Here is a 288358-nt window from a genome sequence, read left to right on the forward strand (position 1 = left end):
ACATTACTGAGGAAATCCGCCGGGTCCTAAAGACACCCGGTCTCTGCAAATATAACTGAGGGAGTCTGCTGGGACCTAGAGATATCCTTTCCATTTTTACAGAGCAGCGAGGAGAGAGGGCAGAGAGAAGTGAGGGCTGCTGGGAAGAGATAGCGTGAGAACTGTTTTTAAACGAGCAGCAGAGGGAGACACCACAGTGAGGAGCAGAGGGCTGCCAGGTATATATTTGGGTAGCAGCTGAATCCTGAGACACTACATGTGCAGTGTCTCCAACACGCACTCCTTCTCTAATCAAAAAAAGGACTCTCGTGTGTTGCTAAGGTAAGGCATATCAATTGATATTTCTTGTGTATTGTGTAATTGATTAAAGGTCTACTGTTAGTTGGTTTGTTAAATAAGACCATAGAGAAGTAATGGAAATTATTTCACACAATTTGTATAAATTAATTAAATAAGTAGAGAGATAAAGGGTATGGTAGATGGATATTTCTGTGATTGCAAGTGGCTTGTTGCTAGGGTCCTTGCTATTTATGGTGGAGCATTAATTATTTGGTCATAAATATAGGGCTATCATCAAGAGATTCACAGATGACAAGAAAATTGATAGAGTGGCAAATTCTGAGGAGGATACTTGTAAACTGCTGGAATAAATCAATGAAATGGTCAGGTGGGCATTCAAATGGAATACAACTCAGAACAATGTTAGGTAATGTACTTAGAGTCACAGAGTCATAAAGATGTACACCCTTTGGTCCAACCCATCCATGCCGACCACATATCCCAACCGAATCTAATCCCACCTGCCAGCACCCGGCCCATATCCCTCCAAACCCTTCCTATTCATATACCCATCCAAATGCCTCTTAAATGTTGCAATTATACCAGCCTCCACCATATCCTCTAGTAGCTCATTCCATACACGTACCATCCTCTGTGTGAAAATGTTGCCCCATAGGTCTCTTATATCTTTCCCTTCTCACCCTAAACCTATGTCCTCTAGTTCTGGACTCCCCCACCCCAGGGAAAATACTTTGTCTATTTATCCTATCCACGCCTCTCATAATTTTGTAAACCTCTATAAGGTCACCCCTCAGCCTCTGATACTCCAGGGAAAACAGCCCCAGCCTGTTCAGCCTCTCCCTATAACTCAAATCCTCCAACTCTGGCAACATCCTTGTTATTTTTTTCTGAACCCTTTCAAGTTTTACAACATCTTTCCGATAGGAAGGAGACCAGAATTGCACGCAATATTCCAACAGTGGCCTAACAAATGACCTGTACAGCAGCAACATGACATCCCAACTCCTGTACTCAATACTCTGACCAATAAATGAAAGCATACCAAACGCCTTCTTCACTATCCTATCTACCTCCGACTCCACTTTCAAGGAGCTTTGAACCTGCACTCCAAGGTCTCTTTGTTCAACAACACTCCCTAGGACCTTACCATTAAGTATATAAGTCCTGCTAATATTTGCTTTTCCAAAAAAAGCAGCACCTCGCATTTATCTGAATTAAACTCCATCTGCCATTTCTCAGCCCATTGGCCCATCTGGTCCAGATCCTGTTGTAATCTGAGGTAGCCCTCTTCCCTGTTCACTACACATTCAATTTTGGTGTCATCTGCAAACTTACTAACTGTACCTCTTATGCTCGTATCCAAATCATTTATGTAAATGAGAAAAAGTAGAGGACCCAGCACAGATCCTTGTGGCACTCCACTGGTCACAGACCTCCAGTCTGAAAAATAACCCTCCACCACCACACTCCATCTTCTACCTTTGAGCCAGTTCAGTGTTCAAATGGTTAGTTCTCCCTGTATTCCATGAGATCTAACCTTGCTAATCAGTCTCCCATGGGGAACCTTGTTGAACGCCTTACTGAAGTTCATATAGATCACATCTACTGCTCTGCCCTCATCAATGCTCTTTGTTACTTCCTCAAAAACCTCAATCAAGTTTGTGAGACATGATTTCCCACACACAAAACCATGTTGACTATCTTGGACAGGGCTAACGAGACAAGGATTATACAGAGAATGGTAGAGCCTTGGAAAATACTACAGATTAGAGGGAACTTGGTTTGTCTATCTACAGATCCCTGAAGGTAGCAGTGGGGCTTGATATTATGATTAAGAAGGTATTTGAGATAATTGACTTTACTAGTCAAGGCATAGAATACAGAGCAGAAAGTTATGCTGGAACTGCATAAAATGCTGGTTAGGCCACAATTTTATGCAATTCTGGTCAGCACATTATAGGAAGGATGTGATTGCACTAGAGATGGTATTGAGAAGATTTACCAGGATGTGGCCAAGGTTGGAGGATTTGAGCTAAGAGGAATGGTTGGACATGTTGGAGTTGTTTTCCTTGCAGCAGCAAAGTCGAGAGGGGACCTGATAAAGGTGTATAAGATTATGAGGGGCATAGAAAGAGCATATAAGGTGTCACTTCCTCAATTAGTAAAGGGATCAATATTGATTGATGCAGACACAATGGGCCAAAGTGTCTTCTTCTGAGTTGTAAACATCTATGAGTCTCAATTCACTATGTCAAAGTTCCATGGCCGTCATTGTCTGGGTCCTCTGTCCCACTGTGTGCAGAACTATTTTAAACCATATGTTGTGAGATACAAGTGCTATCTGCTCATTTCACGAAAGACCTGTTCTGTTTCTGATGTTTGTAACACAACTTCAAGTGTGACCTGTGAATCTGGCCCAGCAGTGGTTATTGTTGCTGTTGCAGAGAAGTAGAGGAGCAGCAGAAAAGCCGGCAAGTCCTTCACTCTGACAAGAGGTCCATACAATGCAGCAACGTTCAACAGATTCTGAACAACCTCCACATGAAGAGGTCGTAGCTGAAGGTCCCCTCAGGATGAGCAGGAGTTGTAAGAGGCCCACAGTATATCATCCTCATTGCCATTTCCTCCAGATAAGCGAGGAGCAGCAGTGTCACTGTCAGATTGAGGACAGCCTTGGACACTGTTACAGAACAATGCTGACTGCTGGAGAACCACTTGTAATGTGAAGGAGTGGATGGCCATCCTATTCTGGTGTCTATCAAGGGGTCAGCAGCATTAAATATTTATACAATGGCTGCCCTAGGAAACCTGCATAGGATCTCACAACCCATTTTCTTCTTTTCTCCCTTTCACATCTTACCTCTTTGGTGAACTTTATAAAGATCAGCATCAAAATTCCTCTTTGCAACATTTCTGAAAAAATACCTTTGGATCATTTATTACTTTAAAGGTGAGAAAAAAAAAAGTCTGGTGTTGTTGATAAGTCTGTGGGAATCCCTGGATGTTGCCTGACCTGCTGTGCTTTTCCAGCACCACTCTAATCTAGACTCATGTGGGAATCCCAGTTGAGCTAGCTTCAGGTGCTTCTCGAATTTACCACCACAAAGGTGGCTTTAAGCAACTAAGATCTGCGAGCTCAGTAGAAACCAAATTCTGAAGTTTGAACTTGATCTGTTTAGCTCATGCACAAATAAAATTCTAATAGCATCATAGAGTCATACAGCACAGAAACAAACTCTTCATTCCAATTCTCCATGTTGGTCAAGTTTCCCAAACTGAACTAGTCCCACTTGCCTGCGTTTGGCCCATAATCCCTCCAAACATTTTCTATTCACGTAACTATCCAAATGTTTCTTAAACATTAGAACTATATCTGCATCTATCACTTCCTCTGGCAGTTTATTCCACATACGAACTACCCTCTGTGTGAAAAATTGACCCTCAAATCCCTTTTAAGTCTTTCTTCTCTCATCTTAAAAACATGCCCACTAGTTTTGAACACTCCTACCCTCGAGAAAAGACCATTCTTAGTTACCCTATCCATGCCACTCATGGTTTTATAAACCTCAGTAAGATCACCCTCAATGTCCTTTGGTTCCAGTGAAAAAGGTCTCAGCCTATCCTTATAACTCAAACCTTCTATTCCTGGCAACATCCTGGTGAATCTTTTCTGAACCGTCTCCGAATTAATAATATCCTTTCTATAGCTGGGCAACCAGAATTGCACCCAGCTCATGTACTCCAAAGTGGCCTCACCAATATCCTGTACAATCTCAACGTGACATCCCAATTTCTATAATCAATGGTCTGAGCAATGAAGGCAAGTGTGCTAAACACCTTCATAACTATCCTGTCTGCCTATAGAGAGCTATAGGGAGAGTCTGAATAGGCTGGGGCTGTTTTTGCTGGAGCGTTGGAGGCTGATGGATGACCTGTATAGAGGTTTATAAAATCATGAGGAGCATGGATAGGGTAAATAGACAAAGTCTTTTCCCTGGGGTGGGGGAGTCCAGAACTAGAGGGCATAGGTTTAGAGTGAGAGGGGAAAGATATAAAAGGAACCTAAGGGGCAACTTTTTCACACAGATGGAGGTGTGTAATTGGAATCAGCTGTCAGAAGAAGTGGTGGATGTTGGTACAATTGCAATATTTAAAAGGCATCAAAAGGTATATGAATAGGAAGGTTTTGGAGGGATATGGGCCAAATGCTGACAAATGGGACTAGATTAGTTTGGGATATCTGGTCAGCATGGACGAGTTTTACCCAAGGGTCTGTTTCCATGATGTACATCTCTATGACTCTTTAACTCTATGACCTGTGATGCAACTTTCAAAGAACAATGTACTGAACTCCACCCAGAACAATGCAACCCAGGGCTCTACTGTTAAATGTACAAGTCCTGCCTTTATTTATTTTATCAAAATGCAATTTGTCATATTTATCCAAATTAAACTCTATTTGCCACTCCTCAGCCCAATGGCCAATTGATCAAGATCTCTTTGTAATCTTAGATAATGTTTTTCACTGTCGCCTGTACCACCAATTTTGGTGTCATCTGCAAACTTAACTAATCATGCCTCCTAAATTCTCATCCAAATAATTTGTATAAATGACAAACAAATGTGGACCCAGCACCTTCCTTACAGGATCTTAAACACATCAATTACAGCTTGTCACAATGTCTTCATAAATGTGAGTTTAAGAGGGAATCAGATGGTGTGGTGTTTAAAATATTGAAAGAATTTGATAGGATAGATAGGATTTAACTATTCAGTAAATTGAAAACAATGGAACATAAGCTTAAAATTAGAGCTGGAGGAAGCAATAGCATGATCAGAGAGCACTTTTTCACACACACAGTTCTAAAGTCTGGAACTAATTCTCTGAAAAGGCTAAAACATTTGAACTTTCGAGACTAAGTTAGATATATTTTTATAAATTAAGGCTGTCTGTCAAAGGCTAGGGGCAAAAGTGTGAAAATAGTGTTGAGCTGCAGATCAGCCCTGCTCTAACTGAATGGCAGAGGAGGTATAAGGGGTTGCATAATCTACTATTCCTAATGTTGCTATGCCCCTCCCTGAAGTCTAAACTTCTCTGGAATTACATCCACAATCTCACTAATCTTACTGTGGCAACAATGGGCCTTTAATCTGGATATCAATCTCACATTTCCATCCAGCTCACTCTTTTAACAGAATTAACATATTGAGTATGATATGAGTCTTCTTCAGAACTCAAGTTAGTTAACCGTGTTCTCTCTGCTTCTCTGCAGAGTTAACTCAGCTTCTCTCTCCACATCATCTCTCTCCACAGATACTGCCAGACCTGCTGAGTTTCTCTAGTACTTCCTGTATTTGTTTGGATGATTATGCAGGGTAGAATGTGGGAGACCAGCCAAGACAGCATGGGAATAGTCAAGTCTAGAGATGGTAAAGTTGTGAACAATGGTTTCAGTGGCAGGTGTAGAAATAAATGGTCTTAGTAAAAGTGCAGATATATGGTGGATAGCTCATCTCAAGGTCAAGTTTAACAACAAGGTTGCCAACAGACTGCTTTGCCTCAGACCACTGTCAGGCACAGAGGGAGGGAAAGAGAGTTGATAGCTAGGGAATGGAATTTGGAACAGGAGCTGGAAGGACAGACTTTAATCTTCCCAACATTTAATTGGAGGCACTCCCAGAACTGAATGTCAAATAGACAGATTGATAAGTCCTGAAGAAGGGCTTATGCCCAAACGTCGATTCTCCTGTTCCTTGGATGCTGCGCTTTTCCAGCAACACATTTTTCAGCTCTGATCTCCAGCATCTGCAGTCCTCACTTTCTCCAGATTGATAAGTAAGCCAAAACAGATAAATTGAGGGTAGTGATTCAGAAGTACAACTGGCTGTTTGTCAGTTAATGCGATGATTTCATGTGCAGATGATAATCAGGACGTATCCAAGAATAGACCTTGAGGAACATGAGAGGTAAGAGTAGCAAGAGGAGCAAGAAGAAAGTGATTAGGTAGATAACAATGTTCTCTCCATCATGCCAATTCTATCAGCGTTATTGACATCCTAACTGTACAATCTTACCAGTTAGAATGCAGTATTTGCTTTCCTTAGTACAAAACAAACTAATATACAATGATGGTTAGTAGGCAGGTGCTATATGCAATGTTGGGGCAGAACTGTGCTTTAACTTGCAATGAGATGTTGAAATGTTTGCATAATTGTTCATCATTGCATTAATATTAGATGCTGACAGAATAAAACATTGTGGGAACATTATCTTTTCACCATCTGTTTTAGTTTATGTCAGTTAGAGCAAAATATTCTCTCTTTTTGTTCCCTGCATTTTTGAAAAACCACGATGGTGACACGTCTGGGAGTTCTAACATGCACCACACACTGGTAGAATTCAAGTCCGCACAACAATTCTAAGAATGGTGAGGCTCACCATCATGAGCACGATGTCACTGAGGTCTTATGGCAGAATGAACATAGAACATAACAGCGCAGCACAGGCCCTTCGGCCCTCGATGTTGGGCCGACCTGTCATACCAATCTGAAGCCCATCTAACCTACACTATTCCATGTACGTCCATATGCTTGTCCAATGACGACTTAAATGTACTTAAAGTTGGCGAATCTACTACCGTTGCAGGCAAAGCATTCCATACCCTTACTACTCTCTGAGTAAAGAAACTACCTCTGCCATCTGTCCAATATCTATCACCCCTCAGTTTAAAGCTATGCCTCCTCATGCCCGCTGTCACCATACTTGGAAAAAGGCTTTCCCTGTTTGGATCTCTGCCTCTGTGTCAGAAATGAGAGCAGTTGTGATATTGATAAGGGAGAATATTACAGCTGTATTGAGGAAGGATGCCTTGGAGGGCTCATCCAGTGAGGACATATGAATAGAGCTCAGGAATAGAAAGAGTGCAGTCACTTTAATAGGATTGTACTACAGGTCTCCCAACAGCCAGTGACTGATAGAGGAAGAGATAAGTGGAACGATTGTGGAAAAATATAAAATAATTGTTGTGGTCAGTGATTTTAATTTCCCCTTATTGACTGGGACTCACTTAGAGTCATAGAGATGTTCGGCATAGAAACAGACCCTTCGGTCCAATCCGTCCATGTCGACCAGATATCCCAACCAAATCTAGTCCCACCTGCCAGCACCCGGCCCATATCCCTCCAAACCCTTCCTATTCATATACCCATCCAAATGCATCTTCAATGGACTTGGATGGGAGAGGGGCAGTCATTGGTATGTGTGTCCAGGACAGCTTTTTGAAATAATATGTAAACAGTCCAACTAAGGAAAGACTCATACCAACCAGGTTTTGCAGAATAAGCCCAGCCAGGTGATTGAAGTTTCAGTGGGGGAGCATTTTGGAATCAGTTACCATATTCTGTAAGTTTTAAGTTACTTATGGATAAGGATAAGAGTTGTCCTCAGGTGAAAGTACTAAACTGGAGGAAGCTAAACTGCCACAATATCAGGCAGGAACTGGGGAATGTAGACGAAGGGTGACTGTTTGAGGGTAAATCCACATCTGGCATGTGGGAATTTTTTAAAGGCTAGTTGATCAGAACCAACATATTCCTGTGAAAATGAAGGATAAAGATGGCAAGACTCAGAAACTTTTGATGACAAGAGAAATTGAGAGCTTGGTCCAAAAGAAAAAGGAAGCATATGTAGGTTTAGGAAACTGAAGACAAAGTCCTCAAAGATACAAGGAAAGTAGGATAGAACACAAAAAGGGAATTCGAAGGGGTAAAAAGAGGCCAAGAAATGTCTTCGACATAAAAGGATGAAGGAAAATCCCAAGGTGTTTAATAGATAAAAGGAGTAAGAGGGTAGCTAGACTAAGTCCGCTCAAGGACAAAGGAGGGAATTTATGTGTGAAGTCGGAGGAAGTGCGTTAGGTCCTCAATGATTACTTTGCATTGGTATTCACAAAAGAGAAGGACATGATGGATGGTGAGTCTCAGATGAGGTATTAAGCCAGACAGATTCTCAGGACCGGATGGGATCTACTCCAGCATACTGACAGAGAGAGGTGAGGAACTTGATGGAGCCTTGTACGAAATAATTGTATCCTCTATAGTCACAGGAAAGGTACCAGAGGACTGAAGAGTAGTCAGCATTGTTCTTTAGGAAGAGCAACAGGGATAATCCAGGAAATTACAAACTGGTGAGCCTTATGTCAATAGTAGCAAAACTATTGGAGGAGATTCTTAGGAATAGAATTTACTCACATTTGGAAAAGATATGGACTTAGTAGTGATAGACAGCATTGTGCAGGGATGGTCATGTCTCACAAACTTAATTGAGTTTTTTGAAAGTGACAAAGATGGTTAATGAGGACTGGATGGTAGATGTTGTCTATGTGGACTTTAGCAAGTTCTTTAACAAGGTCCCTCATGATAGGCTGACACAAAAGGTAAAGTCACATGGGATCCACAGTAAGGATACAGTAGGATATGGATAGGCTGGAGGCTTGGGCAGAGAAATGGCAGATTAAATTTAATCTGAACAAATATATGAGGTGATGCATTTTGGAATATTTAATGCAGGAGGGACGTATACAGTAAAAGGCGGAATCCTTAGTAGCATCAACATACTCAGGGATCTGGACAAACAGGTCCATAGTTCCCTGAAAGTGGCAATACAAATGGATAAGAAAACTTATGGCATGCTTACCTTCTTTGTTCCGGGCATAGAGTATAAAAATTTGCAAGTCATATTACAGCTGTACAGAATTTTATTTAGGCCACATTTGGAATATTGTGTGCACGTCTAGTCACCACACGACCAGAAGGATGTGCAGGCTTTGGACAAAATACAGAAACAGTTCACCAGAATGATGCCTGGTTTGGAGGGTGTTGCTATGGGGAGAGATTGGACAGACTTGGTTTATTTCACTTGAATTTTGAAAATGAGGGGCAACCTGATAAAAGTTTACAAAATTATGAGTGACATAGATAGAATGGATAGTCAGAATCCTTTTCCTAGGGTAGAAATGTCAATTACTAGGGGATATTTGTTTAATGTAAAATTGGATAAGTTAAAAGGAGATGTGAGAGGCAAATCTTTTTAGGGGGTGTTAATTGTCTGGAATGTGCTGCTAGAGGAGGTGGTGGAGGTTGATACAATAGCAGTATTTAAGAGGCATCTTGACAGATATATGAATATGCAGGGAATAGAGGGATATAGACTGAGTAGAGGCAAAAAAGTTTTTAGTTTAGAAAGGCATCATGTGTCACTGCAGTCTTGGTGGGCCGAAGGGCCTGTTCCTGTGCTGTACTGTTCTGTGTTCTTTCAAGTGGAGTCCCATTCTATAATTTGATCATCACGGAAGATGTATTCAGAATCAGCCAAACAGATTGATTAACAATCTGCAATTCTTCCAATGCACGTTAATGGCAAGTGCTAAGAGTGGGAGAGATTCAGGAAGCCATATGTGTTGGAATGAAAATTGAACATCTATCATCACTATCCCTAGTTCCAGACTCCAATATGCATGTGAAAGTGCATTTTGCCACAGCAAATCAGAATCTCAGACTTCCTGTCTCTCCAATGTCTGTCAAATGTATTATGGAATAACCTTCAATGGTTTAGGTGAGTGCAGCTCCAAGAACAGTCAAAAAGCTGAACATCATCCAGTATAAAGCAGCCTTCTTGATTGACCCCCATCAGCCACCTTCCACATTCAATCCCTTCACCACCTATGCACAGTGGCAGCAGTGTGAGCCATCAGAAGATGCCCTTTACCAACTCGCCAAAGCTTTTCTGTCAGCGCTTTCCAAACCGGCAACTTCTATCACCTCGAGTGACAAAGACAACAAATACTTGAGAATATCGCCACATGCAAGTTCCCATTCAAACCACATGTAATTTTAATTTGGAACTGTATCACTGTTCCTTCGAGGTCGCTATGTCAAAATCCTGGAAATCCCTTCCAACAGTACTGTAGATGCCCCAACTCCCTAAGGACTGCAGCAATTCAAGTAGGCAGCTCACCACGTTTTCTCCAACGTAATTGGGATAGGCAATATATTCTGGCACAGCCTGCAACACACACATTCCCTCAACAAATAAAAAAAAGGTTACAAAACCTATTTCCTTCCTGCAGTCAGAGAAGCCTTTGAGATAAATATGTTGGGTTTTTATATCCTTCTAGTTCAGTGAGAACTACGTTTCCACGAATTGACAGCATCCTTTAACCACAGAAAACAAAACTCGGAATCCAGTAAAATGTCAACTGACAGAGAAGAAGTTGTAGTCGAACATTATGGCATTGTCTCAAAGGCCTTTTGGAAGTCAATGTGCATCACATCAACAATAATTAACCTCTTCAGCCCTCTCAAACAGGTTTACCCCATTTTGGCTACTTAGAATATAAACTTGAACAATGCGAAGTTTTTGTAGCACACGGGAACTACAATCATTCCCAAAACCAGAATAATTCAATCATTATAAGTTTGAACATTGTCTGCCACAAAAGTCAGAAAAAGTTGCAAAAATACTGATTGTAGAGTTTGCCATTCATTAGATATATTCATACTAACATTGATGAGGAGCAGCATTCAGGTGCCTACAATCTTGATAGAAGGTTCCTTTAGTGACCTGGTCCTTTACTATAATGCATGCACATGCCAAATTTCTTTCTCAGAAACAGATTCTTCCACCCTTTAAACTGATGAAGTCTTCTGATGTCCTGTACACCCTGACAAAGTGCTTCATTTTCAACATGAGTTACACTTTCTCTCTCTGAATGAGGCATGATGATTTGAATCAAGATCGACCTCCTCAATTTGGGGATATTTTTGAGGAGATCTGACCATGATAGACATGTGTTAAAAAAAACCCGCTGAGGTCTCTTTGTTCTCTAATGTTGCACTTAAGCTGGACGGAACAAGCTCTGTCTGCAACTCTGTGCGTGCCTGTGTAACCAAATAGTACTTTCATAAAATCATAGAATCCTGACAGTGTGAGGAGACCATTTAGCCCATCAAGTCCAGATTGACCCTCTGAAGAGCATCCATCCAGACCCAGGCCCCTACTATATCCTCATAATCCTGTGATTACCCTGGTTACCCTGTGAACAGGAGCTTAATTGTAACTCATTTAAAATGCTTCCTGCCTTATGCTTACAGCTTGCTTTCAGTACTTTTGTACAGCGCCCACGAACACATACACTCAAACACTGAACAACTGAACACAACAGCAGAGGATTGTGAAGATGCAGAGGGGGGTACAAGATTGATTGCTTGATTAAAACCTTTTAGCTACCCTAATAGTTTTGAAGAGAGTAATTGACTTTAGGACTGATTTGTTCCAGGTGTACAAAATACTGACATTAAGAAGATTACATGAACAAAGGATTTCAATTGAGTGGTTTAGAGAGAACATGGGGCCATTTTCACAAATTCCATCAGATCAGAGTTAGGACACATGACAGTTCTTCCTATCCCAAAAAAATAGCAGGCCTGTGAAGCAGGACAGTTGCTTGTACACTGAAAAATGCTGATATTCTGCAGATTATGGTTCAGATGAAGATCACATCTTGTGACCTCTGATACCTATCCAAGGCATCACAATCCCCTTTTTTTGTATTTCATTGTTCAGTGTTTGATTGTGTGTGTCTGTGGACTGCTTCCTCTGATGTGTGTCATGTGCCTGTGGGTGTTGTAACAAAGGAATTGAAAGCAAGCTGCAAGTATGCAGTAGCAGATATTTTAAAAGTATTATAATTAAGCTCGTGTCACACAAAGAACCTGGAAAGGGATGGATACTCTATAATAGGAATAATACTCCATGTGAAGGTCAGGATCAATGGGATTTCTTGAAATAGGCTAGACTAGAGAAGAATATTTCAGATGTTTTTTACACTACCTGGTCTTGATGTTTTTTTAACTCTCCCATATTATTACCTAGTTCTGTGTGAATAGGCTGTGTATTTGTTGTGATGATACTTTATGGAACAGGCTAGTTGGACCTGTGACCTTTTCCTATGTATGAGCAGAATTATTATATAAAAACTGAAAGAACTGGGATGCTGTAAATCAGAGACAAAAACAAATTGCTGGAGTAGCTCAGCAGGTCTGGCCAGCAGCTGTGCAGAGAAATCAGAGTTAACGTTTCAGGTTGACTGATTCTTTCTCAGCACTCGTTCTGAGGAAGGGTCACTTGACTCAAAGAGTTATTGCATGTTTCTTATGGCATAAAGCAGCAATTCCTAGATGCAGTGGAGATGAGCAAAGAATCAAAGAAGCTTGAATTATGTTGAAGCTCTGCTGTAATTTCAAATGGAAAATCTAATGAAATAATTGTTTATAATTCCTGATGGGAAATTTGAATGGATGCTGGAAACCCTCTATTGGTGGAAGCATAAGACTGCAAGAAGATATGCAAAAATTGAATGCATACAGATGCATACAAGTTCTTATAGCCATATTAGAAAGGCAAAATTATCCTCTGTCTGCACTCAGGGTAAAGAAAAACAGGTGACAAAGAGGCTATTGAATAAAAGAGAAAAGAACTGTGCAGCATGACTCAATGGGCAGTCCACAGGCCAGACCAGCAATCCATGTTTATCAAATGCTGAGTTGCAATGTGTATACCTTGAAATAGTTGAGAAGAGGTAGTCCTGCTTGATATCATAAGCATAGGTCAGTGCTAGAGTATGTTTGCAAAGAGGTACGGGCTAATGGAAAATTGCAGCTGGGCAGTGCCATTACTGGCTGTGCCCAATCATATTCCATATATTGGCAAAAACTGGTGACACCATCCGAAATCCATCTTGCAGCTGACCAGATCACGGATAAAGCAGTTTCTCAGGTTCAGTATGGCAATGCCTGCATGTTTGGAGAGGTGAGAGGAAAAAGATTTAAAAGAGATCTAAGGGGCAACTTTATTTTGCAGAAGGTGGTGCGTGTGTGGAATCAGCTACCAGACGAAGTAAAGGAGGTTGATACAACTACAACATTTAAAAGGCATTTGGATGGGTACATGAATAGAAAGGGTTTCGAGGGATATGGGTCAAAAGCTGGCAAATGTGACTGGATAAATTTAGGATATTTGGCATGGACGAGTTGGATCAAAGGGACTGTTTTAGTGTTGTATAATTCTGTGAGTCTGTAATTTGATGGATGCGGCTCAGAAATACTGCCTCATGAAGCACCTTGGACAGCTGTGGAAAGGTGCCAAAAAGCAGCTCCAGAAGCAATAGCAATTTTTTTCATTTTTTGAGATGTCAAAAAAAGATAAACAACTGGTAAGTGTATGGCAAATAGTAAACGGTTGAGAAGGTTCACCCTAATTTTACTGCACCAGTTCTAGCCTTCTAGCAATTTTGAATGTCCATATTAAAGCAGTATTTATTTAGAGAGCTCAGAGAAAACAACAATGGGAAAAAAATCCTCCTTGTTTGGTGTTTTGATACCTCTTCCATACAGCAGGCAGTATTTTAGTGGACGATACTAGTTACCAATTCTGCAGGAAAAGGACGTTTATCATGGCAGACATAGTTTTATTCATCCTTGGTTCATTTTCTCTGTCCAGATAATGCAACAGTACAAGAAGCAATGATCATCAAAACCTTGTGTATATGATCTTTAGATATTTACAGTAGGCATCTTGTGCCACCCTATGGCCATCTCTTGATATTACATGTACTATGCCAATTAAATTAATGGAGTTGAGAAAAATAAAAATTTCAAGCTTAAAATATTCCTTTACCTAATGCAATCTTCTTTTTAATCTTCTACTTACAGAAGTGATATTAATTTTGATTTTCCAAACTCAAGTCTGCTGCTAGACAAATAAATGGAAGAAAGGAAAACGGAAAGAACTGTAGGCAGGCTAATTCTCCACAATTTGCAGTAGGCAGTTGGTGTTTTGATTCAAAGTTCACTTCACAGTTATTTGTAGAAATTGTCAGATATTTAGTTTTTCTGCAGTTCTACAATTGAGAGATCGAGAAGCCCAAGCGCCAGAAACTCAGTTCAATGACTGTTGAAGAGGAGGTGGTACGGCATGAAGTACCGAGACTGTATTTTTTTTATTCATTCATTGATAGTGGATTTCACTAGCTGGGCCAGAATCTATTTCTCATCATAAATTATCCTTTAGAAGGTGGGCTTCAGCCTTTTTACACCACTAAAGTCCTTTGGTATACCCACAATGCTATAAGGAAGGTAAGTCCAGGACTTCAATCCAGTGACAGTAAAGGAAAGGGGATACAGTTCCAAGTCTGGATCATGTATGGGTTGTAAGGAACTCACAGGTAGCAAAGTTTCCATGTACCTGCTGTGTTTGCCCTTCTATATGGTAATTTCATATAGACGTTATAAAAAATCTTAAAGTAAGGGAACACTTAGGAAGCAGCAATCGTAATATGGTAGAGTTCAGTCTGCACTTTGAAAGAGAGAAGGCAAAATCAGTTGCAATGGTGTTACAGTTAAATAAAGATAATTATGAGGGCATGAGAGAGGAACTGACGAAAATAGACTGGAAGCAGAGCCTAGCGGGGAAGACAGTAGAGCAAAAATGGCAGGAGTTTGTGGATATAATTGAGGACACTGTACAGAGTTCATCCCCAAGAAAAGAAAGATTATCCGGGGAGGGATTAGACAGCCATGGCTGACAAAGGAAGTCAGGAAATGTATTAAAGAAAAAGAGAGATCCTATAAAGTGGCCAAGAGCACTGGGAAATCAGAAGATTGGGAAGGCTACAAAAACAAACAGAGGATAACAAAGAGAGAAATAAGGAAGGAGAGGATCAAATATGAAAGTACGCTAGCCAGTAATATTAGCTGAAAATGTGTTGCTGGAAAAGCGCAGCAGGTCAGGCAGCATCCAAGGAGCAGGAGGATCGACGTTTCGGGCATGAGCCCTTCTTCAGGAATGAGGAAAGAGGAAAGGGCTCATGCCCGAAACATCGATTCTCCTGTTCCTTGGATTCTGCCTGACCTGCTGCGCTTTTTCAGCAACACATTTTCAGCTCTGATCTCCAGCATCTGCAGTCCTCACTTTCTCCTAGCCAGTAATATTAGAAATGATAGTAAAAATTTCTTTCAATACATAAGAAACAAACGACATGCAAAAGTAGACATTGGGCCACTTCAAACTGATGCTGGAAGTCTCGTGATGGGAGATAAGGAAATAGCTGGAGAACTTAATAACTACTTTGCGTCAGTCTTCACAGTGGAAGACATGAGTAATATCCCAACAATTAAAGGGGGTCAGGGGGCTGAGTTGAGTATGGTTGCCATTACAAAAGAGAAAGTGCTAGAAAAGCTAAAGGGTCTTAAAATTGATAAATCTCCTTGCCCCGATGGGCTACATCCTAAAGTTCTGAGGGAGGTGGCTGAGGAAATACCGGAGGCGTTGGTTGAGATCTTTCAAAAGTCACTGGAATCAGGGAAAGTTCTGGATGATTGGAAGATCGCTGTTATAACCCCCTTGTTCAAGAAAGGATCAAGGCAAAAGATGGAAAATTATAGGCCAATTAGCCTAACCTCGGTTGTTGTTAAGATTCTATAATCCATCATTAAGGATGAGGTTTCCAAATTCTTGGAAGAGCAAGGTCGAATTAGAACAAGTCAACATGGATTTAGTAAGGGGAGGTCATGCCTGACGAACCTGTTGGAATTCTTTGAAGAGGTGACAAGTAGGTTAGACCAGGGAAACCCAGTGGATGTGGTCTATCTAGACTTCCAAAAGGCCTTTGATAAGGTGCTACACGGGAGGCTGCTGAGCAAGGTGTTTGAGGTGAGCTACTGGTATGGATTGAGGATTGGCTGTCTGACAGAAGGCAGAGAGTTGGGATAAAAGGTTCTTTTTCGGAATGGCAGCCAGTGACAAGCGGTGTCCCACATCGTTCAGTGTTGGGGCCGCAGCTGTTCACGTTATATATTAATGATCTGGATGAAGGGACTGGGGCATTCTAGCGAGGTTTGCCGATGATACGAAGTTAGGTGGACAGGCAGGTAGTACTGAGGAAGTGGGGAGGCTGCAGAAGGATCTAGTCAGTTTGGGAGAGTGGTCCAAGAAACGGCTGATGGAATTCAATGTGAGCAAATGCAAAGTCTTGCATAGAACATAGAACATAGAACAGTACAGCACAGAACAGGCCCTTCAGCCCACGATGTTGTGCCGCCCACTGATCCTCATGTATGCACCCTCAAATTTCTGTGACCATATGTATGTCGAGGAGTCTCTTAAATGTCCCCAATGACCCTGCCTCCACAACTGCTGCTGGCAACGCATTCTATGCTCTCGCAACTCTCTGTGTAAAGAACCCGCCTCTGACATCCCCTCTATACTTTCCTCCAACCAGCTTAAAACTATGACCCCTTGTGTTAGTCATTTCTGCCCTGGGAAATAGTCTCTGGCTATCAACTCTACCTATGCCTCTCATTACCTTGTATACGTCACTTAGGTCCCCTCTTCTCCTCCTTTTCTCCAATGAAAAAAGTCCGAGCTCAGTCAACCTCTCCTTATAAGATAAGCCCTCCAGTCCAGGCAGCATCCTGGTAAACCTCCTCTGAACCCGCTCCAAACCATCCACATCTTTCTTATAATAGGGCGACCAGAACTGGATGCAGTATTCCAAGTCCGGTCTAACCAAAGTTTTATAGAGCTGCAACAAGATCTCATGACTCTTAAACTCAATACCCCTGTTAATGAAAGCCAAAACACCATATGCTTTCTTAACAACCCTGTCCACTTGGGTGGCCATTTTAAGGGATCTATGTACATGCACCCCAAGATCCCTCTGTTCCTCCACACTACCAAGAATCCTATCCTTAATCATGTACTCCGCTTTCAAATTCGACCTCGCATAAATGCATCACCTCGCATTTATCCAGGTTGAACTCCATCTGCCACCTCTCAGCCCATCTCTGCATCCTGTCAATGTCCTTCTGCAGCCTACAACAGCCCTCTATACTGTCAACGACACCTCCAACCTTTGTGTCATCTGCAAACTTGCTGACCCATCCTTCAATCCCCTCATCCAAGTCATTAATAAAAATTACAAACAATAGAGGCCCAAGGACAGAGCCCTGTGGAACACCACTCACTACAAACTTCCAGGCAGAATATCTTCCTTCTACTACCACTCGCTGTCTTCTGTTGGCCAGCCAATTCTGTATCCAGACAGCTATGTTCCCCTGAATCCCATTCCTCCTGACCTTCTGAATGAGCCTACTATGGGGAACCTTATCAAATGCCTTGCTAAAGTCCATATACACCACATCCACAGCTCGACCCTCATCAACTTTTCTAGTCACATCCTCAAAGAACTCGATAAGGTTTGTGAGGCATGACCTGCCCCTCACAAAGCCATGTTGACTGCATTTAATCAAGCCATGCTTTTCCAGATGGTCATAAATCCTATCCCTCAGAATCCTTTCTAACACCTTGCAGACAACAGACGTGAGACTTACTGGTCTGCACTTTGGAAAAAAGAATACAAGCATGGACTATTTTCTAAACGGTGAGTAAATTCATAAAGCCAAAGTACAAAGGGATCTGGGAGTGCTCGTCGAGGATTCTCTAAAGGTAAACATGCAGGTTGAGTCCGTGATTAGGAAAGCAAATGCAATGTTGTCATTTATCTCAAGAGGGTTGGAATATAAAAGCGCCGTTGTGCTACTGAGACTTTATAAAGCTCTGGTTAGGTCCCATTTGGAGAACTGTGTCCAGTTTTGGTCCCCACACCTCAGGAAGGACATACTGGCACTGGAGCGTGTCCAACGGAGATTCACATGGATGATCCCTGGAATGGTAGGTCTAACATACAAGGAACGGCTGAGGATCCTGGGATTGTATTCATTGGAGTTTAGAAGATTAAGGGGAGATCTAATAGAAACTTACAAGATAATACATGGCTTAGAAAGGGTGGACGCTAGGAAATTGTTTCCGTTAGGCGAGGAGACTAGGACCCATGGACACAGCCTTAGAATTAGAGGGGGTAAATTCTGAACAGAAATGCGGAGACATTTCTTCAGTCAGAGAGTGGTGGGCCTGTGGAATTCATTGCCGCAGAGTGCAGTGGAGTCTGGGACGCTAAATGTCTTCAAGGCATAACTTTATAAATTCTTGATGTCACAAGGAATTAAGGGCTACGGGGAGAACGCGGGTAAGTGGAGTTGAAATGCCCATGATTGAATAGCGGAGTGGACTCGATGGGCCGAATGGCCTTACTTCCACTCCTGTGTCTTATGGTCTTCATTTTAATTACATGTATACATTCGTTGACGACACCACCATTATAGGCCTGATCTCAAACAATAACAAGACAGAACACAGGAAAGAGATAAGAGTTATTGGTGGCATGGTGTACAGAAAACAATCTCTCCCTCAACATCAACAAAATGAAAGAACTGGTCATTGACTTCAGGAAGCAAGGTGGAGGGCGTGCCCCGATTGAGAGCAATGGAGGTGGAGATGGAGATGTTCAAGAGTGTCAAGTTCCTTGGAGTGATGATCACTAACAATCTGGCCTGGTTCACACACAGTGATGCAAAAGTCAAGAAAGCACAACAACGCTTGTATTTCCTCAGGAGATTAAGTCAATGCAGCACGTCCTTAAGGACTCTTACCAGTTTTATAGATATACCATAAAAAGCAATCTATCCGGATACATCATGGCTTGGTATGGCAAAAGCTGTGCCCAAGATATAAGAAAATAGAGAGTTGTGAACACAACATAGTCTATCACACAAGTCATTCTTTCATCCATTGACTCCACCTATATTTCTAGCTGCCTCAGGAAAAGACCACTCCCACCCCTGCTATAATCTCTTTCAATCTCTCCTGTTGAGTAGAAGATACAAAAGCTTAAACAGATTCAAGACAGCTGCCTCTCCACTGTTATTAGACAGTGAGTCATAGGGATGTATGGCTCAACCCGTCCATGCTGACGAGATATCCTAACCTAATCAAGTCCTATTTGCCAGCACTTGGCCCTTATCCTTCCAGATCCTTTTTAAATGTTGTAATTGTACCAGCCTCCACCACTTCCTCTGATAGCTCATTCCATACACGCACCACCCTCGGCGTGAAAACGTTGCCCCTTAGGTCACTTTTAAAATTTCCCCTCTCACCCTAAACCTATGCCTTCTACTTCTGGACACCCCAACACCCAGGAAAAGACCTTGTCTATTTACCCTATTCATGCCCCCCCCATGATTTTATAAACGTCTGCAAGATCAGCCCTCAGCCTCCGACGTAACAGGAAAAACAGCCCCAGCCTATTCAGCCTCTCCCTATAGCTCATCCTCCAATGCTGGCAACATCCTTGTAAATCTTTTCTGAACCCTTTCAAGTTTCACAACATCCTTCCAATAAGATGGAGAACTGAATTGCACACAATATTCCAAAAGTGGCCTAACCAATGTCCCGTACAGCCGCAAATGACCACCCAACTCTTATACTCAATGCTCTGACCAATAAAGGAAAGCATACCAAACACCTTCTTCACTATCCTATCTACCTGCGACTCCACTTTCAAGGAACTATGAACCTGCACTCCAAGGTCTCTTTGATCAGCAACACTCCCTAGCACCTTACCATTAAGTGTATAAGTCCTGCTCTGACTTGCCTTTCCAAAATGCAGCACCTCACATTTATCTAAATTAAACTCCATCTGCCACCCCTCTGCCCATTGGCCCATCTGATCAAGACCCTGTTGTAATCTGAGGTAACCTTCTTCGCTGTCCCCTACACCTCCGATTTTGGCCTCATCTGCAAACTTACTAACTATGTTCACATCTGAATCATTTATATAAATGACAAAAAGCAGTGAAACCAGCATCACCCTCTGTCTTCTACCTTCAAGCCAGTTCTGTATCTAAATGGCTAGTTCTCCCTGTATTCCATAAGATCTAACCTTGCTAACCAATCTAAGATGAGGAACCATGTCGAACACCTTACTGAAGTCCATATAGATCACGTCCACCGCTCTGGCCTCATCAATCCCCTTCGTTACTTCTTCAAAAAAGCTCAATCAAGTTCATGAGACATGATTTTTGCACGCATAAAGCCATGTTGACTATCTCTAATCAGTCCTTGCCTTTCCAAATACATGTAAATCCTGTCCCTCAGGATTCCCTCCAATAACATGCCAACCACTAATGTCAGGCTCACCAGTCTATAATTCCCTGGCTTTTCCTTACCACTTTTCTTAAAAAGCGGCACCAAGTTAGCCACTCTCCAGTTTTCTGGTACCTCACCTGTAGCTATCGATAATACAAATATTTCAGCAAGGGGCCCAGCAATCACTTCCCTAGCTTCCCACAGAGTTCGAGGATACACCTGACCAGGTGTTTCTGTATGGACTTCTAAAATTTAAAATTTAATGTTGATCTCGCTCTTTGTGCACCTTCTCTGCAGCCATACATTGTATTCTTCGCTCTGCCCCATTACCCTAATGCACTTTGTATGGTAAGACTAAAATTGGGCCCTTGAAGACAGAAACAGGGGAATATATTACGGGGAACAAAGAAATGGCAGAAGAATTGAATTGGTACTTCAGATCTGTGTTCACTGGGGAATTCACAAGCAATCTCCCTGAGGTAACAGTGGCTGAAGGACCTGAACTTAAGGGAATTTATATTTGCCAGGAATTGGTGTTGGAGAGACTGTTAGGTCTGAAGGTTGATAAGTCCGCAGGGCCTGATGGTCTACATCCCAGGGTACTGAAGGAGATGGCTCGAGAAATCGTGGATGCGTTGGTAATTATTTTCCAGAGTTCGATAGATTCGGGATCAGTTCCTGCAGATTGGAGGGTGGCTAATGTTGAACCACTTTTTAAGAAAGGTGGGAGAGAGAAAACAGGAAATTATAGACCAGTTAGTCTGACCTCAGTGGTGGGAAAGATGCTGGAGTCTATTATAAAGGATGAAATAACAACACATCTGGATAGTAGTAACAGGATAGGTCAGAGTCAGCATGGATTTATGTAGGGGAAATCATGCTTGACTAATCTTCTAGAATTTTTTGAGGATGTAACTTTGAAGATGGACGAGGGAGATCCAGTAGCTGTAGTGTACCTGGACTTTCAGAAAGCTTTTGATAACGTCCCACATAGGAGGTTAGTGAGCAAAATTAGGGCGCATGGTATTGGGGGCAAAGTACTAACTTGGATTGAAAGTTGGTTGGTTGATTGGAAACAAAGAGTAGTGATAAACAGCTCCATTTCGGAATGGCAGGAAGTGACCAGTGGGATTCTGCAGGGATCAGTACTGGGACCGTAGCTTTTTACAATATATGTTAATGATATAGAAGATGGTATTAGCAATAACATTAGCAAATTTGCTGATGATACTAAGCTGGGTGGCAGGGTGAAATGTGATGAGGATGTTAGGAGATTACAGGGTGACCTGGACAAGTTAGGTGAGTGGGCAGATGCATGGCAGGTGCAGTTTAATGTGGATAAATGTATGGTTATCCACTTTGGTGGCAAGAACAGGAAGGCAGATTACTACCTAAATGGAATCAATTTAGGCAAAGGGGCAGTACAGAGAGATCTGGGTGTTCTTGTACACCAGTCAATGAAGGTAAGCATGCAGATACAGAAGGTAGTGAAGAAGGCAAATAGCATGCTGGCCTTCATAACAAGAGGGATTGAGTATAGAAGCAAAGAGGTTCTTCTGCAGCTGTACAGGGCCCTGGTGAGACCACACCTGGAGTACTGTGTGCAGTTCTGGTCTCCAAATTTGAGGAAAGACATTCTGGCTATTGAGGGAGTGCAGCGTAGGTTCACAAGGTCAATTCCTGGAATGGCGGGATTACCTTACACTGAAAGACTGGAGTGACTGGGCTTGTATACCCTTGAGTTTAGAAGACTGAGAGGGGATCTGATTGAGACATATAAGATTATTAAAGGATTGGACACTCTGGAGGCAGGAAACATGTTTCCGCTGATGGGTGAGTGCCGAACCAGAGGACACAGCTTAAAAATACGGGGTAGACCATTTAGAACAGAGATGAGGAGAAACTTCTTCACCCAGAGAGTGGTGGCTATGTGGAATGCTCTGCCCCAGAGGGCAGTGGAGGCCCATTGTCTGGATTCATTTAAGAAAGAGTTGGATAGAGCTCTCAAGGATTGTGGAATCAAGGGTTTTGGAGACAAGCCAGGAACAAGATACTGATTAAGGATGATCAGCCATGATCATATTGAATGGTGGTGCAGGCTCGAAGGGCAGAATGGCCTACTCCTGCACCTATTGTCTATTGTCTATTATCTGTCTGTACTGCATGCAAAACAAAACATTTCACTGTACCTAAGTATACATGACAATAATAAATCAAATCAAATTAAACCAGCTGTAGATTTGGAAGGTATTGTTGGAGGATCCTTGGTGAGTTATTGCCATGTATCTTACAGATGGTACATACTGCTACCACTACGCATTAGTTGTGAAGAACATAAATGCTGAAAGTGTTGGGATGGTATGTCAACCAAGCAGACTGTTTAATCCTGGATTGTATCAACCTTCTCGCATATTGTTGGAGCTGCACTTATCGATACTACTCCTGTGCAATATTTCACCATACACCTGAATTATGTCGTGTGGATGGTGGGCAGGCTTTGAGAAGTGGAACATTCTTATTTGCTTAAGAATTCCCAGCCTTAAATTTGCTCTTGAAACCGCAGTATTTATATGCCTGTTCCAGTTTAGTTCCAGGTCAATGCTAAACCCTAGGGCATTGAAAATGGAGTTTCTTCAATTGTAATGCCATTAAGCACCTCCCTTGGTGGAGATGGTCATAGTCTGGCACACTCTGTGATGATGCTGCACGTTTAACAAGTTTATGTTGTCCTTGGCTTTTTTTTTCAGCGAGGTCGTAAAAGACACGGACTCTGAAAAGTCTATGTTTGAAGGGTTTTAGAGCCAGTTTGATTGTAGCTAACAGATAGTACCTCAGGCAAAAGGCTTTTAAGTTTAAAAAAAAAACACTTGTACAATGAAAGGGGAGTGGCCAGTTCTCCTAGCTCAGCTTTACCCTGGTTTGGTCTGGCTATTCCCTGAAAGCAGTCAGGCAAGTGTTGTGAAGCTGCTGAATCCAAAAAAAACAGATCCAAACTGATCCTCCTCTCTCTCTGACTTTTCTCCTGTAAGGCCCTGTGTTTGATTTTGCCTTTTTTGCCAAGGGGTGTTTATGGGGATTGTTGACAATTACCAGCACTGGAAATATAGACTTGCTCTGTGCTGTATAAAATCCAGCATTAACATATATTAGTATTATTGCATTGACTGCTGCCCGAAGAATCAGTCTTGTCTGCGAGGGACCTCCAATGATAATGATGATGATGTCCTTTGGTTCCTCTGAGAATAGAAGCCTTTATGTTCTCCAGTGATTTGATATAAGGCATATTTGACTTTCTCTGCAGGTATAGAAGTAAAGAGACCAACAGCTAAATATGGAGCACTGTTTGTGCAGTTGATTTTCCTGGTATCCTTTCATGGGTTTTCCTCTTCTTCTTACCATCTCATGTCGTGCACTGACAACAACTTGCATCTTTTATTTCAATTGTGGTGAGATAACTCTGATTGCTTGCTGCAATATGTTCTGCTGAAGCTTCCTGTCTTGGTATACCAGAGGAATTGTTTTCCCTTGTTCTTAACAGTACCAATATTAGCTCCACAGAAGCTTTCAGGAATCTTAACATTAAATCACATTGTTCTGTGATTCCATCCGTGCTGGAACAGCTTCGTTCAGGGTGGGCAAGTTCAGAAGGTCAAGTCATCAGTACTAGTGCTTGGGTATTATCAGGGCCCACAGCCTCCAAGTATTTCTTGATATCACATGGAGTAAATCAAATTGGCTGAAGACAGGCATCTGTGATGGGGGAGACCTCTGAGGAGGCCGAGATGGATCAACCACTTGACACTCAGAATATTTGTGTGAATGCTTTAGCCTTACCTTTTGCATTGATGTGAAAGGACATACTTGTGGAGTCTTATCTTTCAGTGAATTGTTTAATTGTCCACCACCACTCACATGTAATGTGATACGACAGCAAAGCTTAGACCTAATCCTTTGGTTGTGGAATCACTTAGTTCTATCATTTGCTACTTAGGATGTTTGGCACGGTATCTTCACCATGGTTACACCTCATTTTTAGCTATGTCTGGCGCTATCCCTGGCATGATCTCCTGCACCCTTCTTTGAACCAGGGCTAAACCCCTAGCTTTATGGTGGTGGTTGAGTGGGAGAATATGCTGGGGCCATGAGATTACAGATTGTGCTGGAGTACAATTCTGCTGCTGTTAATAGCCCACAATGCTTCATGAATGCCCGGTCTTGAGTTGCTAGGTTTGTTTGGAGTCTGTCCCATCTTGCAGGGTATAGGAAGGTTGGCACTAGGTAATAGAATTGGTGCAGGTACATTCAGCCAAATGACTTCCCTCTGTGCTATAACGTTCTGTGGTACAGTGATTCTGTGATGTATTCTCAGTATGAAGGCAGGGTTGTGCTGAGGTCACTATTATTGATACTGTCATGGACAGATGGATCTGCAGCAGTCAGATTGTTGAGGATGGGATCAAGTATGTTTTTCCCTCTTGTTGGCTATCTCACCACATGTAGAAGATCCAGTCAAGCAAAAATGTCTGTAGGACTCGATCAGCTCAATCAATTATGGTAGTGCCAAGCGAATGTTGATGATGGACACTGAATCGACACACATGAGAATTCCTAGAAGCATGGCATTCCAACCGGAACTCTATCAACAAACACATCGAGTTAGACTCCCATCTACCACCCCCTGAGAAAAAGAACAGGAAATGACATCACCACAGGAAATGACATCACCAACTCAAAGAAAACCAAACATATACTTACAAAGTTAAAAATCACACAACACCAGGTTATAGTCCAACAGGTTTAATTGGAAGCACACTAGCTTTCGGAGCGCCGCTCCTTCATCAGGTGGTAGGAGCCCTCCACTACCACCTGATGAAGGAGCGTCGCTCCGAAAGCTAGTATGCTTCCAAATAAACCTGTTGGACTATAACCTGGTGTTGTGTGATTTTTAACTTTGTACACCCCAGTCCAACACCGGCACCTCCAAATCATATAAATACAAAGCAGGCATCAGCAGCAGTGCTTCGCCTGGAGGCCCACTGAAGATGTTACCTAGTAGGGTGACAAAATGGCTGGAAATGAACCTTCCAGCTCAACGAGCAAACCTACATCCAAGACCTCAATTTGAGCTACAAATCTTCTCAAATCTCGATGGACACTCAAATTCCTCACCGAGAGTACATTTTGTGTCCTTGCCACTCTCAGTGCTTCTTCTTTCCAAGTGGCGTTAAACATGTGCTGATCCATTAGTCAAAGGAGGCCAGTATGTGGTAATTACCAGGTGGCTAGACTTGGTGCCTTGGCTTCTTGAAGCAATGTTGAGAGCTCCCAGAGCAACTTCATCCTGACATCTTTACTGGCGCTGTACTGCCAAATGTTAGTAAGGGTGACTTTATATGTTGACAGGACTGTTTTCTTTGTTCTGGATTACTGGTGCTGGATGAGCACAGCAGTTCAGGCAGCATCCGAGGAGCAGCGAAAAAAGCCCTTCATCAGGAAAAAAGGCAGTGGAGCCTGAAGCGTGGAGAGATAAGCTAGAGGTGGGTGGGGGGTGGGGAGAAAATAGCATAGAGTGATTGGGGGAGGGGATGAAGGTGATAGGTCAGGGAGGAGAGGGTGGAGTGGATAGGTGGAAAAGGAGATAGGCAGGTAGGACAAGTCCGGACAAGTCATGGGGACAGTACTGAGCTGGAAGTTTGGAACTAGGGTGAGGTGGCGGAAGGGGAAATGAGGAAACTGTTGAAGTCCACGTTGATGCTCTGGGGTCGAAGTGTTCCAAGGCGGAAGATGAGGCATTCTTCCTCCAGGCGTCTGGTGGTGAGGGAGTGGTGGTGAAGGAGGCCCAGGACCTCCATGTCCTCGGCAGAGTGGGAGGGGGAGTTGAAATGTTGGGCCACGGGGCGGTGTGGTTGATTGGTGCGGGTGTCCGAGAGATGTTCCCGAAAGCGCCCTGCTAGGAGGCGTCCAGTCTCCCCAATGTAGAGGGGACCGCATTGGGAGCAACGGATACAATAAATGATATTAGTGGATGTGCAAGTAAAACTTTGATGGATGTGGAAGCTCCTTTAGGGCTTTGGATAGAGGTGAGGGAGGAGGTGTGGGTGCAGGTTTTACATTTCCAACTGCCGCCGGGCCATTAACCGCCTCAACCTGTCTACCCCCCTCCCCCAATCCCAACCTCACCATCAAGCCAGCGGATAAAGGGGGCGCAGTGGTAGTCTGGTGCACTGACCTCTACACCGCTGAAGCCAAACACCAACTCGAGGACACCTTTTCCTACAGCCCCCTCGACCATGACCCCACCCCCCATCACCAAACCATCATCTCCCAGACCATACAGAACCTCATCACCTCAGGAGATCTCCCACCCACAGCTTCCAACCTCATAGTCCGGGAACCCCACACTGCCCGGTTCTACCTCCTTCCCAAGATCCACAAGCCTGACCACCCTGGCCGACCCATTGTCTCAGCATGCTCCTGCCCCACTGAACTCATCTCTACCTACCTTGACACTGTCCTATCCCCCCTAGTCCAGGAACTCCCCACATACGTTCGAGACACCACCCACACCCTCCACCTCCTCCAAGACTTCCGTTTCCCCGGCCCCCAACGCCTCATCTTCACCATGGATATCCAATCCCTCTACACCTCCATCCGCCATGACCAGGGCCTCCAAGCCCTCCGTTTTTTCCTCTCCAGACGTCCCCAACAGTACCCTTCCACCGACACTCTCATTCGTTTAGCCGAACTGGTCCTCACCCTTAAAAATTTCTCCTTTGAATCCTCCCACTTCCTCCAGACCAAAGGGGTAGCCATGGGCACACGTATGGGCCCCAGCTATGCCTGTCTCTTTGTTGGCTACGTAGAGCAGTTGATCTTCCGTAATTACACCGGCACCACTCCCCACCTCTTCCTCCGCTACATTGATGACTGCATTGGCGCCACCTCGTGCTCCCGCAAGGAGGTTGAGCAATTCATCAACTTCACCAACACATTCCACCCTGACCTTAAATTTACCTGGACCATCTCTGACACCTCCCTCCCCTTCCTGGACCTCTCCATCTCCATTAATGACGACCGACTTGACACTGACATTTTTTACAAACCCACCCACTCCCACAGCTACCTGATTACACCTCTTCCCAACCTACCTCTTGCAAAAATGCCATCCCGTATTCCTAATTCCTCCGCCTCCGCCGTATCTGCTCCCAGGAGGACTAGTTCCACCACGGAACACACCAGATGGCCTCCTTCTTTAGAGACCGCAATTTCCCTTCCCACGTGGTTAAAGATGCCCTCCAACGCATCTCGTCAACATCCTGCACCTCCGCCCTCAGACCCCACCCCTCCAACCATAACAAGGACAGAATGCCCCTGGTGCTCACCTTCCACCCTACCAACCTTCGCATAAACTAAATCATCCGCCGACATTTCCGCCACCTCCAAACAGACCCCACCCCTTTCCGCCTTCCGCAAAGACCGTTCCCTCCGTGACTACCTGGTCAGTTCCACGCGCCCCTACAACGCACCCTCCCATCCCCGCACTTTCCCCTGCCACCGCAGGAACTGTAAAACCTGCGCCCACACCTCCTTCCTCACCTCTATCCAAGGCCCTAAAGGAGCCTTCCACATCCATCAAAGTTTTACTTGCACATCCACTAATATCATTTATTGTATCCGTTGCTCCCGATGCGGTCTCCTCTACATTGGGGAGACTGGGCGCCTCCCAGCAGAGCGCTTTAGGGAACATCTCTGGGACACCCGCAATAATCAACCACATCGCCCCGTGGCCCAACATTTCTACTCCCACTCCCACTCTGCCGAGGACATGGAGGTCCTGGGCCTCCTTCACCGCCGCTCCCTCACCACCAGACGCCTGGAGGAAGAATGCCTCATCTTCCGCCTCGGAACACTTCGACCCCAGGGCATCAATGTGGACTTCAACAGTTTCCTCATTTCTCCTTCTCCCACCTCACCCTAGTTCCAAACTTCCAGCTCAGCACTGTCCCCATGACTTGTCCGGACTTGTCCTACCTGCCTATCTCCTTATCCACCGATCCACTCCACCCTCTCCTCCCTGTCCTATTACCTTCATCCCCTCCCCCACTCACCCATTGTACTCTATGCTACTTTCTCCCCACCCTCACCCTCCTCTAGCTTATCTCTCCACGCTTCAGGCTCACTGCCTTTATTCCTGATGAAGGGCTTTTGCCCGAAACGTCGATTTCGCTGCACCTTGGATACTGCCTGAACTGCTGTGCTCTTCCAGCACCACTAATCCAGAATCTGGTTTCCAGCATCTGCAATCATTGTTTTTACCACTCTGTTTTCTTTGTTGTCATTTCTGGTGCCTCGTTCGATGCCAGCTTGTCAGTCTGCTTTCATTCCTTTTTTGAGACTTTCTAGTAATTGCTACAAAGGAAAGTTAAAAATCAATAACATTGCAGTTGGTCTGGAGTCACCAATTATAACATTTAAGAAGCATCTGGATGGGTATATGAATAGGAAGGGTTTAGGAGGATATGGGCCAAATGCTGGCAAATGGGACTAGTTCAGTTTAGGATACCTGGTCAGCATGAGTTGGACTGAAGGGTCTGTTTCCATGCTGTACATCTCTATGACATCTAGGACAGATCAAGTAAGGATGGCAGTTTCCTTCCCTAAAGGATATTAATGAACCAAGATCGCTACAGTGCAGAAAGAGGCCATTCAGCCCAACAAGTCTGCACTGACCCTCCGAAGAGCATCCCATACAGACCAACTCCCCCAACCGATCCCCATAACCCCACATGGTTAATCCATCTAACCTGCACATGGGGCAATTTTGTTTAGCATGGCCAATCACTTCTTTAGACTATGGGAGGAAACCGGAGCACCTAAAGGAAACCCACATAGACACAGGGAGAACACGCAAGCTTCCAGACAGTCACCCGAGGCTGGAATCCAACCTAGGTCCCTGGCACTGTGAGCAGCTGCACTAATCTCCCTGTGCCACCATGCTGCCCTGATGGCTATTTCCATTGTCCTGTGTCACAGAGAGTTGCCACCCTGAGTCCAGGCTACCTCAGATCTTTATTACAATTCACAAAAGGCCTGGTTGGATCCTTAAGAACAAGGAATAACCTTTGAAGAGAAGAGTAGGATATCCGGACAGAGTTTGTGAGGCAATGAAATCAATCACATTTGTTTGGTAGTGCAAACATTAAGCAGGCCGTCCAGCTTCTGAAGGTACAATCTGCTGCCTGAACTGGTCTGTGGTCATCCCAACTGTCCTGCAATGATCTCAGTCACTCTGGTGGCCTGCTCTACAGTCCATAACATGGATATAGGTACACTGAAGCAACAGCAGGGCTTTCAGCCTGTTGAACCGCACCTTAATGAAGGTGAAAGCCTGTAAGATTATATTCCATCCAGGGAGGAATATGAGCAGGAAGTAAGAGAGAAAGAAGAATTGGAGTCAGAGGGGGAAATGACAGAATTGTTACAGTGCAAGGACACTGCTAGGTCCATTGTGTTTGCACTGGCTTTCCAAATGAGCATTCTGTCTTAGTGGTATCCTTTATTTTGTACTGTCTCTCCATGTCCTTTGTACCATAATGCATCGTCTCACATTTTTCCACATTGAATCCATAATTTCTACACAGACCCCCTCACATTTTACAATGCTTTATATAATCCACAAACTTTGAAATTGTCACCTGACCATCAAAATACACATCACTAATGTGTATCAGGAAAAGCAAGGGTCTCAATACTGACTCCTGGGGGCCTCTACGATTTCCTCTAGCCTGATAAATATCAATTGACCATTACTCTGTTTTTTATTGCTCAGCTATATTATTACAGGCCCTTTTATTCCATAAGCTACAACTTTCCTCAAAATTTCTTATGTGGCAGTGCATCAAAGGTCTTTTGAAAGTCAATGTACACATCAACAGCATTACCTTCATCAATCATTTCTGTTACCTTTTCAGCAAACTTCATCAAGTTAATCAAATACAACTTTCCTATAGAAAGCCATGCTGGCTCACCCGAAACAATGCACCGTTTTCCATCAATAATTATTTCTAGAACAGTTTCCACCACTGAAGTTAAACACACTAGTCTGTAATTCCTGAGCTTATCCTTAAAACCTTTTCCAAATGAGAACAAGATCAGATTGAGCAAAGAAATGCCCTGCCGTATGACAGGCTCCTCCTGTCACCTTCTCGAAAGGGGATCTTCAACCTTAATCCCTTAGCATTGGCATGGTGATAGCTGCCATAGGGAGTCTAAATGAGAACAATTTCAGTTCTCACTTTCTGCCTCCTTAAAAAAAATTCAGCCTGTCTTTTAATTCTCATGAGCACTGAGGCACAAAATTAACATAGACAATGGGGCAGGTTTAGATCTTTGAGCCTGAGACCCCATTCAATATGATCATAGAAAATGCACCACAAATACCACATTTATTTAAACAATTTAATGTTTTCACAGTAATCATAAAATTGGAAGATGACATTGAAATATTTAGGTCCAAGATGGCAGCGGAGTAGGACTCCTGTGCCAGAGTCATCTACTCCAACTGATTTTCTTTCTTGTTTTCTTGTTTTCTTTTTTTTAGTTTTGCTTTCCTTTACTCACCTTCTGGAGGGAACTTGGTCATGGAGGCAGCAATGGCATAGGCAGCAGCTAAGGGCTTTGGCGGTCGGCACATAAGTTGTGCCTGGGCAGAACTTTGGCGGTCAGCAGCATCACGCTTTCTTCGAGGTCCAGAGTGGAACCAGATTGGGGCACCAGCAGGAGTGCAGGAGCACACAGCTGGCAGCGAGAGCAGGAGTACGCAGCCTAGGTGGCAGCAGCAGGAGAAGGAATAGGCTGCAAGGTGATGACAGGAGGCAGCCCAGAATCCACTCCACCAGACCACCGAACCACTCAGATGTAAGAAACCTGCGAAGAAGCGGGGTAAGCGTGCCGGCCTCCTAGTAAGACTGAGACTACGCGGTTCAAGACCCCCCCTTCTTAACTTACTCCTAGCAAATGTACAATCTCTGGAGAACAAGATGGACGAACTCAGATCACGGCAAAGCTTCCAGCGTGAACTGTGGGACTGCTGCGCACTCTGGTCCACAGAAACCTGGTTCTGGATCAGTGGTGCTGGAAGAGCACAGCAATTCAGGCAGCATCCGAGGACAGGCAAAATCGACGTTTCGGGCAAAAGCCCTTCATCAGGACCACATCCATCAAAGTTTTACCTGCGCATCCACTAATATCATCTATTGTATCCGTTGCTCCCGATGCGGTCTCCTCTACATTGGGGAGATTGGGCGCCTCCTAGCAGAGCGCTTTAGGGAACATCTCCGAGACACCCTCACCAATCAACCAAATCGCCCAGTGGCTCAACATTTCAACTCCCCCTCCCACTCTGCCGAGGATATGGAGGTGCTGGGCCTCCTCCACCGCCGCTCCCTCACCACCAGACGCCTGGAGGAAGAACGCCTTATCTTCTGCCTCGGAACACTTCAACCCCAGGGCATCAATGTGGATTTCAACAGTTTCCTCATTTCCCCTTCCCCCACCTCATCCTAGTTTCAAACTTGCAGCTCCGGACTGTCCCCTTGACCTGTCCGGACTTGTCCGACCTGCCCAGCTCCTTTTCCACCTATCCACTCCACCCTCTCCTCCCTGACCTATCACCTTCATCTCCTTCCCCACTGACCTATTGTACTCTATGCCACTCTCTCCCCACCCCCACCCTCCTCTATCTTATCTCTCCACGCTTCAGGCTCTCTGCCTTTATTCCTGATGAAGGGCTTTTGCCCGAAACGTCGATTTTGCCTGTCCTCGGATGCTGCCTGAATTGCTGTGCTCTTCCAGCACCACTGATCCAGAATCTGGTTTCCAGCATCTGCAGTCATTGTTTTTACCTCCACAGAAACCTGGCTCAACCCATCCATTCCCAATTGCACACTTCAGGCTGATGGTTTTTCTATCCATCATATGGACCGTACAGCATCCTCAGGTAAGACAAAAGGTGGAGGGGTTTCCTTTTTAATTAACAACTGGTGGTGCATGGACATTGCAACTCTGAACAGTCATTACTCCCCAAATCCTGAACTATTGCTGCTATACTAACTGCTGTGTACATACCTGCACAAGCAAAGGTTGAGGAAGCTCTGGATGTACTGTACTTCACCACTAATACCCTGGAGACAGAACACCCCGAGGCCCCGTTTATTGTGACTGGCAACTTCAATCAAGCCAATCTAAAGAAGGTGTTGCCCAAGTACCACCAGAACATTACCTGCCGCACCAGGGGCCCGAACATTTTAGACCACTGTTACACCACTGGGAAGGCTGCCTACCACTCCATCCCCCGCCCTCATTTTGGGAACTCCAACCTCAACAGCCAAGGACCAATACCGATCCAAACTGGAGACCCAGACAGACACCCGGCGACTATGGCAAGGACTGAATGACATCACAGGTTCTAAAAAGAGACAGTGCAAGATAGCAAACAATGACATATCCCTTCCAAATTGTCTCAACTCCTTCTATGCTTGCTTTGAGCAGAATTTCGGCAGAGAGGTAACACCTATACCAACAAGTCCTGACGAACCTATCCCAACAGTCACTGCATCAGAGGTTAGATCAGTTTTCCTTCATGTAAATCCAAGGAAAGTGATGGGACCAGATGGAGTATCAGGCTGTGCACTCAGAGCATGCGCAGATCAACTGGCAGAGGTGTTCTCGGACATCTTCAACCTCTCCCTACAGCAGGCCACTGTCCCTGCCTGTTTCAAGAGGAGAAAGTGAGGACTACAGATGCTGGAGATCAGAGCTGAAAATGTGTTGCTGGAAAAGCGCAGCAGGTAGGCAGCATCCAAGGAGCTGGAGAATCGACGTTTCGGGCATGAGCCTAAAGAAGCGCTCATGCCCGAAACGTCGATTCTCCTGCTCCATGGATGCTGCCTGACCTGCTATGCTTTTCCAGCAATACATTTTCAGCTCTGTTTCAAGAGGGCCAACATCATCCCTGTGCCTAAGAAGGCTCATGCAGCATGTCTCAATGACTACTGCCCAGTGGCCCTAAGGTCATTGGGGAAGAAGAGAGGCCATACCATTTGCCCTTCACAGCTCCCTAGAACAGAATGCTATTTTGACCATAGTTCAGCCTTCAACACTATTATCCCCTCGAGACTGAATACTGAATTAAGTGATCTCAGACTAAGCGCCACTCTCTGCAACTGGATCCTCAGTTTCCTGACCCACAGGCTACAATCAGTGAAGATTGGGGACAATATTTCATTGTCATTAACACTCAACACTGGAGCCCCCCCCCAAGATGTTCATACTCAGCCCCCTATTGTACTCACTATATACCTATGACTGCGTCGCCAAATACCAGACTAATGCCATTTACAAGTTCGCTGATGACACCATCATTGTTGGTCGAATTTCAGATGGCGATGAAACAGACTACAGACAGGAGGTGGAAGACCTGGAAAAATAGTGCACTGAGAACAAGCTAACTCTCAATGCCAGCAAAACCAAGGAACTCATTATTGACTTTCGGCGGGATGTTACTCATGCTCCCCAACCCATTAACAGCACAGAGGTGGAATGAGTGGAGTAGTTATCCAAAACAAGCTTTCTTGGACTCTTCATGTGGATGCACTGGTTACAAGGCCCAACAATGTCTCTTCTTCCTCAAGCAGCTGAGGAAATTTGGCATGACGGCGAATACTCTTGCCAACTTTTATAGGTGCGCCATCAACTGCATTCTGTCTGAATGTATCACTACCTGGTACGGCAACTGTACCATTCAAGATCGGAGATGGTTGCAGAGAGAGGTGAACTCAGCCCAGACAATCACAAAGGCCAACCTCCCATCTACAGAATCCATCTATCAGGCCCACTGTCAAGGAAAGGATGCCAGCATTCTCAAAGATCCATCCCAATGTTTTTCTCCAACCTCTACTGTTGGGGTGAAGATATAGAAGCCTGAACACATGCACCAGCCAGTTTCCTAACAGTTTCTACCCTACTGTTGTTAGAATATTGAATGGACTCACAAACTCTTAACATTTGCCTGTACCTGTGTTTTTGTTTTTGCCGCTGTTTACCTATTATTTACTATGTGATCTGCCTGTTTTGCTCGCAAGACCAAGCTTTTCACTGTGCCTCGGTATACATGACAATAAATTCAATTCAATTCAATTCAAGTTAGCAGCGGGACTAAGGTCAAGCCTGAAGCTGGTGAAGTCAAGCCCTTGAGAGGAGTGCGAGGCCGACACACTCAGGTGCTTATTGACTGTAGCGTTGAGCTGTTAATTGAACTGTTAACACCTCCAAATCAGAACTGTTAATTGTGTTTCTTTATTTTTCCACTTTTTATTAAGAAGAACTATGATGTTTAACTTTTTAACTTTGTTTTTTTATTTTTACGCATTGTACCTAAGATTCTGTACCTAGATACCTTTGTACCAGAGATGGTGCCATAAGCGGTGAGATGTACTCATGTGGGTACATTTGTCAATAAACCTAATCCAATTAATTTCATGCACAATTTAATCCATTGCACCTCTTGGATGTTAACATTCACCTGGCCTAATTAACACTACAATACACGATGATCTGATCTTTCTAGGGGGTGTGACAGTTTACTGTACTGAGCTTGGCATACTTAAAGGCACTGTTTAGATACAGAATTCGATCTTCAGCGAGGTGTCTGAGAAGTGCACCCTCCCCTTTAAGCGGTTACTATAAAGGAAGGCGGGCTGAGCATGGACGCTTGCGCATGTTCAGTACTGCAGGGTTGGCGCGCGCTGTTTTGAAAGTTGTTCGGTTTGGCTGTTACTGTCACTGCTGACGGGTTTTTGTGCGTTTAATTCGGTTAGTGCGAGAGAATGGCTCAACATTTCGAGCATGTGAAAGTGGGGCTTATTGTAAAAATTCAACGCAGCAATGGTAAGGAATTATTTACTTTTCAATCGACGTGATTGTGATGCGTTCTGAACTAAACGGGCTGACCTGGTTTTAGAGCCGGTTGGGCCTGGACTCTTCATGTTCGAGTCGAGGTACCTAAAGTGCTTTATAGCCGTTTGTAGATTAGGCGGTGGTGTTTGGGGGATGAAAATAAGCGAAACGCACAAAAAAAGCGATGTAGTTTGCGGCAACGCACATGCGCACTGGTGTGGTTTTTTGAATTAATCCGCCGTGGTGACGTCATTGTGCTTTGTCCTGCCCGAATCCAGTAGCCTGGCGCTGGTTGGCTGCCTCGCGCATTGTGACGTAAGTGCCCGCTCGCTATTGGGCAGTGCTTGCCTTTGATCATATTATCAGAGTTTGAATTGACAGCGTGGTCACCAGTGAGGGAATACTGTGCTCTATGATGTATGTGACATGATCGGCAGATCTTTCAACTTCGCACACTTTTTAAAAAAAACGTTTGCATTGATTTAAAATCTACTCCTTTCGACTCTAAAGATGAAAGCGAAATGCGTAACATGTACCAATTCCTACGCTGTATTAGTGACTGCGCTTCATGAATTGGTTGTAAAACGCTTTCAAACGTGTGGTTATGAACAGCGCAATGTCACTTCCAGTCTTAACGTAGCCGGTTTGACTTGGGACTACTGTAACTAGTTGCTCTGTATTCAGATGGAGTTCTTGTAGCTCGCGATAATTTTTTCCTTAAAAATCAACAATTTGGCTCTTCATTCACAACTACGTAAAACATTTGTTTTGACTTAGTGGGGATGGAGTAAATCAGAAGTATTGCTGCGCAGACAGTGACCATTGAGCCCAAACTGCCTGTGTCGGCTGTTCAACTGAACCTCATCACCCAGTGGCAGTCATTCATCATTCCCACCATCCCACCAACATACCCTCGCTCACTAGTTCCAAATAGGTTATCCAAAGCAATCCTTTTTTAATTAAAAAAAAACTCAATTGAACTTTTCTGTCTTCACATATAAAGCTTGCTGCTTTTGCACACCATTTTGAATGTGTCCTTCTGTTCTAATGTATATTGAGTTCTCCCTATTTACAACTATTCCAGATTGCTAATGTATAATGTGAAGAGTAACTGAAGACATTGTTGCAAGTTTCAAGATGACTCTGAAACTGATGGGGCAGATAATGTTGAGGATGCAGGAAGCTGCAGAAGGATTTTGACATGCCAGGAAAGTGGGCAAAGAAATGATAGGAAAAAATGCTGGAAAGAGTGAGATTATGTACCTTGGGAGGAAGAATTCCAGTGTAGATTCATTTCTAAATGAGGAAAGGTTTTGGAAATCTGAAACACAAGGGACTTAAGTCTTGATTCTCCTTTGGTTAACATGCAGGTTCACTTGGCAGTTTGGAAAGCAAATGCAGTGTTTGCCTTCATTTTGAGGGGGCTAGAATGTGAGAGCAGGGATGTACTGCTAAGTCTGTACAATGCTCTGGTCAGCCACCTTTGGAATATTGTGAATAGTTTGAGTCCCATCATTAAGGAACAATGTGCTGGTGATGGAGGGGATCCAGTGGAGGTCCACAACGATCGTGGGAATGAAGTGTCATATGGAAGAGTGGAACTCAGAAGGTTGAGTGGTCTTATTGAAACTTCTAGCCTACTGAAAGGCCTGGATAGAATAAATGTGGCGAAGATGTTCATGTTGGGAATGACTTGGGCCTGAAGGCACAGCCTCATAGTGAAGGGGCATCTCTTTAGAATTGAGGAGGAATTTCTTCCTCCAGAGGGTGGTGAATCTGTGGAACTCATTGCTGCAGAAGACTGTGGAGGCTAAATCAGAATATCTTTAAGGCAGACCTGCACTCGTGGAGAAAGTGAGGACTGCAGATGCTGGAGATCAGAGTCTGGGATGCTGGAAAAGCACAGCAGGTCAGGCAGCATCCAAGGAGCAGGAGAATTGACTTTTCAGGCATAAGCTCTTCCACAGGAATGTGGGTGATGGAGCTGAGAGATCAATAAGGGTTGAGGTAGCTGGGCAGGTGATGGGTAGACACAAGTGGGGGGGGTGATGGTAATAGGTTAGAGAGGTGGGTGGAGTGGATAGGTGGGAAGGAAGATGGACAGATATGGCAGTTCAAGAGGGCAGTGCTGAGTTGGAGGGTTGGATCTGGGATGAGGTGGGGAGGAGAGATGAGGAAACTGGTGAAGTCAACATTGACATGTGGTTGGAGGATCCCAAGGCAGAAGATGTGTTCTTTCTCCAGGTGTTGGATGGTTTGGATTTGGCAGTGGAGGAGGCCTAGGACTTGCATGTTCTTGGTGGAATGGGAGTGAGATTTGAAGTGTTTGGCTACAGGCTACTGGGGTTATGATGTGTCTCTGAAATGTTTCATGAGTTGGCATCCTGTCTCCCCAATGTAGAGGAGACCACATTGAGAGCAATGAACACAGTAGATGAGGTGTTTGGATATGCAGGAAAATCTCATCCTGATGTGGAAGGATCCTTTTTAGATGTTGGATGGAGATCAGGGGCAGGTTTTACACCGTGGTGGTGGTGGTGGTGGTGGTGGAAGAAGGATGGTGGGTTGGTGGGAGGCACAGACCTAATGAGGGTTGTGGAGGGAATGGTCTCTGTGGAATGCTGATAGGGATGGGGAGGGAAATATCTCTATTGTGGTCTGATTTGTAGGTGGCAGACATGGTGGAGAATAATGCGCTGTATCTGGAAATTAATGGAAGTGGAAGTGAGGACCAGGGGAGTTCTATCCTTGTTGTAGTTAGAGAGATAGTGTTCAAGGGTGGCGATGCAGGACGTGGAGGTGATGTACTGGAGAGCATTGTTGATCATGTCGGAAGAGAAATTATGGTCCTTTGAAATAGGTTCTTGGCTTACAACAGGATTAAGCATCATGGGGTGAAAGCAGGGAATGGGATTGAGAAACATATCAGCCATGACCAAATGGCACAGCAGACTTGACAGGCCGAATGGCCTAATTCTGCTCCTATAACTTATGGTCTTTTGTTATATCCAGCCTGGTCAGATTTTGAAAATCACTACCAAATTTCCTCCTAACCACCTCTACACAAGGACAGTTTAATTTCAATTTATCCTCAATTGAAATTTCTCATTTTGGGAACTATATTCTTGAAAATGACTTTTACACTGAGTCATACAGGTGTACAGCATGGAAGCAGACCTTTCAGTCCAACTTGTCCATGCTGACTAAACATTCTATATTAATCCAATTCCATTTGTCTGCATTTGGCTAATATTCCTGTAAACTATCCTATGCATATACCCATGCAGAAGACTTTTAAATGTTGCAATTGTACCAACCACGTCTGGCAACTCATTCCATACACACAACTCTCTACATGAAAAAGTTGCCCTTTAGGTCCTTTTTTAAATTTGGCCCTCATCATAAACCTATGCCCTCTAGTTTTGGACTCTCCATCCTGGGGAAAAGATTTTGATATTCACCATAACCGTGCCCCTCCTGATTTTATAAACTTCTTTACGGTTGCACCTCAACTTCCCACAGTCTAAGGAAAATAGCCCTACCTATTCAGCCTCCCAATAGTTCAAATGTGTCAGTTCTGGTGACCTACTTATACATCATCTATGAGCCCTTTCAAGTTTCGCAACGTCTTTCCTATAGCAGGGAGACTAGAATTGAATGCAGTATTCCAAAAGCAGTCTACCCCATTCTTGAACAGCTGCAACACGACCTCCCAACTTTTCTACTCAACGCACTCACCAATAAGTGTAAGCATACAAAATGTCATCTTTAACCTGCCTACCTGCAACTCTGCTTTCAAGGAACCATGAATTTGCCCCCAAGGTCTTTGTTTGGCAACACTCCCCAAGACCTTGCCACTAAGTATGTAAGTTCTGCCCTGATTTGTTGTATCAAAATGCAGCATCTCATTGTGTAAATTATATTCCATTTGACACTCCTCTGCATGTTTGCCCATCTAGCTCAGGTCACACTTTTACCAAAAGTGGCACCCTTGACTGTACACACCACTCTAGTTGAAGTTGAACAAGTGTCTTATAAGTTTGACATCTAGAGGCAGATGTACAACACAAACAGACCCTTTGGTCCAACTTGTCCATGTCAACCAGATATCCTAAAGTAATCCATTTGCCAGTACTTGGCACATATCTCTCTAAACCCATCTAGATGCCTTTTAAATGCTGTATTGTACCAGCTTCTACTATTTCCTCTGGCAGCTCATTCTGCACACGCATCACCCTCTGCATCAAAACATTTGCCTCTTGGGTCCCTTTTTTAAATCTTTCCCCTTACCTTAACCCTATGCCCTCTAGCTCTGGATTCTCCACACCAGAGCTTCTATTTACCCTATTCATGCCCCTCATGATTTTATAAACCTCTATAAGGTTGCCCCTCAACCTCTGACACTCGAGGGAAAATAGCCGCAGCCTTCGTCTTTCCCTATAGCTCAAACCCTCCAAACCTGGCAACATTCTTGTAAATCTTTTCTGAACCCTGTGAAGTTTAACAACATCTTTCCTGTAGGAGGGATACCAAAATTACACATAATACTCCTAGCACTTTAGTTCTAGGCACCTATTAATAAAGCCAAGGATACTATATGCTTCATTAGCTGTTTTCTCCACTTGGTCTACCAGCTTCAGTGATGTGTTCGCATTCAATAGGATAATGGTTCATCTAATTTTTTTTTTAATCTCAACTCCGATTCTTGCACTCCCCCCCCCCCCCCCCCCCCCCCCCCAATAATCTTTCATCCCTTTGGTTATTACCTCTGCCTTTCTTCAAAGAAACTTGAAGATTCTGCATCCACTGCCTTTAAGGAAGGGAATTCTGAATGCACTCAACATTCTGAAAAATGTATTTTCCTCCTTTCTCTTTTAAACTATGAAGATTATGTGCAAGAATGTGATGATTGTGTGGTGATGTGGAATTCTAGATATCAGCAGTTAGACATCCAAATTGGAGAACAATGCATACCACTCCAGGTGGGTATAAAGTCACCAGATCAGAATGAGTTGTCAAACTGATGAGGCATTGTGTTGGACTTTGAGTAATTAGTCAGTAAACTCTTCACTTGTTTAATTATTGAATTGATGACATAGTGTGTAAATATATTTGGGTTTTTTTCTTTAGAAGGGGAGTATTGCAGTCAATATACAGGATGTGGCTTTCTCTGGCTGGAATGCCATTTATTACCCTTGACTAAGTGGTGAGCTTTTGAGATGTGCTCCAGATATGTCTGTGCCATAGCATGTCACCTGACAATGTGAAGGCCTCTTAAGCTGTCTTGCTTGGGATCACTTGAAGCATCGCAAACTACATAGTTGGGTAGATGATTGTGTATTTTAACTGTACTGGGACATTATAGCTAGTTCAAGATTACAAGCCTTCAGTAACTGCAGGGATTGCAACCTATAACTTGATCCACTTTTGTAACTATAACTTCATTTTAGACCAGACACAATACATAGCTATTTGTAATAAAAGTCTGGATTCTTCAATACTGCAATATCTGTGCTTAGCTTGTCTGGAGGGACCTTGCCCTTGTTCCCTCATCCCTATCTTATTGACTACTGCATGGAAGCACTGTCCTAAGTCAGTACTCCTTGACTCTGCAGCCAAATTGCTAACTGAGCTGGCAGAGTCCTTGAAGACCTATCTGGCAACCTGGGATGGCAGGTGGTGAGGGAACCAATAAGAGGAATATAAAGTTGACCTCCATTCCTGATGATCTACAAGTTGCAGGTATGTTGTCTGTGACTGTATTGATAGCGCAAAGCCCTCTAGGGATCAGGTTCCATTTCAATTCTGAAGATATTGTTGTGGCGTAACATTACCACCCTGCTAAATGGGGAGATTCAATACAGGTATTTCAAAACTAGTTATGTAAAGCAGCAGCAGAATTATATTTAACAATATGTTGCTTTATAGCCCAGCATATCCCTTGCTGGAAATAGGTTTGAAGCTTCATCTGGAGGCTCACTGATGTTACCTAGTATGGTGATGAAATGTCTGAAAACAAACCTTCCAGTTCAGTGAGCAAACCTACATCCAGAACCTCAACCTGAGCTACAAATCTTCTCAACTTGCTAATATCGCTTGTTGTTCCAGCACCATAAGGTTGTGGTATTGGCCTTACCTGCATTACTCCTCAATGAGCTAAGCATGATGAGAACAATACTAGGCACACTTAAAAATGAGGTGTAAATCTGATGAAGTTACTGTTTGGCCAAATGGTTGCTAAGTAGCTGAGTAGTAAACAATGCACTTTCATTCATTCCAAGAATTGCTTTGATCCTGACAAAATCCCTGTCGCTACTGAAGACTTGTAATTTTGAACGAACTGTAATATCCCAGCACAGTTAAAATATAATCCTCTACCCAACAATTGGAAAATTGACTAGATATTTGATTATACAAAGGTCAAATCCAATTAAGGTTTGTTAATGCATCATCCATCTTTTTATTGATCATCCCTGCATGGTGGCACAGTGGTTAGCACTGCTGCCTCACAGCACCAGAGACCCAGGATCAATTCCCGCCTCAGGCAACTGTCTGTGTGGAGTTTGCACATTCTCCCCATGTCTGCGTGGGTTTCCTCCCACAGTCTGAAAATGTGCAGCATAGGTGAATTGGCCATGCTAAATTGCCTGTAGTTTTAGGTGAAGGGGTAAATATAGGGGAATGGGTCTGGGTGAGTTGCTCTTCAGCGGGTCAGTGTGGACTTGTTGGGCCGAAGTAATCTAATCTAAAGCATCTGCAAAGTAATGGAGAGTGTCTCGATAGTGGTATGGAGTGGCACTTGTTTGAACAGTGTTAATCTGCTTGCTTTGCTTTGGCAGACATCATTTTGGTGAAAACATTGATGAAAAAAGACAGGTGACAGTTATAGCTGATTACATTGGCAACTTTTTAACTGAATGCTATTCCTAGAACACTACCCCTAAAAAGATTGAAGTCCAGAGAACTCTGGCGAGATGGCTTGATGTAGTAGTTTTCAAGTTAATCCTATCCCAAAGGAGGAAGATTGGTCATTGGCCAATCATCCCAGCAAGCGAACATCATTGCAAGAGTTCATCAGGATAACTTGATAGTCAACTTGTTCAGACATGATTTGGAGTGTCAGTGTTGGACTGGGGTGTACAAAGTTAAAAATCTCAACACCACGTTATAGTCCAGGTTTAATTGGAAGCACACTAGCTTTCGGAGCGTCGCTCCTTCATCAGGTGATTGTCACCTGAGTGATGCTCCAAAAGCTAGTGTGCTTCCAATTAAACCTGTTGGACTATAACCTGGTGTTGTGATTTTTAACTTTGTTCCGACGTGACTTGCACATAGACTAAGTGGGATTTGAACTCTGATTTCCTGGCCCACCACAAGAGATGCTACCACTATGCCTCATAAGCCCTAATTATCTTAGGATAGATATTTCTAATCCTGTTGGATGCTCTTACTTATTTCTGGAGTTGGTGAGACTTCAACCCAGATCCTCCTGCTCAGGCAGGGAGGGATGCTATATTTGTACCACAAAAACCTTGTAGAGGAATGCAGATATATTTTCACTTTCAACCTGTTCAAAGATATTAATCCATCTGGAGTAGGAAGGGATGGAACCAGGACACCACTACACCACAGAATGCTTGGGTTCTTCAGGATTTTTATTTTGAACAATCTTCAGACCTATATGATGCAACCAGAGCAAGGATGACTTGAACGTAGGCCTTTGACTCAAGTTTTATTTGTACTAGCTCTAAACAGTTTCTTTTAATATTGGATCTGAAACTGAAAACAATACACTTTTTTTTAAATTAATATCTTGCAGAAAACCCAAGCAATAGTTAAAAGTACACAAAGCCTTTCTATGAATCTTAAACTAATCCTCTAGAGATTGACATAATGGATTCATTAGTGTGGGGTTTATTAAATTTCAACCACAAATTCCTATAATAATGAGCTATTCTCATTTTGGAGATTTAGCTTGCTGAGACCATAAAACTACTTGTACTTTTTGCATTTATTTTGGGGACTTTTAACTACAAATGGTAGTCGAGTTATTTTATGATGTCACAATAGCTTCCTCGTAATGACCTGAAGATTATGTAGGTTGTGTTGTTGATCTGTCATCCATCATTTTGTAATGCAAGCTTGAAGTTATTTAAATATCATCTTGAATTGCTAAAATCATTTTGAAACCTTGGTAAGTGGCTTTCTAGAATGAGTGGCAATAGTAATCCAATTCATGACTTTTTCAATGTTGCTGTGTAAAGATATTCTAAGTTGTTCCAGATGAAATTTATTAAGATGAAATTTTGAAATTTGTAATCTATCCAGTGGATTGAGTTGTTGAAGTAAAGCTTTGCAAAATAAGTTGTTAGTTTACATATTGAATGCCTACATTGACCCGGGTTATCGTGCTGATTAGTACATGTAGGAAAAGATTGGCAGCTTTCTATGTTGCAGTCCACATGAAAACATAACTTAATGTGATTTTTCTTTTTCTACTTGCAAACTGGTTGCACTATTCTCGAAGAGGAATTGATTTTTACAATTTGAGTAGATTTGTAGCTCAGGTTGTAAGTTTGCGTGCTGAGCTGGTAGATTTTTTTTTGTCACCATGCAAGGTAACATCAGTGAGCCTCCGATGAAGCACTGGTGTTCTGTCCACTCGCTATTTGTCTTGGTTTGTTGTGGTGGTCACATCACTTCCAGTCCTTTTCTGAGAGGTTGGTAATGGGGTCCAAATTGATTTGGTTTGTTAATGGCATTCAAACCAGAACTCCAGGCCTCTAGGAATTCCTGCGCATGTCTTTGTTTAGCCTGTCTCTGGCTGGATGTATTGTCCCAATTGAACTGGTGTTCCTCTTTGTCTGCATGTATGGATCCTAGTGATTGTTGATTTTTGATGGCTAGTTGGTGCTCATATATCCTGGTGGCTAGTCTCCTGCTGTGAGAAACAAAGCTCACTCAATTCAATAATTTGTCTGAGACAAGATCTGAAGCAGTAGTATCGTTTATTACGCTCTTGCAAGAGGGATGTGGTGTCTACTGTCCACAAGACGCGCACACGCACTGAAATTAACGAGTACACAATATTTATGTAATTAGTTTCTCTTCCCTCCTCTCATTGCTCCTCCCCTGTTTACATTTCCCACTACTCTTGTTTATCTCTGAACTCATCCGGCCTTGTTCGTGGCAAATGTTTATCTCTGGCCTCAGGCCGTTTGACCACATCCCTCTGTGGTCTTCACTACCATCTGTTTCACTTGTTTGCTTGCCAAAGCAACCTTTTCCATTTATCCTTTGCCCATACTGGGCCTTATGACCTCTTGATTGTGTTTTGTTCTTGTTTTCGCAGAAGCGGGAAACAAATGCTTATAACTACTGTTTATACAGGCATATTTAGCTTAACACCCTCCCTTCACAGCACTTTATCTATTTGTCTGTAGCATCTACCATTGTTTGCAGGCACATTTCATTCTTGTATGCAATTTTAGCTAATACTAAAGTAATTATATATTTCCTTCATAGTTTTCATTCTTGTTAACTCAGCTCTTGGCTGAAACAATTATACACAGGTGTGAGTTCATTTACCTTTCATAAACAATTTGATTGCAGAAGTAACATTGCTTTACCTATATCCCACACTGCCCATCTGCCCAATGTAATGTTTGTTGCAGGATGTTTTTGTAGATGTTCATTCTGCTAGTTGTTGGTATGGGACCCTTTTTTAAATTCATCTGGAGTCCAATAAATTCAAAACATTACATTGGGCAGGAAACTAGCCATCAGGATACATGAAAACCAACTAGCTGCCAAAAGACATGACCAATGTCACTAGTTTCCATACACAGATGAAGAGAGGGACACCAGTTCAACTGGGACAACACATCCATCTTGGGACAGTCTAAACAAATGCACATGGGAATTCCTAGAGGTTTAGCATTCAAATCAGAACTCCATTAACAAACATTGATTTGGCCCCCATTTACCAACCCCTCAAAATGAAACGGGAGTGATGTCACCCACCACAACAGACCAAGACCCACATGTAGCAAATGGGACAGAACACCAACACTTCATCTGAGTCTCACTGTTAGCTACCATTGTGACAAAAGCTCTAAGAACAAATCTACCAGCTCAGTGAGTAAACTTACCTGGAAAGGTTTTTAGTTGGCTGGACCTCCGACATGGGATTGAATTGTTTGTCCCCTATGCTTTTTAACGCAATATTTTAAAGTACCATTCCTAAACAATGGTGAGCATAATACTAAAAAATTGGCCAATTAGCCACTGTATAAGAGAGGAAACGTGCATATTAAAGTCTAAAAATTGAGGTCAAATCTTCAATTATTTCAATGATGATGCCTTGAGCAGCAGAGACTTTATTGACTGAATGGCATTTCAGTACTGTGATTCTGAGCACATTCTTCCTAATATTCCAAATATGCTGCTTGTGGTAGAAGATTGTACACAGAAACTCCAGCTCTGCTAATAAAATAATGACGTGATGCAGCACTTGCTCAATCTTTAGTTTAGGTCATTTGATAAACTTTTTTTTTCTTTTGCTGATGCTTATTTTTGTTATCGTGTCACAACTGAAATTTGAAGTGAATTAACTCAATACAGCAAGCTTTGTTTTAACCAGGACCTTTATAGCCAGCACTCTTAAATAAACAAAAATTATATACCTCAAACACTGTTATTTTGTTCCATTATTAGTTTTCTTTCTTGACCTCAATGTAAATATTTGTTCAATCAAATGGCCACAGTTGATTTTCGATTGTCAATTTCTCCAATACTGAGAGAACAATGTCGGAGTCAGTTGAGGGTTTGTTTTTAAAGATAAAGTTGCATTCATAATGATTTATACAACATAGAAAAGTGCAGCGCAGAACAGGCCCTTTGGCCCATGATGTGCCAAGGTTTAATCCTAATGTAAAATGTAATAACTTAACCTACCCACCCCTCAACCCACTGCTATCCATGTGCATATTGCTGTAAATGTAAGTGATGTTTCCATAACTTTTTGAATTGATAATGTATACTTGATTATCTGGAATATTTGATCAACTGGTGCACTTCTGGTCCCCATAGTTGTTGGTTAATTAAGTTTGCTGTTCATCAGTAGTTTTTCTTTAAAAAGGCCCTTTACCAACAACCAGCAAAACAAATATCATCATTTACAAAATACCCCCATGCAAGAACTGTAACAAACACTACATTGGGCAGACAGGCAGAAAACTAGCCAACAGGATGCACAAACTCCAACTAGCCACTAAAAGACATGACACTATCACTAGTATCTGTACATACAGACTAAGAAGGACACCACTTCGACTGAGACAACACATCTATCCTAGGACAAGCCAAACAGACATACACACAGGAATTCCTAGAGGCCTTTCATTCAAACCATAAATCCATTAATAAGCATATCTATTTGGACCCCATTTACCAACCTCTCCTGAGGGAAAAATAACAAGAAGTGATATCATCTACCTTGATAGACCAAGACACCTTAAATTGAAAGCAGGACAGGGCACCAGCACTGGTGTCACCAATCTTGATAACGAAATGTCTGAAAACTAACCTGCCAGCTCAGTAAACAAACTTACAACCTGATTTTACTTTTGGGGGGGGGAAAAGGTAAAATTGCACTAGAAATTTTGAATTCTTCTGCATTTCTGTAGCAAAATACTACCGAGTTACATTTGGTTTATGTAGTAAAGCTATGCTTCTGGATAAATTTGCACATCCAATATAATAACCACTTTGTTTAGAAGTTTTTAAAAACTGTCTACATTTTAGTATTTAAAATTATTTTTTTTTTTGCATATATCAAAACATTATTATAACCTCGGCTTTGAAGGATAAACCTGAATGCATGGGGAAGTGTTGCCTAGAGTGGGTGAGAGCTTTAAAGATTTAGATTACCTTTTTTAGTTCATTTTTTGATTTATTAGCTCTGTTTCTCTTTCTCTTTCTGATAGGGATGATACAGGATGCAAGTATAACTGAATTATTTACAGATAAGTCCAGTGTAAGAGCGGAGTGGCTAGAGGGCAGCTTAAGTAAGGCCAAAGAGGTAAGGTTGTCTTCATAACTGCATGTTTTCTAGTTGAAAGGATATTGATCTAATGAATATTTCATTTAAATGGCTAAATACTTGCTGTTTAAGCTGAAACTGTAATCTATTATGAAAGCTGTCTATCACTGACCATATTTATTTTACATGTAAAATTTCTGAATTTTGGCATTTAAAGTCTGATATGAAATAGTATTTTCCCCAAACGAATATTTGAGCCTGACTTCTGATTTGCCTGCCTAACTTGTTAAAATCAAGTGACTTTTGAATGTTGCTTTATTTCATATTTGAATTTTAAAATTGCTTAAACACTAATGTGGATGTACTGTGAAATTCTCATTTGAAGTGTGCTTTGCTGAAAAGTTTGTGAACCAGTGGGGTAGACTTTTTTCTAATTGCCAGTGACAAAGCTACAAATTTACAGGAACTTGGTATGTTTCCCCGCACACTTCCAAGAGCCATCCTATAGCATTTGTGGGAGTAACCATTTCATATCATTTACAGATGGTGTGAAATGGGGTTGAGGCTGACCAAGCTCCCTTAGCATGGGATCCTTGCAGCCAACAAATAATGGAAATTTTCCTTTTTTTTTAAACTGAATTCAAATGTTCGAGCATTTAATACAATGTACCCTGTGCATAAAGTGAATTTTTCAGGTAGTTTCAGCAGGATTAGTTTGATAGTAAAAGAATAAGCCAAGTATTCTATTAACTCAAGTCTGGTCTTCCAATGTGCTTCACTTTGCAAAATAACTATTTTTAAGGTGTAGTGATCCTTTTCATGTGTTTAATTTAAAAAAAGATGCAAATAAGTTCTTTTATTTACCTTTTTCAGATTGACATTGAAAGCTTACTATCGTTAAATCCTAATTTAGTAGAAAAAATGCCACCTTCAAACCTGCCAAGAAGAAACTCTAGGGTAAGACTTAAACGCTTAGCTCTTGCGTTCTGGTTTCCGGATAACAAATGCATTTCCAATTCTTGGACCAATCAAAAAACAGTCTACAAATAACAAAGTTACATGTAGAAATATAAGCTGCCTTTCCCTCATTGCCATAGATCTCAGCTGAACACTAAATTGATTTCACTTAGTACCATTCTATTACTTTAGGGTTAAAACAATGACTGCAGATGCTGGAAACCAGATTCTGGATTAGTGGTGCTGGAAAAGCACAGCAGTTCAGGCAGCATCCGTGGAGCAGAAAATCGACGTTTCGGGCAAAACCCCTTGATCAGGGATAGGGCTTTTGCCCAAAACGTCGATTTTCCTGCTCCTCGGATGCTGCCTGAACTGCTGTGCTTTTCCAGCACCACTCTAATCCATTCTGTTACTTTAGTCTATCTCCATGCAATAAAGAGTTACAACATACTATTTCCCAATTCTAGGCTGTAGCAAAAAGAAATTCTATGCAAATTTACACAACAGTGTAAGGAGGAAATGCTGCTGTAATGTCAAAGTTAAAAGCTGCAGGAATTAAAATGGGAATCCTTATCCATTATCTTAACACATTAATTCTAATGACAGTGAGGAATCTTTGCTATTGTATTGTGAATAATTATGGTGTAAAGGACAAGGATCCAAGTTTATCCAAAGTACACTCAGGAAAATTTACTACTTTTTGTGTTTCCTATCCAAGAGGAAGTAGGCACTACTGAATTTGGTTTCAAACAAATGCTAGATCAGGTTGATCCGTTATCAATAGGAGACAATAGTTAGAAGGTAATGATCCTAGTTTAGGTTTACTAAAGAAAAAGGCCATGAGAAACCCAGACCAAAAGTAACTATTCTCAGATTTTTAAGGAGTGAAAACTGATTTGACCTGGGTTCATTATAATCAAAGGTAGGCAAAAAATGTAATTGAAAATAAGTTGCCTAAAGAGCTGATACGTTCACTTTGGGGAAAAGGTAGGACACAGTCTGTCATTTCCAATGGTGAAATAGAAAGATGAAGCAACAAGTGCATATTGGTGATATCAGGTTAAAATAAAAGTGGAAGCTGAATAAATGAAATTGAGGGAAGGTAAGAAAGGCCAACAAAGAATCCAATAACCTTTATGAACTTAGCTGATATCAGAACCCAGGCTTAATTTGGCTTGATGGGTCATGTTTTGCTTTTTTTTTTAATTGAAGTGGTCTTTCACTGAAGTAAAGCATGCAATGGTCTAGATTTGTTTTCACAATAAAGCTTAATTTAATTGCTTAAAAGAAGTGATTCTGAAATAGACTATACCAAACTTCTTGGCCCTTGCTTCCCTCAAATGAACACAGACCCTATCTACTAGGGTCTATATAGAGCCAAGAAAAAGCCACGCAGAAAGCTCATCAAATTATGCAGAAATGGAACACTGATTTCTGATGTCTTATTGACTAGATTTGCGGTATGACATTTAGTACTTAGTGAGGTATGGATATCATCAGCAAGGCTAGCACACTTTTCTGCTTTTTTTTTTAAAACCTTGTGCTGAATGCCTTGCTCTGCTATTTCAGAGCAGTTAAGCCAACCACATTTTACTATGGGTATGAAGTTGTGCTGCAGGAGTCTCTGACACAAATTGTCCTCCAGCTTTAACAGCGTGTGTGGAAATTTATTAAAAGTTTAATGGATAAAGACTTGAAAGCATTTTTTACTATCTAAATGTTCAACATGAATATATATTCTAATGGGTCTGATGTTCAATATGTGAAACCTCATTGATTAAATGCTTTGCTAGCATGTCACTCCCAGCCATTCAAATTGGAGCTTTCCAAGTTCTCTGGTGTGCTCTGTTGTACTTCAGAAATAAGTACTGTGTGAATTTATTTAATGTGTGAACAGAATGCATAACATTATATGGGAGACATTAAGCCATTGGATTGGATTAGATTAGATTAGATTACAGTGTGGAAACAGGCCCTTCGGCCCAACAAGTCCACACCGACCCGCCGAAGCGCAACCCACCCATACCCCTACATTTACCCCTTACCTAATACTACGGACAATTTAGCATGGCCAATTCACCTGACCTGCACATCTTTGGACTGTGGGAGGAAACCAGGGCACCCGGAGGAAACCCACGCAGACACTGGGAGAATGTGCAAACTCCTCACAGTCAATCGCCTGAGGTGGGAATTGAACCCGGGTCTTTGGCGCTGTGAGGCAGCAGTGCTAGCCACCGTGCCGCCCAGCCATGAAATAGTTTAAATAGTAATGTATTTACTGAACATTTCTGGTGTATCATAGTATGTTTCTGCATGCAATCTTGTCTGCAAGTTAGTGTTTATGACCTGGAAAAATGATTTTTCACCCTCCCTTTGCAAAAAGTTCAAAATGGATGCTGAAAGAATAATTATCATCTTCAGGTCCCAAGACGTGAATCTGTTCTCCCAAGGAATGGGATTGCAAAGGAAAGTAAGTTGGATTTTACACCAGTTCTGATGTTGTATGGTTTGCTTGATTATTACTTTGACAGCTTGAAAGAAACAATCCTTAAGTTTAAACAGATTTTTGACTTTTTGTTAAAATAGATTGAACCTGATCCAGGCAAAGTGATTAAATTATTCTAATTCATCGAATATTTTAGTTTGAGAAACAATTTTTGGGGGAAGGAGGAGAATCAACAAAGTGAGAAGGGCACACACTGAAGTTGTGTATTGAATTTCAGAAGGTCATTCCTTAGAGCAATTTATTGGCTATTTGTAGGACTGAATTTTAAAAAACTCATTGTAACTTAAATTAACTTTAACGGAAAGTCTGTATAATTTTGAAAATCGGTGACATAAGCAGTCCAAGTTCTTGTCTGTAAATCTTTGACTGGAGTTTTATCTGCTGCAGATGGCAGCAGTTACTTTTCAAATTTAGGTACTGGATTTTTATACTTTTATGCTGTACAAAAGAGCTCTGGTCTTGTTAATCTTTTATAACACTTTTTTTTTCTTTTGTTAGTTCATTTTAATCATTTAACATGAAGCAGCTTCAATTGGTGCCTTCCCAAAGGAAGCTGCAACACACACGAAAATAAACATTGAAAGTTAATCAACCATTTACTTACAAGCAAATGGGGTTTGGGGCAGGGATGGAAGACAGTGGTAAACTCTTGTACTGAATCTAATGGAGCTTTTTTAAAAATTTGCCACTGATTATTCCAGAACCTGTGCTTGATTCTGATGTTCCAGGTAAAGTTTACTGTCTGCATTTTGCTCTGTAATAACTTTTTTTTGTCTCCTTTATTCTGTATCCTGATCACACATCTAGTCAGTTTGGAGCACTTTCAAATGTTGTCTGGATTTCAATCTAAATATTGTTTTTAAAATGTTGAACTATACTGGGTAGGCACAAGTCTTTTACAAAACTGTTGGTGAACTGTAGTAGCTCACTGGGAATGCAGTATGTTCAAACATCTTTAGAAATCCCATGTTTGTGGCCACTTCCACTATCAATACTTTTCTTCATAAAACATTAAGATACAAGTTGGGGTCTACTTTTGTAAGGTGATCCGATGGCATGCAAAGGGCACAAATTCTCCATAATTGTGGGAAAACTGGTGAAATAATTGTATTTTTAAAGTAATCTCTAATGGTGACCAGCTTACAGTTGCATTGGGTGGCAGTTCTTGGAATGGGCATTTTTGTATGCAGTACTACATTTTGGGAATAAATTTAGATTTTGCTCAAAAATACCCTTTTTTGTTTTTAAAGATGTGCTTAAAACCAAGGAAACTGGCATCTGTTTTCTTGCAGATGTTGGCAAACATACTTTGGAAACTAATGGGTTATAATGTACAGGACTGCTACTTGGATAAAATTTGAAGTTGTATTTTAGATCACTTATAAATCTTCCTCTGTTCTCAGCCAAAAGGGGTTGAAGGCCTAAAATATTTCAGATTACTTTTCATAAAAAAAATTCTGGTTGGAATTGGTTTTTCAAAAAAAAACAGCTAGAGTTAAGATTTACTTAACATTTCACTGTCAATGCTCCTGTAATCTGGTAGTACCTCTGGGTGAACTTGTCAACACTGCAAATTGCATGCTGCCTATTGACTCTAGGCTAGTTGAGTGATAATTGGGCTATTTGAATTGTAAGGTTTAAAATTTTAAAGGAGAACAGGAATGTGGGAATGTAACTTTTTTTTTCCTTTTTTGTTTCCTTTAAGTACCACGTTCCACTCGTTCAAGAACACAAGCCACATTGGAAATGCAAATTACACCCAATTCTAGACTATCAGAAGTAGAACCTGTAATGTCCAAGACTCTTGCAACAGGTAAAGACTTTGTTTAAAAATATTAACACTTGAATATTATAGCCATCCTCAAGCCCCCACTCTATTGGTTTAAAATGACATTGAGAAGGACATTTTAAGTTTTGAGGTGAAAATGTTTACCATATTTCTAGTTTATTATTTTCTAAGTAATGTTTATCCCCTAGTAAGTTCCATAGTTTTTTTTTAAAAAACAAAAATTGTTCCTGTGAAAGCTGTGGAGGAATTCAAATTCATGCTACAAAGCATTTGGCTTTTGATTACTTGTCCAGTGATAATACTGCTATAATATCACCTATCTAAAACCCTACCATCTGAATGCTAGCAGATGCAAGCCTAACCTGTCCAATGTTTCCCCATATGACAACCTGCTCAGTCCAGATATTAGTCTAATAAACATTCTCTGAACTGTTTCTGACACACAATTAAGTTTTTCCCTAAATGGGGAAATTAGTGTACACTATCTCCCAACGTGATCTCCTCAATGCCTTGTATAACTGAAACATGTAACCTCTATTTTTAAGTTCATTTGTTCTTTTGGAGAAGGATAGAAATTCATCAGCTGCCTTGATAACTTATTAAACATACATCCTCATTTATTTGTCCACTAGAACCCCAGGACCCTTCCACACACTGAGATTTTATACTTGTCCTCAGTTTTATTGACTTCAGGTATGTGGATGTCACTAGCTGCCCTGCTTTTAGTGGCCATCCCTAGTTGGCTTTTTGAGAAGGTGGTGATAAACTCTCTTCTTGAACCACTATAGTCCATGTGCTGTAGGTGGACCACAAAGTCCTTAGGGAGGGAATGCCAGGATTTTCACCTAGCAACAGGAAATATTTATTTCCAAGTCATGATGGTGAGTGGCTTGGTGGGGAACTTGCAGGTGGTGATGTTTCCATGTATCTGCTGCTCTTGCCTTTCTAGATGAAAGTGGTCATGGGTTTAAAGATGTCATCAAAGAATCTTGTTTTAATTTTCTGCAGTGCTTCTTATAGATGGCAGCATTATGTACTACTGAGCATTGGTGCTGAAGAGAGTGGATGTTTATGAATGTGGTGCTAGTAAAGCAGACTGCTTTGCTTTGTCCTGGATTGTCAACATTAGAATATCATTGGAACTGCACCCAGGCTACTGGGGGTATACCATCACATTCCTGCCTTGTGCAATGTATATGTTAGACAGGCTTGAGGGAGGTGAAGGTGAGTTACTTGTTGCAGTATTCCTAGCTTTTAACCTGCCACTATTTTGTTTTGGGTCAATGGTAACCCCAAGGATGTTGATGGTAACATCAAATGTCAAGGGGCAGTGATGAGATGGTCATAGCCTGGCATTTGTGTAGTGTGAATGTTACTTGCCCATTTATCAGCCCAAGTCTAGATATTGTCCATCTTGTTACTTTTGAAATAATAATTTTAAATAATCTGCTTTTCTTTCTTCCTGCCAAAGTTAACCTGTTTTCCCACATTTTCTGACCTATCTTATCTACAAATTTAATTCCTATGCCTTTGTTTCCTTCTAATTATTTGATAAACAGTTTTTAAAAATTGAGGACCAGTACTGTGGAATCGCACCCTGAAAGACCTACTTAAGCATAATCTGTTTTATACCTGCCAGCCAATATTATATCCATGCTGGTAATTTACAGCTGACACCATGAGTATCTACTCTGCACAGTAACCTTATTTTGAACTCTTCAAATGCCTTCTGGAAGTCCAAGAACAGTAAATCAGTGGGTTGTTCTTGATCAATCATGTGTGCTACTCAAGAATTTCATAAATTGGTTAATCATTAAACCATGCTGATTCTTCTTTATTTCCCTTGAGGTTTTTAAAGTGCCTGATTTTATGGCAACCTTAATGAAGTGTAAAACATTCACCAAGACTGACATCAAGTTAACTGGCCTATGTTTTCCTGATTTCAGACTCCCTTCAGTAGAAGAGTTGTAATTGTTGCTTCCTGGACTGATGGAACTTTTCCAGAACCTAAGATGAATTCCATCAGGATCTGGAGACTTATCAACTCATTCCTTAATTATTTATAATTTCATCAATTCTTCTCTCTTCCCACAACTTCCTGATTTACAACTTTTACTTGGTGTCATTCTCTGCCATTTGTTTATATTCTGGTCAATCATCTGTTCTGAGATTTATCTTTTATCAAACTTCATATACCTTTCTTAACTTCTCTAGGTGAGTGTCCTCCACCTGGAATTGTTCTTTATAGTATATATTCTGACTACTTTTTTTTAAATGTCTGCTACTGTTTCTCTATTTATCTGTGCCTTGTGCCAGGCATCTTTTTAATATGGGAATGCTGTTGCACTTGTGGCCTTTGGCACATCCAGTTCCAGTGGCAAGGGAACCTTGACAACTGGGTATCTCCCTCCTGCTATAGCCTTCATCTGCTGTCATGTCTGTTGATAGCACAAATATCTTCTGCCTTGATTGCGATTGTTTTGAAATGCACTTTGTCAAATTCCTCTCCTCCAGACTTTGCAGTTGTGGATATCCTTGCCTGGAGTTTAGAATGCTACCTGATGGTATCATTCTCTCTAGATCAATGAAACACTCTGGCCTCGACCACAGCAAGGTGGCTATACACACAAAGGAAGATTTTCCAGCAAAGATTTTCAAACTTTGAGTAGACCTTAATGGTCATCTCCAACTGTCCCTACGCATGTGAGACAAAGAAAAAATTGCTGCTGATCTTCAGGACATTGTCATCACCATAGACAAAGACTGAGTAGGTTGTTCCACATTCCAATCTCCTACTTTCCATTACCAGGAAGACCATCCCCCAGATCTTTGCCAGGTGTTTTCTCCCAGTCTGAGGAAATACTTTTGATAAGTATCCCAAACAAACTGAACCATAGGCATGATTTTCACTGCTCAGTGACTCCAAGAGAAATGCCAAGAACAATAACCACTCTACATGGCTTTCATAAATCTGATCATGGCCTTTGACTCTATCAGTTGGGAAATGCTATGGAAGATCATGTCAAAGGCAGGCTGTTCAGAGAAATTAATCAACATTTGCTGTCTCTTCCAAACAAAATGTTGGTGACGATAATGTGACACAATCCTTTTGAGGTAAAGGCAGGAAGTAGGCATCATCCCCCACCTTTTTCCTCCATCCTAATCACCAATCTTTTCATAAAGAACAAAAGTCCCAGTGATGTGGACAAAACATAAAGTCTATTGGCCTACCTCTAACCTAAATTTCAATCTGTTTTCATTCTCTCATTGTCACTAATTTAAATTTTAAATATGATCTTGGAACCACTTGAACTGAATGTTATGTTATTATGGTCATTGGGCACCTTCACTGAGATCATTAATCGTACATGTTGCATATTAGCCTGCTCTTGGCTCCAGAATGTGGTGATTTCAAAATATCCCAAAAAACATTTCTATTAACTGCTCACCTTGGAGGCTTTTGCCCAACTTACTCCTATTCATATATGTAGAAAAGGTAAATGATATTAAAGGTCTTGAATATGGTATCATCAAAGGAATAGGTTGTAAAACACTCTTGATTTGAACTGGTGTATTTTTAACATCCTGATGGTCAGTATTTAAGGTGGTTGAGTAATTCGTAAACAATGGCTCAGGTGGCGTGGATGGCTCAGTGTTGCACTGTTTTGTAGCACTGTAGTTGGATTGAGGTTTGCAGTAAAACCTCAGTTTCATCCATCTTGAAAATGTTGATATGCTTTCTACAAATCCAATGCACTATATAAAACCAGATGAGTGACTTGAAATTTTGCAGAGACAGGATATTTGAACAATTTTGCGAGACAAATTCATTTCCTGTTGGGCAGAAAGGCATTGAGATTGGATCTTGTTAGTGTAAAAATACCTTTCTACATTTGCATGTGCTTTGATAAATACTGGTAAAAATATATGTTGTGAATGTCACCTAGATAGACTTACTTGCCATAAGCATATCATCTAGCAATGAATAGGTTTTGAATTCCTTGACAGGAAGAAAGTCTGTATGTGTAAGAGAAACCGAAAAGCTGAAGAAACAACGTGAAGATCGGAGAACTCAGTTACAGGAGATAAGAGAAAAACGTGGACAGGTAAGAACCCAATCAGAAGTCCAAACATAGTAGGAGAATAAATCTCCAAGTGATGTTTAATGAATCAGTTAATAATTCAATTATTAATTTGTGTGGTGGCATCCATTTCAAAGTTTTAAAAGTGGATTATTAGGCTGTTATTGCACCTACTTTAAGATTTCTGAACTGCAAAGTTTGTTTTTAAGCAGCAAATAGAAATGTCAGACATGGTTTTCTGCTTTTATTTGAGTAGATTTCTTTTTGTATTGCAATGGTATTACATTAGTTCTTTGTATTTTCTCGTACATTTCTGAAGCAGTACACAAATTGCATGGTTTCCCAGTTGATTTTAAAGCAGATTTGAGTATACCCCACTCCTGCATCAAAAATTCTTTAGTGTGCTTTTAATCTCCACCCTGGTTTCTTTTTCCTGCCTTATACAAAAAATATTGAATCCAGGCATAGCACTGGTTTTCTTTCAATTTGAGCCTAAATATGTTCCTTTTTTGTTTTTGCATCTTTTAATGGGATATGGGCATCATTGCTGTTTGAAGATGATAGTGAGCACAGGTATACCTAGTGCTGAAGTGTTTCAAGATTTTGACTGTGACTGAACTAACAGCAAAATAGTTCCAGTCCAGAAAGTGTTAACAAGGAACTGCTTGCCTTGTCCTTCTGTGATAGAAGTCAAGTGTGTGATGCTGGAAAAGCGCCGCAAGTCAGGCAGCATCCGGGAAGCAGGAGAAAATACGTTTCCGGCAAGAGCTCTTCATCAAGAATGAGATGACGTTGATTCTCCTGCTTCCCAAATGCTGCCTGACCTGTGCTTTTCCAACATGCTTGACTCTGGTCTCCAGCATCTGCAATCCTCACTTTCTCCTTCTGTGATAGAAATCATTGGTTTTGGAAGGAGCTGTCGAGTGTTGTAGTTCATCTTTGTAAATGGTATTACTGTTATTTGGTGTGCCAATTGTACTACTTTGACCTAATGTTTTCAAGCTTCCTGAGTGGTGTTAGAACCACACTCATCCAGGCAAGTGGAAAGTATGTTATCACATTCCTAATTTCTACCTTTTTCTTTTGACAGCAAGCATGATTTGAGATAGTCTGTACATAATTCACCGTCTTACCTGTTGTAGCTGTATAGATGGTCTTTTTCTGTTTTGTATGTTTTTTTGCTCTGATGACCCTGACATTACTTCTAGAAGATTCCGAGATGGTGGTGATGTTTGGTGAAAAATGACTGAATGCTCTTTTTGGAGGAGCATTTCCTGGCATGTATGTGACATGAATGTTATTTCCCACCAGCCTGAATGTCACTCCGATCTTGCTGCACATGGGTATGGGCTATTTTCAGTTTGAGGAGTCATGCATGGTGCTAAATGTTGTGCAATCATCTGACCTTATTGAAGAAGGGTGGAAAATGAAGCAGCTGTGGGAAATAGTTGTAACAAGGGACACCATCCTGAGGAACTCCCTGCAGCAATATTCCAGGACTGAAATAATTGACTCCAACAGCTACAACCATATTCATTTCAAGTCCTGTCATAAAAAGTGCAAGATAAAAGTCTTAAGGTTGTTGTTTTGTTTTGTTTTGTTAGAAATTTGTAAACCGTACCAATGTAAAAGAAAAACTATTATCCACCTGTTCAAATGTTATACAACTGTGGAATTGGGACTCTAACATGGGCCTCCTGGCTCAGAGGTAGTGACATACCAGTGCGCCGCAAGCGCATAACAAAAATTGTAGAGCACTTTATCCTTGAACAGGGATTATGCTCATCTTCCCTGTTCCAATTATATTTTGTGATGCCAAAGCAAGAGCAATAATACTTAGAGTAGAGTGTGCCTGTGAGCTAATTGTCAAGTAGACACTGAAGGTGTTACCATTTAGAATACACCGTTAGTCATTGGCTGAAAAATAAACTCAAGCATGGTAGTCACCAAATTTAAGTTGAAACCAATGCTGTGTTTACATGTCTTTTATGCCTGCAAAGAACAGGGCCCTGGATGTAGCTTCCAGTACACACGTGTACCTCATTGCAAGCCCAACTCTCAATCTAAATTTATGCAGTATAATTCACTGCACTCGGTGCAACATTTGCTAACTAATCCAATTGCAGAGTCACTGTTAGACACTTGAATTCTACAAGTATGTGTTAGTTCTGTTGGATCAATCTTTCTTTTTATTTGTTGTGAACAACTAAATGACATTATGATTTGCCAATCTTTGGGACATATAGCCTACATATCTTGTATCACGCTGAAATTCATATGTGTGACTCAGTTCTGTGAAAGCACATCTCTTAAACTTGACAGTAACATTCTGTCAATGGCAAATACCACTTGTGTTGCTATGTAGCTAGCTTCTCCTATTAGAGTTAGAGATGTACAGCATGGAAATAGACCCTTTGGTCCAACCCATTCATGCCGACCAAATATCCCAATCTAGTCCCAAACTGCCAGCACTTGGCCCATATCCCTCCAATCCTTCCTATTTGTATACCCATCCAAATGCCTCTTGAATGTTGCAATTATACCAGCTTCCACCATGTCCTCTAGCAGCTCATTCCATACACTTACCACCCTCTGTGTGAAAAAGTTGCCCCTGAGGTCTCATGTCTTTCCCCTCTCACCCTAAACCTATGCCCTCTAGTTCTGGACTCCCTGACCCCAGGGAAAAGATTTTGCCTATTTACCCAAGCCATGCCCTCATAATTTTGTAAACCTTTATAAGGTCACCCCTCAGCCTCTGCTCCAGGGAAAACAGCCCAAGCCTGTTCAGCCTCTCCCTATATCTCAAATCCTCCAACTCTGGCAACATCCTTGTACATCTTTCCTGAACCCTTTCAAGTTTCACAACATCTTTCCAATAGGAAGGAGACCAGAATTGCATGCAATATTCCAACAGTGGCCTAACCAATGTCCTGTACAGCCGCAACATGACCACCCAACCCCTGTACAACATACTCTGACCAATAAAAGAAATTCTGGATTAGTGGTGCTGGAAGAGCACAGCAGTTCAGCCAGCATCCAAGGAGCTTCGAAATCGACGTTTCGGGCAAAAGCCCTTCATCAGGAATAAAGGCAGTGAGCCTGAAGCGTGGAGAGATAAGGTAGAGGAGGGTGGGGGTGGGGAGAAAGTAGCATAGAGTACAATGGGGGGAGGGGATGAAGGTGATAGGTCAGGGAGGAGCGGGTGGAGTGGATAGGTGGAAAAGGAGATAGGCAGGTAGGACAAGACCGGACAAGTCATGGGGACAGTGCTGAGCTGGAAGTTTAGAACTAGGGTGAGGTGGGGGAAGGGGAAATGAGGAAGCTGTTGAAGTCCACATTGATGCCCTGGGGTTGAAGTGTTCCGAGGCGGAAGATGAGGCGTTCTTCCTCCAGGCATCTGGTGGTGAGGGAGCGGCGGTGAAGGAGGCCCAGGACCTCCATGTCCTCGGCAGAGTGGGAGGGGGAGTCTGGTTTCCAGCATCTGCAGTCATTGTTTTTACCAATAAAAGAAAGCATACCAAACGCTGCCTTCAGTATCCTATCTACTTGCGACTCCACTTTCAAGGAGCTTATGAACCTGCACTCCAAGGTCTCTTTGTTCAGCAACACACCCTAGGACCTTACCATTAAGTGTATGAGTCCTGCTAAGGTTCGCTTTCCCAAAATGCAGCACCTCTCATTTATCTGAATTAAACTCCATCTGCCACTTCTCAGCCCATTGGCTCAGCTGGTCCAGATCCTGTTGTAATCTGAGGTAACCCTCTTCGCTGTCCACTGCACCTCCAATTTTGGTGTCATCTGCAAACTTGCTAACTGTACCTCTTATGCTTGCATCCAAATCATTTATATAAATGATAAAAAGTAGAGGACCCAGCACCGATCCTTGTGGCATTCCACTGGTCACAGGCCTCCAGTCTGGAAAGACAACCCTCCACCACCACCCTGTCTTCTACCTTTTTGAGCCAGTTCTGTATCCAAATGGCTACTTCTCCCTGTATTCCGTGAGATCTAACCTTGCTAATCAGTCTCCCGTGGGGAACCTTGTCGAATGCCTTACTGAAGTCCATCTAGATCACATCTACTGCTCTGTCCTCATCAATCCACTTTGTTACTTCCTCAAAAAACTCAATCAAGTTTGTGAGACGTGATTTCTCACGCACAAAGCCATGTTGACTACCCCTAATCAGTCCTTGCATTTCCAAATACATGTATGTCTTGTCCCTCAGGATTCCCTCCAACAACTTGCCCACCACCAACGTCAGGCTCACTGGTCTATAGTTCCCTGGCTTGTCCTTACCACCCTTCTTAAATAGTGGCACTAGGTTAGCCGACCTCCAGTCTTCCGGCACCTCACTTGTGACTATCAATGATACAAATATCTCAGCAAGAGGCCTAGCAATCACTTCCCTAGCTTCCCACAGAGTTCTCGGGTACCTGATCAGGTCTTGGGGATTTATCCACCTTTGTGTTTCAAGACATCCAGCACTTCCTCCTCTGTAATCTGGACATTTTGCAAGATGTCACCATCTATTTCCCTACAGTCTATATCTTCCATATCCTTTTCCACAGTAAATACTGATGCAAAATATTCATTTAGTATCTCTCCCATTTTCTGCAGCTCCACACAAAGGCCGCCTTGCTGATCTTTGAGGGGCCCTATTCTCTCCCTAGTTACCCTTTTGTCCTAATGTATTTGTAAAAACTCTTTGGATTCTCCTTAATTCTATTTGCCAAAGCTATCCCTCTTAAGTATACTCCTACTGCCTTTATACTCTTCTAAGGATTCACTCGATCTATCCTGTCTATACCTTACATATGCTTCCTTCTTTTTCTTAACCAAACCCTCAATTTCTTTCGTCATCCAGCATTCCCTATACCTACCAGCCTTGCCTTTCACCCTGACAGGAATATACTTTCTCTGAATTCTCATTATCTCATTTCTGAAGGCTTCTCAATTTCCAGCCATCCCTTTACCTGCAAACATGCGCCTCCAATCAGCTTTCGAAAGTTCTTGCCTAATACTGTCAAAATTCGCCTTTCTCCAATTTAGAACTTCAACTTTTAGATCTAGTCTATCCTTTTCCATCATTATTTTAAATCTAATAGAATTATGGTCACTGGCCCCAAAGTGCTCCCCCAACTGACACCTCAGTCACCTGCACTGCCTTATTTCCCAAGAGTAGGTCAAGTTTTGCACCTTCTCTAGTAGGTACATCCACATACTGAATCAGAAAATTGACTTGTACATGCTTAACAAATTCCTCTCCATCTAAACCCTTAACACTATGTTTGGCAAGTTAAAATCCCCTACCATAACTACCCTATTATTCTTACAGATAGCTGAGATCTCCTTACAAGTTTGTTTCTCAATTTTCCTCTAACTGTTAGGGGGTCTATATAATACAATCCCAATAAGGTTATCATCCCATTCTTATTTCTCAGTTCCACCCAAATAACTTCCCTGGATGTATTTCTGGGAATATCCTCCCTCAGCACAGCTGTAATGCTATCCCTTATCAAAAATGCCACTCCCCTTCCTCTCTTGCCTCCCTTTCTATGCTTCCTGTAGCATTTGTATCCTGGAAATTAACCTGCCAGTCCTGCCCTTCCCTGAGCCATGTTTCTGTAATTGCTATGATATCCCAGTCCCATGTTCCTAACCATGCCCTGAGTTCATCTGCCTTCCCTGTTAGGCCCCTTGCATTGAAATAAATGCAGTTTTTTAATTTATTAGTCCTGACTTGTCTGTCTGTCTGATCTCTTTCCTCACTATCTCCCTGGGTCGTCTTCCCCCACCACCCCCCCCCCCCCCCCCCCAATTACTAGTTTAAATCCTCCCGTGCAGCTCTAGCAAATTTCCCTGCCAGTATATTAGTCCCCTTCCAATTTAGGTGCAATCTGTCGTGCTGCATTATCCTATTTATCTTTCTTCTCTTCTACCCCCACTTCTCTCTCTGGAAAGCGCGTGCTCTCTCTCTCTGGAAAGCGCGCGCTCTCTCTCGAAAGCGCGCGCTCTCTCTCTCGAAAGCGCGCGCGCTCTCTCTCGAAAGCAGCTTATTTGTTGCAAATAAGCTGTTCGGCATGTATACTTTGAATGTAATCCTAAACAAATTGTTTTTGTATTTTTATTCCTGATTTGACTTTGCTCTGAGCATTTTATTCTTTCTCTTTTCATTACCTCCTATTTTGTCTGCTACTTATTTTACTTATTTGGCTAACTCTTCTTTATACTAAATTTAGCAATTCTCTCTCTTTTCCCTTTTTTTTTCTCCATCTTTCCCCTTTTTTTTCTCCATCTTTTCCCTTTTTTTTTCTCCATCTTTCCCCTTTTTTTTTCTCCATCTTTTCAAGAACAAAAGTTTTGATCTTGCTGAAAATTGTTTGCAGTGTCCTGTTGTTTAACCAGGAGTGCACCAGTGAAATGCAACTTTTCTATTCATCAGGATGCATCTGCAGTAGTTAATCTGTTAAAGTACCTTTTTGCCTCCACCTTTTATTACTCTTGGCTATAAAAACGTTTCAGTTTTTCAGCTGGTATGGTCCTGACCTTCACCTCTTCACCTCCCAATGCTGTCAAACTTGTGCATAGCTGGCTTATGACTCTGATAATCTTTACGTTTGCAATAGTCTTCAGAGTCTGTTGAACCCAAACTAAGCCTCCAACAGTGCAGTACATTATTTAGGAATGTCTGAATGTGCCCACCTACTACTGCAATCCTCAACCATCCATGTTTCATCTTCAGACTTCACTATTCCAGTGCTTCCCACCATTAATACTTTGAGTTTAGTTGACCAAGTCTTATTTATTGAATTCACCTAATTGAGCCCCTTTTTAAAACTCGATTATTTAACCAAGACTATTTCTATTTTTGTTTTGCTGATCATTTTTACCAGGATGTTGCCTGGTATGGTAGAAAGATCGTATGAGGAAAGGCTGAGGCACTTGGGGTTGTTTTCATTGGAGAAAAGAAGGTTTAGGGGTGACTTGATAGAGGTGTATAAGATGATTAGGGGTTTAGATAGGGTCGACAGTGAGAATCTTTTTCCTCGTATGGAGTCAGCTATTACAAGGGGGCATAGATTTAAATTAAGGGGGGGTAGGTATAGGACAGATGTTAGGGGTAGGTTCTTTACTCAGCGAGTCGTGAGTTCATGGAATGCCCTGCCAGTAGCAGTGGTGGACTCTCCCTCATTATGGGCATTTAAGCGGGCATTGGATAAGCATATGGAGGATAGTGGGCTAGTGTAGGTTAGGTGGGCTTGGATCGGCGCAACATCGAGGGCCGAAGGGCCTGTACTGCGCTGTATTCTATGTTCTATGTCTCTACAACGTGCCTCAAACATTTTACAGACAGCATGTACAGCAGTACCCTTTGTCCTACTCCTTCAATTCAACAGTAAGTTATGAGGAAGTCAGTTTCACAAAATAGTTTTGTTCACCTCCAGCCCTGTGGTAGTAGATATATTTTGTGAACTCCTTCCTCTATGACAGACTCCAGTGAACTCAAATCCCACTTACCTGGCTTTGAGTGCACGTTCATTGAAAACACCCACTATGGGCAGGTGCAGCCCTAGCAAACTCTGATCCTGGTTTGCTGAGTGAAATTGCAAACTCCCTGCTTTCAGTATTCAGGTTTGCTGCCCTGTTGGCTGAGTGTTAGCCATGGAGTTTTTAGGAGCTCATCTTTTAATCTCTGCAAGATTAAATGTTTTTTTTATTCATTTGTTGGATGTGAGCATTGCTTACTTGGGTCAGCATTTATTGCCCATCCCATTAGATACAACTCAAGATATATTCGAATAGTTTTTAGGTAGTGGTGAAATAGGAATGAATGGTTGATAGCTAGAAGAAATTTAATGCTCAATACACTGCTTCGGTACTTCTCTCTTCTGAAACTTTTGGATAGACCTCTGAATACTTTTTTTTAAATTTTTATTATTCTTAGTTCAACTTTTAGTTTAGATTTTTTTTTGGTCTGGATGGACATTTTGTGGAACATTCCAAAACAGGTGGGAATTGAACCTGGACCTTTTGGCCCAGTGGTAAAGACACTATCACTGCACCACAAGTGCTGTCCAACTTTTAATTGATACTTGCCTATTCAGGGATTCAGTAGGGGGCTGTTAGAACAGTTACTGCTTTCTGTTTAATGTAGTCCTTGCCATTTAATTAAGGATTACTTCACAGTATTGATTCAGCAAGTAGTATATAAGTGATTAATTGTTCTAACATTTAACTTTTTTTAAAATGGAATTTTTTGATGCATTTGGACTTTAAAAAAAAATATAAATTACAGAATAAGTTATCACTTTGCAACATTTTAAGAGGCAGTTGAGTGGGTATATGATTAGGAAGGGATTGGAGGGATATGGGCCGGGTGCTGGAAGGTGGGGCTAAATTGGGTTGGGATATCTAGTCAGCATGGACGAGTTGGACCGAAGAGATGTACAGCATGGAAACAGACCCTATGACTCTGACTTGTACAGATCACTTCTACCCCAAAAGAGATTCCAATGATCCAAAAATGTGAATCCTTCTCCCATGCACCAGCTCCTCAGCCATGCATTTATCTTCTCTATCCTCCTATTCCTGCCCTCACTAGCTCGTGGCACCGGGAGTAATCCAGATATTACTACTCTGTCAAGGACCTTTTTTTAATTTTTGCCTAACTCTGTAATCTCCCTTCAGAATCTCAACCTTTTCCCTTCCTAATTGTTTAAAGTTTTGAGATACTTTCTCTTTCCAGAATAATGAAAGAGACTGAGCACTTCTAAGGACCAAAAGTGACAGCTTTAAATAATCCGCTGAAGAGTTACACTGACAACCAATTTTAGCATTGTCTATTAGTCTTGCAATCTGGCATACTTTCTTGTACAGAAGATACTTAATTTTTAATACACACGACCCCTGTTTCTGCAGACCAGAAAAATGTATGGACACATACTGCCTTGACCAGTCAGTTAGCCTGCCTGTTTTTATTCTAAACAAATCTTGGCAGTTGACTGTCAGTGAGTCCTCCATGGCAAAACCTCACCAGAGTCCACTTGCCAATCAATCATTACACTCTCCTCAAACAATAGGAATTTATTGTAGCTCAACCTGAACTACAAACCTGCAGAAATTTATTTCCCTTGTGTTGTAGTACTTGAAATTGTCCTGCTGGGTGCAAAGCAGTTTTTTTTCCAGTAAAGCTCAACTCTATTACTATCTTTTTTTTTTAAGATACTTTGACTATAACCAGCAAAGGGTTTTTCCCTGACTCAGTTCACCTTTTTTTTAAATGGCACTGTTTGATGCCACACTCCTCCACTTCCAAGAATTCAGTTCTTGTAATGATCTTGTACAGATTGTAATGAGGCCAGGAACTGAACCCTTGGTGAAATCCAGACTAAATGTCAATGAGCAAATTTAGGTATGAGGCTTGATGGCACTGATATTTTTCCTGTCACTTTGATCAGGGGTAGTTTGGGTTGGATGCCCACGACATGAGCAGTTTCCCCCCCCCCCCCCCCCCCCTCTCCCCCCTAACGTTGAGTAGATACCACTGTTTTAACTAACTGCAGCATTTTGGTGAGTGTGCTGGTTCTGGTGCATAAGCCTTCAGTGCTGTGGACAATCTTCTTCCTCCACTTCAAGGCCACCATGATGTGGAGGTGCTGGTATTAGATTGGGGTGGACAAAGTCAGAAGTCACATGACACCAGGTATAGTCCAACAGGTTTATTTGAAATCCCAAGCTTTCAGAACATAGCCCTTTCATCAGGTCACCTGACAAAGGGGTTATGCTACAAAAGCTTGTGATTTTAAATAAACCTGGTGTTGTGACTTGATTTCATAAAGGTAACGGGTCTGTGTATACCTGTTTTTTAAAAGCTACTGTTTGTAATTTCAAGCATAAAGTAGCCCATACGAAAAGATGAACAGTTTTAGGTGCAAAAATGATACTGGAAGCTGTTCTTTTTAAACCTTTTTCAGTAAAGCTCTGCCTGTGTTCTAGCATTGATTCTGTAGAACCTTTTCTTAATGGAATGAGTGCACAAGTAAGGCAAGCACTTATTGATATTGAAGAAGTACTGCTGAGCATCGGTCTGTCTATTGTAGGTACATTTGCAACTCCCCTTCCAATGGAATTCCATCATTTTCACCTTGTGACATTGAGGGAGCAGTAACCATTTCCAAGACCCACAAATCTCTGTCCAAAAGCATCTGCCATTGTCCTAGCTAGTAGATACTGTGGGTTTGGAAGGTTCTACTGAAGGACACCCGGTGCTGTTGTTCATCTATGGATGGTCCACATTGTGCTTACATGTATTTGTAACCAAACCTAGAATGATATAGTTTAAGCAGCTAAAACGAAGTGTCGGATTAAGCACTCTTTTCTAATTTATTGCAGGAATATGATGCTAGCAATCCAAACTGGGAATTCTTGAAGATGATTACAGAACTCCGAGCTACTTTAGACTCCTATCAACTTCTCTCTCATTCAGATCCTGTAAGTAATTTTGCATCATTCACTGAGGGAATTCTGGAGGGACAATGTACTGCTCTCCTGCTTCTGGATTTCACGCCAGTTGTAGTACAGTTGACAATTAAGACTGTCTTAAGTGTCTGTTCAAAAGGGAATGGGGATTTGCTGAGTTAAAACAATTGCTCCAGGGTAATAAGCATTGAACATTTTTTATTTATTTTTTATTTTTTGGAGCTTCATAGACTTGCTGTGTTCCCTCTGCAGCTTTAATCAAGATTTTAAGCTTGGCCCTAGAATGTTGAGTTGTCAAGATGTCCTTTTTGTTTCTCTAGTTTTTATGCACCTCCTACTAAAGCTGACCTGCCCACTCATGAAATTTACTCTTATAAATTTGAATAACAAGTCACTGTTGCTAAAGCAATTTTTCCAAGAAATTAATGGATTATTTTGCTTCAAAAATTGTTTTAGTGAAAATTAGACTTCAGATTTTGCACCTGTATTAAAATCCATGCAGAACTCATCTTATGATAGATATTAAAAGCTGCCATCCAAGTTCCTGTATTAGGGAACAAGCAGTCAAACAGAATGAAGTATGAAAATAAGGTCTTACTAAAACAATACTTGGCAACTAGTCTGACCACACTTTAAACACTAAACAATCCAAGAAATGACATACTGTCATTGGAGGCAGTTCAGAAGGTCCACTAGGTTTTGACTGAGGTGTGGAATTTGAGTAGTGGATCTGTTCAATTATTTACCATGGACTTTCAAACCTGAATTGAGTGTATTCCAGGCTGTGGTAGATTGGTTTTTTTTTTCCTTAATCAAAGGGAATTATACATTTATATGGATAAAGCAGAAAAGTAGAGTTGGAATTCTGATCAGCTAGACTGCATTGAAGCACACTAGATGGGCTAAGTGGCCTACTTTTATTTATCTTGTGGCTTTGTTAAAACAAAATGAGACAGTTGACCCATTTTAAGCCTGCTCTGCCACTAAAGATTATGGATGATCTGACTGCAGCCTTTCTTACCATTTCCCATGTCTATCCCCCAACTCTTGAACACTTTGATAATCAAAAATCTGTCTAATTCAGTATTGAATATATTTAATGATGCAGTCACCAATTGTGCTCTGGAAGAGAATTTCAGGACTAACAAATGAGGGAAGAAATTTCCTCTCCTGTTTCAAATGGAAATTCCTTTATTTTTAAACTGTTCACCTTAGCTCTAGACTCCTCTACATAAGTAAAATCTCAACACCACCGGTCCTGGAAAAGATTTACAGGATTTTGTTTTGGTAAGATTCACTTCTGGCTTTAAAAGTATTAAATGTGTATAGGCTCAACCTTTTCCTCCTAAGACTACTCCTTCATCCCAAGAAAAAGCCTCAGATCTTTTTTTCTCTGCAGGGCTTCCAATGCAAGTATGTCACTCCACAAGATAGCCAGACCTGTACACTGTTCTCCTGATTAGTCTCCCCAATCCCTGCACATCATAGCAGATTTAAATTTGTCAGTACAGTTGATTGGTTTACAATGTAGAATGGTGTCAATAGCATGGTTCATTTCCCACACTTGCTGAAGTCACAATAAGGGTTCTACCTTCTTCAGGCATTGTGACCCTCAAGTTAAAGTACTTTCAGCCCCCTTTTCCCTAATGACAGAGCAGCCCTAACATTTTCTGGGACCATGGAAACTTTATTTACAGTTGTGGCAAAACCTCCTTAAACTGACATTCCATTTAACATGCAAATACATTAATTAAAAAGTCTTGGACTGCAGCATTCCACAGTTTGTCTCTACTGCTTTTCTGCTCTTGCCAAAATGGGCAACCTCTCATTTATTGGTTGCATTCATATTCCATCTGTCAATTTTCTATGCATTCATTAAACATTTATATCTCCCTCCATATATCCTTGTATCTGTAAAATTTGTAAAATTGCAGGTATACACCATTTATTCAAAATTGAATCCCTGTGGAGAAGAATAGGAAATTGTACTTGCAGACCATAATTTGTTTAATTTTGTTAAATTTGGCTGAACAAGAGAACAAAACTAGATGCAGCTCTTCAGTAAATTTTAAATTTGTCTTCATTTTAGGTTAGACCGGTTCAGTTTTTTTTAAAAAACAAAGTTGTTTGTCCCTTTTTTTTTTTAAAAAATAATGTATAATTCTGCATTGTTTAATTTTGTACAGAGATATGTGGGCAAACCTTAATTCTCATCTAGGTGGAGAGTAAGTTTGTTTTTGTGACTTTTGGAGCTGACATGCTAATACTTGGAATTTACAGGGAATTGGTGCCAGTTTCTGGTTGATTTGTTTTTTAAAAACCATGTTTTTTGGAATTGCATTAGTTGAGATAAAGTCACCTTCCAGAAGTTGTGGTGCAGGTGGCTGCACCACTTCATCATTATACCTGGTTTCACATTTGCTGCACTTCAAAGAGAATTTCATTGTAATCAAAATAAGTAATGAGAACATTACTAAGGTTTTGTCATACTAGCCCTATCAGAAGTAAGTTTGTCAATAAATTTTAACATTTCAACTTCTTCAGGTTGAGCTTCACAAAATTTGTGTGTGTGTCCGAAAGCGGCCCCTCAGCAAAAAAGGTACGTCGTTGTTATAATTGCTCAATTGTAGAATGTCTTTCTACATTTGCAGTACAGTACTATCAAACTTAATGGATTTGAAGTGCTCAACATTTAGTAATTTCTTACCTTTTTTCATACACTGCACTGCCATCCCATTTCTGTATCAGTTGAAGCAAATGCTCAGACACAGTGGCTCTACCTTCTTCATCTTCATTCTGAGCCCTGGAGAGAGAGCAATCGCCCACATACACAAGAACATGAGTTCTTAGCCTTCTCTCAAACAGCAGATTCTTAAGGAATTATACACTCACTCACAGGGGGCAGCATATGTATTGGTTGGGCGATTGTTACAATCAGCAAGCATCAACAGTAACGATTAAGCCATCTGGCATTACACAATAGATGTTCTTCTTCACCTTGTTAAACCACTACCCCTGCCTCCAGCACCTCATTGTTTACTACAAGTTCTTATCTGGTCAAAGTCATGCTAGTTGAGCCTTTGTCATGTGACCCTAAACTTGACTCTTTCCTTACCTGCTCATACCTTATACACACTGCTCCATGCCTCGGTGTGGGGAATGATCAGCTTCTACTCCACTGGGCTCTTACAAAAATTTCTGTAAAAGGTAGAAGCCCAGATTCCCATCTGCAGTAAAATCATAATGTTACAACACAAACATTTATCAACTGTTCCCTTTTAGTCTGGCCAGTCAATCTATATAACACTTCCGTCCTGAAAGCAGTCTTCAATCTTTTCTGCACCTTTTGCTGCAGCTTTTCCCAAAGTGTGGTGTCCATCCAGACACATTACTTGAAGCTGAGCCAATATTTTGCAGAGGCTTGTCATAACTACCTGACATTTGAACTCTCTGCCACATTGGAAAGTGCAAGAGCCTGTGTTCCTTCTCAGCCTGCCTTTCAATGGTGTGGCTGCATCAACAGGTCCCTGTTGACACTGGACAGTGTCAGCTCCTTTTGTGTTGAACAATTTTGGGAAGTCTGAAAGTGAATTACTCACTACAGAATTCCCAGCCTTCTGCTTGTAGCCACAGTGTTTATCTAGCTAGGCCATTTAAGTAACTTTTTTTTGTTTTGCAATGGTAAAATTGTTGAATGTCACTGGGAGGTGGTTAGATTCTGTATTGGAGATGGTCATTTTCTGGTACTAAAATGGCTAGCAACATTCCTCCAAACATCAACTCAGCCTAAACATTTGTATGTGGGTTCAGACTGTTTCAATGTCTGAGGTGTTAGTGAGCAGCACTTAACATGTTCAACCAACAGTAAATATCAAATCAAAACTGAAGCAAAAGTCATTGCTGAAGATGAGACTAGTTTAGAAGAATGCACATCTGTACTGTCTCACCTGACAGTATGCATAACTGTTTTGAGAGTTCTTGTGGCACATTGGTAATGTCCCTACCTTGTTTTGGAAAGTCCAGGTTTCAACCCTACCCACCCCAGATATGTGCCATAAGAGTCTGAACAAGTTAATTTTTAATAGCCTGTGACAGTCTGATATATAATGTATTTAAGTTTATTTTGCCATCTTTTGATGTATCTAATTGTTTGTCATGGCAGAAAATATTCCGTAACTCTTTCCTCCACCATAACTCCTCTGTTCTCCCCAACCCCCACCCTGCTCTGTCTGTCTGTCTCCCTCCTTTCTCTACCCCCCCCCAACCAAACAATATAATCACAACCTCCAATTTGTTAACTGTTGCTCAAGATCACACTGGCATCCAGGAATGCTGACATACTGCGTCTCATGGTTTATAACATTAATCAATTATTTCTTTCTCTCTGCTTTTTATTCATTCTGCCATTTAATTAGTATGCAATGTTAAGCTTCAGGAACCAGACCTGGAGTATTGTATACAATTCTCATCTCTTGACCGAGGAAATGGTACTTACTAGGAAGCTGATGCAGACTAATATGAAGCCTAGGTGAAAGTGAGCACTGCAGATGCTGGAGATCAGAGTTTAGATTAGAGTGGTGCTGGAAAAACGCAGCAGGTCAGGCAGCATCCAAGGAGCAGAAATATCAACGTTTCGGGTAAAAGCCCTTCATCAGGAATTAGCCTGAAACGTCGGTTTTCTGCTCCTCTGGTGCTGCCTGACCTGCTGTGCTTTTCCAGCACCACTCTCTAATCTAATATGAAGCCTGGCAGAGCCAGTCAATAGCAAGTTAGTCAAAAGTGAGCCAAGTTGATCAGTTTCAAAAATGAAAATAAACCTGATTGAAATGTATAAAGTTTTAAAATGGCTGGACAGATTAGATTCTGGGAGAATGTGTTCACTGCTGAATCTAGAATCAGACTACGTTCTCCTGGTACAGGACTAGGATAGGCAAGTATTTAGTGTTCTACCACAATTCTTTACCACAAAAAAACTATAGAGTCCAGATTACTGAGTACACAATAGAGATTGATAAAACACTTTTGGATATTTTAAAGGCCTCTAGAGTATGGCGAGAAGGTGGGACTGTGGTGTTAAGGTAGAGGATCAGCCATAGAGATATACAGCATGGAAACAGATGCTTCAGTCCAACCCGTCCATGCCGACCAGATATCTCAACCCAATCTTGTCCCACCTGCCAGCACTTGGCCCATATCCTTCTAAACCCTTCCTAATCATATACCCATCTGGATGCCTTTTAAATGTTGCAATTGTACCAGCCTCCACCACTTCCTCTAGCAGCTCATTCCATACATGTACTACCTTCTGCCTGAAAAAATTGCCCCATAGGTCTCTCTTATATCTTTCCCCTCTCTCCATAAACCTATGTCCTCTAGTTCTGGACTCCCCCAACCCCAGGGACAAGACTTTGTTTATTTATCCTATCCATGCCCCTCCATTTTTTTTTTTAAAACCTTTTATATGGTCACCCCTCCGTCTCAGACGCTCCAAGGAAAACAGTCCCAGCCTGTTCAGCCCCAAAAGGACTAAATAGCATACTCCTACTACTAGTTTTCATTAACCCCCTAACACATACACTCTTGTGGGGAGAACCTAGTTGTCTGGTAAGAAATTTGTGGAAATTCCAGCTGTCTAGGCCCAGATATATTGGCTTTCATTTTTCCTGAATAAAATTCAAGAGGAAATCTAGATGCAAGGTAACTGAGTAGACCATTCAGCCCCTTAAGCCTGTTCTGTTGTTCTAAATCATAACTGATTTTACCTAAATCAATCCTGTATTCCTACACCATCCCCATTATCCCTTACTGTCTTTATGAACTAATAATCTGTCAATCTTTCTGAAGTGACCAAATGACTGAGGCCTTCAGAGCCCTCCGGAGTAGAGAGTTCCAAAGATGAGTGAAGAACTATTTCCATCTGTTAAACAATTTTTTTTATTCTGAGACTTCTTTTGCTCTAGATCTTACAGCCAGGGATGCATCCACTCCATATCTATCCCTTTTAATGAAGTTTCTATGAAGGTTCCTCACATTCTTAATTTTAGGGAATGCAGATCTAGTTTTCCTCCATTTCTTCACATTGAGAGTATCCTATGTCCAAGAATCAGTTTGAATCTCCGCATTCAATCTATGGCAAGAACTCAAAACTGCAGTGCACCAGTTGTGGTCTCCCCAGGGTTCATATCATTCGAACAGAATCACAAGTGTTACAATGCAGAAACAATCATTTGGCTCATAGTACTAGCTCCTCAAATGATCATTGTTATTTCCTGTAAATCTCCTGCTTTTAACCCTATATGCTTGTACGTTATTTCTTTTGAAATAATCATCCAATGCCATCTTGAATGCCTCAATTAAGTCTGCCTTCACTACAATTCCAGGCAGTACATTCCATACCCGAACTATTGCTGTGTTTTGATTTTAAAAATGTTTTTGCCTCACTTACTCCTTTAAATCAGTGACATCTGGTTCTTACATTTTTTTTTATGTGAAGAAAATGAACTGCTCCTTCATTCTTCCTACCAAAGTACATAACCTCACCACCTTACATCTACCATGCAGTTGCTCAACTTGTCTGAAGCCCCTTTGTATTCTCTCAAGTCATAATTGCACTAACTTTTTGTCGTCTGCAAACTTTATATCCGATTGGCTCGCATATCGAAATCATTGATCTAGACTGAAAATCTGGGACAGAAGCTGTGGTCATTGACAGTTAGCCTTGGCAGACTCTCTGGCCAAATAGTCTACTTCAGCTCCTGTCTCTCCTAGTCTGTGTGGTCAGGAAGTTTTCAAATTCTTGTGGCATGGTATCTAGCAAATACCTCTGAAGAACAGGGGTTTTAAAATCTCTGATCATGACCGGTTTCGAAATACTGCTTATTCTTAATAGGCTATTACTGTCGGTGCCATTCTGTCTGAGTTAACTTTTTTAAAAATGGATTTGATATGATTTTTAAAGTGACAAAATTGAAGTTCAACCTTAATTCTCTATTTTGACTTCCACAGAAAAGTTAAAAAGAGAGATTGATGTGATTACCATCTCTGGCAAAAATGTTGTTCTGGTGCATGAGCCAAAGATGAAGGTTGACCTCTCAAAATACCTGGATAACCAGCCCTTCAGATTTGACTATGCCTTTGATGACTTTGTTACCAATGAGGAGATATACAGGTACTCCATTTTAAATGAGCTTAGAATTAGCATTTATACACTCTTAATTTCTTTTAAAAGTTAAGAGGTATGCTCAGCCTTTTTGATTTACTAACCCCCTTGGTTGTCATATAAGCTAGTTGCTGAACATCTGAAGGAGTTCTAGAGCTGAGTTGAGAGAGACCGGAAGAGTGACTTTATAATAGGGAAGTGACAAGAAATCATCTTGGGTACCAGAAGGGGCTACAAACCAGAGGGTGGGAAATGAGGAAGGGGTGGCTCCAAACAGATACCAATCTGGTCACCTTACCCTATGTCATCTGATTTGATGCAAGACTAATTTGAAATTAAACTTCTGAGGCTAAAAGTGAAAATGGGCCCCCATTTATGAAGCAGAGTGATTTAAAGTAGGATAATTTAGAGGGGGCAATTTTCCCTTTTTTAAAAGGATCTATAAAATTACAATTAAATAAGTACAATGCAGTGCTTGCCAGGATATTATAGCAAAGTCTGATACTGCAAGACTCTATTGCATTTGATCCAATGTTTATTAAAAGGTAGGTTTTAAGGAGCCTCTTAAAAGGAAAGTGAGACAGATGTAGGGAGCATAAACCAAAGTTAAAACCTTGGCAATTGAATAGACACCAACAAACATTGTCAATGGTCAGAAACCCATCTGGCTCACCAATGTCTTTAGAGGAGTAAATCTGCCTTTCTCACCTGGTCTAGCCTACATGTGACTCCAAACCCACAGCAATGTTGTTGAACTCCTAGTTGCCTTCTGAATGGCTTGCTAGGCCATTTCTGTGACTTTATAGCAATTCCTACAACTGAAATGAAACTGATAACCAGGCATTGACCTTGGCACTGGAAAAGACAAAAGCAGAAATAGCCCTATTGACCCTGCAAAGTTGTCCTCATTAACATCTGGGAGCTGGTGCTAAACGTGGGAGAGCTGTCTGACAGACTATTTCTCCCCTCATTCCTGATGAAGGGCTTTTGCCCAAAACGTCTGTTTTCTTGCTCCTTGGATGCTGCCTGACCTCCTGTGCTTTTCCAGCACCACTCTCTAATCTCCAGCATCTGTAGTCCTCCCCTTTTGCCTGTCTGACCGAGTAGTCAAGCAACAGCCTGACAGTCAAGCTTACAGAATCCTACTCTGCAGACAATATCCCAGATACCACCATCACCATCCCTGGATATGTCCTGTCTCCCTGGCAAGACAGAACCAGCAGAGGAGGGAGCACAATGGTACACAGTCAGGAGGAGTTGATCTATGAGTCTTCAACATTAACTCCAGACCCCCATGAGTCTTGTGGCTTCAGGTTAAACATGAACAAAGAAACCTGTTGATAGCTAAGGGAGGACAGTAATGAATCTGTGCTCCGTGTTTAAGAATGCTTGGAGGAAATGCTGATGATGGCAAAGGTTCAAATTATACTCTAGAGTATTTCAGTGTCCAACAAGAGTGGCTCAGCAGCAGTACTACTGATTTGACTGACTGGTTGGGTCCTAAAAGACACAATTGCTAAACTGGGTCTGTGGCAGGTGATGAAGGAAAACATACTTGACCATTTGTTTGCCAATCTGCTGGTTGCAAATGCATCTGTCCATAAGTGTTTGTGAATGATGACCCCACAATCTTTGTGGAGACAAAGTCCTGCCTTCACATTAAGAATAACCTCCATGTTGAAGACTCCTAGAGCAACTCCTCCTGACTGTACCATTGTGCTCCCTCTTCTTCTGCTGGTTCTGTCTTGCCAGGGAGACAGGACATGTGTTGTCCCATCACATGCTAAATGGGACAGACTTCAAATAGATCTAGCAACTCTAGACTGGGCATCTGATGTGCTGTGTGCCATCAACAGCACGAGAATTGTACTCCCAAATCTGTAATTTTGTGGCCTAGCATATCCCCTACTCATCCATTTACTGTCAAACCAGGGGATCAACCCTGGTTGAATAGAAAAATGCAGGCAGACCTGAAGATGGTGGAGAAAGTGAGGTCTGCAGATGCTGGAGATCAAAGTTGAAACTTTATTGCTGGAACAGCACAGCAGGTCAGGCAGCATCCAGGGAACAGGAGATTCGACGTTTCGGGCACAGGCCCTTCTTCAGGATTCCTGAAGAAGGGCCTGTGCCCGAAACGTCGAATCTCCTGTTCCCTGGATGCTGCCTGACCTGCTGTGCTGTTCCAGCAATAAAGTTCAGACCTGAAGATGGTGTCAAGCTGGTGAACCTGCCAAACAGAACTGCTTGCATGCCAAACGATGTAAGCAGCAAGTGATAGAACTAAGTGATCCCACAGCCAACAGATCAGATCTAAGCTCCACAATCCTGTCACATCAATTTGTGGACAATTACAGCTCACTGGAGAAGGCTCCACAAATATCCCCCATCCTGAATGTTGGAAGAGCCTGGCACATCAGTGCAAAACATAAGGCTGAAGCTTTTCGCAGCAATCTCAATCCAGAAGTGCCAAGTGGATGATCCATCTCTGCCTCCCCCAGTGGTACCCAGGATTAAAGATACCAGTCTTCAGCCAATTTTATGCACTCCTCGTGATATCAGAAATGGTTAGAGGCACTGGATACTGCAAAGGCTATGGGCCCTGACAACATTGCAGTGATAGTACTTTTGCTCCAGAGCTTGCTGCTGCTCCCCTAGCCAAGCTGTTCCAGTACCATTACAACACTGGCATGTGCTGGGCCATGTGGAAAACTTGCCCAAGTATGTTTTGTATGTAAAAAGCAGGACAAATTCAACCTGGAGAAAGTGAGGACTGGAGATCAGAATCGAGAGCGTGGTGCTGGAAAAGCGCAGCATCCGAGGAGCAGGAGAATCTATATTAGGGCATAAGCCCTTCATCAGGAATGAGGCTTGTGGGTCGGGGCTGAGATAAATGGGAAAGGGGTGGGGTTGGGGGGAGGTATCTGGGAAAGCGATAGGTGGATGAAGGTAAGGGAGAAGGGGATGGGTCTGGAGGGCAGTGCCGAGTAGAGGCTTGAGACTGAGATAATGTGGGGGGAGGGAAAACAAGGAAGCTGTTGAAATCCACATTTATCCTGTGTGGTTGCAGGGTCCCAAAGGGGAATATGAGGCATCAGGTCATAACAATTTGGTGGTGGAGGCGGCCCAGGACCTGCATGACCTTGACTGAGTGGGGGGGGGGGGGGAAAGAGTTGAAGGGTTCAGCCACGGGGGCATTTGGGGTTAGTGTCCCAGAGATGTTCTCTGAAATAATCTGAAAGAAGGCATCCTGTCTCTCTGATGTAGAAGAGACCATACCGGGTGCAACGGATGCCGTAAATGACATTGGTAGAGGTATGGGTGGATTTCTGATTGGATATGCAAAACCTGCGCCCAGATCACTCCCTTCACCTCCATCCAAGGCTCTAAGGGATCCTTCCACATCTGTCAGAAATTCACCTGTACCTCTATCAATGTCATCTACTGTATCAGTTGCACCCGGTATGGTGGTTTGTACAACAGGGTGACAGGACGCCTTCTTGTGGATTGTTTCAGAGCATCTGAGCTGAAAGTGTTGCTGGAAAAGCACAGCAGGTCAGGCAGCATCCAGGGAACAGGAGAATCGACATTTCGGGCATAAGCCCTTCTTCAGGAATGAGGAAAGTGTGTCCAGCAGGCTAAGATAAAAGGTAGGGAGGAGGGACTTGGGGGAGGGGTGTCGGAAATGCGATTCTCCTGACCTGCGCTTTTCCAGCAACACATTTTCAGCTCTGATCTCCAGCATCTGCAGACCTCACTTTTTCTCCTCAGAGCATCTGACACCTGCACCCACCACCCTGTGGCTGAACCCTTCAACTCCCCCCTCCCATTCCAAGGATATGCAGGTCCTGGGCCGTCTCCACTGCCAAACTGTTATTGCCTGCTGCCTGGAGGAGGAACGCCTCCTATTCCACCTTGGGACCCTGCAACCACATGGGATAAATGTGGATTTCAATGTGGGGTAGGGGGAAGATGGCTTGAGAATGCAATAGGTAGATGAAGGTGGAGAACATGATTGGAGGGTGGAGTGCATAGATGGGAAAGGTGATGGACAAGTCAAAATGGCGGTGCTGTGTTGGAGGCTTGATTGGTTTTCACCAGTTTCTTTATTCCTTCCCCCTCCAACATTATCCCATAGTGCAGCCCCAACACCAGCTTGACATCATTCAGGACAAAACCCACTTGATTGGTACTGCATCCACTCTCTGCACCATTGATATGCACAGCAGCATACTATATACAAGATGCATTACAAATTCACCAAAAATCCTCATAGCACCTTCCAAACACTACCACTTCCATCGAGAAGAACAAGGACGGCAGATATATGGGAACGCCACACTTTAACTTCCACTCCAAACCATTCACCATCCTAACTTGGAAATATATTGCCATTCCTTCGCTGTCACTGGGTCAAAATGCTGAAATTTCCTCTAATGGCATTGAGACAACCTACAGCAGGTGGACTGGAGTGATTCAAGCTCACCTTGAGGGCAACTAGGGACTGTAATAAATGGTCAGCCCATGTTACCCATATCCCACAAAATTGAATGAAAAACAAAATTAGTGGAGACCAGAGGCCACATTAGAAGAGGGGTGATACCTGAGCATTGTGATGGCCAGACAGTGGAAGAATTTGGAAAGAGGGCATTGCTTGACTGGAAGCCAATGCTTCTTGATTCCCATTGGAGGAATGGGATGTGCTGTTCACAGTTTTAGATTTCCCTCCATAAAGTTGAGGGAAGAAGGGAGGGTGGCCCAGGGTGCCAGATTGGTCAGGTCTGGAGGCAACAAAGGCATGAGTGAATTTCAGCAACTGATGAGCTGAGGGACAGAGGTATGCATCTCTGGATGAGACAACTGTGACTATTTGGCTTCAACAGACCATGCAAAGCTACTATGTTTACCTTTCTTTTTCCAAGAAGTTGTTCATAGCTGCTGATAAATGACAAATTCTAAGCTTAATATTTGAGTCTATTAGAATTGAACCTCTGGCAAATGTCAAGTTTTTTTTTTTCTGTCTGATTTTCTTAGACTGGCAAGTTAAGATTTTTGTTGAGGATCTTTAACCAGCTGTTTCAGGTCATGTTTGGCTGATGTTCTAAAGCAGTTAGTTATAACGTGTTAAATTAATTTTGAATGGAGTTTCTAAAACTTGGCTCGTCCATAGTTTCCATTAATTTTGTACAAACTATTTTAAGAGAATACCTCAGTTGCTTGGCTGGGGGAACTTGTCTAAATGTATTTTTGCGTTGTATTTATTTAACCTTCAGTGCAAGTTTATTTGTTTTGTGCTGTTTTTTTCCCTCATTCAATGAGATTTGAGATCAAACATTGGATTTTTGTTCTAACAGCTCAAACTACTTTATTGAGTATTCTTGAATATTTTATGAACCAGAACAGACAAAATAAACTTGTAGGAGAAACAAAATCTCTGCTAATCTAATTCAACAGAATATATATTTGGGGTAGAGAAATTTTAAGGATGCTACTTATTATTCTGCAAATGTCAAGTGGGATATCACTCGTAATCTCTGTATACATAATGTTGCAAGTCTCCTCACAAAACCGTAAATGTGCCAAATACTATTTGGTTTAATTCCAAGAATGTCAAAATTAAAATGGGTATTGATTTAGATTAGATTAAATTAGATTACTTAGTGTGGAAACAGGCCCTTCGGCCCAACAAGTCCACACCGCCCCGCCGAAGCGCAATCCACCCATACCCCTACATTTACCCCTTACCTAACACTACGGGCAATTTAGCATGGCCAATTCACCTGACCTGCACATCTTTGGACTGTGGGAGGAAACCAGAGCACCCGGAGGAAACCCACGCAGACACAGGGAGAACGTGCAAACTCCACACAGTCAGTCGCCTGAGGTGGGAATTGAACTTGAATTTATCTCACTTTGAGTACTGTGCAAAGTTCCAGTTAACTTAGAACGAACAAAATAATTGAATAAAGTTTTAACCCCTCAGTGCAAGATGAAATTACTTTCTGCAATAATTGAAGTTTCTTTGGATCTTTCTCAAAGACAGACTGGCAGGTGATCTGATAATAGATTTTAAATTGTAAAGGGGGTGGATGTCATAATGTTTCCACTGGTGGGAGACTTCAAAACTAGTTTGTAAATAAACCATTAACTTATCCAATAGTTCATTAGGGAAGTGTGGAACATGTTCCACAGGTAGCAACTTGGTTGAATAGCAGATTTACCAGTAAGATAAATAAGCATGAGGGAGAGAAGAATAACATGATGTATTCTTAGTAAGATGGTGAATGGGAGAAGTTTTAGGGGGCACAAGTTTCAGCCCATGGACTGATTGGCCCGATGTGATTAAAGTTTTGGGAAGATGCAACCCATCTGAATTTCTACCAGGTGGAGTGCTTGTTTTTGAGAAATGTTTGTTGGTCTGTTAGTATCTTCAAATTTAGTTCTGACAATTTCTTCTTTTTTCTTAACATTCAATTTTTTGGATGTCAAATGAATAGATGTACAGTTGGCTGTTTTTATTTTTAACCTCTTATCAGGTTCACAGCAAAACCCTTAGTACGGACCATCTTTGAGAGGGGAATGGCTACCTGTTTTGCCTATGGACAGACTGGAAGTGGCAAAACTCATGTAAGCTACTGTATTAATTTGTTACAGTATCTATTCTTCTAGATTTGTAATTGATTTTCCTATGTTCTCACCAAGAATCAGGTGAGTGGGTGTGTGCGGTAAGGTGGGAGATGGCGACTGTATGTTTGTTTACACTGGACTGATTCTTGGATATAGGAAATCTTCAGGTTTTCATTACTGTCCCTAGCTACATTTTCGGGCAGCTAAAATGCTGACCTCTACCAAGCAATGTGAAAAATTACACATGTAGGTCCAGTGTACAGGACACATCCAGCCTGACCCAGTTACCACCAGAACCCCATTAGTCTAGTGTCACTGATCAGTAAAGTGATGGGAGGGATCACAAACAATGTCAACAGGCAGCACTGCTTAACAATAGCTAGCTTACTGACCCCCCATTTAGGTTCTACCAGGGCTACCGACTTCATGACAGCCTTCATTTCCAATAGGGACAAAAGAAATGTGATCAGAGTGGCTGTCCTTTTTTTTTTTAAGTCCACATTTGAAAGGTGTCCTGAAGAAGATCTCAACTGGAATTAATAATCATCAGAAAAGGTCTGTCTGGAGTTGTACCTAGCATATGGGAAGTTTTTTTTTTTGGCTCTTAAGGTCAGTCATCGAAGTTCCTGACATACCCTGAGGAACTCCTGCAGTTATTGCGTAGTTGAACCTCTGGCTGTTTCATCAGTGATCTTCCAGACGTGTGTTTGCTGATTGGGGTGGCAGGGTGGCTCAGTGGTTAGCACTGCTGCCTCTCAGCACCAGGGACCCAGGTTCTATTCCAGCCTCTGGCTACTGTCTGTGAAGTTTGCACATTCTGCCTGTGATTGAGTGTCTCCTCCCACATTCCAAAGATATGCAGGTTGTGAATTGGCTATGCGTAGGTTAGATGCATTAGTCAGGGGTAAATATAAGATAATAAAGTAGGGGAATGGATCTGGGTGGGTTACTCTTCAGAGTTGGTGTGGACATTTTGGGCCTTGGGGCCTGTCCCCACACTGTATAGGGATTCTGATTCATAGAATATTCAGTGCCTTTTGAAATTCCTTGGATATGAAGCAGTCTGTTTTTAAAAATTCAGCAAGACCTGGACAATTTTTTGGGGAGTTTTGAGTTATCAAGTCACAAGCCCCACAAATGCAAAGCAGCAACCTTCTTCAAGAATAAGCCATCACTTGATGATCAATGACATTTTCCATTGCTGAATCCCTGCTATCGACCCAGGGAGTTACAATTAAGCAGAAACTTAACTGGGCTCACTATATAAATACTGTGGCTATGAGAGCAGTCAAAAGCTAGGAATCCTGCAAGGAATCGAGTCACCTCCTATCTCACCAAAGTCTGTTCACTATCTACAAGGCAAAAGTCAAGAGTGATTGGAATACTCCTCCCTTGTCTGGATGAGTAAAGCTCAAAGTTCAACATCATCCAGGACAAAGCAGTCCACTCGACTGGTCCCACGTCCATAAACATTTATTGGCTCTACCTATCATGCTTAGTAGCAAAAATGCACACCCTCTCCAAGGTGTGGTGTAGAAATTTGCCAAGACTGTTTTAGACATTAATTTCCAAAACCAGAACTGCAACAATCTAAAAGGACCAGGACGACAGATTCATGGGAACACCACCACTATTGTCTGCAAGTCCACTTATCAGCCTGACTCTGAAGGAACAGTGATGTATATTTCAGTGTCATGAGCACAAAATCCTTGAACTCTTGCCCTAATAGTATTGTGGATGCATCAACTCCAAATGAACCTACCTCCTTGAGAGCAGTTAAGAATGTGCAATAGGATGCTCATGTGCAATAGGATGCTCATGTGCAATAGGATGCTCATGTGCAATAGTGGTGTCTGTATCTCTGAACCAGGAGTTTGTGGGTTCAAGTCTCATCTATGCTGGTGTCGTATGATAACCTCTCATTTTGTAATGTTTTGGTTAGGCAGAAAGAAGTGCAATAAATGCTGGCCCAGTCAATTCAGCCCACATGCCCTTGATGAATATCTAAAAATAGAATTTAGATCAAGTAGGTCACGTGGCCATTCAAACTTACAAATCTGATTTTTGATCTCGCTTCCAGTTTCTGATGGCACCTTTTGATTTCCTGGTCTATTGCAAGTTCATTTAACTCTGATGTTTTAATTAAGCGGTTTGTAAACTTTATACAAGATAAATTTACACAGAAATTGAGGGTGATTATTGTCTTTTTTTTGAACTTACATCTAAGTTGCTACTTCAGATACAGTAGCTTTGTCAGAATTTGAGGCATCCTTTTATGTCTGGATAACTACACTTGCAGTATCGAATAATAACTCTTGTGCTGTACGACAACTTATGTTAGTGTAAAAATCTTCTAATAGAAGACTGGCAACTTTTTTTTTGGTTACACCATCTCTTATGTCACCCACCTTTTGACAAACTTGTCACCCAAGACCCTTCTTTTTGGCTCCATTGATAGATCAGCATGTTTCTTGGATGTGGAAGCAACATTTACTATCCTGAGCAGTTAAAACGAACGTAGCATCTTTCAGGATATTTCAAATATTTTGTAATAAAGATCCTGGGTATTTCAGACATGGAAAATGAGGACTGCTGATGGTGGAGATTGGCGGTGTGGGTGCTAGAAAAGCACAGGTCAGACAGCATCCGAGGAGCAGAAGAATCAACATTTCTGGCATAAGCCCTTCATCAGGAAACAGATATATTTCAGACACGGCCAATGAGAGCTCTACCCATGTTGTGCACAGTCCACAGATATGCAGGTTAGGAGAATTTGGCCATACTAAAATTGCACCATAGTTCCCAGGGGTGTGCAGGCTAGGTGGAATAACCATAGTAAATGCAAAGTTATAGTGTGAGGTGGGGGGCTAGGGCTGGGTTGGATGCTCTTCAAAGGGTCAGTACAGAGTCAATGAGCCAAGTGACCTCTTTCTGGGCTATTGGGATTTTATGTATGTTGGAATATTTTTAATATTTATTTCTTTCCCCTTTCAGACTATGGGTGGTAATTTCTCTGGGAAGAACCAAGACTGTTCAAAAGGAATCTATGCTTTTGCAAGTAAGGAATAAGAAACGTTAATGAAGTTTTCTCTTGAAAACTTCAGTGCTTGGTTACCAGCAGACGTCCAGATCCTTGTTCATTTTCACTTTCCTCGGAATACATTGCTGTCTTTACAATGCTTTCCAATGAACCCATTTCTATCACTGACCTCAAATGAGTAATTCTCCACTTCACTTGTTTGCATTTCCAATTTGAATTTTGAACTTAGTAGTGCTTTGGCCAAAAGTTGTCCCCTTCTCCACCGTCCCTTTTTTCCGTCATCTGAATTCTGGATGATGCTCCTGGAAATCACCATCTACCCTCCAGATTCCTTTCAATTGAAAACTGCTCACATGCCAGCAATCATCTCTCCTTTCTTTCTACCCATCCCAGACTACTTTTTTGTTTTGAACACGCAGCATTACTTTCTCATCTCCTGCCAGCACATGTAATATATTTACTCTTTATTGCATCTTCCTGTGCACCATGACCTCGCCACTGAGCTTGGAGGCAATTTCCTTGACTTCACCTGCTCTCCTGTTGTATCACTTGATGTTTCCAGTTCTGAGAGATCAACAACATGAAATATTAGCTTGCTTCTATCTCCATAAGCTCTAACCTGAACTTCCAACATTTTGCTTTATTTCATGATTCCAGCTTCAATATTTTGGCTTTTTGGCATGAAAGATTAAAATACTGGGTATGACTTGAGTTGAGGATACAAAGATTCCAGGTGGTTTAGACAAGTTGGGTGAATGAGCAAATGTGGCAGGTGCAGTACAATATGGCTAAATAAAATTGTAATTTTTTTGTGTAAAACAAAGTATTATTTACATGATATTTTGGCAAGTGTGGATCTACAAAGGAATCTAGGTAACTTGAACATCAGTTATTGAAACTGGGCAAGCAGGAAGGCAAATGGTATATTCTTCTTCATTGGAAGAAGATTTGAGTTCAGAAGTAGGGATGTAGTTATAAAAGCCTTTGGTGAGACCTTTTTATCTGGAACATTGGGCGCAGTTTTGTCTCCTACCTAAGGAAAAGATTTATAACTTTCTGTATTAGAGGGGCTACTGTGGAGATTCACCCAGGGTATTACTGGGTGTGGCAGGACTGTCCCATGAGGAAAGATTAGTTCAACTATATTCACAAAATCTTAAAGGCATGTGGGAGGATCTGATTGAAATGTATAGCAGGGCTGGACAGACCAGATGTAAGGAGGATGTTTTCTCTGGGGAGTCTAGAACCAGGTGACATCCTGAGATATGGGGTGGACCATTTAGACTGAAGTTTCTTTACTCTAATGCTTGTGGACCTGTTAAATTCTTGGCCTTCAGTGTCTTCTGAGGCCAAGTCACTAAGTGAATTCAAAAAAGTTCTTTTGTTAGATGTTAAGGTGTTTCAAAGTATGCAGGAAGGATGTGAGAATATGGCATTGAGTTAGAGAATCAGTCATAATATAGAATGGCAAAGCAGGTGCAAAGGGCTGAATGACCTACTGTTTCTATTTTTCTACATACTAAAGGCAAATTAAAACTTTTTTTCTCTCCAATTCTTTTCCTACAGCTCAAGATGTATTTTTGCTGCTTGAACAGCCTCGATACAAGGATCTCAGTCTGAAAGTATCCGTAAGCTTTTTTGAAATCTACAGTGGTAAGGTGGGTTCAGAATTGCTTTGAGTGAACAACATTAACTGATTGCAATGTTTCATAAAAACATAAATAGAAAACTATGCTATATAGATTAAAAGGCATTTAATCTAAACACTATGAAAGTCTAATAGTCACTTACAAATGCTTCCAGCTTCTCAGTGAAAACGTGGTGTAGGTGATGAGATTTTTGAAAAGAGAATCAGTGTCTATGGATTCCCTGCCTGTAAAATAGTGCTTTCTTTTACTGACTTCTCTGGTGTTTGCATGAATTTTTACACTGAACAAATGTTTCTTTCTACCTCTGCCTCACCCAGTTTACCAAAATAGCACAGTCACAGAGATCCATTTTTTTTTCCATTCTTGGGTGTTTCTATCAAGGACAGCAATTGTTACCCATCCTTGCCTTCCTTTAAACTGATTAGGTCTCTAAGAAATTTCAGAAGGCAATTAAGACTCTACTACATTGCTGTGCATTCAGTCACATGTAGGCCAGGTAAGAACAGTAGAGTTCCTTTCCCAAAAGTCTTTTTTTTTTTTAAGTGAACCAGATGGATATTTGACTGGTTATATAGTCACAATTGGACTAACTTAATTCCAGATTTTTTTTCTATTGAATTTAAATTTTGCCAGCAGCTGTGGCCTATCTCTCCAGAACGTTAGCCTGGGACTCTGGATTGCTAGTCCAGTAACATTACCACTATGTCACTGCCTCTCAGAATATCTGATATTGTGGAAGTTTAAAATGTTGATGGAAGATGTAGGATATAAATTAAGTCAGGCAAAATTTGGTTTGACTGAGTTAGCTGAACATGAGGTGAGTTACAACACCCAAATGGCATTCATCTTAAGTAAATGATGGGGTGGGGGGGGGGGGGAAACCAGTGGAGTTAGAATCCCAGATGTGTGGTTTGCATCTAGAATTGGATGATGCCCAATAACCTTTCTAAGACAGTAGACTAAGTTGGCAGTATTTAGTTCAATATCAGTAACTTAGGCAAATTTACAAATTTGACTGTAATAAGTGTGGTGTAAATTGATTTTTTCAGAAGGTGTTTCAATAGGAACCTTAATCAGGGATATAATACATAAAATACCACAACATTATGAATTATTGGTTGTTGGAGTTGATTTGATTATGGTTATGAAGAGTCCTAACTTAAATTTTAAGGGAAGAGGCTAGAAGGATATTTTCACATGGACTACTGGAGCATGCCACATGAGAACCCAAAGCAAATTCCTGAGGACTGCAGTGGCACTGGAACTTTATGGGAACAATGGATAAATATTTGAAGTAGAAGATGATACTTCACTATTTTAAGTGAGGAGTATGTTATTTATTCTGAATTACAAATGATACCAAAATTTGACGACTACCTTCCTTCAAAGAATACTTTCGACCTTCCCCTCCAACCCAAACAGTTTACTGAAAAAAAATTCTGCTGGAAGCATTAGCCTGTGATGCATTTATGATTATAGCTGACTTCATTGGGAAGCAAAAAACTTTTTTTTTTTCTTTTTAGTTTTTCTCTCCTACCTCTTTATTTTCCCCCAACCATTCATCCAAACAGATGTCCTCTTCAACCAAAATATGGATGTTTAACCATCTGCCAATTGAAATAAGAAATTCCAGTTGTTAAATTTTTGTAAAAGGATTGTTAGTTTTTAACATCAATTTTCTACCACCTGCCCCTACCCAAAATAAATGGTATAAGCTTAGTGTTTTTTACCCCTGCATTGGCAGGTTTCCAGCAAATTTTCAGCTGCATTTTGTTAGATGGTGACTTGATTTTCTTAGATTTCTCTTCCATGAATTAGAACTGAAAACTAGTCTAAACAGTGATTGGCTGACTGAAAAGAAATATTATTCCTCCACATGGCTTACTGAGCTAATGCTCATTTTACAGGTGTTTGATCTCTTGAATAAAAAAACTAAGTTGCGTATAATGGAAGATCATAAACAACAGGTACAGATTGTAGGTCTCCGGGAACAGGATGTCTTTTCTGCAGATGATGTGGTCAAGAATATTGATATGGGGAACAATTACAGGTAACTTTTCTCTCTCTCTCTCCTCCAATGTTTTGTTTCTTGCTTGCTTTTCTCTTTGATTTGACTCACTTCAGAAACATGGCCAGTAGAGAAACTTCACTCTCTCTCCATGTATTGAACATCTTGAACACATGCCTATAATCACAAGTGTATATTGAATTATCTTGACTCATCAGTACCTGCATTCAAGTTGTGTTTAAGCACTGAATTATGTAAAAGTATTTTCCAGATAGGTTATAATTATATCATCATACAAGGTTTAGTATTAGTTTAATATGATGTTTTAAAGAAATCATGGTCCTGTTAAATGTCTCTTAATTGTACTGGTAGCAAAGTTTCTAAACTTCAAAACTCATCAGTTTTAAAATGGCCATGATGTACTTTAAATATTGCATGCTTGCTTCTGTTCTAGAAGTTAATTATTGAATAGAGAATGTAAAGTCTCATTTAATGTAAGTGTTAAAAGGAGGTCATGAACTCCTGTAGGGATCATGATTGTAAGCAAAATCTGGCATTGCAGGTTTTAAGCATACAACTTAATACTAGCTAAATCACTTAAGTGAGAATTCCCAAGGCTATTTAAAACTGAATATTTAAAGCTGCTCTATATTACAAAATGCTGTCATAAGCATGATACTATAAGGTTAAAGGCTAATTTTTTTGTTTTGTTTTAGGACATCTGGGCAAACATCTGCAAATAGCAACTCCTCTAGGTCCCATGCAGTATTCCAGATTCATCTTCGGAGGAATCATGAACTTTACGGTCAGTTTTCTCTCATTGATCTGGCTGGAAATGAGCGAGGTGCTGATACTAGCAGTGCAGACCGACAAACCAGAATGGAAGGTGCAGAGATTAATAAAAGCCTACTTGCCTTGAAGGTAACTAAAATGTATATTACACATGCAAAGGACAATTTTGAATTTTTCCATGCTATTCTTCAGTTGCTCTTGTCCATTCTCTGCGTAAGAAGAGTGAGTGTACTCCAGCAAGGAGCTGTTATCCAATTTTACTTCTGAAATCTGCAGTCACTACTCTTCCTTTCAGTTTACTTTTAAATTGTCACAACTCACTCCTCATCCCTGAGAGACAAGTTGTTTGTCAATTGTCTTTAATCTACATCCTTAAGTTACTGACTGAGGCATCAGTGGCAACAGTTTCTCCTTATTTACTCCATCCAAACTCCCAACCTTTTTGGATGCTTTCATTTGGTCTTTGTTTTAAGGAGAACAATCCCCAGATTTCTGGTCTTTCACCAAGTAAATAACATGTCATGCATTACCTCAATTTAAAATAATTTTGACTTCTGCAAATTTCACTTGAAATAGAGTTCCTCTATGTATTCACTTTTTTTGTCTAAGTATGTAAGTTAGCTCACAGACCCTGAAGGTTTGTTTTCAGATGTTATCTAGTAAGGTGACAAAACATCAGTGAGTCTCTGAAGTTCTGGTGGTATGTCCAGCCTCTATAGGTCTTGGTTTCTTTAGGTGGGTGAAGTCACTTCTGTTTTGTTTTACAATGGAAGGTAGATAGGGTCTAAATCGATGTGTTTATTGATGGCATTTTGGTTAGAATGCCATGCTTCTAAGAGGTGGGACATACTAACATCGCTTCACCAGAGACTCTCTGATGTTACCAAGTATGGTAACAAAACATCTGAAAATAAACCTTCAATCTTGGCAAGCTAACTTAATACTTATCACCCTGAGCTACACATCTTCTCAAATTGCTAATTCACTTTTTCTTTCCAGGCTGGATGATCTGGTGACTCGTTTCAATTTGTGAAACTTCAAGAAGGTGTAAATTTAAAAGAAATGCAGATCTGAGTGGTTTCAGTCATGTTGATTATCTTTTTAATCTTAGTTCAGACAGGGTCCAGTTTATTAATGATTTCATGATCTGACTCAGCCTGTAGTTAAATTACCAATGGGCCATTTTAATTCAGTTGTTTCTTCTTTGTCAAGACTGGTTTGTTTTGTTTTGTTTTTTTTTTAGTCTAGTCTAAAAGTTCCCAGGTATTAAAAATCTGAGTTTTTTTTTTAAGAAATGGAATAGAAAAACAGTGAGCCTGCTAAATTTTTGTCAAGGTCAATCTGTGACATTGAGGACAATTCTGGAAACAATACTTCAGGAAATATGTGTAGGCTTTTAGGTTACAGAAGAGCATACCTGGAATGTTTTTGAAGGGGGAGGGCTCTGGTATCCAAATCCTTTTCTAGGAATAGAAGGGATGACAGGTTTTAAAGATGAAGGGTTTGAAACATTTTTCTCAAACGTAAGTAAATTTACACACTGGATGAGTGTGTATGAATAGGAAGGGTTTAGAGGGATATGGGCCAAATGCTGGCAAATGGGATTGACTAGATTTAATTTGGGATATTTGGTCAGCATGGACAAGTTGGACTGAAGGGTCTGTTTCCATGCTGTACATCTGACTGGCTTGTTTAAATTTTTCAATTTCTGAGGATGCTTCTCCAGCACTGATCCAGTGTCATGGGTAATCTAAGTGCTGCCAATCTAATGATGATGCTTAGCTGGCTTGTTTGCTTGCCAAGTCAACTATTAAAACCATAACCAATAGGAACAGGAATAGGGTGTTCGGCCCCTCAAACCTGCTCCGTCATTCAATAGGATCATGTTGATTTGGCATTCAGCACCAAAATGTCATTTCAAACCTGATTTACACCCCATCGTGTAATTTTTGTTCTAAGTAAAACAGCTTGGACAGTGTTAAGGATTTCATTGCTCAATTTAAAATGTGGATATCTTTTTTTTTCTCTCAAATTTGTTGTCTTCTAGGAGTGCATTCGATCACTAGGGCAGAATAATAACTATACACCATTTCGAGCAAGCAAGCTGACCCTAGTTCTGAGAGATTCATTTATTGGTGAAAATTCTAGAACTTGCATGGTAAGTCTATTTATTTCTGAAGCTTGTTACACAAAGTACATCTTTAATTTTTACAGATATTAAACATTTTGGACAAAAGGCATTTTACATTCAAGCCAAAAGTGGGTAATGGAAAATGTACTGAATTGATCACTGTTACGTTGTGTGGAACAGCAAAGTTTGTTTTGCCATCAAACTGCTTTGCTGCGTGATATTTTGGTGCCTCACCTAACTAATGCTATTGTACTCCTTGGTTGATTAATTGCTCTCATATCTTTATCGTCTCTTACATGTTAAGGCGTTAATTATAAACAATTTATGGGAGATGAGCAAATGATGGGGAAAGCACAAATATTTCATCTTTTTTAGATTAAGTTCAATTTGCAATTAATTTAAAATTACACCTTTATCATCTTTTTGTCTGTGCTTTAAACACTTAATTCTTAAATATCCAGTTTCATAATGAAATCCTGAAAATCCATTTGTGGGGTACATGGTGTCCTGAGTAACTACTTTGCACACTGTCATGAACCATTGATTTTGCTTTTGTGCAATCTGTAGGGAAATAAATGTTGCCTTTCAAATAGGTGTTGGTAATGAGTCTTCCAGCCCTTTGAAAAACTATTCAAATAAATATCAATGTAAGCGAACAATCAGCATGTGACAATCCGCATGAGAGAATATCAAAATCCAATCATTGTCTGTGTGTGTCCAGCAGGGTTTGACAAAGTGACTGGGAGCAAAACCTGCTTTTGTTGGGAAATAGTTATTGTAATTTGCTAGTGGTCCAACCAGAGTCTGTAAAGGCTGATAAGAATCTGGGCCCTGTCCAGTCAGCTTGTCTTGAGCAGAAACAAAGATGCCTATATTATCTACTTTTATCCAAACGTGCCAACTTCTTCAATTTGACTGCAGACTTTGCCAGCTATCTCAGATTTGAGTTTGCTTTGGCACTGACTTTGTTTTTATTCATTTGTTGGATATGGGCATCACTGGTCAGACCAGCCTTTTATCAGCTATCTCTGGCTGCCCAGAGCAGTTTAATCTAGCATTTTGCTGTGGACCTGGATTTGCTTATAGGTCAGACCTGGTGCTTTCTTGAGAGAGCTTCTGTCCTTCTAACATGGCTTTGCCTATAGCATGGAATCGTTCCCTTAACTGAAAATGTTATATTTTGGGATCTTGCATTTGAATCAGTTCATAAGAGTATTTATTGATCTTGCTGAAATTTTTTCTCTTCCAGATTGCAATGATCTCACCGGGATTAAATTCTTGTGAACACACATTAAATACATTGAGATATGCAGACAGGTAACCGCTTAAGCTATGATAATTGAATTTCAAATAGCTAATAAAGCAAATGAGGTCATGCCTAATTGGTACAAGTTTATTTTCTAATGCATCCAATGCTTGTTCTATTAAAAGCTTCTTAAACATACTCTATATCTGTCAATGCTTTTGCAGAGTCTGTTTGAGATGGAAAGAGGTGAAGGCTATTGATTTGAGTTAGTCTGCAGTAGTTAACCTTGCAATGATTTTTGCCATTTGTTTTTTTTGAGGTTGAATTTCAAGTATGTTTACCTCCGATCATAATGATGGAATTGTAAATTCTAGATTGCTAATTTGTCTTTTGTTTCAGTAATACTTTCCCCAATTAATGTAAATTTGCTGATCATTAATATAGAACTAGGCGAAATGTAATAGCCTAACTTGTGATTAAGCATTTTGGTTTTTTCTTTTTGCTGTTTTTATAGTAATTGCCAAAAAAATTCATTTTTTGTTCAAGGGTGAAAGAACTTGGTGTTGAGGAAGTTTCCAATCAGCCAGTATGTTCCACAATACCTGAAGAGCAAGGATTCAATGAGTCCTTGGAGTCTGACATTCGGTTGCTCTGTAAGGAAAATGTAAGTACAGTTTAGAATGACTTTAGAAATATTTTGAGAATATATTGGACTCTAACATTTTTTTTACTGTAAGACACCAAGTGAGGATTTGAGAATGTATTTAAAAATTCTTCAAGCATAAAGCAGACTTTTCTGTGCTAGTTTACAGGAGTATGAATAGGCATGTGAGGTGGTGCATTTTGGTAGAACATTGTCTTTCAATGTAAGCTAGAGGAAGGAAATTCTAAAGAGAACCTGAGTATATATGTGCACAGATCACTGAAGGTGGCAGGACAGTTGGAAAGAGCAATAAGTAAAGCATGTAGTGTCCATACTTTATTAATAAAAGGCAGAGTGCAGAAGTGAAGTGATTCTTTTCAGCCCTGTGTGGGGAGGTGCCTGTCAGAAGCTCGGGTTTTTAAATCACTGCAGTCAGTGTTTCAAGTTTACCCACAATGCCCTTGGAGTGCATTCCAGGATTTTGACCAAGTGATGGTAAAGAATCAGTAAAACTATTTCCACGTTAGGATGGTGAGTGGCTTGGAGAAGAATTAGCAGGTGGTGGTGGTCACGTGTACGTGCTACTCTTGCCCTTCTAGAGGGTTGAGAGTTTGGAAAGTGCAGCTTTAACATTTTTAGTGAATTTGTTTAAAACGCATGAGTACTTAGTCCTTGGACTATTTTCTAAATGAGGAGAAAATTCTGAGAAGTTTGAAATGCAAAGAGACTTTAATTCTAATCCAGGATTATTTCTAGATAAACTTACAGGTTGTCAATATTTACGAAGGCACATAAAAAGATGGCATTTAATTTGAAAATTTAGAAGTATATCCCTGCTTTTAGAGGCGAAGGCTCTGGTTATACCATATTTGGAGTATTGTGCACAGTTTTAGGCCCCATATCTCGAGGGAGGTACTGGCCTTGAACCTCCTTGGAACATACTCCATGAGAATGGTCCCAGGACCAAAAAGCTTGGCTTTAAGGAACTCTATGGAGTTTAGAAGGATGAGGGGGAATCTAATTGAAACATAGAATGTTGAATGACCTGGACAGAAGATGTTGGGGAGATGCCTCCATTGGTAGGAAAGACCTGAGTAAGGAGAACTCCTCTTTTTTTTATTTGAGAATGAAGAAAATTTTGCAGCCGTAATGGTGAATATATGGAATTCATTGCCACTGAAAGCTATGGAGACCAAGTCCTCTCGAATATTTAAAACTCCGATTCTTCAGTGTCAAGGGGATCAAGGGTTACTGGGAGAATGGGGTTGAAAAACGTATCAGCCATAATTGAATGGCAGAGCATACTTGATGTGCTGAATGGCCTAATTTTTACTCCTACGGTGGTGTTGTGAATGCATCATAGAGAACATGCAAAAATTCTTGTAAATCACTTCTAAGGATGAGAAATTTGCATTGAGAATAGATCTAAGAGATTGGGACTGTTCTCCTTGAGAAGGTGGCTAAGAGCAAATCGGGTTCCAAAATCCTGAGTGGCTTAAATGGAATAGATAAAGAGAAACTTTGTTAGTAAAAGGAAGAAAGATGAAGGTGTAGACTTTAGCGATTTGCAAAAGAGAGCAGAGTGGTGTGAGAGAACATTTTTCAGTCCAAGTAGTTGGTGTATGGAATGCACTGGCTGAAGATATGGTAGGAGGAGATTCAGTTGAGCCATTCAAAAGGCCAATGTGATAATAAAGGCTATTCTACATGAAATTTCCTTTTACAGTGAAAGGGAGAAAGGACGAAGTTCAAAAAAAGTATCTAAACTTAAGAAATGGGAGTAGGCCACCTGGCCCATCAAGCTTGTTCTGCTGTTCAGCAAGATCATGGCTGATCTTTTCACTGAGACTGTTCCACATAAGCATAACATCAAAAAAATTGTACCTTAGCTCATTCAGCAACATGTTTTCTTTGTCTTTTCAGAATAGTTTATTTTAGTATTCCTTTACATTATTGCATATAAGTATAAGCAACTTCTGATTAATTGCTTTTTGATGATTTTGTCATTTAGATTTACAACTGAATGCATGTTATTTCGTACTGGCATGAAGTAGCTTTAAATCATTAACGTTTCTGAATATAAAAATAAAATTCAATGATTTTAAGGGTGTTTCGTAATGTTGTCTAACGTGCATAATGTTTTTTCAATTTAAGTCTATATACAGTTGAGGACAGGGCCTCCATAATAACCAGCTAGCTTTCTTTACTTCACCCAGCAATTTAAACAGATTAAGGACAAAAGTTAAACAGGTTGGGATTTGACTTATTGGATTTTAGAATGAAGGGTGATCTCATTGAAACATGTAGGATTCTTAAGGGACATAGTATAAATGCAGAGAGGCTGTTTCTCCTCAAGTCTTGGATTAGAAGGTATAGTTTCAGAATTAGGAGGTGCCAATTTTAAGGTTGAAATAAGGAGTAATTCCTTCCTACTGGGCTATAGGGCAGAGTCCTTATGTATATTTAAGTCTCAGATTGATCAGTAGGGGAGTTGAGGATTGAGAGGGGTCAGGAAAATGGATGAGTGAAGTGCCAATCATCCTATTGAATGCTTGACAACAGAATGGCTGACTCCTGATCCTTGTTCTTATGCATCTTCACAATTGCCATAGCAGTATTTTCTAATTATTAGTGACTTCTGTTTTGTTTGCATTTTATTATGTTGCATTGTCCTAGTCTCTCAGAATATCTCTTTTATTATTTAAATTCCATTAACTTGGCAAATATAGTTCTATTTCATTGTATTCAGTGAGTAGTTAGGGTATAGAATGCATTTGTCTGAAAATGTGGTGGAGGCAGGTCCAATTGAAGCTTTCACAACAACATTGATTATTTGGATAAACATGTACAGTAGCACCTCGACTTGAGAACTTAATCCGTTCTAGGGCCCAGTTCGCGAACTGAATCAATTTTTCCCATTGTTCAGATAGCGTAAAAATGCTTGGACGGCTGTTCACAGCACACGCGCCAAAGACTAACTGAATGAGATCATGCGGGGCCCCGAGAGCTTTTGCGTTCAACAAGCACGTAGCAAAGCAGAACAATGAAACCACGTGGTCGCACACGGGCTTTTTTGCATTCGTACCTTGAATTTCATACATACGTTGAAGCAAAATTTTACATACAATCCTGTTCGTGAACGGGATCATTCATATGTCGAGGTGCTACTGTACAAGAGTATGGAGTAGGAGGTTGGCACAAGGAAATGACCTAGTGCAAGTATAATATGCTGCATGGTGCTGTCCTGTGCCATTATGCTTCTGTGCTAGTCTCTCCAGACTTAAAAGCCCAACTTTTTACCCATGTAAAATTGGATCTTTCATTTCCTCCTTCTGGTGCTTGAAATATATTCTCATTTGGCAGAACCCAGTTTCGGTGCCCTGGTCAGACTGCATCTCTCTACTGTTTTAAATACAACTCCCTCTGACTTTTGTATTTTCTTTAGCTGTATTGTTCAACATTTGATATTGCCTTAATTCCTTTCCAAAAAATGAAGCTGCTGTATTGTTAGTTATCCATTTTTATAATGTTGTGTTAATCAGTATGTGAATTTAAACAAAAACGCGAATTGCTAGAAATCAAAGACTGGCAAATTGACCTGAAAATACAAATTTAAAATGAGAGCAAGAATCGTAACTGATGCTGTCGTCATAATTTCCATCAAACGTTGGAAATGAAACACCCACCCAACAGGTCAGATTTCCACTGTCAGTAAATCCTTTTATTGACTCGCTACAATGAGCTGATTCCAGCAATATAACGAGAATCTCCTTCGTGGATCTTGCTGTGGTCCAAAATGGACTAGGTAGTTCTGGGATAATGCACATTTTGGCTGCGTGATTTGGCTATAATATTGCTGAAGAATGAGGGAATGGTATTTTGGTGAATGCTTACCCCCATTGGCAATAGTGCAATTCCAGCAGGGATCAGTTTGTGCACTGTTCTGCACATATACCAATGTGCACGCTGAAATCCCTGCTGTTATGCATATGCATATGCATGATGCTCGTGCCTGTCTTCATGATGCTCTGCACATGTGCTGATGGCAGCTGCCGACAGCAGCTTTCTTACATATTTGTTCAATGTAGTGTTAAGATAACTTTTGTTTCATTTAAGTATGATTTCACCCTTCATTCAGGCTGTACTCTATTTTACATAGAATTGGTAAAACTCAGCAGGTCAGACATCAGAGAAATTTGACATTTTGTGTCAATTTATTTTTCTTCAGTGTCCTGTTTTTTTGCATGCTGTCAGAGTTGGGTTTTTTCAGCACTCTTGGCTCTTGCCAAGGATTGTGAAAATCTGAAATATTTTGCTTTGGAGTCAGTACTGTACACTGTAATTTTTAAATTACACTAATGTTAATAGTTCAAACATTAATTATTACAAAAATGTTAACCAGCACTGACCTTTTGCTATATGCACTTGAATTCTTGCTCATACATATGTTGTCTTGATTGTCCTTCCATTTTAAGGAGGCACCATCAAAGATTTGTGACTTGCATGTAGATGTTGCTCACATTATTGAACTAGAAGAGCAAGTGGTGGATGAACATCGTGAAATTCAACAGGTATGAATTATTAGACTTTTTTTCACCCAACTCAAAATTTTGACTTGTTCCTTTAGCTTTAGATGGCAGGTGACTTACTGAGCAATTGACATAATGAGGATCCCAGGTTTGATCACCAGTGTATGCTGTATCTTCGGTGCTATCCTATGAAAGAACACTTGGCACTCAACTTCTGTGTTGGTCCGTGGTTATGCTTAGCAAGATACTGCAATGGTCTGCTGTTACCTGCAAATGGCTGGTAGGGCTTGTCTCTGCTTGCTCTGGAACAAAACTGTACAATACCTGGAGCAGACATTTTTGATCCACTAAGACTGTGCCAACATGTCTCAAAACTAAAAACTAATGCCTCTACAAGTCCATATCCCTCTACTGTCTACCTATTCATGTATCTGTCAAGATGTCTCTTAAACATTGCTAATTTTGTAAGCTTTTTCAGGTTGCCTTCTCAAACAAAAACAATTATCTTTTCTCTGTAGCTAAGACCCTCCAAAGAAGCGACATTCTGGTAAACTATTTCTGTACCCTTTTTTTCAGTCTTCACATTCTCTGGTAGTGCAGCAGCCAAAGCTGTATGTAACAATATTCTAAATGTGGCATAACTAAAGTTCAATACAGGTGCAACATGACTTGCCTTTTTTTTTATATTATGTTCCAACTGATTTGAAGGTAAACATGCCATATGCCACCTTGACCACCTTTTTTATCCACTGTGGACCTGTATACCTAGATCCTCCCTTAGATTGATGCTACTAAGGGTTCCACCACTTGTGGTATGCTTCCCTCCCATATTAGATCTCCCAAAATACACCATCTCATTTGTTCATATTAAGTCTCTAACGTATCTATTTCTGCTGTGTTCCCCCAATCTGCTGAAGAACTCCACACAACCTGCTAAACATCTCCAATGACTTCTGGTTTTTAAGATTTTTAATGAATCTGTTTTGACAGATCTTGGGGTTCAGGTGCAAAGTTACTTGAAAGTTGCTTCACAGGAAGATAGGGTGGTAAAGAAGGCTTGTGGCATGCTTGCCTTCATGCTCCGAGCCATTGACTATAGGAGTTGGGACATGTTGTGGTTGTATAGGACAATGGTTAGGCTGTTTTTGTGTACAGTTCTGGTAGCCCTGCTACAGGAAGAATGTTAATTAAATTGGAGAGGGTTCAGAACCGATTGACCAAAATGTTACTGAGATTGGAGGGTTTGAGTTATTGAGACTGGATAGGCCTGGGACTTATTTAATTGGAACATAGGCATTCAGGGATGATCTAGATTTTTTTTTTAAATCATGAGGAACATGATGTGAACAGCAAAGTTCTTTTCCCTAGGGTATGGGAGTTCAAAACTAGGGGTTATAATTAAGGTAAGATTTAAATGGGATTTCAGCAACTTTTTCACAAAAGGTGGTTTGTATGTGTAAATTGCCAGAGGAAGTGGTAGTGGCAAGTTCAATTGCAACATTTTAAAAGACATTTGGACAGGTACATAATGAACAGCAAAGGTTTAGAGGGATTTAGGCCAAATGTAGGCAAACCTGACTAGTTTTGGAGAAACCTGATCATGGATGAGTTGGACCAAATGTTGTTGTCCTGCATGACTGATTTGTGTCTTGGGCACTTGTGCAATTATGTAATGGAATATAAACACTTATCTGCTGCAAATTAGATTAGCATTTTGGTTGTATATCCTCTACTCTTTTAACAACACAACACAACAGAATACCAGCTTCCCTTTTGTTGATTATTCAACTGATACTCTGTCAAATCTGTTACTTTTTTTTAAAAAATGGACAAGATGCTACAAAATGTTAAGTCTGCTTTTCTCCACAGGTGCTGGCAGACCTACTGAGTTTCTCCAGCAGTTCCTGTTTTTGGTTTTGTTCCAAATTTTCCAGCATCCATATTTCTTTGCTATGAAACATAAGTAATAAGCACTTACGGTTTTATTTTATTGAGTCCAGTATGAGGTGTAGGGGAAACTCTGCAATGACATCCAGATGTGAAATCTTGACTGTTTGCTGGTGGAAAAATGATCCTTTTTAATCTGAGTTTTAAGAACTGCAGCTAAATTTTCTTCATCCAGAATTCTGCCAGATGAGTGTTTAAATGTTTGTACTAATTTTCCAACTCTATCCTAGCATCATAAGTGACCATGCATCATTTTTAAATGCATAGAAAAAGTGGGTTGTGTTTTTTCCTTGCAGAAACTGCACTTGTGGATTGATGCAGATGACAAACTCCTGGAGATGACTCAGCTACCTGATTATAATGTTGAAAATTACGCCAACATATTGCAAACTTACATGGATGAGAGGATAGAAATATTTCAAGATTTTAACAGTATGTTTTTTAATTTCTATTTTCTTAGGATAATAGATGTGTATACTGAACTGAAGCTCATCTGCCTGTGCAAAGACAAACGGCAGGATTAAATATTTGTTACTTCTAGTGCTGTTTCAATTGCTATTTGCTCTTTGTTCTCATCCTCAAATTACCTGGAGTCCAGTAAATTGTTTCTAAATAGAAAAACCTGGGATGAAATTGGTCACTGGCAAAAGTAAATCAGCAACCCATTTTACAGTACACCCAAGGAGGAAATCTGGCATAACATAAGCAGCTGCTTTTACAGATCTCTATTTCATCCTACAGTTTTAGGATGAGTTTGACCTATCCCAAAAACATGGTTATCACTCCAGAATTTCTTGTACCAAATCCTTCTCTTTCATGCCTGAGGTGGTTCTAAAAGGGATATTTTTTTTGTTAAATGTTTTTTTAAATTTGTGTACTTGACTAAGTACAAGCCAGATTTGTTGATTTTTAATCTGATGTTTCACTTTTTACCATAAAACCAACCCCTTTTTAGATTTTAAAAACACTTACAATTGAAAATCAGATTGAGTTCATGAATGAAATAATCACAAATTGTGTAACTGAGCTTTACGTTCTGGTTAGGAATGCCGCTGTTGTGCTCTTGGAGACCAACTGCAGTCAGTTTTCACAGTGGGTTCAATGGCATTTGAAATTCATTTTTATTTTTGTTCTTGGTTACTGTTGGAGTTCAGGGATAAAAGTCAAGTCCAACTTTGAGAATTGTAATATAGGAAAGAGGATATTTATTTTCTGCGAGATGTTGTTCTTGATGTTACTGCTTTCTTGTAACAAAACAATGACTTTATCATGGCCTCCCCATGACAGAAAGGAGCATTCAATGAAAACTAGTGTTGACCCCACTGGGGACAATCCATCTTTAAAAGTTTTGGTCCATTGTCAGAGTTGCCCATTATCCATTTTGATAAAAAAATAGGGATGAGTTTCAATCCTCCTTTGCATAAGTAGTTTCAGAATCATTGTTTCAGCAATATCTGTACTTAAATATTATAGTATGTTTGTTTGAAATCTCTGTGGAGTGTATATTCCAGGTGATGCATATTTAACACGTTAATTTAAACTGTCTTGGATCACTTTTAAAGCTGCTTATTATTGATGAGTACCAAATCAACAATAGCTTGTGGTCCAAGCACTGGGCCAAAAATAATTGTTCACAAAATGTGTCATGAAAGCTTGTATCAGCAATGAAGCAGTACAGTAATGAGATCAAAGCCACTAAATAAATTGAAACCTTCATTTCCTCTTTGCACAATTGTTACTCAAGAATTTGTTCTTGGCTCCATGCATGAATATAGGATGAATATTTTAGTTTGCTTAGAATATTTAAGGCTGAAAATGTGTTGCTGGAAAAGCGCAGCAGGTCAGGCAGCATCCAGGGAACAGGAGAATCGACGTTTCGGGCATAAGCCCTTCTTCAGGCTTATGCCCGAAACGCGATTCTCCTGTTCTCTGGATGCTGCCTGACCCGCTGCGCTTTTCCAGCAACACATTTTTAGCTCTGATCTCCAGCATCTGCAGACCTCACTTTCTCCCCTAGAATATTTAAGGGCTGTGATTAAATTAGACGTGAATATACTATTGCCTAAGATAGCCTCATTTGTCCTTTCTTGGTTATGGAATTAATTGCTGATTGATTACCATTTAGTTTCTTAATTGGTACTCTTTTAGGTTAAGTTGGTATTTAAATACAAGTGATTGGGGAAGATCATCAGATTACACACTTTTTTAACTGTCAATGGACAAAATCAAAGCTGGCTTGTAATTTATTCATGTACAATTCCAATATTTTTGTTTCCCATCTCGATATTACATCTGTTGCAGTTCGTTAATGTCTTTTTTTTTTGTCCTACAGAAAACCTGAAAGCCTTGAGACAAGCTTTGCAGAAGGAGGAACAAACTGCCAAAACCCAAGGCTGAAAAGTCATCAGCATCAATTTGTGAATCTGAAATTTGTTAAATGTACTTGCATTGTAACTGTTGACCACCGAATTCAACTGTCATTCGCCCAGGGGCCACAAAGTGTGCATGTGTTCCTCTTTACTGTTTCTGTCCTTACAAACTTCTTTCCAAATCTTTGTCTATATGAATTTTCTTAAATTGTACAGATTTATCTAATATGCTTGAACTGACTTTGTCACATAACTAAAGGAAGAAGTATGCAGACAAAGCAGTGCAGGCTTGATTAGTTTTTTGAGATGCATTGATTTCTCTAACCCATTTCTCAATTGCCTGTGAAGAAATTACCTTGGAGCTTTTAAGTACTACAATGGAATTGCTGTATCCCTTGCCCTCTTTCACCATCCTCTCCCAAATGCTCCAAGAGACCAATTTTAATACGTTGGTATTGTGGGACTGTATTTAAAACATACGTTTTCTAAGTTTAACAATTAGTCATTTTTATAATTATTCTAATAGAATACACTACCTACTTTGTTTCTGAATTTAATGAATAGTGGGTTTTGTATTCCATTTTCAAACCAAGGGTCAATTCACTATGCACATTAAATACAAAATGGTAGTATTTAACAAACTTGATATTCCTTTGTTACACTACTGAAACTTTTGAATTGTTGATGGACTTTTAGTTTTTCAACAAGCTGCCAGGATATTGTAACTCTTACCTTGTATAAGCAAAGATTTAAGCCCTTGGTGCTACTTGTGTCGACTGATGTGAAACATGGCAATTTTGAATTGTTCTACTGTAAAGGCAAAGTAAGCTGCTTTTGCTTAACTTGTAAGTGAAAGCATTTCATTCACTTTTTAAATCCTGTTCAGAAATGGAGTAGGAGGAAAGGCATCATAGATTTTTGATTCTGAAAAGTCTTTTTTATGTTAAAAAAATTAGTTGAAGTACTGAATTAAGGTTTTCTTAGTTTATCCCTAAATGATTGCAGTACTGAAGTGGAAAAGCCAATCCCAGGATGTTGGGGCATGGAGATTCATTGAATTGAAGAATCATCATTATATTGTAATATTTAATAAAGAAATTAAAAGCCATGCAAACCAGTTGATCTTTTTTATAATTTGTAAATCCCATTTAACTTTCAACCAAGTGTTGAGCAAAAATTTATTTTTAATTTTAGAGATTTATCAAACTGCTTAACATCAAATTTGTTGTTCCTTGCTTTTAATAAAGCTTTTTGAAGTGATCAAGTGTTAACTGAACTTAAGAATCTGGGTGAGCATTTTTTCATTTGCCTTTATTAATCTTGCTGGTTTCAAATTGGTAAGTTTTTTTGCTCTGGTTCTGTTCGCCGAGCTGGAAGTTTTTGTTGCAAATGTTTCGTCCCCTAGGCGACATCATCAGTGCTTGGGAGCCTCCTGCGAAGCGCTTCTTTGATGTTTCCTCCGGTGTTTATAGTGGTCTGTCCCTGCCGCTTCCGGTTGTCAGTTTCAGCTGTCCGCTATAGTGGTTGGTATATTGGGTCCAGGTCGATGTGTTTGTTGATGGAGTTTGTGGATGAATGCCATGCCTCTAGGAATTCCCTGGCTGTTCTCTGTCTGACTTGCCCTATGATAGTAGTATTGTCCCAGTCGAATTCATGTTGCTTGCTGTCTGCGTGTGTGGCTACTAAGGATAGCTGGTCGTGTCGTTTCGTGGCTAGTTGATCATGTATGCGGATTGTTAGCTGTCTTCCTGTTTGTCCTATATAGTGTTTAGTGCAGTCCTTGCATGGTATTTTGTACACTACATTTGTCTTGCTCATGTTGGGTATCGGGTCCTTCGTTCTGGTGAGTTGTTGTCTGAGCGTGGCTGTTGGTTTGTGTGCCGTTATGAGTCCTAGGGGTCGCAGTAGTCTGGCTGTCAATTCCGAGATGCTCCTGATGTATGGTAGTGTGGCTAGTCCTTTTGGTTGTGGTATGTCCTCGTTCCGTGGTCTTTCTCTTAGGCATCTGCTGATGAAGTTGCGCGGGTATCCGTTTTTGGCGAATACCTTGTATAGGTGTTCCTCTTCTTTTTGCAGTTCTGGTGTACTGCAGTGTGTTGTGGCCCTTTTTTGAATAGTGTCCTGATGCAGCTTCGTTTGTGTGTGTTGGGGTGGTTACTTTCATAGTTTAGGACTTAGTCTGTGTATGTGGCTTTCCTGTATACCCTTTAGTGAATTCTCCGTTCGGTGTTCTCTGTACCATCGCGGAACACCCATGGGATCACCAATCTCGGGACTCATAGCAGAGGCAGTTATGCAAAGGTTAGAACAAACAGTCCTACCACAAATTCAACCCAAACTCGGTCAGATATGTCGATGATACATTTGTAATCATTAAAAACACAGAAATAGAGAAAACACACCGGATCATCAACGCCACACTCGCAGGAATCCGATTCACGAAAGGAGAAGAAAAGGACAACCAACTCCCATTCCTAGACGTGATGGTACAGAGAACACCGAACGGAGAATTCACTACAAGGGTATACAGGAAAGCCACACACACACAGACCAAGTCCTAAACTATGAAAGTAACCACCCCAACACACACCAACGAAGCTGCATCAGGACACTATTCAAAAGGGCCACAACACACTGCAGTACACCAGAACTGCAAAAAGAAGAGGAGGAACACCTATACAAGGTATTTGCCAAAAACTGATACCCGCGCAACTTCATCAACAGATGCCTAAGAGAAAGACCACGGAACGAGGACATACCACAACCAAAAGGACTAGCCACACTACCATACATCAGGAGCATCTCGGAATTGACAGCCAGACTACTGCGACCCCTAGGACTCATAACGGCACACAAACCAACAGCCACGCTCAGACAACAACTCACCAGAACGAAGGACCCGATACCCAACATGAGCAAGACAAATGTAGTGTACAAAATACCATGCAAGGACTGCACTAAACACTATATAGGACAAACAGGAAGACAGCTAACAATCCGCATACATGATCAACTAGCCACGAAACGACACGACCAGCTATCCTTAGTAGCCACACACGCAGACAAGCAACATGAATTCGACTGGGACAACACCATTATCGTGGGGCAAGCCAGACAGAGAACAGCCAGGGAATTCCTAGAGGCATGGCATTCATCTACAAACTCCATCAACAAACACATCGACCTGGACCCAATATACCAACCACTACAGCGGACAGCTGAAACTGACAACCGGAAGCGGCAGGGGCAGACCACTATAAACACCGGAGGAAACATCAAAGAAGTGCTTCGCAGGAGGCTCCCAAGCACTGATGTTGCCTAGCCAGGGGACGAAATGTTTGCAACAAAAACTTCCAGCTCGGCGAACAGAACCACAGCAACGAGCACCTGAGCTACAAATCTTCGCACAAACTTTGAACACTTATGGTAAGTTTCTTTTTTACAAATAACTTTCATAGGATGTGATGTTACTGGCAAGGCCAGTATTTATTGCCCTTGAACTGAGTGGTTTGCTAGGCTCTTTCAGAAAGCAGTTGAGACACAGTAATTTGGTTGACTCATGGAGGTCAAGTCAGGTAAGAATGGTAACTTTCGTCCTACACTGGAAAGAAAAAGGACAATGGTTTACAAATGATCCTTGTCATAGTCACCATGCTAAAAACTGAGACTAGCTTTAAAAGTCTAGATGTATTAATTGTATTTATTTTCAGCTCCCACCGTGGGAGTCGAACGCTTGTCCACAGAGCATTACTAGTCCAATGATACTACTATACCACCACTTCAATGAAAGCTAGTCTGACATGTATCAGATTTTGTCATGTGCATTGTATATCTGTGTTTGGAAGATAACCATATGCAGTGAAATGTTTTTTGCAATTGCAGATTAATTTTAGCTTTTTTTTTAAAAATTAGCCCATTCAGGTAGATGTATATTTTCATATCTAGTATCCCATCACTGTCACCAATCTGACAAGTGAGAGATGGTCATAAATGCTTCATAAATGTAGAAAACTAGTTAAAGTAATAGTTCAAACTCCTGAAGCAGGTCAGTAACTGCAAGCATGTGTGATTTATATCAGGCAGCTCCAGTCCATTGAGCACCAGCACAAGTAGTCCCTGAATGTGGCAGTGATTGTTTTTGCAGCAAATTCCATTACTCTACATAAAAACGTTTTGCAAACACAAAATTTTGAAATCACAAGCTAAGCAACTTGCCACTTTTATTTGAAGGGCAAGAGAATTTTAGATAATTAGAGTCTCTATGCATGAATTAAGGAACAGCAAAGATCATGCTGGCAAACACGCTTAATAGCAAAGGTTTTTGTGCTCACTGTGTACATTGATTTTAAAGTATCTTGCAGCTAGAGTCTGTACTTTTGGAAGCAATTACTAACAGCAATAAAGCTCATTTGGCAAAAAAAATTCGAAGTACATGTACTGAAATGCACAAATGGAAAAAATGCCACCTTTTTGACCATTGCTGTTGGGAGGTCCAGTTCCATTATTTTTAATGGAACAGTGTTTAGATCTTGCTCAGTTGTGATTTGTTGAAAGAGCATGGGAGCAAGAGGAAGATATTCAGCCCATCTGGGCCCGTCCACCACCACATCTTCCTAAATGCTGTACTCCTGTACTATTTTTACATACCTTTTGATTAGATTTTTATCTAACTACATAAGTGGAAAGAGACTGAGCTTCTAAAGATCTGTGGGATACAGAATTCAATAGGTCAGGGAAACCATCTTTCTGCATCCACTGAATCTATTCATAGTCCTAGTCATAGAGATGTACTTCACAGAAACAGACCCTTCAGTCCAACTCATCCATGCCGACCAGATATCCCAACCCAATCTAGTCCCAACTGCCAGCACCCGACCTATATATCTTCCCCTCTCTCCATGAACCTTTGCCCTCTAGTTCTGGACTTCCCCCACCCCAGGGAAAAGACTGTGTCTATTTATCCTATCTATACCCCTCGTGATTTTATAAACCTTTGTAAGGTCACCTCTCCACTACTGATGCTCCAGGGAAAACAGCCATAGCTTATTCAACCTCTCCCTTTAGCTCAAATCCTCCAACCCTGGCAATATCCTTGTAAATCTTTTCTGAACCCTTTCAAGTTTCACAACATCCTTCTGATGGGGAAAAAGACCAGAATTGCGCACAATATTCCAAGTGGCCTAACCAATGTCCTGTACAGCCGCAACATGATCTCTCATTTATGAATAGGAAGGGATTTGGAGGGATATGGGTCAGATGGGACTAGATGGGGTTGGGATATCTTGTCGACATGGACGAGTTGGACCAAAGGGTCTGTTTCCATGCTGTACATTTCTATGACTCTTAAGTACTCCATTTTTGTGAAGTCTCCTACTTTTGTAGGAGAAACACTTTATCCACATTCTGTTCCATTTGCCTTTAGGTGCACTAGATAAATCAGCTGCTATAATGACTAACAAGGTCAGCCAGCATTTTTTTTAAAACCATAATGCAACTATTGGTGACTTTTGGAAGTAAGACAATATTTGCTGTTTGTGAAACGTGCAACCTGTACTGTGCCTCACCTTCTACCACCCAGATTAAAGTTTATATGTCTCTCATCTATTTTGTTTATTTCCTCACCCTACAATTAGTAAATGTTTCCGTTTCAGACTCCAGAAATCTCACCTCGCCACCCTCTTTGGTGTTCCACCTATATTTTGATTCCTCTCCTAAGGGAAGCTTTCAAATTAACACCACTGTCACTTCACAGGATTTTTGCGTTTTTGTTTTTGTTTACTTCTGTTTTTAACATTCTCATTTTTAGATTTTTAGTATCAACCTGATATGTAGTTTTTTTTTTGCTCTTTTCTGCTTTTTTTTTGTCATCTGAGCACCTTTTTGATTTGTCCTATTTTTCACTTCATTGAATTCTAAACTACCTGAACAATTTCATCATTGCCAGGCAAAACTGTAACAAAGTAATGTGATGGGTTCTTTGATATTGGCCCTGTTCAAAGTGCTCTCAGGATTGCTTGTTCTTTTCAACTGCTAGCAGTTGTCTAGTAGTACAGTATTGCTTTAAAAAGACACTTCGTTCATGATTTTTGTCTTAGACTCAGACAATTTACAAGAAATGCAGAGAGAAGAAAACACTAATGCTTTAGGGGTGATGATCAGCAAGTGGATCCTGATGCATAGAATGTATGGAGGATCTTTCTCCCCCTTAGTATGTTTTCCCTTTTGATTTTGTAGTGAATTTTTCCTAAGTGAAAGATCAAGCTTTGTTCTTTCATCTTGTGGGGTCTAGGATAGGCATAATTTTAGTGAGGGGTTGCACACTTAAGGCACAGTGAGGTGTTTCTAAAAGGTTCTGCATCTGTAGAATTTGTAACTGCAGAGGGTTGTTGAGGTTTGGTATGGCTGCAATACTGATTTTGTTTTTATCAGTAATGGAATAGAGGGTTATGGGGAAAGGCAAGAAAGTGGAGTTGAGGACTATCCATAATCTCCTCCTTCAATGGTGCAGCAGACTCAATGGGCTGAATAACCTACTTCTGCTTCCATGACTTCATGCATATTTACTTCAGCAAAATAACCAAGAACAGCACAAAGAGGTTCTTCAGCCCTCCAAACACGCACTGACGTGTTTTGCCCTTGCATAATAAAATTGTCTTCACTCAACATCCATGTCCTCTTAACTTTCCTCTACGTGTATTCATCCAGGTGCTGCTATAGTGTCTGCTTCCATCACCACCTCTGGCAATGTGTTCTTAGGCACTTGTCACCCCTTGTATGGGGAAAACTTGCGCCTCTCATCTCTATTGAACTCTGTGCCCCCACCCCTTTGCACCTTGAACCTGGTAACATACCCCTCCACCCAAGGGGGAACTTTTTACTTTCCACACTATCCATGTCATTCACAATCTTTTAAACTTCTATTATTAGGTTGCCCCTTACCCTCCTGCTTTCCGGTGAAGTTGAGCCCAGTTTATGCCGCTGCCTTCATAGTTAAAATCCCCCTTCCTAATCAACATCCTGGTCAACCTTTTTCTGTACCACCTCCAAAGCATCAAAATCCTTCTGGTAGTGTGGTGACCAGAACAGTGTGCAATATTCTAAGTATGGTCAAACTAAATCTGTCCATCCTTATACTCAATACCCCTGCCAATAAAGGCAGTCACATCTAAGCCTTTTTACTACCTTATCTACCTGTGATTCCACCTTTAGTGATCTGTGGACCTGCACCCACAGATCCCTATGCATGTCAATACTTCAAAGGGTTCTGCCATTCACAATAATTTCCACCTATACTTGACCTTCCAAAACCTTAGACACATGAATACTGTCTTCTAAAAGTTCCACCACTAGTACGGAGTCCTCTTGATCTAGAAATGAATTAGATTAGCATTGGTAAACAGTATTTTAAAAACTCTTCTGTCTTGCTTTACTATTACTCAGGTTTTGAAGGAGTCATGTTGCATTCCTGCTATTCTCTCTGAGCAGGTCTGGCAACCGATGTTGAATTTCTTCTGTCTTTTCTCTTAATTTCAGATTTCCAACCCCCATAGTGTTTTACTTTCATTACTGTTGCAGTTTTATTGGAAGTTCTAACAATACTAAACTATTCGATTAGTGTTTTTTATTTCCCTGAAGTTGCCTTCTATTCCATCCTCTTTATCTTTCTGAAGTTAAGTCACACAACAGGTTATAGTCAAACAGGTTTATTTGGAATCACTAGCTTTGAGTGCTGTTCCTACCTCAGGTGATTGTGAAGCATTAGACTTCATTAATAACAACGGATTGGTGTCATGCAACTGAAATGAAATACTGAACAAATATTGTGTGAGTGTGAAAGCTTGGTAAAGTGGGTGTGGACTACAAGCCTGAGAGTTTGGGGGGGTGGGGGAAAGAGGAGAGAGAAGAGAAAGAGAAGGCATGTGTAGTGCAGTGGGGTCACCTGTAGTGTGACATGAACAAAAGGTCCCAGTTGAGTCCATCCTCATGGGTACTGAACTTGGGCTATCAGGCCAAGCAGAGGCTGATGGCCAAGTATGGTACCCCTGAAGATATCCTCAACCAGGACCTTGTCATGCTACAGGTGACCCCACTACACTACACACACTTTCACGTACAAGGATGCGTGCAATATTCTGCACTCACTCTCGCATCCACATGCTCACTCTTGGACAGACGCACCCTCTCACAGGCTTATATTCCCATCACGTGCGCACACATTCTCACACTCTCTCATCCACATGCACATGTTTAAGTCAATGGGGTGAATTTGTATTTACAGAATGTTTGCAGATAAATTTTATTTGGCCCAAAAAATGCACCATCTGCAGGCAGTCAATACATGTAATATTTTGTAAATTCCACTTTGGAAACAGAACTGGTCTGACTCAAGATTGGGATACACAGACTCTAACCTCGCACCTTTTTAATGCATTGTCTGAGTTGAGATGTCACCTTTTGTTATAAAACCTTATGTTACCTTGAAGGTAGACTTAAAAGTAGTTCTTGCATTTACATATTAATGAGCTGAAACCTGCAACCCATTCTAAAAAGAGACTTAACAATCCACCTCTGTTCAAAATGTCATGAAATGAAATAATTCTTTTTGCTATAAATTGTCTTCTGCTTCATAATAAGAGGTATTGCTTACAAATAAACCTGCTGGTGTTGTGATTTTTTTATTTCTTTTAACTTTATCAACCCCAGTTCAACACCAGCTCCTCTACATCATTTTCTTGAAGCTTAAGTTAGGAAATCTGCAAGATAGGCTTAGGCTTAGTACCAAGGTATTGATCTTCATTATCGCCTCACCAAACCTCCACTGTTTCACAACAGTGTGAAAAAGGGTTTATAACAGTGTAGGGAAAGAAACTCCTAGTACCTTTCTCTTGCCTCTGCAGAGAACAACCTTAAACAGGGGTAAATTACAAAGTTCTCCTTCATTATAAAACACAAGTGCTGCACCTCCCAAAGAAGCTGTCAGATACGTGGTCGCTCTCTGGAATATCATTGACCACTAGGCAAAAGTGAGGACTGCAGATGCTGGAAACCAGAGTTTAGATTAGAGTGGTGCTGGAAAAGCACAGCAGGTCAGTTAACATCAGAGGAGCAGGAAAATCTATGTTTCAGGCAAAAGCCTTTCATCAGGAATGTCCATTTTTCTTCTACTCAGATGCTGCCTGACCTGTTGTGCTTTTCATTGACCACTGCCTGATGGCCCTTGGTCAAACACCAGATTATTGTCTAGAGTGTTGGTGGGGTGGGGTTCGAGGGTGGAAGTGCAGGACGTGGATGAGATGCATTGGAGGGCATCTTCAACCACATGGGAGGGGAAGGAGGCCATCTGGTGTGTTCTGTGGTGAAACTGGTCTTCCTGGGAGCAGATGCGGTGGAGGCAGAGGAATCTGGAGTATGGGATAGCATTTTTGCAGGAGGTAGGGTGGGAGGAGGTGTAATCCAGGTAGATGTGGGAGTTAGTGGGTTTGTTTAAAGAAAAAATCAGTGTTGAGTCAGTCATCGTAGACTGAGAGGTCCAGGAAGGGGAGAGAGGTGTCAGAGATGGTCCAGGTGAATTTAAGATCGGGTGGAATGTGTTGAAGTTGATGAACTGTTCAACCTCCTCGTGGGAGCACAAGGTGGCACCGATGCAATCATCAATGTAATGGAGGAAAAGGTAGGGAGTAGTACTGGTGTAACTCCCAAAGGTGGATTGTTCTACATAGCCCTCCGTTTCTTACTCTCCCGTCTACCCCACAAGTATCCTTCCACTAACACACATTTGTTTGGCTGAACTGGTCCTCGCCCTCAACAATTTCTCCTTCGATTCCTCCAGACGAAAGGGGTGGCCATGGGCACCAGCTACGCCTGTCTCTTTGTCGGCTATGTAGAACAGTCCATCTTCCGGAGTTACATCTGTACTACTCCCTACCTTTTCCTCTGCTACGTTGATGACTGCATCGGTGCCACCTCATGCTCCCATGCGGAGGTTGAACAATTCATCAGCTTCACCACATTCCACCCCGACCTTAAATTAATCTCTGACACCTCCCTCCCCTTCCTGGACCTCTGCATCTCCATCAACGATGACTGACTTAACACTGACTTTTTCTTTTTACAACCCACTGACTCCCACAGCTACCTGGATTACACCACCTCCCACCCTACCACTGACATTTCTGCCACATCCAAACAGACCCTACCACCAGGGCTATATTTCCGTCCCCAACTCTATCTGCTTTCTACAAAGACCATTCCCTCCACGACTACCTGGTCAAGTCCACGCCGCCCCACCCCCAAAAACCACCTTCCTCTGCCACCGCAGGAATTAGAATATTGAAAAGTGCAGTACAGAACATGCTCTTCAGCCCACAACATTCTGCAAAGGATTAATCTTAATGTAAAATAAAACAACCTTACCTATGCACCCTCAATTCACTGCTGTCCATGTGCATGTCTAGCAGGCGCTTAAATGTCCCTAATGACTCTGCTTCCACCACCACAGCTGGCAATGCATTCCATGCATTCACAACTCTCTGCATAAAGAACCTACCTCTGGCATCTCCTCTATACCTTCCTCTTAATGACCTAAAACTATGACCCCTCATCCCAGTCCATCCTGCCCTGGACAAAAGTCTCTGGCTATTGAGTCTATCCATGTTTCTCATTATTATCAACGGCACCTCCAACCTTTGTGTCGTCTGTAAATTACTAACCAACCCCTCAATCTCCTCATCCAAGTCAATTATAAAAAAAACTACAAAGATGAGAGGCCCAAGAACACCACTCAACACTGAATCCAGGCAGAATACTTTCCATCTACTACCACTCTCTGCTTTCTGTCAGCCAACCAACTCTGAATGCAGATAGCCAAATCTCCCTGTATCCCATACCTGCTGACTTTATGAACGAGCCTACGATGGGGAACCTTATCAAATGCTTTGCTGAAGTTCACATACACCACATCTACTGCTCAACCTTCATCGACTCATCTTGTCACGTCCTCGAAGAACTCGTTAAGATTAGTTAGGCACAACCTGCCCCTCTCAAAGCCATGCTGACTGCCTTTAATCATGCTATGCTTTTCCAAATAGTCATATATCCTATCCCTCAGAATTCCTTCCAAAACCTTGCTGACCACAGACGTGGTCTGTGCCCACACCTCACCCCTCACCTCCATCCAAGGCCCCAAAGGAGCTTTCCACATCTGTCAAAGTTTCACCTGTGCTTCCACACGTCATTTATTGTATCTGTTGCTCCCAATGCAGTCTCCTCCGGAAGGAGTCTGGACGCCTTCTTGCAGAGAGCTTTAGGGAACGTCTCTGGGAAACCCGCAACAATCAACCCCACTGCCCTGTGGCCCAACATTTCAACTCCCCCTTGTGGGATATAGGTAAAGCAGTGTTACTTCTGCAATCCTAATTGTTTATGCAAGGTAAATGAACTCACACCAGTGTATAATTGTTTCAGCCAAGAGCTGAGTTCACAAGAATGAAAACTATGTGAAGGAGATATATAATTACTTTTGCATTAGCTAAAATGTGCATACAAGAATGAAATGTGCCTGCAAACAATGGTAGATGTTACAGACAAATAGATATGGTGCTGTGAGGGGAGGGGTATAGGTTAAGCTAGATATGCCTGTACAAACAGTTACAAGCATCTGTTTTCCAGTTCTGCAAAAACAAACAAAAAGGACCACCATTAAGCTCAGAGTGAAGAAGGATAAAAGGAAATATTGCTTTGGTAAGCACGGAAACAGATGGCAGTGAAGAAGGATAAATAACAATAAGAACACAGAGGGAGATGGCAAACAGCCCTGTGAGGCCAGAGATAAGCATTTTGTCACGGACTGGGCCTGATGAGTTCAGTGATAAACAGCAGGGTTTAGATTAGAAACAGATGTAAACAGGGGAGTAGCAATGGGAGGAGGGAAGAGAAACCAATTACATAAATATTGTGTACTCGTTAAATTCAGTGTGTGTGTGTGTGCCTTGTGGACAGTGTACACCACACCCCTCTTGCAAGAGTGTAATAAACGATACTACTGATTCAGATCTTGTCTCGGACTGAAATTATTGAAGTGAATGAGCTTTGTTTCTCACAATTGAGGGCTCGTCCAGGATATTCTTCCATCGCCGGGGGGAGTAACTGGTCCTGGACACTGGGAAGACGCATCCCGTTCCCGATTGAGGAGTGGTCCCGTGTCCCGGATTGGTCCACTCCCTTGGGCGACTGGTACGAATCCCACAAGAGAGACATCTGAATCAGTGAAAGGAGGTCAATAGATAATACGGCAAAAAGGGGCCAGGCAACTCTGTGCACAGGCCAAGGTAGGAAAATTGACTTTTAAGTACTGCCTTCGTGGCTGGGATTGAGTTTTAGTAGTTAATAAGGGACTAACGAAGGAACTCAATATGGGCTGTGCTCGATATGGAAAAAGCCTCTGGGAAAACAAAAGAAAAAAGGCAATGGAAATGGAGGCGGGGTCCCCTACTAACATATCTCCAGAAAGTCCGTTGGGAAGGATGTTGTGGAATTGGAAAAATAATACTTCTACAGGGGAAAAAGATAGGAAAAAGATGATTAAATATTGTTGCTTTGTATGGACTAAGAAATCCATTCTTCATCCTGCCGTCTTCTGGCCAAAGTACAGGTCGGATGAAGACTGGGTTTGTAAATATTTGAATTTATATGTCAATGAAAAACAGCCTTACAGTCAGGAAGTGGAAGTGGAAATCCCCACAGGCGGGATATTATTACTGTGGAAAGATAGGTCACTTTAAGAGAGTGTGTCCAGATCTGAAAACGGAAGTAAAGGCAGTACCATTTGTGAACTTTGATGAAAAATAGAGATGCCAGGGGTTCCTGCCCCCGGGGACCCACCAGAAACCCTTGATAAATTTAAAGGTGGGACTTTTATAAAGAGGACGTATTGTCCTAGTCGATACAGGGGGCAGTAAGGTCATCCTTAAATTTTAAGCCCAAGGCAGCGGGAACGAAAGAGTTAATTGCATTATGGCGACAGTTTTGTGATGAGAGGCACGAAGAATCAATTTTGCGCTCATGACAAGATACTGCCACCAAATTGGGGATTGAATTAACTGCAAATGGTGCTATGAAATCTGTCGAGGTTCTTAAAAATGAATGTGCTCGAGCAAAACAATTACAGAAACAGAATGAAAAATCACAAGTGACTAGTAAACAAACAGAACTGCGCAATTACAGTTTTAAAAATGTTTTCGTCACTTGTTCCACCCTGAATTACAGATAATGATTTTTATATAATATATAATTAATATTTATAATAAATTTATTGTGTTAGCCTGAATCAATATTAATTGGCAGGATCCCTTCACACATTCTCAGTGATGTGTCATATTGATTCATGGTTAATTTAAAACATGACTGCATTAATTCATTAAAGAATGGAAAGCTACATTACTGGCCGATGAGGTAACTAAAGAAGCAGTGGTTTATTCCTTAATACCTACTGTCCCAGGTTCTTAGGAAGCTCCTATCTCTGGCCACTGCCAATCCCAGAAACTAAAGAATTGTTCTTAAAGAAGTATATACTGGGCTTGTCCTCCTCTTTGTCTTTCCTCAGGAAACAAGGTTTATTAGCACAGACTCCGCCCCTTGAATTCGCTGTTCATCCAATTCGACCAGGAGATTGGGTCTTAGTAAGATCATGGATAGAGACTAAAATGCAACTGGACTGGGAAGGGCCGTATCAGGCTCTTTTGACCACCGAAACGGCGATAAGAACGGCAGAAAAAGGCTGGACTCGGATCAAAGGGCCAGTGGAATCTCTGGTTAAGGAAGAAGTCTAGACAGCCGAATCAACCGAAGAACCACTGAAACTCAGGCTAAAGAGACTTTGAGTAACTGATTGTACAGTGGCGATGCAAGCGTGGGATTATTTCTGTAGGATTGTATATTAAGTCTTTCGGTGCTTCAGCACACTTTTTAGAATGCTGGGGATGCTTAGGGTAATGATACAGGCTCTCTTAGTATTGGGATATTGTCAAACATTATTTTCATCTGTGTTATTAACGGTTCGTGAGTATGATAATCCGCAGGTAATAGATGTCAATGCATGCAGCTTAGTAAATTGTGGGGATGTAGATAATCAAAGACAGTACAGCAGCTCAGAGATACATCCATCTCAAGTTCTACGGGGATGGCCTTGGGGATGGTTCTTGGCATAATGGTCTCGTCACAGTACACCAGGCCCCCTTCCAATCAACTTTCAATTGTCCCGATGAAGAGCGTAACCCAAAATACTTAACAATAAAGAAAACCACGAAGCAACTCTGGGGGGGGAGGGGCACCTATGAGATACAATTAGATGAAACATTTGGCATAAAAATGAAAACAAACGGGAAGGATTTCTCGGGCTGTTGTTTTTGAATTAGCGTAGGACAGGGAAAACAGACAGAACTACGGGATAATAAGAAACAACCTTTTGCCCTTCCTAACAACCCAAAGGTGGTAAAAATCATAGAGATAAAGGACTTGAAACAGACCATCGAAATAGAAACTGGATACGGGGATGCAAATGCCTGGGTTGAATGGGTAAAGTACACTGTAAAAAGTCTGAACAAGAGCAATTGCTATGCATGTGCCTCCGATAGACCAGTGGCCCAGGTGGTTCCCTTTCCGCTCGGGTGGAAGTGAGACAGGAAGGGCATGAAATGTATGATAGCCCTTATCAGGATGAGACTGCATGGAATGATAGGAACTGTACCTCCCTATCTCTGATATTCCCTCCCTTGGAGAAGAAAGATTTAAAAGCATCCCCCCTACGTTTTCAGTCGCAGTTGGAAATCACACATTGTGCGTGTGTCTGCGAGGTACAATTCGGTCTAGAGATTTGGGGGAGCTGAAATTATGTACAGAGATCAAGAATGTCACCGAAACGGACAAGGGAGGAAACTACTCAGCACTAAAGATTCCCCGAGCGGATCTGTGGTGGTACTGTGGAGGAAAAATATTGAGAACCACCCTACCTCCAGATTGGAGAGGGATATGTGCAATTGTACAATTGGCAATTCCATTTACCCTGGCATTTGAGAAGGAAAAGATAGTAGAGAAAAAGGGAAGGAGTAAGAAATCACTGTTAGACACCTCTTTTGATGACAGGATTTATCTAGACTCTATGGGGGGGGGGAGGTACCGGATGAGTTCAAGACTCGCAACCAGATTGCAGCAGGCTTTGAGTCAGCTCTCTTCTGGTGGGTAACGATTAATAAAAATGTAGATTGGATAAATTACATTTTCTATAATCAGCAGCGATTTATAAATTATACAAGTGATGCGGTTAAAGGAATATCAGAACAGCTTGATGCGACAAGTAGGATGGCATGGGAAAACAGAATGGCCCTTGATATGATTTTAGCGGAAAAAGGGTGTGTGTGTGTGTGTGATGTTAGGAGGAAGCTGTTGTACATTTATTCCTAATAATACTGCGCCTGATGGTTCAATTACTTGTGCCTTAAGGGGATTGACTACCTTAGCAGAGGAACTGGCTGAGAATTCAGGAGTAGATACATCTCTCACGGGATGGCTTGAATCAAAGGGGTGGTGGTTTCCATCTTTACTTCCCTGATAGTAGTAGCCGGGGTATTGGTCGTCATTGGTTGTTGTATCATACGCTGTATACGAGGGCACACCCAAAGACTGATTGAGACAGCCTTAATGAAACAAATGCCCCTAAAGAGCAATCGGAGAGAAGGGCTCTACCTGTTAAACAATGAAGGAATAAGTGACCTCAGGGCGATTTCCAAAATAAATGAAATTTCAGGAAAGATGCTCATCAATTTGGAAGCGACATATAAGAAAAATGCAGAAGATAAAAAATGATAATTAAAGAAAAAGGGGGAAATTGTGGGATATAGGTAAAGCAGTGTTACTTCTGCAATCATAATTGTTTATGCAAGGTAAATGAACTCACACCAGTGTATAATTGTTTCAGCCAAGAGCTGTTCACAAGAATGAAAACTACATGAAAAAAATATATAATTACTTTTGCATTAGCTAAAATGTGCATACAAGAATGAAATGTGCCTACAAACAATGGTAGATGTTACAGACAAATAGATAAGGTGCTGTGAGGGGAAGGGGTATAGGTTAAGCTAGATATGCCTGTACAAACAGTTACAAGCATCTGTTCCCCGGTTCTGCAAAACAAACAAAAAGGACCACCATTAAGAGGTCATAAAGCTCGGTGAAGAAGGATAAAAGGAAATATTGCTTTGGTAAGCACGAAAACAGATGGCAGTGAAGAAGGATAAATAACAATAAGAACACAGAGGGAGATGGTCAAATGGCCTTGTGAGGCCAGAGATAAGCATTTTGTCACGGACAGGGCCTGATGAGTTCATAGATAAACAGCCGGGTTTAGATTAGAAACAGGTGTAAACAGGGGAGGAGCAATGGGGGGAGAAGAGAAACAAATTACATAAATATTATGTACTCGTTAAATTCAGTGTGTGTGTGTGCCTTGTGGACAGTGGACACCACATCTCCCTTGCAAGACCGTAATAAACGATACTACTGATTCAGATCTTGTCTTGGACTGAAATTATTGAAGTGAGTGAGCTTTGTTTCTCACACCCTCCCAATCTGCCGAGGACATGCAGGTCCAGGACCGCCTCCGATGCCACTCCCTCACCACCTGATGCCTGGAGGAAGAACGCCTCATCTTCCGCCTCGGAACCTTCCAACCCCAGGGCATCAGTGTTAATTTTACCATTTTCCTCATTTCCCCTTACCCCAGTTCCAACTTGCCAGCTCAGCTCCATCCTCATGACCTGTCCATCTTCCTTTCCACCTATCTACTCCACCCTCCCCTCTGACCTGTCACCTTTACCCCTTCCTCCAGCCACCTATTGCACTCTTAGCTACCTTCTCCCCACCCCCGAGACTCCCAGCCTCATTCCTAATGAAGGGCTCCAGCTAGAAACATCAATTTTCCTGCTCCTCGGATGCTGCCTGACCTGCTGTGCTTTTCCAGCACCATTTTAATCCTGACCTCTGATCTTATCCATCCCGGTACCTCCACATCGTCGATTGCCCCTCATAAACATGGCACCAGACACCACTGTCGCCTCTCATCAAAATATCCCCAACGCCACCAAGTAACCTGGTTGCCCCTCACAAACATGTCGCAAGACCAACGTCCACCCTTCCCAAAAATGGCGCTAATGCTGCCCAACACCTGCCCCTCACAAAGATGGCCCCATATTCACTTGTTGAAATGTCATACACGGGGAGTTCTCGCGAGACGTGGAACCGACTTATGGCCCAGAAATCTTTGCGTTTCCTCTTTCCCCTCGGTGCTTGGAAATGGGTAGGTTGAGGCTTTCAGTTTATTGATAGTGGAATCCGAATCCATCCACAACTAGATCCATTTGTACTCGGCAAAATCTCACAAATTTGAATGCAGTCAATACAGACATGAGGATGTAATGTGCCTGTGCCGACTGCTAGGGGTGATTCTGGTAGTATTTTAATGTTTTAACGTGGGACTGTTAGAGAGATCCGACATGGCGGCGTTAGGCTCTATCTGCAAACAGAGAGGGGAGCTTATAGCAGCCGCGTGGAAATCTGACAATACTCCTCACTACCTCCCTTACACAGGCAGAAAACCTTGGCCGAAAGGCAAACCCAGCGGCCTGAATATTGGCAAGCGAAGGAGGGACGACAGGAGGCTGCAGCACTGAGACTGAGGCTCTGTTGTTCCATAAGTAATTGCCCTGTAGACATAGTTAACAATTTCCGTTTATGATTTTGCCTCTGAACCTATTTCATTAGAGATCGATTGTCAATGTAAAGTGATGCCCCAAGCCAGAAGTTGCATTTGAACACAGTAAAATGTGATCCACGTCCAACAGGTTGTCTGTGCTGCACTTTAGAAACTTTGTGAATTACGATTTATTTTGCATCACTATTGATCATTTTCTTCACAAAATAGTTTGATATTTCATCTGTTTTGCAGAGCAGTTAAAGTGCATACCAATTTCTGTCAACAAGTTTTATTACTTGGTATCTGACTTGGTGGTATTACAATTTTATTATAAAGGTTGTAGTCCATAATTAATCAAATGTAAATAAAGGAACTCATTATAGTCATAGAGATGTACAGCACAGAAACAAGCCCTTCAGTCCAACTAGTTCATGCCGACCAGCTATTCCAACCTAACCTAGTCCCATTTGCCAGCACTTGGCCCATATCCCTCTGAACCCTTCCTATTATATTTGATGCTATTGAGGTTTTTTTGGGGGGACTTACCTTAGCTAAGTATATCAACAGGTAGCAACTAGTGGGGTACTGAAGGGATCAATGCTAGGACTCCAGCTGTTCAAAACATACATTAGAGATTTAAATGAGGGCAGTCAATGTAATATCTCCAAATTTGTACATGACACAAAGTTGAACAAGAGGGTGAGTTGTGAGGACGATGCAGAAATGTTTGTGAGATTTGGACAAGGTGAGTTGAGTAGACAGTGCAAAATACTATGGATTCATGTGAGGATATCCATTTTGGGAGTGAAAACAGGGAGGTACATTATCATCTGAATGGCTATAAATTGAGGGAAGGAAATGTGTACTGAGGCCTGTCTTTGTACACTGATTATTGAAGATAAACATGCAGATATAGCTGGTAGTCAAGACGGCAAATGGTATGATGCCCTTCATACTGAAAGGATTTTAGTACAGTGACAGGGATATCTTTCTGCAATTATATAGAGCCTTGGCAAGGAAAGGTTAAATCAGGCAGGAGTTCACTCATTCATTAGAGTTGAGAAGTATGAGGGAGATCTCAGAAAACTAAAATTATAGCAGGACTGGACAGGTAGATGCAAGAAGGATATTCCAGAAGCTGGGGAAGTCCTGAACCAGGGCTCACAATCCATCAATAAAGAGTAGACTATTTCAGACTGAAATGTGGAGAAACCTCTTCACCAAAAGTGTGGTGAATCTGGAGTTTGCTACCACAGAAAACAGTTGAGACCAAAACACATGATTTCACGCATGTGTTGGATATAGCATCTGGGGCTAAAGACATCAAAGGATATGGGGGAAAGGTGGAAATGGGCTTATTGAGTTGTGTTCAGCCCAAGATCGTAATGACAGCAGGGCATACTTGAAGGTTCAAATGGCCTGCTTCTATTTTCTGTTTTGCTCTTATCTTTGTAATTTTTATTGATTACATAAGAGCTTCTAAAAACTCATTTCTTTATAGGTATTTCCCGGAACAATTGGCACAAGCGTCGCAAGACCGGGGGCAAAAGGAAGCCATATCATAAAAAAAGAAAATATGAACTTGGTCGTCCTCCTGCAAATACAAAGGTATGAGAAATAGAACCGGTTTAGAGTCTGTTCACATTTATATTAGAATTGATATCGATGCAGTTTGTTTATTATTTTCTGGCAGTGTAAATGATGAAAATATGACTCTTTGGATAGGTGGGTTGTTTTGACTGTTCTGGTCATATTTAGATCCGCCAATGGTATTCCTGTCATAGTTACACTGACTATACTGCCTGTCTAATTTCTTTCTTTCCTCGTGTCGGGTATGATAGGATTATTTACAATACCTTTTTCCATGTCAGTTGAACTTCATATGTGTTTCAGAAAGCTCAAGTAAGGAGTATGGCAATGCAGTAACTTACATTAGGGGTAAAATCTATTCGCGGTATGCTTTTCCACTATAGGTTGACCCAGTAAATTTTGAAATTAGAGATGTTAACCCTATTGTAAATGTAGTTTGACATTCTGCATGGTATATGGTGGCTGTGCAAGCAAGGTGCATGTGATAAACATGGAAAATGCTGGAGAAGCACAGATGTAGCAGTGGAGAGAAAAACAATGTTTCAAGTCCAGTATGATTCCTCAGAAGTTTGTAGATCTGAAGAAGAGTCATACCAGACTCAAAGCATTAACTGTTTATTTCTCCGCTGATGCTGCTAAATCAGCTGAGTTTCTCTAACATTTTCGATTTCTGTTTCAAATTTCCACATTCACAGTATTTTACTTTAATGCAAGGGTGTATCTTGTTCCCACAAAATCAGACTTCCCTGATATTAGTGGCAGTTTAGTTTTGATTTTACACTGTTGATAATGGCTGATATTTGAAGTTTTCAGAGCGTTTGGTGGAAGTTTTCAGAGCGTTTGGTGATATTTTTCACTTACCTGTAGATTGGTCCACGCCGTATTCACACAGTGAGAGTCCGTGGCGGTAATAAAAAGTACCGGGCACTGAGGTTGGATGCTGGGAACTTCTCTTGGGGTTCTGAATGTAAGTTGTTCATGCATGGTCTGTCTACTTTGTTCGGTGCTTATGTTTTTTTGGTAGATACTTTCCAGATACTTTCCATGCTAAACCAGTAGTAAAACAACTCTCATTGCAGGTTGCACACGAAAAACGAGGATCATTGATGTGGTGTACAATGCCTCAAACAACGAACTGGTTAGAACAAAAACATTAGTCAAAAACTGTATCGTTCTAATCGACAGTACTCCCTTCAGACAGTGGTATGAATCTCACTTTGCGCTTCCACTCGGCCGGAAGAAAGGTGCCAAGCTGGTATGTGTCATGTTAAAGATTGTGCTCAAATTGTCAAACTTCTGTTGGTTCATTGAGTTGCGTGGGCTGGTTTACTTAAAAATGAAAACATAGGATATAAAGCAGATATTACAGAATTTTTAAAAATGATTTTGTGCTGCTTGCATGTCCATTGCACGGTAACTGCCAGGCAGGGTGGCAACATAGTGTTCAAACAGCGCACAGAGCTTTTAAAGGAGAACTCTCATAAAGGAAAATACATACAAAGTAAATTGCTCATATGTCCAGATCACATGATTGCCAGCCATCACTAGTGATGTCTGGCTTTCCTGTTTGTGTTGTAAAGTATCTCTGTCGTGAACTGCAGTTGCTTTTCTAGAATTTGCTTGAAATACTGCAGCGGTCCCAAGTGGTTCAAATCTTTTGGTCTTTAAAGAGCTTCCAACTCACTTTGGAACTTCTGCTTTTACATCATGAATTCTTTTAAATCTATCAAGGTTTTAGCCAGCTGTTAGTTCAGTCTATTTTTCCATTCATAAGCTGCTCTAGTAACTCCAGCCTCTTCCTTTTTTCTTGTTTACTTTGAAGCTTGATCCTTTCCATATATTGGTTCAGTGGCTATTTGGTTTCCTCTGTCCTGCTTCAGTACTTTCACTAGAACATCATTAATTTCTGAAAGGACTATTTCCATTGTGTATCTCCATGTATTTTTGCAGGTCTGTCATTTGCTGCAGTGTTGCTTTGAGCTTACACTGCTGTGTTGGTAGCTGCTCCCGCTGAGCCTGACCTGTCTTACATGTGAGTGGCTCCAGATCATCTTGCAGCCCAGCAATGTTTTCGCTGAATTGATGGTACAGAGCTTACAGTTCAAATTGCTCCCCTTGTTTTTTTGTCAACTATCCATTCATCTTTATGAAATGAGAAAAGATTTCCCCTTAAGATGTTATCATGTCAAACATGACATTCTGAAGTTTGGATTTACCCTGAGGCAATTATTCAGCCTTTTCCTCTTCAATTTTCTCACCCCTCAGGAGTGAACATAGAAAAGTACAGCAGAGAACAGGCCTTTTGGTCCACTATGTTTTGCTGCGGATTAATCCTAACGTAAAATAAAATAACAACCTCCACACCCCTCAATTCACTGCTGTCCATGTGCATGTTCAGCAATTGCTTAACTTAAAACTGAAAACTCTGCTTCCACCACCTCCACTGGCAACGCATTCCATGCATTCACAACTCTCTACGTAAAGAGCCTACCTCTGACATCTCCTCTATACCTTTCTCCTAATATCTTAAAACTGAGTGAGCTGAGATTTTGGCTCCACTAATTCAGAAAAAGAAAGTGAATTGTTCTGTTCTTTCGTATTAATTTCTGTTGATATTTCATGAATAGTTTGCAGTTTTTGTTGTGTGTCTGACTGATTCCATCCATTGCGACTAGTGTAGGGCCATGTATGTTTGTAAACCAGCAATATGACAAAGAACATGTGCAAAATCCAGGCAGATTAGTTGTACTTGCTCTCTGGTATTCTTGATCTTCCATGAGGAAGTCGTGAACCATTGTATGCCAGACGTTTTGCATTCCTAAGTTTTGTCGTGCCTTCCCAGATCAAAAATGCATGTTTTTAGAATTCCAGGGTTATATATTGACACTTGCCCCTCTATCAATCTTGACCAATATTGATTTATCCTCAGGTGGTTTGATTTGTGTAAACGCCTGGTGAGATGGCACTCATGTTTCCATGTGAATGACAGTGAGAAACACCCTTCATCAGTCTGTTGTGTGTATTGTCAAGATCCTGGTTTGTTGGTGTTTTAAAAAATTCTCAAGGTCAGGTTCGTAGGAGAGTAGTCTGACACAGAACAAACGACCAAGAGGCGAGTCTGCTAGAATATGGGCATTTTATTCCCCGCAGCGTCGCCACAACGGGTCTGGCTTATACTCACTCTACATGTTACCAAAACTGGGAGCCGTCAGTTCTCGTAGAGCGGTTGCCAACAACCCACGCTCGGCGGTTAAACGTAACCCCGGAGCAGACTCACCGAACTGGAGACTTTTCCAGCTGATATACTCTTTTCCAGATATAAACATTCATGTGAACAGCAGAGCAAGGCTAAAAAACACATTCCATTCTGGTTACATACAGATAAGAAGATTCACACGGGACTAAGCAACACCTCCATTCCGGTTAGATTCACACATGTATTGGGACATAATTTTTAACCGTTTCACCACATTCCACTGCTTGGAATTTTACACCACTTTCCACTGCTTGGCCCAATACATGTGTTACATTATGATTCACACATGTATTGGGACATAATTTTACACCACATTCCACTGCTTGGCCCAATACATGTGTTACATTATGCTTAATTCAGTTCAATTCGTTTCAGTTAATTTCAGTTCAGTCAATTCAGTGTAATTCAATTCAGCTCAGTTCAGGTCTGTTCAGTTCAATTCAATTGTGTTCAATTCAGTTCCGTCCATTTCAATTCAATTTAGCTCAGTTCCATTTTGTTCCGTTCAATTAGATTCACTTCAGTTCCACTCAGTTCAGTTCAGTTCAATCCCATTCAATTCTGTTAACTCCGCTTCAGCTTTTTGGACATGCCCACATCCTCCGCTGTACCCCAGGCAAGGGGTTCTTCGGCAGGACTGGGATCCTTTCTCAAACAAACTGCCACGTACATGCCCACATCCATGCCATCCCGGGACGGTCGGGACCTCCACAGTTTGTTCTTCTGGTTTCTTAGTCTTTTTCCAAAACATTGTTCTGTATCAAAATCTCTCCTCAATTGCGATTGACCCTGCTCGACTACGCCAAATGTTTTAAAAAATTCTCAAGGTCAGGTTCGTAGGAGAGTAGTCTGACACAGAACAAACGACCAAGAGGCGAGTCTGCTAGAATATGGGCATTTTATTCCCCGCAGCGTCGCCACAACGGGTCTGGCTTATACTCACTCTACATGTTACCAAAACTGGGAGCCGTCAGTTCTCGTAGAGCGGTTGCCAACAACCCACGCTCGGCGGTTAAACGTAACCCCGGAGCAGACTCACCGAACTGGAGACTTTTCCAGCTGATATACTCTTTTCCAGATATAAACATTCATCTGAACAGCAGAGCAAGGCTAAAAAACACATTCCATTCTGGTTACATACAGATAAGAAGATTCACACGGGACTAAGCAACACCTCCATTCCGGTTAGATTCACACATGTATTGGGACATAATTTTTAACCGTTTCACCACATTCCACTGCTTGGAATTTTACACCACAGTTGGTCACCTCTATGTATTGCCTTTGGTGTGATGGTTTGTATTGTGGTTTAAAGGTACTCCTTGTGTGGTGTGTTGAAACATTGCACTGCTTTCTGTAGCTGCACTATCCTTTGCTCTAGTGCACTGCCTCTGCCAATATCCCTTTCTACCACATGCTTTACAAATTGTTTGAAATCTGGCGTCCACATCTTTCACATATCTTGCTGTGTTTGGGTGTTGTCATTATGACTACTGCTGTGTTTAGCTGTGAGGATCACTTTGTACTTTGTCCGTGCTATAATAACTTTTCAGTGTTTTAATTCTGTGGTTTGATTAGCACACCTTTCTGGAAAGCTTCCGTAGAGTGGATTCAATCACTAAATCAAAATTTCTATTTGATAGATCCCTGTCTAAAGCATTGCAATGAGCCCTTTACTCTGAATCTGCTCACAGTGGCATATGGATCTGTCTAAATGATGTGAATTTAGTTGAAGAATATGGAAGTTAAATCAATTATGCATTTGTTTTCTAATGTCGTCCGTAACATTTGGAGGTCTTTTTAGCTCATAATATTTATATTCTGCAAACATTTGTTCCCGATTGGTAGACAAACTTTAATGGCTCGCTTTTCTGTATCAGACATGTTCACATTTAAAAATTATAGCTCTGAATGCTATTTAAATATTTTAAAAAATTTTTCAGCGGTCCGATTCTCTGAATTTAAACTCTGAAATTTTCTGGCCATTCTAATGATATGCCTTCGACATTCTGAACAGCGCCTCATCCTATCCCTGTGACGCCTCATTTCCCATGGTTAAATCCATCCAACCTGCACACCCTTGGACACAACTGGGTAATTTAGTATGGCCAACCCATCTAAGTTGCCCATCTTTGGACTTGCTTGCTTGCGACCATACACACATCTTGATGGCTTGCTTTTCTCAAGTCCGTTAAACAGGTCACTTGATAGGCATTTGACTGCTCACCAACAAACTTTTTTTCAATATTTTGGAATTAACAAAAGCATTGTGATTAAGTTGCGCACTTCAGTAAAGACTATAAGACTATGTGTGCTTCCTGTGGATTCATTTCAGGCTTGATAGACCTCAATTGGCATAATGTTTTCTGTGCTGAAAATGTGTTGCTGGAAAAGCGCAGCAGGTCAGGCAGCATCCAAGGAGCAGGAGAATCGACGTTTCGGGCATGAGCCCTTCTTCAGGAATGGATTCCTGAAGGGCTCATGCCCGAAACGTCGATTCTCCTGCTCCTTGGATGCCGCCTGACCTGCTGCGCTTTTCTAGCAACACATTTTCAGCTCTGATCTCCAGCATCTGCAGTCCTCACTTTCTCCTCGATAATGTTTTCTGTCACCAATACATTTTAATGGTCTAATCAGTCACTCTCAGGGATTGATTAACTCAATGTGTTTATTTATTTGAAACAACAGAATGTAAATAATGTAGCCAACATCTCAGCAACCAACTGACCTCTTTTGTGCAGCTTTCCGAACCCAAAGCAGACAGAATCGCAACATTGCAAATATGTATCCAATAAGAAAATTCCTCAAATGTGATTTCTCGTAAAGACAAAGTACACGTGCAATAGTATGAGGAGCACCTGTTTTGGTTGAATTAAACAACTACAACATTCATTTCTATTCTGTAAGGCTAGGCACATGTGCTGCCAATATCTTCTCCACAACCTAAAATCTAAAGTATCAGAAACACTCCACAAACCGGGCAGCTTCTGTGGAGAGAGAAAGCAAGGTTGGGACCATTCATCAGAACTCTGATATTGCAGATAAAGTACATTACAACAATTTCAGAGAAGTTGTAGATAAAGGGAAGAATAGGATAATTCAGTTAGAAAACAATGGCACAAGGCAAAGGGCCCTGATATGGGACCCCTTTTCTAACTGCCAGGTTTTTTCCTGTGTGACAAAAACTCTGTGACCATTTACACCTCTCTGAAGTAATGTTTTTTTTCTCTCTGATCCTGTTTAATCATACCAGCCAACATAGATCTCTATCTTGTTGTTTTGCTTTTCCATTTCCACTTGCTCTAAAAATGTAATCCTTTTTAGTAACGATGCTCTGTTTTCAGCAATTCTCCTTTTGATTTCCAGTTTCTTGCAACCCAGTGTTTGCTTTTATTCTTTGTAGTACGGTACCTGCTGGGGGTTTTGGTAGTTTGGTTTTCAGCAAACCTTGACACTTAGTATATAAATGCCTATGTCCATTGCTTCCTTTGAAAATTGTCATTCTATGTTCGGTAAAAATGTTAATACAAACTGTGCTTCAATCAGATGTTACATATTAACTGCGCCTCCTGCAGTCTTCTCTAATTATATTTTCTTTAAAGCAGCAGTTTTAACCAGCAACTGTAGAGCTAGGTAATTTTCAAATTGTTTTGAATGAACAGATAAACTTTTCAGCCAGATTGTCTGAAAAATAACTATTTGCTGTTAGCAGATGAATGCCAAGGGGAAACCACGAACAATGTTTAAATGTAGCATCTCCCTTAGTAAATGTAAAATATTTTGTGGTTTTCAGTTTATCCCTTAATCTCTTCTGAAAGGGATCTCTGAAATCAAATCTTGTGTGATTGTAGTATAGAATGAATATTGGTCTCATTAAGGAAGGATGTAAATGCTTTGCAACCAAATTAGGGAAGGTTTACTGGACTGATACCAGGACATGTCGGTTGTCTTATGAGAAATGGTTGGACTGACTATCCATTGGAGTTTTGAAGAGTAAGAGGAATTTGTTTGAATCTTGTTAGATCCTTAGGGTGGATCTAGGGTTAGAGGTCTCTGTTTAAAAATAAGGAGTCACTCACTTATTTCCGGATGAAATTGAATTTTTGAGGGTTGTTAATCTTTGGAGCTCTGCTGCACTGCCATTTGAGGGAAAGCGTTTTTGATTATTTTTAAGGAAACTGTTGGTAAGCAATGGGGTGCAAGGTTATTGGGCAAGATGGGAATGTGGAGTTGATCAATCTGATTAACTACGGTCTAATTGAATGCCGGAGCTGGCCTGAAGGACTTACTCCTGTTCCTAACTAGTTTGTATGTAAAACATGATCATAAATTCTGAAATCGTGCTACACAACCTGGTGTTTAGTACGTTAGACCAATTCATGGCTCATACTGTCGACTGAGTTGAGATTTTCTAGATTTTTAAAAACATTTTCCTTGTAATATAAGATACCACTTCTGTTTTAGACCCCTGAAGAAGAAGAAATTTTGAACAAGAAGAGGTCAAAGAAAATTCAGAAGAAATACGAGGATCGCAGAAAAAATGCAAAAATCAGCCCGCTGCTTGAAGAGCAATTCCAACAGGGTAAACTGCTCGGTATGTATAAAGATCCTGTTATTTATACTTAATTCTTTGTGGAGAAGTTCCTGAGTTTTAGAAAGATCCTGAAATGTGATTGTTCTCTAAAACAAAGAACTGCAGAGGCTAAAGATCTGAAACTAAAACAGGTCATGTTAACTCTGCCTTCTTTCCATGCTGCCAGCAATTTCTGTTATTGTTTCATGATCATTTGCTGGTGAATTTACTTGGCCTAATAAAAATAAGTGCACAAGGGTTTGTCTTAATATTGGCTGTTGAGACGTCCCTGGTTTGTTTTTATTGTAAGATTAGGTACTCCATGCCCAGTTAGTCACTCCCCTTTTGAGAAGAGCAATTGGGCGGTGATAAAATGTGACTTGAAAGTATGAATGCACATTGTCAGATGAAAGCTGGTTTAAATTTGGCTGTTGTGTTGTGAAAATGTAGGCAATTACTTTAATAACTAGAGTGCAGTTAGGATCCTTGGTCTGTAACCAAAATGACCAATGGCTTCAGAGATTGACTGGTGATTTTTATAGAGGGGCATGAATAGACAAGGTCTTTATCGGAGAGTGGGTGAGTCTAAAACTAGAGACCATATGTTTAAGGTGAGAGGGGAAAGATTTATGATAACTTACGGGGTAATGTTTTAAAGCAGAGGGTGGTACGCATATGGAATGAGCTGCCAGAGGAGGTGGTGGAGGCTGGTACAATTACAGTATTTAAAAGGCATCTGGTGGTACATGAATAGGAAGCCTTTGGAGGGAGAGGAGCCAAGTGGGACTAGATTAATTTAGGATATCTGCTTGTCGTGCACAACTTGGACTTAAGGGTCTGTTTCCGTGCTGTACAAGTCTGAATCTATAATTAGATCTGTTAATTATGGGGTCTAAAAATGTTTGTTTTCTTTTATGCGTATTTCATTCATTATGCACCTTTTTGTATCTTGAGAAGTAGCTTAGATGAAAAAGGCTTGTATCGTCTATCGGAAGTCTCTTAAGTAGAAACGCAGTCTCTTGAGTAGAAGTCCTTGATGACTCCATGGACCACCTTGATTTTAATGCTGTAGTGACTTGGGGTTTGGATCCAAACCTGACGCAAAATAGAGGCCATAGGCTTTATCTCTGATTTGATGTCAGGTCTTAGCAAGTAAATTTAAAAGTACGACAGATAGCATCCTGGGTTAAGAATGGGAGATCAAATTGGATGCAGTTTCAGTAATCGCTGTACTGTTCTGATTGATGTATCAGAATGGTATCAGTTGTTATAATTACCCAGCGTTACCCCACCTCTTTATATTTGAAAGGCTACTTGTGCATGGAAAAAAGATACCTGTTGTGTTATGTACCTAGTTCATTTTTGAATTGAAGTGGTCAGTCTGCTAAAAGGGGTGATATTCTTCTTTTACAGGTTGCATAGCCTCAAGACCTGGCCAGTGTGGCAGAGCTGATGGCTACGTCCTTGAAGGAAAGGAGCTGGAATTCTATTTGAGGAAGATCAGAGCCAAGAAGGGCAAATAAGCATAATACTCTTAAGGAAAATGTGATTAATAAACAATTTCTCACCCAATCTTATCGACTGTACTAAAAGAATATGAAATGCAAATCCTTCTCCTTTGTGTGTGCAGTTTGTGACTCCTGGCTTAAATATCCCACTGCACGTATTTGTTTGTAAGTAATGTAGGATGAAAGCAGAAAGATGGGCAATAATGAAAGTAATTCAAGAACTCTGACTTGAATTGATAGCCATGTACAGTACAGAAACAGACACTTAAGTCAAACTTGTCCATGCCAACCAGATGATCTACACTAATCTTGTTCCATTTGCCATCATCTGGCCCATATCCCTCTGAACCCTTCCTATTCATATACCTATCCAGACACCTTTTAAATGCAATTGTACCAGCCTCTACAACTTCCTGTGGCAGCTCATTTCTTAGCCGCACCTTCCTCTGCATGAAAATGTTGCCCCCTGTAAATATTTCCCCTCACCTTAAACTTATGCCCTTTAGTTTTAGACTCTCGTACCTTGGGGGGGGGGGGGAGGAGGACCTTGACTATTCGCCCTATCTATGACAGTCATGTTTTATAAACTTCTATAAGGTCACTCCTCACCCTCCCAATGATCCAGAGAAAATTGCCCCTGCATATTCAGTTTGGATTTGAATCTAGTTTAGCTGGCTGGTTAGTATTCTAACTGGCTTCTTTCAGAGTTGCAAAGCAGTTCACTTTGAGAATTAATCATTTGTTGTTGTTCTTTAAAACAGGTACCAGTGAGCACAATTTAGTGTCTTGGTGTCTTGTCTGTGACCTTCCAAGTCTCATTCTTGTGCAAGATTAAGTTCCAGTTGGAGTGAGAATTGAGCTTTTACTTGTAGCATTTTCCTTTCAAAGACTGGAGACAATTCTGACATTCCACCTTGGAAACGTTGAAATCGTTCTGTGGAACAATTTATAAAAGCATTTAATTATTTTACAAGGGACTCTAGCCATATAAGGAAGAATTGCATGTGCAAAATCAGTGAGTGGTATCCATATTGTGGGTTTTGGTAAGCTTCCCATTGGTGTCCAGTTTGCCATTTTTCCACCAATTTTAAGATGATTGGCAAAACATCTTTGTATTCTTGAGTGGTGAGATTCTGGAATGTCACTACCTGACTGGATCTCCCCTCATGATAATCATGATTTAGTTAAGTAAATTGATAATTATTTGAAGCAATAATGCTTGCAGTTATGGACCAGGCCAGACCCCCTCAAAGCATTTCACAAAAGTAGCCTGGAGCCTAACTTTGCTAGTTGTCTTAAGCAGGTGTAGCATGGATGTTCCAGGAGTGATGCAGTTCACCCAACCACTTGGTTTTAAACAAAACAGAATTTGTTTGCAAGATTACCGAATGAAACACAAAAGAGAACAGAATAACAACTTATCTGAAAACCCAACAGACTATCCCAATTTAATGATGCTGTTCGAAATGCTTATAACAAACCCTATAAATACTCCCTGGCAAAAACATAAAATCGAACACGGTCTTAAGAAGTGATGGCAGGGAGAGAGGCGGGGATCAGCATAGACCAGCTTCTTTGGGTCCAGAAGCTTCAAAACTTGACCTGCATCTCTGAACCCAAGCTAAACCAGAGAAAAGCTGAACTGGGAGAACAAGCCACTGCCCTTACATTGTGCAAGTTCTTTAAAACTTGAATGCGGCAGTGTCTGTTAGCTATAATCAAATTGGCCCTAAAACCCTTCAAGACCTGGAGTTTCTGGGTTTACGATCCCTCTGAAAAAAACCAAGGAAACGCAACGTTGATAATGGAGTAGCATCATCACACAATCTATGAGAAAAATTTCAGTACTTCTAGAAAGTGCCGTGAAACCTTTGTAAAATAAGACCATAAGATATAGAGTGGTGAAGGACTTATACCAGGACTCTCCTGCTCCTAAGGTGCTGCCTGACCTGAAGTGCTTTTCCAGTTCTGTACGTATCAACTCTGATCTCCGGCATCTGTAATACTCTCATTCTCTCTCTCAAGGTGTAGCAGCAGAATTAGGCCATTTGGCCCATCTTTAAGCTGTGCAATTCAATTCCTAGCTTATACGATCTGATTGACTATGATGCAGCCGTGATATTTGCTCAGAAAAGGCAAGATTGTTTTGGGTGCATCAAGTAAAGTGATTTGAATTGTTTTCAGTGGAGTGAAGCATGTCGTGTGTGAGAGAGAACTCTTTTTTTCTTAGTTAAAAAACACAACACCAGGTTATAGTCCAACAGGTTTAATTGGAAGCACACTAGCTTTCAGAGCATCACTTCTTCATCAAGTGATAGTCTATCACCTGATGAGGGAGCGACGCTCCAAAAGCTAGTGTGCTTCCAATTAAACCTGTTGGACTATAACTGTGTTGTGTGATTTTTAACTGTGTATACGCCAGCCCAATACCGGCATCTCCAAATCCTTTTTCTTAGTGTTACTTTAGGTAAAGGAGTGGTCACCATTTTGAAAGTTTCAATGATGAACCGTGAAATTGTGAAAACATAGACTTAAGGAGGTCACGGACCTGGATGAGCATTTTAAAACTAAGTGATTAGCTTCATTGAGGAGAATGTGGGAATGGTAAATGCCACAGTCTTGAAGGGCTGGAGAACCTTGTTTTTCCAAAGTGTATTAGAATCTGAAGTCTGAAATGTAATAAATGATTCAATTGTGACATTCAGAAAGGAATTTGATGTTTATTGTGCGATAGCGAACTAGTTTGTAATATCAGTGTATTCACTGATATGAAGCAAATCAGTAAATTAGATTGTGAGTATCTTATTATACCAATATCTCAACACTAATTATTTTTTGCTAGACTAGACGCCCAATAGACATAGCAGAAATTTGGTGCTTGTCCATTCAAAAATAAGTGAATCCTTAAGGTAAATTAGGTCTTAAACTTGATAAGCATTTTACAGTGTTTCAGAATTTCTTTCTAAAATTAGGCGCTACTTCCAACATATGGTTAAAACCTAAAAGATTTTAATGCAACATCCACTGAGCACTTAGGAAGGAAATTGACAAAAGTCATAAAATGTGCAGTACTTTTATTTTTTGAAGGATATTTGAATGCTGTTTATGGAACAACTGCAGGTCTGGCATCAAGGGGGTTGGGGGATTAGGAGGTACTAGCTTTCAGAGTGCTGCTCCTTCGCCAGGTAGCTAGTGGGGCAGGATCATAAGACAGAATTTATAGCACAAGACCGTAGTGTCATGCAACTGAAAGGATTTAGAGAGGAACCTCGATTATCTGAACAAGATGGGCGGGCACTATTTTGTTTGGATAATTGATATTCGGTTAATTGATTTCCTCTGGGGCTTTTTCTGTGATGTCTGCTCCCCATTCAAGAGACTAGGCAGCAGCACACTGCGCTAGCTCCTACCCCCACCCCAGGGCAGCTGGACTATACACCGCAGTAAGACTGCTGCTGCCTTTGTGGGGTAAGTCTCCAAATAGCACACATACACAACTTTTTACTGCAACTTTTTGACAGGTTTCACCTCTGCCTCGTACAGGACAATGTTAGATTATTGGGGGGGGAGGAGGTACATCCCTATGTAGAACTCCAGGGAAAGTGTGTGGAGAGAGAGAGGGCGGGAGGTCAGTTATTTGGAGAAGGTGCCTGGACTGTCCAGGATGTTCTCGTTAGCATTTCAGTGAGCCGAGTTAGTTTTTAATCATTGTATCTGTAAACAAAAAACAGCTCTTTGACGTAATGTTTTAATCGGGACCTCTTGATCTCCTTCAGATAATCTGATATTCGGATAATCGAGGTTCCTCTCTATTGAACAAACAAAGACTGTTAAGTCTTTCATCTTTTAGAATGGGTTGCAGGTTTTGTTTCATTAATATGCTTCTTTCAAGGTAACCTCAGTACAATGGGATCTTGATCAGATGGGCCAATGGGTTGAGGAGTGACAGATGGTGTTTAATTTAGAGAAATGTGAGGTGCTGCAATTTGAAAAAGCAAATCAGAGCAGGACTTATACACTTAATGATAAGGTTCTACAGAGTGTTGCTGGACAAAGATTTTGGAGTGCAGGTTCATAATTCTTTGGAAGTAGAGATGCAGGTAGATAGGATAATGAAGGTGTTTGGTATGCTTTTATTTGTCAGAGCTTTGAATACAGGATTTGGGAGGTCATTGCAGCTGTACGGGACATTGGTTAGGCCACTTTTGGAATATTGCATGCAATTCTAATCTTCCAATTTGAAAGGATGTTGTGAAATTTAAATGGGTTCAGAAAAGATTTACAAGGATGTGGCTAGGGTCGGAAGATTTGAGCTATGGAGAAGCGATGAAATAGCTGAGACTTTTTCCCTGGAGCGTCGGATACTGAGTGGTGACCTCGTAGAAGTTTATAAAATCATGAGGAGTATGGATAGGATAATTGGCAAAGTATTTTCCCTGGGGTGGGGGAGTCCAGAACTAGAGGGCATAGGTTCAGGGTGAGAGGGGAAAGATATAAAAGGGATCACAGGGGTAACTTTTTCATGCAAAGGGTGGTGTGTGCATGGAATGGGCTGCCAGGGGAAGTGGTGGAGGCTGATACAATTACAGCATTTAACAGGCATCTGGTTGGGTATATGAATAGGAAAGGTTTAGAGAGATATGGGCCAAGTGTTGGCAAATGGGACTAGATTAAGTTAGGACAACTGATCAGCATGGACAAGTTGGACCGATGGGTCTGTTTCCGTGTTGTACGTCTCTATGACATTTCCAAGATAAGATTTTATTTTTTAAAAGTGGCATATCAGCTCAGGCAATGCGTTAAAGGTGTGAGGTTAAAGTCTGTATGTATTCCAGACTTGAATCAGACTGGTTCTATTTCAAAAGTAGGAATTTAGAGAGTGTCATTTGAATTGACTGCCTGCAGGTTGTGCGCTCTTTGAGCAAAATAGAATGTATCTGCAAATGCAAATTCACCCCGTAGATATATGTATGTTCTGGATGTAGGTTTGCTCGCTGAGCTGGAAGGTTCATTTTAAGATGTTTCATCACCATACTAGGTAACATCATCAGTGAGCCTCCAGATGAAGCACTGATGATATGGCCTGCTTTCCATTTATGTGTTTAGGTTTCCTTGGGTTGGTGACATCATTTCTTGTTCTTTTTCTCAGGGGGTAGTAAATTGGATCCAAGTCAATGTGTTTGTTATAGAGTTCTAGTTGGAATGCCATTCTTCTAGGAATTCTCACGTGTGTCTGGTTTTTCCTAGGATGAATACGTTGTCCCAGTTGAACTGGTATCCTACCTCATCCATATGTAGGAATACTAGTGAGAGTGGGTCATGTCTTTTTGATGTACATGTATCCTGGTGGCTAGTTTTCTGCCCGTTTGTCCAATGTAGTGTTTTTTTACGGTTCTTGCAAGGTATTTTGTAAATAACACTGGTTTTGCTTGTTGTCTGTATAGGGTCTTTCAAGTTCATTAGCTTCTGTTTTAGTGTGTTGGCTACCATGATGCCAGGAGTCATAGAGATGTACAGCACAGAAACAGACCCTTCAGTCCAACTTGTCCATGCCGACCAGATATCCCAACACAATCTAGTCCCACTTGCCAGCCCTGGCCTACATCCCTCCAAACCCTTCCTATTTATATACCCATCCAGAAGCCTTTTAAACATTGCAATTGTACTAGCCTCCACTACTTCCTCTGGTAGCTTATTCAATACATGTACCATCCTCTGCATGGAAAAGGTTGCCCCTTAGGTCTCTTATATCTTTCCCTTCTCACCCTAAACCTATGCCTTCTAGTTCTGGACTCCCCGACCCCAGGGAAAATACCATGTCTATTTATCCTATCCATGCCCCTAATGATTTTATAAAGCTCCATAAAAGGTCACCCATCAGCCTCCAACACTCCAGGGAAAACAGCCCCAACCTATTCAGCCTCTCCCTATAGCTCAAATCCTCCAACCCTGGCAACATCCTTGTAAATCCTTTCTGAATCTTTTCAAGTTTCACAACATCTTTCCGATAGGAAGGAGACTAGAATCGCATGCAATACTCGCCTCAACAGTGGCCAAACCAATGTCCTGTACAGCCGCAACATGACCTCCCAACTCCTATACTCAATACTGTGACCGATAAAGGAAAGCATACCAAACGCCTTCTTCACTATCCTATCTACCTGCAACTCCACTTCTAAGGAGCTATGAACCTGCACTCCAAAGTCTCTTTGTTCAGCAGCACTCTCTAAGACCTTACCCTTAAGTGTATAAGTCCTGCTAAGATTTGCTTTGCAAAAATGCAGCACCTCACGTTTATCTAAATTAAACTCTATCTGCCAATTATCAGCCCACTTGCCCATCTTCCTGTTGTAATCTGAGGAAACCTTCTTCACTGTCTACTACACCTCCAATTTTGGTTTCATCTGCAAACTTACTAACTATACATCTTATTTCCACATTCAAATCATTTATATAAATGACCAAACGTAGTGGAGCCAGAATGATCGTTGTGGCACTCCACTGGTCACAAGCCTCCAGTCTGAAAAACAACCCTCCACCACCCTCTCTTCTACCTTTGAGCCAGTTCTTTATTCAAATGGTTAGTTCTCCCTGTATTCCGTGAGATCTACCCTTGCTAACCAGTCTCCCATGGGGAACCTTGTCGAACATCTTCCCGAATTCCATATACATCCTGTCTATTGCTCTGCCCTCATCAATCCTCTTTGTTATTTCTTCAAAGAACGTAATCAAGTTCGTGAGACATGATTTCCCACGCATAAAGCCATGTTGACTATCCCTAATCAGTCCTTGCCTTTCCAAATACATGTACATCCTGTCCCTCAGGATTCCTCCACCGTCATCAAGCTCACCAGTCTACAGTTCCTTGGCTTGTCCTTACCACCTTTCTTAAAATAGTGGCACCTCACCTGTGACTATTGGTACTACAAATATCTCAGCAAGGGAACCAGCAATCACTTTCCTTGCTTCCCACGGAGTTCTCGGGTATACCTGATCAGGTCCTGCTGATTTATCCATTTATACATTTCAAGACATCCAGCACTTCCTCCTCTGTAGTATGGACATTTTTCAAGCTGTCACCATTTATTTCCCTACATTCTGTATCATCCATGTCCTTCTCCACAGTAAGCATTGATGCAAAATACTCATTTAGTATCTCCTGCGCTCCACACAAAGGCTGCCTTGCTGATCTTTGAGGGGCCCTATTCTCTCCATAGTTACCCTTTTGTCCTTAATGTATTTGTAAAAACCCTTTGGATTCTCCTCAACCCTATTTGCCAAAGCTATCTCATGTCCCTTTATCTCCCTCCTGATTTCCCTCTTAAGTATACTCCTACTGCCTATAGATTTTAAGTGTTCACTCGATCTATCCTGTTTATACTTGACATATGCTTCCTTCTTTTTCTTAACCAAACCCTCAATTTCTCTAGTCATCTAGCATTCCCTACACCTACCAACCATTCCTTTCATCTTAACATGAACATACTGTCTCTGGACTCTCATTATCTCGTTTCTGAAGGCTTTCCATTTTCCAGCTGTCCCTTTACCTGCAAACATCTGCCCACAATCTGCTTTTGAAAGCTCTTGCCTAATAATGTCAAACTTCGGAATTCACTTTTAGATCTGGTCCATACTTTTCCATCGCTATTTTAAAACTAATAGAATTATTGTCGCTGACCCCAAAGTGCTCATCCACTGACATTTCAGTCACCTGCCCTGCCTTATTTCCCAAGAGTATGTCAAGTTTTGCACCTTCTCTAGTAGGTACATCCACATACTGAAGAGAAACTTTTCTTGTACACACTTAACAAATTCCTCTCCATCTAAACCCTTAACACTATGGCAATCCCAGTCTTATGTTTTTAATGTTAATATCCCCTACCATAACCACCCTATTATTCTTTCAAATAACTGTGATCTCTTTACAAGTTTGTTTCTCAATTTCCCTCTGACTGTTAGGGGGTCTATAATACAATCCCAGTAAGATGACCATCCCTTTCTTATTTCTCAGTTCCACCCAAATAACTTCCCTGGATGTATTTCCGCGAATATCCTCCCTCAGCGCAGCTCTAATGCTATCCCTTATCAAAAATTCCACACACACACCACCTCTCTCTTGCCTCCCTTTCTGTCCTTCCTGTAGCATTTGTATCTGGAACATTAAGTTGCCAGTCTTGTCCATCCCTGAGCCATGTTTCGGTAGTTGCTATGATATCCCCGTCCCATGTTCCTAACCATGCCCCCAGTTCATCTGCCTTCCATGTTAGACCTCTTAAATTAAACTGCATTTATTTCAATGTATCAGTACATTTGACTTTTCAAAAAGGTATAAAGGGGAAGTCATGTTTGTACATGAGATGCTACAAATGACCGCAAAGCAGCAACTAGGAGATATTTAAAAACTTTGCGTTATTTCCATGGTTCATGATTTCCTCGGCCAAGAACCTATTTTTCTTCTTAATGCAAAGCATATGGGTCAATTATCACCACATTTGTCATAAAGTATTTCTGATCCATACATACTTTGAGAAATTATTAACTATAGAAACGACTCAGTTTCATTTAACTGAAAAAAATCCATATTCAATACTAGAAAGTCAATTAGTCCACAGTTTATTTTGAAAACTAGCAGGTATTGGAGAATGAACATTATGAATTTTTGTAGAAATTGTGAAACCAATTAGATCCAAACCTTTTTAAAACAAAGGTGCGATATGAATTAAAACTTAAGACTTAGTTTAAAAACCCACTTGGATACATAATGTTAAAAAAGCCCCATTTATATACAGCATTGAAAATAGTTTATAAATAGTCTTGTTAAATCAGACTTAATACTTACACTTCCCCAACATTTTTTTAAAAATAAATGTTGGAAGTCACAATAGATTGGCTCAACCAGAAACAAAATGTAATCATTCAGCAAATGTCTGAATGTGCCTAATATTGACTGATATTTAGCACAACTGCACCTTTAACTCAAGCTGAATTGAAGAAAAGCAAAATACTGCAGAATCTGGAAATATAAAATAAGAACTGAAAATGTTATTCTATTATAATTTTACTGATTCCCCACCCAGCCCCTCCAAAAATGTATTTTTTTCACATTTATTATTTTAAAAAACATTTTGAAATAAAAACGCTTAATAAATTTGCACTTTAAAACATTATGGAACTGAGGAAAGAAATCATTTAAGTCGATATACATGTTCATCCTTAGTTCTAGTTAATTTGAGGTACAAATCATAATTACTTCACCCTACTAAACTCAGCCTAGATATTCATTTTAAAATTATTGCAGGAGCTTCAAAAAGAAAAATGGGTGTCAATAACAGCATATAAGAATTGAGGTGGTCATTTAGCTGAAATGGTTATTTTGTGACACAGAGGGATGTGAACTGCATGGGTTCAAATCCCACACCAGCTGAGGTTTGCCACAAAGGTCGCACCTTCTCAATCTCACCCCTCTCAGGGTGACCTTTGCTTTAGCCACAGCTCTCCAATGGGACAGCAGCCCTAAGGCCCAGTAAGACTATGGCAATTTAACCATTATAGGAATCATGTAAATGTCCTCAGGTCTGCCAACAATGAGTTTAATTTTTTTTTAAATGGTTACTTGGAGGGTGTATCATGGAGCCAAGTACATCCAGAATCAGCAGTTTCTGCAAATAAGTGAAACTTGATTTGAGCAAACTTAGACCAAAGAGCCAATTTCCAAAAGGTGAGAATGAGACAAGAATGATTGCCTTTGACACCAAGACAGCTATTGACGCTGAGTGACAGAGTGCAGCATTAAGGAATCCTAGCATTATTGAACTTAAAGAAATTGGGAGAAAACTCTTCACTGGCTGAAATCATAAGCACAAAACACTGTGCTTGTAGCTACTGGAGTCCGAGCACCTCAGTTCGAAGCCATCATTGCTGAAGTTAGGTCCAATAATCTTCAGCTGCAACATCCCTCCAGAATAAAATTTCAGAAATGTAAATGGTCACTGATGGCACTAGGAGTTAAAGGTAGTCCATTTGTTTCTTTGAGCTTGCTCTGATATTCAATAAGGTCAAGGCTGATCTGGGGTCTCAACGTTTTCCTGACTGTTCCTTATTGTCTTCTGTCTATTAAAAACCTGATTTGGCCAAATGATTTCAATAACCCAATTTATGTTTCCAAGGGAAAATTCCACAGGCTAATAGTCCTCAGAAAAATTGTTTCACAGTGTTCGATGCAGAATTCACAACTTCTCAGATGTTGAAGCAGTCACTAGACTAGCACAATATTCCAGCTTAGTTGAAAAAAATGACAACAACATTCAACAGTAAAAGTGCTGAGAAATGACCATTTCGAACAAGAAAGAAAACCAAGCATTTTCCCTTGACAATCAACAGCATTACCATCAGAATCCCCACAACTAAACTCTAGGGGGTTACTAGCACCGAGGAAATTAAATTGGATCAGCCATATAAATTTTGTGGCTATAAGCAAGCTAAACTGTGAGATTGCAGATCCACAATCAGCATGGCAATGCCATTCACTGCATTGACTTCCAATTTTGTAGAAGAAAGAAACATTGGTGCGAACACTGGCTACAAGTGCAAGTCAGATAGGAATGCTGCAGTGAATGACTTACTTCCCAAACTTATCCACATTTAAAAAATCACAAATCAGATGTGTCACAGAATTCTCCACTCTACACTTGTCTGGAAGAGTGCAATTTAAACAAGACCAGAGATTAAACAAGACCTAGAGAGGATAAAGCAACTTCTTTGTTCAGTACCCCATCTACCACCTCAAATGCTTACTCCCTCCTTTACACAGTGACAGCAGTGTCTACAATCTACAAACTATCTACACTATAATACTATTATAGTATGGAGATACAGAAATAGTATCAACAATACATTGATGAACTTTCCAAAGCACCTTCCAAACAAAGCTCTACTACATAAAAAGGATAACACACATATGGGAACATCATCTCCTCTCAAATTCTTTTCCAAGTCACACAATTCTGATTGAGAACAATGCTTCCTTTCCTTCATTATCACTGTGTTAACAGTCTGGAACTCACTTCCTAAAAAGCTGTGAGTGTACCTAGACAAGATCTACAGCAGTTAAAGAAAGGAGTTCATCATTTTACCAGAAGCAATAAATATTGGCTGTTAGCAATACTTCCATCAGTCAACAAATATGAAACAACATTCCTTGTTACATGGTATCAAAAGACCAGTTGACAATAGAAAGAGGGGTTCCTGCACTGAAATTGGTAGACATCTCAAGACACAGAAGTTCTGGATTCACAATACCACTTCAGATAGTGGAGCAAACAATCAAAGTTGGCATCAATGGAGTACAACACTGTCATATATACCCATTCAAATGAATGTAAACAGAACCAAGACCACATTCCTCATGCCCCCTCAATCTTCCCAATCTGCGGGCAGATAATCCTTTCATGCTAGCCAGAGAGGAAAGTTATCAAATGCATTGCCACTTCATCTCTCAACCAACATCTAAAACAGATTATATTCTTTCATTGCAGTATACAGAACCTGATTACCACATTTCCATATTAGAATAATTACCTAATTTCAAAAGTACTTTATTGGCATAAAATCCTTTGAGGCCTCTCAAGGTCATGGAAAGTGCTGTACAAATTCAAAATTTAACAGTGCTTGAGAGATGTATTTAATAAATACCTAATCGTTCAGGAGAACTACGAGGTGTGTGTGTGGGGTGGCGGGGGCGGTGGAGTGTGGAGGTACCAATGGAGAGAGAAGTAGAAGATCTTGTCACATAGGGAGCAGCAATCTAAGATATTGTAAATGCCTCAAATACAAGAAAAGTATGGCCTTGTCAGCCCTCCCCTCCAACCTGTTCTTCCCTCAATGGAGCCGTTCCTGTAAAATGCCGCCAACAGAAATTCAGACAGAGGCTCTCCAATCACCTCGAATCAGTTTGATCCCTGATCGGGAATTGCAGAAAGTTAAAACCGTATATTATTAACAGAGGAAGAGGGCTTGCAAGCCGCACTGAGACTTCAATACTTCCTCCCCACCACTTGGGATTCACATCAGCGTAGGAGCGGCCTGTGAAAGGAGAGGAGATTGCGGAGAAGAAGGCAGCCGTTACACCGATCGCCAGTTATTAATATTCATCCATATGTGTGTGTCACAGCTCAATGTATGGACACATGTGCCTGTACTTTGTTTTCTATCTCAGACAGTTGGTGCCCGCTGCTCTCCCACTCTGCTCTTGGCCATTGCTTCTCTAGTCTGAGGTCTGAGATAGTCTGGTAGTCATTTCTGAGATGTCTTTGATGTAGGGGAGAGTGGCTTGGGTTTCAGAATATGTTTTGTTTGCATCTTTGGGTTTGTTGCTGAAAGATTGGCGGACTGTGTTCATTGGGTACCTGTTGTATAGGTGATTTTCCTCTGCTCTTCGTAGTTCCTCGGTGCTGCAGTGTGTGGTGGCTCATTGAAATAACATTCTAGTACACCTTCGTTTGTGGGTGTTGGGATGATTGCTTCTGTAGTTCAATATTTGGTCCATATGTATTGTTTTCTTGTAGACGCTGGTTTGAAGTTTCCCATTGGCTGTTCTCTGTATTGCAACATCTAGGAATGGCAGTTTGGTGTTGTTTTCTTTCTCTTTAGTGAATTTTATGCCAGTAAGGGTATTATTGATTGTCTTGAAGGTTTCCTCTAATTTGTTTTGTTTAGTGATGACAAAGGTGTCATTCATCCACGTAGCAGACCCAAAGTTTGGGTTGGATGGTTAGCAGAGCTGTTTGTTCGAGTCTCTGCATTACTGCCTCTGGTAAGAACCGTGATATTGAAGATCCCATGGGTGTTCTGTTGGTTTGTCTGTAGGTTTTGTTGTTGAAGGTGAAGTGGATGGTAAGGCATAGGTCCACTAGCTTGATAATACTGTCCTTGCTGATGAAGTTGGTGGTGTTTGGTATGGCGTATGTGTCATTTGGGTCTTCTAATAGTGTAGGCAGTGTTTCCTTGGCCAGGTTGATTGTTGATGGACGTCTACAGGGCTGTTACGTCAAAGGAGACCATTACTTCATCCTCTTCTATCTTGGTGTCTTTGATGGTCTTCAGAAATTTTTGAGTGGAATGGATGGAGTTGTGTGAGTCTTCTATTAAGTGTTTTAGTCTTTGGTGTAGCTCCTTGGCTAATATGTAACTTGATGTTCCAGATAGTGAGACTATGGGTCTGAGGGGGGCTTCTGGTTTGTGAATTTTGGGTAATCTGTAGAAGCATGGTATATTGGATCCATCTGGTTTCATTTATTTATTTCTCCAGATTTCTGAAGTTTTTTGAGTAGGGTTGTGATTCGGTTCACTAGTTATGGGGTCGGGTCTATCATCACTTGTTGGTAAGTGTTGGTATCTGCAAGTAATGAATTCACTTTCTCAATGTAGTCTCTTTGATTTAAAATGACTGTCAAGCGTCCTTTGTCTGCAGGTAGGATAACAATGTTTTTATCTTTTTTTAATTTTTCTAGTGCTTTCCTTTCTTGTGTATTGAGTGTGTTTCCTTCCTTTTTCCTGCTGAATGTTGGTGCGACTGTCTGTCTGATGGTTTGCTGGGTTTGTTATGTGAGTTGGTTGTCTTTCAGTGTTGTTTGTAATGCTGATAAGGAATCTTTCTTGTCTGCGTTCTGGAAGTTGGAATTTAATCCTCTTACTAAGACGGCTTTTTCAGTGTCTGTTAAGGGTTGGTCAGATAAGTTTTTTTATCCATGCTTCTGTGATGTCTGTGTTGTTATTTTAAGTAAGTTTGTTGAGTTTTTTCTGCAGGTCTAGTCCTGCAACCCATTCTAAAAGGTGAAAAACTTATATTCTAGGCGTTTTCAATATATCGTGTCAGTTGCATTACAATATGAGCTTGTGCTATACATTCTGTGTCTTGTGAACCTGCCACACCAGCTACCTGACGAAGAAGCAGCACTCCGAAAGCTTGTACTTCTAAATAAACCTGTTGGATTATAGCCTGGTGTTGACTGCTTTCTCTCTGCAGACATGCTGAATTTCTCCAACAATGTCTTTTTTTTGGAACAAACTGCGGCTGCTAGAAATTTGAAATTACAACAATCCCCACACTCCCCTTTGGGGAAATCAAAATAATTGCATTTAAATAATATTTATTTTGGTGTTGTGGGAAAATCAGGGGGTTTGAAATTCTTAACAGAGGAGGAAGTAGAATATGAGGAAATTAATGTAATGGTCAGCATGGGTTTCAATGGTGAATAATTGATTGATCAAATTTAATTGTTCTTTAATGGTTAACAGTAGTATGCAAAAGATGTTATTTAGATTTTCAAATTCACAGAGAGTCATAGAGATGTACAGCATGGAAACAGACCCTTCAGTCCAACCTGTCCATGCCGACCAGATTCCCAACCCAATCTAGTCCCACCTGCCAGCACCTGGCCCATATCCCTCCAAACTCTTCCTATTCATATACCCATCCAAACGCCTCTTAAATGTTGCAATTGTACCAGCCTCCACCACCTCCTCTGGCAGCTCATTCCATACACATACTACCTTCTGTGTGAAAACGTTGTCTCTTAGGTCTCTTTTATATCTTTCTCCTCTCACCTTAAACCTATGCCCTCTAGTTCTGGACTCCCCAGCCCCAGGGAAAAGACTTTGCCTATTTACTCTATCCATGCCCCTCATAATTTTGTAAACCTCTATAAGGTCACCCCTCAGCCTCCGATACTTCAGGGAAAACAGCCACAGCCTGTTCAGCCTCTCCCTATAGCTCAGATCGTCCAACCCTGGCAACATCCTTGTAAATCTTTTCTGAACCCTTTCAAGTTTCACAACATCTTTCCGATAGGAAGGAGACGAGAATTGCATGCAATATTCTAACAGTGGCCTAACCAATGTCCTGTACAGCCGCAACATGACCTCCCAATCCTGTACTCAATACTCTGACCAATAAAGAAAAGCATACCAAACGCCTTCTTCACTACCCTATCTACCTGCGACTATTTTTTCAAGGAGCTATGAACTTGCACTCCAAGGTCTCTTTGTTCAGCAACACTCCCTAGGATCTTACCATTAAGTGTATAAGTCCTGCTAAGATTTGCTTTCCCAAAATGCAGCACCTCGCATTTATCTGAATTAAACTCCAGCTGCCACTTCTCAGCCCATTGGCCCATCTGATCAAAATCCTGTTGTAATCTGAGGTAATCCTCTTTGCTGTCCACTATACCTCCAATTTTGACATCATCTGCAAACTTACTAACTGTACCTCTTATGCTCGCATCCAAATTATTTATGTAAGTAACAAAAGGTAGAGGACCAAGCACCGTTCCTTGTGGTACTCCAGTGGTCACAGGCCTCCAGTTTGAAAAACAACCCTCCACCACCACCCTCTGTCTTCTACCTTTGAGTCAGTTCTGTATCCAAATGGCTAGTTCTCCCTGTATTCCATGAGATCTAACCTTGCTAATCATTCTCCCAAAGGGTACCTTGTCGAACGCCTTATGAAGTCCATATAGATCACATCCACTGCTCTGCCCTCATCAATCCTCTTTGTTACTTCTTCAAAAAACTCAATCAAGTTTGTGAGACATGATTTCCCACGCACAAAGCCATGTTGACTATCCCTAATCAGTTCATGCCTTTCCAAATACATGTACATCCTGTCCCTCAGGATTCCCTCCAACAACTTGCCCACCAACCGAGATCAGGCTCACTGGTCTACAATTCCACGGCTTGTCCTTACCGCCCTTCTTAAACAGTGGCACCACGTTTGCCAACCTCCAGTCTTCTGGCACCTCACCTGTGACTATCGATGATACAAATATCTCACAAGAGGCCCAGCAACCACTTCTCTAGCTTTCCACAGGGTTCTCGGGTACACCTGATCAGGTCCTGGGGATTTATCCACCTTTACCAGTTTCAAGACATTCAACACTTCCTCCTCTGTAATCTGGACATTTTGCAAGATGTCACCATCTATTTTCCTACAGTTTATATCTTCCATATCTTTTTCCACAGTAAGTACTGATGCAAAATACTCATTTAGTATCTCTCCCATTTTCTGCGGCTCCACACAAAGACTGCCTTGCTGATCTTTGAGGAGCCATATTCTCTCCCTAGTTACTCTTTTGTCCTTAATATATTTGTAAAAACCCTTTGGATTCTCCTTAATTCTATTTGCCAAAGCTACCTCATCTCCCCTTTTTGCCCTTCTGATTTCCCTTTTAAGTATACTCCTACTTCCTTTATACTCTTCTAAGGATTCACTCGATCTATCCTGTCTATACCTTACATATGCTTCCTTCATTTTCTTAACCAAACCCTCAATTTCTTTAGGCATCCAGCATTCCCTATACCCACCAGCGTTTCCTTTCACCCTGACAGGAATATACTTTCTCTGGATTCTTGTTATCTCATTTCTGAAGGCTGCCCAATTTCCAGCCGTCCCTTTACCTGCGAACATCTGCCTCCAATCAGCTTTTGAAAGTTCTTGCCTGATATCATCAAAATTGGCCTTTCTCCAATTTAGAACTTCAACTTTTAGATCTGGTCTATCCTTTTCTATCACTATTTTAAAACTAATAGAATTATGGTCGCTGACCCCAAAGTGCTCCCCCACTGACACCTCAGTCACCTGCCCTGCCTTATTTCCCAAGAGTAGGTCAGGTTTTGCACCTGCTCTCGTAGGTACATCCACATACTGAATCAGAAAATTGTCTTGTACGCACTGAAGAAATTCCTCTCCATCTAAACCCTTAACACTATGGCAGTCCAAATCTATGTTTGGAAAGTTAAAATCCCCTACCATAACTACCGTATTATTCTTACAGATAGCTGAGATCTCCTTACAAGAATGTTTATCAATTTCCCTCTGACTATTGGGAGGGTGTATAATACAATCCCAATAAGGTGATCATCCCTTTCTTATTTCTCAGTTCCACCCAAATAACTTTCCTGGATGTATTTCTGGGAATATCCTCCCTCAGCACAGCTGAAATGCTATCCCTTATCAAAAATGCCACTCCCCCTCCTCTCTTGCCTCCCTTTCTATCCTTCCTGTAGCATTTGTATCCTGGAACATTAAGCTGCAGTTAATGAAGAAGATCAAAGAATATAAACAACATCAAATGCTTTAAAAGTGTTTCTGAGAAATTTCCCTAAGTGTCTCTGGACCTGAAAAGCTAACTCTGATTTCTCTCCACAGATGCTGCCAGACCCCCTGAGCTTTTCCAGCAATTTTTGTTTTCTTTCTGATTTCCAGCATCCACAGTTCTTTCAATTTTCAAATAATATGAGGTCAGGAGCAATTTTTTTTGTTCCCTGGGATCACTTAGCAAAGTACCCATGGCAGACCAAGTATATGCTCCATAATATGCAAGTAACCATTTGTTGGATAAATAAGATAAGTTAATTGGGTTACAAGTAAAATGAATAGCGAGATGGTTAAGATTTAAAACAAATTTGTGGACAGTTTTTCAGAACAGCAGACAATGGGTAGTAGTCTGCAAGCACTAGTGCTGAGATTACTTCACAATTCATATCCACAATTTAGTCGTTGGAATTAACATAGAATTTTAACTTTTCAAATGACATCAAATTGCATTGTTAGTATTGAGGAAGACTGTGATAAATGGACAAACTTGGAAATTGATCAATTAGTTCATTTCTTTTCACTTCAGCCATTTAATTTTTTGAACACTACCAAATTTTAAGGCTCAAGATCATAAGTATGCACATTACTAAATGACATGTTTGCAAGACCATTAGGCTGTTGGGATATTTGCAATGAATTGTGATGACATTTCAAATATTATGTCTAGGTCTGGTCCCCATATTATGAAAAGGATATGGTTGACCTGTAAGGCTGGTTAAACCACTCGGCAAACTTGGGTCACCTCAGGTAGCAAATTTTGGAGTACAGCAAAAGCTGCTTTTTTGAAAAAAACTACAGTTATCAGTTATACTTTGCTGCTTCAAATATTTGTCGAGTGTGATGCTGGAAAAGCAGTCAGACAGCATCTGAGGAACAGCAGAGTCAATGTTTTGAGCATAAGCTCTTCATCAGGAATGAGGGGGTGACCCAAGGCAGATGAGAGATAAATGGGAGGGGAGAGAGATTGGGGGGAAGATAGCTGGGAATGCGATAGATAGATGAAGGTGATAGGTAGGCATGGAGCTGATAGGTGGGAAGGAAGATGGACAGGTAGGACAGTTCAAGAGGGCGGTGCCAATTTGGAAGATTGGATTTAGGATAAGGTTGGGGAGGGGAAATGAGGAAACTGATGAAATTCACATTGATCACATGTGATTGGAGGGTCCCAAGGTGTTCCTCCAGGTGTCTGGTGGCTAGAGTTTGGCAGTGGAGGAGGCACAGGACTTGCATGTCCTTGGTGGAGTGGGAAGGGGAGTTGAAGTGGTCAGCCACAGGGCAGTGGGGTTGTTTAGTGTGTATCCCAGAGATGTTCTCTGAAACATTCTGCAAGTTGGCTTCCTATCTCCCCAATGTCAAGGAGACCACATTGAGAACAACAGGCACAGTAGATGATGTGGAAGTACAGGTAAATCTCTGTTGGGTGTGGAAGGGTCCTTTGGGCCCTTGGAAGGAGGTGCGGGGCGCAGGTTTTGCACTTTCTACGGCGGCAGGGAAGGGCTGGGAATGGAGGGTGTGTTGGTGGGAGGCATGGAGCTAACAAAAGAGTCGTGGAGGGAATGATCTCAATGGAACCCAGATAGGGATGGGGATGGAAATATATCCCTGGTGGTGGGGTCTGTAGATGGTGGAAATGTTGGGGAATGATGCAATGTATCCTGAGGTTGGTGGGTAGAAGATAAGGACTGGGGTGTTCTGTCCCTGTTGAAATTGGAGGGTTGGAAAGCGGAGGAGATGCGCTGGAGGGCACCATTGATCCCGTGGGAGGGGAAATTGCGATCTTCTGTTGATGTGATGGAATTGGTCCTCCTGGGAGCAGATGTGGTGGAGGAATTGGGAATAAGGGATAGTGTTTTTAACAGGAGGCAGGGTTGGAGGAGGTGTTGTCCAGTTAGCTGTGGGAGTCGGTGGGTTTGAAGTAGATATGCGTCTTGAGACCATCACCAGAAATGGAGATGGAGAGGTCCAGATGAATTTGAGGATACTTAAGGATATCAAGTTTTAGCAGTTACATGTTGCTGCTCCTTCAGTTGTGAACTCTGAAGAGGACAAAAAGGCAGTAAGGAGAAAATTAGAATCCCTACAGTGTGGGAACAGGCCCTTCAGCCCAATGAGTCTACACCAACCATCTGAACTAATCCCACCCAAACCCATTACCCTACCCTTTCCCTGACCAGTGCTCCTAACCTAGGCATCCCTGAACACTTTGGGCAATTTAGCTTGGCAAATTCACCTAAGCTGTACATCTTTGGATCATGCGAGGAAGCCTGTGCAGATATGGGGAGAATGTGCTGCAAGCGGGCATCAGAGCCGCCCTGCTTTTGCCACGGGACTATGCCTACATCAGGAAACGATAAGAATTCATTTTTGTGTTTTAAACAGCAGTCGCAGCTTTAAATCCACAAAAACTCAGCAGCTGCCGGTCTGCCCACGTGACCGGGAGATAGGAGACAGAGGACAGATAGAATCCACACTAGACCAACATTACCCATGACTCATGGACCAAAACTCCAGAATTAATTAAATATGGAAACCCATCTCCTAATCACATCAAGAGACTGACTGAAACACACCCATACCCATCGATACGGAGCCACCCTGACACAAAGGACAGGCATCCACCAGACAGGAACGGACAGACCAATACACACCAACACCCCAAGGGAACAAAGGGGGGTGCTAGCCCCTGCCCTCACAGAGAGAGACAAGCAGATAATACCCGGACCCGTTTTACATAAACCAATTAGCACCCTATTGTGCGTGCCCTGCAATTCTCCTGGGACGGCAGGAAACATTCTATTCGCACCTACTCCAGTGATGATGGGGAACCATCATCCCATTCATCCTCAAATCCCACACATCCTGACAACTAAAAGTATATAATATGTAGCTGCGCGCGGGAACAGCAGAGCAGCCGAGATTCGGACCTCGGTTGGTCTCCGCCGGCGTTACTGTAGCAATAAACGTTACCGATTGTTGAACCGCACTCTGGGCTCGGACTGATATCATTTCATCCGCGCTAGTAGTGCAAAGTCCACACAGATAGTTGCCCAATGCTGGAATTGAACCCACATCCCTAGTGCTGAGAAGCAGCAGTGCTAACCACTGAGCCATGATAGGAGTTGGATCAGTCTGCAAGATGTAGAATTGGTGATCTGTCTCCTGTGCTAACTACACCTCCATTCTCAATGCTGCTCAGTCATGGATATTTGCAGCTTTTCCTTTCATTATCAGGCCACACTGATGAGGGTGGCTGAAGTGAGGACTTTGTAACTACTCGTTATCCTTGATGTTTTGATTTCAGCTTCTTCTCAATATCAGATTTTGTTTTATGAGTGAAACTAAAATAAAAGTAAAGGTATTGTTTACAAAAGCTGTGTCTTGATCACTTTTACTATCTGCTGATGTTGAGAATAGGCAGCACAATGCAAATCTAAATAAGCATTCTCCAGAGTTTAAGTATTAATTATACCAGCTTCTTTCATCAATATTCCTAGTACACTGTCTGATGCATTTGTCAATTATCGATTTATTATGTGGATTTAATAAAATTATTTTAGAAGAAGTATATTGGAAACTCAGCTTTGAGAAGTATCAGACTCAATGAGCAGTGGACAGTCATCCAGATAAATGAAGATGTATTAACTATATACCTAGTTTTCTAATCAACAGATTCAGAGATGCTATTATACACCTCTGGCGCAGGTGGGACTTGAATCTACACCTTCTGATCCAGGGATAGGGGAATTACTGGAAGCAGGCCCCTTATTAACTTTATACACAAGGCATAGAAACCTGGTCCAGTGGGTCTCAAAGTGTGATTTTACATGATTAATGCCGTTTAACATATACCGATTAATCTAGGCCACATTTGCTTGTGGGGGTGGAGCTTGTTTGTTGACACAAAGCACCTTGATAAGTAAAGAGGTTATGAGGTAGTACTGGGATAGGGAATAATGTCTGAAAGTTTGCCAAGGGCACAAAATCCTTCTGCACTAGTGCTGGTAACCTAATGGAAATTTTTCAAATTATAAAATTTTTTGTAGAATAAATGCAGGGAGAGTGTAGGAATATTGAGAAGAGCAAAACTAGATGCAGTCAATTTTTAAAGATCTATTGAAATACAGAGTCCAGAAGAAACCTCATATTAGCAGGAAAAATGTAGAACTTTCTGCCATGTGAAGTGAATATTGTAGTGCATGCATTAAGGGGAAGTTAGATGAGGCAGTAAAATATATTGGCAGGTATGGGGGTTGCAAGTGAAGAATGAGTGTGGGCATCATCGCTTTGGGCTCATTGGCCTGTTTCTATTCCGTACGTCTGATATAATAAGAGTTGATTTCCTTGGGTGACTGCAATGCAGAGTGATGCCCACTTCATGGATTCAATTTCTGCACTGGCTGTGGTTTCCACAAAGGACCCTCCTCCTCAATCTCACCCCTTAGCTGAGGCATGGTGACCTTCAATCACCAGTTGACTGTCTTACACCAGAGCAGCCTTATGGTCCTCTGGGACAAAAGTCCTTTACCTTATTCAATAAGTAAAAATGCCAGAGTCCTACCAGATCATTAGAGAAGGATGACTGGTGATGGTTTAACCTAAGGGTCACCGTACCTCAGATGAGGGAAGAGATTGAGAAAGAGAGTCAGTCTTTCATGGTAACCTCAGACAGTGTGGGACTTTACCTTTTATATAATCCTGTTATACCTTTTATAAATTACTAATTAGGATGTGGTTGGAATGCTGAATCAGGTTTAAGGGCCTGAAAAGATTAATATTGAGGGGTGCCTTAAGTACCTAAGGAGTGTTGCTGAACAAAGAGACCTTAGAGTGCAGGTTCAGAGTTCCTTAAAAGTGGAGTCACAGGTAGATAAGATGGTGAAGAAGGTGTTTGGTATACTTTCGGTTTTGGTCAGAACATTGAGTACAGGACTTGGAGGTCATGTTGCAGCTGTACTGTCCTGTACAGTATACCAAACACCTTCTTCACCATCTTATCTACCTGTGACTCCACTTTTAAGGAACTCTGAACCTGCACTCTAAGGTCTCTTTGTTCAGCAACACTCCTTAGGTACTTAAGGCACCCCTCAATATTAATCTTTTCAGGCCCTTAAACCTGATTCAGCATTCCAACCACATCCTAATTGGAATATTGTGTACAATTCTGGTGACCCTCCTATCGGAAGGATGTGGTGGAACTTGAAAGGAGTCAGAAAAGATTTACAAGGTTATTGCCAGGGTTGGAGGATTTGAACTATAGGGAAAGGCTGAATAGGCTAGGGCTGTTTTCCCTGGAGCGTTGAAGGCTGAGGAGTGACCTTATGGCGGTTTATAAAATCACAAGGGGCATAGATAGGGTAAATAGACAAGGTATTTTCCCAGGGGTGGGGGAGTCCAGAACTAGAAGGCATTGATTTAGGGTGAGAGGGGAAAGATTTAAAAGGGATCTAAGGGGCAACGTTTTCACGCAGAGGGTGGTATGTGTATGGAATGAGCTGCCAGAGGAAGTGGTGGAGACTGGTACAATTACAGCATTTAAAAAGCATCTGGATGGGTATATGAGGGTTATGGCCCAAGTGCTGGCAAATGGAACTAGATTATCTCGGCCTGGACCGAAGTGTCTGTTCCTGTGCTGTACATTTCTATGACACTAATTATATCATGACAGGTAGATTGGTGTGGATGGGGTTAATTATGTTCTTTTCTCTCTTTCCCCGACCACTTGCCAAAGACCCAGTTAAGCAGTTATCTCCTTTAAGACTCAGCTAGCTGGGTAGTGGTGCTACCAAACAACTTTTAATAATGGACATTGAAGTCCCGCACCCAGAATATGTCTTGCTTCTTTCCTCTGAGTAGTGGTCACATTGAAGCCATACCCTCTTCAACCAATGGAAATTGGATTTGGGGGAGCATTGATAGGTTATAGCTCGAGAAAGTTTCTATGCCCAAGTTTGAATTAATGCCACAAGATTTTATGGGGTTCAGAGTCAATGTTACTAACTCTCAAGATAACTCCTCAACAGCATTTAACAATCTTGCCACCATCTTGTTAATGGAACAGACCATACAACTTTGGCACAAGATGGAATAAGATTGGCCGGATTTCTTGCATCTAGATCGATGGAGATGGTGTAATTTCTCAAGCCTTGTTTTTGTAATTTACAACTGAGTGGTGTGCAAGGAAGGCTGTTTTAAGAAATTCTGGAGGGATATAGACAGGTTAATGGGTAAAAACTTGACATGGAATATAATGTGGGAAAGTATAAAGTTATGGACTAAGGTGGGAAGAATACAATAGCTGACTGTTATTTATAGATTGCAGAAAGTTGCAGCACAGGAATTTTGAGTGCATGAATCTAACATCCAAGTTTAGTGGGTAGTAGGGAAGTCAAATAAAATGGAGTGTAAACTTAGGGAGGTTTTACTGAAAGAAAATAAGACACTGGTCAGACCATAGCTGAAAAACTGTGAGTAGTTTTGATCCCCTTACTCAACCAACCAAAGAGAGATTAACTTTGCATTGGACGCAGTCTAGAGAAGGTTCACTTGCTTGATGCTGGGCACAGGTTTTTTTTAACATAAGGAGGTTGTGTAGGTCTGAGTTGTATTCTGGAAATTTATTGAAGCATACAAAATGCTTGAAGGTCATGCCATGAAAGGGTGCATGAGGAGAGATTATGTCCCCTTCTAAGTGTCTAATGCCAGAGGGCACAATCTCCTTCAAGTGGTTGCATATTTAAGAAACAGATGAGAAGATTGAGGGTGATGAACACATTGAATTCAGTATCACAGTGGCCTACAGCTCCTACATTTACAGCAGTTTGAGAGGCCAGATGAGGTAAGGGTGGCAGCTTTCCTTTCCTTTTGTGATCTAAAGGGGATTATTTTTGGTCAGAAGGCTAGCTTTACAGCTATTTACTGAATTCAAATTTCACCATCTCATGGTGGTATTTAAAGTCAGGACACTAACTTGACTGTCTAGATTGGTAGTCAGGTGACATTTTCACCTTTCCATAAAGGAACGTGACGGGGAAAGTCAAAACGATACTCTCAACTCGCTACACCAACACTGATCAAAATGGCCAAAGTGAGGACTCCAGATGCTGGAGATCAGAGTGTGGTGCTGGAAAAGCGCAGCAGGTCAGGCACCATCCGAGGAGCAGGAAAATCGACGTTTCGGGCCGGATCCCCTCATCAGCCCTTCCCGGTGCTGCCCTGACCTGCTCCACTCTCATTAAAATGGTCCTCCTCCATTGGATCAGCCTTCCCGCCATGCACTCTAACAATGGCCACGCTTTCGCCAATCAGCAACGGCGTCTGGATCACATGATCAGGAGAAGTCTGATCCGCCCCTTCGGTGTGACATCACAATGTCTACGTCAGTTCCGTTGATTCACCGCCATATAAAGGCTCGGGAAGCGGCGTTCTGCCTTTTCGCCGCTGGACTCCGGAGTATTAGGATATGTGTATCCTGGTGGTGGTACTCAGGCTTCAAGGCCTACCCTCCCCTCACCATGTGGGGTAGGAACACAACGTGGCGGGTCCGATGTGAGTAACGCGGTGTGTGAGGGTGTGGAGGCCTGTCTGTTGGGTCCTGGTGTGGGCGTGTGTGTGACCGAGTGAACATGATGATTTTTGCTGCGATTTCCTGAATTCGCCATGTGGAGATCCATCTTGGAGAGCTGAGCACTCGCTTATTAGCGATTCCTCTGGCTGTGAGGCTTTAATGTCTTATTCTAACAACTCGCCTTGTGTGTTTTTCAGCATCAGTGATGGTCGCCTGCTGTCGTCCTTTAGCTCCACCTCGAGCGGCTGGATTGTGAATGTGTCCTGTCCCTCATTGTATTAAAATGAGTGATCTCTATTGGTCTGTGCCCCAGGTCAGTAAATTAACTTTGGTAAACTAGTAACCTCAAGGGCATCTTGCTTTAGAATTTCGTGAAGTGAGCTGATTGTTCCAACCACCGACTCCCACAGCTACCCGGATTACACCTCTTCCCACCCTATCTCTTGCAAAAATGCCGTCCCGTATTCCCAATTCCTTCGCCTCTGCTGTATCTGCTCCCAGGAGGACCAGTTCCACCATAGAACACACCAGATGGCCTCCTTCTTTAGAGACCGCAATTTCCCATCCCACGTGGTTAAAGATGCCCTCCAACGCATCTCGTCCACATCCCGCACCTCCGCCCTCACACCCCACCCCTCCAACTATAACAAGGACAGAACGCCCCTGGTGCTCACCTTCCACCATACAAATCTCCGCATAAACCAAATCATCTGCTGATATTTCCGCCACCTCCAAAAAGACCCCACCACCAGGGATATATTTCCCTCCCCACCCCTTTCCGCCTTCTGCAAAGACCGTTCCCTCTGTGACTACCTGGTCAGGTCTACGACCCACCCTCCCATCCTGGCACTTTCCCCTGCCACCACAGGAACTGTAAAACCTGTGCCCACACCACCTCCCTCACCTCTATCCAAGGCCCTAAAGGAGCCTTCCACATCCATCAAAGTTTTACCTGCACATCCACTAATATCACTTATTGTATCTGTTGCTCCCGATGCGGTCTCCTCTACACTGGGGAGACTGGGTGCCTCCTAGCAGAGCGCTTTAGGGGACATCTGAGACACCTGCACCAATCAACCAAACCGCCCCGTGGCCCAACATTTCAACTCCCCCTCCCACTCTGCTGAGGACATGGAGGTCCTGGGCCTCCTTCACTGCCGCTCCCTCACCACCAGACGCCTGGAGGAAGAACGCCTCATCTTCTGCCTCGGAACACTGCAACCCCAGGACATCAATGTGGACTTCAACAGCTTCCTCATTTCCCCTTCCCCCACCTCATCCTAGTTTCAAACTTGCAGCTCCGCACTGTCCCCTTGACTTGTCCGACCTGCCTATCTCCTTTTCCACCTATCCACTCCTCCCTGACCTATCACCTTCATCTCCTCCCCCACTCACCCATTGTACTCTATGCTACTTTCTCCCCACCCCCATCCTCCTCTAGCTTATCTCTCCACCCTTCAGGCTCACTGCCTTTATTCCTGATGAAGGGCTTTTGCCCGAAACGTCGATTTTGCTGCTCGTCAGATGCTGCCTGAATTGCTGTGCTCTTCCAGCGCCACTGATCCAGAATCTGGTTTCCAGCATCTGCAGTCATTGTTTTTACCTACCTGATTGTTCCACCCACCCTTGTTTTATAATGTACATGCTGTTCACCTTCGTGACTTCCGTCCCTTGCTGATGTTCTTTACACCCGTTTAGTGTCTTGCTGCGTAGTCTGTGGCCTTCCAAGTCTCATTCTTGTGCAGGATCACTGGTTTGTGGGTGGACTGAGCATTACTTAAGCCTGAATGAGAACATTTTTGACTTTCCACTTCTGGAATATTTATGGAAAAACTTAAATCCATATTGTTACATGATGCTGTTTCTATAGAAGTAAGAGTTATGCCTTATCAGTGGGCTCTGCATCATAGGTTTTTTGAGGCTTTCTATTAGAGGAATGAGTGCAAGGCTAGTGAAATGATTGAATGTGGATAAATTGTCTGGATCACTGTCAGGAAGTGGTAGTTGAAGAGATTGTTGAGCTGTCAACGTGTTAGGGAGGGTTCCAGAGTACTGGAAAACAGTATTATCTTGTCTTGTCCAAGCATTAGGTTGAACTTTAATCAGTAAGGGAGTTTTGGGTTAAAAGCAGGAAAGTGAACTTGGGAATGTCAGACTCAGCTGAAATTGTTGCTGGAAAAGCACAGCAGGTCAGGCAGCATCCAAGGAGCAGGAGAATCAATGTCTCAGGCATGAGCCCTTCATGCCCAAAACATCGATTCTCCTGCTCCTTGGATGCTGCCTGACCTGCTGTGCTTTTCCAGCAATACAATTTCAGCTGATCTCCAGCATCTGAAGTTCTCACTGTCTCCTAGAATATCAGACTGAGCAATTTAACATGGCCAATCCACTTAACCTGCGCATGCTTGCACTGTGGGAGGAAATTCAGACCTTTGGACAAGTGCACGCTCCATGTGGTTGTCATTGGAATTGAACATGTCTCCAGTATTGAGGCAGCAGTGCTTGTGTAATTGGACAGTTGTAGACTTCTGCAAAAGGTAATTTTGATAGGAGTTGGATCAGTCTGCAAGATGTAGAATTGGTGATCTGTCTCCTGTGAATAATGAAAATTACTTCGTCTGCTCCTTTTTCTGTAGAACAGTGGTTGCAAGGAGGTAAGATGGTGTGGGTGCTGGAAATCCAACATGGTACATTTGGCATCAGTATCTGGTTGAAACTTTCAGATTGATATGCATGAATTGAAGTTTCACCTTGCTGGGTATATATGCTGGCATGTATTAAATCTGTTTAATATACACTATGAAATGTTAAGTGTGCAAGTTGATTTCATTGTGCGTCTGAGTACACCCCACATCTGTATGTGGGATTAAGTTGGGGCATTGAGTAAATGAGCTTTTGTGTTGGTTTGGGGTATTGTAATTGTTAATGCTTAATTTTGGTGTTCAACTAGTAATGTTAGTGTAGTAGACCCAACAAAATTGGGAGTGATGTGTATTGGTTTTAGAAGTGATGTGGCTGAATACTGACTACTTTACCAAGTTAAAAACTAAGTGCTCTAACTCAACCCGCTGCTTTAAACCTGATCTAGTATTGTCGTGCTAGACCTCTTGCTAAATTAACTCTTTTGTTGTGATAGTGTTCAGTTCTCAAATTTTGATCATGTTCTGAAGGCCTGTTAAGTCCAAATTCATGGAGCATTAATCGTGATCTAAGTCTACCAGTTTATGGCTTTACCAAGGTGGATTCTGAATCTGTAGGTTGGGCCCCTAGTTTGTAACTGACTTGCTTGCAGCCCAGTTTCAGTGAAATTGTAGTCAGTGATGCAATCTGAGATTAATTTGTTTCAAATGGTATTTGAATTTCCTTAGTGCAGTTACAGCTTGGGCAGCAGTGCCCACTATACCAGCATGGATATTGATCTCCAATTGTAATTTTGTGCTTTATTAAATTGGTTTTCCATCATTAAACTTTCAACTGGTTAAGTGTAAATATTAAAAATTTAGATTTCAATTAATTTTCTCCATTTCATTTTCTATTGGGCCTTCTAGATGTATACACTTTGAACCAAGTGGAAGAGTTGAAGTCTATATCCAGAGCATGCCATCTGAGGTGAGTAAATGTTTGTTTGTAAATAACATCTGTAAAACACACAACCATTTCCGGATCTAATGATGAAAACATTATCCAGTTCTGCTACTGAAATGTAATGATGTTACTCCAACCTGAAGGCCTGGAAATGGTACCAAATATAAAGGAAAGCAGTTAAAACCTGCATTAGGTTAACATGGCCCAGATTGCTAACTGACTATGCTTGATCTTTCTTATGAAATGGAATTAGAACAGTAATGGCCAATGTCAGGTGTCATATGCACATTTGCCCTAAAGCATACAATGCTTGACCATGTGATCGGAGTCTAGAAATATGAATCTACCTTGCAATGGCAGTGTTTATGTAAACAGTTCATTGGTTTATGGAAAATTTATTTCAATTTGCTTTTAATTGGATGCTTTTGCCTTTGCAGTGCACATTTGAGGATTAAATGAGTTTGGAGCTGACCTGCATAGTGAACAAGGTTGGATTTGAAGATGTGGAAGATTTCTGCAATGTAGTTTGATTAATTGCTTAATAAATCTGTCTTTTTTAATTCATTTGTCTGGTGTCTTGATTTGGAGATTTACAAAGCCAATATAAAGCTTCAGGCATGTGTTCTACTCTGAAGTTCCTCATGTTCTATCTAGAGGGCATTAGTCTTTGGTATTGTAATAAATTTAGTTAAATACTGTGGAGGGTGGAGCATGACATTTGAAAAGCAGACTAATTTAAAATGGTTTATAAAATGCTTGCTAAATACTGGAATGGTGTATCTAGGTTGGAGATTCATGTCTTCCAAAAGTCATTTCTGTACAGATTGATTGGAAATATTTTGGTCCTGGCCACTGCATAGCTCTTACTAAGTAATGTGATTGTTGTAACACCTGTCAGCTTATGGATAAGGAAATGTGAAAACATACCATTACAGGAAATTAGTGCAAATGTTGAATTGGTGTAACAATTTTCACCCCTTAGCAAAGGTGTTAAATGAGTTTGGAGCATATTAAGATGACAGGCCAAGTGTTGGAAACTGGCATGAGTTGATATGGCATGGACACAAGGTATCTTGGATGGCTTAAGATGAGTGAGATGAATTGAATGGCCATGAAATCAAGCAGATAACAGGTAGTGCTGGTTGAGGATTATTACAAGTTTTTTTTCTGGATTAAAAACCTTGTTCCCTAATCAATCTTTAAAAGATGCTTGCGTAGTTCAGTAGCTGGTTTTCACCAATACTCCAGGTCCTCATTTGTGTTTGGAGAAAGTGAGGATTGCAGATGCTGGAGATCAGAGCTGAAAAATGTCGCTGGAAAAGTGCAGCAGATCAGGCAGCATCCAAGCAGCAGGAATTGACATTTTGGGCATAAGCCCTTCAGGAATGAGGGTGTGCCAAGCAGGCTAAGATAAAAGGGAGGGGTGTTGGGAATGCAATAGGAGGTTAAGGTGAGGGTGATTGGCCAGAGAGGGGTTGGGGGGCAGTTAAGGAAGAATGCAGATCAAGAAGGCAGTGCTGAGTCGAAGGGTTGGGACTGAAGGTGGGGGAGGAGAAATGAAGCTTGTGGTTGGAGGGTTCTTAGGCAGATGAGGTGCTCTTCCTCCAGGTGTCGTGTTGCCATCGTCTGGTGGAGGTGGCCAAGGACCTGCATGTCCTTGGCAGAGGGGTGTCAGTGTTCAGCCACAGGGCAGTTGGGTTGGTTGGTGTGGGTGTCCCAGAGGTGTTCTCTGAAATGTTCTGCAAGTAGGTGGCCTGTCTCCAATGTAGAGAAGGCCACATTGGATGCAGTAAATGGTGTGGAGGTGCAGGTGAATTTGTTCCAATATGGAAAGATCCATGGGGGGGTGGTATGGGTGCAAATTTTGCATTTCTTGAAATTCAAGGTGCTGGGAGTGGAGGTTGGGTTGGTGAAGGTGTGGACCTGATGGAGTCACGCAGGGAGTGGTCTTTCTGGAATGCTGATAGGGGAGGGAAATATATCCTTGGTGGGGTCTCTGGAGGTGGAAATGATGATCTACCCTGCCCCCTGTAAAAACACCATCCCATATTCCCAATTCCTTCACCTCCACTGCATCTGCTCCCAGGAGGACCAATTCCAATACCAAACAACCCAGATGGCCTCCTTCAAAGACTGCAATTTTTCCTCATATGGTTGACAATGCGCTCCATCGCATCTCTTCCACTTCCTGCTCCTCCAATCGCCACTAGGACAGCATTCCAATGATCCTCACCTACCACCCCACCAACCTCCAGATACATTGTATCATCCTTCATCATTTCCACCACCTCCAAACAGACCCCACCACCAAGGATATATTTCCCTCCCCTCCCCTATCAGTGTTCTGGAAAGACCACTCCCTCCATGACTCCCTCATCAGGTCCACACCCCCCACCAACCCAACCTCCACTCCCGCCACCTTCCCCTGCAACCACAAGAAATATAAAACTTGCACCCACACCTCCCCACTTCCCTCCAAGACTCCAAGTACAGGAATTGGGAGCTCATGTTGCAGCTGTACCGGACATTGGTTAGGCCTCAGTTGGAGGAAGGAGACCAGAAGTGCGTGCAATACTATCAGAAAGATGTTGTGAAACTTGGGCTCAAAATTTACAAGGATGTTGCCAGGGTTAAGGGATTTGAGCTGAACAGGCTGGGGCTGTTTCCCTGGAGCATCAGAGGCTGAGGGGTGACCTCATAGAGGTTTACAAAATTGAGGGGCATGGATAGGGCAAATAGGCAAAGTCTTTTCCCTGGTGTCCAGGAGTCCAGAACTGGAGGGCATCAGTTTAGGGTGAGGGGAAAGATGAGACCTACAGGGTAACTTTTTCACAGGGCAGTACATGTATGCATTGAGCTGCCAGAGGAAGTGGAGGTTGGTACAATTGCAACATTTAAGTTGGTTAAATTGCAACATTTGGATGGGTATATGAATAAGAAGGGTTTGGTGGGATAGATTGGGTTGGGATATCTGGTCAGCATAGAAGGGTTGGACTGAAAGGTCTGTTTCCATGCTGTACGTTTCACTATAAATTTAAAGTGAACATGCCCTTGTCACTTTTATCTTTTCCAAAACTTTCCATTTTGTTTCGTATTTTCTGCATGCAACAACTAAAAGTCCAAGGTGGCAGTAATAGAATAGGTAACGGCTGGGCTCCTGTGCCCAGACTGTCATCTTCATTTGCTTTTTTTTCCTTCAAACATCCCAGAGAAAGCTCTTTAGCAAGAGAGTCCCATTGGGTGGAGGTGTTTACAGAGGCAGTCCATTGGCCTGCAGAGCCTCCAGTGGCATTTTTGTATGGAGTAGGTCCTTGCTGGCCCAAAGTGGACTGGGAAACCTGTATCAGTGGAGAAGGGAAAGTTGGAGACTCTTAAGGTTTTATGTATGGCATTTGTGTACCAGCAATGCTACACTTCACTACTTTCTATTGAATGCAAATGACAAGGGTATTTGAAGTTTGGGAACAGCCAGAATGTATTTGTTAAAGGCAACTTGATTCTGCCAAGCAAGGTTCTTTGAAGCAATTGCTGGAACAGCACAGCAGGTCAAGTTTCAACTTTGATGACCTGCTGTGCTGTTCCAGCAATAAAGTTTCAACTTTGATTGACCTGCTGTGCTGTTCCAGCAATAAAGTTTCAACTTTGATCTCCAGCATCTGCAGACCTCACTTTCTCCTCTTTGAAGCAATTATCAACTGAAGTGTTTTATTTGAAGATGTCAATTAGACCATTTTAATTTTTATTGGGTTTTGATTGTAGTTAGAGGTCTTCCTTTTTTAAACATTCTGAGGAACCTTCAAGGTGACAGTACCAGTACTAGAAGACTCACTGGGATTGTTTTGGTTGTCATTCCTGGAGTCCTCTTCAGATGGAGTCACCAAATAGAGTTCATTGGACTGTAAGTTGGAAGAGCAATTGTCTGCATGCTTCCATAATAAATTTACTCCTTGATTGCTCCTCCCCAAGCTTTTGAGACTAATAGTTGGTGAGGCAGCAACATTGAGGAAGCGATTGAGTAAGGGAGTCTGTGTCTTGAATGAGTCTTGCTCGACCTGTCTGTTGAGAACCGGGCTATCAATCGCACTGAAAGATAAAGTGAAAACATACAGCATAAATTCACTACATTGTGCAGTAAAGTTATTTCAAATGTTTAATTTGGGTAGAAAGCAGCCTTTATTTCCATTCTGGTCATGATCAACCCTTGTGGTTTTGGCAACTGTGGCCAGTGTAGAATCATAATGTTTCATGCTGCAACTTGATTCATAAATTAGCCAAGATCCCAATAATGAGAAAGAGATTGATTTTTATTTTTCAGAGCTGCTTTTGCAGTTGTAATGTATATCAGTACATGTATTTGGAAAGGCATTGATTCGGGATAGTCAACATGGCTTTGTGCGTGGGAAATCATGTCTCACAAACTTGATTGAGTGTTTTGATGAAGTAACAAAGAAGATTGATGAGGGCAGAGCAGTAGATGTGATCTATATGGACTTCAGTAAGGCATTCGACAAGCTTCCCCATGGGAGGTTGATTAGCAAGGTTAGATCTCACAGAATACAGGAAGATCTAGCCATTTGGATACAGAACTAGCTCAAAGGTAGAAGATAGAGGGTGGTGGTGGAGGTTGTTTTTCAGATTGGAGGTCTGTGACCAGTGGAGTGCCACATGGATCGGTGCTGAGCCCTCTACTTTTTGTCATTTACATAAATGATTTGGATGCGAGCATAAGAGGTACAGTTAGCAAGTTTGCAGATGACACCAACATTGGCAGTGTAGTGAACAGTGAAGAGGGTTACCTCAGATTACAACATGATCTGGACTAGATGGGCCAATGGGCTGAGAAATGGCAGATGGAGTTTAATTCAGATAAATGCGAGGTGCTGCATTTTGGGAAAGCAAATCTTAGCAGGACTTATACACTTAATGGTAAGGTCCTAGGGAGTGTTGCTGAACAAAGAGACCTTAGAGTGCAGGTTCATAGCTCCTTGAAAGTGGAGTCACAGGTAGATAGGGTAGTGAAGAAGGCGTTTTGTATGCTTTCCTTTATTGGTCAGAGTATTGAGTACAGGAGTTGGGAGGTCATGTTGCGGCTATACAGGACATTGGTTAGGCCACTGTTCGAATATTACGTGCAATTCTGGTTTCCTCATATTGGAAAGATGTTGTGAAACTTGAAAGGGTTCAGAAAAGATTTACAAGGATGTTGCCAGGGTTGGAGGACCTGAGCTACAGGGAGAGGCTGAACAGGCTGGGGCTGTTTTCCCTGGAGCGTCAGAGGCTGAGGGGTGACCTTATAGAGGTTTACAAAATTATGTGGGGCATGGATAGGATAAATAGGCAAAGTCTTTTCCATGGGGTTGGGGAGTCCAGAACTAGAGGGCATAGGTTTAGGGTGAGAGAGGAAAGATATAAGAGAGACCTAAGGGGCAACTTTTTCACGCAGAGGGTGGTACATGTATGGAATGAGCTGCCAGAGGATGTGGTTGTGGCTTGTACAACTGCAACATTTAAGAGGCATTTGGATGGGTATATGAATAGGAAGGGTTTGGAGGGATATGGGCCGGGTGCTGGCAGGTGGGATTAGATTGTGTTGGAATATCTGGTCGGCATGGATGGGTTGGACCGAAGAGTCTGTTTCCATGCTGTACATCTCTATGACTCTGACTCTAAATTCCTATGGAACCATTCTGGTTGCAAGGAGTGGGGCTTTTTTGATTTTGAGTAGTGGTGCATAATTCATAATAAATAAAATTATAAAGCTAATTGGAGCTTTACTAGTGAAATCATTGCTGTGAGCTAGTTAAACCTGCACCTCTCAGAGATCCATAAATGGTCACAATGTCAACCCATTACTGAGGTCCCTGGAGTGGCCACATGCTGAAATGGTCAGGAAGCAGATGGTGACAGAAACTTTGTCAGAACTGGAAAAATTTAAGATGTTACAGGTTTGAAGTGGAAACTGAAGTGAACATGTGTTTATTGGGTGGAAGCAACAGTAATTAAATGATGAATGTAACAATGCTGGGTGCAAAGATTTGTAAATAGGCAAGAAATGAATACATTTGTAAATTTAAAAAAAACTGTTACTAGATCCTGCTATCCAGGAGCAGTCCTTTGATCTGAAATTATTAAACTCCAGTTTGAATTCGGAAGGGTATATTGAATCAAAAGGTAAGGTGCTGTTCCTGAAGCTTTTGTTGAGCTTCACCAGAACTGTTTCGGAGTGGTACACTGTTAGTGTCACTTTTGATTGACACCTTTGTTCATTTACAAGCTTCACTGAATTTGCATTTACTATGCCGAATACAGAGGAGACTGAATTGTATATGCAGCTCACCATCTATCGAATAGAAAGTACAAGTAAGTCAGTGATTCTCATGGAATGAGTACCAAGTTGGCTCAAGTGTGTGGTCAAATCTTTAGTCTATTAGGGAGTGACTCCAGAAACTAAGAATTGCATAACTCAGTTTATTACTCTCTGCTAGGTGACCAGTTTGGGCTTTTAATCTGCTTTCCTTCCAGAAAATTCATCCCAGAACTGGTGGCTTCCTTAATAATATATCATCTGGCTGTAACTAAGTAAAGCTTGATGGACCCAAGAGGTCGTATTGGATTTCCTGCTACACCAACCTACTAGCAGACTAGATCAGGGCCAGAAGTGAGTGACCCAAAAAAAAGTAGGTTTTAAAATGATCCCACTTTCCTCATGGGCAAAGATGGAGCAGTGGTGCTCCTATACTGAAGAACTGGGTATTCCAGCCATTGATCTGCCCTCCAAAGCTGATTGAGAACAGTAACCTGACTGGAAAATTGGTGGTGGATTTATAAAAGTTCTGGGTGTTAAAATGTTCTGGGCTTCATTTCTTGCCAGATACAGAAATTGGCCTGCAGTTAAGAATAAGGAATCTTAATGAATTTCTTGTTTGAAAGATTTATATGTAGTGTTGGGTTTGAGTATGTCAGTTTTTTTTCAAATTGGTAGCACCAGTATTTGAATTAGAAAACTTGGGTATAAGTACGTGGATGTAAGGGGAGATGACCCATAATTCAAATTGGCTGCTGTATTTATTGACAAAGCAAAGCTTAGTGAACTTCAAAAATTATCAAACTCTATGGGTAGCCTGAGGCCAGGTAATGGTAGATATTCTCTTTCAGTACATATGACTGACCAAAGAATCTGTTGCTTGTACTTTCTTGTCTGAATTCCTGTGCATGCATTATACTGACATAGACGCATATCAGTGAAGTGCCTCTGGATGTCCTAATTTAGGTGTGGAGAGATGCTGTCAATCAATTATACATCATAAAATGAACATAAACCTCTAGATGACATACAACAACAAAGTTAAAATATTTTGATTTTAACAAACCAACCATTAAAAAGCTGTCACTTAGCCTGAGTTGATGCTGCTATTCAGTTTGGGAGTCTGAGCTAATTAGCTTCAATACTTGTGCTTCCAGTTCTCTTAATTTATAATTGCTATTACTAGTTTTCTGTCCTTAGTCCCATGAATATATGGTTGTGGATTGCTCCCATGAAAATGTGAAATAGAATTTTACTGACCGCATGTCAAAGGTTGATCCTAAAAATGATGGTTTGTGGGTCTCGTTGGCAGTAGCGATGGTGTAAGGAGGTTGAGCTGTGGATTCATTCCAGTACTTATCTTTTTCCATGGGTGGAAGATTCTGATACATGTCATCCACAGAGAGAAAGGAAACCTACATGGAGACACCGTTTTGAATGCACAATGTTGTGTATGTGCATTCAAATATGTGATTTTATACTCAACGTAAAGACAATCAACACAGAATATTTCTTTGTAAAGTCACCATCAGACAGTTTTAATGTAGATCTAGGTGCAGAGCTCCAAAAACGTGATTTCAAATAAACCTGTTGAACTATAACCTAGTGTCATGTGACATCTGACCTTGTCCACCCCAGTACAACACCAGCACCTCCACTTCATAACATAAAATGCTCCTTCAATTTCTTGATAAACATGTCTGTTATTCTAACAACAGAAGAGCCCCTTCTGTTTTATTCTGAACATGATGTGTAACCATTATACCATTCTGCAGCACTGAATTGTGGTTGGTTTTGTGCTGAGTGCTAAAATATAATGTATGATTCTGCTGCCTGCAATCTATTTTCCTTTAAAAAGGTAACAATGCTGCATAGAAGCCAATTTGTGAAGAACCGTGTCAAAAGCAAGACAAATTCTACATGGAACTCTTTTTAATTCACACATTATGATGTGGAGGAGCCAGTGTTGGACTGGGGTGGCCAAAATTATAAATTACACACTATCCAAGTTATAGTCCAAGAGGTTTATTTGGAAGCACTAGCTTTCTGAGTACTGCTCCTTCATCTGGTGGTTGTGGAGTAGCACCATAAGACACAGAATTTATAGCAAACAATACAGAGTCATGCAAGTAACATGTTATATTTAACAAACCTTGATTGTGGTTAAGTCTTTAATCTCTTGGAATGGGTTCTGAAGAATTGGTGGGTTCTAACCCATTCTAAAACGTGAAAGACTTAACAACAATCAAGGTTTGTTAAATATAACATGTTACTTGCATGCCACTAATCGTTTCCTATAAATTCTGTCTTATGGTCCTGCTACCTGATGAAGGAGCTACACTGTAAAAGCTAGTGCTTCCAAATAAACCTGTTGGACTATGACGTGGTGTTGTGATTTGTACCTTTTTATTATTATTAGGTAGTAATACAACATGAAATCACTGATTCTTGCCTGTTTGTTTAACATCAAATCTCTATTTGATCTTCTTTACTTCAGTAAGTTTTGACTGTAATAAATTGCTAATATAACAATCTTGTCTTCCAGGTAATTGTAACACGTGAGCTGCTAGCATTTTAATTCAAACTGTAAACAGTACTATATCCACTGCACAACCACCTTTTCTCTTAGGTGAATTGAGAGACACAAAAAACTGGCAATCTAAATTAAACTGCTGATTAAATTAAAACAATAAAATAAAATTAAACCAAGGAAAGTATCCTCTGTAATTTTAAGCATTTTTGACTGATTTTATTGAATGGATCTGTGACCTTAGTTAAGACATTCTTCTTGGCATGTCTCAATTGCTCTGTTGGTATCTCCATGTTGGTATGTTGATATCTCTGGTATCATTGGGTGGCACGATGGCTCAGTGGTTAGCATGCTGTCACAGTACCAGGGACCCAGGTTTGATTCCACCTTCGGGTAGCTGTCTGTGCGGAATTTGTTTGTTCTCCCCATGTCTGCATGGTTTTCCTCTGGGTGCTCTGGTTTCGTCCCACAGAGCAAAGATGTGCAGGTTAGGTGGATTGCCATGTTAAATTGCCCTATAGCCTGCACACCCCTGGACACTAAGTGGATTAGCCTTTGCAAATGTGTGGTTACAGGAATAAGATATGGGGGTGTGTCTGGGTGGAATCAGGCCCTGCCTGGTAACTGCTCCCAGGTTAATGTTCAGCTGCTGACGTGTGATTGGTGTCATCGAACCTAACTAGAGCTGCGGTTAGGTTGGCTATGCCTCCCCTGAAAGAGTTCCAACTAGTCACCTCCAACTTCTCGCCCTTTAATAGCTTCCTATTGTCTTTGGCTTTGATTACGATAAATATGTTGCTTCTTGCCCCAGCCAATTCCCATATGATCTGGTATACCATCTTGGAGCCATTATGATTTGTTGCTTCTTGTGACCATCCCTCCACACCCCACCCTTTTCATTCTATCCATTCATGTTTATATCTCTCTCTCATGTAGCTCATCTTTGTGGCTTCATCCATTCTCCAGTGCTTCTTATCATTTTCTCATTTTTGCCTAATATTCAGTAGCCTAAGCAAAGAACATGGAGGATGTTGATTGCTTCCTGTACTTAAGAAGCAGTGTCTCCTGGGAAAGTGATGTAGAGGTTGACGTCCAAACAAGAATTGATAAAGCAGCATCTGTCTTCCAGGAACTCCACATAGTGACGTAATCCAAAACCGCCAACATGGCCATGAAACTGTGTCTCTCCACATCCATCCCAGTACCAACTGCAATCTATACCAGTGAGATGTGGAAGAGAACAGCAAAGGTGTCATGCAAGTTGGGTTTTCCACACACTGTTGCCTAATAAGATCCTGGGCAGCACTTGAGAGACAAATGAAGAAGTGGTAAACAGTAATGGGCAGAGGCACCTTCAGAACATAGACAGATTTGATTGAGTATGTGTATGTCCGGGAGTCAGAATACATGTCCTGCCTTAATGATAGTTGAATGGACACCACCAGGTGGGAAAAGAAAATAGGACCCAGCCAAAGAATACAGTAAATTGAGGGAGACCTCCAAAATGCAGGTCACTACATGTCCGGGAGTGAAAGGGATTGCAATGGATCAAAATCTTGTTGACCATAGTCCCACATGGGACTAGAGGAGCTAAGTCCAAGTATGTTACAAAGAAATCACTTGCCTTATTTGCAATACAGTAGTTAATGGTTCAACATCATGATGTTAATGTACCTGAAGATTGCGGTCAATCAGCTTGTTTGTTTCAAAATCATCATCATCCTCTCCAAATGGATTAATGATCTGTTCAGCTACCTGGCTGAGAGAAAAGGGATATGAAATCATCTTCATTGCTTTGCTAATTTAACCGTTGTTCTGTTTTTACCAATTGCCTATCTTCGTGTGAGTGCTGATGTACTGTAGTACAAAACTAATAGTTACATGCTGTTACAGCAAAGTGCAGGTCATTCTGCTAAATGTAACGCAATTGACAAATAGGGGATGTTGTTTCTAAAGCGCAAACTTTTCAAATGTGTTAGCTATAATGCGATTGCATTGCTAATACTTGTGCTATTTTTCCTGTGCAATTTTTATATAGTGTGGGGTTGCACAAGAACACAATTGTGCTATACCTGTATGTCAAATTGCTTTGTAGTTGGGTTTAAACCTGAGCAAGATTAGAAGAGGGAGGTTAGGGAAGGTGACTGCAAACAGAGAATGGCTTTAAGAAAGCACTTAAAGGTGACAAGAAATATTGAAGGACCAAGTGACTTAGAGGGAGTTCCAGAATGTGTGACAAAATGGCTGATGTCTTTCCCCTACTGTTGAGAAAGACATGCATTTACACAGTGCCTTACATAATCTCAGATGCCTCAAAAGTATATCATAGCTAATGAAGTATTTCTGAAATGTAGTCACTGTGATGTGAAGCAAAGAGAGGGGATATGCATAGTAGTTCAATGAGGAAAGGTGGAAGAGATTGCAGAGGCAGACAAAAGCCAGGTCTGTGGAGAGATTTGAAGTTTTGAGGATTTTAAAATTGATGCACCAAGACAAGACTAACAAATGGATACTGGCAAGGATTCATTTCAGAATCAATTGAATATTTAATAGCGTTGAGTCCAGGTAGAAGAAGAATCGATGAGTTGGAATTTCTTAAAGTGGAATTCAGAAGGTCTTGCAAGACTTGCAGGTTAAAATGTAGGAGACAAATTTTGGACGAGTACAGGTTTACCTAAGAGGAAGTCAGGAAATTACATTCATGGTGTAAATTAACAAATGCATGAATTATGTTAGCAAGCTGGAAATGTAATAAAACTGAGGATTTTGAGGTGAAATTTGAAAGCTATGCTGATGGCTTGGATGTAGGGACATAGAGCTTTGCATACAAATTCAATCTCAACCAGAGTCTCCGGTGGGAGCAAAGCTGGGTGGCTGCAGCCTTACCCAGTGGTGAGCTGCTAGGTTCAACTTTATGCTGCATAGTCAGTCAGACTTTGGGAAAGATAGTTAAAGGTAATCAGAAGGGATTGTTGACATTTATAAACACACTTGTCCCAGTCGTGTAACTAATATTTCTAATGGAGCAACATAAGAATAACAGTAGGAGGGTCCAAGAATGCAACTCTGCACCATATTTGTGCATGTAAAAATACCATCCAGATTCTGTATGATCTGGCCCGCTAAACACAATGTATTCAATTCAGAGCAAAGTCCTGACCTTAAGCCAACCCGCATAGAAGAAGAATTGCAGTAGAGTGAAGATAGGAATATAAAAGTCTATGTTATCTTCTTCATAACCTGGCCTTGGTTCAAGAAACTGACGTCCAATCAGACAGAAGGCAAAGAAGGAGTAGACTGCAATAGTAACCACCTGTGGAGAGGTAAGACAGAAGCAGCAGTTATCAATCATGGAATGTGGATACTTCAGAAAGGATATTTCCTGTTCCATTTCTGTGTCAAATGTCTACATTCAGGGAATTTTTGGAGGTGAACTTTTATGCGGTGCAAGTCAAATAGTACAGCATGGAATGAAAATTGACTGAAAGCACGAAACTGCTTCATCAAATTCAGAATGTCCTGACACACAGACCCACCCAACAAGAGTGTGTTGCTCTGGTAATCCAGCAAATTGGACCAGCACAGTCTCAGTTTTCCTGCTTAACCTTGAATCCTCAGGCTAATCCTAGTATTGAGACTGCTGGTCCAGCTGAGATCAAAGACTGAAGGGGGCATCTTCATTATGTGAATAGATAAAGGTAATCTTTTCGAGAGTCAATGGATCAGGAATTGGAGTTCAATGAAATTCTGACCTGAGTGTACACTAAGGGGATACTGATCCAGTCATAGTGAAATAACAGGCTGCATTTTGCCCGGTGTCGGTTCAATTCCTGCAAATGAGAAAGGGAAATATTTTTGTTAACTGATATATACAATATAAATAATAATGTGGGCCATTAGAGTTTGTGAGGCAGCTTGAAATTCATATTTGTTTCATGCTACAACATCTGTGCAGTGACATCTATGATCTAGCACTTTAAGTTAAAAATCACGCAACACCAGGTTTAATTGGAAGTATTAACTTTTGGACCGCTGCTCCTTCAGGTGGTTGTGCAGCATTCCAAAAGCTAGTGCTTCCAATTAAACCTGTTGGACTATAACCTGGTGTTGTGTGATTTTTTAACTTTGTACACTCCAGTCCAACACTGGCAGCTCCAAATCATGACTAGCGCTTTAACACATCCTTGCCAGTAATGCAGTCCTGCCACTCTGTGGCTGTGCAGAGAACAGCTGACCTTACCTACATGTGGGCTCAGCTCATTCAGATAGCTTTAGTTTCCTGGCACAATGCTCATGAGTTGCAGGATGGGGAATGGGAAACACAAGCCAGCATTTCAGCATTAATTGCAAGTCCCATTGAGCGCCAGTGGTTTCCTTAAGGAAGAAAGAGGAAGAGCAGCACAAGGCAAATAGATACGGAAATGCATGACTAGATTGCTGCTTTAAAATTCTACTGCCACATTAAAGAATAACATATTACATCACAGAAGGATTATAGGGAAGATTTTAATGAATATTTTTGTGGATGCTTTCAGTATTGCTTGTAATTTGTCAGTATAAAAGCATAAAAAAAGTGAGCAAGAGTAGGCCATCTAGCTCCCTGAACCTGCTCCACTATTCAATAAGATCATAGCTGATCTTCTCTCGCAATACACTGCACTGGTTAGTTGAAGTCTGTTGAGCCTGTTAAGCAGGCAAAAGGCTTTCAATACCCGATTAATTAAAGTAATGGTTACCTAAAACCCTTCAGGTCCCATTGCAGTAAGAGTTCCAAAGAAGAATTCTGTATTATATGTGCTACTGCATTAGAACCATTTGCACTTTACTATTGATCTGCCCACTGTTTTATAGTTTCTCACTGAGGGACTAAGATATCAGGCTTACATCCATCAACAGTCTTAAAGCAACATCATCTTGGATTCTGCCCTCTCTCCTTGCCTGGGCTGCCAGGTTTGTAAACCACACACATGGAATCCAGTACTTGTTAAAATCAGAATAGAGGCTTTCAAATTTCTTCAGTTCTTCATTGGTCATAAAACCTGCAGACAGAACCCGCAAACAGACATAATGACTGATTAGTTGAAGTCATAGAGTTGATTTGCTATTTCTTGCGTTTGGGAGTGTTGGATCATCTTGTACAATAAATGCAGGAAGATCAACAGGAGGGAGCTCAAACCCATAAGAGAATCTGTGGAATTTTCCACCCATTTCCAATTAGTAGATATTGGGCGAACACCTCACAGTTGTCTTGCTGTACTCAGTGTCCCTCAGATGCTACAGCAACTGAGATATTTGCACCCTGTCTCTGGCACAACTGCTTTCTAATATCCTTTTTGTCCAAATAACAAAACAATGTAATATGACCATCTATTACATGACTTCTGTTTTTGGGCATGTTTAAGCTTTCCTGCATCCTTGTTAATATTTTCAGTGAAAGTATCTCTTCAGATAAACTAATACCTTTGTACTATTGCTCTCCAATACTTTGCAGTAAAATATTTTTATTACATTCTTGTGGAGCTTGAAAAGACCAACAAAATGGTCAAATGTTTGAGAATAGGTGGAGGGGATACTCTACAATATTATGGCTGCAGCTCATATTTGGTTTCTCATTTACTTAACTATGATTATTTCTATGTGAGAGAGGTTATCTCAGTGGCTCAGTGATGGTTGATATCTGGTCAATGCTAAACTAGTTCCTCAGTGCAGACTTAGAGACACAACAGTTAGCATGGGAGAGGGATTCAGCCAAGTGAATGCTCCTGAAAGTTGTCCAGCTGCCTGCCACATGAGCATTTGAAGGTGGACACAGATGCTTCAGCTGTGATGCCCCCTGTGCATGAATGTCTTGCTGACTGTGATGCTGATGGTTGCACAAGTCTATTAGCCAGATGGAACTCAGAAGCCATATGGTTGTACCAATGTCACTAATGCAGTCAAGGAAGTATGCTTTGTCCTGACATTCTGTCCTGGTGTATCCTCTGATAAAATATTCGCATGTATGTCCATTGATAACATGGGTCACATTACCTGCTTGAAACTTTATTGCTGGAACAGCACAGCAGGTCAGGCAGCATCCAGGGAACAGGAGATTCGACGTTTCGGGCACAGGCCCTTCTTCAGGAATCCTGGATTCCTGAAGAAGGGCCTGTGCCCGAAACGTCGAATCTCCTGTTCCCTGGATGCTGCCTGACCTGCTGTGCTGTTCCAGCAATAAAGTTTCAACTTTGATCTCCAGCATCTGCAGACCTCACTTTCTCCTCACATTACCTGCTTCAACCACATGTTCTAACGAAGGGAATCTCTTTCGGACCCTTGTACTGATGGAGTGAAGAATGAGCACTGCAGAGAGATTGGCATATCGAATCAGCGTTCTCCTCAGCATCCGGCCCCTTTCATCGACACCATGAACATTACTGGACACCACACACATCAGCTGATCCGGAAGTGGGATATTAGTGTATTGGTTCCACCAGCGGTTAACAATCAGCGTTACATAAAAACCTACCGGGAAGGTTAAGAGTCACAGGGTATCATTAGTGCACATGCAGTATCAGACTGTGAGGGTGATGCAATGACACATTGGTCAGGCACTATTACACTTCAGTTGTTTACAGTGTATGCAATTATTTGTCTGACTGACATCACACTATTCGTCAATTAGTATTACAATAAACTACACGGATATGGTGCAAATTGCCATGAATTTGTTATTTTACTCTTGTTTTTCCCTCTTCATTTTCTTGCATAGTATTCAAGTTTTTACAGTTCAGATTGTTCTATGCCTGTAGCCCTAAGAGCAGCCATAAATTAAAAGGTGATCCCTGCAGGTGGGAATCTCCATCTCGCTCTCACTCTCCCTCTTCCTTCCATTTTCCCTGAAGCTGCTGATTTCCACGTGGCACATGGCTCCTGTCAGGAGTTTGGACCTTTAATGTACTTTTGCATTTTTCCTCCCTTGTATGCTATTTTTTAATCAAAAGATTAGCTAGAAAAATCTCAAATGAGCTGCAATTGAATTGTTCTTTCAATGGATAGATAATAAAATGATAAGATAAAGGAGCAGAATTAGGCTATTTGGCCCATCGAGTCTGTTCCACCATTCAATCACAGCTGGTATGTTTCTCAACCCCATTGTCCTGCCTTCTCCCCAGATCTTTGATCCCCTTGCTAACCAAGAACCTATCTATCTCTCTCTTAAATACACTCAATGACTTGGCCTCCCTCCACAGCCCTCTGCAGCAATGAGTTCCACAGGTTCACTTCCTCTGGCTGAAGATATTCTTCCTCAATCATGCATTCTGAGAAACAACTGAATTGATTAGTGGCTGGACTTACTGAACACCTATCAATTAATTGGCAAATAATGTCCAGTCTTCACAAGTTATCTTTGTTTTTATTCATTCAATGGGATGTGGGTATTGTTGGCTATGCCTGATGTCTGATTGCCCATGTCACCTGGGCATATTCCATGTTTAGACATGTCCATTTTTGGCAGGAAGGATTCTTCAGAGTCCATGGATTTTTTTTTCAAAGTAACAATGCAGATCACGGAAAGTGCTTTGCATCATAGGGATTAAGTACAGGTACACAATACTTTTTCCGAAATCCGAAAAGCTCCAAAATCTGAGGGTTTTTTTGTAAAGTATTTTTCTGTATAACAAGGTTGCTTGGCGTGCAAACAGGTGACCTAATTCCACACCCACTCGACCCACGGCACAGCACTGGGAGGCATCAATTGTGTCTCAGCGCTTGTATTAGTCACACGTGGGTCTGAAAAAAACTTTTTTATTTCAAAATCTGAAAAACAACTGGTCCCAAGGATTTCGGTAAAAGTATTGTGTACCTGTAGTTGTTTTCTCCTTGTTAAATAAGAAAAGTTCTGTAGGTGAAGCAATAGGTTAGCTAGTCTGATGCTTATTTTCAGCATTTTCCAGTGCCTTCTTATTGCTTTATTCTGACAAATGGGGCATGATTTAAGCCAAATCTTTTACACGCGGGGCAAGCCATGTTAGATGGCAATTATGTGCTACCCACACCAGCAAGATAACTCACTGGGTTTCCCACCGGTCAGCTCATTAACAGCATAAGGTCACCACTTTATCACAGGCCTTGACATTGGTGACCTGGATCACAAGAAGCTGCCAGTTAATCAAAGACAGTTCCTTGGGAAATCCAGTGGTAAGAAAGTAAGTCCTTTACCTGCGAGGGGCAGGTGGGGGACTTGCTGGGAGAGAGATCAGGCAGGACGATTATAATGGTTAGCTTTCAGAGGTGTCCACTTTGCTGCTATCGTGCTCCTGATTGGCTCAGATTTGGCAATTAATAGGGTGTCCCTAGCTCAGCAGGCAGATTGCCATGACCTCCTATTGCAAAATCTACACAATTTTCTCACCTACTGGGGATGCAGGTGATTGAAGAGATGGCACGTTCTGGAAGGATCCACAAATGGGGGGAGGGAATGGTACTAAGACCCCAGCTATTCACCGTATGTGTTAATGATTTAGGTGAGGGAACTCAATGTAATATCTCAATATTTACAGGTGACACAATGCTTAGTGTAAGGGTGTACTGTGAGGAGGATGCAGAGATTTGGACAGGCTGAATGAGTGGGCAAATGCATGGCAGATATAATGTGTGAAATGTAAATAAATGTGAGGTATTCCACTTTGGTAGTAAAAATAGGAACACCAATTATTATTTGCATGGGTGTAAATTGAGAGAGGGGAATGTTCAATGAATCCTGGGTGTCCTTGTGCACCAGTCACTGAAAGTAAATGTGCAGGTGAAGTAGGCACTGAGGAAGGCAATATGTATATTGGCCTTCATAGCGAGAGGGTTCATGTACTGAAACAAGGATGCATTGTTCTAATTGTACAGGGCAATGGTGAGGCCACACCGGGAATGTTGTGCACAGTTTTGGTCTCCTTTACTAAGAAAGGATGTTCTTGCTATAGCGGGAGTGCAGTTAAAGTTTACCAAATTGCTTCATAGGGTAGATGTATGAGGAGAGGTTGAGTCGGTTAGGATTATATTAACTGGAATTCAGAAGAATGAGGGGGCTGTCCTAAAGAATCCTTACTGCACTAGACAGTGTAGATGCAGAAACAATATTTCCGATGGTGGGGGAGTTTAAGGATAAAAGGCAACCAGTTTAAGGCTGAGGTGAAGAGAAATGTCTTCACCCAGAGAGTGGCGAGTCTGTGTAATTCACTACCACAGAGTGAGGTGATTGAGGCCAAAACATGTGTTTTCAAGAAAAAGATAGTGATAGCACTTGTAGCTAAATGGATCAAGGGATATGGAGGGAGGGCAGGATTAGGGTATTGAGTTGGATGATTAAGGTATTGAGTTGGATGATTAGGGTATTGAGTTGGATGATCAGCCATAAGCATATTGAATGGCGGGGCAGGCTTGACGGGATGAATGGTCTATCGTGTTCCTATCTTCCAGGATTCTATGAGTTCAAGCCTTTTCGCGGCCATTAAAGAACATCTCAACAGCTTTAATCCTGGAGAGCAAAGGATGTCACCCATTGATCTCTTCCTTCTCATTAGCTCTCCAGGAGGAGAATTCCCACATCCATTGTGGGAATTAATATCCATTGACGAGAAAGTAACCTGGAGCAGCTATATAAATACTGTGGCTCAACCACACGTCAGAGGTTCTGAACTCTGTAGTAAGTAACTTCCACTCTGACTCACGAAAGCCTGTCCACTCTCTATAAGGCATAAGTCAGGAGTGTAATGGAATAGTCTCCACTTGCCTAGATGAATACAGGTCTAAAAATCTTCAAGAAACTTGACATCATCGATTCTGCTTGATTGGCATCTCATGTAATACTAACACCATTCTCTGTCTCCAACACCACAAATTCAGAAGGAGGGATTGCTTTATGACCAAACAGATTGGGACTCTACTCACTGGAATTTAGAAGAATGAGAGGTAGTCTCATTGAAACATATAGGATTCTTAAAGGGCTTAACAGAGTAAATACAGAGAGGGTGTTTCCCGTTATGGAAGAGTCTACGACCAGTGCACATAATCTCAGAATAAAGGCGCACCAATTTAAGACTAAGGTGAGGACGAATTTCTTCTCTCAGAGGCTTGTGAGTCTTTGGAACTCCTCGCCACAGAGAGCTGTTGGGACAGAGTCCTTGCTTATATTTGAGGATGAGATGGACAGATTCTTAATCAGTAGGAGAATCAAGGGTTATGGGGTCAGGGCAGGAAAGATGATGTGAGGAATGTCGAATCAGGCATGATCATACTGAATGGTGGGGCAGGCTTGAGGGGCTGAATGGCCTCTTCCTGTTCCTATAGTCTGACACAGTGACAGTATTGTGTGCCATCTACAAGATGTTCCTTAACTTACCGAGGGTCTGTCAAAACCATACCCTCCACCAGTTGAAGAACAAGGGTGCCAGATACATGGAAACACAATCTCTCGCAAGTTCCCCCTGCAGGCTTCACTCTATCCTGACTTGGAATTATATCATTATTCTTTCACTGTGTCAAAATCCTGGAACTCCCTTCTTAACCACACTGTGGGTGTCTGTACACCACATAGACTCACATCAGTCCGCGAACATCTCAGACATGGAAATTACTGTCATTACTTTTATGTTAAAATATAAACACCAACAACATACATTTATATTTTGCTCTTCACCTACATGATCATTTCGGTTCTCTCTGGAAGTGGAAAATGTGGATCGGAAGTAAAGAAATTCATTTAGGAGACCAGGGGTATGAGTTAAAGGGATCTGTGTAGGAAGTCTTTAGGGCAGTGGAAAGACATGCCAAATTAGTTTTGAAATAAGAATTTCAGAAGGAAATTATTTAACAGCCAAATCTAGTGCTTGAACAAAAGAAATAGGAAATAAGTCATATTTCAGTGTCAGAGAATGGAAGGATTGTAAGAATGGCAAGAATTTGCTTGTAATATGGAGTACAAATGTGATGAAATTTGAAGATGAGAATCTTGCAGATGTTGATGCTGGGAGGTAGGATATAGATGATAAATGGAGCAGCTTGGTGGGTATCATATAGTTTCAGGAGACACAGTGCTATGCTATTGGCTCTATATAAATGCAACTTGTTAGTGACATTTTAGAATTCATTAATGATTTTATAGTAGTCTGAAGCTTTAGTTACAGACCTAAAACAAATGACATTGGAATAAGACTGGTCTGTTTGTCACAATATGTAGCCACGTTCTCAAAGAGAATCTTCTGTTCATGTGATAGGAAATACCTACAATAAATAGCAATAAAAACATGCTCAGACACAGGAGAATTATCCACGTATTAATATACAGTTGGTTGTAGTAAATGCAATGCTAATTATATTTCAGTTTGAATTACTTATTTCATTTACTGAAGTTTCAAACTGTCACTTTTGATTAATTAAAATCAGCCAATCTCCAAGTTACAGGAAATAAACTGTCTACTTTACAGACCTTGCAGGGAATATTTTGGAGAATTTTATCATCATTATCTGTAGATCTCAGGACAACAGAAAACACTTTATAACCAATGCACTACAGTTATTGTAGAGAAACGCAGTCACAAAGTTCCACAAGCAGTAATGTGATAATGATCTGATAATTTGTTTTAGTGAGATTGGTGCCATAATAAATACTTACCAGTGCACAGGGAAGAATTCTCTACTTTTTGTCAAATAGTGTATTGGGATATTTTACAACCACTGAAGAGAGAAGGCAGGACCATGATATCAAAGAGAAACCTTCAATGGTGTAGCCCTCAGTGCAGTACTGAAATGTCGATATACCTTATATGTATTTGAGTTTCTACAATGGGGCTCTACATCACAATCTTCTGACTCAGAGGCAAGAATCTTCCCACACATATAAGTCCACGATACTGTGATCTGTAAAATATCCAAGTCATTAACACTATGGTTGCTTTAAATTGAATCCTGGATTTTTGGAAAGTTAGCAGATTTTTGCTAATGCAGTAGGACCATAAAATGTAGCAGCAGAAGTAGGCCATTCAATCTGTTCCACCATTCAATCCTCAACTCCACTTTCCTGTCATTTTCTCATAACTATGAATCCCTTAAGGATTAACTTTCTGTTTAACCCAAGCTTGAAAGTACATAATAACCCGGTCTGTACAGTCCTCAGTGATAAAGAATTCAACAGATTCACTGTCCTCTGAGAGAAGACATTCCTCCTCATCTCTGTCTATAATGGGCAACCCTTTACTCTGAGATTCTGCCCTGTGGTCCTAGCCTTTCCCAGAAAGGGAAACCACCTCTCCATATCCACCCGGTCAAGTCCCCTGTGAATCTTTTATGTTTCAATAAGGTCACGTCTCATTCTTCTAAATTCCACTGAGTGTCGGCCCAACGTTCTCATCCTCTCCTCCATACCCAGGATCAGCCTAGTAAATGTTCGCTGCACTCTTTCCATCTATATCTTCCCTCAGACAGGAAACCAAACTGTTCACAGTAATCCAAGTATGGCCTAATTGGTGCCATATATTATTTTAGCAAGACCTCCCTATTTCTCTACTCCATTTCCTCTAAAATAAAGGCCAACATTCCATTTGCCTTCCCTATCACTTGCTGAACCTATATGCTAGCTTTTTCTGATTCTTGCAAGAGGACTCCCAAATTACGTTATGATGTAGCTTTCTACAGTCTTTCATAATTTAAAAAATATTCAGCTCCTGTATTCATTCTGCCAAAGTGCATAACCTCACGTTATATTCCATCTGCCAAGTCTTTGTCCACTTGCTTAACCTGTCTATTTCCCTTTGTAGTTGTGTCATCCTCACCACTTGTCTTCCCATCAGTGTTGACCCCAGCACTGATTCCTGTGGCGTACCTCTAGTTACAAGTTGTCATCCTGAGAATACCCCCCTTATCCAATCCGCTGTCTTGTATTAGCTAATCCTCTATCCACACTAATGTATTACAGTGCCTCCAACCCCATGGGCTCTTATTAAATAGTCTAATAGGTGGTATCTTATCAAACACTTTCTTGAACTCCAAATATATTGCACTCACTGCTTTTTCCTTTATTCTTCCTACTTGTTATCTCCTCAAAAAATTCTAATGAATTTGTCAGGTATGATTTCCCCTTCATGAAGTCATGCCGACTGCTTGACCAAATTATGTACAGTATTGTTGAATGCTCTGCTTTTACATCCTTTATACTGGCCTCTAACATTTCTCAATAATAGATGCTAACCTAAGTGGCCTATAGTTACCTTTTTTTGTTCCCAAATTTAAATAATTAGATTAGATTCGTTACAGTATGGAAACAGGCCCTTCGGCCCAACAAGTCCATACCAACCTTCCGAAGAGTAACCCACCCAGACCCATTCACCTACCCTATATTTACTCCTAACTAATGCACCTAACACTATGGGCAATTTATCATGACCAAGTCACCTGACCTGCACATCTTTGGATTGTGGAAGGAAACCGGAGCACCCGAAGGAAACTCATGCAGAGACGGGGAGAATGTGCAAACCCCACACAGAGAGTCTCCTGAGGCTGGAATCAAACCCGGGACCCTGGCGCTGCAAGGCAGCAGTGTTAACTACTGAGCCACGGTGCCGCCCCTGTTACATGGTGTTACATTGGCAGTTTGCCAACCCTCTGAGACATTTCTAGAATCTAAATATTCTTGGAAGATTGCTACCAGTGCATCCACTGCAGCTATAAAAATAGGTAAGGGTCTTTGAGGACACGGGCCTCCAGAAGAAGCAGAGATGTTTCTTGACCGTCAAGTTGACGTGTGTGGACCAGGACACATCACTCAAAGGAACTTGATCTCTTGACCATCTCCACCTCAGCACCACGAATGCAGACAGGGGCGTGCCCTTAAGTCTGCTTCCTGAAGTCAATGACCAGCTCGTTCATTTTGCTGATGTTGATGGAGAGGTTGCTGTCTTTATACCATGCTGCTAAGCACTCTATCTCTTTCCTGTCCTCTGTCTCATTGTTTGAGATCCGACTTACAATGGTGGTGTCATCAGCAAACTGAATGTATAAGGAGTATAGTAAGGGGCTGGATACAGAGCCTTGTGGGGCACCGGTGCTGAGGATTATGGTGGAGGAAGTACTGTCGCCTATTCTTACTGATTGCAGTCTACAGGTCAGGAGGTTCAGAATCAAATTATAGAGGGGGAGCCGAGACCTAGATACCAGAGTTTAGAGATGAGTTTGTTTGGTATTATGGAGTTGAACTCGGAACTGTAGTCAATAAATAGAAATCTGATGTAGGTATCCTTGGTATCCAGATGTTCTAGGGATGAGTATAGGGCCAGGGAGATGGTGTGTTGTACGTGTGGGTGAATTACAAAGGATCAAGGCAATTTGGTAGGCTGGAGTTGATGTTAGCCATGACACTTGAAGCACTTCATAATGATGAAGGTCAGAGCCACCAGGCGGTAGTCATTGAGGCATGCCTCATGACTTTGCTTTGGTAACGGTATGATGGTAGTCTTCTTGAACCAACTGGGGACTTCAGATCGAAATAAAGAGAGGTTAAAGATGTTTGCAAATACTCTTGCCAGCCAGTCTGCACAGGATCTGACTGCATGGCCAGGACTCCATCCAGGCCAGTCGCTTTCCATGGGTTCACTCTCAACAAGGCTGATCTGACATCTTCCTCGGTAACCATGGGTACAGGTGCATCTGAGGCTGTTGGGGGAGGTGACATCATTTCACTTCACTCAAAGTGACCGTAGAATGCATTGAGCTTGTCAGGTGGGGATTTACTGTTGCCCGTGATTCTGTTTAACTTTGCTTTGTAGTGTAGTCAGTCTAGGTCTCAAGCTTAATTTGGCATTACTTCTTGGTGTCCCTGGTGGCCTTACGAAGGTCATATCTGGATTTCCTGTACTGGTCAGGGTGGGATGAACTGAATGCCTCAGTCTTGGACTTCAGTAAGGAGTGGATCTCCTGGTTCATCCATGGTTTCCCGTTGAGGAACATTTGGATTAACTTCTTCAGCATCCAATCTTTTACACACTTACTAATGAAGCCTGTGACTGTAGTACCATACTTGTTTAGATTAGATTAGATTAGATTACTTACAGTGTGGAAACAGGCCCTTCGGCCCAACAAGTCCACACCGACCTTCCGAAGAGCGACCCACCCATCCCTATTCCCCTACACTTACCCCTTCACCTAACACTACAGGCAATTTAGCATGGCCAATTCACCTGACCTGCACATCTTTGGACTGTAGGAGGAAACCGGAGCACCCGGAGTGGAACTTGGTGTGCATTAGGATTCATGGAAGAGTTTTGGATGAACTGGAATTTATGGAAGTTGGAGGGTTGGCAAACAGGAAAGCATCAGGATAATGGGAGTCTAGAGGTGGCAAAGACATGGACCAGGCTTTCAGGAGTAGATGAGCTATTATAAACATGGTGGTGGGTCTCACGATAGAAAAAGTAGGCATTCTACATGATGAATTCTTGTGGAACTCCCAAAGTTGGTGCAGAGCTATGTACAGCAAACATTGCTGGAAAAGGTCTGCCAACACTTTTATATATCAGAGTCAATGGCAGTTCCGCCAAGAAGGAGATCATTTGGAGGAGGGTGATAAGGGTTGGAGGTGACTATGTTAAAAGTGGTTGCAAAGTCAAGGTTCAATAGTATTCACTTTCACAGTGGATGTCATAAAGGTGGCTGTGGTATGAAAATTTATACATGGAACAACATTGACTAAAAATTAGTTTAGCACAACTCTATCTGCCCTGCATTATCATCCCTTTCATCACCAGGACACTGCTGTGCAAAGAGCCCAAGCAATGACAGGTATGATAGATGGGCACAGAATAACGTTTAGAATATTGGCTTGAAACGTGGCAACTTAATTGGAGGGATTTAAATGAAGGGTTGCAGGAAAGATGAATTGTTTCATCTTTCCTGCAACCCATCTGGGAGGTGACAACAAGGTCAAGTAATTAGAAAAAGAAACAATGTTTGGAGTGGAGTTGTGGGTACTTGGAAGGGGATGTGATGTCAATGCTTTTTAAAGGAAATGGGACCCTAAACTGAAAATGGAAACTTCGGGCCAAGAGGAAACTTCAGTGGGGAGGAGTATAAAATTACAAAGCAAAGCAAAGATGTCTTTTACCTGTACGTAACACTGAATATTGAATATAAAATGATGAACACAATGAATTCCTTGTACAACAGTTTGTAAATACTTCCTTTCCAACGAAAGAGAAGTTTAGAGAATCCAGCAAATCGAGCATCTGCAACTTTCAGTGTGTAAGAAATTGTCATGGCGCCCCTTTGTGGTAACAATCTGAAAGTTCAATAAAATCTCAAATTAACAAATGCACGGATACTGAATGCATTCCTTAGATCTTTCAAATTGAGTGAGGTTGACAAATATCTGGGAGGTAATCCACTTACCTTCAAAATTGAACAGAGTATGTCAGTTGAATTTGACTGAAGACAGAGCAGTAGAAAAACTATAAAAAGACAACATTCTGATGTATGAACCTCAAAGAGCAAATGGAATGCATTTGCAGGATTCAAACATGAAAATAATTTACCTAAGAGGGAATAATCTCCCCTGTTTATAGCAATGTACTGAATCATTAGTCAGTTTTAATTTTACTGACTTTTATTGACTACTTGATATTAGAAGGAAGAGTATATGGGTTGCTATTGGTTTTGAGAATTGTTTTTTTTTATCCCTGGAGTGTGGAGATCACTAACATTTATTGCCCATCCCTGGTTACCCTTGGTGGTCGTGAGCAATTTTCTTGAACTGGTGCAGCTCTATTTGGAGGACAACTGATTCATCAGCTGAGGCATAGGGACTGAGGTGAAGTGGGCGGAATGTGGCAATTGGTCAATTTCCTTGCCATATTTGACTGGATGCCATAAGATTTTATGGGATCTGGACTCAATGTTGAGAATTGTCAGGGTAACTCCCACCCGACTATAAACGACTGTGCTGCTACCTCTGCTGGGTGTGTCCTACTGGTGGGACAGGACATATCCAGGGATGGTGTTAGTGGTGTCTGGGACATTGTAGGGAAGGTATGATTCTGTGAGCGTGACTATGTCAGGCTGTTGTTTGATGAGTCTGTGAGATAGCACTCCTGATTTTGTCCTTTGCCCCTCACTGTTAGCGAGGAGGGTTTTGAAGCGTTAACAGGCCTGCATTTGCTGGGTTTTTTTTTGTTTCCAGTTATGTTTTTGTGACTTTCTATCAATTGTTACAGCTGAGTGGCTAGCTAGGTCATTTCAGAGGTCAGTTAAGAATCAACCACATTGCTGTGTGCCTGGGGTCACATGTAAGCCAGACCAGCTAAGAATGCTGGTTTCTAAGAAGGCCAGGAGAGGTAATGTAGGAAACTCCTGTAGCTACCTCCCTCTCAAGCAAGTATACCGTTTTGGAAAAAGTTGGAGGGGTGGGGGGGGCGGGGCAGCCTCTCAAAAGGGAACATGAGCAGCCAGAGGTTGTTATACACATTGATATCAACAATATAGGTAGAAAAAGGGATGAGATCCTACAGAATGAATATAGGGAGTTAGGCAGGAGGTTAAAAAATTGGGCATCAAGAGTAGAAATCTCTGGATTACTCCCAGTGCCACGTGCTACTGAGAGCAGAAATGGGAAGGTAAGACAGATGAATACGTGGCTAAGGCACTGATGTATGGGACAGGGATTCAGATTTTGGATCAGTGGAATCTCTTCTGTGTCAGAGGACCAAATATGTAGGGAGATAGCAGCTAGCTGTAAGAGGGTTGGATCTGTAGGGAATTTGAACTTTCCAAACATAGACTGGGCCTGCCATAGTGTTAAGGGCTTGAATGGGGAGGAATTTGTTACAGAGGGGACACCGTATCTGCGGGAAATACGTTCCAAGACCTACCGTGGATGCCCAAAACTATGGATAGTAGCGAGCCCTATCATTTAAATGGAAAACGTACCTCCCCGGCAGCCCCTGGAATTATTTCTGGAATGTACCATGTATTATTTTCAAGCTACAGTAAACTGCAGATAACTGAAACCATGCAAACCATATCCGCAGATACAGGGGTACTACTGTAGTGTGTTCAATAAAACTTTCTTAATCAATATGTAAATGACCCTGCTAGAGAAGGGGCAAAACTTGACATCCCCTTGGAAAATCAGGCACGCCTAGTGACTGAGGTATTAGAGAGACACTTTGGGACCAGTGACCATTATTCCATTAGTCTTAAAATAGCTATGGGAAAGGATAAAGTTAAAGTTCCACAAGTTAAAGTTCTAAATTGGGGCAAGGCTAATTCTGATGGTATTAGGTAGGAACTTTCAAATGTTGAATGGGGGAGGCTATTCACAGTTAAAGGGATATCTGGCAGGTGGGAGGCTTTCAAAAGCAAGATAGCTAGAATTCAGGGAGACCAGGTTCCTGCTAGTGTGAAGGACAAGTATGTCAGGCATAGAGAACACTGGATAACTCAAGATATTGATTCTCTGGTCAAGAAAAAGAACAAGCATAAATCAGGTATAGACAGCTGGGATCAAGTGAATCCCTTGAGAAGTATAGGAAGTATAGGAGTACACTAAAGAGGGAAATCAGGAGGGCAAAAAAAGACATGAGATAGCTTTGTCCGATAAGATTAGGGAGAATTCAAAGAGATTCTACAAGTATATGAAGGGCAAAAGAGTGACTAGGGTGAGAATAGGGCCCCTTAAAGATCAATGAGGCCATCTATTTTTGGAACTGCAGGAGATGGGGGAGATCCTAAACAAATGTTTCATGTCAGTATTTATTGTGGAGAAGACATGGAAGCTAGAGAACTTGGGGAAATAAATAGTCTTGAAAAGAATCCACATTGCAGAAGAGGATAAAGGTAGTTAGATCCCTGGGACCTGATCAAGTGTATCCCAGGACATTGTGGGAGGTTCAGGAAAAAATTGCAAGGGCCCCAGCAGAGATATTTGTATCATCGATAACCACAGCTGAAGTGCCAGAAGACTGGGGGGTGGCTAATGTTGTGCTACTATTTAAGAAAGGCTGCAAAGAAAAGCCAAGGAACTACACACTGGTGAGCCTGATGTCAGTGAGGGTAAATTGTAGGAGGGAATCCTGAGAGACAGATTAGATTAGATTACATTACAGTATGGAAACAGGCCCTTCGGCCCAACAAGTCCACACCGACCTGCCGAAGCGCAACCCACCTTTACCCCTATACCTAACACTATGGGCAATTTAGCATGGCCAATTCACCTGACCTGCACATCTTTGGACTGTGGGAGGAAACCGGAGCACCCGGAGGAAACCCACGCAGACACGGGGAGAACGTGCAAACTCCACACAGTCAGTCGCCTGAGGCGGGAATTGAACCCGGGTCTCTGGCGCTGTGAGGCAACAGTGCTAACCACTGTGCCGCCCACTAATGTAGACAGGATCTACATGGTTTTGGAAAGGCAAGAACTGATTAGGGACATGGCTTTGTACATGGGAAATCGTGTCTCACAAACATGGTTGGGATTTTTGAAGAGGTGATCAAGAAGATAGATGAAGGCAGAGTTGTAGACATTGTCTACAGGAACTTTAGCAAGGCTTTCAACAAGGTTCCACATGGTAGACTAGTTAGTAGAATTAGATCACATGGGATCCAGGGAGAGAGCTAGTCAATTGGATACAAAATTTGCTTGACAGTAGGAGACAGAAGGTGGTGGTAGAGGGTTGTTGTTCAGTCCTATGCGACCAGCGATATACCACAAGTATCAATACTGGGTCCACTGTTTTTCATCATTTATATTAACAATTTGGGTGAGAATATGGGAGACATGATTAGTAATTTTGCAGATGTCAACAAATTGACACCAGCGAGCTGAAGGATAGCAGATGGACTTTAATTTAGATAAATGTGAGATGTTGAAGTTTGGTGAAATAAACCAGGGCAGGTGAAATAGAACAGTTAATGGTAGGACACTGGGGAGTGCTGTCAAACAGAGACACCTAGAGGTTCAAGTACATAGTTTCTTGAAAATGGAATCACAGTTGAACAAGGCGGTGAAGAAGGTATTAGGGGAGAAAGTGAGGTCTGCAGATGCTGGAGATCAAAGTTGAAACTTTATTGCTGGAACAGCACAGCAGGTCAGGCAGCATCCAGGGAACAGGAGATTCGACGTTTCGGGCACAGGCCCTTCTTCAGGAATGAGCAGAGAGTGTTCAGCAGGAGAAGATAAAAGGTAGGGAGGAGGGACTTGGAGGAGGGGAGTTGGAAATGTGATAGGTGGAAAGAGGTCAAGGTGAGGGTGATAGGTCGGAGTAGGATGGAGGCGGAGAGGTCAAGAAGAAGACTGCAGGTCAGGAAGGCGGTGCCGGGCTGGAGGGATCCGGCTGAGACAAGGTGGGGGGAGGGGGGATGAAGAAACTGGTGAAGTCCAAGTTCATCCCCTGCGGTTGGAGGGTTCCCAGTCGGAAGATAAGACGCTCCTCCTCCGACCGTCGGGTTGTTGTGGTTTGGCGGTGGATGAGTCCAATGACCTGCATATCCTCGGTGGAGTGGGAGGGGGAGTTGAAATGCTGTGCCACAGGTTGGTTGGGTTGGTTCGTCCGGGTGGCCCAGAGGTGCTCTCTGAATCGCTCCGCAAGTAGGCGGCCTGTCTCCCCAATATAGAGGAGGCCACACCGGCTGCAGCGGATGCAGTAGATGATGTGGGTGGAGGTGCAGGTGAATCTGTGGCGGATATGGAAGTTTCCCTTGGGGCCTTGGAGAGAAGTGAGGGGGGAGGTGTGGGCGCAAGTGTTGCACCTCCTGCGGTTGCAAGGGAAGGTGCCGGGAGTGGTGGTTGGGTCGGTGGGGGGTGTGGATCTGACAAGGGAGTCGCGGAGGGAGTGGTCTCTACGGAAAGCTGATAGGGGAGGGGAGGGAAATATATCCTTGGTGCTGGGGTCTGTTTGGAGGTGGCGGAAGTGACGGCGGATGATGCGCTGTACATGGAGATTGGTGGGGTGGTAGGTGAGGACCAGTGGGGTTCTGTCCTGGTGGCGGTTGGAGGGGCGGGGCTCAAGGGCGGAGGAGCGGGAAGTGGAGGAGATGCGGTGGAGGGCACCGTCGACCACGTCGGGGGGGAAATTGCGGTCCTTGAAGAAGGAGGCCATCTGTGTTGTACGTATTTTGAACTGGTCCTCCTGGGAGCAGATGCGGCGGAGACGAAGGAATTGGGAGAATGGGATGGCGTTTTTACAGGGGGCAGGATGGGAGGAGGTGTAGTCCAGGTAGCTGTGGGAGTCGGTAGGTTTGTAGTAGATGTCCGTGTTGATTCGGTCGCCTGAGATAGAAACAGAAAGGTCTAGGAAGGGGAGGGAGGAGTCCGAGACTGTCCAGGTGAATTTGAGGTCGGGGTGGAAGGTGTTAGTGTAGTGGATGAACTGTTCAACCTCCTCGTGGGAGCACGAGGTAGCGCCGATACAGTCATCAATGTAGCGAAGAAAAAGATGGGGGGTGGGGCCAGTGTAGTTGCGGAAGATGGATTGTTCCACATACCCTACGAAGAGGCAGGCATAGCTGGGGCCCATGCGGGTGCCCATGGCTACTCCTTTTGTTTGGAGAAAGTGGGAGGATTGGAAAGAAAAGTTGTTCAGGGTGAGGACCAGTTCGGTCAGTCGAAGGAGGGTGTCGGTGGAAGGGTACTGGGTGGTACGGCGGGAAAGGAAGAAGCGGAGTGCTTTGAGTCCTTCGTGATGGGGAATGGAGGTGTACAGGGACTGGATGTCCATGGTGAAGATGAGGCGTTGGGGACCGGGGAAGCGGAAATCCTGGAGGAGGTGGAGGGCGTGGGTGGTGTCACGAACGTAGGTGGGGAGTTCTTGGACTAATGGGGACAGGACCGTGTCGAGGTATGCCGAGATGAGTTCGGTTGGGCAGGAGCAGGCTGAGACGATGGGTCGTCCGGGGCAGTCAGGTTTGTGGATTTTGGGCAGGAGGTAGAAACGGGCGGTGCGGGGTTGTGGGACTATGAGGTTGGAGGCGGTGGATGGGAGGTCCCCTGAGGTGATGAGGTTATGGACGGTCTGGGAGATGATGGTTTGGTGGTGGGGGGTGGGGTCATGGTGCTAGGTATTAGGTATACTTGCCTTCATTGGTCAGAGTATTGTGTCCAGGAGTTGGAATGTCATGTTATGGCTGTACAAAGCATTGGTAAGGCCACATCTGGAATATTGCATACAGTTCTGGTCACTCTACCTTCAGAAGGATATTAGTAACCTGGAAAGGGTGCAAAAGGATTTATGGGGATGCTACCGAGACTGGAAGGTTTGAGTTATAAGGAGAGTCAGGATAGGCTGGAGCGTAGGCAGCTGAGCATTGATCTTATAGGTGTTTGTAAAATCATGACAGTCATAGATGAGGTTAATAAACAGGGTCTTTACCCCAGTGTAGGGGAGTCCAAAATAGAAAGCACAAGTTTAAGGTGAGAGGGGGAAATATTTAAAATGAACCTGAGGGGTCTTTTTCACACAGAAGGTGGTGCATATATGAAATGAACTATCAGAGAAAGTGATAGCGGTGAGTACAATTATAACATTTAAAAGACATTTGGACGGGTATATGGATAGGAAATATTTAGAGGGATATGGACCAAACGCAGATAAATGGGACTAGTTCAGTTTACATAGAACATAGAACATAGAAGAATACAGCGCAGTACAGGCCCTTCGGCCCTCGATGTTGCACCGATCCAAGCCCACCTAACCTACACTAGCCCCCTATCCTCCATATGCCTATCCAATGCCCGCTTAAATGCCCATAATGAGGGAGAGTCCACCACTGCTACTGGCAGGGCATTCCATGAACTCACGACTCACTGAGTAAAGAACCTACCCCTAACATCTGTCCTATACCTACCCCCCCTTAATTTAAAGCTATGCCCCCTTGTAAAGCTTTAGGAAAGCTGGTCGACATGAACACATTGGACTGAAGGGTATGTTTCCTTGCTGTATGACTCTATGATTCTAAGTTCAGCAGAAACACTGGAGGAACTGCATAAATAAATAAAAATGGCCATTTATTTGATTATCTCATTTGAGTGAGTGAGTTTCACTATCATCTGCGTGACATTGAAAGATCTCAGCAGAGGTTTGCAACTCAGTTGAGACGATAAGACCAATAAGAAACAGGAGCAGGAATAGGCCATTCAGCCCCTTGAACCTGCTCCACCATTCAATAGGATCATGGCTGATCCGACATTCCTCACGTCCACTTTCCTGCCCTTTCCTTTTAACCCTTGATTCTCTGACAGAACAAGACTCTATCTCTCTCAGCCTTATATACACACAAGGACTATGTTCCCACAGCTCTCTGTAGCAAGGAGTTCCAAAGACTCACAACCTTCTGAGAGGAGAAATTTCTTCTCATTTCAGTTTTGGTAGCAATGTCAAAGATAGTTTTAATTTGCGGGCGTGTCACTAATGAGGCTATAGTTATTGCCATCCCAGGTTTTCCATTTATATCCATCTCTTCAAAAAGCCTTAAATATCAACTCCTGGCCAGGTTACATTTGGAACTTCTTTTCAATGAAGGACAGTAGAATACCAATTGATTTCTAGCCAACAGTGTATTAAATTGATTGAACTGAATTTCACAGCTTTATGTGTTGAATTGTGTTGATGAGTTCTGGATACTTGGTGAGTTTGTACAGTCGGAGGCAAATGATATTGTGGAAGTGCAACTAAAGCTTCTGGGTGATGAGTAGGTAAATCATCAATGAATTAACAGGATACGACAGCCTCTGCCTCAGCCTCAGCCTCAGCCTCAGCAAGTGACCACAGAAAGGAATAGATTCATTGGTCAGCGAACTGAGTATACTAGAAGTGGTGGCTTCAATCATCCCAATGTTCAGTTGTTTGTTAGATATTGAAAAGGCAGTCTGAGAGGCAGTCATGTGGTCCATTGACAGTGATAAAGTAGGGAGCCACCAGGATACATGCAGTAGCTAATGCTGTGATAACTGCTGATATCATAAGTAGGCACGGGAGGAGGCAGCCACAGACCCTTGAGAGATTTGGGAGGTGACTTGGCAGGAGGAGGAATGGCAGCCATTGCTACAGATGTGATAGATAAATGTGAATGTAAAGCAGCCTATGGAGCTGAACAATTGGAAGGATGGCATCATTAACCACACTGAGTACTGTGGATGGCATCAGATGCATAATGAAAAATAATGTGCTCTGCTCATTTCAGATTTTATTTGTGATATTAGCTGGAGTACTCTTGGTGCAATGAGACGGAAGGAGGAGATGGGGAAGGAGGATAGATTTGCATGGCGAAATTAGGGAGATAGGCATGAATTTACGAAGGGAACATAATGTCGATGACCTCAGAAAAAGGAAATCCTACATGGGAGAGTAGTTGGAGAGGATCAATGGAACAAAGTAGGGTTTTTGAAAATGGCACTGAATGTATTGTCAAAGGAATGGGCTTGATGGGTGATTAAAGAGCCATCTATGTTTTAGTGAGGTTCAGAAGTTCAGTGTTTTGAGTGACCAGGAGTTGCATAAGAAGACATCAAAGGATAAGAAGATGAGTCTCAGTCATGGGGAAGTTTGGAAGGAAAGGAAGAGGAAGCTTAGAGTTGCAGAGGTTCTGATACAAGTTTTGATGAAGGTTATGCAAAGTGGAGAGGAAGAAAATGATAATACAGTAGCAGCATGGATGGTCTCAGTCAACAATGATGTCCATTCTATCTACACTTAACCTCCAAACTAGCAACATTCTCAGTTGTTTGGTTCAAGTTTTATTTCATTAAATAAGTTTTTAAAGTACACATTTAAACTAAGTTGCTTAAATTCACATAGAAACAGCTTCTTCAAATATTCTGAATTCAGGCCATCCTTCTTCATAATAATTGCAAGCTTAGCCCTGCCTTCACTATCATCTTGAGTTCACTGCCATCAATTATACTCCTAAGTGCCCTAGCATTTTGTCGTCATGGGACTTGTGCTGCTCCATATCTGCTTGTGCTGTGTCAGGACACAGAGTATATCAGTAGTATCCCTTTGTGATCTGAATCAGGTGTTTTACTGTATATCTTTTGAACACACTCGTCAGTCTCTTCAAAGATCCAACCAGAGAATCTTTGATGAGAGATGAGGCCTGTTATAAATCTCTAAGCTGTTTTACACGTGTAAAACAAACATCAGCAAAAGAGGTTAGTTATGATCAGTCTCACTTCATTCAAACAGAGCAACCTTGTATAATACAAAGTAAAGAACATGCCACCGATCCACCTTACTTGATTTCTTGCAGTCTTCCAGTATTTCTGAACTGATTCTCTCCAAAATGCTTTGCAACATTCAATTTAAATGACTGATTGGCTTGTCTGTATAACCTCATGTATTCAGAGCCATTTAGGAACAAAGATTTTCAAATGTAATAGAGGTAAAGTATATATAATTTCCATGATAGATGAATTGATTATTATTTACAGATTGTAGAAATAGTACATTCATCTCATGAATTAAACTTAACTCCTTTTTGGTTTAGTATTTTAGAACTCTGATAGATTTTCAGGGATTGTCTGATAGATTTTCTCACAGGATGAATATCTACAAGGACCAGAAGTTTCCAAAGCATAGACAAAGGGATTACATCCCTCAAGAGAGAAAGTAAATCACCATCAGTTCCTTCTTCATCTCAAAACAGCCAGCTCACCTGGATCATTATCAGGATCAGGGAGAAAGTTAAAGACCCATTTTAGAGTCTGAATACTCAGTGTATTATAAGATAGATATAAGGAGATTCAAGTCTAGGAGATAAAAAGCAAATGAAAATTATTTTAAAAATCAGATAGTAATGATTTCTCACCTGCTGAAGGGTACAGAAAACTGTCCACAGAAGTTGGCTATGCGAGAAAGATTTGGGGATTTTGTCTTCCTTTTAAATATAGGCTTTTCAGACATTATCTGTTCATCACTGATTTATTACACCAATATCACCACCAATAAATCTGCAATCTCTTACACAATATGATTTACTCTTTACTGAATTATGACATTAACAGGTATATCATCAAACAAGGACATATTGCTATCTGAGAACTTGTATTCTCATTCTGTTGGTGTTTTTCGTGGACTTTATTCTTCTAACGTGTAATCCTCTTTAGGGGGTATAAGATTGGTAGTTACTTCTAAAAGAGACTCTCTTCCTATATGGATGTGTTTATATAGGATTAAGATTTGATGTAATCTCATATGATTAATGTTTGTGCTTCCTCTTTACGGAGTATTTAAGGATTTATATTGTACATAAGGATAATAAAATTTTTAACCTGTTAATTCCAAACTCAGTTTAGTTTCATCTATTAGACTGCATTTTTTGTTGATCTGGGTTGTTGAGGTGTATATCAATGTCTGTTTTATTAAAATGTTTTCAGCACATTCCAAAACAATAGGCTGAAGATAGTTAAAGTTGGCATCTGTTGTTTTGCTGGGATCTGCAACATTTCTGAGGGTCCTGTTAACAATAATGGTTATCAGGGAATAAATTGCCATTAAAGAGCCTATTAACATCTAGAGCTTTCCTTCACAATTTGTAGAAAGAAATGAGATTGAATGTTTTGATGAAGGTTGTTGCTACCTGGAGAAAAAGTGGGTTTATTGCGTAGAGAAGGTGGTTCAGAAGTCATATGGATACATGTCTTTATTAATCAAGGCATCGAATACAACAGCAAGTACATTGTGATAACACAGTGCAAGATGAGTAGCTAATGCTGTTCCTGTATTCAAGAAGAGAAATAGGGACAATCTAGGAAATCATAGACCGGTGAGTCTTGCATCAATGGTTGGAAAGCTATTAGAGAGAATTCTTAGGGATAGGAATAACAAGCATTTGGAACAGTATGGCCTAATTAGGGACAGTCAGCAGGATTTTGTGCAGGGCAGTTCATGTCATACTGACGTGACTGAATTTTACAAGGAGATGACAGTGGTGATCGATGAGGGTAGAGCAATGGATGTTGTCCACATGGATTTTTGTAAGGCTTGCCTTTGTTAGTTGGGGAATTGAGTACAAGAGTCAGGATGTCATATTGCAGCTTTATAAGACTTTGGTTAGGCTGCACTTAGAGTATTGCATACAATTTTGGTTGCCACGTTACAAGAAGGATGTGGAGGTTTTGGAGAGGGTGCAGAAGAGGTTTGTGAGAATGCTGCCCGGATTAGAGAGTATGAACTAACTATAAAGAGAGGCTAGAAAAACTCATGTTGTTTTCTCTGGAACGGCAGGGGCTGAGGGGAGACTTGATAGAAGTCTATAACATTATGAGATGCATAGATAAGTTTGACAGTCAGAATCATTTTCCCAGAGTTGAAATGTTTAGGGGGCATGCATTTAAGATGAGAGGGGGAAAGTTCAAAGGAGATATGAGGGGCAAGTTTTTTTCACACAGAGAGTGGTAGGAATTTGGAATGCGCAGCCAAGGGTGGTGGTGTAGGCAGATACAATAGGGGTGGTTAAGAGACTTTTAGATAAGCACATGAATATGCAAGGAATGGAGGGATATGGACCAAGAGCAGGCAGAAGGGATTAATTTAATTTGGCATTATGTTCGGCACAACGTGGTAGACCAAAGGGCCCGTTCCTGTGCTGTATTGTTCTATGTTCTATGTTAGTTAGGCCACAGGTGGAGCACTGTATGCACTTCTGAGCACCACAGTATAGGAAGGATGTGATTGCACTAGAGAGGGCACAGAGGGGATTCGCCAGGTTGTTGCTCGGTCTGAAGTGTTTCAGCTACAAGAAGAGTCCAAATAAGCTGGGGTTGTTTTCTTTAGAGTCGAGAAGGCTGAAGGGGGACCTGATTAAGGTGCACAAAGTTATGAGGAGCATAGACAGGGAAGATAAGAAGAAACTTTCCCATAGTAGAGAGGTAAATATCCTGGCAGCACCATTTTAAGGTAAGGAGCAGGAAGTTTAGAAGGGATTTGAGGAAAAGGTTTTTCACCCAGAGGGCACTGGATATCTGGAACTCACTGACTAAAATGATGGTAGAAGCAGAAGCCATCAAGACACTAAGAAATATTTAGATGAGCACTTAAAATATCATAACATACAAGGCTATGGGGCAAGTGCTGGAAAATGGGATTGGAACAGATAGATGCTTGATGACCAACATGATTACAGTAGGCTGAAGGATCTTTTCCCATGCAGTAAAAACTGATGGAGCATAAGAGGTACAGTTAGTAAGTTTGCAGATGACACCAAAATTGGAGGTATAGTGGACAGCGAAGAGGGTTGAGGAGAAAGTGAGGTCTGCAGATGCTGGAGATCAGAGCTGAAAATGTGTTGCCAGAGGATGTGGTGGAGGCTGGTACAATTGCAACATTTAAGAGGCATTTGGATGGGTATATGAATAGGAAGGGTTTGGAGGGATATGGGCTGGGTGCTGGCAGGTGGGATTAGATTGGGTTGGGATATCTGGTCGGCATGGATGGATTAGACCAAAGGGTCTGTTTCCATGCTGTACATCTCTATGACTCTCTGACTCTATAGATAGACTGGAGACTTGGGTGGTGAAATGGAAGATGGAGTTTAATCCAAACAAATACAAGGTGATGCATTTTTGAAAGTTCCTCATTCCTGAAGAAGGGCTTATGCCCGAAACGTCGATTCTCCTGTTCCCTGGATGCTGCCTGACCTGCTGCGCTTTTCCAGCAACACATTTTCAGTGAAGAGGGTCGCCTTAGATTACAACATGATCTGGACCAGGTGGGCCAATGGGCTGAGAAGTGGCAAATGGAGTTTAATTCAGATAAATGCGAGGTGCTGTATTTTGGGAAAGCAAATCTTTGGGAAAGCAACAGGGCCGAATAAGCTTCTTCTGTGCCAGAAAGGATTCCATGATGCCAGTTAGCTGATCTCAGCCTGTGATCTTTCAGCTGCAGATCATTGAAAAGAAAAATCAATCCATGTTTTCTTTCCTGGGTTCTGTGCAGTAATCCTTGAGGCAGTGCATGTCGACATTATGATGGAATGGAATTCCGTTTACTGATATGGAGTGTCAAGCCTTATATGGGATTGAAGACCTCTTGGAAATAGCTCCAGAGAGTGCCCAATTCCTGTGGATCCAAAAAGCAGATCCACGATCAAGAGTAGCTGCAAGAAGATTGGCAATTGAACATAAAAAATATTGCAGCTTGACGAATAGTTTCAAAATAGAGTTGAACGATTCCATTCTGTGGGTGGAGTTGCTGGCCTCCCTGTGGATCCCGACAGAAATGTTTTATCTTAGCAAATCCAATAAGAATGAACATATGCTAAGTGAAAGGAAATCCTACTCTTAAACATCAAAAAAACCTACATAACACGGTGTGGGCGGCACAGTGGCACAGTGGTTAGCACTGCTGCCTCGCAGCGCCAGAGACCCGGGTTCAATTCCCGACTCAGGCGACTGACTGTGTGGAGTTTGCACGTTCTCCCCGTGTCTGCGTGGGTTTCCTCCGGGGGCTCCGGTTTCCTCCCACAGTCCAAAGATGTGCAGGTCAGGTGAATTGGCCATGCTAAATTGCCCGTAGTGTTAGGTAAAGGGGTAAATGTAGGGGTATGGGTGGGTTGCGCTTCGGCGGGTCGGTGTGGACTTGTTGGGCCGAAGGGCCTGTTTCCACACTGTAAGTAATCTAATCTAATCTAATAACACAATCACTAATCCCAATCGCAGTCAATTCACTTTTAAACTACCCTTTTGAGGGAAAATTTCATTCTTGGCCTGCTTCACAGAATGATGATGGTGCAGAAAAAGGCCATTTGCCTATTGTGTTTGTAATGTCTCTGAGTGTTTTAACTTAGTTCCAAAAATGCATCACCTTGTATTTGTTTGGATTAAACTCCATCTTCCATTTCACCACCCAAGTCTCCAGTCTATCTATAGAGTCAGAGAGTCATAGAGATGTACAGCATGGAAACAGACCCTTTGGTCTAATCCATCCATGCCGACCAGATATCCCAACCCAATCTAATCCCACCTGCCAGCACCCAGCCCATATCCCTCCAAACCCTTCCTATTCATATACCCATCCAAATGCCTCTTAAATGTTGCAATTGTACCAGCCTCCACCACATCCTCTGGCAGCTCATTCTATACATGTACCACCCTCTGCGTGAAAATGTTGCCCCTTAGGTCTCTTTTATATCTTTCCCCTCTCACCCTAAACTTATGCCCTCTACTTCTGGACTCCCCGACCCCAGGGAAAAGACTGTCTATTTTTCCTATTCATGACCCTCATAATTTTGTATACCTCTATAAGGTCACCCCTCAGTCTCTGACGCTCCAGGGAAAACAGCCTCAGCCTGTTCAGCCTCTCCCTGTAGCTCAGATCCTCCAACCCTGGCAACATCCTTGTAAATCTTTTCTGAACCCTTTCAAGTTTCACAACATCTTTCTGATAGGAAGGAGACCAGAATTGCATACAATATTCGAACAGTGGCCTAACCAATGTCCTGTACAGCAGCAACATTACCTCCCAACTCCTGTACTCAATACTCTGACCAGTAAAGGAAAGCATACCAAATGCCTTCTTTACTATCCTATCTACCTCCGACTCCATTTTCAATGAGCTATGAACCTGCACTCCAAGGTCTCTTTGTTCAGCAACACTCCCTAGGACCTTACCATTAAGTGTGTAAGTCCTGCTAGATTTGCTTTCCCAAAATACAGCACCTCGCATTTATCTGAAACTCCATCTGCCACTTCTCAGCCCATTGGCCCATCTGGTCCAGATCATGTTGTAATCTGAGGTAACCCTCTTCGCTGTCCACTATACATCCAATTTTGTTGTCATCTGCAAACTTACTAACTGTACCTCTTATGCTCGCATCCAAATCGGTTATGTAAATGATAAAAAGTAGAGGGCTCAGCACCGATCCTTGTGGCACTCCACTGGTCACAGGCCTCCAGTCTGAAAAACAACCCTCCAACGCCACCCTCTATCTTCTACCTTTGAGCCAGTTCTGTATCCAAATGGCTAGTTCTCCCTGTATTCCATGAGATCTAACCTTGGTAATCAGTCTCCCATGGGGAACCTTGTCGAATGCCTTACTGAAGTCCATATAGATCACATCTACTGCTCTGCCCTCATCAATCTTCTTTGATACTTCTTCAAAAAAACGAATCAAGTTTGTGAAACATGATTTTCCATGCACAAAGCCATGTTGACTACCCCAAATCAGACCTTGCCTTTCTGCTGTAAACTCTGACAATTTTCCCCAGGATCCTCGGCTCTCCCAATCTTTGTGTTGTCAGAAAACTTACTAATCAGGTCACCTATGTTCTTCTTCAAATTAATTATGTATATTACAAACAACAGGGATCCAAGAAATAATTCCTGTGGAACACCACTTGTCACAGATCTCCAGTCAGAAAAATACCCTTCCACGACTACTCTCTGTTTTCGATGACTGAGCTAATTCTATAAGAATTTTACCAGCTCATTATGGATCTCATGTGAATTCACCCTTTCTATTATCCTGTCCTGAGGGACCTTGTCAAAGGCCTTGCTAAAGTCCATATAGAAAACGTAATCAATCATCTTTGTCACTTCCTCAAAAAATGCAATTAAGTTTGTGAGACATGACCTTCCCCACATTAAGCCATGCTGCCTAACACTAAAGAGTCCATGTTTTTTACAAATGTGAGTTAATCCTGTCCATAACAATCTTCTCCAATAATTTCCATGTTGCCCTTTTTAAAAGAAAGGAACAATGTGGCTATTCTCCAGTCCTCTGAGACCTATCCTGTGACTAACGAGGATATAAAGATTTCATACAAGGCCCCAACAATTTCCTCACCTGCCTCCCTCAGCATTCTGGGATAGATCCCGTCAGGTACTGCGGACTTGTCCACCTTAATGCTTTTCAAAACATTCAACAGCTTTTTTCATATTGACATGACCGAGAATATCAAGATATCCTTCTGAGACTCACCGTCCACCATGTCTCCTGCTTTGGGAATATTGATGCAAAGTATTCACTAATGACCTCACCCACTTCCTCTGGCTCCACACATAAATTCTCTCCTTTGTCCTTGAGTGGACCTACTATATCCCCAACTATCCTCGCCCCTTACAAATGTATAAACGCCTTGGAATTTTCCTTAATCCTGTTTGCCAAGGATATTCCTTTTACCCCTCCTAATTCCTTGTTTGAATTCTTTCCTGCTGTCTTTGTACTCTTCAAGGGCTCTGTCTGTTTTCAGTTTCCGTGTATCTCTGTTCCTTTTGACTAAACTCTCAATTTGTTATTGAAGGTTCCCAAATCTTGCCATGTTTATTCTTTGTTTTCACAAGCATATTTTGGTCCTGAACTCTTTATCAACTGGCCTGTAAAATATTCCTACAAGACAGATGTGAATTTACCCGCACTCTCTACCAGTCCACATTCCCCAGTTCCTGCCTTATATTGTGGTAGTTTATTTTCCTCCAGTTTAGTATTTTCACCCAGACAACACTTGTCCTTATCCGTAAGTAACTTAAAACTTCCAGAATATGGTCACAGTTCCCGAAATGCTCCCCCACTGAAACTTCGATCATGTCAGACAAAGTGTGGAGGCTAGTACAATTGTAACATTTAAAAGGCATCCGGATGGGTATATGAATAGGAAGGGTTTGGAGGGATATGGGCCAAGTGTTGACAAATGGGACTAGATTAGGTTAGGATATCTGGTCAGCATGGACAAGTTGGACAGAAGGGTCTGTTTCTGTGCTGTACATCTCTATGACTCTATGACCTGATTGGGCTCATTCCCCAGTACCAAGTATAGTACGTCCCCTTCCCTAGTTGCACTATTTACATATTGTTTCAAAAGGCCATCCTGGATGCCCTTAACAAATTCCCCCTCATCCAAGCCTGTGGTTCTAAGGGAGTTCCAATGAATATTAGGGAAGTTAAAATCACGCACCACAACAACTTTGTTGTTTATACGTTTTTCCATAATCTGTCCGTATATCTCTATCTCTATCTCCCACTGGCTGTTGGGAGGCCTGTAGTACAACCTCATCAAAGTGTTCGCACCTTTCTTATTCCTGAGTTCTACCCCTATGACCTTGCTGGATGAACCCTCCCTGACCTATCACCTTCATCCCCACCCCAACCCTCCTCTCATTTATCTCTCCACCCTTCAGGCACTCTGCCTCTATTCCTGATGAAGGGCTTTTGCCCGAAACATCGATTTTCCTGTTCCTTGGATGCTGCCTGAACTGCTGTGCTTTTCCAGCACCACTCTAATCCAGAACCCTCCAAGATGTCCTCCCTCAGTATGGCTGCGATACTGTCTCTCAACAGTAATGCAATTCCCCTCCCTCTTCAACATCTCTCACTATCATACCTGAAACATCTAAATCCCAGAATATTAAACTATCAGTCTTGACCCCCTCTCAACCAACTCCCTGAAATAGCTACAATATCATAGTTACACGTATTAAACCAAGCTCTAAGTTCAACTGCCTTACCTGTCATACTCCTCACATTAAAACCATTATACCTCGACCACCAGTCTTGCTGCGTTCAATAACATTGTATTGTTTGTTTTTCCTCTTAGCCTGACAGGCCTTAGTCTGACTCCTCCTCGATCATTTTACTGCTCTGATTCCCGCTTCCCTGCCACACAAGTTTGAACCCTCTTATGTGACACTAACAAACCTCCCTGCCAGGATATTGGTGCCTTGTATTGGTTGAGAAACATATCAACCATGATTGAATGGTGAAGCAGACTTGATGGGCCGAATGGCCTAATTCTGCTCCTACTTCATATGGTCTTTTGCTCTTTTATTCACTACCCTTCTGCTATACTGAGGTAGCTGACTTAGTATTGATGCACCTTTTACCTTAGAGTATTACCCTTCATGATTTCTGTGAACTAATGCTCTTTGCAAGTCTCAGATACCATCGTAAACATCTGCCTCTGTGATATGTCCATCAATTCCTTTGGATAGAAAACTTGTTAAGCCTTCAAAATCATTTTATCTTTCACTCACTAACCCAAATGGATCTGACATGAAGTTGTGTAATTTTTGACTTCATTATCGAATGTCAGATCATTAATATTCTTTAAGATTGGAAAGAAATTGGCATTTCTTATTATTTTTGATGAGGTGATAGAACTGAAGACCCTAAGCATGGACAAATACTCCATTTGTGGTTTCTACTAATATGGAGCATTTTTTTTGCCTTTTTGTTCAAATGAGTAAAAAACAGGTTAGTCCGCTCCTTGTCCTAGGAAGGATTCTCTTAATAAATAAAATCTGCTGGCTCCTTGAGCATAATCAAAGTAATTTATTGCATACATCAACTGGATTTGGCAACTCTCCTCCTCTATTACATTCAGATCATTTGAAATAACTTAATTTCTGATTTCCCCCAGAGACAGTGAGTTACAATTTCAAAATCTGCCATAAACTGCTGTCCAGTGGGGATTCATAATGTCCCTTATCAATGTTTCCCACCAAAAAACATTGCTATTTTGTACTGGTGACCTTTTGATAAATATTCTTTATTTACAGCCCTTTCACCTTCCAGGGATTGTTCAAAGTCATAAATCATATGATTTTAAAGCACAGTTCTGAGTTCAGTTGACTGAACCATTGTCTGCTTTTGAAGTCGGTAACTTGTGAGAAATTTAACCCATTTAAAAGTTCCAGTAATGTTGATATGAATAAAGATTTCATCATGGGTGCACATATAGTGCTGGATCAAACAATTGATCAGGCAATTGATTCTTAAGGCATCCACCTGTGGAGGGTGGAATACACACTGTGAACTAGGTGAAAGTGAGGACTGCAGATGCTGGAGATTGGAATCTGGATGTGGTGCTGGAAAAGCATAGCAGGTCAGGCAGCATCTGAGGAGCAGGAGAGTCGACACTTTGGGCAAAAGACCTTCATCAGCATTCATCAGCTTTTTCAGCACTACACTCTCTACACACTGTGAATTGCTTGCTCATATATTCAGCAGCTTACTATATTGGTACTCTCCCATGAAGTGGAGAAACGCCCATGTGGTGTTTGTATTTAAAAAGAGCAATAAGTTAGAACTGAGAATATCAGGCTCGTTTGCTACACCTTGGTTATAGGCTAGTTGCTAGAAAGTAGAATTAGAAAGACAACAAACAACTACCTAGACAGAGAGAATATTAGGGAATTGAAGCTTGTTTTTGGTAAAGTGGAAACTGTTGAACATTAATAAAAAAGAATTCATTGTATTACACACAATTGCTTATAGTACAGAAGCTGATATTAAAGTTCCACCTGAGCCATCTCCCATATAGTCTCACAAACATATTCTACTATTCATTTCTCCCTTATCTACTTACCACATTTCTCCTTAAATGCACCTGTTTCCCCTTAAGTTACACCTTAATTACATCATCATCATTATATTACACTTGATCCCTTTTCTCATTTTATCTCTCCCAATTTGCACACTATCCTTTTTCCTCTTTCTCCATCCCTGTTTTCCCTGCCTCTGGACACATTTAAAGTCTGCCATATCTCTAAGTGTTTCCAGGTCTGACAACATCAGCTTGAAGTGTTAGTTCTGTATCTCACTCCACAATTGCTGCATGACCTAATATATATTTACAGAATTTCTTACTGCTTTTGTGCCCTGACCAAACTTTGTCCATCGATCAACATAATTTTCTTAAAAATTTATTATGCCATTAACACTTTATCATTTGTTGAAGCTTGTTGTGCACAGACCTGCTGCCACATTTCTTACATTCTGCCTTTATTCCTGATGAAGGGCTTTTGCCCGAAACGTCGATTTTGCCTGTCTTCGGATGCTGCCTGAATTGCTGTGCTCTTCCAGCACCACTGATCCAGAATCTGGTTTCCAGCATCTGCAGTCATTGTTTTTACCACATTTCTTACATTGCCCATTAAGGGTCAAATCCAAAACGTTGACTCTCTTGTTCCTCAGATGCTGCCTGACTTGCTGTGCTTTTTCCAGCACCATACTTTGTCAACTCTGACTTCTCCAGCATCTGCAGTACTGACTATCTCCTGCAATGTAACAATTCTAAATCTTCAAAAATTATTTTATTAGTTGTAAAGCACTTTGCAAATTCTGAGTTTGTGACAGAAGCTACACAAAGGCACCTCTTCCTTTCCTAAGGGCAGCAACCTCAAAAGACCAAGGATCAACTACAGGGAGAAAGTCCCTCATCCTAACCTTTGTAACCTTTAGGATCATTGAATCATACAGTATAGAAAGAGGCCATTCACCCCCTTGAGTCTGCACTAACCCTCTGAAGAGCATCTCACCCAGACCTAGCACTTGATCCTATCCCCATCATTTCTTAGGGCCAACTCACCTAGCGTGCATGTCACAGGGCAATTTAGCATGGCCAATCCACCTAACCTGCACATCTTTGGACTGTGGGAGGAAATCTTACCAAATCCACTTCGACATGGGGAGAATGTGCAAACTCTACACAGACAGTCACTCAAGGCTGAAATCAAACTCACGCCTCATGTGTTGTGAGACAGTAGTGCTAACCATTGTGCACCCGTGCCACCCATAATGGCAGCCAGCAATTTCTTTCTCTTTCCTTAATTCATATTCATTGTAGGAGTAGTGGAAAAACCTGGCACAGTGGATGGGAAAAGATGGCTGCAGTTGTTGCGTCATCATTGGAATGGAAGTTGGAGTTCTTTAATGAGTTACTTCTGCTCTGCTCCAGGACCACATTCTATTTTAGGAGTAGAGACTCCGACTTGGAAAGTGTAGCTACATCTAGAGATAGTTTATTGATGTAAGAATAATGTCACTGTTTTCAGGATGTCAGACAATAGGGTGTACCTTCTCATTAGATTAGAAAAGCAAACTGGAAAAAAGAATAGGAACATAGAAACTGATCATTGAAAAATAGGCTGTGGTCCACCTAGTTCACTTTTACCAACCAACAAGCCACATGGAAATTTGAGTTACTGATGAACCATAGTAATCAATTATAATCAACGAATCCATAACAGATCTAAGACATAGGTGAGGAAAACTCAAATAGTGAAGAATACTAATATCTAGATTTTGCCTGTTATGTCCCATTGCTTCAGTGAAGCTCTGAATCAGATATAAACTGGTTTTGTCAAACAAGAGGGATCAACCTTAAAACATAATGCTCTCTTTTGTGACTGCTTTCCTGTTAGGGTGTGTTCAGCCTAGTTGGAATCTAATCATGAGTTGTGTTTTTTTTTGTTGGCCACCAGCACATGTTCTCCATCTATGAAGAAACCTGGTCACAGTCAGACATTAATAATGTATCAGGCTATCAATATAGCTTGAGCTGAAAATGTGTTGCTGGAAAAGCGCAGCAGGTCAGGCAGCATCCAGGGAACAGGAGAATCGATGTTTCGGGCATAAGCCCCTCTAAGCCCTCCTATCAATATAGCTTTTCTACCTTGCCAGCCAGTAAGTGGTATACAAACAATAAGGATAATAAACTTTGCAGGATTATTTGCCTCGTCAGTACTGTCAGTTTTTATGTTGGAAAAGGAGGTGCGGAAATCTTATTAAGCAGGAAATATTCATATAATACCTTGTACTAGACTTATTAACTTTTACTATTAAAATATGAAACTGCATGAATGGCTTTATTCTCCATTTTGCAAAGGAGTAATGGCGATGGGCAGGTGACGTTTGTGATGGGTGAAGAGATAGGCCTCAGAGCTTTGGATGAGGTAAAGTTTCTAGAGAGCAAGCAAACAGCCAGTACAGATTTGGAAGAATCAAGTCTGGAAGTGAAGAGGGCAGTGGCAAATGAATTGGGTTAGTGACAGGATGGCAATGTACAGAGATAAAAGTTGGTGGACTTGAGATGGAGGGAATTTGAAGTCAGAATGAAAGTGTATGTAAAGCTACAGGTGGTTTGGTTCAGCCCACGACAGTGGCAAAGTAGGGGGTGGAGCCAGTGACAAGTGTGTGGCTGACAATGATAAATTTAGTGTATCTCATGTTTGGGTGGAATAATTTATAGTTCATCCAAGGACTGGAAGATTGAGTCTGATAGCATAGAGGCAATCAAGGCATTGAGAGAGAATCAGATGTAGATATGATCATTGTCATAGAGTTTTAGAGATGTACAGCATGGAAACAGATCCTTTGGTCCAACTCATCCATGCCGACTTAATATATCCCAACCTAATCAAGTCCCATTTGCCAGCGCCAGGCCCATATTTCTCCAATCCATTCCTATTCATATACCTATCCAGATCCCTTTTAAATAATGTAATTGTACCAGCCTCCACCACTTCCTCTGGCAGCTCATTCCATACACATACCACCCTCTGCATGAAAAGGTTGCCCCTTAGACCCCTTCTATATCTTTCCCCTCTCATCCTAGATCTATGCCCTCTAGTTCTGGACTCCCACAATCCAGGAAAAGATTTTGTCTGTTTATCCTATCTATGCCCCTCATGATTTTATAAACCTCTATAAGGTCACCCCTCAGCCTTCGACACTCCAGGGAAATCAGCCCCAGCCTATTCAGTCTTTCCATATAGCTTAAATCCTCCAACCCTAGCAACATCCTTGTAAATCTTTTCTGAACCCTTTCAAGTTTCACAACATCATTCTGAATTGCACACAACATTCCAAACGTGGCCTAACCAATGTCCTGTACAGCCACAACATGAACTCCCAACTTCTGTACGCAATTCTCTGATCAATAAAGGAAAGCATACCAAACACCTTCTTCACTATGCTATCTACCTGTGACTCTACTTTCAAGGAGCTATGAATCTGCACTCCAATGTCTCTTTGTTCAGCAACACTCCATAAGACCTTACCATTAGTGTATAAGTCCTGCTAAGATTTGCTATCCCAAAATGCAGCACCTCGCGTTTATCTCAATTAAATTCCATCTGCCACTTCTCAGCCCATTGGCCCATCTGACCAAGATCCTGTTGTAATCTGAGATAACCTTCTCCACTGTCAACTACACCTCCAATTTTGGTGTCACCTGCTAACTTACTAGCTATACCTCCTATGTTCATATCCATATCATTTATATAAATGACGAAAAGTAGTGGACCCAGCACCGATCCTTGTGGCACTCCACTGGTAAAAGGCCTCCAGTCAGAAAAATAACCCTTTGCCACCACCCTCTGTTTTCTACCTTTGAGCCAGTTCTGTATCCAAATGGCTAGTTCACCCTGTATTCCATGAGATCCAACCTTGCTAATCAGTCTCCCATGGGGAACCTTGTTGAATGTCTTACTGAAGTCCATATAAGTCACATCTACTGCTCTGCCCTCATCAATCCTCTTTGTTGTTTCTTCAAAGAACGTAATCAAGTTTAAGAGACATGATTTCCCACGCATAAAGCCATGCTGACTATCCCTAATCAGTCCTTGCCTTTCCAAATACATGTACATCCTGTCCCTCAGGATTCCTCCAACAACTTGCCCACCACCAACATCAGGCTCACTGGTCTATAGTTCCCTGGCTTGTCCTTACTACCTTTCTTAAATAATGGTATCACGTTAGCCAACGTCCAGTCTTCTGGCACCTCACCTGTGACTATCGATGATACAAATATGTGTGCAAGTTGATGATGTTTCTTTGGATGATAGGGGTGTAAATGAGGAATAGAAAGAGGATCGATCATTAGAGGAATGCTGATGAATGACAATATCACAGTCTGGCTATAGTTCTATTTGTAACAATGAACCAAGCAGGTGTATACACACCAGACCAGATGGAGGAGTGTTATAGAACATTGAAGGGGTCCTGATGAAGGGTTAATACCCAAAATGTTGACTTCTCTACCTTCTGATGTCACTGGGCGTGCTGTGTTCATCCAGCTTCCTGTTTGTCTACTTTTTGTCTCTAATTCAAAGAGTATTATTGATTATATCAAAGACCGAACAAGGACAGGTGATGCACTAAGGTCACAGTCATAGATCATGTCATTCTCTAGATAAGGAACACTTTGACGAGGTGGGAGTGGTGGGAACTTGTTAACCCAACACAGTATGAGACTCTTCCAGAATGTGTTAAAAATCTGTAATTTGATCTGAAGTAAAACCTGCAAGACAGAGTCTGTTGATTAACTAGTTTATATCGGCAAAACCTTCAGCAGTGTTTTGAAATGCAACTTTGTATTCATTTGCTGCAGTCGTGAATGATCTTTTTGAAGTTGAGCCAAGCCATTGTTCTTGTGGAAAAGCTTTCAGCACAGCACAATGCTCTGATTGTTGGGAAATTTTTAGGTCACTTTCCTTTCAGTTTACAGTGTGCTTACAGACACTGGAAGGAGATTGTGTTTGGAGACTTAGCTTCAAACAAATGGGGAAGTTGGCACTTCACCAATCAACTCCTGAATTTGTTACCAGCATAGACCTTGCTCAAAGCATTTTGCTCAGGATGGACTTTTGAGCATTTTTATAGTTCAGTGTCAATAATTTGTTTCTGGTTCTCAGTAAGTACATCAAGGAAGCTTGTGCTTCCAAATAAACCTGTTGGACTGTAACCTGGTGTTGTAAGATTTGTTTTTACTTTATACACCACAGTTTAACACCAGCACCTCAAAATCAAGGATTAAATACAATATATACATTAAACATTCAATTATCTCAAAGCCAACTCATGTATTGAGGGTTGGATATGCTTTAACCTCTGATCTGCTGATGTCTCAAGCACTGGACCCACTTCAGAGACTGGTTTCATGTTATCCCTATTTTGAGCATATGCCTTGGTTAGTTAATATTTTGAAGTAACTCTCGCAGTGATGCTAGTTCTTCTCTTGATTTGCTGACTGCACCACATTCCAGCACCACAGTCAGCTACTTAAGGGAGGTTGCATGGCCTTAATTTTGAATCTGTTGGAAGGAGGTCAGGGAGTGGAAGGGGAAATCCTTGCTGCACTGGGACGGAGCTGCAGCTCTCTCAGTTGGGCCTTCCTCTTGAGTGAGACCTCCCCCCCGGCTGCAGGCAATGCGATCCACACCAACTCTTCAGCGGGCAGTGCAGGAAACCCCACCAACCACCACAATTCTGCCCATGGGATCTTTATGGTATCTAGGCAATTCTCAAAGATTAAAATTAAAGTTACTACCACCTTTGTTGTGCCAGAAGAAGATTGAAAAAAACGACAAGCATAGATTTAAAGTAATTAGTTAAAGATGCACAAGTGATATGAGAGACAACTGTGGAGTGATCTCATAGAAACATATAAAATCCTGATGGGACTGGACAGGCTATATGTGGGAAGAATGTCCTCGATGTTAGGGAAATCCAGAACCAGGAGTCACAATCTAAGAATAAGGGGTAGGCCATTCAGGTCTGAGAGGAGGAAGAATTTCTTCACTCAGAGAGTTGTGAACCTGTGGAATTCTCTCCTAGAGCAAGCTGTTGTGGTCAGTCCTTTAGTTATATTCAAGAAGGAACTCGGCATGGCCTTTGCGGCTAAAGGGATCAAAGGGTGTGAGGAGAAAGTGGGAGTTGGATACTGAGATTGCAAGATCAGCCATGATCATATTGAATGGTGGTGCAGACTCAAAGGGCCTAAGGCCTACTTATGCATCTATTTTCTATGTTTCTATTTGTCATGCAAAGACTGGTTGATGTCTGAAATACACTGTCCGAGAGAGTTCATGAGACTGAATCTTATTGGCAAAGCCCATCCCTTATTGCCTTTGAGAAGGTGTTGGTGAACTATGTGGTGCAGGTACACCCACTGTGCTTTTAGGAGTTTAGAGAGGCAGGTTCAATAAGCCATTCAAGTGGGATCTGAATGGTTATTTGAAAAGGAATGTTGTGCAGGGTTACAGAGACATGTCTAGAGATTAGCACTTGATAAAATGCACTGTAACTTCTGCATTGTAATATTTCTGTGATCTCTGTAGCTGCTTTGTTCAAAATACAGAATGCAGGCCATCAAGTCTAGGGGTCCAGTTAGTTTTCAGTCCTGGTAATTTCTCCAGCACTATATTTATTCCTAATGGGGTCATCAAGTCTCACCATAGTAAAGAAATACACTGCAGACACAAGATTGCAGTTTAGTGTTCCTGTCTATCTGCTCCACCCTCCTCTCTGACCTATCACCTTCATCCCCACCCCCATCCACCCATTGTAGTCTTTGCTACCTTCCCCCACCCTCCCCTCTAACCTATCACCTCCATCCCCACCCCCATTTACCTATTGTACTCTTTGCTACCTTCTCCCCAGCCCCACCCCCTTCCCATTTATCTCTCCACCCTGGAGGCTCCCTGCCTTCATTCCTGATGAAGGGCCTTTGCCCGAAACGTCAATTTTCCTGCTCCTCAGATGCTCCCTGACCTGCTGTGCTTTTACAGCACCACTCTAATCTAGTTTAGTGTTCACAATCAGGTTGCTATTGTCCCTCAGCTTGGAAATATTGCTTCTGCAATACAATGACAGACCACTGGTGATTTTGGAATCTAGAGAAATCAAAAACCTCCAACTGAACATTGTCAGTGCTGAAGGATGGCAGTTTTGCAACATCCTGGAGGTTATCTTGTTAGCTTGATGCTGATGGTCAAACCAAACTCTTACATGCACGAGGGAGTCAATCCATTAGCTGCTGCAGATATTGCTTGCTGTGGAATGTTAGGGCTGCATCATAAGCACAGAGCAATGTTTTGGTGGAGATTTAGCTTATCCTTGTTTTAGATCTCAGTCTAGCAAGGTTGAATAGCCTTCTATCAGCCACCCTGTGTAGATAACCTGAAGGCAATGACAGCAGCAGAACAAAATACCAAAGAGTGTCAGTATCTTAGTTGAGGATGAAGCTCAAAGAATTTGGATGTTCCTCCATATCAATATGCCATATTCATATGATTTCTACCTTGAGGCACTGACTGGGGACTGTCATCTTGCAGTCAGTGTTAAATAAAATCTCCATACTGTTGCCTTAAGATCACATAACATGGTGCTAGAAGTAGCACTGACATTGAGTGTTGAAGAACTGTAAGAACACGCAGTAATAACAGAGACTCAGCAATGTTCAGAGCTAAAAAAAAGTTACAATTAACCGAAAGGAACTGAAAAAGAATACAGACACAGGCCAACTCTGGATAGTATACAATTTCTGAAGCTGCAACTTTTCCTCTCTCAGCTCCAGTTAAAATGAAAAGTGATATGAAACAGAACTTGCACATTTTCCATGTGCAATGGCAAAATTATGAAATTGCAACAGATATACTTAACACGTCTAAGCAGCTATGTGTAACTATAGTGTTATCACTGTTGGGAAAAGACTGTTTAAAAGTGTATTGCATCCTAAATCTCTCTATACAACCAAAAAAAGATACAGAATTTCAAAAGACTTGAAGTTACATGTTGAACTATTTGATAGGATGGATGTTGAAAGCATGTTTCTTTTATGGGAGAATCCAGAACAAGGAGATGTAGTTTAAAAATAAGCTGGCACCCATTTCAATCGGAGATGAAGAAATTTTCTTTCTCCAGAAGATTGAGAGTCTTTGGAATTCCCTTCCTTAAAAGGCAGTGGATGCAAATCTTTAGATATTTTTAAAATAGAGGTGGATAGATTCTTGATCACCAAGGAGATAAAACATTTTTGGGGCTATCCAGAAATGTAGAGTTGAGGTTAAAAATAGATCAGCTGTGATTTTATTGAATGATGGAGCAGGTTCAAAGGGCCAAATGGTCTAATCTTATTCCTCGTTCACATGTAAGTGAACACAACTTATAAACAGGATACATTCAGTATTAGGCCCATAGATCAATCAAAGAGTTAGTTGATTGATATTTGATTCATTTAACTCAGTTTACAGAATCCAATGAATTTGAATAATGAAAAGATGATTCAATTAAAGCTGGGTTTATATTAGACTTAAGGGGTCTTCAGTGAAAACATATGTACAAAAAGAGGAGAAATGTACTATCAGAAAAATGATCAACGTGCAGAAGAAGTAAATTTGTGAAGTGGCCATTACAGCAAACTTCTAATAGAACTGAACATGCCTAATGTATTGCAGGCCCAAAGGGCAGAACACTCACAGGCAAAGAGCAGAATGCAAACACCCTGGGGGGATATCACACAAAGGAGTTGAAAGTATGTCTAGTTTAGGAAAAGTAGTCTACATTACTCAAATGAAGAGCCAATGACAAATCATTGTGTATCATTAAGAGACTGGTTTGATTTAAATGCAATGTAGAGGCTGATGAGAATAACAAACTGCTCATGCATAGGAACAGTCTGGGGTATATTGAGTAAATTGGGTGACTCAAAATGTACATGATGATAATGTGTGTAATTGTTTGTAATTTCTTAGTTTGTGTATGAAAAGGGGATGTTTGGGTTATAAATGCAATTGACTAACATGTCTCCTGACTTGCTGTAGTCATGTGACCTCTACCATATAACACTAACTGTGAGTTTCCATTTTGTAGCCAATTTCAATAAAGACACAGAACAGACCCCACAGTAATCGAGGGTGGCTCAGTGGTTAGCACTGCTGCCTCACAGCACCAGGGTCCCAGGTTCAATTCCAGCCTTGGGCAACTGTCTGTGTGGAGTTTGCACATTCTCCCTGTGTCAGCGTGGGTTTGCTCTGGTTTCCTCCCACAGTCCAAAGGTGTGCAGGTCAGGTGAATTGGCTGTGTTAAATTACCCACAGTGTTAGGTGCATTAATCAGAGGGGGTGGGTTGCTCTTCGGAGGGTTGGTGTGGACTTGTTGGGCCGAAGGGCCTGTTTCCACGCTGTAAGTAATCTAATCTTAAGAGCTAGTAACACTCATCATGTCATCGGAAGGGGATAATGTGACCTCCAGCTGCTTGGATAGACCACCTCTGTTTGCATTGTGAACATTTTGGTGAAATTGTTGAAGGCAAGAGATAGTGGTCTTCTTTGTTCATGGCATTTCTGTTGCAGTTGCTGAAGTCAGAAGATTATATCAACTGTAGATTTTCAGTTCAGAAACCATCCTGAGTGTCAGGGTAGATATGTTCGGTCAGGATCTACAGTCTGACAAAGATATTACAAGCAAATGCTTTTTCCATGATGCTCAGTAAGAGGATACCTCAGTAATTGTCACAATTGCTGCAGTTACTCTTGTTCTGGTAGAGACTCACACATATCCTGGACCCTGCCTCTCCCTCTGCCGAGAAAGAGAATTTTGTGCAACTCTGGTAGGAATGCTTGTTTTACATGTTTGGTAAGTTTAGGTGGTACAGCATCAGCATATGGTGCTTTGCTTGTGGCAAGTTGGTCAATCACTAATTTACTGTACTATGGGTTCAGTACCCAGGTCCAACACTATGGGAAGACTTTGGAATATTTAGAAATCCCTTACTTTTAGTGTTCTCCCTCAATATAACTCTAGGCAGTGCTCCACCCATCTCTCCAGCTGTTTATTTATAGCATTCATACAAAGAATGTGGACTTTGCTGCTAGACCAGCATTTATTTCCTATCCTAGTTGCCCTTGACAAGGTGATGGTGAGCTTTCTCCTTTAACCACTGCAGTCCATTTGTTATAGGTACAGCACAGTGCTGTTCAGGAAAGACTTCCAGAATTTTGACCTAGTGACACTGAAGTATGACAATATATTTCCAAGTTGAGAGAGTGAGTGGCTTGCAGGGACGTTTTCAAATTGTGGTGCTCTCATATATCTACTGCCCTTATCATTCCAGATTGTAGTGGATGTGGTTTCGAAGGTGCTGTCCAAGTAGTTGGTGATGCATTTCAGGTAGTACAGCATAGTACCTGGAGGATGAAGAGAGTTAGCATGCTTTCTGCTTTTGTAGATTAATTTGCTTCTCATTTTCACCCTACAGTATTGGCTAATAGCCATACAATGTATAGCTTCTCCATTGGCAAGTCCTCAGTTGCACCTTCCCATGGCTAACCCTGGTAAGTGGGTCCCTTGCAGACTCAGGCTAAAGCTTTTGGTGAACTCTGAATAGCCTTGCTTCCAGACCTGCAGTGTTCAAGTCCAACAACACGTGAATACTTTCTGGCATTCTTGAACCAAACTCCCAGCTATGGCTAAATAGATCCATTACCTCTGAAAGCAAATGGGAGTAAAGCCTGATAAAAGTTCTGGAATAGAGGACTAATTACAGGCCAATGTTCAAATATGTAATCTTTTCAACAACTCTACAACCCAGTGGCATTAAATGTGGCATTTCATTTCGACTGAACTGGTAAGGCTAGGAGGGGCACCTCGATGTGTGGTGGACATTAATAAGATATTAGCAGGAAAAGATAGGGTAAATAAACAATTTCCACTGGTTGAGGATTTTAGAACTAGACATCTGAGAATTAGGGCCAAACCGTGCTTGAGAGATGCTGGGAAGCATTTCTACACACAAAGTGTAGTAGATGTTTGGAACTCTCTTCTACAAGTGGCAGGAATACAGGATCTGTTGTTAGTTTTAAATCTTGAGGTCAATATGTTTATGTTAAAGAAAAGTATCAAGGGATAATGGGCCAAAGGAGGTATATAGAATTGGGCCACATATCCACCATGATCTCATTGAATAGTGGAACAGGCTCGAGGGGCTGAATGGTCTACTCCTGTTCCAATGTAGCCCAGCCTCATAGATTTGGTCCAGTTTGCACACTGGAGAGGATTTCCCAGATTCAGTTCTTTGGGAAAGAAAATGACTGTGACCATATGTAGAATAAGGAGAGTAAGTGTCTTGGTCTGAGAGAGAAAGAGGTCTGCACAACATTACATTCTTTGAAGGGAAACACCATTATACACAGACCCATGCAGTGTGCCGGACACAATGTCATACTACTTGAATCTGAACCAGTCTAACACCGGCACATCCAAATCGTAACCATTATTGACACTACCAACTGCTGGCGAAAGTGGAGAGGATCTCCAAGAAGATTACACATATCGACACAGACATCAAGTTTCTGTAGAAATGCAGGAAAGCAGGAAAGATCCAAAAAGGATTGCACATCACCAACTCATTCAAGTTGACCTACAGCACAGACTACACAGAGAGACTTTGTCACCTCACCTCTCACAAATTCCTTTATCATCTCATGCACCAACTCTACAGGAGGCGCCACAACCTTGAAATTAAGATGGAGTCCACATTCTCAGCCTGCACTCAGGATACAGCAGTACAGTTATGGGACATTGCCAAACAGGCAAGATAATAAAACTATACCATGTATATGCACACCAAGATCAAGAAACTGGAGAAACTTGGCATCACCACCAGCAGTAGCAAAGCACGCCCTGGCACCATAGTGGAAAACGTTATCACCATGGGGAATTTGATCGTCAACTTATTGAACGACAGCCCTCAACCGAAAGAGATTGAGATTCTCAGCAGGAGTCTCAATTTCTGCCTCACCACCAAAATGGACCCCATGGGTCTTGCAACAGAAGCGGAGGAATTCATCAGATGAATGGGACTCTGGGAATTCTTTCAAGATGCCAGCAGTGATCCCAATGAGCCTGCCGAGGAACTAGAACAGTCATCACAGGAATCCATAGAGGAGCGACCAAAGAAGGAGTTAACTTGGACCCCACCGGAGGGCCGCTGCCCTGGGCTTGACATGTATGTTCAAACCGTCAGGAAATATATAAATGCCAGATTCATCAGTTGAACCCACAAAGTAGAGCAAAACATCACCTGATCACAACACACCGCCATCCATACTCTCAAAACCAATCACAACATTGTCATCAAACCAGCAGATAAAGTAGGAGCCATCGTCATTCAGAATAGATCGGACCACTGCAAGAAAGTATACCGACAACAATCAGGAACACTACATACAACTATCAGCTGATTGAACAAAAGAGCACATCCGTGAACTAAACACATTGATCAGGACTTTGGATCCAGTCCTTCATAGTTCCCTATGAGCTCTCATTCCACGTACTTCTCACATTGGTGACTTCTACTGCCTTCCGAAGATACACAAAGCCAACACACCAGGACGTCCCATCATATCAGGCAATGGGACCCTGTGTGAGAACATCTCTGGCTATGTCAAAGGCACCTTGAAACCCATTGTACAGGGGACCCCCAGCTTCTATCGCAATACTACAGATTCCTTACAAGCTCCAAGCACCGTCCTATAACTCATTCGCTTTATCCTCGACCACAATATTTTTACTTTTGACAACCAGTTCTTCATCCAGACACACGGACCCCAATTTGTACCCCAATATGCCAACATTTTCTTGCACAGGTTGGAAGAAGATTTCTTCTCTGCACAGGATCTCAAACCAACACCATACACCAGGTACACTGATGACATTTTCTTCCGCTGGAACCATGGCGAGGAGTCACTGAATCAACTACATAGTGACATCAACAAGTTTCATCACATCATCAAACTCACCATGGACTACACTTTAGTATCTGTCTCATTCTTGGACACATGCATCTCCATCAAGGATGGGCACCTCACTCAATTGCAAACCTACGGATAACCTCATAAGGCTACACTTCTTCAACTTCCACCTGAAACATATTAAAACAGCCATCCCCTACAGACAAGCCCTCCACATACACAGAATCTGATCAGATGAGGAGGAACGTGATGGGCACTTGGAAGTACTTAAAGATGTCCTCCAAAGAACGTCGCATGATGTTCAACTTATTGACCACCACTTCCCCTGTGCCACAGCAAGAAACCATAATGACCTCCTCAGGAGACAGACATGAGCTGCAACAGACAGGGTACCCTTCGTTATCCAGTACTTCCCAGGAGCTGAAAAACTACGCCATGTTCTTTGTTGTTCTTCAATGTGGCAACACATTATCAATGAGGATGAGCACCTCACCAAGACCTTAGCCACACCTCCGCTTCTTGCCTTTAAACAACCACCAAACCTCAAACAAATCATTGTTCGCAGCAAACTGCTCAGCCTTCAGGCCAACACCATACAACTTTGTCATGCCAGACGCTGCAAGACATGTCAAAGTGTCGACACAGATACCACCATTACATGTGGCGACTGCATCCACCATGTGTGTGGCAGGTACTCATGTGACTCGGCCAACATTGTCTATCTCATACGCTGCAGGCAAAGATGCCCTGAGGCATAGTACATTGGCAAGACCGAGCAGAGGCTACGGCAACGGATGAATGGATACCGCACAACAATCACCAGCCAGGGGTGTTCCCTCCCAGTCGGGGAACACTTCAGCCGACCAGGACTTTCAGTCTCGAACCTTGGGTGACCATCCTCCGAGGAGGACTGCGGAACAGGCAACAACGAAAAGTGGCTGAGTGGAGGCTGATAGCCAAGTTCGGTACCCATGGGGATAGCCTCAACCGGGAACTTGGGTTCATGTCACACTATAGGTGACCCCACTTTTTTTTAGAAATTGAATCAGTCTGAACACTGGGGCACAGACAGATGGACTTTATCTTCACACCATCTGAGCTGACATGGCACCTATTGTTATTGTTCACTTGAGAATGTAACTTCAAAAAAAGTCCAGGGGTTTACATTTGAAAGAACTGAAACCAACATGCCCATTCTAAAAGATGAAAAACTTAACAAACAATCCAGGATTTTTTCAATATATCATCTCAGTTACATAACACTGTAAACATTTGCTATAAATTCTGTATCTTACAATCATAACCTCCACAACCACCTGATGAAGGAGCAGCGCTCCAAGAGCTAGTGCTTCCAATTAAACCAGGCAACAGTGAGGACTGCAGATGCTGGAAACCAGAGTTTAGATCAGAGGGGATATTGGTGTAGAGTGCTAAAATGTCCATTGTGACGAGGAATGTTCCCAGTTCTACTGGTCCGTGAGTGCTGGGTTTCTGCAAGGAATCTGTAGTATTGCGATAGAAGCTGGGGGTCCCCTGTACAATGGGTTTCAAGATGCCTTCGATATAGCCAGAGATGTTCTCACACAGGGTCCCATTGCCTGATATGATGGGACGTCCTGGTGTGTTGGCTTTGTGTCTCTTTGGAAGGCAGTAGAAGTCGCCAATGCGAGAATTACGTGGAATGAGAGCTCATAGGGAACTATGAAGGACTGGATCCAAAGTCCTGATCAATGTGTTTAGTTCACGGGTGTGCTCTTTTGCTGGAAAAGCACAGCAGGTCAGGCAGCATCCAAGGAGCAGGAAAATCAACGTTTCGGGCAAAAGCTTGATTCCTGATAAAGGGCTTTTGCCCGAAATATCGATTTTCCTGCTCCTTGGATGCTGCCTGACCTTCCAAATAAACCAGTTGGACTATAAGCCGGTGTTGTGTGATTTTTAACTTTGTCCACCCAAGTACAACACCTGCACCTCCAAACATACTTGAATCTGGATTATAATTTTGATTATAATCTTGTTCCCAGGCTTTGTTGGCTTCTGTCCTACAATCCTCCAATTTAGTACATTCCTATATCCTTCTTATGCACTCTGGATATGCTAAAACACTTTACAATCAATTCGCATATTTTAGAGATATAGATCCTGTTGTGATGTTGGTAACCTTATCAGCCAATTTACTCGTCGAGATACTGATCAAGTAATCTGTTTTTAGTGACATGATTTGAGAGTGTGGGGAACTCTCTACAAATAATATCACTTGACCGAACAAACCTGATCTTGAAGTTACACCTTATCCTAAAGACTAAGTCTGACATAGCATTCTCTTGGTTTTGCAATGATGTGTTAGCCTGGATGATCTGCCTCTCGGATTTGGGATTTGACCGATAGCCTTCTGCTTCGTAGACGTGAGTCCTACTCCCACTGAATAAAGTTTAATGCCATTCTTCCAAATCCTGCTGTCTGTATCTTCACTTGTGTAAGTCCCACCTCAACCATCTTTGCAGACTTATGGCTGCTCTTGGTCTGTCAATGCCTCAATTTTAAAATTCTAATTTTGTGTTCAAATAACTCCACAACTTTGGCTTTCTCCACTTCTGTAACTCCTCCACACTTACAACCCCCGCAGATCTCTATTCTGATTTCTTGTATCTCTCCAAATTCCATCCTTGATGACAGTGCCTTCAGGTACATATGTCTTAAGCTGTAGAATTTCCTTCCTAAAATTCTTCACCTCTCCATATCTCTCTTCTCGTTAAGACAATGCCATTGTCCTATCACTTTGGTCAACATTTTTGGCACCTATCTCTGTATTTGACTTAGTGTTAGGTCTTGTTTATCAAAGCTCTTGGTGTCACAAAGCTGGTTCCTTTTTTTCTAATAGCGGTTCCTTTTCTCAAGGACATTATGTCCTTGGTTTTTATCAGAGGGGTTGTAAATGCGCTCTGTGCCGATTAGACTGGTTTGGTACAGAGATTAAAGGGTATTGAGAGGCCTTTTTGTTTATAAGTAAACAGACAAGACTTCAGGCCAAAGTGGTCATGTTTTGGAAGTGACCTGTATAATGAAAGAGGAGTGGTCAGTTCTCTAGCTGAGGTAAAAACAATGACTGCAGATGCTGGAAACCAGATTCTGGATTAGTGGTGCTGGAAGAGCACAGCAGTTCAGGCAGCATCCAAGGAGCAGTAAAATCGACGTTTCAGGCAAAAGCCCTTCTTGAGCTGTGTGAAAACAGACTCTCTTTCTCTTTCTGCCCTTCTAACTTCTACCTATAAGCATTTGATCCTTTTTTTACTGTATTTTAAGGGGATTTGCTTATTGGAACTATTGTGTATATGTGGAACAGCATAATTAAGTCTAGTTTGGATAGACTGAGTTCTGTACGGGTTCTTTATTCTGTTCTTTATGTTTCATAGAGTCATAGAGATGTACAACATGGAAACAGACCCTTCGGTCCAACCCGTCCATGCCCACCAGATATCCCAACCCAATCTAGTCCCACCTACCAGCAGCTGGTCCATATTGCTCCAAACCCTTCCTATTCATATACCCATCCAAATGCCTCTTAACTGTTGCAATTGTACCAGCCTCCACCACATCCTCTGGCAGCTCATTCCATACATGTACCACCCTCTGCGTGAAAAAGTTGCCCCTTAGGTCTCTTTTATATCTTTCCCCTCTCACCCTAAACCTATGCCCTCTAGTTTTGGACTCTCCGACCCCAGGGAAAAGACTTTGCCTATTTATCCTATCCATGTCCCTCATAATTTTGTAAACCTCTTTAAGGTCACCCCTCAGCCTCTGACGCTCCAGGGAAAACAGCCCCAGCCTGTTCAGCCTCTCCCTATAGCTCAGAACCTCCAACTCTGGCAACATCCTTGTAAATCTTTTCTGAACCCTTTCAAGTTTCACAACATCTTTCTAATAGGAAGGAGACCAGAATTGCACGCAATATTCCAACAGCGGCTTAATCAATGTCCTGTACAACTGCAACATGACCTCCCAACTCCTGTACTCAATACTCTGACCAGTAAAGGAAACTTTCCCAACACCTTCTTCACTATCCTATCTACCTGTGACTCCACTTTCAAGGAGCTATGAACCTGCACTCCAAGGTCTCTTTGTTCAGCAACACTCCCTAGGACCTTACCATTAAGTGTATAAGACCTGGTAAGATTTGCTTTCCCAAAATGCAGCACCTCGCATTTATCTGAATTAAACTCCATCTGCCACTTCTCAGCCCATTGGCCCATCTGGTCCAGATCCTGTTGTAATCTGAGGTAAACCTCTTCGCTGTCCACTACACCTCCAATTTTGGTGTCATCTGCAAACTTACTAACTGTACCTCTTATGCTCGCGTCCAAATCGTTTATGTAAATGACAAAAAGTAGAGGACCCAGCACCAATCCTTGTGGCACTCCACTGGTCACAGGCCTCCAGGCTGAAAAACAACCCTCCAACACGATTCTCTGTCTTCTACCTTTGAGCCAGTTCTGTATCCAAATGGCTAGTTCTCCCTGTATTCCATGAGATCTAACCTTGCTAATCAGTCTCCCATGGGTTTCATTGTGTAATTTTGTGAATAAATTTCTGCCTGTTTTAAAATGTAGCAGTCAACCTAACTAGCTTACTCTGGGTAATTCTCACTATACAATTAACAAAACAAATTGCAAAGTTATGGTCTGGGCCACCTGCTTAAGAATGTTCTGAATGGTCTGGCCTGGTCTATAACAGATTAGGGTTCGACTGGGAATTTAAACAATGAGTGGTAGGTGCCAGTGTCTTTATTTTGGGTGTTGGTTTGGTTGCATAGGCAAAGCATTGGATAGTATTGGCTCTTTTAGGTGCCAAAAGTTTTCTGGATGTGCTGACTTTGGAAGTTTTGCAAATAGTGAATAAGCCCAAGCTGCAGAGAAGCTGAAATTGGATCTGCCTGCTTCTGTGAGGAAAGAAGAGATAATTACAGCACTAGCTCAGCATTTAACCTTGCTGGAGAAACCTTCTGAATCTGTAGAGATGGCAAGAATTCAATTGTAAATGAAGCAGCTTGAGTTGGAGGTTAGAGATAAGGAAAGAGCAGCAGAAACAAAACTGTTTGAGTTACGATTAAAAGCAGATGAGAGGGAAAAAGAGAGCGGCAGAACAGAAAGAAAAAGAGAGCAACAGAAGAGAGGTAAAAAGAGAGAGCAGAAAAAAAAAGACAGAGCTTTTGAACTTCAAAAACTGACACTTAAAAAGGAAAGTCAGCTTAAAAGGCTGGAGATAAAGGCTTGAGGGTAGGCTTAGTGAGGAAGAGAGTGAGAATGAGCAAGCCCCTGGTAGTCAGAAGCCCAGTGAGAAACTGTTTCAGTATGTTCAAGCATTGCATAAATTTGATGAGAAGGATGTGGAAGCCTTTTTCATCTCATTTGAAAAGGTGGCTAAACAAATGCAGTGGCCAGTGGCAATGTGGGTTTTGTTGATCCAAAGGAAACTTGTAGGTAGGGCAAGTGAGGTATTCGCATCTCTATCAGAGGAGGTATCTGGGGAATATGAGGAGGTGAAAAAAGCCACTTTCAGTGCATATGAGCTTGTACCAGAAACCTATAGACAATGTTTCAGGAATCTAAGGAGGGACTCTGGTCAAACCTATATTGAGTTTGAAAGGATCAAACAGAGCAATTTCGATAGATGAATAAGAGCTTTCAAGATCGAGCAAACCTATGATCCCCTAGATGGGTAATTATTTTGGAGGAATTCAAAAATTCACTGCCTGAAGTAGTGCGAGCTCATGTAGAAGAGCAGAGAGTTAAAACAGCAAGGTTAGCAGCTGAAGAGGCTGATGATTATGAGCTGGTCCATAAAACATGGTTTGGCTTCCAGAATCAATTTCAGTCCATGAGGGATAGAAATTGGGCGAAGAGAAATCCTCACATAGAAAGGGAAAGGTAGATCTCAGTGAAGATCATAAAGATAATTTACCACAGGGTAACAAAGAAACCCTTGAGGGGACAAATAAATTAAAAGGTTCTGGTGTTTTCATTGTAATAAAGTCGGCCACACAAAATCACAGTGTTGGTGGGCTAGGAGAAAGCCAGATATAGGAAAACAGGACAAGTCTGGGAATTTTGTTGGACTAGTAACAAAAAGCAGAAGGGGAGTTAGACAACTGCCTCAGAGTGTACAAGGTGATCAGAGGTTGATTAAGGAATAAACGCCAACACACCATATGACATCTTAACAACCCTATCAACCTGGGTGGCAACTTTCAGGGATTTATGCACTTGGACACTGAGATCTCTCTGTTCATCTATACTGCCAATAATTTTACCAGCAGCCCAGTACTCTGAATTCCTGATATTTCTTCCGAAGTGAACTACCTCACACTTTTCCGCATTAAACTCCATTTACCACTTCTCAGCCCAGCTCTGCATCTTACCTATGTTCCTCTGTAACCCACAACATCCTTCGGCACTATCCACAACTCTGCCTACCTTAGTGTCATCTGCAAATTTACTAACCCATCCTTCTACGCCTACATCCAGGTCATTTATAATAAGCAGAATTCAGAGACCATCCATTTGGACTATGTGGCAAATTTTAGAGAATGATTAAATAGAGCTGGAGAGTTGGCTAGACAGCATTTAAAAGTATCACTGCATACAGTGAAACAAGAAGCGAAAAAGAAATCAAAAATTCACAATTTTGCAATTAGGGATAAGGTATTGTTGTTATTTGCAGTAACAGGTGAACCTTTAAAAGCCAGGTTTAGTGGGCCTTATCAAATTGAGAGGAAATTGAGTGAGGTGAGTTCCGTATGGGTTCTTTATTCTGTTCTTTGTATTTCATTGTGTAATTTTGTGAATAAATTTCTGTCTGTTTTAAAATCTAGTAGTCAATCAAGCTAGCTTACTCCAGGTAATTCTCACTGTACACTTACCAAAGCAAATTCCAAAGTTATGATCTGGGCTGCCTGCTTAAGTATGTTTTGAGTGGTCTGGCCTAATCCATAGGACCTGTGAAGTGGCTGAGATGTTCCACCACATTGAAAGGACAGTATAAAATTTGCTGTTGAATGACGCTGCTGAGTTGTTAAGTGTTGACACAGCACTGACTTCAAATGTAGAGTTAAAAGGTCTGACTGAGTTTATTGTGCCAGACAAATGGAACTCTTACTGTTTCAGGCAAAGTTAAGAAATTAAATATCGTACAGTTCCAAGATTGTGCCTGAATAGATTAATTATGATTGTGCGAAAACAATCAAATTACATTAAAAAATCAACACTTGGTCACTTGGTTAGGTGTATTTTATTACTTTGTTCCAATTGGGTTGGTTCTGTAATACCTGACAATTCTCTGCTGAATTTGCTCATATGCTCATTCAGTGATGTCACTGTATCTGGTCTTGCAAGATTTGGACCTGGCAATTTACATCTGATGTGAGACCTACCTTGGTGTTCAGAAAAGGTTCACAAGTCCATTGTGGCTTGTGTTGGTGGGTTGAGAGCTCCACACTACCTCAACCAGAAAATTCCAGGTATGGTTTGGTGGTAGCTCTCTCACTTCCCAGTCAGAGTTTCAGGTCATACCCCAGAAACCTGAGTACAAAATAACGCTTGCAATTTCAGTACCGTTGAAAAACTGTCTTTCAGATAAGATGCTAAGCTAACCTCCTGTCTACTTAGAAATGGTGCTGTTTCTAAGAAGAAGGGAGGACTTCTCCCCAGCGTTGTGGTCAATATTGATTTTGTACGTCAGCACCTTAAAAAAGATCATTATTTTCATTGTACTGCTCGTGGAACTTTTCTGCATGTAAATTTACTGTTGTGTTTCCTTCATTACAATAATAGCATTAAACTTGCATTTATACAGCATCTTCAATGGAATAAAACACCCCAACACACATACCAAGTGTTATTAAACAAAATTTGATACCAATCCATGTAAGAAATCATACAAACACAACTTGGCCAAAGACACTTATTTTAAGAAGCACATTACAGAAGGAAAGAAATGTAAAGTGATGAAGAGATTTAGTGAGAAAACTCCAGAATTTGGAACTGTGGAGGCTAACTTCTTGGTTGCCAATGGAGAAGTGATTAAAATTGGGAATGCTGAAGAGGCAGGAGTTGTAGAATATAGAGATCTCTGGGTTTTACTGAGGGGGAGAATACAGAGATTGGGAGGGGTAGTGTCATGAGGGGTATTTGGAAACAAGGATGAGAAGCTTATAATCGAGAAGTTGCTTAATTGCAAGCCAATGTGAGTCGGTAAATATAGAGGAAATGGGTCAATGGGACTTGTTGGGAGTTAAGCCAAAGGCAGCTGCATTGTAAATGATCTTAGGTTTATGGAGGGTAGAAAGATGGCCAGCACTGCATTGGAATAGTTGAATTCAGAGGTAAAAAGAAAGTTCAGCAGCTGATAAGATGGGATAGGGAGGGAGTCAGGCACTGTTATAGATGTGGAACTGGACAAAATTATTGATAGATGTTGAAATCTGGTGGGAAGCTCATTTTGTGATGAAGTATAACACCAATTGTGTGATCAACCTGGTTCAACCTCAGGCAATTGACAAGATAAATAGAATCGGTGGAAGGGTAATGAACTTCATTCAGTGGCATGCAAAGTTGGGGGATCTTTCTGCTTATCCAATACAAACAGACAGACAACTTAAAGACAATTGATTGGTTGAGAGAGGTGGTGGTATGGTACAGCTGGCTATCGTGAGTGTCCATGTGAAAACTAATAGGTAAAAACAATGACTGCAGATGCTGGAAACCCTCCCCCACTCACCTATTGTACTCTATGCCACTTTCTCCCCACCCCCACCCTCCTCTCATTTATCTCTCTACTCTTCAGGCTCTCTGCCTGTATTCCTGATGAAGGGCTTTTGCCCGAAACGTCGATTTTACTGCTCCTCGGATGTTGCCTGAACTGCTGTGTTTTTCCAGCACCACTCTAATCTAGCCCCATGTGAAAACTAATGTTGTGCCTTTGGTTGATGTTGCAAACAGACTGCAAATAAATAGGAGGGGACAAATGATTGTTCCCTGGGGAACTACCAGAAGTAATGGTGTAGGAATGAGAAAAGAAGTCATTGCTGGTGATTCACCGGCTGTGACTGCACTGATAAGAGTAGAACAAGTCGAGTGGTGTTTTATCCAACTAGATCACAGGGGAAAGTGTTGGAGCAAATTTTCAATAGTCAACCCTGTCAAAGCCTGCAGATACATTGAGAAGCCATAAGGATGGACCCCTAGGTCCCTTTGTACATCGATATTTCCTATTCCATCACCATTTAAATAGCACTCTGCCATTCTGCTTTTCCTACTAAAGTGGATAACTTTATACTTATCCACACTACACTGCATCTGCCATGTACTTGCATCTCCCGTGTGTCAGTGATGGGACACTCAGTTTAGAGCAGACTACTTTAGACCACCTTGAAGATAGATTTTGAATCATGGCTGCTGTAGGATCACAATGTGGCAGCCTCACCCCACCTCCAGCCTGCTTTCTCCCACTAGTTTCATTATTTTCAATTGAACTGAGGGCCAGTCTGAAGCACCAGTTTCATTTAAAAAAAATGAAATCACTGCAGAAAACATAGGGTCTGTATTCTGAATAAATGTTATACTGTGAATGCTGCCCCAATATAATGTGTCTATAGGTAGGGAAAATAAAGCAATAAAACTTAGAAAGCTTCCATTAAGGATTTTATTTTTTTCATAGTATCATAGAAGACAGGAGCAGGAGTAGGCCATCCCACCCGTCAAGCCTGCTCCGCCATTCAGTATGATCGTGGTTGCCTATTGAGCTCAATACTCCAAAGCACCCACACTCACATCCCTTTAGCTACAAGGGCTATATCTACCTCCTCCTGGAAATCATGTAATATTTTGGCCTTAACCACTTTTAGATTTCTGCAAATTCCCAACCCTCTGGGTGAAGACATTTCTCCTCATCTCAGTTCTAAAAGGTTTATCCCTTTTTCTTAAATTATAAATACAATAGAGCAGAAAAACCTTTATTGTCATGTGCACTCAAATGAGTTGGTTCTGGACTTCCCCACAAGGGGAACATTCCTGACAGCACCTAACCTGTCTCGTCCTGTTAGAATTTTCAAGGTTATTCTGCAGTGAATACTCTGCAATGAATGCTTGTGCTAGACTTGTCCAGTAAAATGGAATAAGTTAACCAATCCTATATTTCCAGCAGAAAAAAAAATGGGATTACAACACTGCAGTGCCAATTCTCCTACCCACCCTCCCTTGGAGCAGATCTGCTTGCTGGGAGACAGGATCAATGAATATATTATTTTATAAGTGGAATCAGGATTTAGTTTCTTGATCCAACAATTGTCCTTAATCTTCTGTTCTTCTCTATGGGGCAGTGAGGTCAGCTGGTGTGGCATGTCTCATACCATTCTCTCACGTCTCCTAAAGTAATATTACAGCTTGGTTTAATCATGTTGGCTGTGTCTTTTCCACCCAGAAAGAATATTGAGACCTGTGAAAGGATAAGAATTTGATTTCAGAGTCTAGGTTACAAGGGGAGGCATCCGAGTGTATTACACAGCAAGCACTGCACAGAAACAGCCTGCTTGGTCTATACTTGGTTCATAGTGCTATCAATGCTCCACACAAACCTTTTCCCACCTCTTAGACAATAAGCTTGATTTACAACAGTAAAATAAAGGTTAAAGTTTGCTGGGCATCTAAGATGTGTGCCTATTTATTTAGTAAGGTAAAAGTTTGAATGCTAATTACCTAATCGCATTGACTACTAGATGTATTTTACTCATAAAACACACAAACCTTAACAACGTTCCACTTCAAATTTTAGGTCAGTGAATAATTTTCCCAAGTAAATAGGATTCAGCAACAAATAAGTTAATAAATCAAAAGACTCTGCTGTCTGAACAGAAGCAGGTGTGTAGAGAGATGTTTTTATTGTATTTAACCCCTAGAGTATTTGCAATGATTGCAAAGAGGTGTTTGAATGTAGACAGCCTTGTAGTCAAGAGAAGTCTTTTTTTTAAACATGCATTATTCCTTACAAAAAGAGCTGGGGTGGAATTAGAAAAGGCAGTTTGTTTGTATAGTGTCTGGTTTGCTTGCCATACCCTTCCTGCTGCATTCTAAAAATATCCCAATGGAGAAAGCACATACACACCCAAACTGGCAGAGAGATTCGAATCATTGAGTGCAGCTTTATAAATAAGATTTGAATGGTTGGCCTGCCAAATTGAGTAAACAGGACTACCAGCACCAAATCATGGGTCACAGCTGCAAAGTGCCTTGGGACAACTGACCTTTCCTGTGTGTCAGGACAGTTACTCTCTGGGAACATGCTTTAAGGTCAGGCACAGTATCAGAAGTAATTGCGCCAGAAGCACATAGAGTAATTTATGGACATGATTCAAGTGACACAGATCAATTAATGGGGAAAACGTTTTCCAAATTCCTTTAACAAATTATTAAGTGTTGTTTCAAGGCAATATTATTTCCGAATATATATTTTCAAATATTGTTATGTACAGAGAGACAGAGGCAAACCAACAAAAATACATAGAAGGAAGATGAGCAACTACCTAGTAGAGTCTCTCCAAAGCATCAACAGCTCAAGTTCTCTATCCAGCTGTTAGCATCTGTAGAATGTGAACTATCTGTGGATATGAGTTGTCTGTAACAGGAGCAACAACTTAATTCATATAGTAACTTTAATGCAGTATTAGGTACTACAACGATAGATCTTTAGCCGTGTTCAGATATACTGTAATTTGACAGCATGCCCAACTTTGTCAGGTGAATAAGTGCTTCATCTAAGAGATAAGACTCATAGCAAAAGGAGAGAGAGAGAGAGAGAGAGAGAGAGGGAGAGATGCAGACATGAAGGAAAGAAAATTGCAGAACTTAGGTCCAAGAGAGCTGATGCGTCAGGTAGGCTAAATAAAGGCAGGCTTTGACAAGAGATCAGAGATTGAGGAATGCAGAGTTCTCAGAGGATTGCAGAATTGGAGAAGGTTGCAATGTTAAGTGGCTTCAACTGATTTGTATTATATCATCAGTTGTACTCAGATGTCATAATGGATAGGAAGCAATGTTAAATGAATGTAGTAGGGGGTGCTCTTCTATGGCTCTTGTTAAGGTACATTGTTGGGATGCAATTAGAGGAGCTTTACATTACTCCTCATCAACAGCATACCTGACATGGGAGGGCTAACATTGTGTAAAACATGAAAAACTATTTCATACTATAGGCTTAGCATTCCTCATAACTACAAGAATAATAAATCAGGTGCGATCCTGCTAAATTGCCCCTGTAGCCCCATATAAAAGTTACCCTATAATGTACAATGAACTGAAATCTATTCCAGTCCAAATCAGAAGCAACATTCTCTTAGAGTTTTTTCTCTGGAGCATTCTTATATTCCATTTCAAGACAAAATCTACTTTGATGTATTGTTACACTCTCAAACTATGTTTACTTGAGTCTGCAATCTCTCATGTTACTTTTGATCACAAATCTTATCATTTCCAAACAGATCTTTCACTGAGAAGTTCATTTTTTGGCAATGCTTTTGGCCTGTGAGAGGAAGGTTTTTTTCTTGAACCTCATAGAAATCTATCAATGGATGACCTTTTCTAAAGCCTTTTAAAAAGAACAGCTACCTGAGCCTCTAGGATTCGTTGATTTTATACAGTGGCCATGAAAGTGTATGACTTGGGATAAGAGACTGGGAGGGGCATATTGTTATGAAGATGTGGGTATACTCTACCTTTAAGAGAGTTAGAAGCTAGCAAATCTATCTGACACAGCACCAAGTGTTCTCAATAAGGTAACAATGTAACACTTGGTTGAACAACTTAAGTAGCTAGGTTACGTGGAGACAAAAACAGATTTGAATTAGGCCAATCAGTTTAAATTATATCCTGAAAAATACCAAATTCCTATTAAGTTTGAATTTAGTATATTGACACTCTAAAAAGCCAATGACACAATCCGATGCTTTGGGAGTATAAGACCAGGGAAAATTGAACAGTTGCCAAGCCACCAGCATATTAAGACTGCCCAAAAAATAGCTCTCTTAAAGATATCTTTATCAATCAGTAACCTGTGAAGCAGAATCCCTAAGATGAAGAAAAGAAGACAGCAATACAGAGAAGAACTGAAAGGTGCCTGGTTTTGAGATAAGAAGTTTTGTTTTGTAAATCTTAATCTGGACCGTTATCGAATCAGTATTGTATAGGGGAAAGTAAAAGATAGGTTAGAGGAAGGAGTTGTAAATAGTTGTTACTTAATTATTGTCTTTAATTCTTTAAGAAATAAAGATGCTCAGTTTTACTTTTAATAGTTCTTAGCCTCTCGAATTTTCACAGATTACTGCACAGGATAAATTATTTCTGTGTTTCTGTTTAAATTAAACAGGAGGGTTTACCCTGTGTCATAACAATATCCTGGCATGGGGTCATGAGGGACTGTACCATAGCATGAGGGCATGTTACTGGGATAAATTTCCACGACACCAAAGTAAGCATTTTGAATTTTATTCTAATCCCTTTCACTTCTAAACTCCAGTGAGTAGAATCCTAACCAACTCAACCTCTTCTCATATGTCAGTCCTGCTAACCCAGGAAACAATTTAGTAAACCATCACTGCACTCCCTTTACAGCAAGAACATCCTTCCTCAGATAAGGAGACCAAAACTGAGCACAACATTGCAGGTGTGATTGCACCTTTGCCTCTGTGGCTACATCCATAATATTTCCAATGTTGGATTGCTCAACTGCAACTGACACTTGCCACCTTCCCCGTGACACCCCCTCCCCCCCACCACCACCAATGCCTTCCTTCCCACTGTTCCGGCCTCAGCACTGAAGATCACTTCCATACAGACACTTTCTCCCAAGGCAGGTGAGCTGAGCTGGAAATCTCCTGACTTGCCTTACCTTCCTCAAGGCTGCAAATCTGGCCTATTAACTCTGTTTCTGTACATAGATGCTACCTGACCTGCTGAGTATTATCAGCATTTTATTTGTTCTTGAATGGTACAACTGTAAAGGTTCTTGGGACATTTTAAAATATTAAAAGTGATATAAAAGTGAGCTGTTATTGTAATTATGCATTGAAGTGACGTGCATCTAGGTAAAGCATCTGTAAGCGTGAAGCAGCCATACAGAACTGCAGACACGTTAAACAGCAGAAGCTGCCAGTGATAAGTTATTCTACAGCTATTGGATCAGATCAAAACTCTGCTGAGGGACGCACTAAAGCTTGGGGCAGCTGCCACTGAGACGTGGTGGAGAAAGATCACGCTCTAAGTCTTCCTGCTGAAGTGAAATTGGGTTCTGTTATTGGACCTTCCTTCTGTCTCAAGTGCATGTAAATCTAGTCTTGTTCAAGTAAGAAATGCCTTTGGTTTATTTGGATAGAATTAAACTTCAATGTTTGTTTGTTTCCTTGAAATTCTACAGTACAGAACCAAACTGTGTTCAGTACTGTAAAGATTTTTTTAAAAATCAATAAAGGCCTTTTTTCTGTCCGGCAGCAGTGGGAGACAGAGCAGAGGTGACGTGGAGACCAGGAGGGTGCCGGGAAGGTAAGGACTTCGTGTAAATTTGGGAAGCGGCTAATCCTGAGATACTTCACGTGTAGTATCTCCCTCCTGACCCCACGTTCCCCTTCCCTAACCAGAAGAAAAAGACTCTGTAAGGTAAGGCCTTTTTTTTTCTCTTTCTTTTCTTCCATATATTTAAGTGCATTGTTGGTATTAGTTAGTTGAGTTAAAACTAAGGCTTACAATGGCAGGTGTCCTCAGACCTGTGGCATGTGCCTCTTGCTTGATGTGGGCGCTCAGGGACGTGGCTGACGTCCCTGACTCTTACACTTGCAAGACATGTACCCAGCTGCAGCTCTTGCTTGACCACATAGAGTCATAGAGATGTACAGCATAGAAACAGACACTTCGGTCCAACCCACCCATGCCGACCAGATATCCCAACACAATCTAGTCCCACTTGCCAGCACCCGGCCCATATCCCTCCAAACCCTTCCTATTCATATACCCATCCAAATGCCTCTTAAATGTTGCAATTATGCCAGCCTCCACCACTTCCTCTGGCAGCTCATTCCTGTGGTTGGACTCATTGTGGATCATCCGCGATGCTGAGGAGGTCGTGGATTGCATGTTTAGTAAACTGGTTACACCGCAGGTTAGAATTGCTGAGGGAGACAGTGAATGGGTGACCAAAAGGCAGAAAAAGAGTAGGAAGGCAGTGCAGGTGTCCCCTGTGGTCATCTCCCTCCAAAACAGGTATATGGTTTTGGATAATGTTGGGGGAGATGGCTCACCAGGGGAGGGCAGAAGTTGCCAAGATCATGGCACCATGGCAGCACTGCTGTTCAGAAGGGCGGGAAAAAGACTCATAGGGTGATAGTTATTGGGGATTCTATTGTAAGGGGAGTAGATAGGCGGTTCTGTTGCCAAAATTGAGACTGCCAGATTGTATGTTGCCTCCCAGGTGCTCGAGTCAGGGATGTCACCAATCAGCTGCAGAGCATTCTGAAAGGGGAGGGTGAACAGCCAGTAGTCTTGGTGCATATAGGCACCAACGATATAAGTAAAAAACGAGATGAGGTCCTGAAAGCAGAATTCAGGGAGCTAGGAGAGAAGTTAAAAAGGAGGACCTCAAAGGCAGTGATTTCGGGATTTCTACCAGTGCCACGTGCTAGCCAGTGTAGAAATGAAAGAATAGGCAGGATGAACACTTGGCTTGAGGGATGATGTAGGAGGGAGGGGTTCAGATTTGTTGGACATTGGGATCAGTTCTGGGGAAGATGGGACTATTACAAATTGGATGGTCTACACCTGAACCAGACAGGAAATAATGTCCTTGGGGGAGTTTTGCTACTGCTGTTGAGAGATTTTAAACTAATGTGGCAGGGGGCTGGGAGCCAGAAGAGAAGACTAGTAGACAGTGAGATGGAACCGGGGTCTGTAAGAATCATGAAGTTAGCATTAATAAGGGGAAGAGTAGGCAGCGAGCAGATGAGCGCAAAAGAACTGGTGGCCTGAAGTGCATATACTTTAATGCAAGGAGTACAGTGGGTAAGGCAGATGAACTTAGAGCTTGGATTCATACCTGGGAGTATGACGTTATTGCAATCACAGAGACTTGGTTGAAAGAAGGGTATGATGGGAGATTTTAGTTTTCTCAACATTGACTGGAATACACTTAGTGCCAGAGGTCTGGATGGGGCAGAATTTGTAAGAAGTGTCCAGGAGAGTTTCCTAGAGCAGTATATCAATAGTCCAATGAGGGAAGGGGCCATATTGGACCTGGTGTTGTGGAATGAGCCAGGCTAGGTGGTATAAGTTACAGTGGGAGATTTCTTTGGGAATAGTAACCACAATTTTGTAAGTTTTAGAATACTCGTAGACAAAGATGAGAGTGGTCCTAAGGGAAGAGTACTAAACTGGGCCAAGGCTAATTATTTCAAAATTAGGCAGGAGCTGGGAAATGTGGATTGGACACAGCTATTTGAAGGGAAGTCCACATTTGATATGTGGGAGGCTTTCAAAGATAGGTTAAAGATAGTGCAGGACAGGCATGTCCCGTTGAAAGCAAAGGATAGGAAGGGCAAGATTCGTGAACTGTGGAGAAATCGTACGACTAGCCTAGAGGAAAAGGGAAGCGTACATAAGGACCAGGCAGCTAAGAACAGAATGGGCCCTGGAGGAATATTGGGAGAGTAGGACCAGACTTAAACAAGGAATCAAGCGGGCAAAAAGGGGTCATGAAATAGCTTTAGCGAGCAGAATTAAGGAGAATCCCAAAGCCTTTTATTCTTATATAAGAAGTAAGTGGATAACTAGAGAAAGGATTAGTCCACTTAAGAATAAGAAAGGAAGGCTGTGTGTCGAACCTGAGAAAATGGGTGAGATACTGAATGATAACTTTGCATCAGTATTCACTGAAGAGAGGGACATGATGAATGCTGAGATTAGAGACAGAAGTTTGATTACTCCAGATCACGTTGACATAAGTAGGGAAGATCTGTTGGGTGGGCTAAGGGTTATTACGGTGGACAAATCTCCAGGACCGAATGGGATCTATCCCAGGTTGCTGAGTGAGGCAAGAGAAGAAATAGCTGGGGTCCTACCAGATATCTTTGTAGCATCCTTAAACACAGGTGAGGTGCCAGAGTACTGGAGGGTTGCTCATATTGTCCCCCTGTACAAGAAGGGTAGTATGGATATTCTAGGTAACTAGAGACCAGTGAGCCTGATGTCAGTGATGGGAAAGTTGCTGGAGAAGGTACTGGGGCATAAAATCTATTTATATTTGGAAAAGAATGCGCTTATCAGTGATAGGTAACAAGGATTTGTGCGGGGGAGATTGTGCCTTACCAGCTTAATAGAGTTCTTCGAGGAAGTGACCAAGTTGATCGATGAAGGAAGGGCTGTAGATGTCATATACATGGACTTTAGTAAGGCGTTTGATAAGGTTCCCCGTGGTAAACTAATAGAGGAAGTGAAGTCACATGGTGTGCAGGGTGTTCTAGCTAGGTGGATAAAGAACTGGTTGAGCAACAGGAGACAGAGTGTAGTAGCTCAAGGGAGTTTCTTAAAATGGAGAAAGGTGACCAGTGGTATTCCACAGAGGTCAGTGTTGGGGCCACTGTTGTTTGTGATCTATATAAATGACCTGGAAGAGGGCACTGTTGGTATGATCAGCAAGTTTGCAGGTGACACGAAGATTGGTGGAGTAGCAGAAAACATAAGGGGCTGTCAAAGAATACAGGAGAGTATAGATAGTCTGGAGAGTTGGGCGGAGAAGTGGCAGATGGAATTTAATCCAGGCAAATGTGAGGTGATGCATTTTGGGAAGTCTAATTCTAGAGCGAATTAAACAGTAAACGGAAGAGCCTTGGGAAAAGTTGATGGGCAGAGAGATCTGGGAGTTCAGGTCCATTGTACCCTGAAGGTTGCTGCACCGGTGGATAGAGTGGTCAAGAAGGCATATGCTTGCCTTCATCGGACGGGGTATTGAGTATAAGAGCTGACATAAATTGTACAAGACATTGGTTCGGCCGCATTTAGAATACTGTGTACAGTTCTGGTCGCCACATTACCAAAAGGATGTAGACACTTTGGAGAGGGTGCAGGGAAGGTTTACAAGGATATTGCCTGGTGTGGAAGGTGCTAGCTATGAAGAGAGGTTGAGTAGGTTAGAATTTTGAGGGGGGACCTGATTGAGGTCTACAAAATCTTGAAGGGTATAGACATGGTAGATAGAGGTAAGCGTTTTGCCCAGGGTGAGAGATTCAGTAATGAGAGGTCACGTTTTCAAGGTGAGAGGTGAAAACTTCAAGGGGGATACACACGGCAAGTACTTTACACAGAGGGTGGTGGGCACCTGGAACACATGGCCAGCAGAGGAAGTAGAGGCAGGCACAGTAGATTCATTTAAGATGCGTCTGGACAGATGCATGAGTAGGGGGGAGCAGAGGGATACAGATGCTTAGGAATTGGGCAACAGGTTTAGAGAGTGGATTTGGATTGGCTCAGGCTTGAAGGGCTGAAGGGCTTGTTCCTGGACTGTAAATTTTCTTTGTTCTTTAGTATATTTTTGAAATAAAAAGGATCAGAACTTTGGAGTCCTGTCACATCCTGTTTTGAATGGTGGTAGATAATTATATAGTGAACCAGAGAGGGGGGGTTGAGAGAATTCTTCACCAATTGTCGTAACGAGCACAAAAGAAAGTGGTTGTGGGAAGGTAATAATCTGTTTCATGACATCTCTGTGGGAATTCCTTGTAGCATCTGAGACCGAATCATCTTCATGACTGACCTTCCCTCTATCATGTGATCAGAGATGTGAATATTATCTGATCATCATTATGCAGTGTTCAGTATCATTTGAGGCTCCTTGGGTGCTGAAACAATCTGTGTCCATGTGTGGACAGATTGGGATAAAATCCAAATTTACTGACAAATGGCAAGAAACATTTGTGCCACACATGTGCCAGGTTATGATGGTCTCCAATAAGAGAGAGTCTAGTTATCACCTCTTGCCATTCAAAGGCATCACCATTGGAAATAATTCCTCCCTATCAACATCATTGATCAGAAACTGAAATGGGCTAGCCATATAAACACCATCCTGCCTTCCTTGGTCCAGGGACTAGCCACATCCATTCACAACACCACCCACACCCTCCACCTCCTCCATGACATCAACGTCAGCTTCACTAGTTTCCACAGCTCCACTCTCCCTACCTCATCCCAGATTCAACTTTCCAAATCAGCACTGTCCTACCTGTCCATTTTCCTTCCCATCTATCTGGTCCAACCTCCCCTCCGACCTATTACCATCACACCCCACCTCTATTTACCTATTGCCTTCTCAGCTACCTCACCCCTACCCCCCCCCCCACCACCCTCCTATTCTCTCAGCCCCCTTACCTCCCCCCACATTCCTGTTGAAGAGCTTATGCCCAAAACATCGACTCTCTTGCTCCTCAGATACTTCCTGACTTGCTGTGCTTTTCCAGCACCACACATTTCGACTCTGACGCTCCAGCATCTGCATTCCTCACTTTCTCCTAGTCATATAAATAGCATGGCTAAGCGGAGATAGCAAAGTGGGAATTCTGTGGTGAGTAACTCATCCGTCTCCCCAGAGCTTGTCTGCCACCCACGGGGCACAGGTTGGGGGTGTGATGGATCGCTCCCCACTTGTTTGGATGAGTGTAGTTTAGGAGTTGAGTGTAGGAGTTGGGAGGAGATGTTGCAGCTATATAGGATATTGGTTCATTTTGGAATACTGCATGTAATTCAGGTCTCCCTGCCAAAGGGTGGTTTATGAAATCATGAGGGGCATGGATAAGATGAATAGTCAAGATCTTTATCCCAGGGTAGGGGAGCCCAAAACTAGAGGGTATAGAGGGTGAGAGGGGAAAGATTTAAAAGGGATATAAGGGGCAACTTTGTCACGCAGAGGGTGATGAGGATATGGAATGAGCCGTTGAGGAAGTGGTGGAGGCTGGTACAATTACAGCATTTAAAAGGCATCTGGATGGGTATATGAATACAAAAGGATGTGGGCAAAATGCTGACAAATGGGACTAAATTAATTTAGGCTATCTGTTCGGCATGGACGAGTTAGATGCTGTTTCCATGCAACGCAATTTTGTGACTTTATGATTCTATGACTATAATGGTCAGTTAGGAGCTAGGATTTTGTTGAAATACTTTTGGTTGATGAATGGGCCAGGTTTAGTTCAACTCCTAACATGGCATCAATGTGGACTTCACCAGTTTCCTCATTTCTTCTCTCCCCACCTTACCCCAGGTCCAACATTCCAGCTTAGCACCGTCCTCATGACCTATCCTACCTGTCAATCTTCCTTCCCACCTGTCCGCTCCACCCTCCCCTCTGACCTCTCACCATTGCCCCCATCTCCATCCACCTATTGTACTCTCAGCTACCTTTCCCCCAGCCCCACCCCCTTCCCATTTATCTCTCCACTCCCAAGGCTCCCAGCCTTAGTCCTGATGAAGGGCTTTTGCCCGAAACGTCAATTTTCCTGCTCCTTGGATGCTGCCTGACCTGCTGTGCTTTTCCAGCACCATTCTAATCTTAGTTCTAACTCCTGGCTGCTGTTTCAAAGTTCAGACTACATTGTAAAACCTTTCATTACTGTCTTCTGACAACATGGCAGCATTAATGTTTAAATACATTTTATTGTCAACATTTGGAAACATCTGACAGAGGCAATTTCAATGCAGCCACTATTCTAAATGAAAAATAATCCAATCCTAATGCTCAGAAACTACCAGCTGATCTATTGCTTGGAACAGATCCAATTCCTCCCTTACCAGACCAAGTGTAAGTGATCATTAGGCATTTCTTTTCTTGTGAAATGGCCCCATTAACGTGTTGCCAGCTGCACATCATTGTTCAATGGGTGAGAGACCAGATGGGAATGTTAAGTGTATCATAAACTGAAATTGTATTCTGAATGCATTAAATTACATGGACTCAACAGTTTGAGAAGAATGCTCTCCTATATTGCCTCAAGGTTAAAAACTCAGGGTGGGCAATAAATGATGGTCTTGCAAGCAATTCCCACATCATGGCGTTGAGGTCAAACAAAAATTCAACACGTTGAAAGTAGAGTCGCAGGTAGATAGGATAGTGAAGAAAGTGTTTGGTATGCTTTCCTTTATTGGTCAGAGCATTGAGTGCAGGAGTTGGGAGGTCATATTGCAGCTGTATAGGAAATTTGTTAGGCCACTTTTGGAATATTGCGTGCAATTCTGGTCTCCTTCCTATCGGAAGGATGTTATGAAACTTGAAAGGGTTCAGAAAAGATTGACAAGGGGTTGGAGGATTTGAGCTACATAGAGAGGCTGAATATGTTGGGGCTGTTTTCCTGCAGTGTCGAAGGCAGAGGGATGACCTCAAAGGAGTTTTTTAAAATTATGAGGGGCATGGATATGATAAATAGACAAAGTCATTTCCCTGAGGTGGGGGAGTCCAGAACGAGAGGGCATAGATTTAGGATGAGAGGGGTAAGATATAAAAGGGACCTAAGGGACAACTTTTTCACGCAGAGGGTGGTACGTGTATGGAATGTGCTGCCAGAGGAAGTGGTGGAGATTGGTACAATTGCAACATTTAAAAGGCATTTGGATGGGTATATGAATAGGAAGGGTTTGGAGGGATACAGGCCGGGTGCTGGCAAATGGGATTAGATTAGGTCGGGATACTTGGTCGGCATGGATGAGTGGACTCTGTTTCCGTGCTGTACATTTCTATGACTCTATTTAATAATTAATCTATAAATGTGTTACTCCTTGTTTGACGTGGTAGAATCGGATCAATGTTTAGCATTGAATCTGCACAGGGCCAACTAAGAGCGGAATTTGAATTATCCCATGCAACTTAGATGATAGCAAATTATCTAATGGCTTGACTGTAGTTGCAAAATTATATATTTGAATCCTTTGTCAAGGTTGATCTAGCCTTCTAGGTGAGAAGGTTGAAGAAGTCAATAGCATTGATTTTTAAACATAATCAAGAAATTCCAGAATGGTACAGCAGAGGAGACCATTTGGCCTATCATGCCTGTATGAACTCTTTGAGAAAGCTATCCAATTTATTCTACTCCTCTGGTCTTTTCCAATGGTCCTGCATTTTCCCTTTCAAGTACATACTGAATTAGTAATTGAAATTACTACTTCCACGACCCCTTCAGGCAGGCATTCCAGATCATAACAACTCACTACGTTAAAACAAAACGTCAGCTCACCTTGATTTCTTTCACCAATTACAACATAGAAACATAGAAACCAAGAACAGAACAAAGCCATTTAACCCTTTCAGCCAGCTCTTCCATCTATTACAACCATGGCCAATCATCCAACTCAACAACCTGTTCCTGCTTTACCCCCAGACCCTTGATTCCTCTAGCTCCAAGTGCTAGATCCAATTCCTTATTGAAATCATAACAATCTTTTGGACTTGACTTTTTAAAAATTCATTTGTGGGATGTGGGCATTGCTGGCTAGACCAGAATTTATTGCTTGTCCCTAACTGCCCTTGAGAAGCTGATGGTGAGCTGCCTTCTTGAACCACCGCAGTCCACGTGCTGTAGGATGACCCACAATGTTGTTCAGGAGGGACTTCCAGGATTTAGATCCAGCGACAGTGAAGGAATGGTGATATATTTCCAAATTAGGATGGTGAATGGCTTGGAAGGAAACATGCAGGTGGTGGTGTTCCCAGGAATTGTGACATTGGTGTCCAGAACATTGTCTACCACCTACTGCTTTCTGTGATAACAAGTTCCACAGGCTCACCACTCTCTGGGTGAAGAAATTTCCCCTTATCTTAGTCCTAAACGACTTGCCTGTATTCTGAGACTGTGACCCCTAGTTCTGGACTCTTCCTGCCTTTGGGAGTATCCTTCCTGCATCTACCTTGTTTAAGATTGTGAGGACAGGTGGATTGATAAGATGGTATCTTTTGATCACTGACCTTCCTGCCAATGAAGAAAAAAATCTGTGCAATTCACTCTGATCAGAGAGTCATGGAATTTTGCAGCATGGGAAGAGGCCCTTTGGCCTACTGTGTCTATACCAGTCATTAAACACCTCTCTACTCTAGTCCCAACCGCTGGCCTACAGCCTTATGTGCTAACCTATTTCAAGCATTTGTCTAGACACTTCTTAAATGCTGTGATTGTTCTTGCCTCTGCCATCCTTTCAGGCCATGGGTTTCAAATGCCCAGTATCCATTGGATGAAAAAAAACTTCTTTAAATCCCATCTAAACCTCCCATCTCTTACCTTAAACATAGGCGCCTAAAATTATTGACCCTTCTACAAAGGGAAAAAAGTTTCTTTCTATCTACCTTATCTCTTCCCCTTCAATCAGGCCTTGCCTCAACCTTGTCTACTCTAAGAAAAATAACTCTAGTCCATCTTCTCTCACTTCATAGTTGAAACAATCCAGCCCAGGCAATATCTTGGTGAATCTGTACTACACCTTCTCAAGAGCAATCACATCCCTCCTATAGGGTGGTGACTAGATGCATTAACATTAAATACAGCTCTGTCATAAACTCCTACATTTTATATTCAATGCCTCAACTATTAAAGGCAATCTGCCTTCTTAACTACCTTGTCCACCTGTCCTCTTGCTCTCAATGATCTGTGGACATGTACATCAAGGTCCCTCTGATCTATTGTGAAAAAGTCAATTTGTTATAGTCCTATCAGACCATAGGGCCACTCTCTCATTAGAGAAAGACGGCTGGTGGTGGTTTAACTTGTTGGTCGCCACACCTCAGGCAAGGGGGAGGTTGAGAAAGAGAATCCTTCATGTAACATCAAACAGTGTGGGAATTGAACCCATGCTGTTAGTATTACTTTCATTACAAAGCAGCTGTCCGACTAACTGACCCCTGACTTCCTCAGGTCCTACTATTGCAAGTGGAATACCTTATCTTGTTAATCTTCCCAAAATGCATCACCTCACACTTTTCCAGATGAAATTCCATGTTCCATTGTTCAGTCTGTTTGACCAGTCTGTCTATATTGCCCTGTTGACAGTGTGTGCTAGAAGAGCACAGTTGGTCAGGCAGCATCTGAGGAGCAGGAGAGTCGACGTTTCGGGCATAAGCCCTTAATCAGGAATTGCCTTGTTATCTAAGGCAGTCCTCCTCATTATTTAGCACACCATCAATTTTCCTATGATTTGGAAACTTACTAATCATACCTCCTACAATCATGTCTTGATCATGAGTGTACAATACAAACGGTAAGAGTCCAAACCCTGCAGAATATCATTAGACATGGATTTCTGCTCACAAACACAACCTTTGAACATCACATTCTGCCTCCTTCCACAAGCTGAAGTTGGATCTAAATTGTCAAAATGTCATGGATCCTTCCATGTGAAACCCTAACTGGAGTCCATGTAGATTATATCAACGGCACTAAGGTCATCTACACACCAAGTAACCTCCTTGAAACACTCAATCAAACCTATCAGACATGATCACTTTGTAATCTCTCAAACCTGGCTAAGTTGCTACAAGATTATATATCTGACTCCTTGAAATAAACAATCAGTTTGAATTCTGGATCCGGGAGGATCAAAACACCTTATTCTGCTCATGTACATTGTGACATTTATATGTACCTAGCTCAAATAAATTACCAAATGATGAGCAGAAAATAAATTCTGGAACAGTTGCCCTCCAAATAATATATTGGCCCATATTTTGTGGTTTGAAGCTCAGTGAGGATATCAGTGCTTACAGTTATTAAGGTGTAAATCAGCCAGTAACTTCTGTCATCTGTACGTGCGCAGTGAAACACAGAAATCAGCATGTTGTTGTCTTACTTATCCTGCTTCTCCATAAATTTTGCTACCCCAATACCTTGCACAGGGACTCAGTATTTAAACATGTGAAGATTATGAAATTGTGCTAATTGCCCAGCAGTTCCATGCTAAAAACAACAGTACTTTAACACCTTTGGCAATGAAAACACAATTTTATAAGTGTGAAATGTCAGTCCATGAGATTGTAATTAATGTTGGAGATTTTAAAGAAATTAGAGTTCATTTTATGTTTACGTGCATTTTTTTTGTCACCGTTAATCCCATTTTTCCTTTCTCTCTTTCATAATAACATAGAAAACAGGAGCGGGATTTGGCCATTCAAACCTTTGAACACGCCTCACCATTCAATGAGATCACAGCTGATCTTCACTTCCAGATATCCCCATATCCCATGATGTTTTTAAATGAGTAGAAATCTATCAGTCTCAAATATACTCAACAACTGAGCCTCCAAAAGTCATCTGAGGCAGAGAATTCCAAAGATTCACCCACCCTGTGATGAAGAAATTCTTCCTTGTCTCAAATCTGGATGGCCTGCTCCTTATTCCGAGGTTGTGATGCCTGATGTTTTGCAGAATCCCTCCAACATGGAAGTCATGGTTTGGAGATGCTGGAGTTGGACTGTATAAAGTTAAAAATCACACAACACCAGGTTATAGTCCAACAGGTTTATTTGGAAGCACTAGCTTTCGGAGCACTGCTCCTTCATTGGATGGTTGTAGAGTATAAGAATGTAAACACAGAATTTAGAGCAAACGTTTACAGTGTGATGCAACTGAAATTTTATACAGTATTGAGAAAGACCTGGATTGTTTGTTAAGTCTCTCATCTTTTAGAATGACCATGTTGGTGTCACTTCTTTCATGTGCAAACCCCAGAACATTTTTAAAAAGTTACATTCTCAAGTGAACTATAACAATAGGTGCCATGTCATCTCAGATAATGCACTGAAAGTTTGAGGTGCCCTGTGTGAGGCTGTCTGTGCCCCACAGTGATGACATCATGGCAACAGCCTCAGTACTCAACACCAACAACTGGCAATCTCCGAGCACCATCCTACAACTCGTCCGCTTTATCCTCGACCTCAACGTTTTCACCTTTGACAACCAGTTCTTCATCCAGACACAAGGAGCAGGCACGGGGACCCCACTATGCCAATATTTTCATGCACAGTTCAAACAAGACTTCTTCTCTACACAGGACTCTAACCAACTTGATACACCAGGTACATTGATGACATTTTCTTCCTCTGGACCCATGACGAGGAGTCACTGAAACAACTACACAGTGATATCAAGGAGTTTCATCCTATTATCAAACTTATCATGGACTACTCTTTAGTATCTGTCTCATTCTTGGACACATGCATCTCCATTAAGGATGGGCACCTCAGCACCTCACTCTATCTCAAACCTACGGATAACCTCACGATGCTACATTTCTCCAGCTTCTACCTGAAACATGTTTAAACAGCCATCCCCTATGGACAAGCCCTCTGCAAACACAGAATCTGTTCAAATGAGGAGGAAAGTGACAGGCACTTGGAAGTACTCAAAGATACCCTCATAAGAATGGGGTACGATGGTCAACTCATCGATCACCAGTTCTGACGGAACACAACAAGAAACTGTAAAGACCTCCTCAGGAGACAGACAAGAGCTGCAACTGACAGGGTACGCTTCATTGTCCAGTACTTCGCAGGAGCCGAAAAATGATGCTAGGCTGCAACATATTATCAATGAGGATGAGCACCTTGCCAAGACCTTCTCCACACCTCCACATTTTGCCTTTAAACAACCATCAAACCTCAAACAGGTCAGTGTTCGCAACAAACTGCCCAGCTTTCAGGACAACACCATACAACGTTGTCACGACAGACGTTGCAACACGTGTCAGAATGTCGACGCGGATACCACCATTACACGTGGGGACACTTCTCACCATCTATGTGGCAGGTACTGATGTGACTCAGTCAATGTTGTCAATCTCATGCGCTCCAGACAAGGATGCCCTGAGGCATGATACATTGGCGAGATTGAGCAGAAGCGACAGCAACAGATGAATGGACACTGCACAACAATCAATAAACAGGAGTGTTACCTCCCAGTCGAAGAACACATCAGCGGTCTGGGTCTCTCGACCTCGGATCTTCATGTGACTGTCCTCTTAGGTAGACTTCCGGACAGGCAACACCACAAAGTAGTCAAGCAGAGTCATAGAGATGTATAGCACAGAAACAGACCCTTCCATCCAACTCATCCATGCCAACCAGATATCCCAACCCAATCTAATCCCACCTGCCAGCACTCAGCCCATATCCCTCCAAACCCTTCCTATTCATATGCCCATCCAGATGTCTTTTAAATGTTGCAATCATACTAGCTCCCACCACTTCCCATGGCAACTCATTCCATACACGTACCACCCTGTGTGAAAAAGCTGTCCCTTTAGTCCCTTTTATATCCTTCCCCTCTCACCCTAAACCTATGCCCTCTAGTTCTGGATTCGTCCACCCCAGGGAAGAGACTTTGTCTATTTGTTCTATCCATGCCCCTCATGATTTTGTAAACCTCTATAAGGTCGCCCCTCAGCCTCCGACGCTCCAGGGAAAACAGCCCCAGCCTATTCAACCTCTCTCTATAGCTCAAATCCTCCAACCCTGGCAACATCCTTGTAAATCTTTCTGAATCCTTTCTGGAAGGAGACCAGAATTGTATGCAATATTCCAACAGTTGCCTAACCAATGTCCTGTACAGCCGCAACATGACCACCCAACTCCTGTACTCAATACTCTGACCAATAAAGGAAAGCATACCAAATGCCTTCTTCACTATCCTATCTACCTGTGACTCCACTTTCAAGGAGTTATGAACCTGCATTCCAAGGTCTCTTTGTTCAGCAACACTCCCTAGGACCTTACCATTAAGTGTATAAGTCCTGCTTTGATTTGGTTTCCCAAAATTCAGCACCTCGCATTTATCTAAATTAAACTCCATGTGCCACTCCTCAGCCCATTAGCCCATCTAATCAAGATCCTGTTGTAATCTGAGGTAATCTTCTTTGCTGTCCACTCTACCTCAAATTATGGTGTCATCTGCAAATTTGCTAACTATACCTCTTATGCTCAAATCCAAATCATTTATATAAATGACAAAAAGTAGTGGACCCAGCACTGATCCTTGTGGCACTCCACTGGTCACAGGCCTCCAGTCTGAAAAACAGCCCTCCTCCACCACCCTCTGTCTTCTACCTTCCAGTCAGTTCTGTTTCTAAATGGTTAGTTCTCCCTGTATTCCATGAGATCTAACCTTGCTAACCAGTCTCCCATGGGGAACCTTGTCAAATACCTTACTGAAGGCAAATAGATCACGTCCACAGCTCTGCCCTCATCAATTCTCTTTGTTATTTCTTCAAAAAGCTCAATCAGATTAGTGAGACATGATTTCCCACACACAAAGCAATGCTGACTATCCCTAATCAGTCCTTGCCTTTCCAAATACATGTACATCCTGTCTCTCATGATTCCCTCCGACAACTTGCCCACCACCGAGGTCAGGCTCACTGGTCTGTAGTTCCCTGGCTTGTCCTTACTAACTTTCTTAAACAATGGCACCACAATAGCCAATCACCCATCTTCCAGCACCTCACCTGTGACTATTGATGATACAAATATCTCAGCAAGGGGCCCAGCAATCACTTCTCTACCTTCCCACAGAGTTCTAAGGTACACCTGATCAGGTCCTGGGGATTGATCCACTTTTTGTGTTTCAAGACATGCAGCACTTCCTCCTCTGTAATACAGACATTTTTTCAAGATGTCACCATCTATTTCCCTACATTCTATATCTTCCATGTCCTTTTCCACAAAAAACACTGATGCAAAATACTCATTTAGTATCTCCCTCATCTCCTGCGACTCCACACAAAGGCTGCCTTACTGATCTTTGAGGGGCCCTATTCGCTCCCTAGTTACCCTTTCATTCTTAATGTATTTGTAAAAACACTTTGCATTCTCTTTAACTCGATTTGCCAAAGCTATCTCATGTCCCTTTTTTGCCCTCATGATTTCCCTCTTAAGTAGACTCCTACTGTCTTTATTCTCTCCTAAGGACTTAGAACATAGAACATAGAACAATACAGTGCAGAACAGGCCCTTCAGCCCTCGATGTTGCAATGACCTGTGAACTATTCTCAGCTCGTCCTCCTACACTATCCCATCATCATCCGTGTGCTTATCTAAGGATTGTTTAAGTCTCCCTAATGTGGCTGAGTTGACAACATTAGCAGGCAGGGCATTCCACACCCTTACCACTCTCTGCGTAAAGATTAGATTAAATTAGATTACTTACACAGTGTGGAAACAGGCCTTTCGACCCAACAAGTCCACACTTACCCTCCGAAGAGCAATTCTTCTGGGATTTTTGAGGATGTAACTCTGAAGATGGACAAGGGAGATCCAGTGGATGTAGTGTACCTGGACTTTCAGAAAGCCTTTGATAAAGTCCCACATAGAAGCTTAGTGAGCAAAATTAGGGCACATGGTATTGGGGGCAAAATACTGACTTGGATTGAAAATTGTTTGGCTGACAGGAAACAAAGAGTAGTGATAAACAGCTCCCTTTCAGATTGGCAGGCGGTGACCAATGGGGTACCGCAGGGATCAGTGTTGGGACCGCAGCTTTTTACAATATACATTAATGATATAGATGATGGTATTAAAAGTAATATTAGCAAATTTGCTGATGATACAAAGCTGGGTGGCAGGGTGAAATGTGAGGAAGATGTTAGGAGATTACAGGGACAGGCTAGGTGAGTGGACAGATGCACGGCAGATGCAGTTTAATGTGGACAAATGTATGGTTATCCACTTTGGTGGCAAGAACAGGAAGGCAGATTACTACCTAAATGGAGTCAAGTTAGGTACAGGGGCAGTACAACGAGATCTAGGTGTTCTTGTACATCAGTCAATGAAAGCAAGCATGCAGGTACAGCAGACAGTGAAGAAAGCTAATAGCATGCTGGCCTTCATAACAAGAGGAATTGAGTATAGAAGCAAAGAGGTTCTTCTGCAGCTGTACAGGGCCCTGGTGAGACTGCACCGGAACATTGTGTGCAGTTTTGGTCTCCAAATTTGAGGAAAGACATTCTGGCTATTGAGGGAGTGCAGCGTAGGTTCACAAGGTCAATTCCCAGAATGGCAGGACTATCTTACGCTGAAAGATTGGAGTGACTGGGCTTGTATACGCTTGAGTTTAGAAGGCTGAGAGGGCATCTGATTGAGACGTATAAGATTATTAAAGGATTGGACACTCTGGAGGCAGGAAGCATGTTTCCGCTGATGGGCGAGTCTCGAACTAGAGGACACAGTTTAAAAATAAGGGGTAGGCCATTTAGAACAGAGTTGAGGAGGAACCTCTTCACCGAGAGAGTGGTGGGTGTGTGGAATACTCTGCCCTAGAAGGCTGTGGAGGCCAAGTCTCTGGATACTTTCAAGAAAGAGTTGGATAGAGCTCTTAAGGATAGTGGAATCAAGGGTTATGGGGATAAAGCAGGAACAGGATACTGATTGAAGATGATCAGCCATAATCATAATGAATAGTGGTGCTGGCTCGAAGGGCAGAATGGCCTACTCCTGCACCTATTGTCTGTCTATTGTCACCCAGACCCATTTACCTACATTTGCCCCTCCACCTAACACACTACAGGCAATTTAGCATTTTTGGACTGTGGGAGGAAACCAGAGCACGCAGAGGAAACCCACGCAGACATGGGGAGGATGTGAAACTCCACACAGACACTGTTGCCTGAGGCAGGAATTGAACCCGGGTCTCTGGTGCTGTGAGGCAGCAGTGCTAACCACTGAGCCACCGTGCTGCCATAAAGAACCTGCCTCTGATGTCGTCTTAAATCTATCACCCCTCAGTTTGTAGTTATGTCCCCTCGTACAAGCTGACTTCATCATCCTCGGAAAAAGAGTTTCACTTTAAAAGCAAAAGGATGAGATTCATCAGGAGCCAGGGACTTGTTGGCCCTTCCTTCCATTTCTTGCTTCTCAACTGTTTCTGACATCCTCTATTTGGAAGCTAATGCAAACGATCTGTTCAATTCATTTGCCACTCCTTATTTCACATTATTAATTCCCCAGGCTCATTTTACAATAGGACCAACATTTGCATTGTTAACAATTTTAAATATCTTTCAAAGCTCTACTATGCATTTTGGTATGTCTAACTCGCTTTCTCATGAATTCTAACTTTTCAAAATTATTTTTTTAGATTCTTTGCTGCATTTTATATTTGGTCTAATCTTCTGACTGCACCCATCTGTTTCCAAGTCAAGATGATGAGTGGCTTGATGGGAAACTTGGGAATAGTGATGCTTCCCTGTTTCTGCTTCCCTTGTCCTTCTAAATGGTAATGGTCATGGGTTTGGAAGGTGCTGCTAACACTGATGAATTTCTGCAGTGGATCTTCGAAATGGCACACACTGCTGCTGAGGTGGCCTCTGAAATACACAACATTCAGAATTGCCAAGCAAAAACTGATAGCCAAGTTCCATACACATGAAGATAGCCTCAACTGTGATCTTGGGTTCATGTTGTGCTACATGTGATCCCACCATACCGTTCTGTAAAATCTTCCTTACTGAACTGTTTTGACATCATCATGTTGATAAATTGTTATGATCTCTCTACCCTAATTAGTTTGCACAGTTTTCGATTACATGCTACTTTGGTTAGACTCTCAGCATGCAACTCTTATACCTTGCATGTTATTCCAGTCTCCAGCACCACCTTATAATTATCCCTCTGCCTCAAGTAATCGGATTACAGGTATCCCTTTGCTTGTTATTCAGCTGTTGACACTTTACTCTCACAGTTTGACACTCTTGATCACCTGCAGAGACCTATTATCCAGCCTGTCAACACTCCACTCAAACCATTTGAATGATATCTTGATCTGTTTAAAAAATCTGTGCCTGAATACTCTCTTCACTTGACAAAACAGCAGCACATCGAAAGCTTGTGATTTCAAATAAACCTGTTGGACTATAACCTGGTATCATGTGACTTTTGACCTTGTCCATCCCAGTCCAACACCGTCATCTCTACATCATGACTACTGAGTGTCAATAATGGAAGGATTGAATGTTTGTGAAGAGGTGTCAATCAAATAGACTACTTTGTCCTGGATGGTGTCAAGCTTCTTGAGTGCTGTCAGATCTTTATTCATCATGCAAGTGGACAGTATTCTGTCACATTCCTGACGAGTGCCTTGAAGACACAAGGTGGCTAGGCTTGGAGAGTCAGGAGGCCAGATACTCACTATAAGATGCTTAGCAGATACTCACTATAAGATGCTTAGTCTCTAACCTATTCTTATGGTAACACTTCAGCTTCAGGTCAATGGTTATCCCCTCAGCGTGTTGATAATTGGGGTTTAATGATGATGAAAGTGATGCCACTGAACATCAAGGCCAGAAAATTCGATTCTCTCTTGTTGGAGATTGCCATTGTCTGGTACTCATGCTGCGTTAAAGCTATTTGACACTTATCAGCCGAAGCCTGGATGTGGTTTAGGCCTTGCTTCAGACGGAAATGGCTTGGGTCATTATCTGAGGAATCCTGAGTATAACTGAATATTGTGCAGTGAAGGCCCCACTTCTGACTATTTTTAAAATTTGCTCATGGGACGTGGGCATATTTTGCCAATGTCAAATTGCCCAGGAGTCAACTACATTGCTGTGGCTCTGGAGTCACATGTAGGCAGACCAAGAGCCAAGTTCGGTACCCATGCAAATGGCCTCAACCGGGACTTGGGTTCATGTCACACTATAGGTGAAGCATGAAGTGGGGGTCGGATTAGGCTGGTTGGCTTGTGAAGCAGTGTGATGCTAACAGCATGAGCTCAGTCCCCACACTGGCTGAATTACCATGAAAGACTCCTTCTCAACCTCTTGCCTGAGGTTTAAGATTACTTACAGTGTGGAAACAGGCCCTTCGGCCCAACAAGTCCACACTGACCTGCTGAAGCGCAACCCACCCAGACCCATTCCCCTACATTTACCCCTTCACCAGTCTCGCTACAATTGCAAAAATCATTGCTGACACTATACCAGGACTATTATGTACAATTTTGGTTTCTTTACCCGAGAAAACATATATTTACCACAAATGGAGTGCAACAAAGGTTAACCACACTGATTCCTGGAGTGACCGGATTATCTTATGAGGAGATACACACTAGGGAGGGCCTGTATTCTGCAGAATTTTAGAGAATGAGAGGTGATTTCATTGAAACTTAGAAAATTCTTGTAAAATTATGAAGGAGTGACTGGGTACATGCAGGAAGAATGCTTCCCCTTGCTGGGGTGTCTAGAATTAGGGGGGACACAGTCTCAGAATAAAAGTTGGGCCATTTAGGTCCGAAATCAACTTCATGCAGAGGATAGTGAATCTTTGAAATTCTCTGCCCCAGAGGGCTGAGCAAGCCCAGCCTTCAAGTATACCAGAGGTAAAAATCAATAGATTTCCCGATATTCAAAATATCAAGAAGTATAGGCTGGTGTGGAAAAATAGCATTGAAATAGAAGAGTTGAATGACAGAGTAGCTTGAGAGGCATGTGGCTTATTCTAGCTCCCATGTAAGATATCAATAACATGAATTAAAGTTGAGATATTTAATTAATGTTCAAAAGCAAGAGCATACACCTTTTGGGTAAAATATCATGTCAGATTTCCAGGTCACAATATCTTTTTGCAACATATAGATGAGTTGATGAAAATAAACTCCATTTAAAAAAAAACACTTGTTATACTGAAGACAGTATGAAAAATATATAACATAGCAAATATAACGGTTTCTGCCCAGTAATGATTTTGTAAATAAAGAAAGAGATAGACTAAATAAGGTCACAGATAACAGATATTAATCTAATCTACCATTAAATTAACAATATAAAAGGATGTGTTTTTCTTTTACATGATAATAATGCAGTCTTTCTTTAATTTTGGGCAGTTATATAGTCCTAGTCCAACATATCAAAGTATTAGTCATGTTAATGCCATCATGGCAGACTAGATACAATGAATAACTACTGCATGAGAACACATCAAAAGGGAGACAGCAGAGACTTGGATGCACACCCCAAAACTTGTGTCCCTCCATCCTAGTTCATGGTTCTTTTACTTAATTGTGAAAGTAAACAACACATGGAAGGATCCAGACCAAGTTGAAAGTACAGTGGTTTAAATCTTATCTAACCTCAGAAATGATCCAAGTGTTGGTGCTCAAATTGATGATATTGAAGTTAACAATAAGGTACCATAGTTTGCCTTCACAAAACCGTTGGACCTGGAAGCTGTGACATCTTAGTTTTACAACTTTGTGGCTGGACACTTGATTACGATCAACTGTCCTGACGTCTCAAATGCCGCCACAAACACAAAATAAGCAAGAAATCCCAACTTTTGCATTTTCTTCATTACACAAGTACATTAAAGTATTATTAATGATAACTGTAGCATGATATTATATAAAAACATATAAAAGGTTATCAGTTTGTGAAAGCATCAAATGTCACATTGTTCAAAAGTAATAACGTTACATGCTAATACAAGGAATTCAGTGTTCCTCAATCACAATACAACTCCCAATAACCTTTCCCACTGCTACTTAAACCAGTTGCTAGGTGGTGATAATTATTCAGCTTCCCACAACACTATTCTAGGGTGCAAATGTTGGTGTCTGAATGCTGTTAATGTGTCACCAGTTTTGGTATATTTAAAGCACATTCCTAAGGATCTCAATTGCTAACTTTGTAAATGCATTAACTGGTTTAAGTACTAATGCCAACAGGAAGGAATAAAAAGGCTTCAAGTACCTCCTATCCTGGGATAGGAAGAATAACCAACTGGGGGAGCTTTGCTCGTGACTCTTCTAAGAATGCCTTAGGGAAGTCCAGGGGTATTAATTGAAGGCAGGACAGGGCTCAGTTCACTTCAGAGTTGAATATTTTGCCAATTTCCAAGCAATTTTAACAACGCCAAGAGGATTAAGGAGGGAATTCACTTGGCCATCACATTACCATGACCCTAGCCTGGTGTTGTGGTTTGGGATCATTCAGTATGTGGAAGTAGAGGCTCCTGTTGGAATTCCTCACTCATTATGAAGGCAATCGTTCAAGCAAATGTTCTCACTAATCTGCATGTTTTCAGGGCTGGTAGTACCTAATAGATCCTTTGGGTTCATTAGTCGCTGTTTAAGTGTGTTGGTAGGTTTGTGGGCTACCATAATGCCAAGGGTTCTGAGTTGTCTGGAAGTCATGACTTCCAGATGACTCAGACCCCTTGGCATCATGGTAGCTCACAAACCTGCTAACACACTTAAACAGCGACTCATGAACCTGAACAATCTATTAAATACTACCAACAAAATTAACGTCATTTACAAGATACCATGCAAGGACTGTAAAAAATACTACATCGGACAAACTAGCAGGAAACTTGCCACCAGGATGCATGAACACCAATTGGCCTCAAAAAGACACGACCCACTAACACTAGTTTCCATACATACAGACAAAGAAGGACATCATTTTGACTGGGGCAACATACACATCCTACGACAGGTGAAAGAAAAACACACATGAGAATTCTTAGAGGCATGGCATTCTAATCAGAACTCCATCAGTAAATACATCAATTTAGATCCTATCTACCTTACCTTGAAAAAAAAAGAACCGGAAATGACATCACCCACGTTAAGAAGCCAAGACCTATAAACAGAGAGGCAGGACATACCACCAGCACTTCACCAGAGACTCTCACTGATGATGTTGCCTAGTATGGTGACAAAACATCTGAAAACAAATATTCAAACTCTGCAAGCTAACTTACATACTTTCCTTTTACTTAATGTGAATGATTTTGCACTGGCCTTGTCCTGTGAAACCATGCTGCAGTACATAAGGAAGCAAAGCCCAATTGAAAGAGACATAGGATCCTGATAGTAAGAGGGCAGCTTGAAAGATCTAATTTGAGCCAAAGGCTAACAAATGTAAGGCTTTGACAACTGAGGAGTGACCCACTACTTGGCCTTGTCCTTCCAAAGGAAGTTTCCATTACAACCTTAAGGACTGTCAACAACCTGTCATGGCATCCATGGGGGTGCTAGTGGCTTGAGTGAAAAGCTGGTATGTGGCCGTGCCTCCCTGCTATCATTGTGGATGTAGGATATCTAGTTATCATTTTGCAATTGATAGGGAGGCATGGAAGGAGGTCTCATGGACCCAATTTCTTACTGTTTCAAACAATATTCTGTCCGATATGACTTTGGTATGGCTACTTGGATAATGTACTGAATATTAATGTTCTGTCATTATAACATAAATTCATGAAATATGCTTGACATATATTAGATTATAGTGTGGAAACAGGCCCTTCGGCCCAACAAGTTCACACTGACCCGCCGAAGCGAAACCCACCCCTACCTCTACATTTACCCCTTACCTAACACTACAGACAATTTAGCATGGTCAATTCACCTGACCCTGCACATCTTTGGATGGTGGGAGGAAACCGGAGCACCCGGAGGAAACCCACACAGACATGGGGAGAACGTGCAAACTCCACACAGTCAGTCACCTGAGGCAGGAATTGAACCCGGGTCTCTGGCATGTGAGGCAGCAGTGCTAACCACTGTGCCACCATGGATCGGATGGAGGTTCATTCCAAATATCTTGTTGAACTGGTCAAACAGGCAGTTTCACCTGTCAGAAAGTATTGCATGTAAGATTTCAGTTTAAGAAATGATGACAGCATGAAAAGACAAGACTTTTTTCTCATGGTACTGATTATTAAATTTAAACAATGAGCCACTATAAACATGGTATAGAGTTCTGATCAAACTGGTGAGCGTCTATTTTAGCCTTAATGTGAGTTGTGTAAATTCAAATTGTGCTCTCTGTTAATTTCAATCAAATGGGCTACAAACTTAGCATTCACTCCCAAATACACTCAGTACCCTAGGTGAGTTAGTGTAAAATAGGTTCAAATTCCTAGACTGAACTATTGGTGCCTTCCATAAAGACAGTCCACACTTCCAATTGGATTATACTTGACAAACATTCAAAGTTATCAAGAGAATAATAGAACTTGCACCATTTTGGACCACTTCTCTCCCTTGTGACTCTCCTGACTTGTTCTGGATTTATTTGCTGGAACTTTGATTCTCATTGATGGAAACTGCCAATGGAACTGCAACTTTAATTTTGAACTATGTCTTGGACCTAGGTGAAAACATTGCTTTAATATCCCGTATGTTAACAAGTAGTTATAATGTTATTGGTATTATCCCAATAGTAGGTCTATATTTTAACCTCAGTAAGGTATCTCTACCACATCAATTATTCTGTTTTTATTCTTCATGTAAATGTGCTAAAATACAAGTTCTCAGTCCATCTTCATCATTCTTGCATACTGTCAAATGTTTCACTCTGGCTTTTGTGAAGTCTTTTATACAAATGATCCCACATCACGAGGTCAAATCGATATTTTCATATTCACCATGGTCAGAATCATCTAATTCAATGTCAGGAACTAGATTGTAGTAATTTGCTGTCTTATTCATGTAGAGCCTTTGATGATCTGACTCTTGTAACTCCTCTGTGACGTTCACTAATTCTGGCTCAGCACGGTCTTCCTCAACTCTATCTTCTTGCACTTTATTATTGGACACATCAACACATGTGACTGAGTCAACAGAAACACTTGGCTTAATTTCCACTTCTTCATACAAATCACGGTTACTACCCAGCAAGGCTGTTGAGGGACGTAACATAAACTGGTTTCTGCCGAGAATACTGTTTTCATATCCTGTGGGAATGGGAGTTGTCTCTGGAGTCCTGCAAGTTATATACTGATGATCCCCTGTATTTGAAAAGCCAGATTTCTCAATAGTGCAAATTTGACTGTCTTGTCTCATGGCTTTAAAATCAGACCTTCTTCTTTTCCAGCAGTAGCAACATAACACCACTGCAAGAATTGCAAGCAATGGCAGGCAAATAAAGAGAGCTGTGAGACCATGGGAACGACAGATATCTGAGCGATGAATGTCTATGATATTCACACCTTGAGTGTGCTTTGGTGTGTAGCACATAATCATGTTTTCTGATCCACCGATGCTTACATTTTTAGTAACATATTTTGCTAAATCATCATATAAGGCACATGTACACTCCAAGGTGTTATTGAAAAGAGACAATTTCATGAGGCTTGGTTTCAAGACATTTGAAGGTATAGATTTTAAGTTGTTGGAATCTAGGTACAGCTCCTGAATTTGGTCTGAATCCTTTAAAAGGTTATCAGGCAACTGTTGAAGATGGTTTTTCTCCAGATGAAGGATCTTTAAGCTGGGTGCGTTTATGAGGAAGTCCGAAGGTAATTGTTCTAATTGATTATGATCAAGATATAGAGCCTCTAGAGAACTTGGGTTTTCATCCATTTTGTGAATGTCAGATATGTTACAACTTGAGAGGTCCAGGACCTGGATTCCTGACAAATTTGTGAAGACATTCCATTGAAGGGTACCAATGTAAGAACCAGTGAAGTTTAAGCAACATTCTTCTCTCACCTGGCTAAATTCAAAAGTCCTGAAATTAACATTGTCATCACATAGGCAGACACCATCTGCAGCCTCTGGACCCCAAACAACTGCTTGTAGTAGAATCCATTCCTGAAGTAATATCCATAACCTTGGACCTAAGAAGAACAGATCAGAACATGGTCAAATGACAGGTGTACCACAGTGTTAAAAAAAGCCCAGGCATGAGTGGCATACTGTTTGCTGATTTTTTCAAGAACTAGTTTAAGTACACTTGGTAGGTTAATAAAGTATTTTTAATTGAAATCTAGGCATTGAAAAACCTACCTTATCTTTCCAGAAGGGTTGGCCACCACAGCTCCGCTGCTTAGGCCGATGGTTCAAATAACAGAATATGGCCCAGTGACACTGTGGAGTCGCATATAGCTTGCAGTAAACATCCTTGTCAAATGTCCGTATTACAGAGGAAGAAGTGCTGGATGTCTTGAAATGCATATAAGTAGATAAATCCCCAGGATCTGATCAGGTGTACCCTAGAACTCGGTGGGAAGTTAGGGAAGTGATTGCTGGGCCCCTTGCAGTGATATTTGTATCATCGATAGTCACAGGGGAGGTTCTGGAAGCCTGGAGGTTGGCTAACATGGTAAAATGGTAAGGACAAGCCAGGCAACTAGAGACCAGTGAGCCTGAGGTCATTGATGGGCACGTTGTTGGAGGGAATCCTGAGGGACAGGGTATACATGTATTTGGAAAGGCAAGGACTGATTAGGGATAGTCAACATGACTTTGTGTATGGGAAATCATGTCTCACAATCTTGATTGAGTTTTTTGAAAAGTAACAAAGAGGATTGATGAGGGCGAGAGTTAAGTGTGATCTATATGGACTCCAGTAAGGTGTTCAACAAGGTTTCCCATGGGAGACTGGTTAACAAGGTTAGATCTCATGGAATACAGGGAGAACAAGCCATTTGGATACAAAATTGATTCGAAGGTAGAAGAGGGTGGTGGATAAGGGTTGTTTTTCAGACTGGTGGCCTGTGACCAGTGAAGTGCCGCAAGGATCAGTGCTGGGTCCACTACTTTTCATCATTTATATAAATATTTTGGAAGTGAGCTTAAGAGATATAGTTAGTAATTTTGCAGATGACACCAAAATTGAAGATGTAGTGGACAGCGAAGAAGTTTATCTCAGATTACAACAGGATCTTGGCGGCACGGTGGCACAGTGGTTAGCACTGCTGCCTCACAGCACCAGAGACCTGGGTTCAAATCCCGCCTCAGGCGACTGACTGTGTGGAGTTTGCACATTCTCCCCGTGTCTGCGTGGGTTTCCTCCGGGTGCTCAGGTTTCCTCCCACAGTCCAAAGATGGGCAGGTCAGGTGAATTGGCCATACTAAATTGCCTGGTAGTGGAAGGTGAAGGGGCAAGTGTAGGGGTAGGGGTATGGGTGGGTTGCACTTCGGCGGGTCGGTGTGGACTTGTTGGGCCGAAGGGCCTGTTTCCACACTGTAGGTAATCTAATCTAATCTTGACCAGATGGGCCAGTGGGCTGAGGAGTGTCAGATGAAGTTTAATTTAGATAAATGTGAGGGGCTACATTTTGGGAAAGCAAATCAGAACAGGACTTATACACTTAATGGTAAAATCCTAGGGAGTGCTGCTGAACAAAGTGAAGATTGGAGTGAAGGTTCATAGCTCCTTGAAAGTACAGTCTCAAGTAGATAGGATAGTGAAGAAGGTGTTTCCTATGCTTTCATTTATTGGTCAGAGTATTGAGTACAGGAGTTGGGAGGTCATGTTGCAGCTGGACAGGACATTGGTTAGACCACTGTTGGAATATTGTGTGCAATTCTGCTCTCCTTCCTATTGGAAGGATGTTGGGAAACTCAAAAGGGTTTCGAAAGGATTTACAAGGATGTTGCCAGGGTTGGAAGATTTGAGCTATAGGGAGAGGTTGAATAGGCGGGGCTGATTTCCCTGGAGTGTGGGAGACTGAGGGGTGACGTTATAGAGATATATAAAATCATGAGGGGCATGGATCGGATAAATAGGCAAAGTCTTTTCCCTGGGGTTGGGGAGTCCAGAACTAGAGGGCATAGGTTAGGGTGAGAGAGGAAAGATATAAAAGAGACTAAGGGGCAACTTTTTCATGCAGAGGATGGTATGTGTATGGAATGTGCTGCCAAAGGAAGTGGTAGAGACTAGTACAACTACAACATTTAAAAGGCATCTGGATGGGTATATGAATAGGAAGGATTTAGAGGGATATGGGCCAAGTGCTGGCAGGTGGGACTAGATTGGGTTGGACTATCTGGTCGGCATGGGCGGGTTGTACGGAAGGTCTTTTGACAAAGGATCAGTTTCACTCGAAACGTCAGCTCTTTTCTCTTCTTACAGATGCTGCCAGACCTGCTGAGATTTTCCAGCATTTTCTCAATTTGTTTTTACGGAAGGGTCTGTTTCTGTGCTGTACACCTCTATGACTCTAGGACCCTATGCTTGTGATGAAGTCAGCCAGGTGGACCTCATAGAATAAGAGTTCCCGGATTGGGACTGTTAACCTGGTCCAATCATGAAAGCCTGGCTGACATAAAAAGGTGGAGCGTCAGGGATACTGAAATGAGGCAGTACTGTAGTCAAGGACAGTTCATGTATAAATAAACGGTGAGTTAATGACAGGATACCAGCCTCTGTGGAGTTGTTTCATTGGCCAGCTTTGATTTCAAATTTCAATCAATCAGTTATGTTGGAGTGGGAAAAATGTGAGTAAGTTCCTCATCCCATTTTAACTGCCTAATGCTCAGCTGCTCCTCCTCTCCTATCATTACCAGTCAGCAGATTTCCCTACTCTTAGCTGGGAAGGGAACTTGCAGATGTTGGTGCTTCATGGGCCTGTTGCCTTTGTCCATTTAAGTGGTACATATTTGGGAGGTACAGGTGAAGGAACATTGGCAAATGTGATAGGGGCAACATGAAAGCAAGTCTTTCTTGTCTTTTTCCACCATTCCTTGCAAAGCAGTTAATAATAAAAAAAGCAGTTTTTTTTAAATTTCAAGGTTTATTAATTCAAATTAACTTCTTTCATTCATAGGTTGACTGAGCTATCATTCCTACTGAAGGGCTTTTGCCCGAAACATCGATTTTCCTGCTCCTTGGATGCTGCCTGACCTGCTGTGCTTTTCCAGCACCATTCTAATCTTGAACTATCACTAGACTATGGAAGAAGAAGCGAATTATGTTAGTCGTTGTACCGTCTCATGGAGCATACATCTGTCCATCAAATATTAGCCTTTCAAACTGTCCTCACTCATACCAACCCTTTCTATCATTACAATCATTTCTTGATTACTATTGTTCATTTTAAAATTAATTAATATGATACTTTTCACTCTAACTCTATAACCGAACCATGTAGTCCAAAGAGCAATGGGAATTCCCTCAAGAGGAGAATTATGCAGCCACAATTTGACATCACGAGAAGGTTTGTATCTATGCAACTGGTGCTCCTCCAGGTATGCCATATCTTTAATGTGCAGCAACCATCTAACTGGTCACCAGATACATTCCATGCCATTGTTACACTCATCAATCTCCATTGTGTATCAGTTCTTGGCCATGCGTGTTTCACTTCTCTACCCTTGTGCTTTGCTGTTCCAGATATTGTCCTGTTTGCTTCTTCCCATGCCTCAGGATTCGCCTGCCCCCCACCTCCCTTGCAACTCTCTCTCGGACCAGTCTAATTCATCTTCTGATTAATGGCAACTCCTGTAAAATGATTGTACATTGATGGTGTCATTGAAAATAAAAGGCAGATGGCTAGATTTTTTAGATTATCCTTATTAATTGCCACAAATGTTACCTGCCACTTGTCAGCTTAAACCTGGATGCTTTCCACGTTCTATTGTTATCCAGCATGGACAGCTTCATTATTAGAAAAGGTGTGAATGGGGCTGGACACTGCCTGTGAACAGCTCCACTCCTGACCATATGAGGGGAGGAACTGGATTGAGGTTGCTTCCCTGAGGGATCTCTGCAGCATTGTCCTGGGAATATGATGATTGCCGTTCACACTTTAGAGTGATCTCAACAACTGGGGAATTCTCCCATTGAATCCTATTGACTTCAATCTTACACTTGCTGTTGATGGTCATTCTGAAATGATCTAGTGACAGCAACAAAGCCACATTACATTAATTGGTCATTTATATTTATACTAATGATTTAGCCAAGAAAATAAAACATACTGGAAAAATAAACCACTGAATGGTATTTCCACACCTAGGTCACTGATTTTACATATTTTACATAGCAGTTATGCATCGATTAATGTCTTTTGGAGGGTAAATCAGAGTAGAACAATAATTTTTAGCCTCTATATACGCTTAACTGGTTATTTTTCTTTTGGGTGATGGAGGGGGTGGGAATAGTAGTCAACGTAGGGAGGAAATTAAAATGATGTTTCCACTAGGTCTGGTCGAGTCTGCACACAATGATTCAATTTGTATAAAATATATTGTTTAGCAACTTTAATGAATATGTCAAATCTTTTGTGTGAGTTCAATTTAATTATAGTATGATAAGGGCCTGACAATAATAGCACATTCAGTAAAACCTTCCTTATCTTAACTCAGCTCCCGTTTGGAATTCCATTTGTACTCACGCCCTTTCCTGAGGCCTGGAGCAGTACTGACGTGCATATTTCCTGTAATAAACTATTAGAAACAATTTGAACATCTCAATAAAGGAAGACACTAATAAAAAAAAATCTTACAACACTGGAGCTAGGAATGTTTAATTGTTTCAGTGATCTCCAAGTAAAATGTTGTACATGTTACAGTGGAAACTTTCCTAGGCTTACACTGACAGAAATGCACTGTATACACTGTATCATGCCTATGTACCCAAGAAATACCTTTACATTTCTAAATTATTTCACCTTTTTATCATTTTAGCCACTTTTAAGATAGGACAAATACAAAAAAGGGCGGCTAAGTCCCTCTTTCTAGTTGCCTATGTCAATCGAGTGGATTCACTTTAGTGTGTGAGGTGCTAACAGTAGATTATAAGGAAATGGCAAATGAAATGAAGAAATGTTTTGCTTTCATCTTCACTAATATAGCATTTCAGTAATAGTTGTGAACAGGAGCTGGAAGGGTGAGAGGAATTTAACATAAGCAAGTCATAAATGATGTGAACTGAGCAAATCGATGTACCTGTGGGCTGACAAGTCCATAAGACTGTAAGATCATAAGACATTGGAGCAGAAGTAGCCCATTCAGCTCATTGAATCTACTCCACCAGTCAGTGATATTATGGCTAAGGTGGTGATAAATGAGGTGATGGCCTAATGGTATTATCACTAGACTGTTAATCTAGAAACCTAGGTAATGGGTCCAGAATTCTGGCACAGTAGTTGGCTGAATTTGAGTTCAATAAAAAATCTGAAATGAAGAATCTAATGATGACTATGACTGATTGTTGGAAAAATTAATTTGTTCACAAATGTCCTTTAAAGAAGGAAACTGCCATTCTTACCTCGTCTGGCCTAGATCTAGATCTGTGACTCTAGATCTACAGCAATGTGGTGACTCTTAAACTCAGGGATGGACAACAAATGCTGGCTTCACCAGCAATGTCCTCAACCCATCAATGAATTTAAAAGAAACCCTTAACTCAACTTTCTTTTCTTTCCCCAATGAAAGCATTCTCTTACTGATTAAAAATCTATCTATAATCTGTCTGTTTTAAATATACTTAATAATCCAGCCTCTGCAGTAAGAATTCCACGGATTCCTTACCCTCTGAGAGAAGTTCCTTCTCATCTCTCTCTTAAATGGGTGACCCTTTATTCTGATATTATGTCCTTTGATCCCAGACTCTCACAAAAGGAGAAACCACCTCTCTGCATTTACTTTGTCAAGTCCCTTAATAATCTTGCATATTTGAATAAAATAACCTCTCATTCTTCTAAACTCTAATGGGTACAGGCCTAATCTGCTCAATCTTTCCTCATATGACACTGCTTCCATATTCAGGATCAGCCAACTGAACCTTCCCTGGACAGTGTCCAATGCCAGTATATGTATCCCTAGGAAAGAGCTCAAAACTGTTTACTATATTCCAGCTGTGGTCTGATTCATGCCTTGTATAGTTTTAGCAAAACCCTCTTTTATACTTCATTCCCTTTGAAATATAGGCCAAGGTTTCATTTGCCTTCCCTATCACCTGCTGAACTTGATTGCTAGCTTTCTATGATTTGTGTACAAAGACTCCGAAATCACTGTGTTCTATAGCTTTCTGCAGTCTTTCTCTATTTAAATAATATTCAATTCCTCTCATCTTCCTGCCAAAGTGCATAACCTCACATTTTTCCACATTATATTCCAACTGCTCATGTTTTTATCCCCTTGTTTAACATGCCTATATTCCTGTACAGATTCTGTGTCATTCTCACCATTTGCTTTCCCACCTATTTCCATGTCATCTACAAACTTGATAACACTTTGTTTATTTTCCTCACTTAAGTCATTAATAAATATTATAAATAATTGTGGCTTCAGCACTGAACCCTGTGGGACTCGTTTAGTTAAGTTGCCATTCTGAAAAATTATTTTATGAAGCAGCATAGTACTTTATCAAACACATATTACATTGACTGCTTCCCCTTTATCTTTCTTAGCTCTTCAAAGAATTCTATTAAATTTTATTTCCCCTTTGTGAACTCATGCTGACCCTGCTTGATCATATTATGTATTTGTAAATGCCCTGCTAGTGTGTCCTTTATGATAAACACTAACATTTTTATGATAACAGAAGTTAAGCTAATTACAGGTCGTTAATTACCTGTTTGCTCTCCCTTTTCCTTTTTAAATTTCGACATTTTGACATGAACATAGGAAGTATAGTTAGTACGTTTGCAGTCAACACACAAAATTGGAGGTGCGGTGGACAGCGAAGGTTACCTCAGATTACAACAGGATCTTGATCAAATGGACCAGTGGGCTGAGGAGTGTCAGATGAAGCTTAATTTAGATAAATGTGAGGTGCTACATTTTGGGAAAGCAAATCTTAGCAGGACTTATACACTTAATGGTAAGGTTCTAGGGAGTGTTGCTGAACAGAGACCTTGGAGTGCAGGTTCATAGCTCCTTGAAAGTAGTCACAGGTAGATAGGATAGTGAAGAAGGCATTTGATATGCTTTCCTTTATTGGTCAGAGCATTGAGTACAAGAGTTGGGAGGTCATGTTGCAGCTGTGCAGGATATTGGTTAGGCCACTTTTGGAATATTGCATGCAATTCTGGTCTCCTCCCTATTGGAAGGATGTTGTGAAATTTGAAGAGGTTCAGAAAAGATTTACAAGGACTTGCCAGGGTTGGAAGATTTAAGCTACAGGGAGAGGCTGAACAGAGTTTGGGAGAAGATTTGTAGCTCGGGTGCTCATTGCTGTGGCAGGGACAGGCCACTATAAATGCCGGAGGAAACACCACAGAAGCGCTTCACAGGAGGCTCCCAAGCACTGAGGATGTCACCTAGACAGGGGACGAAAAGTTTGCAACAAGACTTCCAGCTTGGCGAACAGAACCACAGCAAGAAGCTGAACAGGCTGGAGCTGTTTTCCCTGGACTGTTGAAGGCTGAGAGGTGACCCCAGAGGTTTATAAAATCATGAGGGGCATGGATAGGATAAATAGACAAAGTCTTTTCCCTGGGGTCGGGGAGTCCAGAACTAGAGGGGATAGATTTAGGTGAGAGGGGAAAGATATAAAAGGGACCTAAGGGGCAATTGTTTCATGCAGAGGGTGATGCGTGTGTGGAATGGGCTGCCAGAGGAAGTGGTGGAAGCTAGTACAATTGCAACATTTAAAAAGCAGCTGAATGGGTATATGAATAGGAAGGGTTTGGAAGGATATGGGCCAAGTGCTGGGAAATGGGACTAGATTAAGTTGGGGTATCTGGTCAGCAAGGATGAGTTGGACCAAAGGGTCTGTTTCCATGCTGTACATCTCTATGACTCCAAATAAAGGTGTTGTATTTTAATCCCCTGGAACTTTACCAGAATGTAAGGAATTTTGAAAGATTACTATCAGTGCATCCACTATCTTTGCATCTACCTCTATTAATATCCCAGAATGTATCCCACCAGACACAAGAGACCTGGTGGTCATGAGCCCCATTCGGTTCCCTCCCTGGGCCCTGATGTATTTCATCCCATAAACAAGGCAATAGATGCATTCATGTTAATTTTCCAAAATTCCTGAGACACAGGAAAGGCTCCACTGGACTTGAAAGTAGCAAATATAACTGCATGGGCGGCATGGTGGCTCAGTGGTTACCACTGTTGCCTCACAGTGCCAGTGACCTGGGTTCGTTTCCTGCCTTGGGCAACTGTCTGCGTAGAGTTTGCACATTCTTCCCGTGTGTGTGGGTTTCCTCTGGGTGCACTGGTTTCCTCCCACAGTCCTACGATGTGCAGGTCAGGTGAATTGGCCATGCTAAATTGCCCATAGTGTTAGGTGCATTAGTCAGGGGTAAATGTCATGTTGGGGAATGGGTTTCCCTTTGGAGTGTCGGTGTGGACATGTTGGGCCAAAGGGCCCGTTTACACACTGTAGGTAATCTAATAACTCCTCCATACAATCAGGAAGGCAGAAAACAGGACATTACATGCCAGTTAGTTTGATGACTGCTTTGGTGAACATGTTAAAAATGATCGTTGAAGAGACTCTAGCTGTGCATTAAAAACAATCTCAGTAATCAGGAAAAGTCAGATGGAAATCATGTTGAACCAACTTATTGAGATTATTTGAAGGAGGGGCATGTGCTGTGGATAAAGAGCACCCAGTTGATGTTCTATTCTTGTATTTTCAGAAGTCATTTAATAGAGGGTCACATCAGAGGTTATTGTAGAAAATAAATGCTCATGATATAAGTAGTAAGATATTAATATGGATAGAAGATTGGCTGGCTGCCAGGAAACAGAGACTATACTTTTTTAAAGACAGAGATCGATAGACTCTTGTTGGGCAAGGGAGTCAAGAGTTATTGAGGTAGATGGGAATATGGAATTCAAAACAAAAATGGATGAGCCTTGATGTTATTGAATGGTGCAGCAGACTGAGGGGCTCAATGGTCTATTTCTGCTCCTATTTCATATATTTAACAAAATATGTCTTTTCTTTTAGCAATACTCAAGTTCTGTGCTACCAAAAGACTATTTGTAAGTAATAGTAATTATCCATAATTCACAAAGGATCATTGAATATCATAATTTATTTGCATTAATTCACAGAATGTGGGTATTTCAATTAGTTGCCTGTGAGAAGGTGGTGTTGGCTCATTATCTTGAATTGTTGCAGTCCATGTGGTATGTGTACATCATGTTAATTTTGGTTACATTGTTTTGGAACTTCAACACACTGATAATGAATGAATGATGACAATAATTGCAAGGCAGATGGGGTAACTCAGAGGAAACTTTGATATGCTGGCATTATGGTTTCTGTTGCCTTTGTTCGTTTGAATTATAGAAATCATGGATATGGATGATGCAGTGAAAAGACATATGATGTCTTTCTGCAGTGCATCTTCTAGTTAATACACGCTACTGACACTATGCCAGTGGAGTGTCGTTGATACAGGTTGTTGTCTTTTGGATAGTGGCGAGCTTCTTGAGTATTATTGTATCAACACTCATCCAGATAAACAGATAGTATTTTATTACATTCCTGCTTGTGCCTTATAGATGATAGGCAAACTACAAGAAGTCAGGAGGTGAATCACTCTCTATAGAATGCCCAGTCTTTGGTCTGTTTCTGCAGCAACAATATTGATGTGGTTGGTCCACTTAGGATTCTGGTCACTGGACGCTCCCAGGATGTTGATGTTGGGTGATTTGATGAGAATGCTGTTGAATGTCAAGGGGAGGTGGTCATTGCATGACCTCCTCTATGATGCTAATTATACTTGCCACTTAACAGCCGTGGCCTGAATGCTGTTTGGGTCTTGCTAAAAATGTAGGCATGTTTCATTGTCTGAGGAGTTATGAATGAAGTGAAAATCTGCAAGCATCAACAATCACTCATACCTGTGACCTAATACTGGAGAGAAAGTCATAAATGAAGAAGCCGTGATGTTTGAACTGGACACACTGTCCTTAAACCCCTGCTGTAATATCTGGGGAGAAGAATGATTGATTGGCAGCTACTACAACCATCATTCTCTGTGCTATATTTTTGCTGAAATGTTACCTTGACTCAGCCCACATTGATGTCAACAGCAAACAGTATCACAGAATTCAGATTTTTCTTTTGCCAATATTTGGCCCAAAACTGTAATGAGGTCTGAAATCAAGTGATCCTGGCAGAACCCAAACTGAGAATCAGCATGCAGTACTTATGAGCACTGTTGATGACTCCTATCTCCACTTCTTTACCACAAGACTCTGATCGGTTCGAGATTGTTAATAGAGTCATACTGTCGTACAGGAAACAGACCCTTCGGTCCAACCAGTCCATGCCAACCATAAACTCAAACTAAACTAGTCCCATCTGCCTGCACTTGACCCATATCTCTCCACGTGTTTTTTGTTCATGTACTTATCTCATTGTAACTGTACCTACATCCCCTACTTCCTCTGGCAAACCACATCGTGTAAAAAAATTGCCCCCTTGTATTTTTAAAATCTTTTTCCTCTCACCTTAAAAGTATGCCCCCTCATCTTGAAATTCCAAAACCTAGGGAAAGACATCTGCAATTCACCTTATCTATATCCCTCATTATTTTATAAACCTCCATAAGATCATTCCTCAACCTCCTATGCTCCAGTGAAAAATGTCCTAGCCTATCCAGCCTCTCTTATAACTCAAACCCTCCAGTCCTGGTAACATCTGGTAAATCGTTTCCAAACCCTCTCCTTCTTAATAATCCTTCCTATAACAGGGCAACCAGAACTGGACATAATCCTTCAGAAGAGGCCTCGTCAACATCCTGTCCACCCTCAACATAATGTCCAAACAAAAGTCTGAGCAATGGAAGCAAGCGTGCTGAATGCCTTCCTAACCACCCTATCAATATGTGATGCAAACTTCAAAGGATTATGTACCTGAACCTACATCTCTCTGTTCTACAATATGACCCCAGGCCCACTTTTAATTGCATAAGTCCTGCTCTTGTATGTTTTGCCAAAATGCAATACTTTGCATTTATCCAAAATTAAACTCCATCTGTCAGTCTTCAGCTCAGTAACCCAATTGATCAAGATCTCTTTGTAATCTTAGATAACCTTTGTTTAAAGAGAAATGTTTAACTGTTTAAAGAGAAATCCATACACCTTGTGTTAACCAATAGTACTATGCCACAAGGTTTCACTTTTTAACAAAACAAACTTTGTATATAAAAGAATTAAATAGCTTAGCAATATGGTGCATAAATACATATGTTATGCACTCATATTTACTACTTACATCCCTCTTATCAGAACTCTGATAGGACACATTAATCTTAAAGTTATTTACTTTTGTATGGCCCATCATAATTATGTTTCAATCCTCTGAAGAATTTTCCTTAGTTCCAGCTATCCTCAGAAGTAAAACTTCCACCTTATTCTGGTTACTTCTCGGCACTTCCAAACGTATCTGTTTGCTGCTTTCTTGAGCACAAGATTCTGCAGTGACCAGGGATAGAATGCTCCTCTGGTTGAAATCACACACTGCACAAAGGAAGGTTGTGGTGGTTGGTGGTCAACCGTTTTACCTCCAGGACATCACTGGAGGAGTTCCTCAGGGTAGTGTCCTAGGCCCACCATCTACAGTTGCTTCATCCAATTACCTTCCCTCTATCATAAGGTGAGAAGTGGGTATATTTGTTAATGTCCAGGACAATTTGTGACACCTCAAGTATTGTATGCAGTAAGGCACGGACAATATTTGGGGCAACATGGTGACTCAGTGGCTAGCACTGCTGCCTCACAGCACCAGGGATCCAGGTTTGATTCCCACCTTGGGTGACTGTCTGTGTGGAGTTTGCACATTCTCCCTGTGTCTGTGTGGGTTTCCTCTGGATGCTCTGGCTTCCTCCCACAATCCAAAGATTTGCAGGTTAGGTGAAATGGCCATGCTAAATTGCCCATAGTGTTAAGTGCATTAGTCAGAGGCAAATGAGTCTGGGTGGGTTACTCTTCAGCGGGTTGGTGTGGGGTTGTTGGGCTGAATGGCTTGTTTCCATACTGTAAATAATCTAATCTAAATATCTAGATATGGGATGTGAAGTGGCAAGTAACATACATGACACACAGTACCAGGCGATGACTATCTTCAACAAAAGAATATTTAACCATCGCACCTTGATATTCAACGGCATTGCCCTTGCTGAATCCCCCACTATCACCACCTTGGGGATTACCATTGATCAGACATTGAACTGGACTAACCATATAAGTGTTGTGGCTACACAGCATGTCAGAGACTAGGAATTATGTAGTGAATAGTTCAACTCCTGAATCCCCAAAGTCTGTTCACCATCTGCAAGGTTCAAGTCAGGAGTATGAAGGAGTACTCCCCACTGTCCTAGAAAAGTGCAGCTCAAACAATGCTCATGAAGCTAAATAGTATCCAAGACAAAACAGCTTGCTTGATTTGCACTAAACCCACAAACATTAATTCCCTCCACCACTGATGCGCATTAGCAGCAGTGTGTGTAATTTAAAAGACGCACTGCAAAAGTTGACCAAGGTTTTTCACACACCACCTTCCAAAGCCATGACCATTACCATCTGGCAAGACAGGGGCAGCTGATACATGAGAACACCACCATCTGCACATTCCCCTCCAAACCATTCACCATTCTGACTTGGAAATATATTGTCATTCCTTCACTGTCGCTGGGTCAAAATCCTGGAACTCCCTCCCAAATGGTACTGTGGCCCTACCTATTTCAAATGGATTGCTCTGGTTCATGAAGAGAGCTCACCACCTCCTGTTCAAGTCAAAATTAGAGTGGTGCTGAAAAAGCACAGCAGGTCAGGCAGCATCCGAGGAGCAGGAACACCACCTGTTCAAGGACCCGTGTCTGCGTGGGTTTCCTCCGGGTGCTCCGGTTTCCTCCCACAGTCCAAAGATGTGCAGGTCAGTTGAATTGGCCATGCTAAATTGCCCGCAGTGTTAGGTAAGGGGTAAATGTAGGGGTATGGGTGGGTTGCGCTTCGGCGGGTCGGTGTGGACTTGTTGGGCCGAAGGGCCTGTTTCCACACTGTAAGTAATCTAATTTAAAAAAAAGGACAAGTAGGGATAAAAATCAATGCTGGCCCATCCAGCAATGTCCACACTCTATGAATTAATTTTAAAAAGCATTATAGATGTTATGCATGGATGTTTTTGAGACATAAAGTGTGTAGTGAGGCATAAAAATGGGAGGACTTCTGCATTGGGGTGAGTTCTTGCCTGCTCAGTACAAAAGTATATGTAGGTTAAACAGCAAATTTTACAGGCAGGAAATCCTGGCACCCATCAGGACCTTTCAGGCTCCAACAGCCGGCTGCCATAGTTAAAAGGCACCGAGATTGCACTTCAATCTCTGCAACCCAGGAGCATCACTCCACCTCTGCACATCACCCTCACCCATCTCTGAAGATATCGGAGACCAAGCAAAAAACTCACCATTTTGCCAAACCATGCACCATTGCTTATTCAGTGCTGCATGCTCCTAGCAGTAGGAGTTAGCATTGTAAGGTACCACTGCGGAAGACTGTCACATAGGATTTTGGGTCCCATGCATTTCCATTAGAATACTCAAGTTCAGTCAGTGTCTGCCACTTCATTGCAACTACCAATGTAGTACCACAGGCATCACAGTGGTATTACCTCTCACACATCTGTAGGATTCACACTTAAAGTATAAAGGTTACCACACTCAGGAGCACCCACACCATCCACTCAGAGGGAATCACAACCTAAAGAAGATACACATTTGATGGCATTTCATCAAAGGTTTGCATGGGACAAGGACAAGGACATTAACCACAATAGATAGTCTTTTGTGTTGAGCTCCCTTTTGAGTTCAGCTCTGCTTGCCTGCCCCAGTGAGGGTTGTCAGCATCAGCCAATATTGGCTTCCTTGCTTGGATAGACTTGTTGGTCTGGTCAAACTTCACCCTTAACATTGTTAGCATTTAACAATAACTACTAGATGAGACTTCACATGAGCTGATCAACACGGACAGGCTTCAGCTTTGAGTAAAGTATTTGAGCATAGAAATGACATAGAAATAAAGCAGTCAAGTAACTGAAGAAGCTTCTACTCACTACAGTTTGGAGCTACACACCTCATATATATACGATCGGGTTTTGTAAATGTAAGTGCTTCACATTTTTGACTAACCTAATTGTGCTTATGAACCCAATTCCAGTGGGTCGGGAATGTTAATGAGTTTTCAGAAGACATTAATGATGAAAAAACAGGTTCCCAACCATGAAGGTCAGCAAAGGCAACCTGCCTTAAAGATCCTGAAAACTTAATAGCAAAATTTGAAACCTGCCTTTGGGAAATTGAATTTCTGACATGTTCCCACATTCTCCAGCACTAAAGTCACCCATTACCTATATTAAATACACTCAGCTGTTTCTTGCTATCATGTAGAGTGAATTGCTTTCGCTAAAGATTAGGATTTGTGATTTTGGGGACCTTAGGAGGATCACAAGGAGATCATCCACTGGTGGAGGAAAAATGCCTATTTATATATACTGACCAATGACCAGGTGGTGGCTTAGTGGTTAGCACTGTTGCCTCAGAGTGCTAGGGACCAGCCTTTAATTCCATCCTCAGGCAACTGTCTGTATGGAGTTTGTGCATGCTCCCCATATCTGCGTGGGTTTTCTCTGGGTGCTCTGGTTTCCTCCCACAATCCAAAGATGTGCAGGTTAGGTGAATTGGCCATGCTAAATTACTCATAGTCTTCAGGGATGTGTAGGTTAGTTAGGGGTAAATGTGGAATAGTAGAGGGATGAGTCTGGGTCAGCTACTCTTCAGAGGGTTGGTGTGGACTTGTTGGGTCAAATGGCCTGTTTCTACACTGAAGGGATTCTAAGTAATATGTTTCATGATGTTCATTGAGAAATGAATATATTTTTGGTGGCAGTGGTTGATTGATACATATTAGCCAAGACACTAGGAGAATGCTCCTGCTGTTTAACAAATAGTGCAATGGGATCTTTTGCACATATCTGGGAGGGAAAACAGGGCCAAAGTTTAATGTCGCTCCCTCTGTTTTGCATTGAAATGTAAGCATATACTATGTACTCAAGTGTTTAAGGTGGGGCTTGAATCCACAAACTTCTGAGTCGGAGTTGAGAGTGTTACCACATACTGTATACAACAAAGGCTTGTTACTTGCACTGCAATACAATGTGGCGAACTTGGGTTTGTTGTGTCATATTTCTATTCAATCAATGGTGTGATACATTAATAAGCAACAGATTGACATGTTTAATGGTATGACTATATATATTTCATACTTTTTGACCTGACACCATGTTAGCTATGTGAAAGGGAGTCAGTTAGCTAAATGACTAGAATTTGGTGTGAAACAGTGAACATACAGTGGCTATGGTAATTCACAGATACTTGTTTCCTCACCTTGTCTCCCTCACAATCTTCAAACTATACATATTCAATTGTCTCTTTTTTTTAAAATGGAGAGCAGTGTCTATGGTCTTTTGTAGACAATGACCCCTTTTACTTGAGTGGGAATTGAAAGATTGCAGCTTTTCCAAAAGCTTTTCGGTTACATTGCATGATCAATAGTTTGTTTGCACCCCTTCATTTCTGCACCTCTACACAAGCTATATTTCTGAGCACCCAACAGACATGCCAACTAGCCGGCTCCAGAGAGTAGTATTTGTGTTCTGGAGCACAGACAATTTTGTTGAAGTGTCCCATGGTTGACCTAGGGGAACTTTGTCAATGTGCTCAATTGTCAGGAATTGCAGCTTTCAGCATGAGATACCCCAGGCAAACAAAGTTGGTACAGTATAAGGGATGCAAGTTAGAATGTCTGAATAAGCAATCTCATTGTGCAGTAAAGGTTATTTGTGCTGGCCAGTGCTGACTCGCTCCTTGTGCGTTGATCTGCCCTTTTCAGGGACAATTTTTGATTTGTCATTGTGATTTGCATGTAACCAGATTTTGTTTTAGAAAAAAAACACAACCCACCACTATCAAAGCACTCCGTTCATAGACTGCAGGTGAAGATTTTACTTCCAAAGAATTTCTAAAGTGAAAGTGATTTTTCTTCATTCCCTCAGAGATAGGATCAGTTAGTTCTCCCCTGTGCTTGGAATCAAATTTAGAGGCGAAATTGCTTGTTCTGGCAACAACCTAAATGTGGCGAACGTCCCATGGTACAACAATATACCTGCAGCAGCGTGAACCTCTTTGCAAACCAGCTCGAACAGATTTGCATAAGGATACAGTGCAAAGAATGAACTTGTAGCAACATCACTTCCTGCATCAGTAACTGCACGTCAAAAAGGTTTAATTTGACTGGAAGCCTCGAGGACGAAGGTGCAAATCTGGCAATGCTGAATCCATTCTTTCAAGAACACATAACCAGGAATCCGTTTCAATGGAAGCAAACTGGCTGCGGTATTTCCTAGTTCTTCTTGTTTGCTGTTGTGAGACGACAGGTCTGAGGCATCCTGGGAACAGCTAATATTGTCAATACACACCACTCCCCTCGCTCTAACACCGGCCACAGGGAAAATGAAGGAAAACAACATCTGATTTCCAAAAAAAAACTCTTTCCAGATTATCTCACTACTTAGTTTTAAACCACAAAGGACAAGGAAGTGCAAAGGGAGACCAACAAGTGCGGTTGCCTATTCATTTTAGACTGTGCCACCATCCCGATGAATTCCTGGTTATAATTTGCTACAATTTCACGCTCAATGAATCAAGCCCTTCCATTGATGGCAGCCCCTTGGGTTTATTATCATGATAAAAGAAGCAATGTGGGCGGAGAATTCAAACTGTCAACAGAAAGGGCTACAGAAGACAGCGGTTTCCTGGACGACAGGATAAACACGCCTGGAGTGTAGTCCTTCCATCCTCCGAATGCTAATCTTAACTAAATAATATTTTGTTTCTAGATTAAAAACTAAACAACTAACAGCCAAGCGAAAACACCTTTGCAATCCAGGGACAAAATAATAATAAAAACAGAGATCCGGCTTCTATTTTTGTAATCAATAGATTTTATAATTTAATGGTAGATTTATCGCTATTCTTTACAATATTAATTATTTGACTCATTTCAAGTGAAGAGGCGGAGAGCAGAGCAGTTGACACGACAGAAAAAAAAAACTCAACAACTTTTCAACAGAACTTCCGAACTTGGAACAAAAAATAATTAATTTGAACTCGAATCTCGGTGGGTTGATTCAGATTGAGAAACTAGCTGGAAAGTGGGGGCTTGTCTTAGAGAAGTAAATCTGTTTCAGAATTTGTCTCAATGGGTAAAGTTATTCAGAACGGCCATATGATCTGACTCTGTATATTCTTCCACTGGACTTCCCCTCCATCCTCAGTCCGGTCCCTGCGTCCCCCACCCTTAAATCTAACACTTGGATAATCTGAGTGCAATGTAGTGGATTAAACACCCATTAAATCCAATGTACTTTGGAATATCACCCGACAGTGAGGCGCTTTACTGTATATTCACCATTTGTGTTCACGTATTGGAGTAGTTACTACGTGAGAAAGTCCTCGCACTAGATTGTGAAAACCTGTAATGCATTATACATTTATTTACTGACAAAACTCTTCTAATATGGTTACTTGTTCAAACATTCGTAAATGTTAAAAAGAAGGAAATTAATGCTCGACATTTATTATTAGTACGGTTTTATTAAAAAAAACATTCGATTTACGAAAAAGTTTTGTTTCCAAACTCAAGGTCACCACTTACCTTTCATGCCTCCGCCGGACTCTCCCATTCCGAGTGAAAACAAGTTTAGACAGAAGTGAACTTGTTAAATATGTGTGTGAGTCCGGTTCTATGGGTTGCGGTTTCACATCCTGATTTAAATATATATTACGATGCGTTTCCTGATCAATCGTTGTGGGTGTGTCGGTCAGGTGGTTGAAGGATAAAGGAGGGTCTACTTCAGTTACTTTCCTCTGTGCAAGTCATTTGAAAGTGACCAGGTAAGGGAATGGGGGGAAAAAACACACGACCAGAGTCTTTCACCACCTTCCCCCCGCCCACTAATCCGCTACCTGCTCCAGGGAGACTCCTACAGTCAAATCTCGGCATAGTCTAAGGGCACTGAGCAGAACATTGTTGGATTCTGATTTTGAGTTTGAAATATGAACACATTTTAAACGCATTTTACCATCTTATTTTTTTTATTAACTCGTGGGCGTCATTGGCTGGCCAGCATTTATTGCCTGTCCCATGTTGCCCTTGAGAAGGTGGCGGTGAGCTGCCTTCTTGAACCACTGCAATCCACCTGCTGTAACTTGATCCACAATGCCATTAGAGAGGGAATTCCAGGATCTTGATCCAGTGACAATGAAGAATTGTGATATATTTCCATGTCATGATGGAGGAGAACTTGCATGTGGTGTTCCCATGTATCTGCTGCCCTTGTCCTTTGAGATGGAAGTGGTTGTGGGTTTGGAAGTGCTGTCTAAGGACATTTGTTGAACTTCTGCAGTGCATCTTGTAGATAATTCACATTGCTGCTACTGAGCATCAGTGGTGGACGGAGTGGAACTGTTACCGATCAAGTGGGCTGCTTTGTCCTAATGGTGTCAATCTTCTTGTTGTTTGAGCTGTACCCATCCAATGGGAAATGGGGAGTACTCCTGATTCATGCCTTGTAGATGGTGGACAGGATTTGGGAAATCAGGAGTTTTTTTTAGATTGGATTAGATTACAGTGTGGAAACAGGCCCTTCGGCCCAACAAGTCCACACCGACCCGCCGAAGCGCAACCCACCCAGACCCATTTCCCTACATTTACCCCTGCACCTAACACTATGGGCAATTTAGCATGGCCAATTCACCTGGCCTGCACATTTTTGGACTGTGGGAGGAAACCGGAGCACCCGGAGGAAACCCACGCAGACACGGGGAGAATGTGCAAACTCCACACAGTCAGTCGCCTGAGGCAGGAATTGAACCCGGGTCTCTGGCGCTGTGAGGCAGCAGTGCTAACCACTGTGCCACCATGCCGCCCTCAGTATTCCATTGAGTGTCAAGAGGTGGTGATAGGATTGTCTCTTATTGTACATGGTCATTTTCTGACATTTGTGTGGCATGAATGTTACTTGCCTCTTGTCAGCCCAGTTAATTTTTGCGTACATGTCATACATGCCAAATAGTAGGTAAGCCACAGGCAGTAATAAAAACCAGCACCTTTGTTGCCAATTCCCGCATTTGAAGAACCTCTCACACGGGTTATAATTGATTGTGTAGGTCCCTTCCCGAGAACCAAAAGTGGGAACCAGTACTTGCTAACCATAATGGAGGTGTCTGCCAGATTTCTAGAGGCAATTCCATTATGGAGTATCAAGGCAAAAAAGATAGTAGAGGAGTTAGTAGCTTTCTTCACTCGGTTTGGGCTACCCAGAGAGATTCAGTCAGACCGAGGGTCAAATTTTACTGCTGGACTGTTTAAAGAGGTTATGGATAGCTTAGGTATACAGCAGTTTAAATCCAGTGTGTATCATCCTGAATCCCAGGGAGCTTTAGAAAGGTGGTATCAGACCTTGAAGACCATCTTGAGAGCATATTGTCAGGATTACCCGAATGATTGGGATAAAGGTATCCCATTCGTGTTGTTTGCCATTAGAGATGCCCCAAATGAATCTACTCAGTTCACTCCCTTTGAGTTAATATTCAGTCATAAAGTGAGAGGAACCTTGAAATTAATTAAAGAAAAATTGACAGGACCAAAGTCGGAGATCTCACACTTAGATTATGTATCAGAGGTGAGGGAGAGATTAAATAGGGGAGGTGAGTTAACTAAACAGCACCTAAAGACGGCACAAGAGGAGGTCAGGTTTTGCACCTTCTCTAATAAATACATATACAAATTGATAAGAAAAATTCTTTGAATACATTTTAAAAATTCCTCAACATCTAAGCCCTTAACACTGTGGCAATTCAGTCATAGAGTTATAGAGTCAGAGCTGTACAGCATGGAAACAGATCCTTCAGTCTAACTTGTCCATACTGACCAGATATCCTCAATTAATCTAGTCCCATTTGTCAGCATTTGGCCCATAATCCTCTAAAGCCTTCCTGTGTTGCAATTGTACCAGCCTCACCATTTCCTCTGGCAGCTCATTCCATACATGCACCACCCTATGCATGTAAAAGATTGCCCCTTAGGCCCTTTTAAATTTTTCCCCTCTCACCTTAACCATGCCTTCTAGTTTTGGACTCCTGTACTCTGGGGAAAAGACCTTGGTTATTCACCCTATCTATGCCCCTCATGACTTTATAAACCCCTATAAGGTCATTCCTCAGCCTCCGACAATCCAGGGAAAATAACCCCTGCATATTCAGCCTCTCCCTATCGCTCAAACCCTCCAACCCTGGCAACATCCTTGTAAATCTTTTCTGAACCCTTTCTCTGGGTTCACAACGTACTTCCAATAGGAGGATGACCAGAATTGAACATAGTACTCCAAAAGTGGTGAACCATATCCTCCACAGCCTCAACATGACCTTCCAACTCCTATGCTTAAAACATTGACTAATAGAGACAAGCCTACCAATTGCCTGCTTCAGTATCCTGTCTACCTGCAACTCTACTTTCAAGGAACTGTGAATCTGCACTCCAATGTCTCTTTTCTCAGCAACACTCCCCAGGACCTTACCATTAAGTGTACAAGTCCTGCCCTGATTTGCCTTTCCAAAATTCAGCACCTCAAATTAAACTCCATCTGCCACTCCTTGGCCCACTGGCCCATCTGATCAAGGTTCCATTGTACACTAAGGTTACTTTCTTCGCTGTCCACTACACCTTCAGTTTTGGTGTCATCTGCAACCTTACTAACGATACCTCCTATGTTCCCATCCAAATCATTTATATAAATGACAAAAAGGAATGGACTTACCACTGATCCTTGTGGCACACTGCTGGTCACAGGCCTCCAGTCTGAAAAGCAACCCTCTATCACCACCCTCTATCTCCTACTTTCAAGCCAGTTCTGTATCCAGATGGCTAGTTCTCCCTGTTTTCCATGCGATCTAACCTTGCTAACCAGTCTATCATGCGGACCTTTATCAAACTCCTTACTGAGGTCCATATAGATCACGTCCACTGCCCTGCCTTCATCAATCCTCTTCGTTATTTCTTCAAAAAACTCAGTTAAGTCAGTGAGGCATCATGTTAAAATCCCCTACTATTACAGCCCTATTATTCTTATATATTTGATATCTCTCTACATATTTGTTCCTCCATTTCCCACTGACTACTGGGGGGCTTAGAGTACAATCCCATCAAGGTGATCATACCCTTCTTAATTTTGAGTTCCACCTATATAACTTCACAGGGCAATCCTTTAGGAATATTCTCTAAGGAGAATAAAGCATAATGTTTTCCTTAATCAAGGCGCCAATCCCCTCCTTTTTTGCCTCCCTTTCTATCCTATCTACAGCATCTAAACCTCAGAATATTGAGCTCCCAATCCAGTCCCTTCCTCAGCCATTTTTCTGTAATAGCTATGATGTCCCAGTCCCACGTTCCCAAACAAGCCCTGAGTTCATTGACCGCTTGCATCGAAATAAATGCAGTTTAATTATTTTCACAGAATTGAATCCCTACAGTGTGGAAGCAGGCCATTCAGCCCATTGAGTTCATACTGACGCACTGAAAAGCATCTCACCTAGACCCACCCCTCCCTACCCTATCCCAGTAATCCTGCATTTCCCCAGCTCATCCACCTAACCTACACATCCCTGGACACTATGGGCAATTTAGCATGACCAATCCACCTGACATGCGTATCTTTGGACTGTGAGAGGAAAACGGAGCACCCAGAGGAAACCCACACAGATGCAGGGAGAACATGCAAACTCTACACAGACGGTCATCCAAAGCTGGAATCGAACCCAGGTACCTGGCACTGTGAGGCATCAGTGCTAACTACTGTGCCACCTTGCTGTTCCTATTCTTTAGAGTTACCTCATTTTCTGACTTGGTCTTGCCTGCCTTTTCTAATTAATTTGCTCATCATCATCCGTCTTTCTATTCTCACTACTACTGAGGATACACAAACACTCTTCCAATTAGATCATGAGATCCCAATGACCCAAAAATCTGAGTGCTTGCAACCATTTCCTCAGCCATTGACTTATCTGCCCTATTTTCTTATTTCTACTCTCACTAGCACATGGCACTGGGCATAATCCAGAGATTAGAGCCTCCTCTAGCTTATCTCTCCACACTTCAGGCTCTCTGCCTTTATTCCTGATGAAGGGCTTTTGCCCGAAACGTCGATTTTGCTGCTCCTAGGATGCTGCCTGAACTGCTGTGCTCATCCAGCACCACTAATCCATAATCCAGAGATGACTACCTTTGAGGCTCTCCTCTTTAACCTTCTCCTGAACTTCCTATATTCACTCTGCAAAGCCTCAACCCTTTCCCTAACTATGTTGTTCTTCCCAATCGGTACGCCAACCTCTCACTCTGCCCTTTGACGATATGCTGCAACTGCTTTGAGATGTCCTTGATCCTGGTATCAGGGAGGCAACATACCATCCTGAATTCGTGCTCACTGCTGCAGAATCTCCTGTCTGTGCCCCCGACAGGATAGTCCCTTATAACAATTACTCCTTTCATTCTTGACAAAGCCAACTTAACATAAGATTCATTCTTAAGTGTCTTCTGTGTGCTCCTCAGCGGCTCTAATTGCCTTCCAGCTGATTCAAACGATGTGATATGAGACAGATCCAAACACACCTCCTGCAGACATAGTCGCCAGGCACAGTCAACTGTTCTCTAATCTCCCACATCTGACTGGGGGAGCATACCACTCCAGAGACTGCCATAACTGTCCCTTAAAGGTTTGTTCATGTGGATTTGCCTAAAAGGACCCACACTTTTCTCAAATCCAGTGTTTGTAGACTGATTTCAGCTGAAATACTATTGTGGGAAAGCCAAAGCTATACTTCTTTTAAAAATAAGTGCTAAAAATAACCTTTATTTTAAAGAAAGCAAAGTACCTTTCCCTTCCCCACAGTTTTAATTTTAAGCATGCGAAAGACAAAAAAAATTAAAATCTTAAAAATCGAGCACTTAGTTGAAACTCCTATAAACAAAAACAGCCTTCTCCTCAAATCCTGTATCCATGGGCTCTCAGATCTCTGGGTCTGAGTAAAGGAATGTCGATCCCTGATTCCCGATGTTTTTTAATATCAAAACCTCAACAAATAATTTGGAAAGGATAGGCTTCCGAGTTCCGTGCAAACAAAAACAAATCTCTCTGGAGCCATTGAGACCTCGATAAACACGTGGACAGGCCTCTCCCACAAACTTTGTGTAATTGAATCTTGCCTTTAGAAATATATTGCTGCTCCTTCACTGTTGCTGGGTCAAAATTCTGGAATTCTCTTCCTATGGCATTGTGGGTCATCCTATAGTGGACTGCAGCGGTTAGTTGCTCTCCTTTTTATATGTTCATAGAAGCTCTTGCTGTTAAAGTTTACATTTCTTGCCAATTTACTTACATAATTAATTTTCGCTTTTTTTATTAGCTCTTTAGTGATTCATTAGGGTTGTTCATAAAATATTTCCAATCTTTTGGCCTATACTAGTTTTTGGCACTCTGTATATCTTGTTTTTTGATTGGCTTCTCTCCTTGACTGCCTTTGTTAATCACAATCCTTCTCATTGATCTTGAATAGATTTTTGCTGAGCATTATGATCTATCTGCTTAAATGTCTACCACTGCTCATGTACTGACTTCCCCCTTGATTTATTTTCCTAACCTGCTTTCGACAATTCTTTCTTCATACCTCTGTAATTGCTCTAATTTAGGTTGAGGATAATGGTTTGAAACCTGAGTTACTCTCCCTTAAACCAAATTTTAAATTCTACCATGTTGTGATCACTATCCCCCCAAACATCCTTAACTGTGAGATCTCTCCTTAAAAATGTGTTGCTGGAAAAGCGCAGCAGATCAGGCAGCATCAAAGGAGAAGGAGAATCGACGTTTCGGGCATGAGCCGTTCGGAGAAGGAGAATTGATGTTTCGGGCATAAGCCCTTCGGAGAAGGAGAATTGACGTTTCGGGCATAAGATCTCTCCTTAATCCTATTTCAGTACACATTACTAGATCTAAAATATCCTGTCACTGAGTAGGTTGTTCATAGATCATAGAATCATAGAATCTATGGGCGAAAGGGAAGGTTGGTAGGTATAGGGAATGCTGGATGACTAAAGAAATTGAGGGATTGGTTAAGAAAACGATGGAACCATGTGTCAGGTATAGACAGGATAGATCGAGTGAATCCTTAGAAGAGTATAAAGAAAGTAGGAGTATATTTAAGAGGGAAATCAGGAGGGCAAAACGGGGACATGAGACAGCTTTGGCAAATAGAATTAAGAAGAATCCAAAGGGTTTTTACAAATATATTAAGGAGAAAAGGGTAACTAGGGAGAGAATAGGGCCCCTCAAAGATCAGCAAGGCAGCCTTTGTGTGGGGGTGATACTAAATGAATATTTTGCATCAGTATTTACTGTGGAAAAGGATATGGAAGATATAGAAATAGATGGTGGCATCTTATAAAATGTCCAGATTACAGAGGAGTAAGTGCTGAATGTCTTGAAACGGTTAAAGGTGGATAAATCCCCAGGGCCTGATCAGGTGTATCCGAGAACTCTGTGGGAAACTAGAGAAGTGATTGCTGGGCCTCTTGCTAAGATATTTGTATCATTGATAGTCACAAGTGAGGTGCCGGAAGACTGGAGGTTGGCAAACGTGGTGCCACTGTTTAAGAAGGGCGGTAAAGACAAGCCAGGGAACTATAGACCAGTGAGCCTGACGTCAGTGGTGGACAAGTTGTTGGAGGGAATCCTGAGGTACAGGATGTACATGTATTTCGAAAGGCAAGGACTGATTAGGGATAGTCAACATGGCTTGGTGTGTGGGAAATCATGTCCCACAAACTTGATTGAGTCTTTTAAAGAGGTAACAAAGAAGATTGATGAGGGCAGAGCAGTAGATGTGATCTATGTGGACTTCAGTAAGGCATTCGACAAGGTTCCCCATGGGAGACTGATTAGCAAGGTTAGATCTCATGGAATACAGGGAGAACTAGCCATTTGGATACAGAACTGGCTCAAAGGTAGAAGACAGAGGATAGTGTTGGAGGGTTGTTTTTCAGACTGGAGGCCTGTGACTAGTGGAGTGCCACAAGGATTGGTGCTGGGTCCTCTACATTTTGTGATATACATAAATGATTTGGATGTGAGCATAAGAGGTACAGTTAGTAAGTTTGCAGATGACACCAAAACTGTAGTGGAGAGCGAAGAAGGTTACCTCAGATTATAACAGGATCTGGACCAGATGGGCCAATGGGCTGAGAAGTGGCAGATGGAATTTAATTCAGATAAATGCGAGGTGCTGCATTTTGGGAAAGCAAATCTTAGCAGGACTTATACACATAATGGTAAGGTCCTAGGGAGTGTTGCTGAACAAAGAGACCTTGGAGTGCAGGTTCATAGCTCCTTGAAAGTGGAGTCGCAGGTAGATAGGATAGTGAAGAAGGCGTTTGGTATGCTTTCTTTTATTAGTCAGAGTATTGAGTACAGGAGTTGGGAGGTCATGTTGCTGCTGTACAGGACATTGGTTAGGCCAATGTTGGAATATTGCATGCAATTCTGGTCTCCTTCCTATCAGAAAGATGTTGTGAAACTTGATAGGGTTCAGAAAAGATTTACAAGGATATTGCCAAGGTTGGAGGATCTGAGCTACAGGGAGAGGCTGAACAAGATGGGGCTGTTTTCCCCTGGAGTGTTGGAGGCTGAGGGGTGATCTTATAGAGATTTACAAAATTATGAGGGGCATGGATAGGATAAATAGTCTTTTCCCTGGGGTTGGGGAGTCCAGAACTAGAGGGCATAGGTTTAGGGTGAGAGGGGAAAGATATAAAAGAGACCTAAGGTGCAACATTTTCACACAGAGGGTGGTACATGTATGGAATGAGCTGCCAGAGGATGTGGTGGAGGCTGGTACAATTGCAACATTTAAGAGGCATTTGGATGGGTATATGAATAGGAAGGGTTTGGAGGGATATGGGCCAGGTGCTGGTAGGTGGGACTAGATTGGGTTGGGATATCTGGTCGACATGGACAGGTTGGACCGAAGGGTCTGTTTCCATGCTGTACATCTCTATGACTCTATGACTCTATGACTTCCCAAACACAGAGCCAGTAGAGAATAAGTAGCAAATACTAAGCTGGAAATAGTTAATATTTCTGTCAAATAGCACCAGTGGTAGTGGTGTGTGGGGTGGGGTGGTGGTGGTGGTGCCTGCTGCTGAACACATGTTCAACTGTTTGCACTTAAGAAATAGCAGAGGCAAGTTCCAAAAAGGGAGCAGTAAGTCAGCATTATACATTGTACATTTCAGTTTTGGGACTTGCTGTCGTGTTTAGTCCAGACTTTGATGTATGTTTCTTTTCATTCATGATTGTATAAATTAAGCAGATCTGAACTGTTTCATTCTAGCGATCAGATATGCACAGTACAAAATTGCCCACAAGGTACATTATCTGATACTGGATGATTCAGAGGACAGATTGTGTGGGAAATAGACATGTTAACTGATCCAGTAGGAAGTACATTTCTGAAGTTGAGACGAACCCACATTATTCATGTTGCAGAGACAGATTTAAAAGAAATGTTTGTCATCTTTATTCATTCCTGGACTTCGAGCACTTGCTGCAGATCTTGGGGGGAAAAAACATTAGAAAATAGTGAATTCCCCGAAGCAGGCATCTTTTAATCAGGCTGACACAAAACCTCACCAAAAGTTAACAAATAAAATCTACATCATATAACAAATTCTTAATGGTAGTTTCACTATTTTATTAATTTTACAAATTATTTTCCTAATTATTTAATTCCAACTAATTCTAACACATAACATATTTATTGCTGAATTTAGAGTTACATTTATTCAGAAAATTTGAGATCAGGAAGCATCTTTAGACTCCTCTGCTTTACTAGTTTCTCATTGCCATCCACCATGACCAATTTTCAGCTGAGTCTTCCAGTGTACCCTTCAGCTTCATCTCCAAGTACTAAGCAGTCTACAAAACACCCTCATAATTGAAATCACCTCCTTAACATAATAAACACATCTTTGATTTCATACAGTATTTAAACATAACTAAAAGAAAGAAGTTAGCATTACTGTGGGCCTCAGAATAATGGTCCCACAGGTTACTTGTATCGTTAAGAAATTCAGGAAAACTTCACTAATGCCTACATTCAATTTTAGTAGATGTATGTCTTTTTTTTTGGAGAGTGGTATATTGCTTTGGACTACAGAAGATTTATGCGTATCTGTTTTCTGTTAACTGTGAACCGCCTTAGAGAGTTATTTGTCACTCCGAGTTTTGAGCTCTTTTGAATTTCTGCTGCCCATAACCTGGAACATGCTCTCTTCGCTAATCACCCCGTAACCTACATTGGCTTCCAGCTGGCAACACCTTTATTTTTAAATTTCTTTCAAGTCCCCTCATGGTATCATACCCCCTGAATCTCTGTAATCACCTTCAAGTGTACAGCTTCTGAGGAGAGGCAATGGCCTAGTGGTTTTATTGCTGGACTGCTAATCCAGAGACCGAAGTAATGTTCTAAGGGTCCGGGTTTGAATCCTACCACAGCAGATGGTGGAATTTGAATTCAAAAAAAAAATTTGGAATTATGGATCTAAGTGATGACCATGAATCCATTGTCGGTTGTCAGGAAAAACCCAACTGGTTCACTAATTTTCTTAAGGGAAGGAAACCGCCCTCCTCACATGGTCTGTCCTACGTGTGGCTCCAGATCAAAAGCAATGTGGTTGACCTGTAACTGCCCTCTGGGCAATTAGGATGGATTGTAAATGCTGGCCCAGCCAGTGATGCCCTCATCCCATCAATGAATTAAAAAAATTAACTGCTGTCCTCCCAATTTGGCCTCTAGCATGTCCCTAACTTTTGTTTATTTTGCACTTTTTTTGCCACCTATTCTATTATCTCTCTTTACCACATTTTGTTTAATAACCACTCTGTGAAGCATCCTTGGGCATTTGATTATGTTAAAGATGCCATGGAAATGCAAATTGTTTTTGCAGATTTCTGCTGCTGCAATGATATAAAGTGACCCACTGTTCCCACTGACTGACAATTATGGAAGCTCCTTAATAGTGTCAATATCCATTTAGTCAAAAAGTTTAAATAGTTTATGAAACTTAAATACCAGTGCCTGAACATTCCTTGGTAATTTGTGGTATTGTGCTTTGATATGTTGATGTTAATGAATGAGAAATGCAGGTTTTGTGTTTATGTTGCTGGGGTTCCAACAGCAGTATTCTGAAAGTTGTACTAACCATTCCCTTTGTTTGGGTCTTAGGTCTACCACTTCTATGATTTCTTCCAGTTGTTTCCAAACCTGTCTTTGTCAGTAGTGCTGGCCTGATTTTGTGATCTGTTCCAACTCGGATTAAGCCTCCCCATATCCATGAGTTAGGCGCTACTCTCCAAGAACACAAAAAGAGAATTATGGTGACTGTTGTAATGGGAGCTCTTCCCTCTAATTTGAATTGGTTACTGGCATGGGAAGGAACCTGTCCCACACTTCTCACACAGAAGCTGTGCCAAATCCATTGAAGTACTAACTCTTCAGAGAGTTTAAGCTCATCCTTAAAAGGGAAGTTTCTGAGCTGGCAGAAATTTTGATTTTCTTTTATCTAGCAGATGTGTGTGGCCAACATTGCTGCCTTTGTTGGCGAAAGGCGAGTCTGCAGGAGATGTGGAAAAAGTTGGTTGTTGTATTTGGGGCTGCCTGTCATATTCTCCCAAAGAAAGAAGTACCAAGTGCCAAAAGAGGGTTGATAGCTGAGTCAATATCATCAGTCAAATCCTTTACATATGGCTGAAAGTAAGTGCTCCCTGGTAACAGAACCAATAAAAAGAGCAAGGAGTTACTCAATTTTGCACCAAGTTCTTGAGTGACCATCAAGTTTGACACAAAATGACTCAATGTTTGAGATAACACAGAGTCATAGAGGTGTACAGCATGGAAACAGACCCTTCAGTCCAACCCGTCCATGCCGACCAGATATCCCAACCTAATCTAGTCCCACTTGCCAGCCCGGCCCATATCACTCCAACCCTTCCTATTCATATACCCATCCAAATGTCTTTTAAATGTTACAATTGTACCAGCCTCCACCATTCCCTCTGGAGCTCATTCCATACACGTACCACTTTCTGCGTGAAAAAGTTGCCCCTTAGGTCTCTTTTATATCTTTCCTCTCTCACCCTAAACCTATGCCCTCTAGTTCTGGACTCCCCGACCCCAGGGAAAAGACTTTGTCTATCTATCCTATCCATGCCCCACATGATTTTGTAAACCTCTATAAGGTCACCCCTCAGCCTCCGACGCTCCAGGGAAACAGCCCCAGCCTGTTCAGCCTCTCCCTGTAGGTCAGATCCTCCAACCCTGGCAACATCCTTGTAAATCTTTTCTGAACCCTTTCAAGTTTCATAACATCCTTCCGATAGGAAGGAGACCAGAATTGCATGCAATATTCCAATAGTGGCCTAACCAATGTCCTGTACAACCGCAACATGACCTCCCAACTCCTGTACTCAATACTCTGACCAATAAAAGAAAGTATACCAAACACCTTCTTCACTATCCTATCTACCTGCAACTCCACTTTCAAGGAGCTATGAACCTGCACTGCAAGCTCTCTTTGTTCAGCAACACTCCCTAGGACCTTACCAATAAATGTATAAGTCCTGCTGAGATTTGCTTTCCCAAAATGCAGCACCTCACATTTATCTGAATTAAACTCCATCTGCCACTTCTCAGCCCAATGGTCCGTCTGATCAAGATCCTGTTGTAATCTGAGGTAACCTTCTTCGCTGTCCACTACACCTTGTTACTTGTACCAAATGCTCCTGGAATAGCGGTGTCGAGGCAGCTATATCAATGGCAGAGTGGGGACTCCTAGCCTTGTGGGCCTGCTGTGTGGACTCCTCAAATGGTGGCAGGGTGTCAGCTGCAGCAATGGCAGAACAGGGTCTCCTGTCTGAGGTAGGCATGGAGTGGGACCTTGCAGAAATCCTGGAGCTGTGTTTGGGACCCTGGCCGATCAAGATGAACTCTATTTAAGAACTTTCTTTATGGTGACTGACACATTTCACTGTATCTCCCCAATTATGTGTGAAAATAAATTCATCATTCAACCATTCTTTCTCATTGACTCTTCCTAATCTAGATGGCACACTTCTTTTGAAGGTTAAAAAAAAAAATCAGCATTCAGATGTAAAGCATCCTTACTAAGGTGCTCTTTTCCAATAATGTCAGTCAGGGATACCAAAAAAACCGTGTTTTCTCAACAGTAATCTTCAAATTATGTGGATTCTTTTGAATGCCACAACATTAGAAGCTCCCTGGATGTTTAATGATATTTCTGTGGTCTGACATCATCTGAGCAGAGACTAAGTGTAAATGTTTTCCACTTATGGAATGAAAGAGCTTGATATAAATAGCTATGATGCCACATATGAACCATGGGCACTGGAGGAAGACTTGCTAGTGACTTATCTGGTGAATTCTAATGCCAGTTGCCAAATTAAGGGGGATTGTAGCTTGTTAAACACCTTATTGGAACGATCACTCATCTCATTAATTCCCAGTTTCCTATCTTACTAAATGTACCACAGAACTAAGTATTTTGACAATTCTCAACATGGAAGTCAAAGTGGGTGCCTGGTAAATTCAGCTCACTGCTTGCTCCAAAAACCCTCTATGTACTTGGCGCCAGGCACACTCCATAAGCACTGGCCAAAAGTACACCACATTCAAGACTTTGGCTCTTGATGTGCCAGCCTGTAAGAACTCTCGTGGCCCATCTACAATCCACTTACACTAACCGCTTCTGAATTCAACGCTGCACCTTTGGCTTGCACCAACAACCAGGATTATAATGTTGCAGTGCACTCAGGAAGACACAGCGAACTCATAGACTGGACCACCTGTATCTCCAGCCTCTTGGCTCACTCTCACAGTGCTCACTCACTCTGAGCCTACCTAGTCACATTGCCTTACCTTTGCCTTTTTACAATTTTCCCCCTCAGTAGTACAGACACATTGTAGTAGGCTGGATAGTAGTAGAGTAGAGTAGAGTAACTTTATTTGTCGTTTCTATCATATACAGCTGGTACAATAAAAATGAGACAGCGTTCCTCCAGGACCAAGGTGCTATATGAACACACAGACTACATGAACGTACAGTCAGACACAGGGCAGCATAAGCTGCAGGGGGAAGTGCAAAACATGTAAGACAGCACAGTAATTCCTGACAAGACAAGTCAGGAGGCACAGTGGTGGACAAATTACAATGTAATAATGTATGTTCATTAATAAAACATTGTTTTAGCAATAATTCAAAAAGTCATCTGAAAATTGCAAATGGAATAGAGTGTGGTCATACAGTGTTAAGGAGGCTGATGGCTTGGGTGAAGAAACTATTGCACAGTCTGGCCATGAGAAACCGAATGCTCCCGGTTATCTTCTGCCAGATGGCAGGAGGGGGAAGACTTTGAATGAAGGATGTTTGGGGTCGTCCATAATGCTGTTAGCCTTGGGGATGCAGCGTGTGGTGGAAATTTCTGTAATGGAGAGAAGAGAGACCCCGATGACCCCCGTATAGCCATGTTCATTAGCACAGACACAAAGCTTGTCATGGTAATCAGCAGTCCTCAGTCAAGTCAAGAGAGATAACCTTTGTTCAGGGGTCCTGACATGGTAAGACAATGACAGCTACCGATACCAGACCAAGCAATTAGATATGGCCAGGCAGTTGCTTAGGGCAGTCTGAGTCAAGATATTCTCTACTTGGGGTGAGGGGACACTTGTCAGGCAACCCACCACATGCTTTGACTCTTTCTGTCCTGCAGGGATCTGTTTTCTTCCTGGAATGAGAGAGGGAGGCAGGTATTAAGGGGGATGAAAGTGGGTAACACAACTGTAACTGTTAGTGTAGATGGGGAGGCTTCCCAAGTGAGTGAGTAGGCAGTGCAGAGGGTATGCAGGGTAGGCAGCATTAGGAGGGGTGAGAATGAGTGGGGGAAGATGTTGCAGGCAATAGTGAGAGTGGAAGACCATGAACCTTGGTGAGAGATTGGTACAGGAGCAGAGCTGGAGTGAGATTCTGGATCAGTGGTGCTGGAAGGCAGCATCCAATGAGCAGCAAAATCGACGTTTCGGGCAAAAGCCCTTCATCAGGAAAAAAGGCAGAGAGCCTGAAGCATGGAGAGATAAGCTAGGGGAGGGTGGGGATGGGGAGAGAGTAGCTTAGAGTACAATGGGTGAGTGGGGGAGGAGATGAAGGTGATAGGTCAGGAAGGAGAGGGTGGAGTGGATAGGTGGAAAAGGAGATAGGCAGGTCGGACAAATCCAGACAAGTCAAGGGGACAGTGCGGAGCTGGAAGTTTGAAACTAGGATGAGGTGGGGGAAGGGGAAATGAGGAAGCTGTTGAAGTCCACATTGATGTCCTGGGGTTGAAGTGTTCCGAGGTGGAAGATGAGGCATTCTTCCTCCAGGCATCTGGTGGTGAGGGAGCGGCGGTGAAGGAGGCCCAAGACCTCCATGTCCTCGGCAGAGTGGGAGGGGGAGTTAAAATGTTGGGCCACGGGACGGTGTGGTTGATTGGTGCGGGTGTCCCAGAGATGTTCCCTAAAGCGCCCTGCTAGGAGGCGTCCAGTCTCCCCAATGTAGAGGAGACCGCATCGGGAGCAACGGATACAATAAATGATATTAGTGGATGTGCAGGTAAAACTTTGATGGATGTGGAAGGCTCCTTTAGGGCCTTGCATAGAGGTGAGGGAGGAGGTGTGGGCACAGGTTTTACAGTTCCTGCAGTGGCAGGGGAAAGTGCCAGGATGGGAGGGTGGGTCGTAGGAGGGCGTGGACCTGACCAGGTAGTCACGGAGGGAACGGTCTTTGCGGAAGGCGGAAAGGGGTGGGGGAGGAAATATATCCCTGGTGGTGGGGTCTTTTTGGAGGTGGCGGAAATGTCGGCGGATGATGTGGTCTATGCGGAGGTTTGTAGGGTGGAAGGTGAGCACCAGGGGCGTTCTGTCCTTGTTACGGTTGGAGGGGTGGGGTCTGAGGGCAGAGGTGCGGGATGTGGACGAGATGCATTGGAGGGCATCTTTAACCACGTGGGAAGGGAAATTGCGGTCTCTAAAGAAGGAGGCCATCTGGTGTGTTCTATGGTGGAACTGGTCCTCCTGGGAGCAGATACGGCGGAGGCGGAGGAATTGGGAATACGGGATGGCATTTTTGCAAGAGATAGGGTGGGAAGAGGTGTAATCCAGGTAGCTGTGGGAGTTGGTGGTAGAGACAATACTGGCACTTACACTGGCAGAGTGGTGAAGGTTGACCTCCTTCCTACATTACTGTGTCTTTCTTCCCAATGGCTGAGACTCTACTAAATCAGGTGTTAACCTAAGGGCTGGCTGGCATATCCTGGGATCATAGCTTCCTCTGCTGATCCTGGGGAAGAATTGGTTTCAACTGGCACTTAGCCTAAACAATTCAACGTCAGCCCTGTGTGTCCCATTCCTTACCTTGTGAGGCATGGGGCAGAGGTTCTCAAAATTGCCCCTTACATTTTCTGTATGAAATAGGTAGTTCTGGCTTGTGATTACCTTAGTTGTGAATACGTTATTTGACAGTGTATCTTCAATAAATTTGTTGTGTTTTGTGTGAATGGCTTCTCATGTAGGGGTGCCGTAAACCAGCTTTTCCAATTGTTCTCTGGAGAGAGCAACGAAAAATTAGGTTCCTGTGTCAATGTGATATAGTCAAATGAAAATTGCTACACAATGTAAACAAAATGAAAGCGGATAACGTTACACAGAAGCCAAGCCATTTGAGGTTACAGAACATCTAACTAATTATTATATTACACTTGTTGTCGGGTCAGCTGCAGGCCACAACATGTAGAAATTGAAAGTACTGACTTACATTTATACAATGCCTTTTTATCTTCTCGGGATGTTTGGAAATGATTAACAATGAACAAAATTACTTTTTAAATTGCAGTTTTCATAAGTTACTTTGTACACAGCAGGCTCTCAAAAGCGGCAAGTGAATGGAGGTCTTTATTGAGGAATGAATTTTGGAAAACACTTTCTGTTA

General features: G+C 41.7%; 4 protein-coding genes, 2 long non-coding RNA genes and 2 other non-coding genes across 11 annotated transcripts; 5 read left to right on the plus strand and 3 right to left on the minus strand.

Moving 5' to 3' along the window:
- Window positions 1–35208: 35208 nt before the first annotated feature.
- Window positions 35209–102626, plus strand: kif2c (kinesin family member 2C). The gene is made up of 20 exons (XM_043699025.2): window positions 35209–35347; window positions 47344–47438; window positions 48273–48356; window positions 50778–50826; window positions 52568–52675; window positions 56660–56757; window positions 67127–67225; window positions 69758–69812; window positions 74219–74381; window positions 80906–80996; window positions 83991–84054; window positions 85603–85694; window positions 87593–87735; window positions 88410–88614; window positions 90533–90643; window positions 91866–91933; window positions 92409–92526; window positions 96981–97076; window positions 99278–99413; window positions 101314–102626. The coding sequence occupies exons 1-20, from the start codon at window positions 35287–35289 to the stop codon at window positions 101376–101378; spliced, it is 2001 nt and encodes a 666-aa protein (XP_043554960.1). The 5' UTR covers window positions 35209–35286; the 3' UTR covers window positions 101379–102626.
- Window positions 90650–118158, minus strand: LOC148149117 (uncharacterized). Of its 3 annotated transcripts, none has more exons than XR_015758134.1 (3): window positions 118120–118158; window positions 96915–97034; window positions 90650–92513 (listed from the first exon to the last, which is right to left on the minus strand). It is a non-coding gene; the product is annotated as an uncharacterized LOC148149117 (long non-coding RNA). The 3 variants fall into 3 exon arrangements; XR_015758133.1 differs by lacking the exon at window positions 118120–118158 and adding an exon at window positions 99013–99092; XR_015758135.1 differs by lacking the exon at window positions 118120–118158 and adding an exon at window positions 97155–97289.
- A 501-nt stretch (window positions 118159–118659) lies between these two features.
- rps8a (ribosomal protein S8a) lies at window positions 118660–130120 on the plus strand. Its single transcript, XM_087990530.1, has 6 exons — window positions 118660–118697; window positions 120595–120701; window positions 121551–121650; window positions 121763–121938; window positions 128404–128533; window positions 129926–130120. Exons 1-6 carry the CDS (start codon window positions 118694–118696, stop codon window positions 130033–130035), a joined length of 627 nt encoding a protein of 208 aa, XP_087846656.1. The 5' UTR covers window positions 118660–118693; the 3' UTR covers window positions 130036–130120.
- Window positions 130121–130789: 669 nt separating this feature from the next.
- LOC122554823 (small nucleolar RNA SNORA35) lies at window positions 130790–130921 on the plus strand. Its single transcript, XR_006313105.1, has one exon. It is a non-coding gene; the product is annotated as a small nucleolar RNA SNORA35 (small nucleolar RNA).
- A 23648-nt stretch (window positions 130922–154569) lies between these two features.
- On the plus strand, window positions 154570–158877 carry LOC122554762 (uncharacterized). The gene is made up of 4 exons (XR_006313067.2): window positions 154570–154717; window positions 154934–155049; window positions 158285–158345; window positions 158759–158877. It is a non-coding gene; the product is annotated as an uncharacterized LOC122554762 (long non-coding RNA).
- On the plus strand, window positions 154786–154862 carry LOC122554820 (small nucleolar RNA SNORD55/SNORD39). Its single transcript, XR_006313102.1, has one exon. It is a non-coding gene; the product is annotated as a small nucleolar RNA SNORD55/SNORD39 (small nucleolar RNA).
- Window positions 158878–162003: 3126 nt separating the features above from the next.
- On the minus strand, window positions 162004–240911 carry best4 (bestrophin 4). 2 transcript variants are annotated; one of them, XM_087990531.1, is made up of 10 exons: window positions 240807–240911; window positions 225657–225900; window positions 178317–178411; window positions 173426–173659; window positions 172040–172194; window positions 170908–170985; window positions 170316–170468; window positions 168830–168910; window positions 165886–166040; window positions 162004–162404 (listed from the first exon to the last, which is right to left on the minus strand). In XM_087990531.1, the coding sequence occupies exons 2-10, from the start codon at window positions 225803–225805 to the stop codon at window positions 162098–162100; spliced, it is 1407 nt and encodes a 468-aa protein (XP_087846657.1). In that variant the 5' UTR covers window positions 225806–225900; window positions 240807–240911; the 3' UTR covers window positions 162004–162097. The 2 variants fall into 2 exon arrangements, with proteins under 2 accessions (XP_087846657.1, XP_043554962.1); XM_043699027.2 differs by lacking the exons at window positions 225657–225900; window positions 240807–240911 and adding an exon at window positions 183282–183433.
- An 11804-nt stretch (window positions 240912–252715) lies between these two features.
- LOC122554271 (uncharacterized) lies at window positions 252716–272125 on the minus strand. The gene is made up of 2 exons (XM_043699028.2): window positions 271874–272125; window positions 252716–254073 (listed from the first exon to the last, which is right to left on the minus strand). The coding sequence occupies exons 1-2, from the start codon at window positions 271899–271901 to the stop codon at window positions 252848–252850; spliced, it is 1254 nt and encodes a 417-aa protein (XP_043554963.1). The 5' UTR covers window positions 271902–272125; the 3' UTR covers window positions 252716–252847.
- Between the last annotated feature and the right edge of the window lie 16233 nt (window positions 272126–288358).

Source organism: Chiloscyllium plagiosum, unplaced genomic scaffold (genome assembly GCF_037043375.1).
Source record: "Chiloscyllium plagiosum isolate Xiang-an unplaced genomic scaffold, Cpla_swu_hap1 HiC_scaffold_9, whole genome shotgun sequence".
Classification (NCBI taxonomy): domain Eukaryota; kingdom Metazoa; phylum Chordata; class Chondrichthyes; order Orectolobiformes; family Hemiscylliidae; genus Chiloscyllium; species Chiloscyllium plagiosum.

What these genes read in the sequence shown, in the direction of transcription:
- kif2c (XM_043699025.2), top strand. Translation starts at nt 35,287, where the DNA reads ATGGCTCAACATTTCGAGCATGTGAAAGTGGGGCTTATTGTAAAAATT. An exon ending in TGCCAAGAAGAAACTCTAGG is followed by an intron (nt 48,357 to 50,777) that starts GTAAGACTTAAA and finishes TATCATCTTCAG; the next exon opens with GTCCCAAGACGTGAATCTGT. An exon ending in AAAGCCTACTTGCCTTGAAG is followed by an intron (nt 88,615 to 90,532) that starts GTAACTAAAATG and finishes GTTGTCTTCTAG; the next exon opens with GAGTGCATTCGATCACTAGG.
- rps8a (XM_087990530.1), top strand. An exon ending in GTCCTCCTGCAAATACAAAG is followed by an intron (nt 120,702 to 121,550) that starts GTATGAGAAATA and finishes ACTTACCTGTAG; the next exon opens with ATTGGTCCACGCCGTATTCA. An exon ending in CTTCTCTTGGGGTTCTGAAT is followed by an intron (nt 121,651 to 121,762) that starts GTAAGTTGTTCA and finishes CTCTCATTGCAG; the next exon opens with GTTGCACACGAAAAACGAGG.
- best4 (XM_043699027.2), bottom strand. Translation starts at nt 183,433, where the DNA reads ATGACAATTTCTTACACACTGAAAGTTGCAGATGCTCGATTTGCTGGA. An exon ending in AGAACATGTGGTTGAAGCAG is followed by an intron (nt 172,195 to 173,425) that starts GTAATGTGAGGA and finishes TTCTGTCTGCAG; the next exon opens with GTTTTATGACCAATGAAGAA. An exon ending in TCTATGCGGGTTGGCTTAAG is followed by an intron (nt 168,911 to 170,315) that starts GTCAGGACTTTG and finishes TCTCTCAGCCAG; the next exon opens with GTAGCTGAACAGATCATTAA.
- LOC122554271 (XM_043699028.2), bottom strand. Translation starts at nt 271,901, where the DNA reads ATGGGAGAGTCCGGCGGAGGCATGAAAG. An exon ending in GTCCGGCGGAGGCATGAAAG is followed by an intron (nt 254,074 to 271,873) that starts GTAAGTGGTGAC and finishes TGTTCTTCTTAG; the next exon opens with GTCCAAGGTTATGGATATTA.